This window comes from Neoarius graeffei, chromosome 3, assembly GCF_027579695.1.
Source record: "Neoarius graeffei isolate fNeoGra1 chromosome 3, fNeoGra1.pri, whole genome shotgun sequence".
Classification (NCBI taxonomy): Eukaryota; Metazoa; Chordata; class Actinopteri; order Siluriformes; family Ariidae; genus Neoarius; species Neoarius graeffei.
The window spans coordinates 17,737,250-18,025,607 of record NC_083571.1 but is presented as its reverse complement, the minus strand read 5'-3'; the positions used below and the strand labels follow the sequence as shown (position 1 = coordinate 18,025,607).

Sequence of the window (288,358 nt, the reverse complement as noted above, 5' to 3'; positions counted from 1 at the left end):
GCAGTGATTGTGTTTCAGCTGGCAACAATTCTTTTAACCCCAACTGATGCAGTGAGTAGCTTCTCATTTCTTAAACAAACATGTCACTGTGCTTCAGAAAATCAAATTATTGGCTTGCATCAAGCAAAGAAAACATCTAAGGAGATTACTGAAATGACTGGAATTGGATTAAGAAATGTCCAATGCATTATTAAAACATGGAATGATAGTGATGTGATGGAATGATAGTGATTTTCCATGATCAACTTCATGGAAAAAGTATGGTTGGAAAAAGATCCTGACTGACCATGATCAGAGATCACTTGGTGAAGTTGAATTGTAAAAAAAAAAAAATTGACTGTGGAACTCATGGCTGTGTTTAATAGTGAAATTAAGAGCATTTCCACACTCACACTGTGATGAGAATTCACAGGATTGGGACTAAACAGCTGTGTCCATAAGAAAACCACTTGCTAGTGAGACTAATCAGGAGAAAAGGCTTCAGTTTGCTAGGGAACATAAAGATTGGACTCTGGAGCAATGGAAAAAGGTCATGCGGTTTGATGAGTCTAGATTTACCCTATTCCTGAGTGATAGGCGTGTCAGTGTAAGAAGAGAAGCTCATGAAGTGATGCATCCATCATGCATAGTGTCCACTGTACAAGCCTCTAGAGGCAGTGTTATGATCTGGGGTTGTTTCAGTTGGTCAGGTTGAGGCTCAGCAATATTATGGGGCAATAAAATGAAGTCAGCTGATGACCTGAATGTACTGAATGACCAGGTTCACATCAATGGATTTTTTCTTCCCTGATGGCACAGGCATAAAATTAGGGCTCAGATTGTAAAAGAGTGGTTCAGGAATCATGAAAATGAGGAATCATTTTCACACATGCATTGGCCACCACAGAGTCGCGACCTTAACCCTATTGAGAAGCTTTGGGAAGCTGGAGAAGACTTTACACAGTGTTTCGACTCTCCCATCCTCAACACAAGCTCTGTGTGAAAAATGTATACAACTCTGGACTGAAATAAATGTGGGGACATTGCATAAGTTTATCGAAACAACGCCATGGCGAATGCATGCTGTAATCAAAACTAAAGGTGGAGCAACCAAATATTAGAGTGCTTACCTTTTTTTTTTGGCAGGGCAGTCTATATCACTATTCGAACCACAAATCAAACTCCCATGGGTCCTAAAGTGTTAAAAAATATCACTATTGCATCACCACTTAGGAAATCTGTCTGAAAACTTCTGAAATGGTGAATATGGTACACACAGAGAGCACATACACATTTAAATGTAGAACAAGTTCGAAATAAGACATTTAGAAATAAGAAAATCATAGACACTTTTCTCGTTAGTGAAAACTGTTGGTAGCTGTCGCGTCGCAGTAAGCATGCTAAATAAAAGTAAACTTCACTGGTTGGTTTTTAAATTGAATAAACTTCATATAAGAACCCCTTATACAAATCTTTTTTGGCATAGTAAGAATGAATGCAAGGATTTCTACTGGAGTGTTGAATCAAATGAATCAAAACTGGTGAATCAAATGATTAAAAATTTAACCTAAACAGCCTGCTTGAAAGAGTCAAATCACTAAAGGGATTCATAATGGTGTGTGTGTGTGTGGTGCATATCAGTGAGAGCATCAGCCCACATAACAGCAGAATGTGCTGCCCCCCCCAACACATATTGTACTCCCCACCACCACCTTATCCCGGATTACGGACCGGGCCCATGGGGCCGGCGCCCAGGGGCCCAAGGGGTCCAGGGGCCCGGGGGGGCCATAGCGATGCCGATGCCAATTGTGACATCAGAGGGCCTCTATTCTCTAGGATCTTATGACTACTTACACTGTTATAGGGCATATCTGAAGAAAACAGAGGGAAGGGGTGGGTTGGTGGGCGGCAGGGGATGGCAATCAGAGGGCCCCTGGCCCTGCTGTAGTGCCTCTCATGAAAACTCCTGAGGCCGTAAAGTCTGCCAACTAGGGGTTCAATGAAGTAGGGGGAATGCTTTCGGAGGATCCTATGATTATGAAAGCCCCTGCTAAGGGTTGTGACTTCTGGCTATCTGGGGGCCCTAGAGAGAGCCCTAACGGGAAAGCGTACTGTTAAGAGTAGCACCAAATTCTGGGCCCTATGGACCTAGCTCAAATGGACCCCCCCCTACAAAAAAAAACCTATGGGGCCCCCCGATACGTAGGGCCCTGGTGACTGAGTCCCACTTTCCCCCCTACTTTGATGCCCCTGAAGAGAGCCCTCTGGTTAGAAATGTCCTTACAAAGGGCCTCTGATTTACCAAGGGTTTTGGTGTTGGGGTTTGTTTTTGTTCCTTACTTCATGTCATGTCATAGGCAGATAACAACATGCCTTGTGTGCCTCACGCCAGGGACACATATATGCGAATTTGGCAAAGCGAAGCGAAATTCGCCATTCATTCCTATGAGGGAAGCGAAGTGGGGTGAAGGCAAGCGAACAGGGCGAAGTGAAGTGAAAATATTTGGCCAAGTTTAATATTATGCAAATGAGGAGCAAATTTCGCCTGCGGCGGCCAATCAAATCACCAACATAAATGTTTTAATTGATTTGATTCGCCGCTACGACCTCAAAGCCGTTGTAAGGACTAGTGTATTTTCAGTGAGAAATTTCGGAAGTCTAAGTGAAAATCTAATATCGATTTTCCAATGGACTGACCAGAAGGAGCGGAGACTTGGGCTCTCTATATATATAGGCTCCATGCTTCAGTACTCCTCACAACATTCTGACTGTTCAGCTTGACAACTTGCTCTGTGTTCAGCCTGTTCAACCAGACTTGTTCAGCAGTTTAGCATCCAACAGCCTTTTTAAAGGCTTATATCCATTTATATAATATAATATAATATAATATAATATAATATAATATAATATAATATAATATAATATAATATAATATAATATAATAACACATCACTGCACATTCAAAGGTTCAAAGCCTTTGTAAAAGGCTAGTACATTTCCAACAGCCTTTGTGAAGGCTCATTGTCTTTAATTATTATATTATATTATATTATATTATATTATATTATATTATATTATATTATATTATATTATATTACTAGAAACAACACTGCACCTTCAAAGGTTCAAAACCTTTTTAAAGGCTCATTACCTTTAATTATTGTATTGTGTGTGCGCACGCGTGTGTGTGTATGTGTGTGTATATATTATTATTATAATCAGTTCTGAGAAATTTAGGAAGTCCCAGTGAAAATCCAATAGATATAACACTCCCGCATTACATTTGGCATCAGTAATATGGATTACAAACAAAAAAGTGGGGCTTCAAAACGAAAAGCCAAAAAAATTAGGGAGGCAAAGCAGGTCGATTTTTTTTAAAAAATGTGCCTCTGATTTCTAACTTTTTCGACAAGCCTCAAGATTCAAGTATTGATAATGTCATCAGTGGCCCGAGTTGTAGCAATGAAGAGATCACTACCGGCTTGATCATACAGGAGCCCTCACAGACCCAATCAAGCGTAGACCCGACCTGTCAGGCTCAGGCCTCAGGCCCACAATCAGACCAGGCATTGCCTGAGAAAGTGTTTCCAAGTGAGGAGGAGTGCATGGAGCCCAGTTTCACACCAGAAGCTTGGGACTCCAACTCCAGTTGTGAAACACTTAATGACCCTGCTTTACGTCCAAATACCACAACCGACCAAGACTGCACTCTTGTTAGTACAGGAGACTCACTGTCAGACCAGGCATCACCTGAGAAAGTCTTGTCAAGTCAGAAGGGGTACACCGAGACCAGTATCACACCAGAAGCTGGGGGCTCAAACTCCTGGTGTGAAACAGATAATGACCCTGCTTTATGGCCAAGTTCCATTACTGAACAAGCCAAGTCGATTCTGGTTAGTAGAGAAGCAGCTGCTTTTCAAAATCGAAGTGAAAAGTACCCTGCCTCATGTAGGGATAGGACAATGGGGGTGTGACTAGGAGTTTCACAAATTCCTTACTCAAATGTTCTCTACCTAATGGCCAATCTGTGACTAGGCAGTGGCTACTTTACTCCCCTTCAACTGGTTGCATCTTTTGTTTTGCTTGCAAGCTATTTTCAAGTAAGCACAATGCGTTTGTCCACGGGTTTTCTGATTGGAAACATTCTGAGCGTATCGGTGAGCATGAGAGGAGTGAGGAGCATAGGGCTTGCTTGCTAGCATTACACAATCGCTCCAAAAACACAGGAAGAGTTGATTCTGATCTTGTCAAACAAATGGATGCAGAGAGGCAATACTGGTGGGAAGTTTTGAAAAGAGCTGTTGCTGTAATCCAGTTTTTGGGGGAGAGAGGCCTTGCTTTCAGGGGAGACGATGAGCAGTTGGGATCACCTCACAATGATAATTTCTTGGGCATTGTCAAACTGTTGGCCAAATTTGACCCTTTTTTAGCCGACCATCTCCAAAGGTTTGGAGGCAAGGGCAAAGGCTCTGTGTCCTACCTCTCATCAACAATCTGTGAGGAATTTATCCACTTAATGGGAGAAAGAACAAAGGAAGCAATTATCAGCGAGATTAAAGAGTCCAAATACTTTTTCTGTTATAGTTGACTCCACTCCAGACCTTGATCATGTGGACCAATTCACTTTTATTTTCAGGTTTGTAAATAATGGTGGAGAAGTAGTTGAGCGTTTTCTGGCTTTTGAGCCAATTGGAAATCATAGTGGGAGCAGTTTGGCTGAGTGTGTTGTTGCTATGGTGGAGAACCTGGGCCTAGACTTAACTATCTGTAGAGGCCAGTCTTATGACAATGCAAGTAATATGTCAGGAAAGTACAATGAAGTCCAAGCTCATCTGAAATGAATAAACCCATTAATTTGTTATGTCCCTTGTGCAGCACATTCGTTGAATTTAGTTGGTGTCAATGCTGTTGACAGTTGCCCAGAAGCTGGCTGTTTCTTTGACTTTGTGCAATCACTATACACATTTTGTACCTCGTCAACACACAGGTGGGGAAAGGTGTTTCGTGATACAGATGTGAAACTCACATTGAAATCGTTGTCAGGTACTCGCTGGAGTTTAAGAGCTGAATCCACAAAGGCTCTTTGGAAATATTATCCACAATTGAGAGAGGCACTGAACAATATTTCCAAAGATTCACAGGAGAAACGTGAAACTAGAAGCGAGGCCTCTGCACTCTGTGGCAAGCTGGACACCCTAGAGATAGCCTTCATGGCACACTTTTGGGATACAATACTGCAGCGGTTCTAAGCCACAAGTCTGCAGTTGCAGAAACATAACATTGACATACACACGGCTACACGGCTTCTCCTTTCACTTCGTGACTTTGTGGCAAAACAGAGAGACAATTTCGCCTTTTTTGAAGGGTCAGCTTTAAATGTTACCCATTCAGTCTCCCAAGACTACAGGCATGACCTCCAGCGCACAAAGAAGCGCAAACATATGGCTGATGAAAGTTAAGAGCCAGGTGTTGAATTTAGTGGAAAAGAAAAGTTTCGGATTGAAAATTTCAGTGTTCTAATTGACAAACTTGTGTCCTGTCTTAACCATCGGTTAACTGCATACACACACTTTACCAATCTTTTCATGTTCTTTTCATGCCTGACAATATGTCCAACAGTGAGTTCACTCCAAGGGCCAAATCACTTGCTGCAGCATATCCCACAGATTTGGGCATGAGCCTGGCAGATGAACTTGTAGAATACAAATCATTCATGTCAGAAAATCAAAAATGCCCAAGTACAATTGTTAGGACTGGGACTGTTTTGGCCTCTAGAGGCCGCTGTTATTTCCTTTTCTTGTCATGTTTGTTTTGGCCTCTAGAGGCCACCACTGTTCCTGTGGTTTGTGTTTGTCTTTATTGCCTGTTTTGTCTTCATTAGTGTCACCTGTGTTCAATTTATTTTGTGTATAAATACTCCTCTGTTTGTCCCCTAGTCATGGAGTCTTTTTCCTATGCTATGCTGTTAGTGCTAGTTCCCTCTGTCCCATGTACCTTGCCTGTGTCTTTGTATTCTTGGTTTTTGCTTCTTTCTTTTGGACTTTGTGGATTTTGTTTTGACCTTTTTGATCTTCTGAGCGTTTGAGTTTTTGCCTCTTCTTTTCTTAGTTGGATTTTGGACTTTTGACCCTTTGGATATTTTTGTTTTTTGTACATCTTCTGAGCTTTTGGATTATCCGTTTGTTTTTTCCTTTGGACTGTACATAGTGTAAATAAACTGTTTTTGATACTCTACTTTCGCCTCATGCCTTTGTACTTGAGTCATCCCCCTGGAGGCCTAGTGGGGGTTTGCTGGATTATCACACCAGCGACCTGGGTTCGAATCCCAGCAAAACCCTAACAGAAAGACTCCATCATGACCGAGTCGGCAGAGGCTGCTTCAACTGTCTACCCGGCCAACCTTCAGGGAATTATGGAGCTTCGGAGCGACCATGGACGCTCATGGACGAACGCTCACAAGCCAACGTGAGGCCCTTGCTCACCACGAGGTACTGCTTCAGCAAATTGGGAAAACCCTGGCACAGCTGACACCTCTGCCTGCATCTCCTCATCCTGATCGAGCTCCTGCTCCAGTGCCTCCTGCCACACTGTCTCCTTCACCTCATGAACCCCAGCCTTCCTGCACCACAGAGGTATGACGGCAAGCACGGTGAGTGCCAGGAGTTCCTTACCCAGTGCCAACTCACCTTTGAGCTCCAGCCTACCACCTACACTATGGATCGCCACAAGATCGCCTTTGTGATAACCTTGTTAGCTGGTAAGGCACGAGCTTGGGCAACAGCTATCTGGCAGAGACGGGGACCCAAGTGCTCTGATTTTGAACTGTTTACTGAAGAGATGCTTCAGGTCTTCGACCAGGCGGACATCAGTACCGACGCAGCCAGAAAGCTCATGTCCATCCGGCAAGGAGGAAGCGTCACAGACTACGCCATATCGTTCCGGACGCTCGCAGCAGTCAGCGCATGGAATGAGGCTGCCCTGGTTTCAGCCTTTCACCATGGTTTGTCTTACCCCATCAAAGACGGCCTGGCCTCTATTGGATGCCCAAGTGACCTCGAAACTCTGATCTCACATGCTATTCGTTTGGACAACAGGATTAGAGAACGCTGCCAAGTCCTGAGTCTCCCCGGCCTCACTGCCTCTACATGGAGCCCGTCTACCTCCTCCAGTGCCCATGCAAGTTGGCCGTACTAGTCTCTCCATAGCCGAGAGGGAGCGCAGGAGGAGGGACAAGTGCTGCATCTACCGTGGCAAGCCTGGCCACTTCCGAGCATCATGTCTCGAGCTCTCGGGAAAAGGACCATCCCGTCCAGCCGAGGGAGGGTTGTGACGGGGCCTACCCTCTCTCCCGAACTTCCCGGCCAAGGAGTCTACATCCCTGTCTCCATCTCCTGGGGTGAGTCCGTCCACTTTTGTCAAGCCTTGTTAGACTCAGGGGTGGCTGGAAACTTTATGGATATCCACTTCGCCCAAAGCATCAATGTCCCGACTGCACCTCTTGAAGTCCCACTGTCTGTGTCTGCCCTCGATGGCCAAGCGTTAGGTGATGGAAGAGTCACCCAAGTTACTTCTCCAGTCTTCCTCCAGTCTCAAGGTCACAAGGAAGAAATATCCCTGCACCTGATTCCTTCACCTGAGTTCCCAGTTATTCTAGGTCTTCCTTGGCTTACCCGCCACAACCCTCATATAGACTGGGTCACTAGCCAGGTTGTGGAATGGGGCCCTGTGTGCCATGCCTCTTGTCTGCTCTCTAGCTCTCCTGTGTCTCCTGCCGAGCCCCCTGATCTCACCGAGCTATCTCAAGTTCCCACAGAGTACTGGGATTTGAAGGAGGTATTCAGCAAGAGCAGGGCCACCGTTCTTCCTCCACACCGGGCCTATGACTGTGCCATCGACTTGCTCCCTGGGACTACCCCTCCTCGTGGCAGACTGTTTTCCCTCTCTCAGCCAGAATGCAAGGCCATGGAGGAATACCTCAAAGACGCCCTGGTCTCTGGGTTCATTCGACCCTCCACCTCACCTGCTGGTGCCGGCTTCTTCTTTGTCGGCAAGAAGGATGGGGGGCGCCGACCATTTATTGACTACAGGGGCCTGAACAAGATCACTGTGCACAACCGATATCCCCTTCCGCTGATATCCACAGCATTCGACCTGCTCCAAGGCGCCACCGTCTTCACCAAGTTGGACCTACGGAATGCATACCACCTCATCCATATCCGACAGGGAGACGAGTGGAAGACTGCCTTTAACACCCCGTCTGGGCACTATGAATACCAGGTGATGCCCTTCGGACTCACCAACGCACCAGCTGTTTTTCAGGCCTTAATCCAGGGGTGTCAAACCTGATCCATAAAGGGCCGTGTGGCTGCAGGTTTTCATTCCAGCCATGCAGCAGCACCCTGATTTGGCTTATTCAATCAACTGACACACCCACCCTTTAATCAAGGGTGGGTGTGGCTGCAAGTATTTGACTGTGTGAAGACAGTTCAGTTGATTGAATGAGTCAAGTCAGGTGTGCTGCTGCATGGCTGGAATGAAAACCTGCAGCCACAAGGCCCTTTATGGATCAGGTTTGACACCCCTGCCCTAATCAATGACGTCTTGAGGGAAATGATTAACCTGTACGTTTTTGTCTACCTCGACTACATCCTTATCTTTTCCAAGACCATGCAGGAGCACTGCCACCATGTCCGCCAGGTTCTCCAGAGGCTGTTACAGAACAATATGTTCGCCAAGGCCCAGAAATGCGAATTTCATGTTCCCGAGGTCTCCTTTCTGGGTTTTATTGTACGGACAGGCCAACTCCAAATGGATCCAGCCAAGACCCTGGCCGTCTGGGACTGGCCCACTCCCAAGTCCGTCAAAGGGGTTCAGCGGTTCTTAGGATTTGCTAACTTCTACCGCAAGTTTATCAGGAACTTTAGTTCTGTAGCAGCACCCATGTCGGACCTCACCAAAGGGACAGGTGGATCTTATGTCTGGTCTCCTCAGGCGGAAAAGGCGTTCAAAGACCTCAAGCACCGCTTCTGCACGGCACCCATTCTGGTCCTCCTGGACATCTCCCAACCATTCATCGTGGAGGTGGACGCCTCGGACAGTGGGGTCGGCGTGGTGCTCTCTCAACGTTCAGAAGGAAAGCTGCACCCCTGTGCTTACTTCTCCCACCGCCTGAGTCCTGCGGAGTCCCGGTACGATGTGGGGGATCGAGAACTGCTAGCGGTCAAACTGGCCCTTGAGGAGTGGAGGCACTGGCTGGAGGGAGCGCAACATCCATTCCTGGTTTGGACGGACCACAAGAACCTGGAGTACCTCCAGCAAGCCAAGAGACTGAACCCATACAGGCTAGGTGGGCCCTGTTTTTCAGTCGGTTTGACTTCACCCTCTCGTACCGCCCCGGCTCCAAGAAGACCAAACCTGACGCACTGTCCAGGCTGTTCTCTGCCACTAACAGGGAGAGTGAAGTTGGGCCTATTATCTCTGTGTCCCAGATTATGGCCCCTGTCCACTGGGGTATTGAGGAGGCCGTCCAACAAGCCCAACGCCAGGACCCCGGTCCTGGGACGGGGCCACCGGGCCTCTTGTACGTTCCACATCAAGCCCGGCCCAAGGTTCTCCAGTGGGGTCACTCTTCCCCTCTCACCGCCCACCCGGGAGCTCAGAGGACCCTGGACTTCCTGAAAAGACGCTTCTGGTGGCCTAACATGGAGAAGGAAGTAAGGTCATTTGTCCTGTCCTGTGAGGTCTGCACCAGAACCAAGAACCCGCAACAGCGTCCCCAGGGTCTCCTGCAGCCTCTGACCATTCCCCGGCATCCCTGGTCCCATGTGGCAGTCGACTTCATCATGGGTCTCCCTGAGTCACAAGGTAACACTGTCATATTGGTCATAGTTGACAGATTCTCCAAGGCCTGCCACTTTTTACCACTGTGCAAGCTCCCTTCTGCTCTTGAAACTGCTAAACTATTATTCACTCATGTCTTCCGAGTCTTTGGTCTTCCGCAGGACATCGTCTCAGACCGAGGGCCCCAGTTCTCCTCCTGAGTGTGGCATGGGTTCTGCAAGGTCATCGGATCCACTGCCAGCCTTTCCTCTGGGTTTCACCCACAGTCCAATGGCCAGATGGAGAGGCTCAACCAGGACCTGGAAACCATCCTGCGAGGCCTGGCTATGGATAACCCGACATTGTGGAGCACCTGGCTGCCATGGGCAGAGTACGCCCACAACACCCTGCAGTCATCGGCCACCAAGCTGTCGCCATTCCAGTGCCAATTCAGGTTCCAGCCACCTCTGTTCCCAGACCAGGAGGAGGATGCGGGGGTGCCCTCGGTCAACCAATATGTGAGACGGTGTCGCAAGACCTGGAGCAAGGTCAGGAAGACCCTCATCCAGACCTCCAGAACCAACCAGACTCAGGCCAACTGCCATAGAAGACCTGCCCACGCTTTCCGCCCTGGGCAGCGGGTTTGGCTGTCCACTAAGGACCTTCCGCTGTGGGTGGAGAACCGCAAGCTTGCTCCTCGCTACATTGGCCCCTTCAAGGTGGTGCGCAGGGTGAACCCTGTCGCCTACCGGCTCCAGTTGCCCCGGACTCTGAGGATCAACCCCACATTCCATGTTTCCCTGTTGCGGCCCGTACTGACGTCCACGTATGCCCCTGCCCCTAGGAACCCCCCACCCCCCGCATCTTCCAGGGTCAGACTGTGTTCACCGTGCATCGCCTGCTTGACTCCCGCCGGGTCTGCGGCAGGCTTCAATATCTAGTTGATTGGGAGGGCTATGGCCCTGAGGAATGCTGTTGGGTCCCCGCCCGGGACATTCTAGATAAAGGACTATGCCGGGACTTCCATTCGGCCCATCCGGATCGCCCTGGGAATGTCAGGAGATGCTCCTGTTAGGACTGGGACTGTTTTGGCCTCTAGAGGCCGCTGTTATTTCCTTTTCTTGTCATGTTTGTTTTGGCCTCTAGAGGCCACCACTGTTCCTGTGTTTTGTGTTTGTCTTTATTGCCTGTTTTGTCTTCATTAGTGTCACCTGTGTTCAATTTATTTTGTGTATAAATACTCCTCTGTTTGTCCCCTAGTCACGGAGTCTTTTTCCTATGCTATGCTGTTAGTGCTAGTTCTCTCTGTCCCATGTACCTTGCCTGTGTCTTTGTATTCTTGGTTTTTGCTTCTTTCTTTTGGACTTTGTGGATTTTGTTTTGGCCTTTTTGATCTTCTGAGCGTTTGAGTTTTTGCCTCTTCTTTTCTTAGTTGGATTTTGGACTTTTGACCCTTTGGATATTTTTGTTTTTTGTACATCTGAGCTTTTGGATTATCCATTTGTTTTTTCCTTTGGACTGTACATAGTGTAAATAAACTGTTTTTGATACTCTACTTTCGCCTCACGCCTCTGCACTTGCACCATCCCCCTGGTGGCCTACTGGGGGTTTACTGGATTATCATGCCAGCGACCTGGGTTCGAATCCCAGCAAAACCCTAACAACAATGCTGAAGGCCATGGTGGATTTGGATCTACCGTCCACTTTTCCAAATGTCTACATAGCACTCAGACTTTTTACAAATTGTGAAGGGGAACGTTCATTCTCCAGACTGGCTCATATTAAGAATGAACTCAGGATGACAATGTGCTAAAACCGCTTGAATTCACTTTCTCTTCTGGCAATTGAATCAGAGTTGGTCCGACAGCATAACTTTGATGAATTAGTGGATGACTTTGCAAGAAGGAAGAGTAGGAAAAAACTTATATAGCCTAAAATGAATTATTCCTTAGGTATGGCTTAATTATTGACACATCCTAATCAGTTTCCTTGTTAACTTCTTGACACAATACATATATTTTTAATCACTAACAAACATTGTATGCCTTAATGTTCTAAACATACAGTATGTTCACATGTCACTTTATTTACTTCATTTACATGTTACCCTCTGCTAGTTTGCAACCTCAGTAGCCTTTGTGTGTGTGTTTGTTTGTGTGTGTGTGTGGGGGGAGGGGGGGCCTTTGCGAACTCCTGGCCCCGGGGCCCAGACCCCCCATAATCCGGCCCTGCCACCACCACCACCACATATTGTACTCCAGATCTCCACTCTGACAGCCCACATGCACGTGCGCACACACACAGCAGTATGTGATCTCTTGCCAAGCTTTTTTTTTTAAATTAAATTCCTTTCACAGTCATAAGATGAGCAGTCATGGCAGGTGACTGAATATAAAACAGGACAAACTTCCTTAAAAATGCATTTCTCATTATTACTCCCTTACCTTCTGACACCCTGATGTACAAAGTAGCATTGCTAAACCACCACCTCACTCCTGGAGAATGTAAGTAAACAAATCACTTTGCTACATGTATCAGCTCTATGCTCTGCTACCGCCACTGAGTAAAACACAAAAACAGCACTGATTCAGATATTTACATGGACTAAGAGTATGAGACAGAAAATCTGTTAAATGCGCTTTGTGTGAAAGCTGATGATAAAAAAGGGCTGAGGGTCTGGAAGAAACAAACCACACCCAGCTAAATGAGCTGCAATCAAATTTCCCAACATGATAAATGACTTTGAAAATAAAAACACATGCAGCTACTACAATACGCTAAAGGCTAAAAGCAGGGTTGGAGAAGTTCAGAGAAACTATACTTTAGTGAAAGTCGAGATCATGTGCCAAAATCTAACTCAATTAAAAAGTAGAAGTATGCAGACAAAAATGTACTGAAGTGAAAGTACAAAAGTTGCTACTTTTAAACCCATTCAAGTGTGAAACAGCCAAAATGTTATGAAACTAACTTACTGTCATGTTTTCATGGGAAAAGTAACTTTTATTACATTAAAACTGTTAGAGGAGAAAAGGAAACATGAGAAGAGAACAGAAGGAAGTCAGAGAATCATCCTTATTAACAAGTATCATGGCTCAGGTCCAGTGGCGTGCACAGATAGACACGAGGTGGTGCTCAAGCACCTGCCCCTCTGCCCTCTGTCCAAAAAAGTGCCCTTTTGAATTTTTTTTTTACAGTTTACTGAGGCCAATGTCGACATGATCTTTTAGAAAAGCAGCGGCATTAAAAGCGTGTGTGAAAATAATGTCCCGATGTGTGCCCCCTCCGCACACACACCGGACCTCTGTCTCTCTTGCTCTGTCACGTGAACAAGCGTGCAGTGCATTCAATGTGAGGTTGCAGCAGCATAGTGTCCTGGAAGCCACGGCCTTGTCGTAGCGCAGACAACACATCGGGTTCTCTTTATCTACTTTATCAGCTCTTCCCCTGCCCCACCAGCCAGATAACACATGAATCGAGTGAAAATGTATTGTTTGCCCTCTAAGCCCAAGTTGTAATTATTTTGTCGTGAAGTAGCCCGTCGCATACAGAAACAACTGCACATAAGTATTATATTTTTTGCTAGACCATTTTCAGATTTAGGAAAACAAATATTTCTTTTTCTATTTTGTTCAACTAGAGATTCCTGGCAAAGTCAAAAAGCCTTGATGTAATAAATTAACATTAAGTGGTTGTAGACTTCCCTAGGTGTGGGTGGAGCACAGAGGACGGCAGGACAGAGATCAGGTTCAACAAACAGTTTAATTGTTTCCACTTTTCAGGGGACACAAGAGGTTTTAACCAGACACACGCACACACACACACAGGTGTCTGGTTCGGGAGAGATCTCCTCTGCTCTCGCTCTCCCTCCCTAAATAGGGCGCGGTCCCTGGGAAGACACACAAACACAGGTTAATTGCTCTCAGGTGAAGTGAATCTGCCACTTACCTTCCCCGACTCCGCCCTCCTGTCACAGACCGGTGCTTGACCACGCCCCCGCTGCCACATACCCCCACCGCCCGACTCAGGCCGGGCAGCCGTCCGGCCCGCCGCCGACTCCCCCCCCCCTTGACGGGAGAGGAAGTCCGCCACGACCATCTGCGCCCCCGGCCTGTGGACCACCTTGAAATTAAAGGGTTGGAGCGCCAGATACCAACGGGTGATCCGCGCGTTGGCATCTTTCATGCGGTGGAGCCACTGGAGGGGCGCGTGGTCCGAACAGAGGGTGAAAGAGCGCCCCAGCAGGTAGTACCGGAGGGCGAGGACCGCCCATTTGATCGCCAGGCACTCCTTCTCAATCGTGCTGTAGCGCCCCTCACGCACTGACAGCTTCCGGCTGATGTATAGGACCGGGCGATCCTCCCCCTCCACCTGCTGGGACAAAACGGCCCCCAGCCCTCTGTCCGACGCATCCGTCTGTAACATAAAAGGGAGAGAGAAGTCAGGGGAGTGTAAAAGTGGCCCCCCACACAGTGCAGCCTTTACCTCAGAGAAAGCCCGCTGGCACTGCTCCGTCCACTGGACCGGATCTGGCGCCCCCTTTTTAGTGAGGTCAGTCAGCGGGCTGGTGACGTCCGAATAATTAGGTATAAACCTACGATAGTAGCCAGCCAGCCCCAGGAACTGTCTCACCCCCTTTTTGGTCTTGGGCCTCGGGCAGGCCGCAATCGCTGCTGTCTTATTAATCTGGGGACGCACCTGCCCGTTGCCCAAGTGGAAGCCCAGATACCGTACTTCCACCCGCCCAATCGCACACTTCTTTGGGTTGGCCGTGAGTCCCGCCCGTCTCAGCGACCTAAGGACGGCCCTCAGGTGTTGCAGGTGCCGCTGCCAGTCGTTACTATAAACGATAATGTCGTCCAGGTAGGCGGCCGCATAGGTGGCGTGGGGCCGGAGGACCCGGTCCATCAGCCGCTGAAACGTAGCGGGCGCCCCAAACAGCCCAAACGGAAGTGTGACGAACTGGTGTAAGCCGAACGGTGTGGAAAAGGCCGTTTTCTCCCGGGATAATGGAGTCAAGGGGATCTGCCAATATCCCTTCGTTAAATCCAGTGTCGAGTAAAAGCGAGCCGTGCCTAGTCGATCGAGCAGCTCATCAATGCGAGGCATTGGGTACGCGTCGAATTTAGACACCGCGTTGACTTTTCTATAGTCCACACAGAACCGGACCGAGCCGTCGGCCTTGGGAACCAAGACCACCGGGCTGCTCCAGTCGCTGTGGGACTCCTCGACGATGCCCATTTCGAGCATGGCCTGAAGTTCTTCCCGAACCACCTTTTTTTTGTGTTCGGGTAGTCTATAAGGGCGGCTACGCACTACCACCCCCGGGGGTGTCTCTATGTGGTGTTCTATGAGGTTAGTGCGACCGGGCAGGGGCGAGAACACATCCGAAAACTCGGCTTGCAACTGGGCGACCTCCGTGAGTTGGGTCGGGGAGAGGTGGTCTCCACAGGGGACCGGAGAGGTACATGATGCCAAATTCCCTTTTTGAACCTCCGGCCCCAGCTCCGCCTTCTCCGGAACTACCGACACCAACGCCACGGGGACCTCCTCGTTCCAGAGTTTGAGCAGATTGAGGTGGTAAATCTGTAGCGCCCCACCCCTGTCTGTTCGCCTCACCTCATAGTCGACATCCCCGACTCGCCGTGTGACCTCAAAGGGTCCTTGCCACTTGGCGATTAATTTGGAGCTCGACGTGGGCAAGAGTACGAGTACTTTATCTCCCGGTGTGAACTCTCTAAGGCGCGTACCCTTGTTGTACAGGCGGGCTTGCCGTTCCTGGGCCTGCCGCAAATTCTCCTGAGTTAGGTGGGTGAGCGTGTGGAGTTTTGCGCGCAGGTCCATAACGTACTGAATTTCATTCTTACTCTGTGAAGGTCCCTCCTCCCAATTTTCCCGCAGCACGTCTAGGATGCCGCGCGGCTTACGCCCATATAATAATTCGAACGGGGAGAACCCCGTGGAGGCTTGAGGGACCTCTCGCACTGAGAACAGCAAGGGTTCGAGCCACTTATCCCAATTACGTGCGTCCTCACTTACGAATTTTTTAATGATATTTTTGAGGGTGCGGTTGAACCGTTCTACTAAACCGTCCGTTTGTGGGTGATATACACTGGTGCGGATCGGCTTAATCCCCAATAACCCATACAGTTCGCGTAGTGTTCGTGACATAAACGTAGTGCCTTGATCAGTCAGAATCTCTTTCGGGATTCCAACTCGGGAGATGACGCGGAAGAGTGCCTCTGCAATACTGCGTGCTGAGATATTGCGCAGAGGCACTGCTTCCGGGTATCGCGTTGCATAGTCCACTAGAACTAATATAAAGCGGTACCCTCGTGCTGACCGATCTAATGGCCCGACGAGATCCATCCCAATTCTTTCAAACGGGGTCTCGATTAACGGTAGAGGGCGCAACGGCGCTTTTGGAATGGCCGCTGGATTTACTAACTGGCATTCGCGGCATGCCGTACACCACCTACGGACATCGCCGCGAATCCCCGGCCAATAGAATCGGGCCATTATTCGGGCTAGTGTTTTATCCTGCCCTAAGTGTCCAGCCATGGGATTAAAGTGAGCCGCCTGGAATACTAATTCCCGGCGGCTCTTTGGAATCAAAAGCTGCGTGACTCGCTCTTTAGTTTGAGTGTCCTGCGTCACTCGGTATAATCTATCCTTCATAATCGCGAAGTAGGGGAAGGACGGGGTGGCGTTCGGCTGGAGCGTTTGACCATCGATTACTCTCACTTGGTCAAACGCATGCCGCAGAGTCTCGTCTCGCGACTGCTCCAATGGGAAATCCGCGAGGGATTCCCCAATAGAGAGAGGAGGAGCCGGTGGCTCCTCACCCTGACGCGGAGATGACGTAGACGGCTCCGCGACAGCTGCTCCCGCCAAAACGACACCGGGACCTCCCCCTGTCAACTGGCAGGACCCACTCTCTACTAGGCGCGTCATTAAACCCCGAAATCCCGGCCAATCAGTCCCCAAAATTAACGAGTGGGTAAGGCGAGGATTAACCGCCGCCTTCACTATAAATTTTTCCCCTCTGAAAATAATGTGGACCGACACCAAAGGGTAGCTGTGAACATCCCCGTGCACACACAAAACCTTCACCCCTTGTGCTCCCCCCAATGCCTCGTTTTGAACCAGGCTTTGGCGAATTGAGGTCTGATTACAACCAGAATCCACCAATGCCTGATATGTAGCCCCTTGGATACTCACCGGTATGCGATACGCTCCGGCCCGATCGAGGGCGGCCTCTGGCGCGTCGGGGATCCGAACCACCGCGCCCACTTCCATTGCTGTGCACTGCTGTTGAAGGTGGTCCGGTTCCCCGCAGCGCCAGCAAACCGGCCCGGGCTTCCCCTCTGCACCGGTGCTCTGGGGCTCACTCACCTGAGGTGGGGGAGAGACAGACACAGAAGGGAGACACGGGAGGGCACCGCGGGTGCGGCGGGCCGGCAGGGGTGGTGCCGGCCCCCGCCTCCGCGGTGGGGGAATGGGGCGAGGACGGGACACAGAAGGAGGGGAGAGAGAGAGAGAAAGAGAAGAGGAGAGAAGAGATGTCGACATCCGCTGTCCTGCCGCCGAGACAGCCGCCAGATGATCCTCCGCCAGCTCGACTGCCTGATCCAGCGACGCCGGGCGGTGGCACTGGACCCACTCCGCGGCTCCTGCTGGTAAGCGGGCGATGAACTGTTCCAGTACCACCTGATCGACGATTCCCTCGGCGTCGCGATCTTCGGCCCTCAGCCACCGCCAGCAGGCGTCCCGGAGCTGCTGGCCGAACGCGAACGGGCTGCCGACTTCCTCCATCCGCAGCGCGCGGAAGCGCTGGCGCTGCTGCTCCGGCGTGCGCCCCACGCGCTGAAGGACAGCCCGGCGAAGGTCGGCGTAGGCCAGCCGGCGATCGGCGGGGAGCTGTAGTGCAGCCAGCTGCGCCTCTCCCGTCAGGAGGGGGAGGAGGCGCGCCGCGCGCTGCTCCATCGGCCACCCCGAGGCTTCAGCGACCTGTTCGAATAACGTGAAGAAAGCCTCGGGGTCATCCTGCGGGCCCATCTTAGTTAAGGTGAGGGGAGACGGGCCCGCGGCCGGAGCGCTGGTGGGCCCCGCCGACGCGAGGAGACGCCGGAACGCCTTGCGATCTTCTTGCTGGGCCAGCACCAGGGCATCGAAGCGCCGCTCTTGTTCCTTTCGGAGTGTGATGAGCGCCTGGTGCTGGCTTTGCTGAGCCGTGGCGAGGGCGTGGACCAGGTCGGTGAACGGGGAGGATTCCATGGGGCTGCTGGGTTGGTGCTCCATTTTCCCGGGTTTCGGCACCACTGTAGACTTCCCTAGGTGTGGGTGGAGCACAGAGGACGGCAGGACAGAGATCAGGTTCAACAAACAGTTTAATTGTTTCCACTTTTCAGGGGACACAAGAGGTTTTAACCAGACACACGCACACACACACACAGGTGTCTGGTTCGGGAGAGATCTCCTCTGCTCTCGCTCTCCCTCCCTAAATAGGGCGCGGTCCCTGGGAAGACACACAAACACAGGTTAATTGCTCTCAGGTGAAGTGAATCTGCCACTTACCTTCCCCGACTCCGCCCTCCTGTCACAGACCGGTGCTTGACCACGCCCCCGCTGCCACAGTGGTTGTTTTACACCTTTAAAAACTAAAACGGGTCAGTGGCGACCCGAACACAAGAGGAGGGTTAAATCTCAGACTTTTATAATAAGGTGTTCCACATGCGCAAAAAAGTGCCCTTTTTTCCTCCCAGAGCACTTGCCCCCCAAAATGTCTGTGCACACCACTGCTCAGGTCAATGATTTAGTGCATTATAACATGTCACAAATTTTTGATATGTGTACAGCGGTGCTTGAAAGTTTGATTGCAGCTTTCTATATTTCTGCACAAATATGACCTAAAACATCATCAAATTTTCACACAAGTCCTAAAAGTAGATAAAGAGAACCCAGTTAAACAAATGAGACTAAAATATTATACTTGGTCATTTATTTATTGAGGAAAATGATCCAATACTACATATATGTGAGTGGCAAAAATATGTGAACCTTTGCTTTCGGTGTCTGGTGTGATCCCCTTGTGCAGCAATAACTGCAACTAAATGTTTCCGGTAACTGTTGCACACTGGCTTGGAGGAATTTTAGCCTATTCCTCCATACAAAACAGCTTAAACTCTGGGATGTTGGTGGGTTTCCTCACATGAACTGCTCGCTTCAGGTCCTTCCACAACATTTCGATTGGATTAAGGTCAGGACTTTGACTTGGCCATTCCAAAACATTAACTTTATTCTTCTTTAACCATCCTTTGGTAGAATGACTTGTGTGCTTAGGGTCATTGACCCACTGTGTGGCCCACCTTCTCTTGAGATTCAATTCATGGATAGATGTCCTGATATTTTCCTTTAAAATTCGCTGGTATACGGTAATTCAGAATTCATTGCTCCTTCAATAATGGCAAGCCGTCCTGGCACAGATGCAGCAAAACAGGCCCAAACCATGATACTACCACCACCATGTTTCACAGATGGGATAAGGTTCTTATGCTGGAATGCAGTGTTTTCCTTTCTCCAAACATAATGCTTCTCATTTAAACCAAAAAGTTCTATTTTGGTCTCATCCATCCACAAAACATTTTTCCAATAGCCTTCTGGCTTGTCCACGTGATATTTAGCAAACTGAAGACAAGCAGCAATGTTCTTTTTGGAGAGCAGTGGCTTTCTCCTTGCAACCCTGCCATGCACACCATTGTTGTTCAGTGTTCTCCTGATGGTGGACTCATGAACATTAACATTAGCCAATGTGAGAGAGGCCTTCAGTTGCTTAGAAGTTACCCTGGGGTCCTTTGTGACCTCGCCAACTATTAGACGCCTTGCTCTTGCCAATCTTTGTTGGTTGACCACTCCTGGGGAAGGTAACAATGGTCTTGACTTTCCTCCATTTGTACACAATCTGTCTGACTGTGGATTGGTGGAGTCCAAACTCTTTAGAGATGGTTTTGTAACCTTTTCCAGCCTGATGAGCATCAACAACACTTTTTCTGAGGTCCTCAGAAATCTCCTTTGTTCGTGCCATGATACACTTCCACAAACATGTGTTGTGAAAATCAGACTTTGATAGAGCCCTGTTCTTTAAATAAAACAGGGTGCCCACTCACACCTGATTGTCATCCCATTGATCGAAAACACCTGACTCTAATTTCACCTTCAAATTAACTGCTAATCCTAGAGGTTCACATACTTTTGCCACTCACAGATATGTAATATTGGATCATTTTCCTCAATAAATCAATGACCAAGTATAATATTTTTGTCTTATTTGTTTAACTGGGTCCTCTTTATCTACTTTTAGGGCTTGTGTGAAAATCTGATGATGCTTTAGGTCATATTTATGCAGAAATATAGAAAATTCTAAAGGGTTCACAAACTTTCAAGCACCACTGTATTTGAAACAAATATTCCTATCTACATCCAAATCGATCAATCCATCCATCTGTCCATCTACTTGTGTCAGTCAGTCTGTCTGTCTGCCAGTCTCTCTATCTATGTCTGCTCTTAGCTATCAAACTGTGTCAGTCTATCTATCTATCTATCTGCCCATTCAGATCTGTCTGTCTGTCTGTCCATCCATTTGTTTCATTCAAAGATCTGTCTGTCTGTCTGTTTGTCCATCTACCCGTCCATCTGTCCATCTATCTATCTGTTTCATCTATCGATTGAACTAATCCATCCATCCATCCATCTGTCCATCCACCTGTCTGTCTGTCTATTTATGTCTGTCCATTCATCGGTCTGTCCATCTATCTTTATATCTGCCTGTCTGTCTGTCCATCCGTTTTATCCATAGATCTATTTTTCTGTCTGTCCATATGTTTCATTCATAGCTTGATCTATCTATCTATCTATCTATCTATCTATCTATCTATCTATCTATCTATCTATCTGTCTGTCTGTCTGTCTGTCTGTCTGTCTGTCTGTTACTGTGTCTTTCTGTCCCTCAATCCATTCATCTGTCTGCCATCTGTTTCATCTATCTATGCTATTCTATACAGTATTTACCCTTCCATATCTATCTATCTGAAAGTGCGAACAAGTGTACTGAGTTTGATTTAAACAGGACGAGGTCATGCCAGGCTATAAAAATCAAAAGCAGCTGTGTGTGTTTGAGATAAAACAAGGAACCACTGGATCTGATAAGGAATTGTTAACTTTTTTTACGTGCATAAGAATTCCAGCTGAATTTGGAGCACACACTTGGCCAATGAGGAGGTGAGAAGTCTGTGTGTGAGGAGGAAATAGCACTGAGAGGCACGAGGGGAAAAAGCTGCATCTGGCTGCTAATGAGACTCTCTGAGGCAGCGGCGTTCTCATCAGCCGTGTTTGTTTTCTCAGGCCACTCTGGGTCGGCTCGCCGATTGTTTTTCTTGCTAAGGCTGTGCTGTCGTTCTCAGGATCTGGGCCCTTTATTTATCGAGTGACCGGGTCTGGCCTGTTTTTTTTTTCTCATTGGTCTGAGAGGCTAAATATATGCATGGTCTCCCTGTTGGTCGGCATGGATGACAGCAAGGCCTGAGACACAAACAGGGTGTTTTCCATCCCTCCAGTCTTCCAGAATGGACAGGATGTAGGATGGACATTTCTTCACTTATTTTGTGTATGTGGGCATACTCAGTAATGCAACACATTATTCTGCTGAATTATTTAATGTCATGAAAGTGTTGCTGCTCAAAAATATACCTTATGGTACAAAGGAAATGGCAACAGCAGATGATTAGTTATATACACTGACTTTTTATTTGTTGTGCATCTTCCATGTAATGATTTTTTTTTTTAAAAAGTGGTTCCACCCAGCATTTGTCAATAACATGCAGTGATGTAATGAGAAAAAGTCCTTTTATCAACTCAGATAAGATGTGATTATCTTAAGAGTGTATTTGTTGAAAAGTGAAGGGTGGGTTACAGCACGTACACATTGTCAACAAAGATTTCGAGGATGAAACCCATCCTGATTCAGATCCAGACTAAAATTATACTGTCAGCTTTCTGCTTTAATGTCTATTTTTAGTTACACAGTTTGTCCCTGGGCGGTACGGCAGTGCAGCATTGTCGCCTCACAGTTCTCAGGTTCGAGCTTGAGCTTGGCTTACTTTTTGTGTGTGTGGAGCTGAACATGTTGTTCTTGTGTCCGTATGGGTTTCCTATAGGTTCCCAAAAGCATCCCAATGGACTGGCACCCGTAAAATGTGTGCATGGTGTCCTGTGATGGACTTTATTCCCATTCAGCCATTCAGGATGTATTCCTGCTTCATGCCTAGCATTTCCTGGTATAGGTTCCAGATCCTGCTACTGCTACCCTGACCAGGACAACGTGCTCACTGAAGATCATGAAAAGATGATAATTTTCCATTTTTATTACCTTGAAAAGTAGTCAATCAGCCAAGACATACTTGGACATTGGAGTTATGAGAATAATAATAAATTAACAATTATTCCATTAAATCGAATCGTACATGAGCTGATAGCTGACGAGACATGTAACACTGAGTTGGCTATAAGCCATGTACGATGAGGTTGAGTGGAATAACTGTTTTATTCTATCCACATTCACTGGATTTTGAGAAACACAGAATTTTTATTTTTTGCAAATTAGATAAATACAAATTTTATACAAAACGTCCAACAAAATCGTTTCTGCTTAGAATGTAAATAATCTGGCAAAATGACAGTAGCAATTTGTGAAAAATGCTATAATAATAATTCTTGGGGAAAAAAGATATGTTCTTACCATGAAATACTTTTATTCCATTTTTTTTGCTTCTTTGTATTTTGGCGGTTTTTATTTTCAAGCAGTTTTTATTTTGCCCTCAGCAACACGCTCCACCATTTTGTTTTTCTCTACTCACGGTATATGAGCTGATAGCCTCGTAGTAGATGGCTCATATCCAGTGAATGTGGATAGAATAACAAGTAATGGAAGTGTATAATCTGTCAGTTTATTATTTACTGTGCAAACTTCATGTTTAAATCATCATACACTTGCCTCAGAAGATGTTTGTTTCTGTAATAAACAAGGCAACAAATCCATATTGAAATTTTGAAATACTGCCATGTGATTCACTTCTAATCTTCAATCTCCTACCAGAGTATTTTACATTAAAATAAAATCAAAATTAAAATAAATGAGCAATCGTGTAAATGGTGCACATTTTCTTTTTGGCATCTTGTGTGAGCAACACACTCAAACACACTGTGTCACATTGTAAACCATGATATCATCTGAGGTTTAAAAGAACAACAGTGTGACTTGACTTATCATGTTGTGCCATAATTCCTGATCAATGATCCTGAAACACTAATATTATATTGTGTTTGTGATCGCTTTTAATAACGTTCTTGACATTTCTGGCTACTGTTCAGGCTTGAGGCTGATATGCCAAAATGCACAGCCTGCATAAGCATGAAAGCTTTTCTCAAAACTTAGAACTCAAACCTGAAAAATGCACAACACGCTTTTTTTGTTTTGCCATGACTGGACTGTGAGCATCACATTTTCCAGGATTTAACATTGTTGCACTGAATTCAGTCTTTCTCAGGCTTTTCAGCCAGTGCCAGTTTCAGTGGCGGCCAAGTGAGCAGACAGAGCGAGTGCCCTCTCACACCACCTCTACCTCTGTCCTGCACTGAAATCAATCACTGGAGCAGTCCAGGAAAGGACAAGACAGTGATGAGAGAGAGAGAGAGAGAGAGAGAGAGAGAGAGAGAGAGAGAGAGATTGTGTTATGCAACTTGAGTGGGTGGCGTTGGGCTGACGGCAGGCAGACAGTGGCACACTGTGTGTATGCGTGTGTGTGAGTGTGTGTGGCTGGGAATGAGGCGATCGGGAGCCGTGGGAGCGGCAGCAGGGAGGGCAGGGCTCCTGGCGCAACCCTTTATCTCTGAAACACAGGGGAGAAGTGGCTCAGCGTTCAGGGAAACAGGGAAAGAGAGGTAGTGTTACAGCTGAGAGAAAACTCGCTGGGCTCTGACATGTTTTACACTCATATTAAAAAAAACCAACAACATATGTTTTGCCTACCATTGCCTTCCACATAACTCAATGTACATTTCATCAATTTGCATTTTGACATAAAATCTGAAAAGTAAAAAAAAAAAGTTTTTGCAACATTAAATACAACTACAACTATAAATGGATAAAAAGTACAACATGGATAAAAAAAAGTTCTTCAGTAAATAGGTGTTAGTGATGGTGAATTTCTGTGATATACAAAGAATAAAACACTCCAAAATGTGCTGTTATTGGAAAACAAGACTGTCAATGACTCACTCACTCTGGCCCTGTCTAGTCCAGAAGGAACGCTCTAAAGTAGGACACCTTTTGCAATAAATGTTGCAAGCTATATACATTATATAAAAGCTATATACAAGCTATATATAGAAGCTATATACACCCTAGGAATACCTATCTATTTGCCAGAAAGAATCCAAAACAGCGAGGAATTGACCGAGAAGAAGCGATTTTTGTTGAACTGCTCAATAAGGCTTAATTAGTCCATAACTTCATTAATGATTGTAATTAAGCGAATCTGGGTTGAAGTTATATGCAGCCTAGGTATCCCTACCTTCATGCCAGAAAGAATTAAAATCAGTGAAGAATTGAGGGAGAAGAAGCAATTTGTGTGGAAACTGCTTATTAGGGCTTAATTACTCCATATCTTCATGACTAATTGCAATTATGCAAATTTGGATAGAAGCCATATGCACCCCAGGCAGACCTACCTTCCTGTCAAAAAGAATAAAAATCGGTGAAGAATTGAGAGAGAAGAAGCGATTTTTGTGAAATGTGGACAACACCAGATGGACAACGGATGGATGCCAGACAACACATGATGGCATAAGTTCACTGCACAAGTTCATGTTGGCCAGATGAGCTAATAATAATAAGAAGCCTTTATTTTTGTCACATGTGCACTCAAGCACAGCAAAATTCCTCCTCTGTATTTAACCCATCTGAAGCAGTGAACACACACAAGTGCGCACTGAGTACACACGTATACACAGAGCAGTGGGCAGCTATGCTACAGCACCTGGGGAGCAGTTGGGGGTTAGGTGCCTTGCTCAAGGCCACTTCAGCCATGAACTGAGGGGGAAGTGCTGTTCATTTACTCAACTCCCCTCACATTTTTCCTGCCAGTCCAGGAAACCAAACCGGCGACCCTTTGGGCCCAAGGCTACTTCTCTAACCTTTCGACCAGACCATGGTTACCCCCAAAAGGATGTACCTTCATCACTGAACACCTTTTTTGAGAGTATGCTGTACTTCTGCAGAGCCATCTCATCTCATTATCTCTAGCCGCTTTATCCTTCTACAGGGTCGCAGGCAAGCTGGAGCCTATCCCAGCTGACTACGGGCGAAAGGCGGGGTACACCCTGGACACGGGGAGAACATGCAAACTCCACACAGAAAGGCCCTCGCCGGACCCGGGGCTCGAACCCAGGACCTTCTTGCTGTGAGGCGACAGCGCTAACCACTACACCACCGTGCCGCCTGCAGAGCCATCTTCCTGCCAAAAAGAATAAAAATTGGTGAAGAATTGAGAAAGAAGAAGTGATTTTCGTGAAATGTGGACGACACTGGACAATGCATATGATGGCATAAGCTCATCAACCTGTCAGCCGGATGAGCTAATAATCCATTTCAGGATGCTAACACGTACTCAACTTCATCACCCCACTCCATCATTGATTATTTTCCTATAACAGCAAATCCTATCCAGTTTTATTCCATACATAATAGACATCACTTCATCTGACAGTGTTCTGATACACGATGTTTAACTGGACATTATGCCATTTTTTAAACAGTTTTGAAAGGAGTCTCCAGTGTCAGAGGTTTGTAACAGTCAGAGGTAAAGCTGTAACTTTGTTTCCTGCCATGAGAAAGTCTTCAAGACACAGGGATTTTTGGCTTTTTTTTCTGTCTTATTAACATGAAGAAAAAAAATTGAGGTTGGTGAGGTAATGATTGTTACTGTTATAACATTTAAGTGATAACAGGAACGAGCTTATTTTGCAGACCATCCATGACATTACGTTTAAATATAAATGGATAAAAATGTAATGTATCATTCTTTAATGAGTAACAAATTGGGAATTGTTGGCAAATTGGATATGCTGTTATGTGAAAATAATCAGTGTTGTGGTGTTAATGGCATCGATTCTATGTAAATATGAATTCCTCATTTTATTCTGCACATAATATATACACCACATTATTATACATACAGGACACTTTTTTGATGGAATAAAAACATGTATTCTATTCCCTTCTAGCTGGTTTCATTCATTTGGTTTGAAAGCATGCAATATTGTTAGCATATCGCTTATCCTATGTGCCACTCTACCCAGTGGAGAATGAGCGTTGAATATGGTTTATGATATTGCATGGTTGTCAAGACATGATGTCACACGTCGGAGATGTAAAACTTTTGCACTAGCGAGCAACTGTGAGAATTTGTCAGCAAACATGGCCACCAGGTTTGCGTCATTAAATACGGAAGATTTTGAGAGAATTTTGAAAGAGAAAGACACGTTGAACACCCAAAAGAAATGTGTATGTATAATAATAATATTGGCTGACTTTTTCTCATGGTATATCAGATATATTCCATTCAGCTACTTGTCTTTGACTCGTTCAATATCGCGCTAGCTGAATGGAATACTGTATATCTGATATGCCACTCAATGCCAGCCAATATTATTTAAATATATGATGGCTTTTTTTTTGTCTCATCTAATATTTTCTAATTTCAGGATGTGTGACATTACACAGTGCTATCACACACAATCGCAAAGTGACCACTTTGGCTTAAAACTGCCTGCCTAGCCATCTTTTACACTACTGAGAAACAGATTTTTTTCTATTCAAATTCCTTCTTTAAAACCATTTCTTAAACCTCAAATCTGGAAACTTTTTTACATGATGGCAAACTCTTGAATTTTTATGTGCATCAATAATCAATTTTATGGCCACCTCTTGCTTTACATCCGTTCTCACAGGACTGAGCATCATGTCCATCGCCTCTCACAACTCTAAATCAAAGCTCAGGAGCCATGAATGACAATGTCCCTTTCTTCCCTCTCTGACCCCTGAAGAAAAAAGGCGTGTATCACCCCTCCACCCACTCCCTCAACCCGTCTCTGCCCCTAAACCATGTTTACAGCCGAGACGAGGTCGTTCACTTCAAGGTAGCGCTCGTGTTTCTCCTGCCCTCATTCTCACCTCTCTCTATTCACACGGCCCTCAGTGACAAGGCCCTCCTCTGTGCGCCCACAAGCCAGCGCCGCCAATGCTATTCGTTAGCCGTAACTACCACGTTGCTGTGCTCTCACACAAAGCAACAGCTCCAGAGTTGGAGTGAAAAAAGCCTTGTGACGCCCAGATAGGGCAGCTGGGAGGATTCCAGCTCTGAAGATCCGTTACCTGCTGCCATGGAGATGCCCTGAAAAGAGAGACGCATGTCTTCCAGGAAGCCCTGCTGGCTGAACATTTCACTTTCTGCTGAAGAGAGTCATTCAGAGAAATTGAAGTCAAGCTAAGATCAAGTCAGGGCTGAACAAAGTCGAGATGTTTTTGTGATGGGGACTGATGTTGCATGATTAGAAAGCATAAGGTTTTTATTATTATTATTATATGTATTTTTTTTATTTTTTATTTTTTACAATAACCTAGTTGCATGAGCGTGCACTCACGGTTTTAATGGAGCATGTTGCTTTGCTCAGAATTAGCCAATCTCATTCAGACTCAAGTTCAAAAGTAATTATCACACACCAGTCATCAATGAATTGACTGATTAACCACAAATAAAGATCTTCGATAAGACTTTCTTGACATCTTCTTGGTTTCATCTGACTGTTGAAGCCTTGATCTGTAAAAACCTTAAAGCATATACAGGATCTCATTTTGAAAAGTATCGATCATTAGAGGTGTACAAAAGAATTGGAAAGTCATCATAAACAAGAGGAGAAAATAGGGCACCAAAGTGGCATTACCGAGAACAGGACATTCTTCTAAAACTGACACAAGTACAAGAAAAAACTTATTAGGGAGGCTGCCAAGAGACCTTCGGCAACATTAAAGGACCTGCAGGAATATCTGGAAAGTACTGGTCACTCCCTGGGTGTGACAACAATCTCTTGTATTCTTCACATGTCTGGACTATGAGGTGGGACAGTGAGATAGAAGCTCTTTCTCATGAAAAAGCTGATGTAAATTTTGCCAAAACCATGTGGGAAAATGCATTTTGATCTGATCAGACCAAGACAGAACATTTCAGGCAAAATTCCAAAATATATGTGTTGGGCAAAAATAAGACAGCTTATCACCCAGAAATTGTATCATCATACCCATGGTGAAGCATGGTGGTGGTAGTATCATGCTCAAGGACTGCTTTTCTTCAGCTGGGATGAGGGATCTAGACAAGATAGAAGGAATCATGGATAGCTCCAAATACCAATCTATTTTGGCACAAAACTTGATGAAAATGAAAATATTTAGCCTTCCAGCATGATATCAACCAAAAGCACACATCCAAGTCAACAAAGGAATGGCTTCAGATCAACGTTTTGGAGCCCAGATCTAACTCCTATTGAAAACCTGTGGAATGACTTGAAGTTGGCTGTGCACTGCACAGGAGATCCCCTCATAATATTATAGATCTAGAGTATTTTTATTTATTTATTTATTTATTTATTTGTTTTGCTTGGAAGAGTGGAATAAACTTAACAAATCAAGATGTGCTTGGGTAAATTGGTAGACTCTTACCCACAAAGACTGTGTGCTGTATTACAAGCAAAAGGTGTTGAACAAAGTATTAGTTAACAGGTGTGCACACCTTTGCAACCAGGTTATCGTAAGTTTTCTCTTCAGTTCTCCCTAAAACATTTATATTTGTTTTTGTTTTGTTTTGCTGGTTGCTAAATCACATTAACATAAAAAAAATATCTGATATGATTTGTCTTGGTTGCATTTTTTAAATCACAAAACCCTAAGATTTTAACAGGACTTTTTATATCCACTGTACACCACATTGTCTTGAAGTTGCATGGCACAATCTTGTTAACTAGAAGGGCACTCAGTAGAGTGCATACCTCCACTAAGCCACATATTACCAACATCAAAATCAAATCACTTGAACCTAGGATAATAGTAAATCTGTACACTAAATTTCATCCAAATCTGTTCAATACATTTTGAGTTATGTTGGGAAAAGACAAAAAAAAATCCTGGATCCAAATACAGTACTGTGCAAAAGTCTTAAGCACCCTTTTTTTCATACAAACTTTGTTACATATTTCTATTTTATGACTTCTACATTATCGAGTCAGTACAAAAACATTTTAGAGTTCCAAACATTCGTTTTCCAGCACAAAATTAAATGTTACAGGAAAAAAAACATTCTTTGTATCTGAGCAGCAAATTCCATAAGAGAGCACTTTTCAGATTAAAAAAGAAAACATCATGAAGGCTACTGGGTTTTGCTGCAAAATTCAGAAGCCAGTGTGATAAAGTGTCCAGAAGAACTGTGGCTGGTTCTGCAAGATGCTCAGTACAACCTACTGTTCGTTTCCTTATAAAACTGTACTCATTGTACCTGAGACTACTATTTTTTTTAAAGCAAAGGGTTGTCTCACACCAAATATTGACTTTGCTTCATTTATTATAGGTTACTGCTTTTTATAGTATTTTTTATGTTGAAACTTTTCATTTCATTATTTTTAAGCCATTTTTGGCCTACAGCATTTCTTTACAAATGACTAAGACTTTTGTACAGTACTGTACATATCTGGATTTGCATCAAAATCTAAAGAATTGTTCCTTGGCCCATGGCCCACCTTTCCTCAAAATTTCATCAAAATCTGTTCACTACTTTTTGAGTTACATTTGGAACAAACAAACAAACAAACAAACAAACAAATGTAGGTGAAAACATAACCTCCTCCAACAAAGTTGGCTGAGATGATAATGACGATGACGAGGAGGAACATTTTCTCATCACTTTATACTATAGATAAGTACAACATAGATACTATTTTGTACTATTTATAGATAAATAATTTCAAAACTGCAAAATACTTTCCTTAATTAACTGGTGTGTAAAAAGATTTGATCAATAATGTGTTAAAATGATCCACATTACAGCTACTCATTGTTCATTATTTTTCTAAAACAGCATAACTAGTAGGAAACCATTTTGGGAACCTGGCTTTAATACTGACTTATTAAAATGCATTGTTTAACATTTGTAAATATTTTACTCTACTGTATATTTTGCAATGGTTTGGGGTTTTGGTCTCGTTTGGAACGTGCATTGAGCTGGTTCTGTCCCAGAGCGAACTGCTCTGGATGTGGACATGGTGAAGATTCCAAAGGGATGTACGGTATGATAGATTTGCATAATGCATTCTGGATATCGATGGATGAAAAAAATACAATAATGAGGCTGTAAGATTCAGTGCTGCTTTTCCAGAATGCTAGAAAATGCTAATTTTATGTTGGAATGCTGCTTGGGATCTTTATTTTGTCACTCAACAGTCAGAGCAAGAATCTCATCACCAGTATAGATAGCACAACATGTGAAATCTACAGAAGAGTGGTAAGTGCAAGCTGTCGGCAGACATCAACACACTGTCTCCTGACACACACTCACACACACTGCAAGCCCTGTGGCATTCTCACGAGAAACTGTGCTGCGTTACGTTTCTCCCAGGGAGCAGCTCACAACTTCCACTGAGCACCAAAATCCCCTTGAAGAGTTCCCAGAATGATTTTAGGCCATGCTGCTAATTTTAGTCCCCCACTGGTTAACCAAGGTCAAAGGTCAGGCTAACGTTTCAAATCTAACATGGTCAGGAGGTTAAAAATAGCAGGCAGGACAATTCTGAGAGACAGAAAGAGGGACAGATGAGCGGTCAGCAGGATGGTGGGGCTATTTTCTGCAGCCACAGGAGGAAGATGGGAGGGAAAAAAACAACATATTTCCTGTAAACAAAAAGAGATGTGTAGCTATTTTTCTTTTGCCAACAAAAGACGTGTGGATGTTTGTCTTTCTCCGACACATTTTTCTTTAGAAAACATTACCAGTAAAAAAAAAAAACATAACTGAATCCACCCAGAAGACGTCATAAGCAGAGTGTCCATAATAAAAACATATAAAGCAATAAATAAATTAATTAATTAATAAATCCCCACTGCCTCTCTCAGTTAACGCTGATCATGCATCACTGGCCACACATACGTTGTTTCCACACCACATCCTTCCTGTTGCATACTCAAGCAATCCTAACAGAACTCCCAGGAAGAGTGTGTATTGTCTACACGCTCCAGGAAACAGCATCTTTCACAGGTGGTAGAGTATGACATCCACGTAATGAGGGTTTAATGTGTGTGTGTCAACACACTCTGTATTTAGCAGCGAGATTATGCTGGAAGGAAGATCCTCATATCCTGCATCATCACATCACCATGACGTGACCACTGTCCTTCCTTGCGAGACAGTTATTTTGAGAATCTGGCTTTCTGTGAAGTTTGTTGTGAGTTTAAACTTGGATGGCGGAAATAAACACGGTGTAATACATCCTCTCCCTACTTCCCAATACACTATAAGAAATATCTCTTATTGTTTACACTAAGGTGTTGGGTGTTGAGCCACATGACCTTAAATTACATTTTATATTACATAATTAAATTATAAAGACATCAGCAGAAGTACAGTATACTCTCAAAAAAGGTGTTCAGTGATGAAGGTACATCCTTTTGGGGGCAGCCATGGTTGAAAGGTTAGAGAAGCAGCCTTGGGCCCAAAGGGTCACCGGTTTGGTTCCCTGGACTGGCAGGAAAAATGTGAGGGGAGTTGAGTGAATGAACAGCACTTCCCCCTCAGTTCATGGCTGAAGTGGCCTTGAGCAAGGCACCTAACCCCCAACTGCTCTCCAGGTGCTGTAGCTCTGTGTATACTGTACGTGTGTACTCATTGCTCACTTGTGTGTGTTCACTGCCCCTGATGGGTTAAATACAGAGGAGGAATTTTGCTGTGCTTGAGTGCACATGTGACAAAAATAAAGGCTTATTATTATTAGCTCATCTGGTCAACATGAACTTATGCAGTGAGCTTATGCCATCATGTGTTGTCTGTCATCCGTCCGTTGTCCATCCGGTGTTGTCCACATTTCACAAAAATCACTTCTTCTCTCTCAGTTCTTCACCGATTTTTATTCTTTTTGACAGGAAGGTAGGTCTGCCTGGGGTGCATATGGCTTCTATCCAAATTTGCATAATTGCAATTTATAATGAAGATATGGAATAATTAAACTCTAACAAGCAGTTTCCATACAAACCGCTTCTTCTCCCTCAATTCTTCACCGATTTTGATTCTTTTTGGCAGGAAGGTGGGTCTGCCTTGGGTGCATATAGCTTCTACCCAAATTTGCATAATTGCAATTAATAATAAAGATATTGAGTAATTAAGCCCTAATGAGCAGTTTAACAAAAATCGCTTCTTCTCGGTCAATTCCTTGTTGTTTTGAACTCTTTCTGGCAAATTGGTAAGTATTCTTAGGGTGTATATACAGTGGTGCTTGAAAGTTTGTGAACCCTTTTGAATTTTCTATATTTCTGCATAAATATAACCTAAAACATCATCAGATTTTCACACAAGTCCTAAAAGTAGATAAAGAGGACCCAGTTAAACAAATGAGACAAAAATATTATACTTGGTCATTTATTTATTGAGGAAAATGATCCAATATTACATATCTGGGAGTGGCAAAAGTATGTGAACCTTTGCTTTCAGTATCTGGTGTAATCCCATTGTGCAGCAATAACTGCAACTAAGTGTTTCCGGTAACTGTTGATCAGTCCTGCACACTGGCTTGGAGGAATTTTAGCCCATTCCTCCATACAAAACAGCTTCAACTCTGGGATGTTGGTGGGTTTCCTCACATGAACTGCTCGCTTCAGGTCCTTCCACAACATTTTGATTGGATTAAGGTCAGGACTTTGACTTGGCCATTCCAAAACATTTAACTTTATTCTTTTTTAACCATTCTTTGGTATAATGACTTGTGTGCTTATGGTCGTTGTCTTGCTGCATGACCCACCTTCTCTTAAGATTCAGTTCATGGACAGATGTCCTGACATTTTTCCTTTAGAATTTTCTTGTATAATTCAGAGTTCATTGTTCCATCAATGATGGCAAGCTGTCCTGGCCCAGATGCAGCAAAACAGGCCCAAACCATGATACTACCACCACCATGTTTCACAGATGGGATAACGTTCTTGTGCTGGAATGCAGTGTTTTCCTTTTTCCAAACATAATGCTTCTCATTTAAACCAAAAAGTTCTATTTTGGTCTCATCCATCCACAAAACATTTTTCCAATAGCCTTCTGGCTTGTCCATGTGATATTTAACAAACTGCAGATGAGCAACAATGTTCTTTTTGGAGAGCAGTGCCTTTCTCCTTGCAACCCTGCCATGCACACCATTGTTGTTCAGTGTTCTCCTGATGGTGGACTCATGAACATTAACATTAGCCAATGTGAGAGAGGTCTTCAGTTGCTTAGAAGTTACCCTGGGGTCCTTTGTGACCTCGCCAACTATTACATGCCTTGCTGTTGGAGTGATTTTTGTTGGTTGACCACTCCTGGGGAGGGTAACGATGGTCTTGAATTTCCTCTATTTGTACACAATCTGTCTGACTGTGGATTGGTGGAGTCCAAACTCTTTAGAGATGGTTTTGTAACCTTTCCCAGCCTGATGAGCATCAACAATGCTTTTTCTGAGGTTCTCAGAAATCTCTTTTGTTCGTGCTATAATACACTTCCACAAACATGTGTTGTGAAGATCAGACTTTGATAGATTCCTGTTCTTTAAGTAAAACAGGGTGCCCACTCACGCCTGATTGCCATCTCATTGACTGAAAACACCTGATTCTAATTTCACCTTCAAATTAACTGCTAATCCTAGAGGTTCACATACTTTTGCCGCTCACAGATATGTAATATTGGATAATTTTCCTCAATAAATAAATGACCAAGTATAATATTTTTTGTCTCATTTGTTTAACTGGGTTCTCTTTATCTACTTTTAGGACTTGTGTGAAATTCTGATGATGTTTTAGGTCATATTTATGCAGAAATATAGAAAATTATAAAGGGTTCACAAACTTTCAAGCATCACTGTAACTTCTATATATAGTGTATATAGCTTGCAACATTTATTGTGCAAGGTGGCCCAATTTAGATTGTACTAGATGGGGCTGGAGTGAGCTATGCCATCATTGATGGTCTAGTTATTACATGCCTTTTACCTGGAAATGTGAATATAATGTACAAAATTTTAACTGAATTAGCTTGAGCTCTAAAGACAAGCTACATGCTCCATGCTCCCAGGTAAAATATACACACTAAAGTACAAAAGATACAACAACGCTACCTTTTATTTTTAAGTCTACCTTAATTTACCAATTTATTACTGATATTATTAGAAATATACACTCACCAAACACTTTATTCAGAACACCTATACACCTACATGCAATTATCTAATCAGACAATCATGTGGCAGCAGTGAAATGCATAAAATAAGGCAGATATGAGCCAGCAGCTTCAGGTTGTGTTCACATCAACCATCAAAATGGGGGAAAATGTGATTTCATTGAATTTCACCATGACATGATTGTTGGTGCCAGATGGATTAATTGAGCTTTTCTATAACTGCAGAGCTTGCTGGATTTTCACACACAACAGTCTTTAGAGTTTACTCAGAGTAGTACAATAAAGAAAAGAACATCCAGTGAGCAGCAGTTCTGCTTATGGAAACACCTTGTTGATGAGAGAGGTCAAGGGAGAATGGTTTGAGCTGACAGAAAGGCTACAGTAACTCAGAGAACCACTCTGTACAATTGTGATGAGCAGAAATGTATCTCAAGAAAGTACAACATGTCAAACTTTCAGGTAGACGGGCAACAAAAGCAGAAGACTACATTAGATTTATTTTCTCTCAGCCAAGAACAGAAAGTTGAGGCTACAATGGGCACAGACTCACCAAAACTGGACAGTTGAAGACTGGAAAAACCAGATGGTAGGGCAAGAATTTGATGCCAACAGAAATGAATCCATGGACCGAACCTGCTAACAGTCCAGGCTGGTGGAGGTGGTGTAATGGTGTGGGGAAAGCTTTCTTGGCACACATTTTTTTGTTCCCATTAATACCAATCCATCCATCATCGCTTGAATGCCACAGCCTATTTGAGTATCATTGCTGACTTCATGGTCACAATTTACCATCTTCTAATGGCGACATCCAGCATGATAATGCATCATGTCACAAAGTCATCTCAAACTAGTTTCATAAACATGACAATGAGTTCAGTGTTCTTCAGTGACCATCCCAGTCTGAATCCAATAGAACGGGACATTCGCGGCATGAATCATCACAGCGTGATGCAATCATGTCATAATGGACCAGAATCTCAAAGGAATGTTCTCAACTTCTTGTGGGATCCATGTCATGAAGAATTGAGGCTGTTTTGAGAGAAAAGGGAGGTTCAACCTAGTATTGTGTTCCGAGTAAAGTGTTCAGTGAGTGCATATTTTTTTAGGTTTGACATTTTTTCAAATAAAATCTAAATATAATATATTTTATTATATACATAATATATAACAAAAAAACACAAAGCATTTACAAAACTTTAACCAATAAAATACTCTATACTGGCATTGAAATATTTTGCTATAAAAAAATCTAACAACTATTTGTGGCAGAAACTAACAATAAACTGAATATTTGTTGCTATTTAACAAAGAAAAAAGGTATAATCAGAGATATAGTGAGGTTTTATGTAAGGAGATGTTTATTTAACATTTATGGAAGGAGTCTCCAGTGTCAGCACTTTGTATTAATCAGATATAAAGCTGTAACTTTCAATTTTCTGAAGGTCTTCAGGATTTAGCATTTTTTGTGGAAAATTGATAAGCTGTATTTTTGTCTTATTATCTTCAAAGCAAAGAAAAAATAGTCTGATGAAGGAACGACTATTTATCTCGTCTCGTCTCGTCTTCTTCCGCTTATCCAGGACCGGGTCGCGGAGGCAGCAGTCTAAGCATGGAAGCCCAAACTTCCCTTTCCCCAGACACCTCGGCCAGCTCCTCGGGAAGAACACCGAGGCGTTCCCAGGCCAGCCGAGAGACATAGTCCCTCCAGCGTGTCCTGGGTCTTCCCCGGGGCCTCCTCCCGGGGGGACATGCCTGGAACACCTCCCCAGGGAGGCGTCCAGGAGGCATCCGAAAAAGATGCCCGAGCCACCTCAGCTGGTTCCTCTCGATGTGGAGGAGCAGCGGCTCTACTCCGAGCTCCTCCCGAGTGACTGTGCTTCTCACCCTATCTCTAAGGGAGCGCCCAGCCACCCTGCGAAGGAAACTCATTTCAGCCGCTTGTATCCGCGATCTTGTTCTTTCTGTCATTACCCAAAGCTCATGACCATAGGTGTTGGAGTTGTGTTGGAGTTTACGACTATTTATAGCTGTTATAAAACAAGTGGCAACAGGAACTAACTTGTTTCATGGTCACAACATTAGATGTGTTGCTCATTAATAATACAAAAAATACACATTGCTGTGACATAAGAGGAATGAAACACTTTAGGACATGCTATTAGTGAAAAATAATTCTGTTTTGTGTCAGGCCACATCACACCATCCTGTTGTTGATTATTTTCCTATAATAGCATGTCCAAATTGTTTTATTAATGAAATAAATGTGATATGTATATGGAGATGATAGCTCGATTCTGCTATTTGACCTGACATGATTGCATACAGGTTGTCTCCATTTTGAAATAATCCAGTCCAATGCCAGTAAAAAAAATCTAACATATTTCTGATTAGGTTTTATATTTTTATGACTATATTTGCAATTTATCCAAAACTTTCTTGGTTCTTGCTTTAACTTCAAACACATCAGTTTGATGGATCGTATTCTGCCTTTCTTTCAAGTTACTTTGGGGTACAAATACGAGTAATAGGCACTTAGAGTAATACCAATGACCTTAATTCTTGGTGGATATTCATGGTATGTACTCATGGTCCTATAGAGTACTTACTTGTCATAGATAGGCAAGTAAAAAGCCAGTCATAGTGATATTTTTACACATTTTATGAAACTACTCAAACTTTTTATTTTGCATGCCACACACATTCAGGACGTAAAGTAAGTTTTAAGGTTTGGTTTGAAGACAAATAAATATTTTATTGTTTGTAGTATTTCCTCTATAGTGGACCCTGACCATAAGCCATCCCAAAAAAGGATGAATGGATGAAGGAATTAAACTGCATTAAAATTTCTACAGGTTCAATTTAATAATTTGTTCAATTTAATTTATTCCAGTGTTAAATGTAAACAATACATTTAAAAAGATTGATTTTTAACAGATCTCTCACTAGCGACAGATTAAAAAAAACACAACCATGCACTTTGACAGCTTGTCAATCAAATGAGCCATGTCTCCAGTTCATTATGATGTCTCGGCATATGATTTAAGGCTTAATGTCAATCCGCATTGTTGGGATGGTAAAGGAACATTATTCCTCAGACTCAGATGTGATCATCAATATAATAGGGGTGGGCAGGGAGACTTGGGACAGTTTGTATTCCCATAAATTCATTTCAACTAATCAAGTTTTAGATTACATCAGAAGTTAGATGTTACCCCTTAGAGAAACTTACTTCCTTTGGAGCCATGAAACTGGTCACTGCAGTAAGGTTTGTGCAGTTCAAGATTTCTGTCAACCAAAACTTGTATTTTCTTCTTTGAGTCCACCTCCATTCTATGATGTAATGTATGCTGGTGAATTTGGGATTTGTTAGGAATTAAAGCATGTCGCCTAGAGAGATACAGTATTATTTATTAAACTTAAATTCTGGGGAAAAACATTTAAGGATTTTTTTTTAATGGCCAGATGGGGAGAGTTGGGACAGTTCATTATCTTACAGGTTTTTTCTTGTGCTTTACAAATTTAAAATTGTTTAAAATGTTTGTTAAAAAATGTGGGCATGTACCTGTATGAGGATGAAGCTTATTTCTTTCCTTCTTGAGAATGGAACTATTTTGTCAAGTCAGGTAAACTGACATTTTTCTATCTCTGAACCAGCATTGTGTGTTCATACAGTTCATATGTTACAAGTTTTGATAATAAATAACTAAACGGCCTAGGTATTTTATTTTTGTCTCAAATCTCCCAGCATCTCTCCCATCTCTTCCCTTAGTGTCTCATGTCTCCTTGCAAAAAATAATGACAGAAAAAGTGAAGCCTGAAGGCCAGTATATGTGACAAGCTGAGAAACTAATGTTGTGGTAAGAGGGTATAGGAAATACTCTCTAATGCAATATGAATGTGGCACTACCTGCAAAGAATTTCACACAATCTACAAAAGCTGAAAACTTGTCCCAAGTCTCCCTGCTCTCCCCTACAGTTTCCGATTATTTGTATGTTGTTGTTTTTGATCCATCCATCCATTATCCATAACTGCTTATCCTGTGCAGGGTCGTGGGCAAGCTGGAGCCTATCCCAGTTGACTATGGGTGAGAGGTGGGATACACCCTGAACAAGTCGCCAAATCATTGCAGGGCTGACACATACAGGCCATTCACACTCACATTCACACCTACAGTCAATTTAGAACCACCAATTAGCCTAACCTGCATGTCTTTGGACTGTGAAACCGGAGCACTCGGAGGAAACCCATGCAGACACAGGGAGAACACGCAAACTCCACACAGAAAGGCCCCTGTCAGCCACTGGGCTCAACCCCAGAACCTTCTTGCTGTGAGGCGACAGTGCTAACCACTACACCACTGTGCCACCCATGTTGTTGTTGTTTTCCCAGTAATTTCAATACTGAATACTGGATTCAATACTGTTATTTCACAATTTTAAAGAAATCTCTGTTCACACTGAATATGATCTTGAAAGCTAGGTAACTTTGTCACAGCATGTCAAGGTCAAAACTTCTGAATAATTAGTATTAGACTATTTGCCCAGTGGCCCTGACCCCCATTGCCATGAAGTGCTTTGAGTGGCTGGTCCAAGCACACATCAAAAGCAACATTCCCCCTCTGTGGACCAACACCAATTTTCCTACAGGTCAAACAGGTCAACAGAGAATGCCATTTCACTGGCCCTTCACACTGCCCTGCAACACCTGGAGTGGCAGGACAGTTATGTGTGAATGCTGTTCATTGACTACAGCTCTGCCTTTAACACCATCCCCCCATTAAACTGGCCATCAAACTGAATAACCTTGGACTGAACACACACAATTGGATTCTGGACTTTCTTACCAACAGACCACAGATCATGTGCATGGGTAAACACACCTCCACTTCCATCACTCTGAACACTGGAGTACCACAGGGTTGTGTAGTCAGCCCCCTCCTCTACTCCCTCTTCACACACAACTGCAAACCCATACATGATTTCAAAATCATCAAGTTTGCAGACAATACAACCATGATAGGATAGGTCTGATCTCAGATAACGAGTCAGCCTAGGAAGAGGTCAAGAAATTGGAGTGCTAGAGCCGAGACAACAACCTCATTTTGAACTCCAAAAAGACAAAAGAACTCATCGTGGACTTTAGGAGACGGAAGCATGGAGGCCACCACTCCATCAGCGTCAGCAGTGAGAGTGTGGCAGTAGTCCAGAATTTCCAATTTCTTGACATACACATCAGCCAGGGCCTGTCATGGACCACAAACACTTCGGCACTGGTTACAGAAAGGTCTTCAGAGGCTCCATTTCCTGAGGACCCTGAGGAAAGCACAACTGCCTCAACAGCTGCTGATGAACTTCTACAGGTGCACCATAGAGTCAGTGATCACGTACTGCATCACTGTATGGTACTTGGGCTGCACCTTGGAGGATAAGAAGACCCAGCAGTGCATCATAAAAAGAGCTTAGCAGATCACAGGCACTCTACTTCCATCACTGGAAGAAATCCATCACACCTGGTGCACCTGCAGAGCCAAAAACATGATCAAGGACCCAACCCATCCTGGACATGGACTCTTTACCCCTCTGCCATCTGAAAAGTGCTACAGAACTCTGTACACCTGTACAACCAGGCTGAGGAATAGTTTTTACCCCATAGCTATCACACCGCTGAACTCACAGCACTCACTGCCCCCCTCAAGTAATCCACAGGTCTGAACAACACATCTCCACTGTTGCTATACTTCTGTGCAATACAGCCCATGGCATTTGACTGGTTCTGTATATTCATGTATGTGGCAGCGGGGGCGTGGTCAAGCACTGGTCTGTGACAGGAGGGAGGAGTCAGGGAAGGTAAGTGGCAGAATCACTACACCTGATGTCAATTAACCTGTGTTTGTGTGTCTTCCCAGTGACCACGCCCTACTTAAGGAGGGAGCACATAGAGCAGAGGAGCTCATCCCCGAACCAGACGCCGGTTGTGTGTGTGTGTCTGTGGTATTTGCATATGTTCACTGAAAAGTGTGGCAATAAAAAACACGAGCTTTACCAACCTGATCTCTGTCCTGCCATCCTCTGTGCTCCGCCCCTTGGTAGAACTGCTACAGTGGTGCCGAAACCTGGGACGTCTGGAGCGCAGAAGCCTAACAGCCCCATGGAGTCCTCCCCGTTCGCCGAACTGGTCCATGCCCTCGCCAAGGCCAGCACCAGGCGCTAGTCACCCTCTGAAAGGAGCAAGAACAGCAATTTGAGGCCCTGGTGTTGGCCCAGCAAGAAGATCGTCAGGCGTTCCGGCACCTCCTCACGTCGGCGGGGTCCACCAATGCTCCCACCGCAGGCCCGTCCCCCCTCACCCTAACAAAGATGGGCCCGCAGGACGACCCAGAGGCATTCATCACGCTCTTTGAGCAAGTCGCGGAGACCTCGGGGTGGCCGATGGAGCAGCGCGCGGCGCGCCTCCTCCCCCTGCTAATGGGAGAGGCGCAGCTGGCCGCGCTACAGCCCCCCACCGACCGCCGGCTGGCCTACGCGGACCTCCGCCGGGCCGTCCTCCAGCGTGTGGGGTGCACCCCTGAGCAGCAGCGTCAGCGCATTCGCTCTTTGCACTTGGAGGAAGTCAGCCGGCCGTTCGCGTTTGGCCAGCAACTCCGGGACACCTGCTGGCGGTGGTTGAGGGCCAACAACCGCGACGCTGAGGGGATCATCGACCAGGTGGTACTGGAGCAATTCATTGCACGCTTGCCAGCAGGAACCGCGGAGTGGGTCCAGTGCCACCGCCCGGCGTCGCTGGATCAGGCAATCGAGCTGGCGGAGGACCATATGGTGGCTGTCCCGGTGGCAGGACAGCAGACAGCCTCTTCTCTCCTCTCCTCTTCTCTCTCTCTCTCTCCCTCTTCTCCTGTGTCTCGTCCTCGCCCCATTCCCCCACCACGGAGGTGGGGGCCGGCGCCACCTGTGCCGGCCCGCCGCACCCGTGGGGCCCTCCCATTTCTCCCTTCTGTGTCTGTCTCCCCCCCCAGGTGAGTGAGCCCCAGAGCACCGGTGCGGAGAGGAAGCCTGGGCCGGTTTCATGGCGCTGCGGGGAGCGTAATGGAGGTGGGCACGGTGGTTTGGATGCCCGATGCGCCAGGAGCTGCCCTCGATCGGGCCAGAGCGTATCGCATACCGGTGAGTATTCAAGGGGATACATATCAGGCGTTGGTGGATTCTGATTGTAATCAGACCTCAATTCACCAAAGCCTGGTGCAAAACGAGGCACTGGGGGGAGCACAGGGGGTGAAGGTGTTGTGTGTGCACGGGGACGTTCACAGCTACCCTTTGGTGTCGGTCTACATTTTTTTCCGAGGGGAAAAATTTATAGTGAAGACAGCGGTTAATCCTCACCTTAACCTCTCTATAATTTTGGGGACTGATTGGCCGGGATTTCGGGATTTAATGACACACTTAGTGAAGAGTGGGTCCTGCCATTTAACAGGGGGAGGTCCCAGTGTCGCTTTGGCAGGAGCAGCTGTCACAGAGCCGTCTACGTCATCTCCGCGTCAGAGTGAGGAGCCGCCGGCCCCTCCTCTCTCTGTTGGGGAATCCCTCGCGAATTTCCCATTAGAGCAGTCGCGAGACGAGACTCTGCGGCATGCGTTTGACCAAGTGAGAGTAATCGATGGTCAAACACTCCAGCCGAACGCCACCCCGTCCTTCCCCTACTTCGCGATTATGAAGGATAGATTATACCGAGTGACGCAGGACACTCAAACTAAAGAGCGAGTCACGCAGCTTTTAATTCTGAAGAGCCGCCGTGAATTGGTATTCCAGGCGGCTTACTTTAATCCCATGGCTGGACACTTACGGCAGGATAAGACACTAGCCCGAATAATGGCTCGATTTTATTGGCCGGGGATTCGCGGCGATGTCCATAGGTGATGTACGGTGTGCTGCGAATGCCAGTTAGTAAATCCAGTGGCCATTCCGAAAGCGCCTTTGCACCCTCTACCGTTAATCGAGACCCCGTTCGAAAGAATTGGGATGGATCTCGTCGGGCCATTAGATCGGTCAACACGAGGGTACCGCTTTATATTAGTTCTGGTGGACTATGCAACGCGATACCTGGAAGCCGTGCCTCTTTGCAATATCTCAGCACGCAGTATTGCGGAGGCACTCTTCCGCGTCATCTCCCGAGTTGGAATCCCGAAAGAGATTCTGACTGATCAAGGCACCTCATTTATGTCACGAACACTGAACGAACTGTATGGGTTATTAGGTATTAAGCCGATCCGCACCAGCATGTATCACCCACAAACGGACAGTTTAGTGGAACGGTTTAATTGCACCCTCAAGAACATAATTAAAAAATTCGTAAGGAAGGACGCACGTAACTGGGATAAATGGCTTGAACCCTTGTTATTTGCAGTGCGAGAGGTCCCCCAAGCCTCCACGGGGTTCTTCCCGTTTGAATTATTATATGGGCGTAAGCCGTGCGGCATTTTAGATGTGCTGCGAGAAAATTGGGAGGAGGGACCTTCACCAAGTAAAAACGAAATTCAATAGGTTATTGACCTGCGCACAAAACTCCACACACTCACACACCTAACCCAGGAGAATTTGTGGCAGGCCCAAGAACGGCAAACCCGCCTGTACGACAAGGGTAAGTGCCTTAGAGAGTTCGCACCGGGAGATAAAGTACTCGTACTGTTGCCCAGATCGAGCTCTAAATTAGTCGCCAAGTGGCAAGGACCCTTTGAGGTCACACAGCGAGTCGGGGACGTCGACTATGAGGTGAGGCGAATGGACAGGGGTGGGGCGCTACAGATTTACCACCTCAATCTACTCAAACTCTGGAATGAGGAGGTCCCCGTAGCGTTGGTGTCAGTGGTTCCGGAGAAGGCGGAGCTGGGGCCGGAGGTTCAAAAGGGCGCATTGACATCGCATACTTCTCCGGTCCCCTGTGGAGACCACCTCTCCCCGACCCAACTCGCGGAGGTTGCCCAGTTGCAGACTGAGTTTTCGGATGCGTTCTCACCCCTGCCCGGCCGGACCAACCTCATAGAGCACCACATTGAGACGCCCCTGGGGGTGGTAGTGCATAGCCGCCCTTACAGGCTACCCGAACACCAGAAAAAAGTGGTTCGGGAAGAACTCGAGGCCATGCTCGAAATGGGCATCGTCGAGGAGTCCCACAGTGACTGGAGCAGCCCGGTGGTCTTGGTACCCAAGGCCGACGGGTCAGTCCGGTTCTGTGTGGACTATAGAAAAGTCAACGCGGTGTCTAAAGTCAATGCGTACCCAATGCCTCGTATTGATGAGTTGCTTGATCGACTAGGCCAGGGCTCGAAATTAACTTTTTTTCTTTGTGTCCCCCAGTTGTCCCGAATTCTGTGTTGTATTGTCCCGAATGGAAGCAATAGTGTCCCCATTTTTTTCCTCTCTGAAATAACCAGTGGTTAATATTATCATATGAAGTTACTATTATATTTGTAACTATGCGATTTTGAACCCTTTATATCATATCATTTTTACAATAAGTCACAAGACACAAGCGACACATGTCCTATACATCATCTACTTCAAAATTACAGTTATTGCATTTTCAGTTTATTAAACTTTGGCGATCTCACTGTATGAATAGATACCCATTTATTTAAAGGGGCCAACTAGCTCATTCAGAAAATGTTTCAACTCCCTACATCTGCAGTACACTTTAGTTGAAAATAAGACCCCTTTTATGTTCATTTCATCTACTTATACCTTCAATATCTGTTGGCACTTATAAGGCCAACTTATAATTTTCACCATTACCGTTATCCATTTTTATGAACTTTCCGTTATCCATTACCGTTATCCATTTTTATGAACTTTCCGTTATCCATTTTTATGAACTTTCCGTTATCCATTTTTATGAACTTTCCGTTATCCATTTTTATGAACTTTCCGTTATCCATTTTTATGAACTTTCGCTGCCGGGTGCAAATGTTAGCAACATCAGCATAGTGCCAGGTCCGAGCCTAGTTGTGCTGCTGACTGACTAAACTTTCTGAACTAGAAAGACACCAAGAAAACTCACTTATTCTGTTGAACGGTATCTTCCGTCAATATCATCCACATCATTCCTGTTGTATTTTATAACGTGTCTAACAGTGTTCATTCAGTTCATTCAGTTGCTCGCGTTGCCTGCAGACCAGGCGATGACACTTTGGATCCTGAAGGTCCCGGAGACGTTATGTCTGGGCTTTCAGTTTCTTCCCCGCGGTCGGTCCGCTTCAACCACTTAAGCATTTTTGTTCTGGCAAGAGTCGGCGCAGCGTGTGCGGTAGCAATTCCATTCCAAGTCCATATAATGCGGACTCCGGCCGAAGATTCTAGAACAGAACGCGCTGCTCTGTTGCCTACGGATGCAGGTGCATCGAAAGTGTAGCTACTATGTATTTTTCGCTGTTAACGTTTTAAAATTAAAATTGACAAATTAGGTGAATGTCTACGTATGTGTTACGGCTTTGTAAATAATATTAATGTAGAACTTTTTTTTCTAGATCTATTTTTTTCCATTGTCCCGGGATTGTCCCAGATATGATAATTTTGTGTCCCGATGACATTTTTTATGGTCCCCGGGACATCGGGACACCGTTAGTTTCGAGCGCTGGACTAGGCACTGCTTGCTTTTATTCAACACTGGATTTAACGAAGGGATATTGGCAGATCCCCTTGACTCCACTATCCTGAGAAAAAACGACCTTTTCCACACCGTTCGGTTTACACCAATTCGTCATACTTCCTTTTGGCCTGTTTGGGGTGCCCGCTACGTTTCAGTGGCTGATGGACAGGGTCCTCCGCCCCCACGCCACCTATGCGGCTGTGGGTGCAATCAGTTAATTATTGAAATTAAGTGATCAATCTCATTAAATCAGTCTCATTAAATTTGAAGGTTAATAATTAAAATGAATCAATCCCATTGAATTGTTTACTTTGACTCATTAAAATGAATCATACCATTGAATCAGTCTCATTAAATTTGAAGGTTAATAATTAAAATGAATCAATCCCATTGAATCATTTACTTTGACTCATTTGAATTGAATCATACCATAGAATCAGTCTCATTTGAAGTGAATCATTCAGTGAATCATTTAGTGAATCGTTCAATTAATCATTTAGTGAATCATTTAGTGAATCGTTCAATGAATCATTTAGTGAATCATACCATTAATCTTGGATAAATTACCAAACAGCTAGATTATGGTATATTTCCAAATTATTATGATCACTTACCATATTGCATAACTTATATGCACCTTTTTGAATTCTTTGAGAGATTGGGGACTTCAGATATTGTTCACACCAACAAGATGAATACACACAGCTTTGATAATAAATGGATTTATTATAACAAAGATAAAAATGGATAATCAATATATACAAATATGATATGGTGTGTGTGTGTGTGTGTGTGTGTGTGTGTGTGTGTGTATGGCCTAGCTTGTTGCTAGCTAAAACAAAGCAATGTTATCTAAATAGAACAAAGGATTAGCTCTGTTGCTAATGTGTGCTTGTGTGTGTGTGTGGGAAGGACTTGACCATGTGTTTAGCCTCGTGTAGCTAACTACACGTGGTGGAGGCCTAGATTAGCCTTGTGTTGCTAGTGTGTGTTTGTGAAAGGCCCTATGGCCTAGCTAAAGTGTGTTTGTTAGGCCTGGTGAGGCCTACTGAGCACGAGGTAGGCCTAGATTAGCTTTGTGTTGCTAAGCAGACAAAGGGACGCTGTAGCTAACCCACTAGCTCATAACCATACTGAATCCACTGAAATCTTGATGAGATCAAGATGTATAATAATGAAATTAAAATGTTAGTAAGAATAAGAGAGCGAGAAGCATGCACAGCCTATCTATTAAAACAATTGAGATTAAAACAAAAACAGAACAATTCAGCACGCTGCGTGTTTAACAGTGTAACAGATAAACCTGGGTTTAAATTCACACTATTTCAATAAAAGCAAATTCCTAAGACTATCTTAATTATGCCCAAATGCCAAAATCTTACTTAATCCTGCCTTTAGCAAGATATGAAGAAATATTCGCCGTTGTAGTTTCGGGCCTCGCTGTTGGAGCACGTGAACCGCTCGTGATGGAGGCGTAGAGAACTTTCTGGTCCACTTGGGTGGTTCCCGTGGAAAGCAGAGGATTCTTGGTCCGAACTTCAGCGTTCGTGAGGAAAAGTCTCTGATCAGAATAAGATGCACAGCGCTTTTGAGTTAAAAAGGATTCAATCGCTTCTTAACTTTTAACTGCCTGGGCTGCAGTCGTGACGTCACTTCTAATACAAATAAACCGGTTGTAACTCAGGTTGAGTTTAAAGATCGCGCTATTCTGGACTTTTACCTTGGCCAGTGGTTAAGCACAGAACGCGCTGGATGGTGAATCTTGCAAGAAGGAAGTGTTTTTGGGTTTGAGAGCATCTCTTTTGTGCATCTAGATTCCTTGGAATCCGGACACGAGAGACAAAGAGCGGAGCTTCCGCCTGGACTTATGCGCGCATGGCGGACTGACGTAGGTGATCCCGAACACGCGTGACGTAGGTCACGCGGAAGAGGACTGGGCATTGTAGTTCTTAGAGACAAAATGGTGGCATGATACCTACATCCCCCCTTTTGGTCTCAGGGGTATGACGGAGTCGTAGCACTGAGAGCACCGTATCGTATCATCGCCGTGTCCATAGTCCTTGAGGTAGACTTGTTCTGCACAGTTCATGGTGTCCTGTGAAGACTGTGTAAACTTGTGAGTTCCAGTAAGACAGTTGGAGACAGAGGCATTTTGGGCATATAATCACTATGGGCATTTTGGGCATATAATCACTATCTAACTATCTAGATCAAAACCACATCAAAAAATATTAAACATTGAACATGAAACATGTAGTGTTCAATTTCTTATGCATAAAAAAACAAGAAAAGAGAGGAAATGAAGGAAGGAAAGAAGTATTAGTGTTTGGGTTGGCAAACCTAATCTTCTAGAAATCTTCTGTGTTTGGTAATAGCAGTGGGTGGTCTGGCCAGAGAGCGTGCGCTACTGAGGCTAAAGCTGTCAGGGACACAGACCATCTTATCTAACTTGGCATAGTGTTATGTATGGGTTGCCTGGGCAGACCCAGTGGATGTCTTTAGTGGGGGTGCATATCTCTAAGTCTTGTGGATTCACAAAAATGAGGATAGCACTGCCAAGACTATATGCCAGGTGTATTTGCAATGAATACACACTAGTAATAATAGTGGATTTTAGTATTTTATCTACCATGTTATACTGGAGGGTTATTACTTCATTGGGTTGGTGAAGTCTGACCGGGAATGTTAGTGTATGCTTATGGTTGAGTGATGCGTACAAGCTAGGTGGACATGATGGGCCTAGCTGTCGTACACCCCCTTTTGGAGTGAGGACTGTTCAACAAGGTTTGATTCGATTATCATGGAAATCGATATGAAAGCATTTGATTAGGCCTAGATGTCCTAATGCGATACGTGACGGGGAACGGTTTTGTTTTGTGTGAAGTTGACTAAGTTTATGTCGCAGGGCTTGGTTGGGATTGGGTCGCCTTGTGAGAGCCGTGTGTCTGAGAGATGGTGGTGAAGACTTTAGCGCACATGAGAGGTGCGTTTTGTGTGTTTGCCTTCACCACCAGGGGGGGCCCTACATCCTGACCCTCGCCTGCTGTTTCAGAGGGATCTCCTCCCCCTTTCACGAGATATACCCGTGGTTCCTGGCCTAGTCATGCCAGCGAATAGCTTTTTGTAATTTTTCTTGGGCTCTTTTGTTTTATCTGTTGAGGGGTCTGACCTCTACTGTAACAGTTCTTTAATCTCAGCCAACTGGGCTTTTAAAGAGTCCACCTCTGAGGGGAACTCACCAGGTTGGTCTGAGTCACTGTGTTGGTTGTCTCTACCCTTACGTTTAGAGCTACGGTCAGAACGCTTCTGCCGTTTCTGGTCAGAGCGGGGATGACAGTTTTGCTGCCAACCGTTTTGTTCCCTACGACCCTTTTCATGTGATAGGCGATTGCCATAGTCACTGTGGACTCGCCCTCGGTCCCTCCTGGCCTTACCTTGTCGATTTTTCCACTCACCCTTGTGATGGTTCGGCAAGGGGCGGTTTGGACCGGGATTTCTCCAGGGGGGTCCCCCTTTTGGAGCTTCGCCTCCTTCTAAGGTTAGCGGGGGCCCATTTGCATCCTGGAGCCTGAGGACTCTGGGTTCATCATCATTTCCGTTTGCGGTTTTGACAATGGTCTCCCAGGTCATTTGGGCTAGTCGCCTAGTTTCCCTCATCAAATAGCGACCTCGTCAACATGTCAGTGTGACATGGGTCCGCACGCTTGGGTGGAGGTTATGTAAGAAGAGAGATATGAAACCTCTATCTTCTTCCAACCCTGGCGTGCTACTACCTTGGAAATAGGCAGTACATAGCCGTCTGTAATATTCACGAGGCGCCTCAGACCGTTTTTGTTTGATTTGTAATGCACACAATGTCGCGGAGGTTTCGTCCGTGTATGGCGCATATTCTTCCCTCATGTAATTGCGAAGTTTAGAATAAGTATTGCGAATGTTTGGTGGTAGTGTCTCTAAAAAGGCACGAATGCTACTACTGGAGGTCTTCCAGATTAGTTTAAGTTTTTCACGTGTTGTGGCGTTCGGCAGGTCCATCAGGCATCGATCAATTTCTCGTAAATAGTAATTTACATTAGTTCTTTGATTGTCGGGATCGAATTGTTTGACATCTTTGGCAAGTAGGTCAATTTGCCGTAAGCGAAGGGTTTGGTGCACGTCCTTGTGCGACCTTCTTGGCTCTTCTGAGCACTCACTATCTAAGCTACTCTGGTGTTGTTCCCGTTTCGCACTAGATTCATAGCCTGATTCATCTGAAGATTGATCAGGGGTACTGTAGCACACTGACCTGGGTGTACTAGGGTCCTGGGCTCCGGATGAGCGCAGGATGGCTCCATCTTGGCTAAACAACGGAGTCGAGTAGCGAGTTGATGGAGTTTGGCAGGGTGTCTGGTCCTCGACCAGATCATTTACGGTGTCCGGTTCGGATGCCTCTTCCCACTCTGAGCTTTGGCACATTGTTGGGGGTCTTTCACGCCCCTCGTGCTGCTCTTGGGGGGTCTGCTCCTGGGCAGCCCTCTTAGCAACCATTTCGGCTTTCTCTAGCCGTTTGGTGCAATCATCAAGGGAGGTCTTCAAGAGCTCACGCTCCCTATGTAAATCATTATTATCGGCTGTCAGCTCGGCATTGCTGGTAGTCAGCCTTTCAACCTCTCTGCGGAGGCATCTGATTTCTGAATCAGCATCTTGGAAGTATGATAGGATGCTTCCTGAGTTGTTCGCGACGAGTCCTTTTTCCCGCGAGTGCCGGCGTTAATTACTAATCCTTTTTTAACTTTTTTTTCTACAAATAAATTTCCAGTATCCTCTTCATTTTTATTGTACTGTCGCTTTCATTTTTGTACTTTTCACTTTCGCTTTCCTTTTTCCGTTTTTTTTCCCGTTTTTTTCTCTTTCTTTTTTCCGAAGAACGCTGAGACCGGAAGCTTTTTTTTCTCTCCTCCTGTGTAAAGTCCACAAGCGGAGGCCATCCACATCTGATCTGCTTTAATATCAACAGATATTCATTTAAGGTACGTGAATCTTTTCATCATGGCACACCTTCAGCCTGTTCAGTGTGCTGAGTGCAGGATGTTTAGTCATTCTTCCTCCGTCACTAGCAATAGCTCTATTAGCTTCACTTGTGATAAGTGCAGATTAGTTAGCTCTCTGACGGAGAAGATTACAGTGCTAGAAGCACGTGTCCAGGCTTTAGAGCAGGTTAGTGAGCGTGAGAACAGTGTAGTTTCTGTTAGGGAAAGTCTGGACGCCCTAGGTGGAGTTAGCAATCCCCCAACTCCGGCATTAGAGCCCTTACAGCGGGGCGAATGGGTGACGGCTCGGCAGCATAAGCATAGAGCCAAAGCTACCGCTGAGGCTCGCCCACGGGAGCACCACTCCTCTCCGTGTCACGTGTCGAACAGGTTTGCTCTCCTTAGTGATGCACCCACTGAGAAACCTGAAAGAGCTCTGGTTATAGGAGACTCTATCATACGGCACGTGAAATTAGCTCAACCTTTAGGGGCACCAGCAGCTTTAGTCAGGTGTATACTGGGAGCCAGGGCGCCGGACATAGCAGGTAATCTTCTAATCTTCTAATCTTCAGGCTAATTTTGAGGGCACTGCTGGCCTGTTAGGGCGGGACGGTATCCATCCCACTCGGGAAGGTGCTGCTCTCATTTCCTGCAGCATAGGTCATAGTCTCAGAACAGGCCTAGTTAATTTCTGACAATCCAGAGCCAAGGCCAGGGAGCAGACGAACAGGCTAAACCGACTGTCTGCTAGCTGCACAGAGTCGTCACTCAGGGCCCACTACATCGAGACTGTGTCTGTTCCCCGAGCTCAACAAAAAGGTAGAAATTTTCAGAGAGTTTGTTCCAGTAACCTAATCAATATAAAATTAGATCATACTGACTGTACAGTTGCTGCCAGTACCTTTGATCTAAAGGTGGGGCTATTAAATATTAGATCTCTTACATCTAAAGCGCTAATGGTTAATGAACTCATTACTGATCAGGAGTTTAATGTACTGTGTTTAACAGAAACATGGATTAAGCCAAATGAATATATAGCATTAAATGAAGCAAGTCCTCCTGGATACAGTTATATACACCAGCCTCGTCTAACTGGCAGAGGAGGAGGCGTCGCAGTTATTTATAACAATTATCTAGGTGTAACACACAAACCTGGTTATAAATTTAATACATTTGAAGTTCTTCATACTCATATAATGTATGTAGCCTCGAAAAATAAGTCTACCCAGTTAATTCCATTGCTTATTATTTACAGGCCCCCGGGGCCATATTCTGAGTTTCTTTCTGAATTTGCAGATTTTATCTCAGATCTGGTTATTTCCTTAGACAAAGCTTTAGTTGTCGGAGATTTTAATATTCACTTCGATAACCCAGAAGACCCTTTAAAAACAGCGTTTGTGTCCATCTTAGATTCAGTCGGGATTAAGCAGAATGTCATAGGACTGACCCATAATGGTGGTCACGCCCTTGATCTAATACTAACATTCAGATTAAACGTAGACAATATAGTCATACTTCCACAGTCTGAAGTTATCTCAGATCATTGTCTCATCTCATTCAAAATATGTCTGAGTAATAATATATGCACCTCACCACGCTACTGTATTAAACATACTTTCACGTCAACTACTGCACAGAGCTTTATAAATGATCTCCCAGAGCTGTCAACTTTGATTGGGTCACTGTCAGCCCCTGCAGAACTTGATCAGGCAACTGAATGCTTAGAGTCAACATTCCGCCATACTTTAGATAATGTAGCTCCTCTAAAAAGGAAAATGGTCAGAGACAAAAAATTAGCACCCTGGTATAATGATGACACTCGCACATTAAAACAGACCACTCAAAAATTGGAACGTAAATGGCGTCAAACAAACATTGGTAGTGTTCAAATTAGCTTGGAAGGAGAGCTTCCTGAAGTATAGAAAAGCTCTTAGTGCTGCGAGATCAACATATTTCTCCTCCCTAATAGAAGATAACAAAAATAATCCTAGATAGTAGTGTTCAAATTAGCTTGGAAGGAGAGCTTCCTGAAGTATAGAAAAGCTCTTAGTGCTGCGAGATCAACATATTTCTCCTCCCTAATAGAAGATAACAAAAATATTCCTAGATTCCTATTTAATACTGTAGCAAAATTAACCAGGAATAAGTCCACTATCAACACATGCACACCTGCAGTATGTAGTAGCAATGACTTCATGAATTTTTTTAATGACAAAATTGAGAATATCTGACAAAAAATTCAAACTACTAATTTAAGGTTAGACAATGAAAGTGACCTTGTAGTTAACAATATAACTGTATCAGATCATCAGTTAGACTGTTTTACTCCCCTAAAAGAAACTGAATTACTTTCATTAATCTCTACATCAAAAGCCTCAACTTGCGTACTAGATCCCTTACCGACACATCTATTCAAACAGATAATACCTGGAGTAATTGAACCGCTTCTAAAAATAATAAATTCTTCTCTTATGATTGGCCATGTACCCAAATCCTTTAAACTAGCAGTTATCAAACACCTGATTAAAAAAACCTGACCTTGATCCCTGTCAGCTGTCCAATTATCGGCCAATATCAAACCTCCCCTTTATCTCCAAGATCCTTGAAAAAGCTGTGGCACAGCAGTTATGCTCATATTTACATAGGAATAACATCCATGAAATGTATCAGTCAGGATTTAGACCTCATCATAGCACAGAGACAGCACTGGTTAAAGTAGTAAATGACCTACTGTTGGTGTCTGATCAGGGCTGTGTCTTGCTACTTGTGTTGCTTGACCTTAGTGCAGCATTTGATACCATTGATCATTCCATTCTTCTGGATAGACTAGAAAATGTTGTGGGAGTTAAGGGAATGGCCCTCTCCTGGCTCAGGTCTTATCTAACTGATCGTTATCAGTATAAATATAATATAAATGGTGATATTTCTAGACGTACCGAGGTAAAGTATGGTGTTCCACAAGGTTCTGTCTTGGGTCCACTGCTTTTTTCTCTATATATGTTACCTCTGGGCGATATTATTCATAAACATTGTATTAGTTTCCACTGTTATGCTGATGACACACAGTCGTATGTCTCTGCAAAACCTGATGAGAGACACCAGCTTAATAGAATTGAGGAATGTGTTAAGGACATTAGACACTGGATGCTTATTAATTTCCTTCTGCTTAACTCTGACAAGACTGAAGTACTTGTACTAGGACCACATACAGCTAGAAGTAAGTTTTCTGATTACACAGTAACTCTGGATGGCCTTTCTGTTTCTTCACATGCAGCAGTAAAAGACCTCGGAGTGATTATTGACCCCAGTCTTTCATTCGAAACTCACATTGATAACATCACCCAGATAGCTTTCTTTCATCTCAGAAATATTGCAAAGATAAGAAATTTAATGTCATTGCATGATGCAGAAAAACTAGTCCATGCTTTCGTTACCTCCAGGTTGGATTATTGTAATGCCTTACTGTCTGGATGTTCCAATAAGTGCATAAACAAGCTCCAGTTAGTTCAAAATGCAGCAGCAAGAGTCCTTACTAGAACTAGAAAATATGACCACATCACGCCTGTCTTATCCACACTGCATTGGCTCCCAATCAAATTTCGTATTGATTATAAAATACTACTATTGACCTTTAAAGCACTAAATGGTCTCGCACCACAGTACCTGAGTGAACTTCTGCTCCTCTATGACCCGCCACGCCTACTTAGATCAAAAGGTGCAGGCTATCTGCTGGTACCTCGTATAGTGAAGGCTACATCAGGGGGCAGAGCCTTTTCTTACAAAGCCCCACAGTTATGGAACAGCCTTCCAAGTAATGTTCGGGAATCAGACACAGTCTCAGCATTTAAGTCTAGGCTGAAAACATATCTGTTTAGTCAAGCCTTTTGTTAATGGTGTTTATGAGGTAAAGGAGTAGATCTGGAGGGTCCTCAGACATAGAGTGTTTTGGTAAACTGGGCTGTATGGATGCTGTCAGTCCCCACTTGCTTGCTCACTCGAGTTTGTTGACGGTGTAGTGGCTGGCTGCTTTATGTCCCGGGGCTCCCTCATGCCTGTGTTACCTTCTGGCTCTCTCCTTTTAGTTATGCTGTCATAGTTAGTTGCCGGAGTCCCTGCTTGTACTCGGTGCAATATGTATACTGTTTCTACTTATTCAGGTGACATTGGGCATACCTAACCACCTGTGTTTTCTTTCCCTCCCCCCCACCCCAAATCTGTCCCTCTGAGTTACATGGAGTCAACAGGAAATCTTTTGGTGGAGAGGGTGGAGACCTTGACTGGCTATCGTAGCCTGCAGGGAATCGGCCATCAGACATTCTGTCGCATGTCCCAGAACCGGTGAAATGTAACTGAATTGTCTTGGCCAGGCCTAAGGGTCCCATCTGCATCTCATCATTGCTGAGGAGTGTGCTCCCATCACCCAATCAAGCATCCAGCCAGAGCAGGTCATGATATATTTTACCATATTAACATGCCATTGTTGTGTGTTATGCCTGATGTAAAGACTCTCGTCTCTGCGAGCCTACCACACAGATTTAATACTTGTCATTTTTAGGGCATACCTAACAACGTGTTTTCTTTCTCTCTCTCTTCCCCCCCCCCCCCCCCCCCCCCAAATCTGTCCCTCTGAGTTACATGTTGATCCTGGGATTGAGATGCTGGCCTCTTCTGCCCCTCGGACCTGCTTGATCCATCCTGGTGCCCTGTGTCTGGTCAGAGTTTTATCGCACCGCTCCTGTGAAGGACGGCCCCATGAGGACAGTTGAGGGTTATACCTGTTAAAACTGTTAATATTATAGTCAGGCTGTCTGTTGTTGCCCAAATGAGGATGGGTTCCCTTTTGAGTCTGGTTCCTCTCGAGGTTTCTTCCTCATGTCGTCTGAGGGAGTTTTTCCTTGCCACCGTCGCCACAGGCTTGCTCATTGGGGATAGATAAGGGATAAAAAGGTGATCAAAAGGTGCAGGCTATCTGCTGGTACCTCGTATAGTGAAGGCTACATCAGGGGGCAGAGCCTTTTCTTACAAAGCCCCACTGTTATGGAACAGCCTTCCAAGTAGTGTTCGGGAATCAGACACAGTCTCAGCATTTAAGTCTAGGCTGAAAACATATCTGTTTAGTCAAGCCTTTTGTTAATGGTGTTTATGAGGTAAAGGAGTAGATCTGGAGGGTCCTCAGACATAGAGTGTTTTGGTAAACTGGGATGTATGGATGCTGTCAGTCCCCACTCGCTTGCTCACTCGAGTTTGTTGACGGTGTAGTGGCTGGCTGCTTTATGTCCCGGGGCTCCCTCATGCCTGTGTTACCTTCTGGCTCTCTCCTTTTAGTTATGCTGTCATAGTTAGTTGCCGGAGTCCCTGCTTGTACTCGGTGCAATATGTATACTGTTTCTACTTATTCAGGTGACATTGGGCATACCTAACCACCTGTGTTTTCTTTCCCTCCCCCCCACCCCAAATCTGTCCCTCTGAGTTACATGGAGTCAACAGGAAATCTTTTGGTGGAGACGGTGGGGACCTCGACTGGCTATCGTAGCCTGCAGGGAATCGGCCGTCAGACATTCTGTCGCATGTCCCAGACCCGGTGAAATGTAACTGAATTGTCTTGGCCAGGCCTAAGGGTCCCATCTGCATCTCATCATTGCTGAGGAGTGTGCTCCCATCACCCAATCAAGCATCCAGCCAGAGCAGGTCATGATATATTTTTTACCATATTAACATGCCATTGTGTGTTATGCCTGATGTAAAGACTCTCGTCTCTGCGAGCCTACCACACAGATTTAATACTTGTCATTTTAGGGCATACCTAACAACGTGTTGTTAGGGTTTTGCTGGGATTCGAACCTGGTTCATTGGTGTGATAATCCAGCAAACCCCCACTAGGCCACCAGGGGGATGACTCAAATGCAGAGGCGTGAGGCGGAAGTAGAAAAAGTATCAAAAGGTTTATTTATACTATATACACTATATACAATCCAGGGCAAAACAAAAACAAAAAAACCCCCAAAGAGTATAATCCAACACTGGGAAGACAAAGGGAAAAATAAAATATCCAAAAGTTCAAAGTCCAAAAAGGAAAAGGCAAAAATGCAAAAGCTCAGAAGATCCAAAAACACAGTCACTACTAAATCCAAAAGAAAAGCACAGTGCAAAACAAAGAACACAGTACAGAGGAAACTAGAGATAAACATAACAGCACAAAGACTCCGTGACAAGAGGACTGAACTCAGGGGGTATAAATAGACAAACTAATTAAGGACACAGGTGAAGATAATTAGGCAATTAACACAAACACAAAACACAGGAACAGTGGCGGCCTCTAGAGGCCAAAATAAACACGACATGAAAAGGAAATAACAGCGGCCTCTAGAGGCCAAAACAGTCCTAGTCCTAACAGGACCCCCCCCTCTAGGAGCGTCTCCTGACGTTCCCAGGGCGATCCGGATGGGCCGAATGGAAGTCCCGACATAGTTCTTTATCAAGGACATCCCGAGCAGGAACCCAGCAGCGCTCCTCAGGACCATAGCCCTCCCAGTCCACCAGATATTGCAACCCGCCGCGGACCCGGCGGGAGTCAAGCAGGCGATTCACAGTGAACACAGTCTGCCCCTGGAAGATGCGGGGGGGTGGGGGGTTCCTAGGGGCAGGGGCATACGTAGATGTCAGTACGGGCCGTAACAGGGAAACATGGAAAGTGGGGTTGATCCTCAGAGTCCGGGGCAACTGGAGCCGGTAGGAGACAGGGTTCACCCTGCGCACCACCTTGAAGGGGCCAATGTAGCGAGGAGCAAGCTTGCGGTTCTCCACCCGCAGTGGAAGGTCCTTAGTGGACAGCCAAACACGCTGCCCAGGGCGGAAAGCGTGTGCAGGTCTTCTATGGCGGTTGGCCTGAGTCTGGTTGGTTCTGGAGGTCTGTCAGTACAATAAATCCCAGAAAGGAGACCTCGAGAACATGAAATTCGCATTTCTGGGCCTTGGCGAACAGATTGTTCTGTAGCAGCCTCTGGAGAACCTGGCGGACATGGTGGCGGTGCTCCTGAACGGTCTTGGAAAAGATAAGGATGTCGTCGAGGTAGACAAAAACGTATAGGTTAATCATGTCCCTTAAGACGTCGTTGATTAGGGCCTGAAAAACAGCTGGTGCGTTGGTGAGTCCGAAGGGCATCACCTGGTATTCGTAGTGCCCAGACGGGGTGTTAAAGGCAGTCTTCCACTCGTCTCCCTGTCGGATACGGATGAGGTGGTATGCGTTCCGTAGGTCCAACTTGGTGAAGACGGTGGCGCCTTGGAGCAGGTCGAAAGCTGTGGACATCAGCGGAAGGGGATATCGGTTGCGCACAGTGATCTTATTCAGGCCCCTGTAATCAATACATGGTCGGAGCCCCCCATCCTTCTTGCCGACAAAGAAGAAGCCGGCTCCAGCAGGTGAAGTGGAGGGTCGAATAAACCCAGAGACCAGGGCATCTTTGAGGTATTCCTCCATGGCCTTGCGTTCTGGCTGAGAGAGTGAAAACAGTCTGCCACGAGGAGGGGTAGTCCCAGGGAGCAAGTCGATGGCACAGTCGTAGGCCCGGTGCGGAGGAAGAACGGCGGCCCTGCTCTTGCTGAATACCTCCTTGAGATCCCAGTACTCTGTGGGAACTTGAGATAACTCGGTGAGATCAGGGGGCTCGGCAGGAGACACAGGAGAGCTAGAGAGCAGACAAGAGGCATGGCATGCAGGGCCCCATTCCACAACCTGGCTTGTTACCCAGTCTATGCGAGGGTTGTGGCGAGTAAGCCAAGGAAGGCCTAGAATAACTGGGAACTCAGGTGAAGGAATCAGGTGCAGGGATATTTCTTCCTTGTGACCTTGAGACTGGAGGAAGACTGGAGAAGTAACTTGGGTGACTCATCACCTAACGCTTGGCCATCGAGGGCAGACACAGACAGTGGGACTTCAAGAGGTGCAGTCGGAACATTGATACTTTGGGCGAAGTGAATATCCATAAAGTTCCCAGCCGCCCCTGAGTCTAACAAAGCTTGACAAGAATGGACAGACTCACCCCAGGAGATGGAGACCGGGATGTAGATTCCTTGGCCAGGGAGTCCGGGAGAGAGGGTAGGCCCCGTCACAACCCTCCCTCGGCTGGACGGGGCGGTCCTTTTCCCGAGAGTTCGGGACATGATGCTCGGAAGTGACCAGGCTTGCCACAGTAGATGCAGCACTTGTCCCTCCTTCTGCGCTCCCTCTCAGATGCGGAGAGGCGAGTACGACCCACTTGCATGGGTTCTGGATGGTCACTGAAGGAGGTAGACGGGTTCCAGGTAGAGGTAGGGAGGCTGGGGGGGCTCAAGACTTGGTGGCGTTCTCTAATCCTGTTGTCCAGACGAATAGCATGTGAGATGAGAGTTTCGAGGTCACTTGGGCATCCAATAGAGGCCAGACCGTCCTTGATGGGGTCAGACAGACCATGGTGGAAGGCTGACACCAGGGCAGTCTCATTCCATCCACTTACTGCTGCGAGCGTCCGGAACGAGATGGCGTAATCTGCGACGCTTCCTCCTTCCTGGATGGACATGAGCTTTCGGGCTGCGTTGGTACTAATGTCTGCCTGATTGAAGACCCTAAGCATCTCTTCAGAAAACAGCTGGAAATCAAGGCACTCAGGTCCCTGTCTCTGCCAGATAGCAGTAGCCCAGGCTCGCGCCTTACCAGCTAATAAGGTTATCACAAAGGCAATCTTGCGGCGATCCGTAGTGTAGGTGGTAGGCTGAAGCTCAAAGGTGAGTTGACACTGGGTAAGGAACTCTTGGCACTCACTGTGCTTGCCATCATACCTCTGTGGTGCAGGAAGGCTGGGTTCGCGAGGTGAAGAAGGCAGCATGGCAGGAGGCACTGGAGCAGGATCAGGAGATGCAGGCAGAGATGTCAGCTGTGCCAGGGTTTTCCCAATTTGCTGAAGCAGTTCCTCGTGGCGAGCAAGGGCCTCACGTTGGCTGGTGAGCGTACGTCCATGAGCGTCCATGGTCGCTCCGAAGCGTGTCAAAGCTGCCATAATTCCCTGAAGGTTGGCCGGGTAGACAGTTGAAGCAGCCTCTGCTGAGTCGGTCAGGACGGAGTCTTTCTGTTAGGGTTTTGCTGGGATTCGAACCTGGTTCATTGGTGTGATAATCCAGCAAACCCCCACTAGGCCACCAGGGGGATGACTCAAATGCAGAGGCGTGAGGCGGAAGTAGAAAAAGTATCAAAAGGTTTATTTATACTATATACACTATATACAATCCAGGGCAAAACAAAAACAAAAAAACCCCCAAAGAGTATAATCCAACACTGGGAAGACAAAGGGAAAAATAAAATATCCAAAAGTTCAAAGTCCAAAAAGGAAAAGGCAAAAATGCAAAAGCTCAGAAGATCCAAAAACACAGTCACTACTAAATCCAAAAGAAAAGCACAGTGCAAAACAAAGAACACAGTACAGAGGAAACTAGAGATAAACATAACAGCACAAAGACTCCGTGACAAGAGGACTGAACTCAGGGGGTATAAATAGACAAACTAATTAAGGACACAGGTGAAGATAATTAGGCAATTAACACAAACACAAAACACAGGAACAGTGGCGGCCTCTAGAGGCCAAAATAAACACGACATGAAAAGGAAATAACAGCGGCCTCTAGAGGCCAAAACAGTCCTAGTCCTAACACGTGTTTTCTTTCTCTCTCTCTCTTCCCCCCCCATCTGTCCCTCTGAGTTACATGTTGATCCTGGGATTGAGATGCTGGCCTCTTCTGCCCCTCGGACCTGCTTGATCCATCCTGGTGCCCTGTGTCTGGTCGGAGTTTTATCGCCCCACTCCTGTGAAGGACGGGCCCCATGAGGACAGTTGAGGGTTATACCTGTTAAAACTGTTAAGATTATAGTCAGGCTGTCTGTTGTTGCCCAAATGAGGATGGGTTCCCTTTTGAGTCTGGTTCCTCTCGAGGTTTCTTCCTCATGTCGTCTGAGGGAGTTTTTCCTTGCCACCGTCGCCACAGGCTTGCTCATTGGGGATAGATTAGGGATAAAATTAGCTCATGTTTTAAGTCGTTCAAATTCTGTAAAGCTGCTTTGCGACAATGTTTATTGTTAAAAGCGCTGTACAAATAAACTTGATTTGATTTGATAAAATTAGCTCATGTTTTAAGTCATTCAAATTCTGTAAAGCTGCTTTGCGACAATGTTTATTGTTAAAAGCGCTATACAAATAAACTTGATTTGATTTGATTTGATAGGAATAGCTTACCTAGTGCCGCTTGGACACTAAAAGTTGTTCTTTTTGGATCTCGCTCATGTTTGTTTGAATTGTCTATGTTGTTTTGGCATTCACTCTCACTCGTGCTCTTAATGTTTGCCTTCCCGGAGGCAGAGCAGGGAATGAGATCTGCGATGACCTCAAGGAGAGACACGTCTTGAGCATTGTCTTCCATTTTTGAGACACGAGGGGATGCCATTTTACTTAGGCTGGATACTAGATAATTAATCAATGAGTTAATTATTAATTAATCGTTATTAATTAACATTAACTATGTAATTTATTAAGGTTTATTGGTTTGGAAATGCTCTCTTATCCTAAGTTGAATAGGTTATGAGTATTTGTGATATGGTTATCACGCTACTGTTAACCGTTTTAACACACCTGGGGATATTGAATTAAACTGATAGTTTATTTGTTGTTGCAACAATATTCAAGAAGTCAACAAACCAATCTCCTCACACGAGGCACTAATTTACTGTGGGTGCAATCAGTTAATTATTGAAATTAAGTGATCAATCTCATTAAATCAGTCTCATTAAATTTGAAGGTTAATAATTAAAATGAATCAATCCCATTGAATCATTTACTTTGACTCATTAAAATGAATCATACCATTGAATCAGTCTCATTAAATTTGAAGGTTAATAATTAAAATGAATCAATCCCATTGAATTGTTTACTTTGACTCATTTGAATTGAATCATACCATAGAATCAGTCTCATTTGAAGTGAATCATTCAGTGAATCGTTCAGTGAATCATTTAGTGAATCATACCATTAATCCTGGATAAATTACCAAACAGCTAGATTATGGTATATTTCCAAATTATTACGATCACTTACCATATTACATAACTTATATGCACCTTTTTGAATTCTTTGAGAGATTGGGGACTTCAGATATTGTTCACACCAACAAGATGAATACACACAGCTTTGATAATAAATGGATTTATTATAACAAAGATCTCATCTCATCTCATTATCTCTAGCCGCTTTATCCTTCTACAGGGTTGCAGGCAAGCTGGAGCCTATCCCAGCTGACTACGGGCGAAAGGCGGGGTACACCCTGGACAAGTCGCCAGGTCATCACAGGGCTGACACTTATAGACACAGACAACCATTCACACTCACATTCACACCTACGGTCAATTTAGAGTCACCAGTTAACCTAACCTGCATGTCTTTGGACTGTGGGGGAAACCGGAGCACCCGGAGGAAACCCGGACGGACACGGGGAGAACATGCAAACTCCACACAGAAAGGCCCTCGCCGGCCCCGGGGCTCGAACCCAGGACCTTCTTGCTGTGAGGCGACAGCGCTAACCACTACACCACCGTGCCGCCTATAACAAAGATAAAAATGGATAATCAATATATACAAATATGATATGGTGTGTGTGTGTGTGTGTGTGTGTATGGCCTAGCTTGTTGCTAGCTAAAACAAAGGAATGTTATCTAAATAGAACAAAGGATTAGCTCTGTTGTGTGGGAAGGACTTGATTCTGCCACACCTTCCCTGACTCTGCCCTCCTGTCACAGACCAGCGCTTGACCACGTCCCCGCTGCCACATACCCCCACCGCCCGACTCAGGCCGGGCAGCCATCCGGCCAGCAGCCGACTCCCCCCCTGCCCTTGATGGGAGAAGAAGTCCGCCACAACCATCTGCGCCCCCGGCCTGTGGACCACCTTAAAATTGAAGGGTTGGAGTGCCAGATACCAACGGGTGATCCGCACGTTGGCATCTTTCATGCAGTGGAGCCACTGGAGGGGCGCGTGGTCCAAACAGAGGGTGAAAGGGCACCCCAGCAGGTAGTAACGGAGGGCGAGGACCACCCACTTGATCGCCAGACACTCTTTCTCGATCATGCTGTAGCGCCCCTCACGCACTGACAGTTTCCTGCTAATGTACAGGACGGGGCAGTCCTCCACCTCCTGGGACAAAACCGCCCCCAGCCCTCTGTCCGACGCATCGGTCTGCAACACAAAGGGGAGAGAAAAGTCAGGGGAGTGTAAAAGTGGCCCCCCACACAGTGCAGCCTTCACCTCAGAAAAAGCCCGCTGGCATTGCTCCGTCCACTGGACCGGATCTGGTGCCCCCTTTTTAGTGAGATCAGTCAGTGGGCTGGTGACGTTCAAATAATTAGGTATAAACCTACGGTAATAGCCAGCCAGCCCCAGGAACTGTCTCACCCCCTTTTTGGTCTTGGGCCTCGGGCAGGCCACAATTGCTGCCGTCTTATTAATTTGGGGACGCACCTGCCCGTTGCCCAAGTGGACGCCCAGATACAGTACTTCCACCCGCCCAGTCGCACACTTCTTTGGGTTGGCTGTGAGCCCCGCTCTCCTCAGCGACCTAAGGATGGCCCTCAGATGTTCGAGGTGCCTCTGCCAGTCATTACTGTAGATGATGATATCATCTAGATAGGCAGCCGCATACGTGGCTTGAGGGCGGAGGACTCTGTCCATCAGCCGCTGAAACGTAGCGGGCACCCCAAACAGCCCAAATGGAAGGGTGACGAATTGGTGTAAACCAAACGGTGTGGAAAAGGCCATTTTTTCTCGGGATAGTGGAGTCAAGGGGATCTGCCAATATCCTTTCGTCAAATCCAGCGTCGAATAAAAGCGAGCAGTGCCGAGTCGATCGAGCAACTCATCAATAAGAGGCATCGGATACGCATCGAATTTAGACACCGCGTTGACTTTTCTATAGTCCACACAGAACCGGACCGACCCGTCGGCCTTGGGTACCAAGACCACCGGGCTGCTACAGTCACTGTGGGACTCCTCGACGATGCCCATTTTGAGCATGGTCTCAAGTTCTTCCCGAACCACCTTTTTTTTGTTTTCGGGTAGTCTGTAAGGGCGGCTACGCACCACTACCCCTGGGACTGTCTCTATGTGGTGCTCTATGAGGTTAGTGCGACCGGGCAGGGGCAAGAAAACATCCGAAAACTCGGTCTGCAACTGGGCGACTTCCGTGAGTTGGGTCGGGGAGAGGTGGTCTCCACAGGGGACCAGAGAGGTGCGTGATGCCAATGCCCCCTTTTGGACCTCCTGCCCCAGCTCCCCCTTCTCCAGAACCACCAACACCAACGCCACGGGGACCTCCTCATTCCAGAGTTTAAGCAGGTTGAGGTGGTAAATTTGTAGTGCCCCACCCCTGTCCGTTCGCCTCACCTCATAGTTGACGTCCCCGACTCGCCGTGTGACCTCAAAGGGCCCTTGCCACTTGGCAATCAATTTGGAGCTCGATGTGGGCAACAGTACGAGTACTTTATCTCTCGGTGTGAACTCCCAAAGGGCCCTTGTTGTACAGGCGGGCTGGCCGTTCTTGGGCCTGCCGCAAATTCTCCTGGGTTAGGTGGGTGAGCATGTGGAGTTTTGCGCGCCGGTCCAGAACGTATTTGATTTCGTTCTTGCTTTGTGAAGGTCCCTCCTCCCAATTTTCTCGCAGCACATCTAAAATGCCGCGCGGCTTACGCCCATATAATAATTCAAACGGGAAGAACCCCGTGGAGGCTTGGGGGACCTCTCGCACTGCAAATAACAAGGGTTCAAGCCATTTATCCCAGTTACGTGCGTCCTTCCTTACGAATTTTTTAATTATGTTCTTAAGGGTGCGATTAAACCGTTCCACTAAACTGTCCGTTTGTGGGTGATACATGCTGGTGCGGATCGGCTTAATACCTAATAACCCATACAGTTCGTTCAGTGTTCGTGACATAAATGAGGTGCCTTGATCAGTCAGAATCTCTTTCGGGATTCCAACTCGGGAGATGACGCGGAAGAGTGCCTCCGCAATACTGCGTGCTGAGATATTGCAAAGAGGCATGGCTTCCAGGTATCGCATTGCATAGTCCACCAGAACTAATATAAAGCAGTACCCTCGTGTTGACCGATCTAATGGCCCGATGAGATCCATCCCAATTCTTTTGAACGGGGTCTCGATTAACGGTAGAGGGCGCAAAGGCGCTTTCGGAATGGCCGCTGGATTTACTAACTGGCATTCGCAGCACACCGTACACCACCTACGGACATCGCCGCGAATCCCCGGCCAATAAAATCGGGCCATTATTCGGGCTAGTGTCTTATCCTGCCCTAAGTGTCCAGCCATGGGATTAAAGTGAGCCGCCTGGAATACCAATTCCTGGCGGCTCTTCGGAATCAAAACCTGCGTGACTCGCTCTTTAGTTTGAGTGTCTTGCGTCACTCGGTATAGCCTATCCATAATTGTGAAGTAGGGGAAGGACAGGGTGGCATTTGGCTGGAGCGTTTGACCATCGATTACTCTCACTTGGTCAAACGCATGTCGCAGAGTCTCGTCTCGCGATTACTCTAATGGGAAGTCTATGATGGATTCCCCAACAGAGAGAGGAGGGGCCGGCGGCTCCTCACTCTGACGCGGAGATGATGTAGACGGCTCTGTGACAGCTGCTCCCACCAAAACGACACCGGGACCTCCCCCCATTAAATGGCAGGACCCACTCTTGACTAAGTGTGTCATTAAATCCTGAAATCCCGGCCAATCAGTCCCCAAAATTAAAGAGTGGGTAAGGCGAGGATTAACCGCCGCCTTCCCTATAACTTTTTCCCCTCTGAAAAAAATGTGGACCAACACCAAAGGGTAGCTGTGAACGTCCCCGTGCACACACAACACCTTCACCCCCTGTGCTCCCCCCAGTGCCTTGTTTTGCACCAGGCTTTGGTGAATTGAGGTCTGATTACAGCCAGAATCCACCAACGCCTGATATGTATCCCCTTGGATACTCACCGGTATGCGATATGCTCCGGCCCGATCGAGGGCGGCCTCTGGCGCGTAGGGGATCCGAACCACCACGCCCACTTCCGTTGCCGTGCACTGCTGTTGAAAGTGGCCTGGCTCCCCGCAGCGGCAGCAAACCGGCCCGGGCTTTCCCTCTGCACCGGTGATCTGCGGCTCACTCACTTGAGGTGGGGGAGAGACAGACACAGAAGGGAGAAACGGGAGGGCACCGCAGGTGCGGCGGGCCGGCTGGGGTGGTGCCAGCCCCCGCCTCCGCGGTGGGGGAATGGGGCGAGGACGGGACACAGGAGGAGGGGGAGAGAGAGAGAGAGAGAAGAGGAGAGAAGAGACGATGCCATCTGCTGTCCTGCCACCAGGACAGCCGCCAAATGGTCCTCCGCCAGCTCAACTGCCTGATCCAGCAACGCCGGGCGGTGGCACTGGACCCACTCCACAGTTCCTGCTGGCAAGCGAGCGATGAACTGTTCCAGCACCACCTGGACGATGATTCCCTCGGCGTCGCGGTTGTCGGCCCTCAACCACCGCCAGCAGGCGTCCCGGAGCTGCTGGCCAAACTCGAACGGCCGGCTGACTTCCTCCAAGCGCAACGTGTGGAAGCACTGGCGCTGCTGTTCTGGGGTGCGCCCCACGTGCTGGAGGACGGCCCAGCGGAGGTCCGCGTAGGCCAGCCGGCGGTCGGCGGGGAGCTGTAGTGCGGCCAGCTGTGCCTCTCCCGTTAGCAGGGGGAGAAGGCGCGCCATGCGCTCCTCCATCGGCCACCCCGAGGCTTCGGCGACTTGCTCAAAGAGCGTGATGAATGCCTCGGGGTCGTCCTGCGGGCCCATCTTGGTGACGGTGAGGGGAGACGGGCCCACGGTAGGAGCGCTGGTGGACCCCTCCAACGCGAGGAGGTGCTGGAACGCCTCTCGATTTTCTTTTTGGGCCAACACCAGGGCCTCGAACCGCTGTTCTTGCTCCTTTCGGAGGGTGAGTAGCGCCTGGTGCTGGCTTTGCTGGGCTGTGGCGAGGGCGTGGACCAGTTCAGCGAACGGGGAGGACTCCACGGGGCTGTTAGGCTGCTGTGCTCCAGATCCCCGGTTTCGGCACCACTGTAGCAGTTCTTACGAAGGGGTGGAGCACAGAGGATGGCAGGACAGAGATCAGGTTCAACAATAGTTTTATTGCTACACTTTTCAGTGGTCTCTCATAAACATACACACACACCCAGACACATGCGTGCACACACATCAGGTGTCTGGTTCGGGAGAGCTCCTCTGCTCTCGCTCTCCCTCCTTAAATAGGGCGCAGTCACTGGGAAGACACACACAAACACAGGTTAATTGTCGTCAGGTGTAGTGCTTCTGCCACTTACCTTCCCTGACTCCGCCCTCCTGTCACAGACCGGCGCTTGACCACGCCCCCGCTGCCACAACAACATAAAAAAGTGTCAAATTAAAAGATATAAGTTTCACCACACATTATTATCAAAAAATGCCTCGATTTTTAAATTCATATCACACACTGTATTACAGTATGGTATGGCAGCTGCACTGCTGTAGAGAGGGAGAGGCTCCAGAGGGTAGTTAAGGCAACACAGAAGATCATTGGCTGCCCTCTCCCCTCCCTGATGGACATTTACACCTCCCGCTGCCTTAGCAGAGCTAAGAATATTATCAAGGACAGCTCCCACCCTGGCTTTGATCTGTTCGACCTGTTGCCCTCAGGGAGGCGCTACAGGTGCATCAGGACAAAGACAAATCGATTAAAAAATAGCTTCTTTCCAAAAGCCATAACCGCCCTGAACTTGGATATGCTCTGACTTTATAGTCTATTTACTTTACTATTTTACTATTTACTAATTTATAATATGCAGTACTTTTATAAGGTGACTCTCTCTATGCAATACTTTTATAATGTGCAATACCTCACTCCATAATGTGAAACGCAACGCATTCACCTCAGGACTGTGCACCTTACACACAGCACATACACCTCAAGTCTGTGCACCTTACCTTACTTGCAATACTTCATAATGTGTAATATTTTATCTTATAATGTGACTCTCTCGTGCAATAATTTATAATGTGACTGTCTCTGCACAATACTTTATATGCGCAATACCTCACTCCATAATATGTAACACAACACATACACCTCAGACTGTGCACCTTACCCCCCTTACCCCCCCTCCCCCCCTCTACACACTGTTTGCACTGTTATTGGAGATGCTTTAATCTCATTGTACATGTATATAGTGACAATAAAGGCATTCTATTCTATTCTATTTCCACATATTTGCCAAGCTAGAGTTACTTTACTCAAGTAGCTACCTAGAGTTACTAGAGCGGCGGCTACAATTATCAACAGTCCATAATTATCGACGCCTTTTCAGATTTACCAATTAAAAACAATTTTACAAAAGTGAGTTTCAGTTACAACAGTTATCAATGGTTAATTAATCAACCAGAAGACCCCCCCTCACCCTTTGATCTTGTCTGATGACACAGCTCGTTACTTGAGATGGAATTTTTTTCAGCATGATCAGCAAGTTGAGAAAAAACCCGGATGTTATCATCGCAGGTAAGCATGGTGGTAAGCATGATCATGGACATGTTTTTACTGATCAAATTCACCGATATTTCATGATCTCCTTGTCGAAACCTGCTTCGTTTCTTACTCTTTTATTTGACAGTCACCATTTTATATATAAATGCACATTTGAAAAGTCAAATGATGTTTCAATAATAGTGATCACTTTCACTGGTGTCCACCATTCCACCCTGTGGAATTAAGTGACATTTACAACTGTTATGTATTGATCTTTGTGTAATATTGTTGAAGTCGATTAAGTACTTTTTTTTTTTAAAAAGTGCTATGATTCATAACAGCGGCACGGTGGTGTAGTGGTTAGCGCTGTCGCCTCACAGAAAGAAGGTCCTGGGTTCAAGCCCCGGGGCCGGCGAGGGCCTTTCTGTGTGGAGTTTGCATGTTCTCCCCGTGTCCGCGTGGGTTTCCTCCGGGTGCTCCGGTTTCCCCCACAGTCCAAAGACATGCAGGTTAGGTTAACTGGTGACTCTAAATTGACCGTAGGTGTGAATGTGAGTGCGAATGGTTGTCTGTGTCTATGTGTCAGCCCTGTGATGACCTGGCGACTTGTCCAGGGTGTACCCCGCCTTTCGCCCGTAGTCAGCTGGGATAGGCTCCAGCTTGCCTGCGACCCTGTAGAAGGATGGAGCGGCTAGAGATAATGAGATGAGATGAGGTTCATAACAGAATGGAATGCTTAAAGAGTATTTGGAATCCGATTACAATAATTATAATTAGACCAGAATTAGTTTAAAATATAAAAGTTTATAATTCCCAGCATATAAAAATTTCATGCTTGTCATCATGTAATTTTTGCAGTTTGTAAATATCTACCACATATTACAATATCAGTCGATATTTTATATTTTGGTTCGAGGAATGACATGCGACCTTGGATTTTCATGCGATTACAATGTTAATTGCCTGTTGACATTTATTGGTAAACTATAAAACTAGAAATTAATACAAACAGCAACGAATGATTCACAAAATGTGATCTATAAAAATACTTAGAAAGTGTGTAGAAAGTGGAGCAAAAAGATTTTCTGACACAGGTTATCAGTTCATTTGTTTACAAACATTAGAATTACTTCCTTATTTACATAAGCACCGACATCAATATATTTATATAAAATATATTTTGTACTAAATATAAAAGTCTATATAAAACAAATTTTAAATAAAAACTATGTTTTGTTAATACCACATACCGATTAATTTTTACAAGGTATCAATACTTGTGGAACAGTGTCACGTGATCTGATACACTAAGTAATCAGGAATCAACTCATTCCCCCCCCCCCCCCCAGTGGAAGTTTGAGTAATTATTCATGCACAATTTCCGTATTGAAAGTCTTTTCTATTTTTGCAATGGCCAAAAGATCGTTAATGTGTCCATTGTAGCCGTCGCTCTAGCCAAAGTCTTTAGCTTTACAGTTACTTTAACTTTAGCTTAATAATAACAGTACAAACACTGGCTTATTAATACATTTCCCCTTAACGTGAATTAAATGTTTTTGGCAGCAATATTTGGTTTCAGAGAAACCACAATAATGTCATCAAAATGCACAAGCCGTCTAATAACAGAATATTCATGTACTGCCATCTAGTGGTCTGTTTAAGTTAATACGGCGTGACGTCAGGGTCTACGTCCCCGATACGTCCTGCGCATGTGCATCCTTTTGACGCATGCGCACTCAGATACCGGCAGCCTTTGTATTTTACTTGGTCAGTAAGCAACATGGAGAGTATGTTACGGTTCATGAAACTTGTTGGACAGTTAAAGGTAACGCATTTATTTAGTTTATTTAAAAGCTCTTATTTAAACAAAAAGGTATTTCATTAGGTGTGTTTTTAAGGATCATTTTCACGATTGTTTGTTGATATTTTAATTGTATGATACTGTCACTTGATCAGGATCAGAATCAGAATCAGAATTATTAATCATGTTTATTGACACACACACAAAAGGAATTTGGTATCTCCCTGGCGATACAGAATATGTATGTGGCATGTACAATATGGACATTACACAATATAAATATATATGCAATCTGCAGTAACTATTATAACTTATATACAATCTGCATCATATACAATCTGTCTAAAATATCTGTATTATACAGTATCTATCTTTAAACTAAGTATCTATAAATAGATGTTATATATTATAAAATATCTAACAATTATTCCACGAAATCTAGTCATACATGAGCTGATAGCCGACGAGGCGTGTAGCGCCGAGTTTGGCTATAAACCATGGGTGATGAGATTCAGTGGAATAACTATTTTATTCTATCCGCATTCACTGGATTTTAAGAGACAGTATTTTTTTTTGTGCAAAATCGATAAATAAATTTTTTTTTAAAAAACGCCAGACAAAATCATTTACGCTTAGACGGACTTCTTAAAAACCTATCGATGGCTGCACAAATGTACTTTCGTGGTGTTTTTTGTTTTGTAGAAAGTGCTGTCGTGCTGAAGTATAGAATAGCTTTAGACATTTATTTAATTCTTCCTTAGACATTTCAGTTATGCAGTTTTCTAATTTCTTCGAGCTTTTGAACCAGTCGAAAAAAAATTCAACAAATTTTAATGCTTAGAGATGAAGAATGTAAACAAACCGGTGAAATGACAGTAGCAATTTGTGAAAAATGCGATAATAATAATTCTTGAAAAATGAAAAGGATACTTTCATTCCATATTTTGTTGCTTTTTTTGTATTTTTTGGAATTTTGTTTTCAAGTAGTTTTCAGTTGGTTCAGCAAAACGCTCTGCCATTTTGTTTTTCTCGACTCACAGTATATGAGCTGATAGCCAATCAGAGTGCGTGATTGCTCATCTCCAGCAAATGTGTATAGAATAAAATATTTTTATACATAATATTATCAGTATCTATAATATACAGTATACAGCGGCAGGTCCAGTGGTTAGCACTATTGCTCCTGCTTTGAACCTCGTGGCTGACAGGGGCCTTTCTGTGAGGAGTTTTCATGTTCTCCCCATGTCTCTGTGGGTTTTCTCTGGGTGCTCCAGTTTCCCCCACAGTTTAAAGACATGCATATTAGATAAAATACCCAGCCACTGGGATTGCACAAGCCAGTGCATACTTAATGCCAATCCCAAGCCTGGTTAGATTGGGGAGGGTTGTGTCAGGAAGGGCATCCGGTGTAAAAACCTATGCCAAATCATGATGATCTGCTGTGTTGACACCAAATGAGAGCAGCTGGGAGAAGAAGAGGTTTGAATGAGTGGGTCACATTAAAAAAAAAAACCCCAGTATAAACCCAATAGAGCATTACAGACACAGTTAAAAAATGACTACTCCTGAATACAGTTGGCTCTCTACCTTTATGTGCGAGGGTGTATAAATGTAATGTAACTGTTACAGGGCCCTGTACAAGCAGGCCAGAGACACACCAACTAAGGAAATCGGAGTAGCTAAGAGAAGCTACACTGATAAGCTGTAAAACAGGTTTTGTGTGGAGAGGCCTGCAAGACATTACTAGCTACAGGAGACCATCATTACTTATACTGTTATCTTTTTATCTTTGAAAGACAGGGTGGGTTAGTCCTACTAGCACCTGAATTAAGCATGTCATCATCACACCTGTGATGATGGCATGCTTAATTCAAATGATTTAAATACAGCCAGAGTAATAAACAGAAGCTCTCTGTTACTGTGAGAATGATCACTCTTGGATCACTATTGAGTACTGGGATCCATACTCAATGTATATGTTTTACATGTATAAAACATGTAAAACATTATACATGTTTTTATACAGGGATGTATGGATCCCAGTACTCAATAGTGATCATTCTCACAGTGTATACACTGTGTGTATGTGTGAGATTTTTTTTTTTTCTATTCTTAAAATGCCCTTTGTTTCAGCGTGTTCCGAGGACTGGTTGGGTTTACCGGAACATTAAGCAACCCGAAAGTGTGTCTGATCACATGTATAGGATGGCGATGATGGCACTAACACTCCAAGACCCCAGTATAAACAGAGAGAAGTAAGTGAGCACACACTCACTTCTGTTTAATTAATTGGAACAGTTAATCCACTGATTAATGAACTGAAGGAAAAAAAAGCAAAACAACCCTGGTCGAGCTGAAGCTCTCAATGTACAGAATAGTACATTTCTAATCCAAACTTCTAACATGTTTGGATGTTTTTTCTGCCATTCTAGATGCATGAAGATGGCTTTAGTTCATGACCTGGCTGAGTGCATTGTAGGAGACATTGCTCCAGCCGACAACATCAGCAAAACAGAGAAACACCGAAGAGAAAAGGTGCAGATTTAAATCTTTAATTTTGAGAATACTCAGTCACTTTGCTTCCCATGATAGTAAATCATGAGCCACACTTTCTCTTTCCAATCTGCTCCAAATATCATTGTTCTACTTTTTCAGGAGGCGATGATTCACATCACAGGCCTGCTAGATGAAGATCTGCGTAAGGAGCTGTACCAGTTGTGGGAGGTCAGTTTTTGCCCTCAAGCAAAGCACTGCTGAGAAATCTGTACACCAACCACTACCGGCGTACTGTTGACCATTACTGTGATGACTGCAGCCCTGTTTGTCTCTTTGTACAGGAGTATGAGAGTCAGTCGAGTCAGGAGGCCAGGGTGGTGAAAGAGCTGGACCAGCTGGAGATGGTCCTACAGGCTCATGAGTATGAGGAGCTGGAGGGTAACCCAGGTCGGCTGCAGGAGTTCTTCAACTCCACTGAAGGTTGCATCATGTTCCATGTCAATCATGCATTAGACAGTTGGTTTGGGTTTTTTTTTTTTCAGTGCATAATCGTAAACTATACATAATCTAACCAACATAATTTTAGTTAAATTTTAGTAATCAAACTAACATGTTCATGTTTACAAAATACAGATGAGTCACGGAATACGGATTCATGGAAAATAAAATAAAAAATACAAAGCACATATCTTTTATTCATGGATATGTGGTCTTTTCCGTGAAATATAAAAAGTTAAAATTACGGTGGTGCTTGAAAGTTTGTGAACCCTTTAGAATTTTCTATATTTCTGCATTTTATGACCTAAAACATCAGGTTTTCACACACATCCTAAAAGTAGATAAAGAGAACCCAGTTAAACAAATGAGACAGAAATATTATACTTGGTCATTGATTTATTGAGGAAAATGATCCAATTTTACATATCTGTGAGTGGCAAAAGTATGTGAACCTCCAGGATTAGCAGTTAATTTGAAGGCGAAATTAGAGTCTGTTGTTTTCAATCAATGGAATGACAATCAGTTGTGAGTGGGCACCCTGTTGTATTTAAAGAACAGGGATCTATCAAAGTCTGATCTTCACAACACGTTTGTGGAAATGTATCATGGCACGAACAAAGGACATTTCTGAGGATCTCAGAAAAAGCGTTGTTGATGCTCATCAGGCTGGAAAAGGTTACAAAACCATCTCTAAAGAGTTTGGACTCCACCAATCCACAGTCAGACAGATTGTGTACAAATGGTGGAAATTCAAGACCATTGTTACCCTCCCCAGGAGTGGTCAACCAACAAAGATCACTCCAAGAGCAAGGCGTGTAATAGTTGGCGAGGTCACAAAGGACCCCAGGGTAACTTCTAAGCAACTGAAGGCCTCTCTCACATTGGCTAATGTTAATGTTCATGAGTCCACCATCAGGAGAACACTGAACAACAATGGTGTGCATGGCAGGGTTGCAAGGAAAAAGCCACTGCTCTCCAAAAAGAACATTGCTGCTCATCTGCAGTTTGCTAAAGATCACGTGGACAAGCCAGAAGTCTATTGGAAAAATGTTTTGTGGACAGATGAGACCAAAATAGAACTTTTTGGTTTAAATGAGAAGCGTTATGTTTGGAGAAAGGAAAACACTGCCTTCCAGCATAAGAACCTTATCCTGTCTGTGAAACATAGTGGTGTTAGTATCATGGTTTGGGCCTGTTTTGCTGCATCTGGGCCAGGACGGCTTGCCATTATTGAAGGAGCAATGAATTCTGAATTATACCAGCGAATTTTAAAGGAAAAATGTCACGACATCTGTCCATGAACTGGATCTCAAGAGAAGGTGGGCCACGCAGTGGGTCAATGACCCTAAGCACACAAGTCATTCTACCAAAGAATGGTTAAAGAAGAATAAAGTTAATGTTTTGGAATGGCCAAGTCAAAGTCCTGACCTTAATCCTATCGAAATGTTGTGGAAGGACCTGAAGCGAGGAGTTCATGTGAGGAAACCCACCAACATCCCAGAGTTGAAGCTGTTCTGTACGGAGGAATGGGCTAAAATTCCTCCAAGCCGGTGTGCAGGACTGATCAGCAGTTACCGGAAACATTTAGTTGCAGTTATTGCTGCACAAGGGGGTCACACCAGATACAGAAAGCAAAGGTTCACATATTTTTGCCACTCACGTATATGTAGTATTGGGTCATTTTCCTCAATAAATAAATGACCAAGTATAATATTTTAGTCTCATTTGTTTAACTGAGTTCTCGTTATCTACTTTTAGGACTTGTATGAAAATCTGATGATGTTTTAAGTCATATTTGTGCAGAAATATAGAAAATTCTAAAGGGTTCACAAACTTTCAAGCACCACTGTATATAGTAAATTAATAAAGTAAACATACAAATGTAGGTAAAATATTTTTATAATGAACTTTGACAGTCTAAACATTTAATTGTTTTAGATTTCTAAATTTGTTTTTTACGGAGATTACAATTCTGGCATCTCGGATGGAACCATTTCCTGCAGTTTGTACAATTAAACATAAATCCATATTCTGGCATCCTGCATGTGCAATAAAGTTTTATTAGCTCATCTGGCTATAAAATGAGCTATTGCCATGGCGTGGCATCCGTCGTCCACAATTCAGTTAAATTGTATCTCCTCTGTTAATTCTCCACAAATTTCCGTTCCAATTGTTTTGTTTGAAAACAATTCATCACTGCACAAAACTCGGTTCATTGTTTTATCAAATTTTTTGCTAACGGGTTAGTAATTAAGCCACATGAACGAATTTTCCAGGCCTCTTACTAGAATTGTATCTCCTCTGTCATTTCTCATCCGATTCCTGTTCTGATTTGATGTTTTCAGTTGATCTTCCCTCGGGGAACGCAACTTGGTAGTTTGTTTGTTGATTTTCCTGTTGTAAACATTGTTTTCAACTTTTATTTTTAGTTAAATCGTGTCTCCTTCAATTCTCAATGGATTTCAGTTTTGATTGTTTTGTTTGAAAGAACTAGTCATTCTGCACAGCACTTGGTATTGTCAATTTTTTGCTAACAAACTGCTAATTAGGTCAACTTCACAAATTTTTGAACTTTATACTAGTATAAAGTTTGATACTTTTATCTCCTCTCTCATTTATGCAAATTCAGTTCTGATCAATGTTTTGCATAGATCTTCCCTTGGGGAACAAAATTTAGTTGATTTTTCCTGTTTTAAACAATTTGTCATGGAGGCTGGTCCTCTCTCACACTGTCACATTTCAGTTCTGTTTGATGTTTTGGTCGTCATGGTTGTTTTGATGGCAGGTCAGATGAATTGCTACGTCCTTGATGTTCTGATTTCATAAGTAAATTATGTAACTTCATCTCGCTTGTATTCACAGAAAATAAAAAATATAGTACAAAGCACAGAGCTTTTATTCATGGATATGTGATATTTTCCGTGAAATATGGTTAAAATTAGTCAATTAATAAACCTGCAAACTACGTAAACTTCACCTCTTTTGGAAAAAATGGTATTTCAGAGTTGTGTTCTCTGTGCATTATTATTATATGTTCCACATCTCTTATTGAAAGACTCGTCTGCCGATTAGTGAGTATTGGCTCGACTTTATCTGGCGCTTCTACCACCATCAAAATTCTACCGCTTCTACCGCTACAAGATCAGCAGATACGTACCGTCACCAAGGAGACAGTCTTTGTGATCTCTTTGTGACATCATGGTAGTATAGGCAGATACCGTCACCATGGAGACGATCTTTGTGACGTCCGTGTCATTGTTCCATAGACTTGTAGCAACATCCATAAAATTAACCATCCGTGATACTACATCATCCGTATGAAATCCATAACCAATTTGTAATATACTGAAATGTCAGTGACTAGTCTGTAAATTACTAGCAATCCGTGATGCATCCGTATTAAAATCCGTAACCACTCCACATATTTTGTATCTTTTTAAAAAAAAATATTTCTATGAATCCGTAGTCTGTGACCTGTCCGTATTTTGTCAACCACCCTAACATTTTAACAGAATGATCATGTCTCAAAAAACTGCATTCTAAAGAATTATGTACACGATATGTATATTTATCTTTCTTTTTCTCCCAATACTGTATTAATATCATAAACTGTCAAAAGTTGGGGTTTTACTCTTGGATATGTTTATTTTCAGATATTTTATTGAATATTTTATATATTTACACTACAAGATAAGAAAAGCTCAAGACACTGACACTGAGATGAACAGCTTTTTATGGAATCCTAAACTTCAGATGTTTTCTTGTGCTAAATATCTTCATCAGTATCACCCACTTAATTCGGTAGACATTATTGAGGGTTACTACTAACAACTATTCATTTAAAAGTCTTAGTAAACCGTGAAAGTGCGACTGTGATATGAAAAATTCAGCTGTAACGCTTCTCTAATTGAAATGAAGTCCATGTACTGAAAGCACAGTTTTCTGTTTATCACAGGCCGTTTTCATCATCCAGAAGTCCTAGCACTGGTGCAGAGCATAAACAAGGAAAGAGCAGGTCATATGACCAAAGCAGCAGAGACTGGATCAGAGAAACCAGCAGAACAGACCCACCCCACGGCAACGACAGTCTTCTCATGATGTGTTGGTTAAACATCAGGATATACTGGACAGTTTTATAGTTCGTTTTCATTCTCACCAACCAGGATCCACCTGGAAACAAAAATACTGTTCGGTGTAATCATGTTGGCATATCTTCAGAGTGTATTTTGTATAACTTCTCTGTCTCCATTATAAGTAGTGAAATGATACTCCTAGACATTAACAGACATAAATGAATAGTGTCTGGGTTACCATGAAAAAGAAAGCAAAAGAAATGAGATGGTGCAGGAAATCATGGCTCATCTCATTTTATGTGCAAGCACACTGGGAGGTTTAGTGAGATAGAGTGGACTACTAACACCTGGATGATGTACGAGAAACAGTGTTGTAGTGAAGTCACTAAACCTCAAGTCTGAGTCCAGTCTTGAGTCCCTGGTGTTCAAGTGTGTGTCAAGTCCAAGTCATTAAAGAAAATTTTGAGTTGAGTCCAAGAACAAGACTCCAACCTCACCATTTGATTAGGCATATCAGGTGAAAATTCAATCCAAATTGCTTAAAACTGAATTCAGAAATGATTACAGAACAACATACATTTTACAGAATTTAAATATGTTTATCCATTCTTGAGATATTACAAATCAAAGATTGGGGGGAGAAAAAGCTTAATTTTTAGAAAACCGCTGTAATATTCTGTATTCAGTCCAAAATGGGCCTCATTAATGAATGAGATCACGTTTTTTTTCTTAACTTTTTTCTATTTTTCAAGATATTTAATTATGCTAATTAGGTAAAAACGTTAAATCGGTCCACTCTTATTCAAAGTTTCACCAAATGGCTGTATTTGTGCAATACAAAACTGAGCTTAACTCTCGTTTATACATCACAAAGAAGGAGAAATCAATGTTAATTATAAAATATGCATACATAAGCAGTGAATGTCATCCACAACTACCATTTTCTATCAAAAAAAAAAAAAATCCAGTAACCTTTTTGTGCTCTGTAGGCCTTTGTATTTCTCAAAAGTAGGGCCTACTAGTGTTTATATTAAAGAATATAAATGACTCTTCGATTCATGTTCACAGCTTTCAAGGCTAACCTAAAAAAAAACCTGTGAGCCACATTTCATTAATTTCACAGCCACATTAATTGACTTGAAATTGGCGGCATGGTGGTGTAGTGGTTAGCATGGTCGCCTCGCAGCAAGAAGGTCCTGGGTTCGAGCTCAGTGGCTGATGAGGGCCTTTCTGTGTGGAGTTTGCATGCTGTCCGCGTGGGTTTCCTCCGGGTGCTCCGGTTTCGCCCACAGTCCAAAGACATGCAGGTTAGGCTAATTGGTGGCTCTAAATTGACCGTAGGGGTGTGTGTGTGTGTGTGTGAATGGTTGTCTGTGTCTATGTGATGACCTGGCGACTTGTTCAAGGTGTACCCCGCCTCTCGGCCATAGTCAGCTGGAATAGGCTCCAGCAGATAATGGATGGATGAATTGAAATTGACACTCGCATTTCTGACTTCCGGTATTTTAAAATATTCCAACCACTAAGATTTCAATATTTTTCATCGAAACAACTACGGTTGGGCAGCACGGTGGTGTAGTGGTTAGCGCTGTCGCCTCACAGCAAGAAGGTCCTGGGTTCGAGCCCCGGGGCCGGCGAGGGCCTTTCTGTGCGGAGTTTGCATGTTCTCCCCGTGTCCGCGTGGGTTTCCTCCGGGTGCTCCGGTTTCCCCCACAGTCCAAAGACATGCAGGTTAGGTTAACTGGTGACTCTAAATTGACCGTAGGTGTGAATGTGAGTGTGAATGGTTGTCTGTGTCTATGTGTCAGCCCTGTGATGACCTGGCGACTTGTCCAGGGTGTACCCCGCCTTTCGCCCGTAGTCAGCTGGGATAGGCTCCAGCTTGCCTGCGACCCTGTAGAAGGATAAAGCGGCTAGAGATAATGTGATGTGTGTGTGATGTGACAACTACGGTTGTATTCTAAAATAGTTAATCAGTTTGATTTGAAAAAATAAGTAGGTAAAGCAATGAAAACTCACTTCAAAGTCTCCCGTGAATCATAACATCAAAATTAGTTGACGGAAAATGTTGCTGAATTCTTCATCAGAAACGGTGAGAGCGAGAGAACATCCCTATAAAAGTTATCTGATTGATATTTATGAGTAATCCAGTTGGAAACCGATCAGGAGAGAGAGCCTGACCGCTTTTCCGTGACTTGAAAAGCACCGGCAGTTTCCCGACGTCATGCGAGCAGAGAGTATACTCTGCTGTACCAACTTCAACCTGCCGTTACTCCCAAAGTACTGAACAGATCTTAATGAGATATAATTTTTACTTTTCAAAGAAATGTAAGCTTTTTAATGATAGTTAAGCAATGACAGATTTGTAAACATAAATGAGCATCTACATGCACAATTTTCACAGCATAGTGAAGGTGGCTGTTGCCTTTCTGTGAAACTTTATGGCGTGTGCGCAAGAGTCCGCTTGGCGCACGCGCTGTCCAGAGCGCGCCCAAGAGTCTATCTGAAGCATGCACTAAGGCACGCAGATATGACAGTCTTGCACAAAATCCTTAGAAAAATTAATGTAGACAAATTTAATGCAAAATTATGGCATGTTACAAAAAATAAGGAAAAAAATTAGAGTCCTCATCTCCAAGTTATGAGTCTTAATGCAGTTAATGCACGAATCCGAAGTCATCAGTGCTCAAGTCCAAGTCAAGTCACGAGTCCTTAAAATTAGGGCACAATCTGACTCAAGTCTGAGTTCTTAGACTCGAGTACTATAAGAGATGTAGTGATGAGAATCGCTGTAGTGACCCTAACATCATCCCTGCACCAGGACCATTGAGGACCTCGCCTGAGTTACAGTGCTGAGTTTGTCTGTATTGCCTCAGTTTAAAACATTAAAGTTTTACAGCATTTAGTTCCACTATGGTTTGGTTTACCAATAGCCACATTATGAAAACGTTCAGTCTTAAAGAGAAAATTGGTACAAAAATAATGTCCAATTAGTTACTTGTTTAATTGAGTAGTAATGGGGTGACTCAGAAAAGTGTATAATTAACAGTTATTCCATAAAATCGAGTTGTACATGAGCTGGATTTTGAGAAACAGCATTTTTATTTTTTGCAAATTCGATAAATAAAAACTTTATACAAAACATCCGACAAAATAATTTCTGCTTAGAATGTAAACAAACCGGCGAAATGACAGTAGTAATTTGTGAAAAATACAATAATATTTCTTGAAAAATAAAGATACATTCTTGCTGTACATTTATTCCATATTTTGTTGCTTTTTTGTGTATTTTGGGGGGTTTTGTTTTCAAGGAGAGTTTTTATTTTGTCCTTGGTTGGTTCAGCAACACGCTCCGCCATTTTGTTTTTCTCTACTCATGGTATATGAGCTGATATCCTAGTAGTAGAGTAGCCGATCAGAATGTACGATTGCTCATATCCAGTGAATGTGGATAGAATAATTGTTTATTCATTCATGACATTGTGCATATAACAGTCACTAACTACACTTAAAAATCTGTATATAGTAGATTTATCGGATAAAAATGGCAAATTAAAGTCAGTGTTTTGCACTTGATTGCAAATGTCATTTGGGTCACTGTTCCTTTCATTGAAAAAATAGGATAAAGCTTAATACCCTGAAAACAAGCAGGATCATAATTTTTTTTAAATTAACATCCTTAATCTATAATCTCATCTCATCTCATTATCTCTAGCCGCTTTATCCTTCTACAGGGTCGCAGGCAAGCTGGAGCCTATCCCAGCTGACTACGGGCGAAAGGCGGGGTACACCCTGGACAAGTCGCCAGGTCATCACAGGGCTGACACATAGACACAGACAACCATTCACACTCACACCTACGGTCAATTTAGAGTCACCAGTTAACCTAACCTGCATGTCTTTGGACTGTGGGGGAAACCGGAGCACCCGGAGGAAACCCACGCGGACACGGGGAGAACATGCAAACTCCACACAGAAAGGCCCTCGCCGGCCCCGGGGCTCGAACCCAGGACCTTCTTGCTGTGAGGCGACAGCGCTAACCACTACACCACCGTGCCGCCCCCTTAATCTATAATGTACTATATATAATGCTGAGATTGTAGTCCTTCAAGTGGTCCAGTGACTGATAGTTCATCCTCACTGGATTACAGAATTAAACTAGAAGGGTGCTCGGTAGAGTAGAGTTCATACCTCCACCACATCACATATTATCGACATCAAAATCAAATCACTCGAACCTAGGATAACACTAAAGCTGTCCACCAAATTTCATCCAAATTCGTTCACTATTTTTTGAGTTATGTTGGGAACAGACAAAAAAAAATCCTGGCTCCGCATACACATCCAGGTTTGCATCAAAATCTAATCAAGTGTTCCTCGGCACATGACCCACCTTTCCTCAAAATTTGATGAAAATCTGTTCACTACTTTTTGAGTTATGCTGGGAACAAACAGAGGCAAAAACATAACCCCTCCAACAAAATTGGTGGAGATTAAAAAAAAACTTTGAAAAGCAACTACCAAACCTAGTATTATACAAGCATACTGATCAGCTTTGAAAACATTTTCATGAATAGCTACTGCTGGTTACCTTGCCCGAGACGGCGTCCACCAGGGGGCGAGGTATTGTTTTGATCAGGTTTGTTTCTTTGTTAACGATATTACAGGAAAATGGCTGGATCAATCTTCATGAAACTTTCAGGATAGATGGGCATTGGTCTCCAACATTTTGAGGTTCATCCGGTCAAGGTCACCAAAAAGGTCAAAATTGTTTTTGTTGTGGCCACCATGTCATCGTGCTGTAAGAATGTAAGAGTGTGACAATCGCACACTGCACATGTTCCGATTAAAATGGCTAGTGAGTGTATACAAGTTGGTTCACTGTTCGAAATAAATGGACTAAATAAATCGCTTTCAGACATGTTTATACTTATTACAGAGGGAAAGTGCGTTCCACTGAGCTCTAGCGCCGGGCCATTTCCGGGAAATAAGAGTTCCAGTCATGGCGACAGCGTGTGTATGTCAGCCTTGGTTTGGAGGTTTCAGTTTCGAAAACTGTAAGAGGTAAGAGTCGAATAATATAAAGTACAGACACTTGGTGTATTTTACTTCTGTGATTTTTAAATTGTTCATTTTTGGATTACGCTTCATTTTTGTGGCTACTGCTTCATAGAGTAAATATATATGCTATATTTACTGTATGGACATGGTATCAACAATTTTATAAGCAGTAGCCACATGTATCCATAGGGTACCCTTTTTTTTGTCATATCTTCCTTCACATTCATAACTGCTACCAGGCGAGGTTTGTTTTGCCTGGCAACAACACTTTTGTATTATATCATCACGTCAACCCAAAGAAGTTCAAGTATTACTGCAGGAACAGATGAATATATATTTTTGCGACCTCCAGTTGCACCAGAAATAGGGTTTCACAGTAACGGGGGTGAATACTTATGCAATCAAAACTCATATTTTTTCTTCTTTGTAATTAATTTTGCAAACTATATTGAGTCGCACCCCCCACAAAGGCCTGTACACCTACTCATTTATGCAATTGTCTAATCAGCCAAAGGCACCAGTGCAGTGCATCAAATCATACAGTTTTCAGGTCAAGAGCTTCAGATATTTTTCACATCAGAATAGGAAAAAAGTGTGATTTCAGGGACTCTAGCTATGGCATTGGTTCTTGTTTGAGTATTTCAGGAACTAATGCTGAGTTTGGTGTGAGAAAGAAAAAGCCTCCAGTAAGTAAATGGCAATTCTGCATGTAGAAACACCTTGATGAGAGAGATCAGAGAAGAATGGCCTGACTAGTTTGAGTAGATAGGACGGATAACTCAAATAACCACTCTTTACAACCATGGTGAGCAGAAAAGCATGTCAGACCACACAACACATTGAAATTTGAGGTCGATGGTGTACAACAGAAAACTGCATCAGGTTCCACTCCTGTCCACAAAGAACAGGTAATGTTTTCAACAACTAATTTTTTTTTAAACAAACCAATATTCAGTGAACCACAGCTCAGAAACTAGAACATAACTGAATGCATTTTATGTAGAATGCATATGTTACAAGAATATTTTATTTCATTTTATGCACTGAAGGAACAATCAACTCATCACAGATGAAAAGAAAATGTTTTCCCCCAAGCATTAGATTTCTCCAGCTGAATGTTCAGTGCAACTGTATAACAGATGCTTCTTCTAGTCCACCTTAAGTCTCCTCCAGCAAATTGATACTCAAATTGATAGCAAATTCCATCTCATAGATTGTATAAAGTCAAATCAATGGAAAACATAGCTACATCCAAGGTAGCCACAACAAAACAGACGACTTCCAACTGGCACATTTTCTCATAACATGATAGAAGACACAGCCATTTTATATTTTTTATATAAGGATATTTAAAATAAATTAACAGTCCAACAGGATTTAAAAAAGTCCTGAAATATACTACGGCTGGATGATTATCCAATATAATTTGGTTACTGTTGGTTTATTTTTTTGCAGTGGTTTGGGAATATTGTTTAAGAAGTACTTGAATAAGAATGGATCACATTAACACATATATCACAATGGTTTTCCATGGATTTGTGATGAATCCTTTTGAGTTTTTATATTGGACTTGACTTTGAATAGTTTTGAACAGCCATTTTGTTACAAAGGGTAAGCTTGATCCAGAAATACGGAGAAATTTGTTTAAATAATAACATTAAAAAGTCAAGCACAACCCTCCCCCCCAAAAAAAACAAAACAAAACACTGAAAGCAAAAATTTATGGGAGATTATATATATATATATATATATATATATATATATATATATATATATATATATATATTGTGTATGTTTTCTATTTAAATGCAATGAGCTGGAAGCCTAATGTACAGTACAAACATACAAAACTAAGTTGTTATTAAAACTAAACAACACTGGAGGCTCATTTCAAGCATCAATATCAAATATTACAGTATTTTGGAAATAGATTTATAATACTCCTTTTTGAATCACCGATTTTGACCACCATTTGTTTAAGGTTTCAACAAGGGAAATGCATCAGATTATGATGCTTTCTGGGTAAATTCTGGTAATTCCTTTGGGTCTTTAAATAGATTTCAACTCCTGGTCAGTTTTACTTGACCATTTAGCAGTGGAGGTTATCTCAAGGTTTGGGAACATTAGAAAACTATTAGAACACAGCCTAAGTGAAATGTTTGGTCATGGCTAGTACTTCATTCTGGACTTCAGGAAGTGGAGGTGGTGTATCCTCCTGGCCACAGAGGGGCACCAGAGCTCCATCTCCATGTATGTCATCATGTAGCAGACTGGACATTTCTGAGCAAATGGTCTGGTCTCACTAGCACTCGTCGTTTTCTCTCAGGTCGTTAGTGGAGGGTGTAGGGCCGGTGTTCTGAGCGCTGGCCTGAGCTGCTGATGAGAGTACGTCCTCAAAACTTCCTCCACTTGCGTTCCCTCCAACCTTCGACTGCTCAGGAGGTCAAAGAAAGAAAAACAGGGCCATGTTTACTTTCAAAACAAAACATAAATCCATAAAAGGGTGTTTCATTGGTTACATTTGCGTTGAGGTCACTCTGTAATTGCAGTACTCCTGTTAAAAGATAAGGTTGTTGGACACCTTTGGGTTCAAGTACAAATTACTATACAGCAATGAAATATGGTATAATATTGACAAGTGATTCAGCAAAAATTAAAAGCAAGTTCACTGGAAGGGGTAAGGGCCCGGTCCCACAACACAGATAACTATACCTATAACTACAACTATGACTATACCTATGCCTGAATTTAGTTCCAGTCTGGAGCAGTCACACCACAACTATAATCCCGATGATAATATTGGTTGGTCCTGCCACTCAAGTAAATACATATACGTGGTTTTTGGTTTTCACAGGAAACTGTAGCAGTTGTACACTGTTTATGTGCACACCCAGTGCAGCACACAATGGCTGACAGTGACAGCAATGAAGAGCTGCTTTTGATGCTCATCTTCGACATTTCTATTATCAGATTCTCTTCCATGATGCAACACGGACGTACAAAGATGCCTGGGAAAAATATCATGTGCTCAGACAACGTCATATGTTAAATATTAAACAATTGGATGTTTTATCGGCTTAGGTCCTGGCCTGGAAAAATCACTCCAGAAGCAATCTCACTGATACCGACAAACCCAGACCTGGGCTATAGGTATCATTATCGGTCTGGTGTGACCACCAACGACATAAACTGCAGGGGACCAATTTATTTATAGCTATCGTTATAGTTGTAGTTACAGTCATCGGTATTGTGGGACTGAGCCTTAAATTAGTAAAGCCCATACACTTCACATAATTCTGGAGTTATCTGTAGCACAAGGCGTCCAAAACCATAGCACAGAGTGAGATGCAGATTAACCATTTCTGACACAGAGATTACCATTATAGATAGATTATTTCCAAGATCATAAAATCCATGATAAATTCTAAATTCAAATCATATCTATGTACAATATCATCATCATCATCATCATTATGCACAATATAAAAACAACACATTTTTAAAATAAGTATCTAGTTAGATCTAAATTATACTTAGCTTGTAAAAAATTTATATCCCGATATCAAAAAGGGAAATCCACTCCATCAGGTCATTGCAAGTAGAAGTAATGCTTTAGATCATGATTATAGATTGAAGTGCATATTCTGGACCAATTTCGTGTTTTTTATATGAAAGTATAACGTCATCCAGAAGGGTAATTTTGCACAAGGCCATCTGTCTACAGCAGAAAAAAATAAAACAACAAAACGCGTCTGGAAAAATCCCAAGGGAGTCTGGCGCCAGATTCGTGACGTTATCTGCGGAAGCGTGAGCAGCCTGCGCGAGCTTTGCACGGTTTCAGTGCACAGCCTGTGTAGACCAAGCGCTCCCATTTCTCTCTCATTGTCCGGTCTTTTGGGAAACGATGAGTACTAATCCCATCAAGATTGGTGTTGCTACACCCTCCTGCGATACATCTGTTAAGCATTTTAATAATTACGAGATAAAGAAATTTGCAGAAAACCACCAGGTCGTTTTCTCATAAACAAACCAGCGCTGACGTAGGATTCAGAGGGAGGCGTCCTGCACGTGACGTCACGAAAAATCAATGTTTCCCGGGAAATTCAAATGGCAAGTTTTTTCAGAGGCGGACCAATTCGCCTCAAATGGCTGGATTTCAACTGAATTTTTCTGGTATTGCGCAAGGTAAAAAAATTGCAGAGAATGCAGAATGTTACAGATATTTGACCAGTTTAATATAAAATAGGAGAATTACATTGTACATTACATACTTTTTTTTTTTTTTAACCATATTAACATGCCATTGTTGTGTGTTATGCCTGAGGTCAAGACTCTCGTCTCTGCAAGCCTACCACACAGATTTAATACTTGTCATTTTTAGGGCATACCTAACAACATGTGTTTTCTTTCTCTCTCTCTCCCCCCCCCCCCAATCTGTCCCTCTGAGTTACATGTTGGTCCTGGGATTGAGATGCTGGCCTCTTCTGCCCCTCGGACCTGCTTGATCCATCCTGGTGCCCTGTGTCTGGTCGGAGTTTTATCGCATCGCTCCTGTGAAGGATGGCCCCATGAGGACAGTTGAGGGTTATACCTGGAGGATGCTCTGGACTCTTACAGTAGTGCTTTTATGGCTGAGGACTACAGTTGACTTGCTAACTTTAGGACTGCAGTTATCATGAACATTTTTGCACTCAAGTGTCCATCAATGAAGAGTTATAACATCAACGAAACTCCTGTGAAGGAGTTCTGGTCGGAGTTTTATTGCATCACTCCTGTGAAGGACGGCCCCATGAGGACAGTTGAGGGTTATACCTGGAAGATGCTCTGGACTCTTACAGTAATGCTTTTATGGCTGAGGACTACAGTTGACTTGCTAACTTTAGGACTGCAGTTATCATGAACATTTTTGCACTCAAGTGTCCATCAATGAAGAGTTATAACATCAACGAAACTGTCCTCATGTTAAAACTGTTAATATTATAGTCACGCTGTCTGTTGTTGCCCAAATGAGGATGGGTTCCCTTTTGAGTCTGGTTCCTCTCGAGGTTTCTTCCTCATGTCATCTGAGGGAGTTTTTCCTTGCCACCGTCGCCACAGGCTTGCTCATTGGGGATAGATTAGGGATAAAATTAGCTTATGTTTTAAGTCGTTCAAATTCTGTAAAGCTGCTTTGTGACAATGTTTATTGTTAAAAGCTCTATACAAATAAACTTGACTTGACATTGATCTTGCTCCTGAATTTACCTGTGATATGCATTTTAAGGTCAGGAAGTTCAAGTTATGAAATGGCATGTAAAACTAATCATTTTGTCTCATTTTGTGCCAGTTAAGTATTCAGAATATTTGTGTTAACTATTTTGTAATTGTTATTACAATCAGGCCCGCCGACGGGGGGGGGGACAAACACCTGTTATAACTCTTCATTGATGTTATCCCGGGCCCAGGAATGGGGGGGGGCAGAACTGGGCTCTCATGAAGTTGCGATTATTTTATTTCATTTCAAAATGTGTTGATTTGGGGGAGAAATGTGCTATATTTGCATTCAATAAATGATTTCTAGATCTTTTGCCTTTATTATCTTTGAAAAAGGCGTCAAGAACCCCCTACCACCCCTAATGCAAAAATGGTTTGGTCTGACTCTTTGATTAAGGGGAAAAAAACGACATCATTCGATCACAGCACTTCGACAATCAGCGTGCATGCCATTTGCCAACATGCACAAGTCAGGAGCACAGAAAAGAAAAGAGAAAAAGAGAGGAAGAAACCAAGAGACTCAGGGGCTCACTGCATAAATATTTTAAAAAAGATTCAGATGATGCAGAGCAAAGGCAGTGGGGCAGCTGAGCCAGGTAAGACCAGTGTTAGGCACGTTACTTTCAAAAAGTAATTAATTATAGTTACTAATTACTTTTCCCAAAAAGTAACGGAGTTACTTTGTCATAAAAGTAACTAATTACCAGGGAAAGTAATTATTCCGTTACATTTTGTTCCCCCTCAAAAAAAATCAAATTCAATTAGTGTAATCATAATAAAAGTGAATGTTAAATGTGTTTAATGACTGAAATGGACACTTAACAGAACCAATTAGTAATGTTATCTACACTATATTAATATTTTTGTGGGACAATGTGAGATAAGACATCTATCAAATGTAATATATTTTTGTAGTTATTAAAATTATGTTACTAATTACTGGCCACTGACGAGGACAAACGCCTTGTTCCTCGACATAATGTGCATTGCACGTAAACACTCTTGCCTTTTATTTCAAGCAATGAAAAGTAATGGCTGTATTTCCAATGTGAAAGTGCAGTGCTGGGCTGACCGCTCGCCATCGCTGTGTCTTCCGATTGAAAGAGCGCGCAGTAAGCGTGGCCTACCTACGTATGTTGTCCAAATCTACTCTGATTGGCTTACTGTGCTGTTGTCTCGCGTCTCCCCGCCCCACACGAAAGCAGAGTAAAGAAAGGCTAAACGAGCAGCGTGCCAGATGAGAACAGCTTTAAGAAAGTAACGCATAGTATTTTATTGTAACTAACGGGAACGGCGTTATAACAATGTAAAAAGTAATTAGTTAGATTACTTGTTACTAAAAAAAGTAACACCGTTAGTAACGCCGTTTATTTCTAACGCCGTTATTCCCATCACTGGGTAAGACACAGCCAACTTTTTCCAGCCCCGTAAAGTAACCCCAACCAAGGCACGCGCGGCACGCAATTCATGTTACAAACGAGGGGAGAGCAAGTCACACTGAACACCATATCAAACGCACAGGGCATTGAATCATTTCATAACCACAACGGCTTAATAACATTGTGTTTCATATATCTGATTGAAGCTAAGAATATTCACATTAGCCCGCAATCATATCCCACCGTTTCTCGAGCAGTGTGTTCTTCTCTGCTTTTCACACTGGACAGCATGCACAACAAAAGTCCGGCGTATTGCATTTCGCACCTGAATAGTTGCAGACTAAGGAAATGTTAAAATGTTAAAACTGTAAAAATGTTGAAATGCTAAAATGAAATGATTGTTGACCGGTTGAATGGTTTTTGAATACCTGTCATTTAAGGGTTGGAGTGAGTAGAGACTGGGATAAGAGAGGTGGGTGTGTGTGTGGGTTGGCCCGAGGGGGGTTGTTAGGGGGGGCCCATTCAGAGCATTTTGTCCCGGGCCCAGCCAAAGCTGTCAGCGGCCCTGATTACAATGTACATCAACCTGTAATTCAATATTTAACTGCAAGAGATACCGAGAGAGAGAGAGAGAGAGAGAGAGAGAGAGATACCCACCCACCCACCGAGTCCTTGTGAAGACGTTCTAATTGTAGAAACAATAACGTATTAGAACAAGTGCATGAATATAAACCTGTGATCTGACTTTAAGCTGAAACTCTTCTCAGAGCTGCAGTTACAGAAATGTATCTGTTATACTGTAGAATTACTTGTATGTTTTCTCATAACAGCAACAACAAAATTAACCTACTGATTATAGTAGACATTCTGACGTTCCCCATTACTCTCTCTTACACATACACAGAGAAAACTAAGCATGTTGGCAGACTGCCGGAAATGACAGCGCCCATTAATGATTAACAGCACTGGATGAACAGATCCTCCAGAGAGAGAATCATTATCCACTGACAGCACTGATGCTTCAGGTTTGTCTGAAACTCAGGTCAATGTTGACCTACAGCAGTCATCCACACCCTGTCTGTTCACACTTACCTTAATGTTCGAAACAGTGGTTTCAACCTTCTCCTCGAAGGATTTAAAGCTCTGAGAGTTCCTGTTGAAATAAATAAATACATTTATAAAATGCATACAAAGATTCACAAATACGCTGAAAGATATTTTATTTGACTATAATGTCACAATTTCTGTTTTTATCCTCATTATAATAGGTGCATTTTCTGGTGGACTACTAGAATTATAATGGTGGCCTACTAATAAAGCCCTGGCTAACCATGAGTGTGTCATACCAACTTTGGGGTACTGGGGCAGATAACTGGCTAACAGTTAGCATGTCATACTAGCTCATTTGTTAACAGCATGTCATACAAACTAAGTATCTAACTGTTAGCATGTCATACTAATTAACTGGCCATCTGGCCAGTTAGCAAAGAATAATAACTAAGAGTTAGCATGTCATACACAATAATTATTTAATAGTGAAGATGTATTAATTATCTGGCTAACACTTAGCATGCTATAACTAACGGACCAATGCTTAAGATGTCATACTAACTTACTGGCCAACAGTTAGCATGATATAATAATTGACAACTGGTTAGTGTGTGATACAAACTAATAGACTAACCCCTTAGTGTGTCATACCAACTTTCAAGTTTATCTGTTTGACCAGCAGTACACACTCAGATCCTTGACCTGTTTTTCTGGTTACTCTGTTGTAACATTTAAAAACATTTAAACAGACCGAACACACACAACTTTGAGGTATTTAGGGCAAATAACTGGCTAACAGTTAGCATGTCATACAAACTAATCGGCTAAACTTCAGTGTCATACCAACTTTGGGGCACTGGACAGATAATTGGCTAAGTATCTAACTGTAAGCATGTCATACTAATTATCTAGCCATCAGTTAGTAAAGAATAATAACTAATTGACTAAGAGTTAGCATGTCATACACAATAATTAACAGTGACGATATATTAATTAACTGGCTAACACTTAGCATGACAATTAATTGACGAACAGTTAGCATGTCATACAAACTAATTTATTAATGGTTAGCATGTCATACTAATTTGTTAACAGCATGTCATACAAACTAATAATCTAACAGTTAGCATGTCATAACTAATTGACTAACTCTGAGGATGTCATACTAATTAACTGGTCAACAGTTAGCATGTCATACTAACAAATTACATAACAGTTTAAATGTAAACTACAAATTATCTAACGGTTAGCATGTCATGCTATTTAAATGTCCATCCACTAGCATAGAATAATAACTAACTGACTCACAGTTAGCATGTCATACACAATTATCTAACAGTGAAGATATATTAATTACCTGGGTCAGTTAGCATGGTATAATTAACTGACTAACTCCTAGGATGTCAAACAAACTAATTTATTCACAGTTAGCATGTCATAACTTACTAACTCTGAGGATGCCATACTAACAGCTAGCATAACTTATTGACTAACAGTTAGCATGTCATTCTAACTAATTCCTTAACACAACATTCATTCATTCATTCATTCATTATCTCTAGCCGCTTTATCCTTCTACAGGGTCGCAGGCAAGCTGGAGCCTATCCCAGCTGACTATGGGCGAAAGGCGGGGTACACCCTGGACAAGTCGCCAGGTCATCACAGGGCCGACACACAGACAACCATTCACACTCACATTCACACCTACGGTCAATTTAGAGTCACCAGTTAACCTAACCTGCATGTCTTTGGACTGTGGGGGAAACCGGAGCACCCGGAGGAAACCCACGCGGACACGGGGAGAACATGCAAACTCCACACAGAAAGGCCCTCGCCGGCCCCGGGGCTCGAACCCAGGACCTTCTTGCTGTGAGGCGACAGCGCTAACCACTACACCACCGTGCCGCCCCTTAACACAACATTTCATACAAATTAATTATCTAGCAAGTGGCATGTCATATTAATTAACTGGTTAACAGTTAGCATGTCATAACTAATTGACTAATTCTGAAGATGTCATATTCATTAACTGGCCAACAGCTAGCATAACTAATTGACTAGCAGATAGCATGTTATACTAAATTTGTGAACATCATGTCATACTAATTATTACAGTTAGCAGTTCATACTAATTAACTTGCTAACAGTTTGCATGTCATACTAACTGACTAACAGTTCGTTATTAAAATGTTACACAGTGCAGAAATACTTTTCAACTTTATCTGTGTGGGATTTTTTGTCACCTAGACAACTAAATACAAAACAGTGAGACAGTTATACTCTCCAAAAAAAAAAAAGAAGCTGACCACATACTGTATATTTAAGGTTTTCTCTGAACACTTCAACCTTGAGACAGCGCCAACACTGAAGAAACAGTCTGGCTCATTGTAATGGTGTTGAAAATAGCATTCACATTGGTCTTTCTGGTACAAATGGTGAACCATATTTGAACATGTACTACTTTCACTGTCAGCTCTCAGCCCTGTCTTTGTCTTTTAAAGTTGTAAGAGTGGTGTCAGATGCCCCAAACCCTCCCATGTAATTTATATCCTGCTCCAAATTCAATTCAGTTGAGTTAACTGCTAATGATTATGCGGAAGTGATGTTCCTGATAATCTGATATGCATTCTGATCCACATTTACCTCATAGTGGGCATGCTCATCGAGTGGTGTATAGAGTAGCTGTCCAGAGTTAGCATGGTCAGGCGAGAGAGAGACACATTAGCATGACGGAACAGTAAACACAGCACACAAACACAGCTTTAGCAACAGAGGCGATTCTAGAGTCTGTTGTGGCCCCAAGCAAAAATTTCCAGGGGGCCCTTCTGACCAGTGTTCATCACCAATATGTTATAAATAATCTGACACCAACGAAAAATGTATGAAACCAAAGTTTTTTTTAAATTCCAAATGTGAAAATGCAATGGTAAAAAACAATAAAAAACAAAATAAATAAGCCCTCAGGCCCCGACTCTCGGGGGGCCCCTGGGCCAGGGGGCCCCAAGCAGTTGCCTGCCTTGCCTGTTCACAAGCTGCGTGTCTGTTTAGCAAGCACAGCAGCAGGTTTTTAGCATGTTCCAACAGTGTGAATTTTACTAAAGGTTGCGAAGTTATAAGTAAGCCACATTATCAGAAGTGTACTCCATGTACACAGTTTAGCATGTCACAAGGGCATGCTCTCTCACAATGTGTGTTCAGGACAACTGAACATGACATGAACTACGCTATACAAATAAACTTGACTTGACTTGAACTATGTGCAGCTCTAGTTTCCAGCCATCTTAAAACCTGGCATTAATGACTCAAGAGGAGCAAGCTCCTACTCCTCACTGCATAACCTGTAACTACACTATACTCATCATATTAACAAGTTTATCATGTTTTAATAATAATTCTAAAAATGTTTGACAGTTACAGGTTCAACAGTCAACCCAGTAGGAATGAAGAAACCATTAAGAAACTATAACAGAGCATTCTGTCATATGAATAACAACATTTCCAGCTTAAGGCTTTGACTGGACAGTGTTTGCATTTCAGTATAGCACAACTGCAACACGGTGATGAAAGTGTAACAGAATGCAAGAGGGATTACATTTATTCTGATATGAAGTCAGCACTCATTTCTTGAGGAGAGTAGTACTGTAGCTTCAGCTATTTAGGTCTGTAATATCTAGAAAGTCATGTTTTCCACATTTCAATGTTTCAGAATTTACCATCTGAAGACATCACACAAAACAAGCACAATATCTTACCCTATAGAATTTTGTCTTTTGATGTGCAACAGGGGGAAAAGTAAACATTTAGATAGCAGCAAACATTTACTCATGAGATGTGTATTAATGCAATTTGCTTTCACACCATCTCCGAACACACACAAAAGCATGCACAGCAGTCCAAACACACTCAAAATCCAAGGTGCCTTGTAGTAGACCAACATAAAAACTGCTCCTAAAGGTCACTATGAATATTAAAGAAGTAAAAGTCATAAAAACATATGAATAATACTGAATTTAACTGATTTGCTAATGAATGATTTTACTCATCTTGACCATGTACACGACATGCAGTTATGTACAATCAATAAGAAAGGCTCATCATCCATATTGTGTTAATCTAAGCGCATGCATTCATGGAGACTTCTGATCAGTGTACACATGCACTGTGTAAAGCTGAAATCATCTCTTGCTCTTTCTCACACACACACACACACACACACACACACACACACACACACACACACACACACACAAATAAAAATCGACATACCTTCTGGCATAGAATAAGTCAAGGCCAAACATGCTGGAGTACATCAAGCAGAATTAGGTTTGTTTTAAGCACACATAGTTACAAGATCATGGGAATGAACAGTGCTTGACACCAGTAGTTTGCTATGTTATCAATTGAAGGTTTCTCTTTGTTATGTGTTGTTGTGTGTTTCATTTAGTTGTTAAGGTTTCTCTTTCCAAAAATTCCATGAGTAGTATCTCATCTCATTCTCTCTAGCCGCTTTATCCTGTTCTACAGGGTTGTAGGCAAGCTGGAGCCTATCCCAGCTGACTACGGGCAAAAGGTGGGGTACACCCTGGACAAGTCGCCAGGTCATCACAGGGCTGACACATAGACAGACAACCATTCACACTCACATTCACACCTATGGTAAATTTAGAGTCACCAGTTAACCTAACCTGCATGTCTTTGGACTGTGGGGGAAACCGGAGCACCCGGAGGAAACCCACAGACACCGGGAGAACATGCCAACTCCGCACAGAAAGGTCCTCGCTAGCCATGGGGCTCGAACCCGGACCTTCTTGCTGTGAGGCGACAGCGCTAACCACTACACCACCGTGCCGCCCCATGGGTAGTATACCGAGTCAAATTATTTTGGAGTGTTGGACAAAAAGCTGCACAGTAATATAAAGTTAAAACAATATTTAAGTAATTGGTCTCTTCTCCAAGCACATCCAGCCATTATCTATACACATCTGTCAGGGTCATGGGGAAGCTGGAGCCAATCTCAGCTGACTTTGGACAAGAGGCAGGGTTCACCGAACAACCATTCACACTCACATTCACACCTATGGGTGATTTAGAGTAGCCAGTTGACCGAATCCACATTAGGTCACCGGAGAACCTGCACACAGGAACGGGGAGAACATGCAAACTCCAAACAGGAAGATCCCAGTCGGCCACAAAGTTTGAACCTAGAACCTTCTTGCTGTGAGGCGACACTGCGCCACCATGCTGCCCTTCTCCAAATACAATATACTGTAAATTCTTGATAATGTATACTTACAGTATAACAGTAATATACTGAATTAAATCATTCTCACACAAGCACCTAGTAATTCAATGTTGACCTGAAATAAGTAGAGCTATTTAGGGCCTGGTCCCACAACACCGATAATTATAACTATACCTATAAATACAACTATGACTTTACCTGTGCCTGAATTTAGTTCCAGTCTGGAGCAGTCACAACACAACAATAATCCTGACTATAATAATCGGTTGGTCGGTCCTGCTACTCAGGTAAATAAATATACGTGGTTGTTGGTTTAAACAGTTACCTGATTGGTCAGATGTTTTATTGGATCAGGTACAGGCCTGGAAAAATCGCTCCAGAAGCAATCTCACCCATGCCAATAAACCCAGGCCTGGTTTTATGGTCTGGTGTGACCACCAACCATATAGACTGCAGGGGACCAATTATTATAAATAATAGTTATTGCTATAGTTAGTTATCGGTATTGTGGGACCAGGCCTTCAGCCTACTCAAACATGTTTCATACCTGTATTACTTTAAATAAAAGTAAACTAATAGTACACTTGGAAGCAAGAGTACTTCTCTTCAAGTATACTTACAAATGCTTACATATACAAAGTACCATAGTGGTCTAGTCTCAGCCTCAGACACTCCAACAGTCGATGGTACTGTCTGATGCCGGTTGTTCACTTTTCTGGCCACATGCTTCACAATCTTTTTACAGATATTTTTCTTCAAAGTACAATTAGTTAATTAAACTTCTACCATGTCGCTGTTGAACTCTCCATTCTGAATGGTCAGGAGTAGTTACAAATTACATGTTTACATTAATGTGCTTGATCTAATATTTTTCTCTACGAGTTAAATCACAGGGATTTGTATTGTGGACACTCAACATAAACAGATTTTTTTTAAATGGTTGTTAAAAATTATTGATATGGAGACATTTACTTCATAATTCTGGATGGAGTCTCCAATGTCAGAACTTTGCAGCAATTGGAGGTAAAGCTGTAACTTGAAGTTTCCGACATGGGAAAGTCTTCATGATGGATGGCTTTGCGGTTTCTCGGTAACATGACAAGCTACATTTTTATGAGGGTTTTGAGAGAACTATCCATAACTATAAATGCATAACAATTATGCTGTGCTATGTGATATTTGAATAAATTTATCCTGACATAATCTTGACAGATCTGAGCATGCTGGTATGAATTTTGTTCTTTGAGGGCTTGACTGGAACTTCAAAAAGACATATTTGAGATTACTTGAGGATTTTTTTTCACGTGAGAAAATCAAGAGACTTGAGTAGACATCTTACTTTTCTTTCATTTGATCTCACTGCTATTTATGAGAACCCATAGACATATATATATATATATCATCTCTTTTTGATGTTATTGTTTTATTTTTTTGATTTACGTTGGTCTAGTTTCAGCTTCAGATGCTCCAACAGTTGTTGGTAGTGTCTGATGCTGGTTATTCACTTTTCTGGTCGCATGCTTCAGAATCTTTTTACAGCTCCAGTTTGACTGGCTGTTTGGTCTTCCAGCTGGAGACACTTCTCTACACCAGTTTACAAACTTTTTAACACTGTGGAAACAAGCTTTTCTGTGCAAGATATAGTCATTGACTTGATGCAAAAAAAAAAAAAAAAAAATTATGGCATCAAATTACCATAGTGGCAACACAACAAGATATCTTTGCAGGTCTTCTGAGATAGTCTGGTAAAAAAAAAAAAAATTGTAATTGGGGTCTGCTGATGAAACTAGACAGTTCTTGTTCAATGTTTAGTGACGAAGTACTAAACTCTAGCTTGAAATAGCTAGAAGTCTTGCTTGCAAGACAAATATACGGAACAAATATGAATAATATGTTACTTTCTACATCTTGTACATATTTGTAAATGCAATTTGTTTCTGTTTTTTGTTCCTACAGTGGCACTTATGGTTAATTGTCTGGAAATTTGTCTCAATGTAGCATTTAAATAAAGTAAGATTAGATTAGCATAATTAATCTAACTAATTTTGTTGGGATATTCAAAGAGCAAAATATTTCAAAGGCCATCCCTACTCCACAGCACCTTTATCAAAACTAAATTCGTCCTTAAAGCTATTTTGGGTCTGTGCAAACTAGCATGCAAAAGCCAACCTAGTATGTTTATCCTACTCTGGACTGTATCATGTAGTAAGTTGTGTACTTGCAGCACTCAACTCTCCTGATTCTCCCTGGTTGTGTAGCTTTTTTTGGCACGAGTGGTATATCAGATTGGGACTCAAGAAAATATTGATGTCAAGCAAGCATGTTTATTAGAATATTAGGCCACGCCCATAACCGTACTTAGAATGATCTAATCTGTGAATTCACTTACTTATGACATATGACAAATATTATGAAAGTTCAGGATTGACGGAGACACTTTTGTGGACAAGATCCAAGCCTTGATGCTAAAATGCAGCCTGGCAAAAGCTGCTTATGTAATGTAACACAATCTCAGACAGACTGTCTGGAGTAAACTGCTCTCAGGCATCACAGAACAGCTGGTGAGTCCTCAGCAGGGGATGACAGTGGACAGTGTGTGTATTGTGCTGTTAATTGAACAAAGCAGTTGCTTCTGGCTGTTCTACAGGAAAGTGAAGTGAAGGACAGAGCAAAGGAAGCAAAGCAAATGCGGGAACAAATGGCTGAAAATGGATGGCTAAAACTACTATACCTCATATCCCCCAACTTTCTGCTGATGGCCGTGCCCAGGTTGCTGAAGGCCACTGTGGTCTTCTGGCCTGCTGTGCTCAGGGTCTCCGAGGTTTTTTTATATCTGTAGATGACACACAAATATTATTAGTTGCCTTTATTTGAGAAACAATATGTCAAGCGGTGAGATTGCTTCTCTGGAAACTCGTCATAATTAAGTGTGCTGTGATGAGCCAAAAAGGTTCAAGGACACAAATGCAATTTAATATGTATGAAAATATTGGAATAATGTCATTTGTTTTGTTTTAAGCTCATAAGTATTACATTACAGGCATTTAACAGACACTCTTATGCAGAGTGACATACAACATGACCCTGACATACAGGGTCATAGTGGGCAGCCCAGGGAGCAGTTAGGGGTTCGGTGCCTCTCTCAAAGGCACTTCAGCCATTCCTGCTGGTCCAAGGAATCAAACCAGCAACCTTTTGGCCTCTAACCTGTAGGCCATGGCTTCCCCAAGCAGATGTGTTTATTTATGTCAAAGTCAGCCCAATTAACTGAAAGGGAAAGGACGCAAGACCTGAATGATGTGAATTTGTTTTAGTAACACTTACTTTTTACAACATTCTCTAGGTGAACTCTGACATGTGAATTCACAAACCTTGGTTTTAGGACCAACAGAACACAAGAGAGCAGGTCTGTGGTCTCAAGTTGATAAACTCATGGAGTAGAATGTGCTATTTATCATTTATTCTATTAGCATGGAATGGTCTCATCCATCAACATATGGCATAAAAGTTTCCAGCCTGCTTGGATTTTCTCATTTGTAATGTACAAACAGAAGTACAAACTTCTGTTACAGAAACAACATGACACCAACACTACACCAGCTTGTCATATTGCATCCAAAACACTTTTAAACCCTGCATTATAATTCAGCCACTGCTATAAATGATAAATTACCTAATGTGAAAGAATTAGCAAAGAGATGTAGTTATGAGAGTGAGGAATGTCAGTTTGGATCCATGGGCAGGTCCTGACAGTCTGAAGCATTAATATACACATTGCAGAAATTTCCAGTTCCCTTTAATGTCATTGATCAGCAAAGAGATGGTTTAGTATGCCAAATTTTCATGTAGGAAACAAGTAAAGCTAATAGTTGCAGGTTTAGGCTACAGTCACACTACAGCATGCAACGGGTTTGCGTAAACTTGGCGAAGGTTGTTGGCTTCTGCTGCAAACATTGCTCTGGAGATTTGAATTCAGAACAATCTGTGACAGAGGTACAACTTGGTAACTGCAATCTGGAGGTTGTTGATGGTTTCCGCTATCCTGGTGATGTCTTGGATGTGTGTGGTGGATTTGAATCTGCTGGGATCAACAGAGTGTGCAGTGGATAGAAAAAATTCCACGAGTTACTGCCTTTCCTGACTTCCCGAGCTGGATCATTGAAAGTGAGAGACAAATTGTATCAAATCTGTGTTTGGTCAACATTGATGTATGGTTGTGAAACATGGCCATTAAAAGCTGTGGATGTTCAGAGACTTCATCATCATGAAATGGCCATGGTACATTGGATGTGTGGCTCCTCCTGGAAGGAGACGAAACCTTGTGATGAACTGAGGAGTCTTGAGTCTGGCCTTGCAGAGGGCTGTGATGAAAGCAACTGGTTGAAACGTGTCCAGTGCCTGGAGGTGAATGGTTCCAAGGGTCTTGCCACCCTCGGAAAACCTGGCATCAAGTTGTTGATCAAGATATACGATCCAAAGGAATATCCAATTGCCTTGCACAAGATCAAGTCGAATGGAGGAAAAGCATCAGATGACAGTCCAACCCATGCTTGCATGGACTAATAAAGGACTATAAAGATGAGATGGGCAATGAGAAATTGGTAGCATCTCCACCAATCGTGCGATGCACAACGAATGTTCTCCAAGCTTCAAGACTTGTTTTTTTGGTGTGTCATCACCTCATGAGTGGCCAAAAACTTTGCGAAAAATTTCAATGCATGCATTGAAATTTGGTGGTGATGTTTTTGTCGGCAAATACTTGCAGATGGGTTTGGGAATACTTACTGAATTTCAGGGAAGCACTGCCACCAAACGCCTCATTTTCATCAATAACCAAAGCATCGTGAGCTGTAGTGTGACTTTAGCCTCAGTGGTATTCCTATCATATGCATACAGTATGATGACATCTTTTGGCTTAACTATAACATTTGTTGGATAAAATAGAAGAATAAAACGGTTTTACACAAACTGGATTATTATACAAATCTGTTTCAACATCTAATATTAAGTGACCTTCAAATTTTCAGCCACAACTCAAATATTATGTTGCAAGGAAGTAGGTCGTCTTCTTCCATTTTACATCTTTGATATCTTTGTATCCAGGTTGATAGCAGTGTTGGTCATTGTCAGAAACCACATAAGCAACTCAGATTGAAATACTGAACAACCCAAGACAGTCTGAGGTGTGTGCAATGATTCAGACATAAGCTTTCCTTACTCAGGGGTCTCAAAAGTAGCCGATCAGTGGCGGCAAATCGCAGTTTGCCGCCATCTATTTTTCACCGAGGAACAAAAAATATTTTTATTTACATATCTGTACAAAACTGAGCAGCGTGCAATGTGAAACTAAGTTTTATTTAACTAAATAATGGATACTATCTGGATAGTATACTATCTGGATACCAACACGTCCGTAGGAAATAGAGGCAGCCATTATGCTGCCATGTGCTGTAACTAAGATGTAATCTGATTGGCTGACAAGGTGTGCTGTGATTGAGCCGTGCTACCACATGGCTAGAAATGGCAACTAAGAAGTGGAGCAGCATGTTAGATGCCTCGTTTTCAAAAAGGCTTCGAACCACGGGTAAGTCTAATTTTAGCCATGATTACCGAGTGAAATACTCTGGCACGGATTTAAAGGGGTGCGCACCCGGCGCACCCCCGTCCAAATAAATAAATAAAATGTTTTAGCATTGCAGATACCGAGATATGCCCGCCGTTTTTAGGCAATTAATAAGGTTTTTTAAAAAATAAACAAAATAAATCATTATGTGGGATTGAGCTGAAGAGTTTATGGTATAAATTTATATTTAATAGTAGGTCCGATGGTCAAGTCACGGCAAGTTTATTTCTATAGCGTTTTAACAATAGACACAGTCGCAAAGCAGCTTTACAGAATTTGAATGACTTTAAACATGAGCTAAATTTATCCCTAATCTATCCCCAATGAGCAAGCCTGTGGCGATGGTGGCAAGGAAAAAACTCCCTTAGATGACATGAGGAAGAAACCTTGAGAAGAACCAGACTCAAAAGGGAACCCATTCTCATTTGGGCGACAACAGACAACATGACTATAACATTAACAGTTTTAACATGAAGTCAGCTTCGTTGATGTTATAAACTCTTCATTGATGGAAACTTGAGTGCAAAACTGTTAATGACAACTGCAGTCCTAAAGTTAGCAAGTCAACTGTAGTCGTCAGCCATAAAAGCATTACTGTAAGTGTCCAGAGTGTCTTCCAAGTGTGACTTTTGACTGTCCATATGGGGCCATCCTCCATAGGAGCGATGTGATGAGAATCCGACCAGACATAAGGCATCAGGATGGATCAGGCAGGTCCGAGGAGCAAAAGAGGTCAGCATCTAGATCTCAGGATTGACATGTAAGTCAGAGGGACAGACGGGGGGGGGACAGGTTGTTCGGTATGCCCAATGTCACCTGAATGAGTAGAAACAGTATACATTTTAGGCTGAGTGCAAGCAGGGACTCTGGCAAAACCAACTATGACAGCATAACTAAAAGGGGAGAGCCAAAAGGTAACATAGGCATGAGGGAGCCCCAGGACATAAAGCAGCCAGTCACTACACCATCAACAAACTCGAGTGAGCAAGTGAGTGGGGGACTGACAGCATCCATACATCCCAGTTTACCAAAACACTCTGAGGACCCTCCAGATCTACTCCTTTACCCCATAAACACCCCATAAACACAAAAGGCTTGACTACACAGATATGTTTTCAGCCAAGACTTAAATGCTGAGACTGTGTCTGATTCCCGAACACTACTTGGAAGGCTGTTATATAACTGTGGGGCATTGTAAGAAAAGGCTCTTCCCCTTGATGTAGCCTTCACTATACGAGGTACCAGGAGATAGCCTGCACCTTTTGATCCAAGTAGGTGTGGTGGGTCATAAAGGACCAGAAGTTCGCTCAGGTATTGTGGCGCGAGACCATTCAGTGCTTTAAAAGGTCAACAGTAGTATTTTATCATCAATACGAAATTTGATTGGGAGCCAATGCAGTGTGGATAAGACAGGGGTGATGTGGTCATATTTTCTAGTTCTAGTAAGGACTCTTACTGCTGCATTTTGAACTAACTGGAGCTTGTTTATGCACTTATTGGAACATCGAGACAATAAGGCATTACAATAATCCAACCTGGAGGTAACAAAAGCATGAACTAGTTTTTCTGCGTCGTGTAGTGACATTAAATTTCTTATCTTAGCAATATTTCTGAGATGAAAGAAAGCTATCCGGGTAATGTTATCAATGTGAGTTTCGAAGGAAAGCCTGGGGTCAATAATCACGCCGAGGTCTTTTACTGCTGCACGTGAAGAAACAGAAAGGCCATCCAGAGTTACTGTGCAATCAGAAAACTTACTTCTAGCTGCATGTGGTCCTAGTACAAGTACTTCAGTCTTGTCAGAGTTAAGCAGAAGGAAGTTAATAAGCATCCAGTGTCTAATGTCCTTCACACAGTCCTCAATTCTAATAAGCTGGTGTCTCTCATCTGGTTTTGCAGAAACATACAACTGTGTGTCATCAGCATAACAGTGGAAACTAATACAATGTTTACGAATAATATCACCCAGAGGTAACATATATAAAGAAAAAAGCAGTGGACCCAAGACAGAACCTTGTGGAACACCAAACTTTACCTCAGTGTGTCTAGAAAAATCAACATTTACATCAACATGCTGATAGTGATCAGTTAAATAAGAGCTGAGCCAGGAGAGGGCCGTTCCCTTAACTCCCACAACATTTTCTAGTCTAGTCTATCCAAAAGATCAATGGTATCAAATGCTGCACTAAGGTCAAGCAACACAAGCAACGAGACACAGCCCTGATCAGACGCCAACAGTAGGTCGTTTACTACTTTAACCAGTGCTGTCTCTGTGTTATGATGAGGTCTAAATCCTGACTGATACATTTCATGGATGTTATTCCTATGTAAATATGAGCATAACTGCTGTGCCACAGCTTTTTCAAGGATCTTGAAGATAAAGGGGAGGTTTGATATTGGCTATGATTGGACAGCTGACAGGGATCAAGGTCAGGTTTTTTAATCAGGGGTTTGATAACTGCTAGTTTAAAGGATTTGGGTACATAGCCAATCCTAAGAGAAAATTTTATTTATTTTTTTTTAGAAGTGGTTCAATTACTTCAGGTATTATCTGTTTGAATAGACATGTAGGTAAGCGATCTAGTACACAAGTTGAGGCTTTTGATGCGGAGATTAATCTCATCTCATCTCATGATCTCTAGCCGCTTTATCCTGTTCTACAGGGTCGCAGGCAAGCTGGAGCCTATCCCAGCTGACTACGGGCAAAAGGTGGGGTACACCCTGGACAAGTCGCCAGGTCATCACAGGGCTGACACATAGACACCGACAAACATTCACATTCACACCTACAGTCAATTTAGAGTCACCAGTTAACCTAACCTGCATGTCTTTGGACTGTGGGGGACAGCGCTAACCACTACACCACCGTGCCACTCCGCAGAGATTAATGAAAGTAATTAAATTTCTCTAAGGGGAGTAAAACATTCTAATTGCTGATCTGATACAGTTATATTGTTAATGACAGGGTCACTTACATTGTCTGACCTTAAATTAGTAGTGTGGATTTTTTGTGGGATATTTTCAATTTTGTCATTTAAAAAAATTTCATGAAGTCATTGCTACTACATACTGCAGGTGTGCATGTGTCTATAGTGGACTTATTCCTGGTTAATTTTGCTACAATATTAAATAGGAATCTAGGATTATTTTTGTTATCTTCTATTAGGGAGAAGAGATGTGTTGATCTAGCAGCAGTAAGAGCTTTTCTATACTTCAGGAAGCTCTCCTTCCAAGCTAATTTGAACACTACCAATTTTGTTTGACACCATTTACGTTCCAATTTTCGAGTGGTCTGTTTTAAAGTGCGAGTGTCATCGTTATACCAGGGTGCTAATTTTTCTCTCTGATCATTTTCCTTTTAAGAGGAGCTACATTATCTAAAAGTATAGCGGAACGTTGACTCTAAGCATTCAGTTGCCTGATCAAGTTCTGTGGGGGCTGACAGTGACCCAATCAAAGTTGATAACTCTGGGAGATCATTTATAAAGCTCTGTGCAGTAGTTGACGTGAATGTACGTTTAATACAGTAGTGTGGTGAGGTGCATATATTACTACTCAGACATATTTTGAACGAGATGAGATAATGATCTGAGATAACTTCAGACTGTGGAAGTATGACTATATTTTCTATGTTTAACCCGAATGTTAGTATTAGATCGAGGGTGTGACCACCATTATGGGTCGGTCCTAAGACACTGATTAACCCCTACTGAATCGAAAATGGATATAAATGCTGTTTTCAAAGGGTCTTCTGGGTTATCGAAGTGAATATTAAAATCTCCGACAACTAAAGCTTTGTCTAAGGAAATAACCAGGTCTGAATCTGCAAATTCAGAAAGAAACTCAGAATATGGCCCCGGGGACCTGTAAATAATCAGTAATGGAATTAACTGGTTAGACTTATTTTTCGAGGCTACATACATTATATTAGTGTGAAGAATTTCAAATGTATTAAATTTATAACCAGGTTTGTGTGTTACACTTAGATAATCATTATAAATAACTGCGACGCCTCCTCCTCTGCCAGTTAGGTTAGGCTGGTGTATATAACTGTATCCAGGAGGACTTGCTTCATTTAATGCTATATATTCATTTGGTTTAATCCATGTTTCAGTTAAACAAAGTACATTAAACTCCTGATCAGTAATAAGTTCACTAACCGCTTTAGATGCAAGAGATCTAATATTTAATAGCCCCACCTTTTAGGTGCTGGCAGCAGCTGTACAGTCAGTATGATCCAATTTTATATTGATTAGGTTACTGGAACAAACTCTGAGTATTTCTACTTTTTTGTTTAACTTGAACAGACACAGTCTCAATGTAGTAGACCCTGAGTGACAACTTTGTGCAGCTAGCAGACAGTCGGTTTAGCCCGTTCGGCTGCTCCCTGGGCTTGGCTCTGGATTGTCAGAAGTTAACTAGACCTGTTCTGAGACTATGACCTATGCTGCAAGAAATGAGAGCAGCACCTTCCTGAGTGGGATGGATACCGTCCCGCCCTAACAGGTAAGCAGTGCCCTCAAAATTAGCCCAAAACTGTTTTCAGAGCACCACCTGGACAACCAGCATTTCAGTGACCATAACCTGCTGTAAGCTATATCGCCACACTGCATTGGGATGGGGCCAGAGCATACTACAGCATCGGACATTGCCTTCGCTGTTAGGGTTTTGCTGGGATTCGAACCTGGTTCGTTGGTGTGATAATCCAGCAAACCCCCACTAGGCCACCAGGGGGATGACTCAAATGCAGAGGCGTGAGGCGGAAGTAGAAAAAGAATCAAAAGGTTTATTTAAACTATATACACTATATACAGGGCAAAACAAAAGACAAAAAAAAACCAAAGAGTATAATCCAAAAGAAAAGCAAAGTGCAAAAATTCAAAAGCTAAGAAGATCAAAAAACACAGTACAAAGGAAACTGGAGATAAACATAACAGCACAAAGACTCCGTGACAAGAGGACTGAACTCAGGGGTATAAATAGACAAACTAATTAAGGACACAGGTGAAGATAATTAGGCAATTAACACAAACACAAAACACAGGAACAGTGGCGGCCTCTAGAGGCCAAAATAAACACGACATGAAAAGGAAATAACAGCGGCCTCTAGAGGCCAAAACAGTCCTAGTCCTAACAGGACCCCCCCCCTCTAGGAGCGTCTCCTGACGTTCCCAGGGCGATCCGGATGGGCCGAATGGAAGTCCCGACATAGTTCTTTATCAAGGACATCCCGAGCAGGAACCCAGCAGCGCTCCTCAGGACCATAGCCCTCCCAGTCCACCAGATATTGCAACCCGCCGCGGACCCGGCGGGAGTCAAGCAGGCGATTCACAGTGAACACAGTCTGCCCCTGGAAGATGCGGGGGGGTGGGGGGTTCCTAGGGGCAGGGGCATACGTAGACGTCAGTACGGGCCGTAACAGGGAAACATGGAAAGTGGGGTTGATCCTCAGAGTCCGGGGCAACTGGAGCCGGTAGGAGACAGGGTTCACCCTGCGCACCACCTTGAAGGGGCCAATGTAGCGAGGAGCAAGCTTGCGGTTCTCCACCCGCAGTGGAAGGTCCTTAGTGGACAGCCAAACACGCTGCCCAGGGCGGAAACCGTGTGCAGGTCTTCTATGGCGGTTGGCCTGAGTCTGGTTGGTTCTGGAGGTCTGTATGAGGGTCTTCCTGACCTTGCTCCAGGTCTTGCGACACCGTCTCACATATTGGTTGACCGAGGGCACCCCCGCGTCCTCCTCCTGGTCCGGGAACAGAGGTGGCTGGAACCCGAATTGGCACTGGAATGGCGACAGCTTGGTGGCCGATGACTGCAGGGTGTTGTGGGCGTACTCCGCCCATGGCAGCCAGGTGCTCCACGATGTCGGGTTATCCATAGCCAGGCCTCGCAGGGTGGTTTCCAGGTCCTGGTTGAGCCTCTCCGTCTGACCATTGGACTGTGGGTGAAACCCAGAGGAGAGGCTGGCAGTGGCTCCGATGACCTTGCAGAACCCGTGCCACACTCGGGAGGAGAACTGGGGCCCTCGGTCTGAGACGATGTCCTGTGGAAGACCAAAGACTCGGAAGACATGATTAAACAAAAGTTTCGCAGTTTCAAGAGCAGAGGGGAGTTTGCACAGTGGTATGAAGCGGCAGGCCTCGGAGAATCTGTCAACTAAGACCAAAATGACCGTGTTACCTTGTGACTCAGGGAGACCCATGATAAAGTCGACTGCCACGTGGGACCAGGGACGCCGGGGAATGGTCAGAGGATGCAGGAGACCCTGGGGACGCTGTCGTGGGTTCTTGGTTCTGGTGCAAACCTCACAGGACAGGACAAATGACCTTACTTCCTGCTCCATGTTAGGCCACCAGAAGCGTCTTTTCAGGAAGTCCAGGGTCCTCCGAGCTCCCGGGTGGGCGGTGAGAGGGGAAGAGTGACCCCACTGGAGAACCTTGGCCCGGGCTTGATGTGGGACGTACAAGAGGCCTGGTGGCCCCGTCCCAGGACCGGGGTCCTGGCGTTGGGCTCGTCGGACAGCCTCCTCAATACCCCAGCGGACAGGGGCCACAATCCGGGACACAGGGATAATAGGCCCGACTTCATTCTCCCTGTTAGTGGCAGAGAACAGTCTGGACAGTGCGTCAGGTTTGGTGTTCTTGGAGCCGGGGCGGTATGAGAGGGTGAAGTCAAATCGACTGAAAAACAGGGCCCACCTAGCCTGTCGAGGGTTCAGTCTCTTGGCTTGCTGGAGGTACTCCAGGTTCTTGTGGTCAGTCCAAACCAGGAATGGATGTTGTGCTCCCTCCAGCCAGTGCCTCCACTCCTCAAGGGCCAGTTTGACCGCTAGCAGTTCTCGATCCCCCACATCGTACCGGGACTCAGCAGGACTCAGGCGGTGGGAGAAGTAAGCGCAGGGGTGCAGCTTTCCTTCCGAACGTTGAGAGAGCACCGCGCCGACACCACTGTCCGAGGCGTCCACCTCCACGATGAATGGTTGGGAGGTGTCCGGGAGAACCAGAATGGGTGCCGTGCAGAAGCGGTCCTTGAGGTCTTTGAACGCCTTTTCTGCCTGAGGAGACCAGCCATAAGATCCACCTGTCCCTTTGGTGAGGTCTGACATGGGTGCTGCCACAGAACTGAAGTTCCTGATGAACTTGCGGTAGAAGTTAGCGAATCCTAAGAACCGCTGAACCTCCTTAACGGACTTGGGAGTAGGCCAATCCCGGACGGCCAGGGTCTTGGCAGGGTCCATTTGGAGTTGGCCTGTCCGTACAATAAATCCCAGAAAGGAGACCTCGGGAACATGAAATTCGCATTTCTGGGCCTTGGCGAACAGATTGTTCTGTAGCAGCCTCTGGAGAACCTGGCGGACATGGTGGCGGTGCTCCTGCACGGTCTTGGAAAAGATAAGGATGTCGTCGAGGTAGACAAAAACGTATAGGTTAATCATGTCCCTTAAGACGTCGTTGATTAGGGCCTGAAAAACAGCTGGTGCGTTGGTGAGTCCGAAGGGCATCACCTGGTATTCGTAGTGCCCAGACGGGGTGTTAAAGGCAGTCTTCCACTCGTCTCCCTGTCGGATACGGATGAGGTGGTATGCGTTCCGTAGGTCCAACTTGGTGAAGACGGTGGCGCCTTGGAGCAGGTCGAAAGCTGTGGACATCAGCGGAAGGGGATATCGGTTGCGCACAGTGATCTTATTCAGGCCCCTGTAATCAATACATGGTCGGAGCCCCCCATCCTTCTTGCCGACAAAGAAGAAGCCGGCTCCAGCAGGTGAAGTGGAGGGTCGAATAAACCCAGAGACCAGGGCATCTTTGAGGTATTCCTCCATGGCCTTGCGTTCTGGCTGAGAGAGTGAAAACAGTCTGCCACGAGGAGGGGTAGTCCCAGGGAGCAAGTCGATGGCACAGTCGTAGGCCCGGTGCGGAGGAAGAACGGCGGCCCTGCTCTTGCTGAATACCTCCTTGAGATCCCAGTACTCTGTGGGAACTTGAGATAACTCGGTGAGATCAGGGGGCTCGGCAGGAGACACAGGAGAGCTAGAGAGCAGACAAGAGGCATGGCATGCAGGGCCCCATTCCACAACCTGGCTTGTTACCCAGTCTATGCGAGGGTTGTGGCGAGTAAGCCAAGGAAGGCCTAGAATAACTGGGAACTCAGGTGAAGGAATCAGGTGCAGGGATATTTCTTCCTTGTGACCTTGAGACTGGAGGAAAACTGGAGAAGTAACTTGGGTGACTCTTCCATCACCTAACGCTTGGCCATCGAGGGCAGACACAGACAGTGGGACTTCAAGAGGTGCAGTCGGAATATTGATGCTTTGGGCGAAGTGAATATCCATAAAGTTCCCAGCCACCCCTGAGTCTATCAAAGCTTGACAAGAGTGGACAGACTCACCCCAGGAGATGGAGACCGGGATGTAGATTCCTTGGCCAGGGAGTCCGGGAGAGAGGGTAGGCCCCGTCACAACCCTCCCTCGGCTGGACGGGGCGGTCCTTTTCCCAAGAGTTCGGGACATGATGCTCGGAAGTGACCAGGCTTGCCACAGTAGATGCAGCACTTGTCCCTCCTTCTGCGCTCCCTCTCAGATGCGGAGAGGCGAGTACGACCCACTTGCATGGGTTCTGGACAGTCACTGAAGGAGGTAGACGGTCTCCAGGTAGAGGTAGGGAGGCTGGGGGGGCTCAAGGCTTGGTGGCGTTCTCTCATCCTGTTGTCCAGACGAATAGCATGTGAGATGAGGGTTTCGAGGTCACTTGGGCATCCAATAGAGGCCAGACCATCCTTGATGGGGTCAGACAGACCATGGTGGAAGGCTGAAACCAGGGCAGTCTCGTTCCATCCACTTACTGCTGCGAGTGTTCGGAACGAGATGGCGTAATCTGCGACGCTTCCTCCTTGCCGGATGGACATGAGCTTTCGGGCTGCGTCGGTACTGATGTCTGCCTGATCGAAGACCCGAAGCATCTCTTCAGAAAACAGCTGGAAATCAAAGCACTCAGGTCCCTGTCTTTGCCAGATAGCAGTAGCCCAGGCTCGCGCCTTACCAGCTAATAAGGTGATCACAAAGGCAATCTTGCGGCGATCCGTAGTGTAGGTGGTAGGCTGAAGCTCAAAGGTGAGTTGACACTGGGTAAGGAACTCTCGGCACTCACTGTGCTTGCCGTCATACCTCTGTGGTGCAGGAAGGCTGGGTTCGCGAGGTGAAGAAGGCAGCATTGCAGGAGGCACTGGAGCAGGAGTGGGAGCTGGATCAGGAGCAGGAACTGGATCAGGAGCAGGAGATGCAGGCAGAGATGTCAGCTGTGCCAGGGTTTTCCCAATTTGCTGAAGCAGTTCCTCGTGGCGAGCGAGGGCCTCACGTTGGCTGGTGAGCGTACGTCCATGAGCGTCCATGGTCGCTCCGAAGCGTGTCAAAGCTGCCATAATTCCCTGAAGATTGGCCGGGTAGACAGTTGAAGCAGCCTCTGCTGAGTCGGTCATGACGGAGTCTTTCTGTTAGGGTTTTGCTGGGATTCGAACCTGGTTCGTTGGTGTGATAATCCAGCAAACCCCCACTAGGCCACCAGGGGGATGACTCAAATGCAGAGGCGTGAGGCGGAAGTAGAAAAAGAATCAAAAGGTTTATTTAAACTATATACACTATATACAGGGCAAAACAAAAGACAAAAAAAAACCAAAGAGTATAATCCAAAAGAAAAGCAAAGTGCAAAAATTCAAAAGCTAAGAAGATCAAAAAACACAGTACAAAGGAAACTGGAGATAAACATAACAGCACAAAGACTCCGTGACAAGAGGACTGAACTCAGGGGTATAAATAGACAAACTAATTAAGGACACAGGTGAAGATAATTAGGCAATTAACACAAACACAAAACACAGGAACAGTGGCGGCCTCTAGAGGCCAAAATAAACACGACATGAAAAGGAAATAACAGCGGCCTCTAGAGGCCAAAACAGTCCTAGTCCTAACATTCGCTAATTTAATCACCTCTACAAAGTTACTCTTAGTAACCTCAGACTGACAAAGGCATATATCATTAGCTCCTACATGGATAACTATCTTTGAGAACCTGTGCTTGCCTAGGACCCTAAGATTACCTGCTATGTCTGGCACCTTGGCTCCCGGTATACACCTGACTAAAGCTGCTGCTGCCCCTAAAGGCCGAGCTAATTTCGCGTGCCGTATGACAGAGTCCCCTATAACCAGAGCTCTTTCAGGTTTCTCAGCAGGTGTATCACTAAGGAGAGCAAACGTGTTTGACAGGTGAAGCGGGGAGGAGTGGTGCTCTCGTGGGCGAGCCTCAGCAGTAGCTTTGGCTCTACGCTTATGCTGCTGAGTCGTCACCCATTCACCCTGCTGTAAGGGCTCTAATGCCGGAGTTGGGGGACTCCACCTAGGGCATCCAGACTTTCCCCTACAGAAACTACACTGTTCTCGTTCTCACTAGACTTCTCTAAAGCCTGGATATGCACTTCTGAAACTGCAATCTTCTCCGTCAGAGAGCTAACTAATCTGCCAATTTCACAAATAAAGCTGTCACTAGTGACGGAGGAAGAATGACTGCACTCCTGCACTCAGCACACTGAACAAGCTGAAGGTGTGCCATGATGAAAAGATTCACGTACCTTAATCGAATATCTGTTGATATTAAAGCAGATCCGATGTGGATGGCCTCTGCTTGTGGTCTTTAAGCAGGAGGAGAAAAAAAGAAAGCTTCCAGTCTTGGCATTCTTCCGAAAAAAAAATGCGAAAATACAATAAAAAATGAAAAGGATACTGGAAAATTATTTGTAGAAAAAATAAAAAGATTAGTGATTAACGCCAACACTCACGGAAAAAAGACTCGTCGCAAACAACTCGGAAACCAGGAAGTACGTTGCACAGAATGCACATGTGCCAATTCAAATTAATCAAAATTTCATAGTTTTTTTTTTTCCCACTCATGACACGAATGCAGTGAAAAGCAAGCTGGGCAAGTCCCGTTGGATTCATCAACATAATCGACAGTGTGGGAAATAAGGCTGGACCAGCAGACATTGACCGGTAATTTTCGCATTTGCTCATCTGCATTTCAGAAACATTGGACTGGATGGTCCATGAAAACTGGTAAAGATATGGGTCTAATCTACTTCTAATTTTCTTCCAAACGTTACACTGGGAAAATACATTATGTCATAATGCGGCCTGTGATTGCCTGATCGCAGACGTTCTCGATGACAAGTCGCCTCTCACCAGCGAGTAGGAGTGCATTCTGGCATGACATCATGTGACGCTGTTATCAGCTGGGTAGGTTTGCCACTAATGTTAAACAGAAATGGACTACTACAGGTTTTGGACCCTGATAAAGTTTTTTTTCTATCATATTTTAACCCTCTGGGGTTGAGAGCTTCTCCAGTGAAGCTCGGCAGGTTTAGAATGAGTAGGTCATGGATTTAGATAAATATCTTCGTGTTTTAAATCATACAAGCATGATAAACATATTGCTTGTATGATTTGTATGATAAACATATTGCATATCTCAGAAATATTGCAAAGATAAGAAATTTAATGTCATTGCATGATGCAGAAAAACTAGTCCATGCTTTCGTTACCTCCAGGTTGGATTATTGTAATGCCTTACTGTCTGGATGTTCCAATAAGTGCATAAACAAGCTCCAGTTAGTTCAAAATGCAGCAGCAAGAGTCCTTACTAGAACTAGAAGATATGACCACATCACGCCTGTCTTATCCACACTGCATTGGCTCCCAATCAAATTTCGTATTGATTACAAAATACTACTATTGACCTTTAAAGCACTAAATGGTCTCGCACCACAGTACCTGAGTGAACTTCTGCTCCTCTATGACCCGCCACGCCTACTTAGATCAAAAGGTGCAGGCTATCTGCTGGTACCTCGTATAGTGAAGGCTACATCAGGGGGCAGAGCCTTTTCTTACAAAGCCCCACAGTTATGGAACAGCCTTCCAAGTAATGTTCGGGAATCAGACACAGTCTCAGCATTTAAGTCTAGGCTGAAAACATATCTGTTTAGTCAAGCCTTTTGTTAATGGTGTTTATGAGGTAAAGGAGTAGATCTGGAGGGTCCTCAGACATAGAGTGTTTTGGTAAACTGGGATGTATGGATGCTGTCAGTCCCCACTCGCTTGCTCACTCGAGTTTGTTGACGGTGTAGTGGCTGGCTGCTTTATGTCCCGGGGCTCCCTCATGCCTGTGTTACCTTCTGGCTCTCTCCTTTTAGTTATGCTGTCATAGTTAGTTGCCGGAGTCCCTGCTTGTACTCGGTGCAATATGTATACTGTTCCTACTTATTCAGGTGACATTGGGCATACCTAACAACCTGTGTTTTCTTTCCCTCCCCCCCACCCCAAATCTGTCCCTCTGAGTTACATGGAGTCAACAGGAAATCTTTTGGTGGAGAGGGTGGAGACCTCGACTGGCTATCGTAGCCTGCAGGGAATTGGCCGTCAGACATTCTGTCGCATGTCCCAGACCCGGTGAAATGTAACTGAATTGTCTTGGCCAGCCCTAAGGGTCCCATCTGCATCTCATCATTGCTGAGGAGTGTGCTCCCATCACCCAATCAAGCATCCAGCCAGAGCAGGTCATGATATTTTTTACCATATTAACATGCCATTGTTGTGTGTTATGCCTGATGTAAAGACTCTCGTCTCTGCGAGCCTACCACACAGATTTAATACTTGTCATTTTTAGGGCATACCTAACAACCTGTGTTTTCTTTCTCTCCCCCCCCCCCAATCTGTCCCTCTGAGTTACATGTTGATCCTGGGATTGAGATGCTGGCCTCTTCTGCCCCTCGGACCTGCTTGATCCATCCTGGTGCCCTGTGTCTGGTCGGAGTTTTATCGCACCGCTCCTGTGAAGGGCGGCCCCATGAGGACAGTTGAGGGTTATACCTGTTAAAACTGTTAATATTATAGTCAGGCTGTCTGTTGTTGCCCAAATGAGGATGGGTTCCCTTTTGAGTCTGTTTCCTCTCAAGGTTTCTTCCTCATGTCGTCTGAGGGAGTTTTTCCTTGCCACCGTCGCCACAGGCTTGCTCATTGGGGATAGATTAGGGATAAAATTAGCTCATGTTTTAAGTCGTTCAAATTCTGTAAAGCTGCTTTGCGACAATGTTTATTGTTAAAAGCGCTATACAAATAAACTTGATTTGATATTGACAGAAACTTTATGCTTTACACTTTCCTATGCGCCCACTGCCAAATAATATTATATTTTTTAAATTACCTAAATTAGATGAAACATAAAACTTCTCCCCTTACTCAGTGACACTGGAGTTGGAGCGATGAGCACCCACTTACACATTCATAAAAGACTGTTCATATGGTAACGGCATGGTAATCACTTTCGTTCGGTTTTGACTGGTTTTACTGGGTTGACAACCCCCATTTTCCTGGATCCACCCCTGAATACGTCTGTGTATGGGTCCATGTTGATAAAGATATGGGTCTATGCTGGTCATCTAAATATTATATTATAAATATTGATTGCTATCCCATTATTGTATACGGCCTGTTTTGGTTTAAACCCACCCACTTGGCATGCTTCGTGCATTGACAGTGTTTACATTTAGACTTGCAACGGAATGCAATGCATCCTTGTAGGGGAGTCACATATCAAGACTTGACATCTGTCATGCAGTTAATGTCATCGTTAAAATTATAAATATATACATGAGTTAATACGCATTTGTTTTTGTACACTTGCTGTTGCAAGAATTATCACTCATTGTCAGATGAATATAGATTCACTTATTATAACTTACATAGTGCAATGCTAAATGAAAATACTGTGATAAATTAATTAATATATTTTTTCAAAATATCTGAAAAATCTTTTTAACTCTGAATCTCCTTAATATAAAGGGGATATAATCACATAATTTGGACCTAATTTGAATTCATCTGAAGTGAATAGACTTGTGCAAAAGGCAACAGAGCGGTTCCTTTAAAAAAAAACAGAAGGATAAAGGGGAAGATATAACATGTAAAAACCTCAATTAAGTTCAGTACCTGATATCACTACAGGCACTGTTAAAGAACGTTGAGGATTAGATCAATACTCAGATTGTTCAGAAATTGAATAATGAATCAAAAACAAATTTGACTATACAACACATATTTCTGATGTTTACAAAATCAAGTTATTGTAACTGTTACTTGATTTTGTAAACATCAAAAATATATTAAGTTTTCTATTGTCAAATTTATTTTTGATTCATTACTATATGGCAGTTCTATTTTTTTTAGTCTTGATTACCATCACTTCAGGCTTTATTTTGCTGTTTACAATAAATTGGAAATTCCTCCCCAAATGCCTTGAAACTGTCTCAGATAACCCCAGTTTTCCATTTTTCTTGCCTATGGTTCATAGTGAAGGGATTCAGCCTTTTTAACTGTACCCTCCTATTCTCTGCCTCGTACCCTTTTATTCCCCTAAACTTTGAGATCACTGCTTATTTGTTAGCAACAAACGTCTCTTGACATCTCTTAATGAAACACTGTGTGATACTAAGACAGTGAACCGGTCCCTTTGTGCTATCTGATCTTCTCCACCTACATCTCCTCACCATGGTACCTGTGACCTGAGACGAAGCTTTTCATTAGAGAGACGAGTCACCAGCGTCACTGTGTGTAACTTTATAATTAAATGAACAGTCAGGGTCATACGGAAGCCACACACACTGTACAGGCTGTACACACTGACCTGGGATTTTGGCTCAGGGAGTGGCATCATGTGCTTGAAAAGATGCTTCTTAACAACAACAGCAGAGCTGGACAATATGACGATGTAATATAGATATCATGATAAATTATGTCACAATACATTTTTCTGAAATTACATCACAGGTATTTAGCAGACACTCTTATCCAAAGCAGCAACATACCCAGAGCAGCCTGGGGTTCAGTGCCTTGCTCAAAGGCACTTCAGCCATTCCTGTTGGTCCAGGGAATCGAACTGGTGAGCTTTTGGTCCCAAACCTGCTTCTCTAACCACTAGTCCATGGCTTCCCCCATATCACTGGAATCACCTGTTTCGTTATCTTTTTAAATATTTTTAATCACAATTACAAGCTGTGATTGGAAGCAGCTGATTTGATTTTGTAAACTTTATACTAAACTTTTAAAAAAGTGTTTACCTTTTAATTCAATGCTTTGTTTTTTAATTAATTAAAAGTCACTTCCTGTCTTAAAGTAATGGACTGTCATGTCTCTTTACTTAGTTGAGTGGTTCTTGACATAATATATTGCTTTAGTTGTCAAATTGAGCTATTTACTGTATTATTGTTTACTATTTTGGTTTTTTAACACTATTTTGTTTACCACATAATTCCATACATTATTTAATAATTTTGATGTCTTCAGTATTGTTCTACAATACAGAAAAAAAAAATCTATAAGTAGGTGTGTCCAAACTTTTGACTGGTACTGTATACACTCACCAGCCACTTTATTAGATGGGGAACACCCATCCACCTGCTGTTTTATGCAGTTATCTAATCAGCCAATCCCTTGACAGCAGCACAATGCATAAAATCATGCAGATAAAAATCAAGAGCTTCAGTTAATGTTCACTTCAAACATCAGAATGGGAAAAATTGTGATCTGTGACTTTCACTGTGGCATGGGTGTTGGTTTAAGCCAGATGGACTGGTTTGAGTATTTCAGAAACTGCTGATCTCCTGGTGCTTTCACACACAACAGTCTCTAGAATGTTGCGAAAAACAAAAAACGTTGAGTGAGCGACAGTTCTGTGGGTGGAAACGTCTTGTTGATAAGAGAGGTAAGAGGAAAATGGCCAGATTGGTTCGAGCTGCCAGGAAGGATATCGTAACTCATAGTAACTCTTTACAACTGTGGTGAGCAGAAAAGCATCTCAGCATGCATTGTGTTCTGGGAAAGACATACAAGAGGTTATGTTACTACATTCTGGCAAATAGCAAAAATGACAATAAATTACCAAAACTGAGGGTTTTTTTTTTTTTTTTTGCCAGTAATATACTTTGACATGAATATTTTAAGAAACCAAACATATACAGTGTTTGACTACAAAGATCACTGTGGGTGAAAAGGAGCCAGTTGATAATAACAAGAGCAAAACAGAACTGACTCCATTAAATGAGTGATTATTTCCCTAATGTTAGCATAAACAGTAAAGAGATGATGACGATGAAGCTCGGGTTTAAATCCTGTGAGTGAGTTTCACCTTAGGTGACGAGACAGAGACCGATGTGGATTTTACTGATAATCAAAATGAGAACTCAGTGATCATTACAAACTTATAATTCTTGAAAATGTGTTCTTTCCCTTTAACCGCTGAGTGAAGTTTTTGATATAATGCTAAGAAAACTCTATTTTGATCTTCACCTGTTCTCACTGTTCAGCATTTTATCTGAAGAGAAATTCTAGCTGGATCTCAAGGATCTAGGACACATGATACAGCCTTGAAATTTGTCCAAAATAAGTAACCTTAGAAGATTGATGTCCTTGAGCTGTCTTTTGAATGGGACAGACTTTATTTTGGGAGCACAAATGCTGTCCTGGCATGCTGTGTACCTAACAAGCCTTGTACAAAATGTAATGCAGGGGTAAAGATGATAAAATTTATTTTACACACACACACACACACACACACACACACACACACACACACACACACACACACACACCAAATGAATGAAACCCAAATGAACGAAGGGAATAGAATACATGTTCTTATTCCATCGAAAAAGTGCCCTGAAAAATATAAAAACATGGTTGTGAGAAGATAAGTTTTACGTGGTGAACATATTCACAAATGAGCAAACTGAACGAGTGAAAATATTTTCAACATGAGAAGATAAACTTTATACCTTCGTGTTATCGTGTAATGTTATATGGCTAGATCCACAAAACAAAATATGCAAGTTAATCAAAAGAATTTTAATTTTGAACAGTTCGCCATTTTGACAATGTGCGGCAGTGGGAAAACACTGGGAGTGATGTCACTGGAATGAAATATGGGGAATTATTATACATACAGGACACTTTTTCGATGGAATAAAAACATGTATTCTATTCCCTTCTAGAGGGTTTCACTCGTTTGATTTAATAGCATGCAATATTGTTAGCATATCGCTTATCCTACATATTATGTCACTCTACCCAATGGAGAATGAGCACTGAATACGGTTTATGATACTGCATGGTTGTCAAGACATGACATCACACGTCAGAGCTGATGCGAATATCCAATGAGAGAGTTTTCTGCTGTGCGTGCGCAGAAGCATTTCTTTGTTCTCCGGGAAAGAGAAAGATGCATTGAACATCCGAAAGGCTACCAAAACATCATTAGATATTCATTCTCATATCATCTCTAGTCGCTTTATCCTGTTCTACAGGGTCGCAGGCAAGCTGGAGCCTATCCCAGCTGATTACGGGTGAAAGGTGAGGTACACCCTGGACAAGTTGCCAGGTCATCACAGGGCTTCATTAGATATTCTTCACACATATTTACAAGAAAAAAACATGGCAATGAATACTGAAAAACTGGAAAAGGAGTGTGTATGTCAGTGGTGAACCGTTACTATTAGAGCCGGGACTTTCAGCCAAAACTTACCCAGACACCAAAAAAATTTTTGGGCTTTCTCTGAAGCTCAAAAATATACATATTATTATACAAAAAATATACATATACATATTAATTATACATACACCAGAGGGGAATCGTCAGGGCCCCTCGTGTGTCTATCTATCTATCTATCTATCTATCTATCTATCTATCTATCTATCTATCTATCTATATATATATACCGTAAAATACCAAATAATAGCCCGGGCGATTATTTGTCTCAATCACGTAAGAGACCCGGCGCGTATTAGAGACTAGGCAGCTATTTGGAACAGGCGATTAATTCCTTCTTCACAAATACCTTCCCCAAAATCTACCTCAAAACGGGGAAAAAAATCATTCTCAGATAGGCCTACTTTTAACCAGTATAACTTACAGTTTGTTTAGAGTTAGATTACAGATAGCACGGTGCCGACTTCGGGGAATTTTGAAGACGCAGAATGCATCTTCACATGGCACAGTCGGGGTGGATAAAGGATAAATCACACACCTTTTCCTGTTAATGACTAGTTAAGCGCATGCTTTACAAAATAATCAAGAAACCACACCATTGTCTGTGCGCAGCACTGTGATTTAATTACTCTGCAAAGTTATGGTCACTTGCTATCACCCTCACCCATGCAGCCTCCACCCTTTGCGCTTTGCGATGTCTGTCAATCTGAAATTGCATGGAGGGCGCGACGTTGAAGCAACATAATTAGGGTGCGAAGTGTCAAACCAAAGGGTTTTTTCTTATGCTGAAAAATAAGTGACCTGCAGTGGCTACATACTGTCATCTTGCATCACGTTTCTCTCCAAGACGTCTCCCTATTTGGCCGATATGAGCCTATTCCCCGAGTGAGTTGGTACGGTGGCTCGACCCCGTAGAAAACTTAAAGTTCGGATGAAAGTTAGTTGAATAGGTTACTGACTTGTAGGCCTACATGTTGCCTGCCTGACGCGTGCTTCTGCCCAACTTGCACGACAGATTACTTGTTGAAAAGGCCCCTTGGATTAGATTGGCCGCGAGCAGACTGAAATGCATGTTAGAACGCTCTCACCTTTTTTGTAAAGCGTCTTCCAGATCCGAATGGGTAAGGGCAAGTGAAATGGTATAAGGTCTTTAATAAAACTCAGTGTGTGCTTTGACGCATGCATTCGGCAATTTAGGTCGTTTAACAGAAGCAGCAGTCCAACCTTGGAAACCCGCAGTCCTCAATGTCACCACACACGCTGGCTTTCGTTGGGTATACCCAAAGGGGTGGCTAAGACATCTGTCAAAAGTTACGGAGTTGCATTCCTCAAGAAATATTACGGTAGACCAAGATTATAACATTGAAATGGCATGTTTATTATCACGTAACAAAATGTTGTAAACAGTATTATAGAAATAATTTCATTCATTCATTCATTCATTCATTCATTCATATTGTTTCGGTAGAAAACTATGCAATGCAAAATCGTTTAAACACCAGAAAACCAGAAAAGTGCTGGGCCTCAAGATTCTAGATAGAACGTTCGGACGCTTTTTTTTTTTTAGACCCCGGCGAGTATTCGGAACCGGCCTTTATTTGTCACAACACACGCGTACACCCGGCCGTTAAAGGGAACTCGGCGGTTAATTGGAACTCGGCTATTATTTGGTATTTTACGGTATAGATAGATAGATAGATAGATAGATAGATAGATAGATAGATAGATATAAAAATATAAAAAAAACCACACAAAAATATAAAATCTCAATGTATACTGTATACAAGTCTACTGGATTATTTAATGTCAATGCCCACTTTAACTTAGTGAATATGCTGTATGTAATTACACTTTGTAATCAAATTCCAGATCCAGATCCTTTGGATCTGCTGTGACAGGACAGGAGTGTTACAGTGTGCTAAGTGGTCTGTACAGATGGTCTAGCAGCGCTGATGATGTCATCCCGCTAACAGCCTGCTGCTGTGAATGTGTGTGCTTGCTTGAGTGAGGCTGATCTGAGCTATGGCTACAGATGGCTCTCTGACAACCATAAAGCAAATCTTCACTGACAGTAGCACAACACCTCTAGGACTAAAGAAGATGCATGAAAATCGCTGTCCTGTTTGTAAACAGATGGACATGTCGCATCTTAATAACAGACAGCCACAAACCTGCTTTCAGAAACTGCATGTCCTCTACATTTCCTGTACATTTATAGCCCTAGTCAGTATAGATCCATCCATGAGATAAATGGTCTTCAAAATTTTAAACAAATAAAAATCTGAAAAAAAAAAAATGTGGTGTGCATTAGTATTCAGCCCCCTGTACTCTGATACCTCTAAATACAATCCAGTGCAATCAATTGCCTTCAGAAGTCATCTAATTAGTTAATAGAGTCCTACTGTGTGTAATTTACTCTCACCATAAATACACTTGTTCTGTGAAGGCCTCAGTGGTTTGTTAGAGCAGCGGTCCCCAACCTTTTTTGCGGCACGGACCGGTTTGATCTCAGACAATATTTTCACGGACCAGCCTTTAAAGTGTGGTGGATAAACTGTGGTATTTTCTAAATATAGTAATAAACGTGAATCCACTGTGTACTCGTATGCAACTTTATTAGCAGCATCCTCGTAACATCGCGTCAGCAACATAACATGAGTAATGTCCTCTCTCCAACATTCTTGGTCGCTGAGATAAGTGTCTTGACATGCGTCAAGAGCAGAGAGTGTGAGCGGAGCGGACGAATTTTGAAAAGAGCGCGGAGCGGGATTTTTTTTTTCAAGGATGGGAAGGATGGAGCGAGGCAATGGCCCGCTCCAGTTTCGCCCCGTTACCGCTCACATCACGAGTCTGAAGCATGCCCAACGTGGCTCAGAATGAACGACATTGGTGTTTGTTTGCCACCTGCGCTCCGCCTGCTCATGATGCGTTTAGAGGCGGCTCGGAAAAACACGTTTCCACGTGTTAAAAATTAATTAAGTGGTTGTAATGGCTGTAAAAAGCGCGGGGGACAGAGGGCAGAGATACGGGAAGTGCTCCACGTCCGCTACGCGCATGCGTGCACATATTTTTTGAGCGAGCGTGGAGTGGAGCGGGATGCAATCTTGGTGGAGCGCTGAGCGGTAACGGGCGAAGCGGCATGGTGCGACATTGAGCGGGGAGCGAGCGGAGCGACCACCTCCGTGAGCGAGGACCGAAATTCTCGCCGCTCCACTCCGCTCACATGCTCTGGTCAAGTGTGAGTTATAGACGGATGTAACGGAGAGAATCCGGTCATTTTTCAAAATCAAACATCGTTCAGACTCAGATAATGAATGAAACGGAAATAGTGCAGGTTATTTATTCTTTCTGTGTGGCCCGGTACCAAATGACCCACGGACCGGTACCGGTCCGCGGCCCGGGGGTTGGGGGCCGCTGTGTTAGAGAACACTGAAGAACAAACAGCATCATGAAGACCAAAGAACTCACCAGACAGGTCAGGGATAAAGTTCTGGAGAAGTTTAAAGCAGGGTTAGGTTATACAAAAATATCCCAAGCTCTGAACATCTCAAGAAACACTGTTCAATCCATCATTCAAAAATGGAAAAAGTATGGCACAACTGCAAACCTACCAAGACATAGCCATCCACCTAAACTGACAGAGCGAGCAAGGAGAGCACTGGTCAGAGAAGCAGCCAAGAGGCCCATGATCACTCTGGAGGAGCTGCAGAAATCCACAGCTCAGGTGGGAGAATCTGTGCACAGGACAACTATAAGTCGTACACTCCATAAATCTGGCCTTTTTGGAAGAGTGGCAAGAAGAAACCCATTGTTGAAAGACAGGCATAAGAAGTCCCATTTGCAGTTTGCCAGAAGCCATGTAGGGGACACAGCAAACATGTGGAAGAAGGTGCTTTGGTCAGATGAGACCAAAGTTGAACTTTTTGGCCTAAATGCAAAGCGCTATGTGTGGCGGAAAACTAACACTGCTCATCACCCTGCACACACCATCCCCACTGTGAAACATGGTGGTGGCAGCATCATGCTATGGGGATGCTTTTCTTCAGCAGGGACAGGGAAGCTGGCCAGAGTTGATGGGAAGAGCTAAATACAGGGCAATCCTGGAAGAAAACCTGTTGGAGGCTGCAAAAGACTTGAGACTGGGAAGGAGATTCACCTTCCAGCAAGACAATGACCCTAAACATACAGTCAGAGCTACAATGGAATGGTTTAGATCAGGGGTTTTCAAAGTGTGGGAGAGTCAGCCCCCCCTCAGAGAGCAAATAAACAACAGCACCCCCCCTTACAATTTTTGTTGTTGCTATACTTAATGTTCCATTCATATTTTAAAAAAATGGTTGTTGTACACATTATTTTTTTCTTTTACACATTTTAAACATCTGTGCTTTTTAAAACATCCTTTTCTTTTACACATTTTAAACATCTCATAGCATCCTTAGCTAGCACCTCTTGGCAGACAACACACAGTAGCAGTGGAGCATCTTCATATCCAATCCATGAAAATCCAAACTTTAAATAATCGTGGTCATACTTCCTTCTTTTTTCAGTCCCCCAGGATTTCGCGAGCCTTTTTTGTGATTGTTGCGGGCTAAAATGTCTGATGTTGCGAGGGGGTTTCCAAAAAATTGCGATGAAAGTTGCGGTGTTTTTTTAGGTTTTTGTTGCGATTACATTGCGAGAAGAAGTAAAAGTTGCGAGAAATTGTTGCAATTTTCTCTTTTTGTTATTAAAATTGAGTGATATGTTATTACTGAAAAACTATTGATTAAAAAAAACAAAAGACACTGAGAAATGAACGCACTGAGAAATGGTCCTATAAACATCTTTACCAATATAAAAGATTACCAGGACTACAAAAATGCAGAAAAATAGGCTTTACTTATCCAAATGCACCGGTTGGTTCAAAAGTTAAAGTGCATAGAACCTCACAGCACAACATGAAGTTACCTTAAAATATAATATAAATGCCTCAGCTTTCATGTAAGAAAAAAAATACTAGTACTGTGTGCAGGCAGTCTCTCCTGAAGACGAAATTAAACAATAATTATAAACTAATAAAATAAATGGCTCAGGCTTCATAGAACAAAAAAAAAAAAAAAACAATTTGAACAGAATCTCACAGTATGATGCTGAAGCTGCCTAAACAATGGAAAATAAAATACCATTTTGGCAAAAATGTTGGCAGCCATTAATTTCTTGTATTAAGTAAAAAAAAAATAAATAAAGTGCACACAGTCCTTCACTGTAAACATAACACACTTTCAGTAACAGAATTTAAGCCTATATAAACACTGACATGCAGTGTTGCCAGATACTGCTGACGTTTTCCAGCCCAAAATATGTTCAAAACCCGCCAAAATGCACTTGAAACCGCCCAATCTGGCAACACTGCGCGCATGCTGCTTCTCTTGAACGTACAGATAGTTTTCACTGACGTCACGGCATTCCGGGGAACGCCCTCCAGCTGCCATCTTGTGGGGCTAACAAAACGGGCCATCGCTATTATCAGCTACGTTATCTCGGACGAATTTATAAAGTTATATAGTCAGTTTTCTAAAATAAAGATCAATGTTGGCAAAATCAAGCAAACGGAAGTATATGGATACATTGGACGTCATCTCACGACAACGGTATGCAGCCAAACTGGCCTTGATTGGGGGAATTGACCCCTACGAAGTGGACAAAGATGCATTTTCAAGTGACTATGTAGGGCTGCCATCCATATCGTACCCTGATATTGTGAACTATTTCGTGAATAGTAAAAGTGCCTACACACTTGACGACCTCAAAGCATACAAGTCGCTGGAGTCATACAATTATTTTGTCTGTGGCTGGGTCCGTGAAGTCCACCATATAAAACCAAGTGACAGTCGTGTCCTAATTACAGCCAAGGTATGTAAACATTGGAATTTTAGAGCTCTCAACACTGCATATATGTGTGTGCATAATATCGAGTTGATTTATGACAAATTTTACATCCATTAGTGGTATTACAGTACCATGTCAGTTCCAGTTAGGCATCCTCCAGAGATTGTTTACACAATGTTTTGGTTTCCAAAAACAAACTTGAACACAATTGATTGTTTATTTAAACAACTTGCCACTTATAAAATTTTCTTTGCTGTGTTTGGAAGGCTGATAATCCTTGCGGTTGATTCTCGCAAGCCATAGGTTTCTCCTTTGTATGCTGAGTTTCTTTGTTTGCTCGCCTTCGTGCTCCCGTACAGTGGGAATTCCATAAAAGCACCGCTTGACATCATCTGACCTATTACGACAGCCGTGAATACAACAGGTGTGCACCATTGCTAGCTTTAAATAGCCTGCTTGGGTTCTTTTGAAGACTTTGTACTCATGCTTTACAATGTGTGCTCAGTGACCCGTATGGTAAGCTTGACCCGCAAGATGGCCGCCACTAGGGAATCCCCGAATCTGTGACGTCATGTGAAAACTATCTATACACGGAAGTAAGGTGGAAGGTAGTTTGTCGATGTCACCTCAAGACGACGCCAACGATTGGTCAAATTTGCGGGAAGGTTGCGGTGATTGGATATAATTGCAACACCGCCCTGAATTCGCGGGGATTGGCTGAATTTGTGTTGACGTTGCAAATCGCAACATCGCGAAATCCTGGAGAGTCTGGTTTTTTGCTTGGCCCAGACTCTGTCTCCTCACTCACTGTAGCTTTAGGTACTAAAAATTGGTCCATTTTGTCTCTGGCAAAGGCTAGCTGAAGTTCGCTAAATGTCCGCAATAGTAACTTATTCTGGTTTATTTTTTCTCACGTTGTGCCCCCCCGAAGAACTCTGGCGCCCCCTAGGGGAGGCGCGCCCCACACTTTGAAAAGCCCTGGTTTAGATCAAAGAATATTCATGTGTTAGAATGGCCCAGTCAAAGTCCAGACCTAAATCCCATTGAGCATCTGTGGCAAGACTTGAAAATTGATGGTCACAGACGCTCTCCATCCAATCTGGCTGAGCTTGAGCTATTTTGCAAAGAAGAATGGGCAAAAATGTCAGTGTCTAGATGTGCAAAGCTGGTAGAGACATGCCACAAAAGACTTGCAGCTGTAATTGCAGCAAAAGGTGGCTCTACAAAGTATTGACGCAGGGGGGCCGAATACTAATGCACATCACATTTTTCAGATTTTTATTTGTTTAAAATTTTGAAGACTATCATTTTCGTTTCACTTCACAATTATGTGCTACTCTGTGTTGGTCTATCACATAAAATCTCAATAAAAAACTTTTAAGTTCGTGGTTGTAAGGTGGAAAAATGTGAAAAAGTTCAAGGGGTATGAATACTTTTTCAAGGCACTGTATCCTAACAATCACAAACACAGGCTTTGCAGGATTCCCCTCCACAGGCATGTTTCTTCCACAAGTCTTTATCTAAAGTGAAAGGGGCGATTTGATTGGTTTTCGACGTCACGTGACCTCAACCTGCAGTCGATTTTGATTTTTTTTTCATTTTGCATTTTCTTCAAGCGGTGATTCCGAGAACCAACTAATCGAATTGGTGTGGCCTAAAGTGAGTTCAATGGAAATATTTGCCCATTTAAAGATTAGAGGTGTAATGAAAATCAGTGAAAAGGAAGGATTCTGCTGAATGTACCATACGGTGAGAGCCAGGATTTAAATATATAAACTCAGTAAAACATTAATTACCAAGATGAGAAGCATCTCCCCACAACATGATGCTCCCACCACCATGCTTTACAGTCAGGATCGTATCGTTTTGGTGATGGGCCATGTTAGCATTCATGCCAAATGTGTAAACTCAGTTGCGCCTTGATTAATAGTCCAAGAATCATAATCAAAATTTGTTGTAGCAGAGACACAAAACACAGACGGGCAATGTCAAACAAGGATAATCCATAATCAAGCAATACTGCATGAGCAAGTGTGCGGTTATACTGAATATCATCACAGCTGTGATTCAGTGTTCAAATGAAATATTGAATGACATTTTGGACACAATAAAATTTTGGCCAATTGTTTTATTTATTCTTACTCCACTAGCAGAAATAGATCCTGAAGGAGCTATACTCACAAAGTGCTGATGACACGTTTTTGACATCTTTGGCGATGTTTTATAACATAAAAAGTAATTCCCGATGATCCATATATTAATTCACGAAGGCGCCTATTTAGGCGCCTATTTTACAAGTTATGATAAAAAATGCGGCTATTTGGGCAAATTTGACGGGGCTGCAGCACCCAGGAGACGAAAGAGGAGGAGGAGCTATATGACGTCAGCGAAAGAACCTTCCTCCTAACTTACCAGTTTGTTGTTGATGTGGCAGGTGTTCAGTTTATCATTATTAGTATTTTTATTAGACATTATTATACACATTTTATATATATATATATATATATATATATATATATATATATACACACACACATACACACATTATTTATTATGCCTTCGCGTTGTGTTGCCGGCTTTTGCTCCAAAACCCACAAGGATGGGGTAAGTTTATTCAAGTTTCCCAGAGATCCCGAGCTGCATGCGAAGTGGGTGAAGCAAGTCAGGCGCACTCGTGACAAGTGGGAGCCCTCACCAACATCCGTCCTGTGCTCTGAACACTTCGATTTGGATTGTTTTGACACCCTTCCCAGCTTAAAGGAATCTCTTGGGTGTGCAGTTCAGCACAAACGTGTGTTGCTACCATCAGCAGTGCCTACAGTATTCCGGAGGGGGTCTACTAGTAGCTATGCCAGATCCAGCAGTCGCCTGGGACAAGGCGACTCCTCCAAAGACAGTCCTCCTGTCAGAACATGTGTTGAGAAATGACATAAGATAAAGGTACGTAGAGCTATAGAGTGCTCCGACATGATGCTAAAAATAGTAACCATGCGGTCTGCGCGGCCATCTTGGAAGTGACTCGCTCCAGAGCGCTCATAGAGTACACATTCATGATAATCATAAATGTAATCATAAAGTCGGCGTGATATCAGTCATGTATTTGCTTGTGAAAGCTTGCGGCTTTCATGTAACTGCCGCTTAGCAACGAGAGGCAAAGGGTAAAGAGGGTAGGCTATCATAGATTCTATTCGGAAGAGATCAACACGATTGCTTAAAAATTAGGTATTTTAACAATTTGCATCTGTTTTGTGATTATCGTGACACTTTTGTGTTATATAGAACTGTATGTCTTATCAGCACATCGAGGATCTTCCACCGGAGGCTTTAGCAAGTACTCGTAGCAACACTACACTTTACCCTTTGCCATGCGTTGTTAGGGAATGGTAGCAAGTACCCCGATGACCGACTTCAAGAATATGTAGAAAAAATTTAGAAATTATACTTTCCAAAAGTCATTTCAGCTTAGTGTATTGCATTTCCATTTATATTGTAGGTTCTTGCTGATGTTTTTGCGGAGTATGACGCAGCTGCTGAATCAGAAGCTGCAGAGTTTGTATGTACTAGTTGTGAACATTCACATTATTATCAATCTCATTTATTTAAAATCAGATAAAATCATGCCATCATGATCACTGCTTAAAGTACCAGTATTTGGTTGTTGAAGAGCTAGCACTAGAGAGTTCACCGGCGTTTTCATGCGCCATTTCCATTGAGTAGAACAGCCAGTGAACCGCAGCGTGTTCTTCCGCTGACGTCACAACATGGCCGCGAGCCACGGACCCAGTTTTCTTGCGCTGTGCAATTAAAAGTTGGATATTCGCGTAACAACAGCTTCTTTTCACGTAATTATAACAGAAATCTAACATGTTTGCCATGTTGTATAGTTTATTTAAGAAATTGCATAGAGTCATGTTCGTGTCATCAGCACTTTAACAGCTCCTTGGCTAGCTAGCTCATATTGATTTGTACATTTCCTTGAAAGGTGTTTCTGTTAAAACTGGCTTTGCTTCTTCCTTTTCACTTCATTGGACAAGTCAAAAGTTATATTCATGACTATCATTTGTCATGTTCACTGATGATAGCGCTAACTAGGGCCGCACGATAAATCGTTAAAAAAAAAAAATCGCGATCTCGATTCACACATACACGTGATCTCATTTCGAAACACAACGATTCTTAAGCATTTTATTTCACAAGCGGCATCACAAACAAACGCTCCCATTTCTTCCCGGATTTTTTCAAGCACCCCTAAAGGCAGCACTGCCGCTGACTCCTCCCTCGACCTATGGTAAAGCGTCTTTACAACGTGATTCAGTCAGTGGAGGAAGCCCGCCTGCAGTTGAGTGTGTGGAAACCAGTGTTGCCAGATTGGGCGGTTTCCCGCCCAATTGGGGGGTTTTCAATTCTACTTTGTGGGCAAAAAATGGCTTGGGCTGGTTGACAAAAATTGGGCGGGTTTGACGTTAGTTCGGCGGGTTTTTATCAGATGTTTATAAATATTTTGCACCATAGACCTAGTTTACCCAGTACCCCTTAGGTATTTTAAACAACCAAAATCGAGCATTGGCCTAAATCATTAACAATAAACATTAATCTCATTAAGTATTATTTGAACAAAAAAAGTCAATGTAACTGTAAGACTAATATGAATGTGTGTAATGTAGTGCAGAAACTGAACTCATAAACTAGTAAATAAGAATGACGCAATCTATTCTCCATTTTCTCTTCTCATGTTGCATTCAGCCATGCATCGTAGCCTAACTTTTTTTTTTTAATTGAAGTATATAAAACAGGTACAATCTAACAAATCCACAAAAATCAGGATAACAGATGAAGAAAATACATGGATGTAGACAAAAATAAATTAAGCAGAATAACTAGGCCTATAAAATTAATAAAACAGGATAAATAAAAAGATAAATAAATAAAAGACAAGTAAAAAATAACCTCAGCAATGCAGATGTTATAAACAGTGCGATAAACATTTTGTATAAAAAATCGTGCCAAAGAATTGTGATCTCAATTCTAAGCAAAAAAAATCGTGATTCACATTTTTTCCAGAATCGTGCAGCCCTAGTGCTAACTCTACTGTAGTAACTGTTTCGAACTAGCAAGTGGAATTTTATGTGGCGACCAGACACAAGCAGTGTGATACAAAACAGTGAAACATCCCAGTTTGGTTATACAGTGGAGCACTGTTATAACACAGTAGTTGAGATCCAAAGAATCCGACTGTGTTATGAGTGAATCCGTGTTGTAACGGATATCATGGAAAATCTGGCATGGCTCGAGTAGAAGACATTCTATGAGCTTTTTTTTTTTTAAAGATTTTTTTGGGGGGCTTTTTTCACCTTTATTGGATAGGACAGTGTAGAGACAGGAAATGAGCGGGAGAGAGAGACGGGGAGGGATCAGGAAATGACCTCGGGTCGGAATCGAACCTGGGTCCCCGGATTTATGGTACGGCGCCTTATCCACCTGAGCCACGACGCCCCCTATGAGCTTTATTTATTAGATAAACCAGTCCCCTGAAGATATCTGATGAAGAAACTGCAAGAACTACGATCGTTTTTACCATGCTGATAACTCTTTAATTTGCGCTAGCGCAAATTGTTACGCCCACTCAGGATCTTTCTACTTTTATTATAATAATAATAATAATAATAATAATAATAACAACAACAACAATAAATTATTATTAAAGCCGCAAGCGGCCTCGACGGGCCCTCGCGCCAGCGGCCAAGGGGGGCGGGGGCATGCGTCCCCGCGAAATACCTTCCACAGCTTCTTCGGCAAGAGACATTACTCCCGCAATGGCGACAAAGCACAGAATTGGACACATGGCAACGATAGGGTCTCGCACTGAACGGTGCTCGGGCCCTAATAATAATAGCGCCCCAATAAGGGTCTTGTAAAGAGTTTGCTTGCCAAGTTTGACAAATCAGAAGCTGCAATATCATTTCTGCCATAACCAGCACCCCCAGGGGCGAAAGTGCACAAAATTTGGCGTACATGTCAGGTGAGCTATGAAGAGTTTGCGTATGAAGTTTGATGACAATTGAGTAAATAGAAGATGAGATATAGATTTTTGAAGAATAAAATTTTTGGTTTTTCCCATGTCAGTAGGTGGCGCTATGCTGAACATGAGCGATTATGAGTTGGAGAAATAAGTGTCTACAACAGCAACGCACTAGCACAAGGTAGTGGTGTGAAGGAAAAGCATTATGGAATTATTTACCAAAAGCCCGTTTTGGAGCAATTGCGTCGGCCAAAAACAGCGCCCCCCATGGACGAAAATTCCCAAAAGGTGGTATACATGACATGGGAGGTAGTAAGAGGGTGGCCGTGAAGTTTGACCAAATTTGAGGAAAGATTGGAATTTTTGCCCAAAAATAGCGCCCCCAGTGGCGAAATATCACAGATATTTTTTGTTCAGGGCGGCAGGGTGCAACTTTTCCTCACTAAGCGTCATCATCTATCTCTTACCGTTCCGGATCTATAGGGTATGGTGACCAGATGTCCCAGTTTGTGACAGCTAGTGCAAATTACTGTGACTTTACTGAGTCTCTATCTAGTTTTTTAAATTGTTGATTGTCAATGTATATAACGTGTCAAAATATTTTGCTGCCACGTTCACGCCTGCATGCTTCGAACTCTCACTTATGTGCTTCCACGCTCTGAGCAGCGCGCACTTCAAAGACTGATTACACGTACTTGTCCTGGATTAGAGCAATGCATGCTCATGTATGTTATTTTATTTATGTATATGCATATATAAAATAAATTTATATTTCCCATAACTTGTTTTTTCTACAGTGACATCCTGCGTTTGCATTGCAAGGTATAAAAATACAAGTTTTGACCTGCTCTGAACAACTGTCAGCATAATTCTATCCAAAGTAGTAGCACTGCCGAGTTAATTACAAGTCATTATAAAAATGACAATAGCAGTCAAGAACAGGGACAATCCTGTAATAATTAACTGCATGTTAACAAGTAAACGAGAAGTGTTCAAAGAATATAACAATGATTATCGTGCAACAAGCACAGTTCAAGCATAGTGCATAACAGCACATTTTAGTCCTTTTTTTTTTTTAAAGTCTAACTTTCATTTGTTGAAATCTTGTGTGGGCCTGTAGTCCGACGAAATGAAGCAAGTTTCGTAGATACGTGACGTTCGCTGCAAAAGTATCGTTTCATTCAAACCATCTTAATGCATTTTCAAGTAACTTAGGTGGAAAAATGACAAAGTCCCACAGTTCGGCACCTCTGTCTTGCCGAGAACTTTCCAACAAGCCCTCCCCTGGCCATCGGCCCGTTATTCACCCCAGAAACCGTGGGGATCATGCTCCGTTACTCGCCAACCAAGTGGCCCACAGCCACCAGATTTCACAGCTACCTCCGTCTCGCCGAGACTGTTCCAACGAGCCCTCCACCAGGCCAGTACGACCTCGCCTTAGCCCATTATTTGCCCTGGAACCATGGGGCTCATGTTCCGTTGCTCGCCAGCCGAGCGGCCCATGGCCACCAGATTGCAGAGCCGCCTCCGTCTACACAAAAACTTTCCAAAGACAGGGGCTTCAAAGTTTGGGAGAATAGCAGGGTACAAATAATTTACAGTAGGGTGCAAAATGGTAAAATGTCTGCCAGCGGCAGACATAATGCACGCAAAGTGTGCAGGGATAGATAGATAGATAGAGAGAGAGAGAGAGAGAGAGAGAGAGAGAGAGAGAGATATGCAAGTACGAATTTTTCATGGGGCGGGATGGTTTGGAACAGGCCATCTAAAATTGGGATAACATTTACCCGGGACAGGTATTTGAGGCGGGTCGTCTAGCTTAAGCTTGATTAGCTTTGTTACGCACGCTAGTGTTTCCCACAGAAATTTTGGAGACTATGGGGGAGGCGCGGGGGTTGTTTAAAATTGAGTGATATGTTAAATATTAAGTTATTACTGAAAAATTATTGATTAAGAAAACAGACACTGAGAAATGGTCCTATAAACAACTTTACCAATATAAAAGATTACCAGGACTACAAAAATGCAGAAAAATAGGCTTTACTTATCCAAATGCACCTGTTGGTTCAAAAGTTAAAGTGCAGAGAACCTCACAGCACAACATGAAGTTACCTTAAAATATAATATAAATGCCTCAGCTTTCATGTAAGAAAAAAAACTATTAATACTAGTACTGTGTGCAGGCAGCCTCTCCTGAAGACTAAATTAAACAATAATTATAAACTAATAAAATAAATGGCTCAGGCTTCATAGAAGAAAAAAAAACAATTTGAACAGAATCTCACAGTATGATGCTGAAGCTGCCTAAACAATGGAAAATAAAATACCATTTTAGCAAAAACGTTGGCATCCATTAATTTCTTGTATTAAGTAAAAAAATATGTTGCCAGATACTGCTGATGTGTTACAGCCCAAAATATGTTCAAAACCCGCCAAAATGCACTTAAAACCGCCCAAATTGGGCGGGAAAACGCGCAATCTGGCAACTCAGGCGGCAGTAATGGCTGTACTCGTGTCGAGGATGTAAACACAATCTGGCAACACAGGTGGCAGTAATGGCTGCACTCGTGTCGAGGATGTAAACACAGTTGACGCGGCAACGGACGTACATGACATAGTGGATGTAATTTACGTTCACAACTTTTTTTGCTGTCAGAAATATTTAATATTAAATTTTGTGACTTGACTGACAATAGCCGGCGGCATAACAAGCCATAGCTGGCGATTTGCCGCCGGTGACCGGCTACTTTTGAGACCGCTGCAAAAAGAGACCAAGCATGTCCTGGTACCACCCCAGGGCCCTCAGTTATTCACCCGGGGGCCCGCACTTATTCAGCCCAGAACACAAACGCCCCGGAACTGGGGAACACTACCTGGACCCCTTACCCGGCACATCAGCCATGCATGGGCACCCACTCTTAAGCCGTCTACCCCCCCCAGCTCAGATTAACACCCCCCCCCCCCCCCCCCCCCCATGGGCCTCCAAGTCGCGCTGGCCCCTAGCATAACCAAAAGTTGGGACTTTGTCATTTTTCTGAGTCCGAGACTGTTGAGTTCTCAAATGCAGCTGCATAAAGATATAAATTTTGAGAGCCATGAGCTGACTGTGTTACAATGGTTTTCATGTAATAGCAGTCCGTATTATAACATATTAGAATATCGGCACTCTTGGAATGTTGCTCAACTAATCGTAGACCGGAATTAAATATTCTATAAATCAGAATCATGCAGGAACGAGGGTCAAAACCAGGAAATACTTTCATAAACAGAAAAAAGGACTTGGACTTAACAACAAACAATGACACAACACAGTGTAAACACACAAGCTAATCTAGGACTAACACAGTCAGGTAACAAGCTAATGATAGGACAGGGGCAGAGACAGCACTAAAACATCAACAAAAACACAGCATAGTAAACAAAAGCACACTGAGAATGTGAAACAAAAGTAGCATTGGGAACCATGACACCTGCTGTTGGGGGAATACGTGACAGTGAAGATGTGACCCAAGAAGCAGGAGTTTACTTACACTGTGCTTGACTGAACATCGTTCCAGCTCCTGCTTAGGTTCTGTTTCAGCTCACTTAACGTCGTCATGCCCAGCCTGTGCTTCAACTCAGCGTGATGCTTCTCTTTGGAGGCCAGCACTTGTTTCAATGTGACAATTTCTTCCTCCAACTGACAAAAAAAAAAACAGGTTTCTGCATTGCAACGTATCCTTCAAGGATCAGTTGCAGAAGCGGATGAGAAAAACAAAACAGGAGAGTGTGGGAGGGGTCACAGCTGGAAATGTACTTATAAAAGGTCTTTGATTTAGTGGCTATTTTCTGTATGGTAACTGCATTTGAATCAGACTTGAATTGTGGTTGAATTGATTTCGGGTTCACTGAGATGCATGGGGATGCAAATTTAACATACCGTTACGCAAGTAAAAGTTTCATTCTGCTGCCCATTTCCATGTTTTGATTGTCTCATATTTGATCAAGCGAAAACATCGTAATGTACTTATTGTAATAAAATATGGCCAGCTAGTTTGTTAGTAAAGTGCTAACAGACTAAGGGAAATGAATCAGTTTATAAATATGATCCTTTGTTTTAATAAAAAGTTTCTAATGTCGTGCTTTAAGACCTTGAAAAAGACTTTGATCAATGTTTCAGGCAAAAGCTTGTGTTCTCTCCTCATATTTTGTTTATTCAGGATATTTAATATCTGTTTCAACATAAAGTTGCTGGATGAAATAAAGGAGAGTGAGGGTTTATGAGAAAACGAAAGTTGTGTTTCATTGTTTTTGCTGTATGTTGTGTTCCTGATCCTGAACAGACTGTCTATCATTCATGCATGGTAATTAATCCCATTGGCTGATGTGTGTAGTGCAGCAGGGTGTGGGATTAGGAAGCTTGAGCTACAGTTACGGAACTGAGGTGTGTCGCACCACTGTAATGAGTATTATGTTTAAACATACACACCAAATGAAAACATTTGTTTTATGAAAGAAAGTCAATAAGGATTAGGGTTTGTTCTGTTCTGGTTGTTTAATCTATGTGTCCATGGTGCAACTTCTGTATGAAAAAAAAAAAACAACAACTAACAGCCAGGACATTAAATCTGCCTGTCCCAGGCTCTCAGGCTACTGACCAGTGTTTTGGTCTTTAGCTGATTGTGATTGTGTTCACATCTGATCGAGAGAGAGAGAGAGAGAGAGAACGAACAAAAGAGATAGAGAGGGAGGACGAGAGAGGGAGAGAGAACAAGACAGAATGAGAGAGAGAAAAAGAGAACGACAGAACAAGAGAGAGAACAAGAAAAAGAGAACAACAGAATGAGAGAGAGAGAGAGAGAGAGAGAGAGAGAGACAGAACAACAGAACAAGAGAGAACAAAAGGGAGAGAACAAGCGAGAGAAAATGTGTGAACGAAAGAGAGAAAATGAAAGAGAAAACAAGAAAATGAGAGAGAGAGAGAGAGAGAGAGAGAGAGGGGACAAATGAACAAGGTTTTTCTTCTACTCTGCAAGACCACTACTGCGGTTGAACAAGTTGGAAATTCTGCTGCTTGCTTTCACAACCTTATGTCAGAACTATTGCAGTTCCTGCTCCATTTTCTCTTATAAAATCCTAAATACAGTCTGTTCTGAAATTATCTGCCAGGGTCCTGATGCACATGTTACCCCCATAAATTACTCTCTTCCCCAACTCTTATTTAAAGCAGTTCCTATTCGCCTATCGTAAGGAGGATGGGCACCTGTGTAAAGCAAAATCAGGAAGAATATCAACACTGCATCAAACCTTTACAAAAATTTACAAAGAACATCTTTACTTCTTTTGGCTTTGGATTCACAACAGTGTGTAGCGTTCATCATTAACTCGGCAATGGATTTCCACAGCATGACACTACTTCTGATGAAATCATGAGAAAAATACCTTGGTCAGCTCATTGTGCATTTCCTCTCTCTCTTCTTCTGTTATAGTATTATTCAGGTCCACCTCTGACTCCATGTCCTCATTCACTTCCTGGACTGGCTCTTGTCCCAGGAGTCCTGAGACAGCAAAACCACAAAAATGCAGAAGTCAGTCAGAAGTATGTTCCTTAAACTGAAACTGTCAGTCCTGATGATCACGAGGTATTATTATACAGAAATGTATTTCATGTAAGTGTTTTGCTGGTATGTAGCAATGTTTCTCATGGATTTCCAAACTAAAGAAAGTGACCAACGACAGTTATCAACCATGAGGTCATGAACAGTCCTCTGTTGAGGGTAATTATCTCCTCACACATGATTTAAAGCCTCTTTTTTTCCATCAATATCATCTTCATTATGATTTAACACCTACTGTAGACTGTCTGAACTTTTTCATGCAATAAAAAATTCCAGTCCAGCTTTACTTCGCTGGAAATTTTCATGTTGTTATGTTGGGCCACTTATTTAGAACAAGCTTCATACCAACAACTCTATAGTAAAGAGGCCTCTATCTTGGTTTCTGGTTGAACGGAGTCCATTTAACCGGAAACACAGCAGGTATTTTAAGGTCATGGCAGCTGGATGGTGATTTAAACCTCAAGCAGTGTCACAGAGTGGGGGGTGGCTGCAAAATCTACTTGGAGGTCTTTCGTTTAATGAGAGAGAGAGAAAAGAAGAAGAGATCCAATGCTGTGCCATTTTAAATAGGAGATTTATACATACACTAATAAGAAAAAGCTGAACGAGAGCATTCAAAGCTCAATATCCCTTTTTGACCAACAGGGGATGGGTTCTCAAACTGGTTCCATTCAGAATTCTTTGACCTTTGGTAGCAAACCAGCCCACATTTTCACCAGTTTTGAGCAGAACCATTGTAATCAAGGATGCATCATGAACAAAGGGCGTTGCAAAATTCACAACAGGAGTAAATGGTCATAACAAGATGATGGAACTCATTGATAACCCCTGACCTTTTTTTTTAATGCAGATATGGTTCATGCTGGAAAATCCAGCTATATTTTGGTTCCAGCTGGGAACTAAATTTTCAAGTTCCGAACCCATTTATTTTCTGTAGAAATGCTTGGAACGGTTCATAATTTGGTTCTCTGTTGGTGGAATAGAGGTAAGAGTGTGCAATGTTTACCAAATAGGTCACCCTGATGTCAAAAAATTTAAAAAAAAAACAAAAAAAACAACTAGACAGAGACTGAACTGTGACTAAAAGGTACAGTAATTTGCGCTAGCTGTTACAAACCAGGACATCTGGTCACTGTACCCTATAGATCTGGAATGGTAAGAGATAGAGAATGATGCTTAATGAGGAAGAGTTGCACCCTGCTGCCCTGAACAAAATAAAAAAATAAAAATAAAAAAAACATTTTAAAAAATCATGAAAATTGACAGTTAAGTGATTGAAAAAAATCATGTTTTTCATGGATCATTCTGGATCAGTGCTTTGGATCAATACCAAAAGTCATAGCAAGGTAATTTAGACCAGAGGTATTCTTCATGTGAACTTTGGTGATGATTGGTTGAAAACTGATGGAGAAATAGCATCCTAAAAAAGGTTAGGATAATAATAATAATAATAATAATAATAATAATAATAATGAATGCCCACTGCCATCATCTGCAGCAGTGACTGGATAGTTATCACTGAATATATACAGTAATTAGTTCACGCAGAGGAAAACTTAAACCCATACTGCAATAAAAATATAAGAAGAAGAAGAAAAATCATGAGTTTGAGTAACAATTTACACCAGTGCTACTAGTGCAAATTTAAAAAAAGAAAAATAAAACCATGGTTAATTGATGAATATCGTCAAATTCTGATTCTGCTGGACAAATTCTGTGAGTAGTACTAGCTAGTAGTACGCTATTCCTAAACTATACTCGGGGACTCTAGAGTTGCACAATACTACTGTGCAACTAACATAAATGAACACTGTTGATTCAGGGAGGTGTGGCTTCATGTACATGGGTATGAATGAATGGTTGGATTGAGGAGTAAACAAATCATTCCAGTGCGTTCCAGTAACTTCTATAGCCAAAATTCTACCCAGCGAGTCATTCAACCTAAATAAAACGACCATAAGCTAAGTAATAAACATACACTCTATTGCAGCACTTTAGACAACCATTAAAGTTCACTGACAGTGTGGCATGAGGAAGCAGACGTCAGAGACCAGCGTTTCACCACAGCATTGCATCCTCTTCCATCTGGCGTAATCTAGGGGATTATGGGACAGGATTGAACTCAGCTTGTTTTCACTGGGCGTGTGCATCATGCATCGAGATTTGAACCGGAGATGATCAGCTGTGTGTTTATCAGCACTGTGACTATCAGTTACTGATATGAGAACACCACCAGAACACGTTGTTCTCCTAACACAAACCTGTTAAACCTACCTGCTTGGAGCTCACCTTCTTCTTCATTTGATTAGCAAAAAAGAAAACAAAAGGTCATGAACTACAGTATATCTGTATGACGTAAGTAAGTAGACCTTTCATGTGCATAAACACAAAGTGAGCCTATCTGATTCGAACATCATGCAAATTTTCAACAACACAGAAGAACCCAACAGAAGACACTCTGTTGTAAGTGACACTACAACACACCACAGTATCAAACCTCATGCAGAACAGCAAACAGCAGGTTAAACATGTTCACTGTTGCATAATAATAATAATCATCATCATCATCAGAGTTTGCAGACTTTAAAAGCGTAACTTTCCCAGTAAAAGGATTCAGACTTGGAAGTGAGTTTTTTTTTTAAAATAAACTCTCTTTATTGAATTCAAACAAAGGACAATAACACAACAAAATACATCACATCCTACCCACCCGCCCATGGATAGCTACACAACGCAGATATTAACAAAAAATAAGTAGTAGTAATGTCAATAATAGTAATTATCGTAATAGTCATACAAGAAATCAGGAAAAAAAATGAATAACAGAATAATCTAACTGATCATTATCAGTATGTTGATATAAATGGTGATATTTCTAGACATACCAAGGTCAAGTTTGGTGTTCCACAAGGTTCTGTCTTGGGTCCACTGCTTTTTTCTCTATATATGTTACCTCTGGGCGATATTATTCGTAAACATTGTATTAGTTTCCACTGTTATGCTGATGACACACAGTTGTATGTCTTTGCAAAACCTGGTGAGAGACACCAGCTTAATAGAATTGAGGAATGTGTTAAGGACATTAGACACTGGATGCTTATTAATTTCCTTCTGCTTAACTCTGACAAGACTGAAGTACTTGTGCTAGGACCACATACAGCTAGAAGTAAGTTTTCTGATTACACAGTAACTCTGGATGGCCTTTCTGTTTCTTCACGTGCAGCAGTAAAAGACCTTGGAGTGATTATTGACCCCAGTCTTTCATTCGAAACTCACATTGATAACATTACCCGGATAGCTTTCTTTCATCTCAGAAATATTGCAAAGATAAGAAATTTAATGTCATGCAGAAAAACTAGTCCATGCTTTCGTTACCTCCAGGTTGGATTATTGTAATGCCTTACTGTCTGGATGTTCCAATAAGTGCATAAACAAGCTCCAGTTAGTTCAAAATGCAGCAGCAAGAGTCCTTACTAGAACTAGAAAATATGACCACATCACGCCTGTCTTATCCACACTGCATTGGCTCCCAATCAAATTTTGTATTGATTATAAAATACTACTATTGACCTTTAAAGCACTAATTGATCTCGCACCACAGTACCTGAGTGAACTTCTGCTCCTCTATGACCCGCCACGCCTACTTAGATCAAAAGGTGCAGGCTATCTGCTGGTACCTCGTATAGTGAAGGCTACATCGGGGGCAGAGCCTTTTCTTACAAAGCCCCACAGTTATGGAACAGCCTTCCAAGTAATGTTCGGGAATCAGACACAGTCTCAGCATTTAAGTCTAGGCTGAAAACATATCTGTTTAGTCAAGCCTTTTGTTAATGGTGTTTATGAGGTAAAGGAGTAGATCTGGAGGGTCCTCAGACAGAGTGTTTTGGTAAACTGGGATGTATGGATGCTGTCAGTCCCCACTCACTTGCTCACTCGAGTTTGTTGACGGTGTAGTGGCTGGCTGCTTTATGTCCCGGGGCTCCCTCATGCCTGTGTTACCTTCTGGCTCTTTCCATTTAGTTATGCTGTCATAGTTAGTTGCCGGAGTCCCTGCTTGTACTCGGTGCAATATGTATACTGCTCCTACTTATTCAGGTGACATTGGGCATACCTAACAACCTGTGTTTTCTTTCCCTCCCCCCTACCCCAAATCTGTCCCTCTGAGTTACATGGAGTCAACAGGAAATCTTTTGGTGGAGAGGGTGGAGACCTTGACTGGCTATCGTAGCCTGCAGGGAATCGGCCGTCAGACATTCTGTTGCATGTCCCAGACCCGGTGAAATGTAACTGAATTGTCTTGGCCAGCCCTAAGGGTCCCATCTGAATCTCATCATTGCTGAGGAGTGTGCTCCCATCACCCAATCAAGCATCCAGCCAGAGCAGGTCATGATATTTTTTACCATATTAACATGCCATTGTTGTGTGTTATGCCTGATGTAAAGACTCTCGTCTCTGCAAGCCTACCACACAGATTTAATACTCGTCATTTTTAGGGCATACCTAACAACCTGTGTTTTCTTTCTCTCTCTCTCCCCCCCCCCAATCTGTCCCTCTGGGTTGCATGTTGATCCTGGGATTGGGATGCTGGCCTCTTCTGCCCCTCGGACCTGCTTGATCCATCCTGGTGCCCTGTGTCTGGTCGGAGTTTTATCGCACCGCTCCTGTGAAGGACGGCCCCATGGGGACAGTTGAGGGTTATACCTGTTAAAACTGTTAATATTATAGTCAGGCTGTCTGTTGTTGCCCAAATGAGGATGGGTTCCCTTTTGAGTCTGGTTCCTCTCGAGGTTTCTTCCTCATGTCGTCTGAGGGAGTTTTTCCTTGCCACCGTCTTGCTCATTGGGGATAGATTAGGGATAAAACTAGCTCATGTTTTAAGTCGTTCAAATTCTGTAAAGCTGCTTTGCGACAATGTTTATTGTTAAAAGCACTATACAAATAAACTTGATTTGATTTGAATAAAAGCATAAATAAAACAATACTACTAACAATTAAAAATAAAATAAAATAAAAGGGGGCGGCACGGTGGTGTAGTGGTTAGCACTGTTGCCTCACAGCAAGAAGGTCCGGGTTCGAGCCCCGTGGCCGGCGAGGGCCTTTCTGTGAGGAGTTTGCATGTTCTCCCCGTCTCCGCGTGGGTTTCCTCCGGGTGCTCCGGTTTCCCCCACAGTCCAAAGACATGCAGGTTAGGTTAACTGGTGACTCTAAATTGACCGTAGGTGTGAGTGTGAATGGTTGTCTGTGTCTATGTGTCAGCCCTGTGATGACCTGGCGACTTGTCTAGGGTGTACCCCGCCTTTCGCCCGTAGTCAGCTGGGATAGGCTCCAGCTTGCCTGCGACCCTGTAGAACAGGATAAAGCGGCAAGAGATAATGAGATGAGATGAGAAAATAAAAGGGAAGATTGGCTCAAAACCATAAGATACAGAAACAAAAAGACATACAGCAGTCTAAATGCATCTGTGAGTCAGTCAGGTTATTCTGTCAATCTAACCTATGTAGGTATAATCTTAACCCGAGGTGGGTTTTTTTTATTCAGAAAGGTACTAAGTTCACCTCTTCTAAGCAGATGCTCCAAATCCTGTGGCAAATAGTTTAGGAAGGGGGACCAGATTAGAAACCGCTCATCCTTTTCCTTAAAAATAGCCTGTAATCGTTCGTGTGGGAGGAAGTTAAAAATCTCTCTGTACCACTGAGTAATAGTTGGTGGGGACTCTAATCTAATTGTGCAAAATGCATTTTCGGGCAATTAAAAGGAGCTTTTCAAGAAGAGTATATCTTGATGCTGAGAGTTGAAGTTCTCTAGAGGGGAGACCTACAAGGAAAACACACGGGTCTTTCTTGATCTCGACCTCAAGTATCTCAGTGATTATTTTAGCAATGCGAGTCCAGAATCTGGAGATGAGCTTGCATTCCCAGAAGCAATGTCGTCTTTGTGAGTGACACTTAATGCAAAGAGGAGAGATGTCCATTTTGTGCAAAATAACAGGGGTGATGTGGAGCCTATGAAGTATTTTGTATTGAGTCTCTCTAAATCTGTTACATGTAGATACAGAACTAACTAATTCTATAGCTACTTTCCAGTCATCTTCTATGTATTCATTTCCCAAGTCTCCCTCCCATTTAAGGGCAATATAGGGGAGCTCATACACATCTGACGCCAGTCGGGAATAAAAGGCTGACACAAAGTGTTCTATAGTTCTGCGTTCCAAGAGAAATCTTTCTGGATCGTTAGGAGGTAGTCTAGTAGGGGAAAAATTTGTTAGGGAAGCTATAAAATGCCCAATTTGTAAATAACCAAAAAAATGTGTCTTGGGGACATCATATAATTCTTGTATCTGCTGGAAAGACATTAGGGTGTTATCTTTGAACAAGTCTGCAAATACATGAATCCCATTTTCTCGCCAAGCAGAGAACATAGAGGACCCAATGCCTGCTGGGAAATCAGGGTTATGAGTAATGAAAGATAATAAAGATTTAACATCCTTTCTCCCTAAAAACGTAACTATATCGCGCCACACTCTGACGCTACTGTAAATGATAAGATTAAGTCTTATCTCAGATTTAATGTTAACTATGTCACAGGTAACCAGGCTCCATGGACAATGCGGGAAACACGCCCAAAAGTCAACATATGCCTCGTTCCTAATATATGTTTGAAGCCATAACCAAAGATGCCAAGCATGGCAGGCCCAGTTGTAGAAAATCAAATTAGGTACAGAAAGGCAAAAAAGTATTTAGTCAGTCACCAATTGTGCAAGTTCTCCCACTTAAAAAGATGAGAGAGGCCTGTAATTTTCATCATAGGTACACTTCAACTACGTATGAGAGACAAAATGAGAAAAAAAAATATCCAGAAAATCACACTGTCTGATTTTTAAAGAATTTATTTGCAAATTATGGTGGAAAATAAGTATTTGGTCAAAAACAAAAGTTCATCTCAATACTTTGCTACTGTATATACCCTTTGTTGGCAATGACAGAGGTCAAACGTTTTCTGTAAGTCTTCACAAGGTTTTCACACATTGTTGCTGGTATTTTGGCCCATTCCTCCATGCAGATCTCCTCTAGAGCAGTGATGTTTTGGGGCTGTCGCTGGGCAACACGGACTTTCAACTCCCTCCAAAGATTTTCTATGGGGTTCAGATCTGGAGATTGGCTAGGCCACTCCAGGACCTTGAAATTCTTCTTACGAAGCCACTCTTTTGTTGCCCGGGCGGTGTGTTTGGGATCATTGTCATGCTGAAAGACCCAGCCATGTTTCATCTTCAATGCCCTTGCTGATGGAAGGAGATTTTCACTCAAAATCTCACGATACATGGCCCCATTCATTCTTTCCTTTACATGGATCAGTCATCCTGGTCCCTTTGCAGAAAAACAGCCCCAAAGCATGATGTTTCCACCCCCATGCTTCACAGTAGGTATGGTGTTCTTTGGATGCAACTCAGCATTCTTTCTCCTCCAAACACGACAAGTTGAGTTTTTACCAAAAATTTCTATTTTAGTTTCATCTGACCATATGACATTCTCTCAATCCTCTTCTGGATCATCCAAATGCTCTCTAGCAAACTTCAGACGGGCCTGGACATGTACTGGCTTAAGCAGGGGGACATGTCTGGCACTGCAGGATTTGAGTCCCTGGCGGCGTAGTGTGTTACTGATGGTAGCGTTTGTTACTTTGGTCCCAGCTCTCTGCAGGTCATTCACTAGGTCCCCCCCATGTGGTTCTGGGATTTTTGCTCACCGTTCTTGCGATCATTTTGACCCCACGGGGTGAGATCTTGCGTGGAGCCCCAGATCAAGGGAGATTATGTCAAGGGAGTCTTGTATGTCTTCCATTTTCTAATAATTGCTCCCACAGTTGATTTCTTCACACCAAGCTGCTTACCTATTGCAGATTCAGTCTTCCCAGCCTGGTGCAGGTCTACAATTTTGTTTCTGGTGTCCTTTGACAGCTCTTTGGTCTTGGCCATAGTGGAGTTTGGCATGTGACTGTTTGAGGTTGTGGACCGGTGTCTTTTATACTGATAACGAGTTCAAACAGGTGCCATTAATACAGGTAACGAGTGGAGGACAGAGGAGCCTCTTAAAGAAGTTGTTACAGGTCTGTGAGAGCCAGAAATCTTGTTTTGTTCAGAAATCATGCTTGTTTGTAGGTGACCAAATACTTATTTTACCGAGGAATTTACCAATTAATTCATTAAAAATCCTACAAGGTGATTTCCTGGATTCTTTCCCCCCACTCTGTCTCTCATAGTTGAAGTGTACCTATGATGAAAATTACAGGCCTCTCTCATCTTTTTAAGTGGGAGAACTTGCAAAATTGGTGGCTGACTAAATACTTTTTTGCCCCACTGTATCTGTAGGCAGTTGTAACAGTTTAAACCTCTGTCTGGGCTTCTTGCCTTGCCAAATAAACTTTGAGACTGCCCTTTCCAAGTCCCTATTGACTTTCTTTGTTAGATAGATAGGAAGCATCTGCAAGGGGTATAATAGATGGGGAAGGGCATTCATTTTGATTAAACTAATTCGACCAAACAATGACAAATGGTAGATTATGCCATCGCTCAAGATCTCTCTTGACTGCTGCACACACTGGGGCAAAATTAAGTTTCCACAACTCCCTCAAACCTGGAGAAATCTTAACTCCCAAGTATGTAAAACCAGAAACTGACCATCTAAAAGGGAAATCATCCAAAACATCAGAGTTATTCAAGGGCCCAAGAGGCATGGCTTCTGATTTCATCTCATCTCATCTCATTATCTCTAGCCGCTTTATCCTTCTACAGGGTCGCAGGCAAGCTGGAGCCTATCCCAGCTGACTACGGGCGAAAGGCGGGGTACACCCTGGACAAGTCGCCAGGTCATCACAGGGCTGACACATAGACACAGACAACCATTCACACTCACACCTACGGTCAATTTAGAGTCACCAGTTAACCTAACCTGCATGTCTTTGGACTGTGGGGGAAACCGGAGCACCCGGAGGAAACCCACGCGGACACGGGGAGAACATGCAAACTCCACACAGAAAGGCCCTCGCCGGCCCCGGGGCTCGAACCCAGGACCTTCTTGCTGTGAGGCGACAGCGCTAACCACTACACCACCGTGCCGCCGGCTTCTGATTTATCAAAATTAATTTTATATCCAGATATGGTGCTGAATTCATTTAATATGCTCATAATAGCTGGGATGGACGACTTGGGATGTCACAAACAAGATAATGTCATCAGCGTACAGGGCAATTTTATGCTCCCGGTACCCAGCTCAATTCCTCTCACATCACCATGCAACCGTATAGCTCTGCTAGTGGTTCCAAAGCCAAAGCAAAAAGTAAAGGACTAATACCCCTTTTCCACCAAATCAGTTCCAGGGCTGGTTCGGAGCCAGTGCTGGTGCTGGTTCACAACTCGTTCAACTTGCGAGCCAGCTGAGAACCAGAAACACTCAGACCAAAGGCCATTGGTTATGACCGCAGCTTTAGGAGAGTGATATATAGTTCTAGTCCATTTAAGAAAGTCACCCCCCAAGCCAAATCTCTGCATTATATCAAATAAGTAGTTCCATTCGACTCTGTCGAAGGCCTTTTCAGCATCAAGGGAGATAGCCAGAGCTTTCTGCTTCTTCTGAGTTGTAAACTGTACAATATTCAATAGCCTCCGTACTGAGGGAATAGCACCCACGAATAAAACCAGTCTGATCAGGGTTTATAAGTACTGGGAGCAAGTCCTCCAAACGTCTCGCCAGAAGCCTGGAGAGTATCTTACTATCAACTGAAATTAAACTAATAGGTCTATACACATTGGTCAGCTGGCTTGCCCTTCTTCAGAATAACAGATATATGGGCGAGATTTAAAGTAGGGGGGAGACAGCCCTTGTCAAAAGAATCCAAAAACATATCAGTTAGGGGGTTAACTAACACTTTACTAAAAGTCTTATAAAAATCAGGACCAAAACCATCTGGGCTGGGAGCCTTGCCCCCTTTGAGGTCATTGATAGTTTCTAGAACTTCTTCTTTGCAAATCGGTCTACTTAATTCTGCTTTTTGTTCAACAGACAAAGATGGCAATTCCATTCCATCCAGAAAGTTGGATCTGACTACTGAAGAGGATGTGCAGTCTGAGCTATAAAGTTAATCATAGAATAACCTCATAACTTTATTTAGATCTGCTGATTTGAAGTATCTAGAGCCATGTTTATCTGTTACAGATGAAATCAAATTTGGCTCAGTTTTACTGCGTGCCAGCCGAGCAAGTAGCCTGCCAGGTTTATTGCCTGATTCAAATAACCTGTGTTTCGCAAAGAATATTTGTGTTTCTGCTTTGTGGGTTAACAGCTGATTTAGAGACTGCCAAATCCACAGTCAGTTTCATAACTTTTCTGAGGTTGTACTTTGTATGGTATCAGTTTGTTTGTAAAATTTTGACAGTTTGTAGGTGCAATTTGTACACAGTTTTGTTTCAACCCCATCCTCCTTAACATTCCACCTAATTCCTCTGAAGATACACAACTGGCCCCACCCCTGAAGCTCTCTAAAACCTGATCCATCCCCTCATTACTCTGCCCATCTGAGCTTCCCCTGTTTCCTCCCCCCTCAGCTCTTTTGAGCTATAATACACCTGGCTCCACCCATCAATGCTATCTGCATCTATCCTGTAGACTCCACCCTCTCAGTTCACAGTTAGCCATGCCTTTTGTAGCTATGCATGTGGCCCTTACCCTCTCAGCTCATTTGGACCGCTACACTTAGCTCCACCCATCAAATCTCTGCATCTATCCACCAGGCTCTACGCGCTCTGTTGGCTACACCTTCTATAGCTATACATGTAGTCCCTTCACCTCAGCTCCTTTGATATACTGTGCACACCTGGCTCCAGCCATCTAAGCTCTCTGCAGCCATCCATTTCAGAATTGGAATCAAGTTTACTGACAAGTACACTGAGTGCAGAATTATTAGGCAAGTGAGTATTTTGACCACAACATCCTTTTAATGCATGTTGTCCCACTCCAAGCTGTTTAGGCTTGAAAGCCTACTATCAATTAAGTATATCAGGTGCTGTGCATCTGTGTAATGAGAGGGGGTGTGGTCTAATGACATCAACACCCTATATCAGGTGTGCATAATTATTAGGCAACCTCTTTTCCTCTGGCAAAATGGGTCAGAAGAGAGATCTGACAGACTTTGAAAAGTATAAAATTGTGAGATGTCTTGCAGACGGATGCAGCACTCTTGAAATTGCGAAGATGTTGAAACGTGATCACCGAACAATCAAGCGTTTCATTGCAAATAGTCAACAGGGTCGAAAGAAGCGTGTGGGGAAAAAAAAGGCGCAAAATAACTGCACATGATCTGCGGAAAATCAAGCGTGAAGCTAACAAGCAGCCATTAGCATCCAGTTCTGCCATATTCCAGAGTTGCAACATTCCTGGAGTGTCAAAGAGTACAAGGTGTGCAATACTGAGGGACATGGCCAAGGTAAGGAAGGCTGAAAAACGATCACCACTGAGTAAGGCACACAAGATAAAACGTCAAGACTGGGCCAAGAAATATCTTAAGACTGATTTTTCTAAGGTGCTGTGGTCTGATGAGATGAGAGTGACTCTTGATGGGCCAGATGAATGGGCCTGTGGCTGGATCAGTAATGGGCACAGAGCTCCACTCCGACTCGGACGCCAGCAAGGTGGAGGTGAAGTACTGCTATGGGCTGGTATCATCAAAGACGAGCTTGTTGGACCTTTTTGAGTTGAGGATGGACTCAAACTCAACTCCCAGACCTACTGCCAGTTCCTGGAAGAAACCTTCAAGCAGTGGTATAGGAAAAAGTCAGCATCTTTCAAGAAGAACATGATTTTCATGCAGGATAACGCTCCATCTCATGCGTCCAAATACTCCACTGCGTGGCTAGCCAGTAAAGGTCTGAAAGGTGAAAAAAATAATGACATGGCCCCCTTGTTCACCTGACCTAAACCCCATAGAGAACCTGTGGTCCATTATAAAACGTGAGGTCTACAAAGAGGGAAAACAGTACACCTCTCTGAACAGCGTCTGGGAGGCCGTGGTTGCTGCTGCACACAATGTTGGTCGTGAACAGATAAAGAAATTGACAGAATCTATGGATGGAAGGCTTTTGAGTGTCCTCATGAAGAAGGGTGGCTATATTGGTCACTGATTTTGTTTTTGTTTTGTGTTTGAATGTCAGATATGTTTATTTGCAAATCTGGAGTTGTCATATCAGTGTACCTGGTGAAAATAAATAAGTGAAATGGCTACACATTTGGTTTTTATTAAGTTGCCTAATAATTCTGCACAGTGAAAGTTACCTGAACACATACATATTCTCCTAAAATGGCCAAAACTAAAAACACCCCACTCTAACTTCCATACATATTCAGCTTTGATATTTATGAGTCTTTTTGTTTGATTGAGAACATAGTTGTTGTTCAATAATAAAACTAATCCTCAAAAATACAACTTGCCTAATAATTCTGCACTCCGTGTATGTTCTCACATACAAGGAATTTGCTTTGGTGGTTGGTGCTTGAACAGTTAAAATAGAAGAATTTGGCAAAGACAAAAGTAGCTTGTGGCAGCAGGGGCGTGGTCTAGCATCAGTTTATGAATGGAGGGCGGGGCCAGGGAAGGTGAGAGGCAAAGTCAATGCGTCTGTGGTTAATTAACATTGTGTGTCTGTGTTGTTGCAGTGACAGAGGATAAAAAAGGAGGGAGAGAGCAGAGAGAGGGAGGCTCTCCCGACCAGAACGTGTGTGTGTGTGTGTGTGTGTGTGTGTGTGTGTGTGTGTGTGTGTGTGAGCAGTGAGTAAAGCTGAAAAGCAGAAAAATAAGGAAAATAGTGTATGTGAGAACATCCGCTCCTGCCTGCCGTGCTTCTGTACTCCACCCACATCAGGGACTTATGTGCCGAAACCCGGGAGTATGGAAGGGAACCATCACATGGAGTCCTCCCCATTTAAGGAGCTCATCCATGCCCTCGCTACCACCCAGCAGAACCAGCATCAAGCACTGACCACCCTCTGGAAGGAGCAAAAGCAACGCTTTGAAGCCTTGATGCTGGCCCAGCAGGAAGATCGCCAGGCATTCCAGCATCTGCTCGTGTCGGCAGGGGCTTCGACCGCCACAACAGTGGACCCTCCTTCATGTCACCCTCATGAAGGTGGGCCCACATGATGATCCAGAAGCCTTCCTTGCTTTCTTTGAGCAAGCGGCCAAAACGTGGGGGTGGCTGCTCGCGCAGCACACCTGCTCCTGACTGGTGAGGCGCAGCTCTCAGCACAGCAGCTCCCTGCCAACAGCCAGCTCATGTACACCGACCTAAAGAGAGCCATCCTGCAGTGTATCAGCCACTCCCTGGAACAACAATCGCCAGCGCTTCCAGATGCTGACATTGGAGGAGGTCAGCCGGCCGTTCGCATTCGGCCAGCGACTCCGGGATGCCTGCCGGCCGTGGCTGAGGGTGGAAGACTGTGATGCCGACAGGATCATCAATCTGGTGGCACTGGAACAGTTCATCTCTCGACTTCTGGAAGGAACGGCAGAATGGGTCCAGTGTCATCACCTAGCATTGACAGAACGAGCCATCAAACTGGCAAAGGACCATCTGGCGGCAGTTCTGACGGCAGGCCCATCGCAACCGTGGTGTCCTCCCATCTTCGTCTTCCGTGTATGTGTCTTCTCCCCCTCAGCTGAGCGATGCCCATAATGCCAGTGCAGAGGGAAAGCCTGGGCCAGTGGGTTGGTGCAGTGGGGAGCTGGAGCATCTCCAGAGTCAGGGCTCTGCGATGGAGGTGGGAGCTGTGATCCGGATCCCTGATGCGCCAGAGACTGCCCCCAATCGGGTTGGAACTAGGCCTGGCACGGTATATGTATTCGTACCGAACCGTCACGGTACGGGGGTCACAGTTCGGTGCATGCATTTTCACGGAGAATACACACGGTACAGAAGTTTAATATTGATCTGAACGCGGATCTGTTATTTTGCAAGAGTTTCCTTCAGGACACATTTAACCACTGCCACCTGCAAGCTCTGACTGGTCCATAGACAAACTCCACCTTCAAATACAAACTCTGCTCTGTGGGAAGGTACCGCTGTTAGGTTGTTGTTGTGAGAGAGGGCTAACAATGGCGAGTGGCGAAGAGCTAGAAGACCCACCATCATCATTTAAGTCAGTGGTGTGGGATAACTTTGGGTTCCCTGTGAGTTATAACAGCAATGGAGAGCGAGTGGTTGACAAAACAAAGACGGTCTGCCGTCGTTGTTCGACATCTGTTCATTACGTGAGTGGGAACACTTCAAACATGTTAACACATATCCGGCGACACCACCCAGACATCCCCATCACCGGGACGAGACGGAAGAAAAGTGTCCAATTACGTCTCCCAAATGTCTTACAACAGCCCCTTGACACAAATACATGCAGAGCAAAAAAAAAAAAAATTACCGAAGCAATTGGAATTTACATCGCATCCGCTATGTGCCCATATTCCACTGTAGAAGAGGCGGGATTCAAATATTTATTACATGTGCTCGAACCTCGCTACACTCCTCCATCCCGCAGCCATGTAAAAGAATCAGTAGTGCCAGCCTTATACAACAGAACGAGACAAATTGTGGAACAGGGGTTAAAAGCTGCGCATTCTATTGCGCTCACCACGGATTCATGGAATTCTTGGGCGTGAGGGATTAAAGAGGATGATAGTGTGCCGCGCTCATACTTATGTTCACTGAGCTACGTGAATGTAAAAAAAGTGTTTAGGCACTCATGCGTATTGTATGTTAAAGTACCCAAAAAGGTCATGTGTTGCACTGATGCACCTATCAATATATGACTATTCATGTATATCAATATATGACAATTCAATGTGGTGCTATCTCAGCTGGGGATTTAAACAATAAAAAGCTGCCTTTGAGGATAGACTTTTGGTTATGTTTTTTTTTTCCTGCACTGTACCAAAAATGTACCGAACCGTAGGGTCAGAACCGAGGTACGTACCGAACCGTGAGTTTTGTGTACCGTGCCACCCCTAGTTGGAACGTATCGCATACCGGTAAGTGTTCAAGGGGATACATAGCATGCATTGGTGGATTCCGGTTGCAATCAGACCTCAATTCACCAAAGCCTGGTGCAAGGTGAGGCATTGGGGAGAGCACAAGTGGTGAAGGTGTTGTGTGTGCATGGGGGTGTTCACAATTATCCTCTAGTGTCTGTCCATATTCTATTCCAGGGCCAAAAGCATAGAATAAAGGCGGCTGTTAATCCTCGTCTCACCCACTCGCTGATTTTGTGAACTGATTGGCTGGGGTTTCGAACCTTAATGGAACACGTAGTAGGGAGTGGGTCCTGCAGTAAAACGTCATGGGGGGGATCCTGGTGTGGCCTTGACTGGAGAAGCTGTCACAGAGCTGTCCACGTCATCACCGTGTCAGGGCGATACGAGGAGTGAGGAGCAGCTCGCCCCTCCTCCCGCTCTCGGGCATTCCCTCAAGGATTTCCCTTTAGAGCAGTCACGAGACGAGACTCTGCGGCATGCGTTTGACCAAGTGAGAGTAATTGATGTTCAAACTCTCCAGCCAAATGTGGCACCCGGCTTCCCGATTATTAAAGATGGACTGTATCGAGGGACGCTGGACACTCAAACCCGTGAACAAATAACCCAGTTGTTAATCCCTAAGAGCCGTAGGGAACTTGTATTCCATGCGGCTCATTTTAATCCCATGGCCGGATGTTTAGGGCAGGATAAAACACTAGCCCGAATAATGGCCCGGTTCTATTGGCCGGGGATTTGCAGGGACATTCGTCAGTGGTGTGTGGCATGCCGCGAATGGCAATTAGTAAATCCCGCAGCCACTCCAAAAGCGTCTTTGCGCCCTCTCCCTCTAATCAAGACCCCCTTCGAGAGAATTGGTATAGATCTCGTCGGGCCATTAGATTGGTCAACATGTGGATATCGCTTTATTTTAGTTCTGGTGGACTATGCAGCGCGATATCCAGAAGCGGTGCCTCTCCACAATATCTCAGAACACAGTATTGCAGAAGCACTGTTCTGTATTATGTCTTGGGTCAGGATTCCAAAAGAAATCCTGACAGACCAAGGCACTTCGTTTATGTCACACACTCTGCGCAAACTGTATGAGTTGTTGGGAATTAAATCTATCCGCACCAGCATTTATCACCCATAAATGGATGGTTTGGTAGAGAGGTTTAATCAAACACTTAAAAATTTAATTTGAAAGTCTGTAAGTGAAGACGCACGTAATTGGGACAAATGGCTCAAGCCCCTGTTAGTTGTAGTACGAGAGGTCCCGCAAGCCTCCACAGGATTTTCCTCATTTGGATTATTATATGGGCGAAAGCCGCACAGCGTCTTGGATGTGCTGCAGGAAAATTGGGAGGGACCTAGTAAGAATGAAATTCAATACGTTCTCGACCTGCGTGCAAAGCTCCACACCCTCACACACTTAACCCAGGAGAATTTGCAGCAGGCACAAGAACATCAAGCCTGGCTGTATGACAGGGGCACGTGCCTTAGAGAGTTCACTCCGGGAGACAAAGTACTTGCGTTATTGCCCACATCGAGTTCCAAATTAGTTGCCAAGTGGCAAGGACCCTTTGAGGTCACATAGCGAGTCAGGGACGTTGACTATGAGGTGAGGTGAACAGACAGGGGCGGGGCTCTACAAATATACCACCTCAACCTATTAAAAACGTTGGAATGAGGGGGTCCCTGTGGCATTGGCGTCTGTAGTTCCAGAGAAGGCGGAGCTGGGGCCGGAGGTAAAAACAACCAAAGCCACAACCCGAAACGCTCTGGTCCCTTGTGGAGACCACCTCTCACCAGCCCAACTCACAGAGGTGGCAAGGTTGCAGGAGGAATTTTCCAATGTATTCTCACCTCTTCCCGGCCGCACCCACTTCATAGAACACCACATTGAAACACCCCGGGTGGTGGTGGTGGTGGTGTGTAGCCGCCCTTACCCGAATACAAAAAATAAATAAATAAATAAATAAATAAAAGGTGGTTTGGGACATGTGTCAAGGCCATGCTTGACATGGGCATAATCAAGGAGTCACACAGTGACTGGACTAGCCTGGTGGTCCTGGTACCCAAGGCCAACGGGTTGGGCCGATTCTGTGTGGACTATAGAAAAGTCAACACGGTGTCTAAATTCGACGCATACCCAATGCCCCGCATTGATGAGTTGCTCGATCAGTTAGGCGCTGCTCGCTTTTATTTGACACTGGATTTGACGAAGGGATATTGGCAGATCCCCATGACTCTTCTACCCCGAGACAAAATGGCTTTTTCCACACCGTTTGGATTACACCAGTTTGTCACGCTTCCTTTTGGGTTACTTGGGGCTCCAGCTACATTCCAGCAGCCCATGGACAAGATCCTCCACCCCCACACTACCTATACGTCAGCCTACTTCGATAACATCATCATATAGAGCAGTGAGTGGCCGCGGCACATAGAACACCTTTGGGCCGTCCTAGAGTCACTGAGCCACAGACTTACAGTTCAGATCGATTTACTGGTCGATCTACGTTCCGACTCTTACCTATGGTCATGAGCTTTGGGTAATGACCGAAAGAACAAAATCGCGGATACAAGCAGCCGAAATGAGTTTCCTTCGCAGGGTGGCTGGGCGCTCCCTTAGAGATAGGGTGAGAAGCACAGTCACTCGGGAGGAGCTCGGAGTAGAGCCGCTGCTCCTCCACATCGAGAGGAACCAGCTGAGGTGGCTCGGGCATCTTTTTCAGATGCCTCCTGGACGCCTCCCTGGGGAGGTGTTCCAGGCATGTCCCCCCGGGAGGAGGCCTTGGGGAAGACCCAGGACACGCTGGAGGGACTATGTCTCTCGGCTGGCCTGGGAACGCCTCGGTGTTCTTCCCGAGGAGCTGACCGAGGTGTCTGGGGAGAGGGAAGTTTAGGCTTCCATGCTTAGACTGCTGCCTCCGCGACCCGGTCCCGGATAAAGCGGAAGAAGACGAGACGAGACGAGATATTCAAAACCAACAATCAAATAAATAAATACATTAAGTTTGTTCACATCAATACACTTTAAAAAAGTTTAAAACCTTTAAAGGTGGGACCTTATTAAAATATCAAATATAGTATCTTTATTAAAAAATTTGTCTTTTTACTCTAAGGGCAGAGCAAGATAAAATATGCTTAATTGATAAGAGACTACCACAAAGATCACAAAGGGGAGGTTCACCTCCAGTTAATAAAAAACCATGGGTGAGTCTAGAATGTCCAATTCTACACCTTGTGTACACAACTTGATCATGTCTGCATGAAAATGACTGGGCTATCACTTGTTTCACTGTATTACATATGTCATGCAGCTTATTTCCAGCACATTCATCCCATTCGGCTTGCCATATATCACTTATGTAAGAACAAAGCACAGGTTTAATGTCAGAGACAGGGATTTGGCATTGAGAAATGTCTTCATTTAGGGCTCCTTTAGCAGCACTGTCTGCCTTTTCATTACCACTCAGGCCCATGTGACCAGGGACTAGGGCTGTGGCACAAACTGCAAAAACAATCTTGAAAATTGCAACAAAGGGACAATACAATACAGACCTGCTCAGAGCTCAAATCAATAAAGTGCAAGCTCAACACTGAGAAAGACATTTAGCCTAAATAAGAAAAGTGCTCTTTCATTAAATTATTTAAAAAAATAGATCTCCAAGCTATTAACCTGACTACTGAGAACCACTGGAACATTCACAATAGAGAGATCTGCAAAACCAATTTTTCTCTTTGCACACTTTTGAACTGAATGTTTTCTGGGTCTGCCTCTCAGATGTGTATAATTCCGGTATTGCCTTCTCTGTAAAATGTCTGCGACCAGGCAACTCCTATTTGGGATCGAGTGTGTTTAGTAATTTTTGGAAGCCTTGTTTTTCCACTATACTAACTGGGATCATGTCTTTGGCAATGACATTAGTGATTGCATCCGTTATGGCCCTCCATCTCTGACTCGTTTTCTCATATGGGGGGCTTTGGAGAACGAGGCCACTATGGTCGTTTGTTTAGCTTGTAGGGGTTTTAGCTCGTGGGCAAGTAGTTTGGAGTTTAAGAGACTCTTCATACTGTACCGGGTGAGTTTCAGGTGATGGAACATATTTGTAGTGCTGCTGCCTTTCATGATGACGACAGGTTTTTTTTTTTGCACACTTTACAAACTGGCATTTGCTGTTCCACGTCCTCCTCGCGATATCCAAAAAAATGCCAGTTGACTGACCCCTTACTAGTTCTTTTAGGAAGTAATTTGTTGCTGAAATTGACAGAGCTTACACGGTAGCCTATGCAACACCAGCGATTGCACGAACTGAGTCAGCACTGTAAACCAGGAAATCTTCCCGCCGGCAGTGTTGCCAGATACTGCTAACGTTTTCCAGCTCAAAATATGTTCAAAACCCGCCAAAATCCACTTAAAACCGCTCAATCTGGCAACACAACCGAAACTAGAAAATCTTCCCGGAAGTTCCTTTCAGCACCGAGATGTCGCCCGGGATTGGTTGGCGAGTGCGTGACGTTATTGTTTTCTTTACCCTTAGGCAGCCTCTCACGTTACTGCCTGAGGGACAGAGAGAAAACCACCGGAAAAAGGTTTTAAACAAACACGAAACAAACGCAAGTCGGAAGATGACCATAAAATACTCGATAATTACGATATAATAATTTTATGTATCGCACACAGAATTTTCGCGATATATCGAGTATATTCGATATATCACACAGCCCTACCAGGGACCCAGCAAAAAATAATGTCCATGTTAAGTTTAGTTAGGTGATCCACTTTTTCAAGTATTTTGGTAATCAGGGGGTGATCAGTCTTTAAAAATTCCAATGCCTGAAGGCATGACCTAGAGTCTGTGCAAATTAAAGATTTTTGTTGATTGGACTCTTCTATGTATTCAAGGCTCAAGAGCAAGGCTTGGGCTTCGGCTGTAAAAATAGAGCACAGGTTTGGGATGCGTATTCCACGCTGGTTAGAAGCCACTACCATTGCTGACGACACACAAGTATCCGTTTTTGAGCCATCAGTATAGACCCTTCCCACGTGACGTCACGACAAACACGGCCGCCATTTTGGACATGAACTACCAGTAGTCTACCACAGCCAACAACAAGGAACGACGGCGAAGCATCGAAAGGAATATAGCCATCAAAGAAAGTTTTTACTTTCAGCAAGACTTCCATCATGCCATTATATTGTTGTGCACCTGGATGTAGTAACCATCAACACACAAGGCAAGATTTATCATTTTATCGGATCCCGACAGATGCTGACCGACGGAGAAGATGGATGGTCTCTAAAATATTGGCAAAATGATGTTTATTGACATAGCAATCGTGTGTAACGGGAAGCATTTGCATATCCGAAGTGTTGTGTTTACATCAAAGATAAAATAAACCGATATGACAACGACTGCTGCTGCCAGGTTGGGGACACAAACTTCCTTTGTGGTCGATTCTGCTTTAAGGTAAGATGCATTTAATTATTAGTCTGCTGTGGGTTTGGAATCGGTAGCCTGACCGATTCGTTCATGTTTGTGGTGCCATTTGTTTGTTGACGCGTGTTGAAATGGAAGATTGGTTGTTGACATGATTTCCAGTGATGCTTTGGTGCTGCTGTGGATCAGATGTGTTGAGTCGCCTGACTTTTTTTTTTCCTTGTGTGTGGTATCATTGTTGACGCGAGGTCGTTTTTTGAACATGCCAATGCGGACACGATTTCCCCTGATGAGTTATGACTTCAGATGCGATGCGTGTGTGGAGGTGTGGAGTCCGCGTGATATGTGCGTAAGATAGGCTTCTCATATGTTTGGAGAGCCACGCTCTGAGACAAGCGCAAGCACCCCCCCAAGGGAAAAAAAGGGACCCCCCGAAAATATCGGCATAGTTCGAACACTGGGTTGGAGAAAGTAATGGCAAATAGTGAGTGCACAAACCATAGAAGGTAAACTGTACACAGCGCCAGGGCAGTGTGATGGTATGTCTACTTTTAGATTGTGTTAGCTTATCAATGAACACACTCGTCACTCGACGAGTTTCACGTCTTTACGACGGATACTTAAATGTGTGTTAGGTATTATTGTTGCAGTCTAAGCAGTCATTGTAGCAGCTAGATGAGTGAGAACCGAAAGGGTCTGTGCCATAAACCGTTATTTCTTCATGTCCAAAATGGCGGTCGCGTTTACAAAGGTCACATGAGTGAAAAGGGTCTATAGATTGGGATGTGCAAAGGGAAGCGTTATCTTACATCAAGGAAACAACTCTGGTACTCGCTTGGATGTGTGCTAGATTTCTTTCTATGACTTAGGTCCTGCATAATTACAGGTTGTCTCAAGGTCCAAGGGGGAGTGGAACAGACATATGAAGATTGCAGACTGTCCAGATCAATGTTCAAGTCCTCCAGGAAGGGTTGTATGCGTATTCCAAAAGGTCTGATAAACCTAGGTTTAGCTTCATAAAATTGCAAAAACTGGGGGTGAAAGACAGCACAGTAAGCAGGATTATTTTTGTTTGCTTTGAGTTTGATTGCATACTGTAGAGCAAGTTTTAAGCGCCTTAACTGAAGGGAGGGGGGTTCTCTTGCCTCCACATACAGGCTCTGAACTGGTGAGGTTCTGAAGGCTCCCAAGACCAGTCTTAAGCCTTGATGATGCACAGTGTCCAGTGTCTGGATGTATGATTTCCTTGATGATCCGTAGACAATGCTCCCATAGTCCAAACGGGACCTCACTAGTGCTCTGTAAAGACGCAGCAGCACAATCCACTCTGCTCCCCACTTTGTCTTTAATAGAACTTTTAAAATATCCAAAGTTTTAAAACATCTCTTCTTGAGACATTTCATGTGTGGAATGAAGGATAATTTATCATCAAAGTAAGTCCAAGAAATTTAACTTCTTTCACCACTTGGATTGGTGCACCATCCATGTAGAGCAGAAGATCATGATGTAATGATCCAAGTTAACAAAAATGAGTACAGACAGTTTTAGATTTAGAAAACTTGAAGCCATTTTGAATTGACCACGTACTGATCTTGTTTATGCATAATTGGAGTTGTCTCTCAATTGTACTCATATATTTTCCTCTGTAGCAGATACAGAGGTCATCGACATCTCATCTCATCTCATTATCTCTAGCCGCTTTATCCTTCTACAGGGTCGCAGGCAAGCTGGAGCCTATCCCAGCTGACTACGGGCGAAAGGCGGGGTACACCCTGGACAAGTCGCCAGGTCATCACAGGGCTGACACATAGACACAGACAACCATTCACACTCACATTCACACCTACGGTCAATTTAGAGTCACCAGTTAACCTAACCTGCATGTCTTTGGACTGTGGGGGAAACCGGAGCACCCGGGGGAAACCGGAGCACCCGGAGGAAACCCACGTGGACACGGGGAGAACATGCAAACTCCACACAGAAAGGCCCTCACCGGCCACGGGGCTCGAACCCGGACCTTCTTGCTGTGAGGCGACAGCGCTAACCACTACACCACCGTGCCGCCCGGTCATCGACATAAAGGCTGCAAAACAAATGTGGGCTGATTGCTTGTACGATACTATTGATTTTGACACTGAATAGAGTGACAGAGAATGCTGCCTTGAGGGACTCCTAGCTCTTGAAAATGTGGAGTTGAAAAAGTAGTACCCAGTTGCACCTGGAAATGTCTGTTGGACAAAAAGTTTGAGATAAAAATGGGCAGATGGCCTCTGAATCCCATGCAGTACAGATCCTTTAGAATACCATATTTCCACATTGTATCATAGGCTTTTTCAAGGTCAAAAAAAAAAAAAACTGCTACCACATGTTTTTTCCTGATGAATCCATCACGTATAAAGGACTCCAGTCGAATAAGGTGGTCCACTGTACTCTTCCCCTTCCTGAAGCCACATTGATATTCAGTCAGATGTCCTGCTGTTTCAAGCATCCAAACTAGTCTATTATTCACCATCCTTTCCATGGTTTTACATAAACAACTAGTTAAGGCTATTGGACGGTAGTTTGTGGGGTCAGTGTGATCTTTGCCTGGTTTGGGAATGGGGATAATAAATGCTTTCTGCCAATATGGTGGAACATTTCCTGATTCCCAGATCGCATTAAATATTGTCAGGAGATGGGCTAATGCACTGGATGGCGGGTTTTTTAAGAACTGATAGTGAATTGCATCAGGGCCCACTGCAGTATCATGGGAGTTCCTTATGGAGCAGAGAAGTTCATCCATTGAGAAAGGCTGATTGTACGGTTCTGAATTATCTGACAGGAAATTGAAGTCCTTTCCCTCCTCTTTCCTGCGCAGAGCTTGAAATTCAGGTCGACAATTTTCCACAGAGGAGTTCTTTTCAAACGTTTCAGCAAGTTTACCATCAATGTCCTGCTTTGTTGTCAGAAGACCTTCTTGACATTTCAAGTGCTGAACTTGTGAGGTTCCACCTTTTGCCTTCATCTTTTTAATAAAACTCCACACCTTTTTAGAGGATGCATCGGATGTAAGACTGGAAACATTGTCTCCAGCTTTGTGCTTTAGACTCATTGATAGTCCTACGTGCTTGAGCTCGGCAGATTTTCAATCTGGTGAGATTTTCTGTTGTTGGATGTTTGTTAAAAATTCTCTCTGCTTTCTTCCAGGAGTCAATGGCCTTTTTGCAGTTGTCATTAAACCATGGGTTGGACTTACGGTGGGGCTTTCCTGAGGTCTTAGGGACAGTTTCCTCCGCAATTGCTATCAATGTTTCAGTGAAGTGCTCAACAGGATTTTCAATATTTTGGGGTACGTGACCAAGTTGGGCGTCACAAAGGTGTTGGAAGACATTCCAGTTAGCTTTTTTAAGTTGCCATCTAGGAGGTCTTAACTGTATATCCGCTTCAGTAGATGTCATGATCAAGGGGAAATGATCGCTCCCACAAAGGTCATCCAAGGGTCGCCAAGAGAAGTCAAGCAAGATGTCAGGATCACATTGATAAATCAATTGCTGAGTAAGTGCCTGGATGTAAATAGGTAGAAGATCCATCATTCCACAGGCATAAGTCATTTTTAGAGATAAAATCTTCCAGAGTCTTGCCTTTAGCATTTGAATGATTCCCACCCCATGCAGGGTTATGTGCATTAAAGTCCCCTAAGAGGAGGTATGGGGTAGCCAGTTGGTCAGTTAAGTCATCCAGGTCGTGCAAAGTTACAGTGACATCAGGAGGAATATAGACGGAGCACAAAGTAACTACTTTATGACGTGTTATATGGACTGCCACCACTTGTAGATGAGTAGTAATTACAAGGTGGCTGTGAATTATGTCGTTCCGTACCAGGACAGCTGTCCCACCTGAAGGACGATGAACATTTGGGCCATAGGCATTAAACATTGTATAATTTTTAGTGCTGTCAAAAATGTCGCGTTATTATCGCGTTAACTTGACTCAATTTTAACGGCGATAATTTTTTATCGCGAGATTAACGCTCTGTGACATGATGTAGGTTTTTCATAAGCTTTTGAAACTGCCAGGAACTTGGAACAGAGACTTTGCTTAGAAAAACGATAGCAGCTAGACTGTAATGCCACTCCCCGCACAGCCAGAGTCCTCTGCCCTCCCCCCAAAGAACCAGCGCGGGCAGGGCGCGCTAGCCCCGCGCCTCGGGACGCAGAGCCACGGTGCTTGGCTTAGGTTTCGTTTTCCCATCGGCGGCTCCAGCCCGACTTTGCAGTGGCTGCGACAAGACGTGTTATGCTCTGCAATAAAAAAAAAAAACCCATTGGTACAAAGCAAGCCCATTCACTTTTTTATGCTGATAAGAGAATTACAATGGTTTTTCATGTGACAAAAATGTGCGATTAAATTGCAATTAATCGCGAGTTAACTATGACAGTCGCGACATTAATCGCGATTAAATATTTTAATCGCTTGACAGCACTAATAATTTTTTAAGGACATAATATTATTTGGCGATAGGTGAGTTTCTTGAAGACAGAAGACTAGAGGAGTGAAAAGAGCAGCTAATCGCTGCAGTTCAGAGAAGTTTGCTTTAAAACCACGACAGTTCCATTGAATAATATGGCTAGCTATTGTCATGTGGGTAGAACAGGAACAGGGCCCTTGCTCCTACTTTTGGGGGAGGAGCTTCGGCTACGAGGGGTTGAGGGTTCCTTCATTTCCACATCCTTATAGTTTCCATTCCTATGTTCTTGAATTGATTTAGACTGAGAAGTAGTATTTGTTGATTTCTTTTTCTCTTTTGATGGTTGGGAAGGTTCAATCATGACAGACGTTTGACTGGAAGAAGACTGGGAATTCATGTTTTTGTTTTTATTGGAAGTTGAAGATGTTTTGTTTCCACTAATCAATTGCGGCTTATCTTTGTTCAGCCAGGTAAAGTCTGTTTGACAATCAGTTGACTTCATAGGGGGTTTCGCAATAGAAGCAAAAGATTGCTGGAACTTGTATAAGGAAAATCCTTCCACCCGTTTCCTTGCCTGTGGATAGCTTATTTTCTTAGTGACCCTAATCCTTTGAAGTTCTTTCTCTTTAATCCATACAGGGCAGTCCTTTGATGAGGCTGGATTGGCAGTTGCAGCATTTTTGTGGTCTTGTACAGATTAGTTCATGCCCATCTTCTCCACAGGTACAGCAAACTGATTTATTTTTGCAACTAGCAGAGCCATGGCCAAATTTTTGGCACTTGAAGCATCTCAAAGGGTTAGGGATGTATTTATCCACCTGCACACTTAAGTATCTGATTAGGATTCTTTCAGGATGGTCATGTAGATTGAAGGTCAAGATGTAGGTACCAGTTTTTATGATTTTATCATCCTTTTTCAAGGTAATTCTCCTTACATGAGTCACGCCTTGCTCTTTCAATTCAGTAGCTATGTCAGCTTCTTCCATATCATGGAGGTCTCTAGTGCGGATTACTCCTTTGCAGCTATTCAGATGGGGGTGAGGGAAGGTCCGCATAGGTACTCCTGCTAAACTATTACAGTGTAATAAATTGTCTGCGTGAGACTTTCTTGAACATTCAACTAAAATCTGACCAGATTGCAGTTTCTTAACATCTTTAACAGCCCCTGCTATTCCTGAGATTCCTTTCTGAATCGCAAAAGGGGACAACTTAGCGAGGGGCATGTCTGGTGTTGCAGATTCCAGAACTATAAATTTGGGCCAGTTATTTATTTTAGGGGGGTATATCAATGCCATTTCAGAGCCATCATCCAAGTCTTGATCCATGAATCTTCTCTTATTGGGTTGATTAGTAGCCATATTTGTGGATAAAAATTCATCATCTCTGCTCCTCACCCACCTCGGAGCCCAACTAGGGGATGCACAGAGCTGTGGTTCTCCTCCAGATATGCATCAAGGATACAGGGATGGTATACTCGAGCAATTTAAACAAAAATGTTCATATCACTCGACTGACCCTCAGCCAAAGTCTTTAAGGAAAAATAAAAGACTTTGACAAGCCGATTGATTGGATCGGGCCCTTCCAACCTCCCGTCTAAGTGAAGTAGGAGCCAAAGCACTGTGTTGGACTTGTGGGAGCCGCAGCCAGCCACATTCCTCAAGTACCAGGCAATCGTCCTCCACTGACACGGGTAGCAACTTGCGGCAAACAAGTCGCCCCATTTGTCGCCTCTTACGATCAGCAAGGGGATGCTAGGGACCTATTCTACCCCGGGTCCCCATGGGGCGATGAAGGCAGAGAAGAGACATGATAAGAATGAGTGAGAGGAAGAGAATATGCAAAGTCAATAACGAAGCTGTACAGCGTGAGCTGGAATGTGCAATAAAAGGTTCATAGAATGAAGATGTATGACATGATCTTGAAATGTGCAAAACGGCAGTTCAGAGACAAAGTGCATTAAATGTCACAGATTGGACGTGTGAGGTTAGAGTCAGTGGGGGTCTCTGACATTATTGATGAGGCCAGCTGCAGTGGGGGGAAAAAAGCTGGCCTTATGGCATGAGGTTTTGGTTCTAATGGACTGCAGCCTCCTACCAGAGGGGAGTGATTCGAAAGGTTTGTGCCCAGGGTGAGAGGGGTCGGCCACAATCCTTTCTGCTCTCCTTAGGGTCCTGGACTCATACAGGTCCTGAAGAGATGGAAGGTTGCAGTCAATCATCCTCTCAGCAGAGTGAATGATGCACTGCAGTCTGCCCTAGTGTACCAGATGGTGATGGAGGAAGTGAAGATGGACTCAATGATGGTGGTGTAAAAGTGCACCATTATTACTCCACCTTCTGTAGCAATACACCTCTTCTCAGCTGTTTTGAGCTATAGAAGTCTTTCACTGACATCACAGATTTTTGTTTATCACGCAGCGGGTATTATTGCCAGGTAAACACAGAAACAGCCATGACAGTTAATAATGAAAATCAAGATGAGTGCAGTCACTGAATCTCTCTGAAATTATTAAAATTTAGATTATTCTAGCAGATTGCATTAAATCCAAAAGCTGAAACATGTAGGCATCACAAATCCATATAATTTACCCACAAATGTATTTACGCATTGTGCCCATTGCGTGTGTTCTCATGTTTCCTGCTTCAGATGGGTTAAATGCAGAGGAGGAATTTCGCTGTGCTTGAGTGTACATGTGACAAAAATAATGGCGGCTTCTTCTTAATTTACCCAGAAATGTTTTTATTCCACTTGAAAAGCATACGACAAACCAGCTACCGGATTTGGGACACTACGACATCCTGAATTATTTAGTATTTGGGACTTCTAAATACACCAGAGATGCTAAAGGCTTACAAAAGTACAGATGCCTAGCAATATTTCGAGGCAGGTTTCATGCCGGAATGTTATGGGAAATTCCTGATAAAGAAAAACACCTTATTATGACAAAGATGAGCTCAAACGTGGCTTTCTAATAGTAATAAACAAGCCAGGGCCTAGATCTAGCATATTTTATGGTGTTTAGCTGAGCCTACATTATCAGTACATAATAAACATGCTACTAGTCTATCCAAGCATTAGGTCTAAATATGTCGCGTCCAAAGCCCACATCCAGATATACATTTTAACGTTACATAGAGCTTTCACATTAACCTTATATAAAATGTTCTCTACACACACAAGAATGTTTTTATCGTCCAGTCTTCCAGTTTAACTGCAGCTCGCCATTTTTCTCGTTTTTCTGGGCTCACTGGGAAGCAGTGAAAAGTTAAACAAGGCTTATCTCCACGTCTGTTATTACATTTAAAAGCACTACAGGTCTCTGGTATTGTTCTTTTAGATGTAACTTCTACAAGTTTATCTGTAGATGTTTACCGAATTGGGCTTACAATCACTCGTATACACTTGTGCTGGCAAACACAAAACTTGCCTGGCAATGTGGCCGCATGAACAAATTCGCAGTTGCAATGAGAACATGAAAGTCCTCAATACACCTGACTCCACCCATCTAAGCTCTGGGAAACCACCTGCCCTGCACTGGCCCTGCCCCTTAGCGCTCTGCCAAACAATGTACACAGTAGAGACATATTTCAGTCAAAACTGTCAGTTGTATGTTAAATCATCTAGCATAATCAGTAATCAAAAGCCAAAGTCCCTCTCACGCCAGGATCTGGTCTTCCCAGGCAGTCTTCTGTCCCAGTACTAACCAGCTCTTTGAGGCACATGGGTGCGGCACCAATCTCCGTTTCGATAGCCCTCAGCCTCTTGCCTATACAGCTAGGGTTACAGTGGGGACTAGTCCTCTGGTAACCACGAGAGTTTGACTCCCCACTTGCATCTGTATTGCAGCGTGCGTTGCCAGACAGCAGTAGGTACCATTTTTATGATGGCCTTTGGTATGACCCAACCATGAGTAGAACTCGCGATCTCCCAGTCAAGAGGTGGACACACGTTACTCCACCAACTCGTGGTATTATCAGTAATAAGTATGTAATTTGTTATTCGTAATGTGGCTGAATTTCATGCAATTTCACATCAATGGAGTTGTAATAAAAAGGTACAACTGCTAAACCCTGCCCCCAAGCCTGAACTTAACGTTTAACCTTCAACTTTTTATATGCATTTGAAGTGTGAATTGTTTAAATGTTGTGAGTGTTAGACATGGTTATATGATGACTGTTCTTGAGAAACAGGTTACAGTTACTGTTTGTATCAGAGGTATACTATTTTGGATTTGTCATTCAGCAAATGTCATTATTACATCAAATATCATTTTAAATCATATTTAAAAGCATAAATCACCAACATTGCAATCATTGTGAGTCCTGGGATTTGAACTCGCATCCTTCTGACTACCCCGAAAGTGGATACTTTTACTTATGGGTGTGTGAAATGACAAAAGAACACTGCAAAATCTCTCTCTCTCTCTCTCTCTCTCTCACACACACACACACACACACACACACATGCATATGCATGCATATCATTGTCAACCTTAAAGGAACAGTCCACCGTATTTCCATAATGAAATATGCTCTTACCTGAATTGAGACGAGCTGCTCCGTACCTGTCCGAGCTTTGCGCGACCTCCCAGTTAGTCAGACGCAGTCCGACGCGCTGTCACTCCTGTTAGCAATGTAGCTAGGCTCAGTATGGCCAATGGTATTTTTTGGGGCTGTAGTTAGATGTGACCAAACTCTTCCGCGTTTTCCTTGTTTACATAGGTTTATATGACCAGTGATATGAAACAAGTTCAGTTAAAAAAATTGAAACGTAGCGATTTTCTATGCTATGGAAAGTCCGCACTATAATGACAGGCGTACTAACACCTTCTGCGCGCTTCGGCAGCGCATTGATATCTGAGCTCCGTATCAATGCGCTGTCGAAGCGCGCAGAAGGTGTTAGTACGCCTGTCATTATAGTGCGGACTTTCCATAGCATTGAAAATCGCTACGTTTCAATTTTTTTAACTGAACTTGTTTCATATCACTGGTCATATAAACCTATGTAAACAAGGAAAACGTGGAAGAGTTTGGTCACATCTAACTACAGCCCCAAAAAATACCGTTGGCCATACTGAGCCTAGCTACATTGTTAACAGGAGTGACAGCGCGTCGGACTGCGTCTGACTAACTGGGAGGTCGCGCAAAGCTCGGACAGGTACGGAGCAGCTCGTCTCAATTCAGGTAAGAGCATATTTCATTATGGAAATACGGTGGACTGTTCCTTTAACATTACAGTGCAAGCTGTGTTTTTCTGTTGTCATTCATTGTTTAACATCATCTTACCACATTCGTCTGCTTCAGGGGTCAGAATACTAGAAGCCAGTTCTGTCAAGGTTATAAACATGCAAAAACATGGCAACACAGAGACCTGAGTATTACCCTTACAGACAGGATTAAGTGCCAGACATTTTAAGCTAGCTGCACACTTTACAGCAATGCACACAGTACAAGCCAAGTCACAAGATTTCAGCAGTTTGGGCTTAAGTGAGCCTTGGGTCAACCATAAGGTCTTCTACATAAAGAAGTGTAAGTGAAAAATAAGATGCAGCAACAATCATCTGAGCTAAATATCAATCTCATGACCTTGGTTAGGTGCATGTTTACTGAAGAAAATAGCTCCAAACTGTTATTCACATGGATATAATTATACTTTTAAACATAGTAATAAGTAAATCCAGAGCTCTTACTACTCTCTGAGAAATTACATTGCATTGTAAACCCAAAGGATGATTAATAATGACAAATCACTTTTATCAGACTTTATTTATCTACCAAACATCAACTAGGTAAGTTGAAAGTCCAAGCTTTCCCCCCCCAGCAGATTATTTACAGAAGGAGAGCAAAAGAGAAGCTGAAGCTCACCTTGCTGTCTTTCCTCCATGTCACTCCAGTAAAATGACTGTTTTCAGTGTTCAGAGCCACAGAATTTTTATTTTAGTGGAGTTCAAGTCAGCTGCTGTTTAATCCAGGCCAACTCCCACATTTGATTCAGGGTTTGTGTTGCCAAATCACCGCTACAGAAAAAACAGGGTTGCCATGTTGGGGTTAACTCCTCAGGCTCCGTCCACTCTCTGGCTGTGTTCTCGTTAAATTGAGATACAGTACTGTGCAAAAAAGTCCTAGGCACATGTAAAGAAATGATGTCGACCCAAAATGGCTTAAAATAACGAAATTAAATGTTTCAACATTATAAAATACTAGAAACAGCAGTAAACCATAATAAATAAGACAAAGTCAATATTTGGTGTGAGCCGACCCTTTGCATGGTGGTGTAGTGGTTAGCGCTGTCGCCTCACAGCCAGGGGCGTCACTAGGCCTTTTTTACTGGGGCACAGTAAAAATCAGCTGTGCCCCAGTAAGAAAATGTTGAAAGATTTTCATAACAAACTAGTTTCTTTGGCAGATCATTTAAGTTGTAGGACAGAGTGTGTTTCAAACTTCTATCGCCTCTTCTTTCTAACTAATTTTCTGATTGGTCTGGGAGATTCTCACTGTAAACAGCGTGCGTGCGGCGTGCCATGAGTCCATTTAGCCTACTGGAGAGATGAGTCTACTCTCTGGATGAGTCAGAGAACGGGCTCTGGATGAGTTAAGGTAGCGTGAAGTTTTTGCAACAAAACTAAGCAAACCATATTCTAACAAACTCATTAAACTACATCGAATTAAACGATATTAAATTACTTTTCCAGATGGATATCAGACAATTCTTCTCACAAAGCAGAGACAGGGGCAGGGAAACAGTGACAGATGAGGAGGAGGGTGAGAGAGGTAAGATTAAGGTTGTAGGCTATGTGCTAGTCAGTCATAACTAACCAGCTAAGTTCGTGAATCATGAGAGTTGAGGTGACACGTTTAGCATCAGCATGCATTAAAAGCCCAAATGCCAACAATAAATTTTTTGGGGACTGGGATGTGTTTTCCGTCTCGTCGACCTATTCCTCGCATAACTTCATCCACGAGAGCAGGAGAATTATCCACTTTGCATAGGTTGGGGACAGGAACGTTAAGGTGCATTGTGCCGGGGGGGGCATTTTGTGTGTGTGTCGGGAGGGGGGGGTGCCCCAGTAAAGCTTAATTCCTAGTGACGCCCCTGCTCACAGCAAGAAGGTCCGGGTTCGAGCCCCGTGGCCGGCAAGGGCCTTTCTGTGAGGAGTTTGCATGTTCTCCCCGTGTCCGCATGGGTTTCCTCCGGGTGCTCTGGTTTCCCCCACAGTCCAAAGACATGCAGGTTAGGTTAACTGGTGACTTTAAATTGACCGTAGGTGTGAATGTGAGTGTGAATGGTTGTCTGTGTCTATGTGTCAGCCCTGTGATGACCTGGCAACTTGTACAGGGTGTACCCCACCTTTCGCCTGTAGTCAGCTACGATAGGCTCCAGCTTGCCTGCAACCCTGTAGAACAGGATAAAGCGGCTAGAGATAATGAGATGAGATGACCCTTTGCTTTTAAAAAAAAAAGTAGTCTCAGGTACAATGAGTGCAGTTTTATAAGGAAATGAGCTGTAGGTTTTACTGAGCATCTTGCAGAACCAGCCACAGTTCTTCTGGACACTTTGACTGTCACACTCGCTTCTTCATGTTGCACCAAAACCCAGAAGCCTTCATTAAGTTTATTTATTTATTTGAAAATTGCTTAATTATGAAATATGCTGCTCAGATGAAATATGCTGCTCAGATGCAAAATGTATTTATTTTATTTAAAAAGTGCTTAATTATGAAATATGCTGCTCAGATGCAAACTTTTTCTGTAAGATTTAATTTTGTGCTAGAAAACAAACATTTGTAACTAAAATGTTTTTGTACTGACTCAATAATATAGAAGTCATAAAATAGAAATCTATAACAAAGTTTGTGTGAAAAAAATAAGGTGCTTAAGACTTTTGCACAGTACCATATTTTTTAAAATATAATTTTTTATCACCTAATCTCTCTCTCTCTCTTAAGTGATTAATTTCAAAGTTTATTTGCTGACAGGTTGCATTTTGCTCTCAAACAAGTCACAGGTTTGAACATCTCTTGAGATTTTTAAACATAGAATTTAAGACAGAATAAGTAAATATACAAAATGAAGTTAACAAGGATCTATTCTAATGGCATGAAGATATGAAGGATTTTCAAATGATTTCCCCCGAAATTATAATTTGGGTAATAAGGTTGTAGTTGTACTTTCAAAGTGACCTCATCAGTCAACACGGTATTGCTTTTTCTCATGATCTTCAGAAAATATAGATCCTACTGAACACATGACTTGTAGAATATTATTTCACAGTATTTCATAGGGATGAATAAGTTCAGGTAACAGGATTGAGTGAAGGAAAACTAAAGTGTATATTAAAACAAATAAAATGTGACTCATTTAAAACACATGATATTTTTGCAGGTATGAGATGTTAAAAGTGCCCAAAGGCTTACTTTGTTTTCAAAATAAAGGTAATGGCCCACAAGTGGGAAGCCATGACCTAAAGGTTAGAGAAGCAGCTTTGGGACCAAAAGGTCACTGGCTCGATTCTCTGGAACAGTAGGAATGGTTGAAGTGCCTTTGAGCAAGGCACCTGATCCCAGGCTGCTCTGGGTATGTTGTATGTTGCTCTGGATAAGAGCGTCCGCTAAATGCCTGTAATGTAAAAGGATTCATATATTAATGCACAAAGATGATGAAGTGGAGTTATAGTGGGCTGGGTCCGATGCTGTAGAGGTTTTATTTAATGATTTATTATGTGAAATTTGCACATAGGTTGTTGTAAAGGATGCTTTGTCTGTGAATAAAATGCCTTTTACTTTTATTTTACATCTATTTTAACATGTAATATCAGTTAGACACAAATGGCACCTCAAGCATGTAATCACTTATAAAAGTTTTCTCTGAAAAAAAGCTGTAAACTATATTTCCAGGAAGATCATAAAAGAATATAAAATAATAAAATAATAGATCTAATCAATAACACCCCATATCTATAAATATACCATTGAGCACACATGCTTTCAGTGCACAGCATATTCTGAGAAAATGATACAACATCGATCTGGCAACCCAGAGGAGGAGTTTTTGAACACTAAGAACCAAAATTGCAACTGTAAGTACAGAAAGTTGATGTGATCACTGACCAGGAGACATTTCTCATTAAAAAAGAACCACAACAATGACAACCACAACTACTTGTGAATAATTTACTAAATTGTAGTACTTTTCAAGAAGCAAGCTTATATATATATATATATATATATATATATATATATATATATATATATATATATATATAAACAAACTAGCTTTAGCCTTTCTATTTTGAAAGTCATTTCAATTACTGTATGTGAATTTAAAGCACCAGCGACACCTGCTGTTAAAACATGGCTACAAGCGGCCATTTTGTTTTGGCTACCTGTTGTTTAGGCAGAATATTTATTTATACAGATATTTCCAAATGAAATTTAAAGATTCAAACACAATTTGTTCCCATATTATTCTCCTGTTTAAATAATCTGTACACTCGTTGATGTATTAGAACTGTATAATAACACAAATAGAAGCATAACAATCATGTTATAAATAATACAGTAAATTAGCAGGTTTTTGTACTAACAGTAACAATTAACTGCATTGTGATTTACATTTTTGTGATCTGTTATATGCCTGTTAAATACCGTATTGAAATTCTTTCGAGCACTTTTCATCAGCAAGGAAATCCCCTGTGGTGCTTTGTGGGAACGCGGGATATCATTTGTTGTCAGTAACAGCTGTATCCTGGTCAGGGTTGTGGATTGACCCAGAACCTGATTGATCAAACCTCAGACCCTGAAGCTGTAATGCTGTAAACATATGACCTGATGTTTAGTGAAACACATTTGAAAATAGCTTACCGAGTGCTGTGTATTAATTGCTGGTTTGGTGAATTGATTGATAAAATGTTGGATATAAATTTCTGGAGGAGCAGCGAAATCATGAGAGTCAACTATTTGATAGTCATGTGTACAAACTGCATGACAGTATTGCCCAATGCATTAACTTCTGATAGCATCATCCATCTAATTTATCAGTAACTTGAAAATGACATTATCAGGTTTGAGCAATGAATTATTTCACTTCTGTTGTTCAACAACAACTACTACTACTACTCCTCAAAACACACACAGGCAGCACAATTTGTGATTGTCAATTTTTTAAGTGTTTCAAGTCGATAATATTGAACTGTGTTCATGATGTGTTTCCTCCAAATACCAGAAAAGTTGTAACCCCTCCATTTCCCCCCTAGTACCATTGCTTTATTTTGATTGGACAAAGTTTCTCCTTCAAAGGCATTTTTTTTTTGGGGGGGGGGGGGGGGGGGGGGGGGGATAAAATAAATAATCCTCCTCATTCTTGTTTATTACATCTGCACCTGTATTTCACATGCTGATGATGTGTTACAGATGTGTAAAAATATCAGCTGGAGATCAAATCTAGGGAGTGTTTCACTCTGACACTGAGATCAAATCTAAGGCGTATTTGACTCTGAATCACTTAAGCTGCATAAATCTACAGTCTGGACTAGAAAGAAATCAGGCCCAGCCTCACATCTTCATACCATTCTGTATTTTCTAACAATCATTAAAAGTGCTTTTGCACTTGTTTCAACAAAAATCCAAAAATATTCCCCTTTTAGACATTTAACAGCAAATAAACAGAGAAACCACTTTCTTCCCACTGCTCTGAACACATGGCTGGATCAGAGCCGCCTGGATCAACAGGATGTTCATGTCAGAGAATCAGTGAGGCTTGGGGAACACGTCTCAGCTCAAGAAGCAGATCTTTAAAGCTGCAACTCTGACAACTGAGACAAAGTGCTGAGGTGGGCAGGAAATGGAATCCATGGAAGTGTTCACTGAGTGAAACTACTTACTACTTGCAGAGGAGAAAAAAATGGAGGTTCATTCCAAAAGGAAACACAAGATCTGCATTTGTGCTGTCTAATCAAGAACATGAATAATAAGGGGCAAGCACCAGAACTGTCAAATAATTCAAAGGTGATGAAAACAGATACAAAAGAGGTCTTTGTTCAAATGTGTTTGATACAGTAAGTGTGATTTGCCATTAAATAGGATTGGAGAAAGGAGACACAAACTTCTTTATATAAAAGATTGAGAGAAATATATATGATTGAGAAATGGAAGGGGATTAAGCATGACACTTTCCCACACAAAGCTATCCACATTCACTAGATATGAGCAATTGCACACTCTGACTGGCTACTCTACTACTAGGATCTCAGCTCACATACCGGAAGTAGAGAAAAGCAAAATGGCAGAGCACATCAAGTCAGATATATCACTTTGTAATCAAGTATTTAAAAGAAACAGAAATAGCTAAAAGAATACGCCCCCCTCCCCCATAGCTCCTGTTCCACACTCCAGCCCAGTTGGTGGCGCCAAAGTGCCAAAAACCCTAAAGAGAAAAAAATGGCGGCATGTGTTACTGAACCACCCGCGGACGAAATGAAAACTTTCCTTGAGTTTATATTATTATAGCATTTTTCACAAATTGTTACTGTCATTTCGCCGGTTTGCTTACATTCTAAGTGGAAATTATTTTGTTGGACGTTTTTTGTATAGTTTTTATTTATCAAATTTGCAAAAAATAACAGTAAAAATGCTCCGTTTCTCAAAATTGAGTGAAATGTGGATAGAATAAGTTATTCCACTCAATCTCGTCGTACATGGCTCATAGCCAACTCGGCACTACACACCTCATCGGCTCATGTACGACTTTATTTCATGGAATAACTGTTAAATATATATTCTCCCACCACTCTGTCTACACTCACCAGCCACTTTAGTAGGAACTTGTTTTTGATTCTAAGATTCCTGTTCTTGGCTGCAGGAGTGGAACCCAATGTAATCTTCTGCTGTTGCATGCTGAGATGCTTTTCTGCTCGCCACGGTTGTAGAGTTGCTATGAGTTACTATATCCTTCCCGGCAGTTTGAACCAATCTGGCCATTTTCCTCTGCCCTCTCTTATCAACAAGACATTTCCACCCACAGAACTGTCGCTCACTCAATGTTTTTCGCACCATTCTATGTAACCTCTAGAGACTGTTGTGTGTGAAAACCCCAAGAGATTAGCAGTTTGTGAAATACTCAAACCTGGTTCAAACCAACACCCATGCCACAGTGAAAGTCATACTTTGAAATCACAATTTTCCCCATTCTGATGTTGGAAGTGAACATTAACTGAAGCTCTTGATTTGTATCTGCATAACTTAATGCATTGTACTGCTGTCAAGGGATTGGCTGATTAGATAACTGCATAAAACAGCAAGTGGATGGGTGTAGAAATTGTTCTGTACATCATAGACACACTGCCTGCTATTACTGCCTGCTTTTGTTTGCAGAAATGTATTACCTTTAATTCTAATAATTGTACTATACTATAAAACAAAATCTCCCTGGTGTGGTGTGGGAGTATTTTTGCAGTTCCCATTTTGACCACTCAGTGCAATAATAACTTATGGTGCTAAATGGGGCAATAAAAACGCTGCCCCATGATTGATTATTCAACATCTAGAAAGGCGAGCAAACTGTGAAACTTGTCTGTGAAATGACAATTTACTGAGATGGTTGCTTTCTTAAAGGAGTTCATTAGTATATTCACAGAATTTAAAATGGATGGCGTTTTGAACAAGGACTTTGTAAATGAAGATTCATGTATGTTCAATAGCTGACATTGTATATATGTACAGACCGCTAGTGACAGCTGAACAATCAGACCTGAAATGGATATCTTGCACTGTCAGATTCTGCTTTGAACCTCATGTTGTTTTGAAGCAGGAGGTTTAATCGCCAGGATGTTATCTGACTAATGCAATCTCACAGCTGTCTACTGCTACAGTTTACCAGAAATCATTAGAAGTAGATGAATCAAGATCTAAAGAGTCAATCTTCCAGCCTGTGTACCTAATATAACCTCTCACCATCAAACCAGTTGGAAGAGATCAACCAGGCCAAGCACTCTGTTCTTTGTCTCAACATACTGACAGCTGGAATAGTGCATAGAGCGTTTTTTTGTTTTGTTTTTTTTAAATGCAAGAAATCCCAGGACAAGAAATCTTTGCTTTAACAATCAGGAGTATGTGTATTTCACCTGAAAAATCATTACATACTCCTTTGTGCTGTACATGTCCACTCACGTCACGTAGGTGATCACTGATTTTGTTGCACCAAATTTAACAAAGTGACCCCTTATTCTAAGCATAATTAACTGTAGATTTCAGGTATCCAATAAAACAAAACTTTTAATTTTTTTTAACCAACTGGTGACATGCCCCATTTTTAGAAAGCTGTAGCATAAAAAACAGACAAGAAAAACTGTTGTACCTGCACAGTGTTGGCTGTATTGTGTGATCTTTTATTATTAGCATTAAGGCCAAAACCAGATGATATTTGGGTCCCTCTTAACATGTCCTCCTGATTAATAAACAAATCGTGGCAGGTCAGTTTAATTCCATATAACCACTGTCTGTCAAAGTGGACTGACGTGACAGACTCTGAAGTTAAAGTGCAGCAGCATTACACGATTAAGCATTGTAAGAGGATTTAGGGAAAGTACAAAAAAAGAAAAATCCAGAGAGAAAGAGAGAAATAAAACATACATAAGGCTTTACCAAAATTCATAATCATAAAAAAAGGATTGTGCGGTGGTCTCATACATGTACCACAGGATCATTTGGAAAGTGTGCATGCACTCCTCAATCATGTGGCTGGAAATTCAAATGATAATTAAAAATAAAATAAAAAAAATCCCTCTAATACAAACCCATTTACAGCATATTAAAAGGCACAAGAGGATAAAAGATACATCAGTAATACCACTGAAAGCGGCCCAGTCAGGACCTTTGGCTCACAGTAGAGTGCAACAGCAGGTCTTGAATAAATGTTCATCGACTTGTGACTCATGGACCTGTGACCTTTTTCTCATTTCTGATTCTCGATGCAAGTGCAGTGCTGTAATCCTTAAAATAAAACAAACACCAAGTTGCAGCATTGCAGGAGTGAGAGTTGTCTGTGTAAGTCCAAATGCACTCCCTGAGAATAAAAGTGCCATAAGCTGTCCAGCCTGATTTTTTTTGTGTGTATAAAATATGTGAGATTGTCATCACTGAAACACCGCAAGCTGCTTACTGACACCCACGTTCAACACCGTGTCTTTCTTGAGTAATGTACACACTAATCACAAACACACTACAGTCACTGAGCAGAATATTCAACACTGGATATCAATGAGATCTTTTCATCGCAGTTATAGTCGCCGCTCCTCAATAATGAATAAACAGACATCACTGGTGTCAAAAGTCAGATATGGAATATTGTGTGCAAAGCTCAAACATACTGGAGGTTCATTTCTACTAGATGAACCTGAGAATAAATAGATATACAGTACATATGTACTGAAGAATGCAGAGGTTTCTTCAGGACACGGTGGAGAAGTTCTCCATGGGGACAAATGTACATCAGACCTCGTTTACACTTCATATCATCATGCATTTTTTTTAATTATTGTAAAAATGTGCAATACAGCTACAGCATGAACTGGACTTGGCGAGTTTTTGGCATCCCTCATGTGTGAGCCCCAGACATGAATATTTACATGTATTCACACGACCATGCCAAATTTAGATTTACTCCATGTGTGTCGCACAACGGGATTTTTTATACCAGACGCTCTGTTTATAGAATGCGTAGAAACAGCATTGAAAAGCACGCAAAATTTTGCACCATTTTCACTGGCTGATCTAGTAACCTCCTCTCATCTCATTATCTCTAGCCGCTTTATCCTGTTCTACAGGGTCGCAGGCAAGCTGGAGCCTATCCCAGCTGACTACGGGCAAAAGGCGGGGTACACCCTGGACAAGTCGCCAGGTCATCACAGGGCTGACACAGACACCCATTCATACTCACACTGATCCAGGAACCATCAACGAATAAATCACCTCAGTAGCACCCCTATGGGACACATTTACCACTTTTATCATCCATGACTGAGACAAGTATCGATCTTCCTTCTGCCATAAAAATCAGCGAATGACATTTTGATTTGTCGTGAAAATGCGTCGATCATGCGAGTGCAGTTTTCGCACAACATTTGCTTGGCAGTGCTAATATTTCACCACGTGTTTTCTTGACCTTCCAAACAGCATTTTTGGTCTGTTGCTCAACAAATCTGGGAAATTTGCCAATAATTTACAGTCAAAATTGTCTCCTGATGGATTCATCTGTAGTCAGTGGCTGGAAAATGGACCATTTTGGCTTGTTTGCACATGATTTCATGTCAGATTTACAGTAACTTCCCTTGGTCCAATTTCACTTTGGTTTGTATTTCCTGCATATGGAGGCTTAGTAGTGTAATGCAGCAGGTATAACTTAAAATCCGTAATCTGAGCATCTGGTATGAAAATCTGGTGGACTCGCACACACTGTAGATCTGAAAACTGAAACAGGTTTCTCTTTTGCATGTAAACTTGTAGTATTTTAAAGTCTGGAAACGAAGAATCGCATTTTCAAGAATCAGTTCTGACTCCACTTCAAGATACCAGCACATTGCTTGCCGAAAATCATCTACTACATACTGATTTCATTACAATTAACATGTAAAAACATGAATATTCATATATTTCTATGTAACCCTGAAAACTGTCTCTTTATACCTACCTTTTCACCTATTTACAACCTACAACAATTTTTTTTTTAAATGAGAACTGTTTATGTTGGATCTGCATCACAAGCATCATCATTATCATCACTGCCGAACCTGATCCGGGCTTGAGGAGAACCATATTTGGTTGACTTGGCCAGAATTGAAGCAGCAGGGTGGCCAGTCCCTTTCTGGGCACTTACACACACATTCACACCGATGGGCAATTTAGAGTAGCCACTTAACCTAAGTGGACTGTGGGGGGAAACTGGAGCACCCAGACACGGACAGAACATGCAAACTCCACACAGAAAGGCCCCCGCCGGCCACTGTGCCATGTAAAGGTATCTGCAGAATCCTACAGTATCTGCAGAATCACTGAACTGAGATAAATGGTAGTTTGCCTTGGTTTGACATGGTAAATTCGCAGTTACTGCAAATTTCAAACACTTGGAACTCGAAGCTGGAGCAAGGTAGAGCTACAGAACTTTCACATATAATAGAACAGATATGTCACCAAAACTTCAGACGCAAAACTCAATTTCACAAAATATGCAGATACTGCAGTTTGCCTTTGCACGGAAGCACTGGGTTCAAAACCAGAACCTTCTTGCTCTGAGGTGATGGTACTAACCGCTGCACCACCGTGCCGCCTGCATCACAAGCACGTCATGTTAAAATGCTAAATAGAAAATCATGGCAGGAAGAGACAAAATAAAAATAATAAATAAAATTTAAAAAATAAAAAACCAACCCAAACCTAGCACGTGTCAGTGAATGGGATGTTTCTATGCTAAAAGCACACCTGATAAACAGCACTTTTGGTTTTACTGACCAGACACTACTGCCCTGTCCTCTTGTTTTAATTTTACAAAATTACAGTTTTGTGAATTTACAGCTTGATAAAAATCAGCACAGACGTGAGTTTTTCACATTTTGCATCCTGCCACATTTTGCATCCTTTATTTTTATTTGTGTTTGGCCTGATGGTTGCTCTAACTAAAAAAATAAAATAAAGAAAATAAAAAAAGGGCCTCAATGAGGCTATAGCTCATACTGGCCACTGTTGTGTGCAAGTTTGAAATCCGATCAATCCTGTGGGAGGAATAGCGATTTTTGTAAATTGTGGATGGACGGATAGATGGACATGTGATCTGGCCTGGCCTACAGCCGGATGAGCAAAAAAAAGCCGAAACATCAACCTTTCACATATCCCCTGCATTGCTCTACAAAGTTGCTACGGCTAATCTGTAAATGTTGGCATCCCTGCTGCCTAATAAAAAACAGGTATAACCTCTGCCCTGACTGACTCCCAAACTCCACTTCACCATCTTATTTTTATACCGCGTGAGAGAAATGAAAGTCAGCTCTCACCATGCTGTCTGAATGCATATAAATATCAGGGGCTTGTTTGGATATGGATATAGATATGGATATCCAGATCCACAATGCATGTTAGTGTGAAGTGTAAACAAGGCCTCCGGACTGACACAAATGGCATGGTGGTGATCTCCCAGGCAGTGAGTCAGATCAGCGAGTCAGATCAGCATCCGAATTTCACGTCTGATGCCATTGGGGTGTTTATGCTTCTTACACATGTAGTAAATGGGAAATACAACCAGACCTGAGGAGAGATCATAAACAGCAGAGGATATTTCAGTACTAGCGAGAGCTTTGTGTGTATCTACGGTTCAGATATGAAACAATAGGTAACATGTACTGAATTTTATCTTTAAAAAAAGTATAGTACACTACAGTAATATTGTAAAATCTAACTTAATTATGAATCCCTTCAAATAAATGAAGTCGTACCTATTACAAGAGCCAAGGCTCCGATCACCACCACCAGGACAATGAGCACTGGTGCCACCAACAGTTTACTCGCTGCAGAATGAGCAACACAACAACATTAGGCCTGGCAAAATCAGACCAAAAAAAGAATAAACCTAGGCATTTAAACAGGACAAAATTAATGGCACTCTGTAAAGGGGGAGGAAGTTAGTGTGTGTCTGTGGTAGCTGGTGCACTTCAATCACTGAATATTTACTCCATTTACAGCAGCGAACATGGACACTGAAATAGCACGAACACCCGAAATGTGCAATATCTTTTGAATGTGTGTGTTTTTTTTTTTAATGTGTCTTAGTATTGATCTTTTATGTTATTTGCATCAGCAAAGGTCAGCCAACAAATTTCGTTGCACTGTACTTGGGCTTTACAATGACAATAAAGGTCTATCTATCTGAACTACATTACAGGAAGACTGCGCTCAAGAGCTCGTGATGCTCTTTCATGGCTAGTCGTCATTTAGTCATTTTCAGCTCTGTAAGCTTTGCCTTTTATAGAGTTTTGTGGGCGTGTCGAAATGTAAATCAGCTTTGCCGTGAATTCACGACTGATTGATAAACACCAATATAGACACACGAGTATGAATAAAACCAGGTTTGTAAATCAGTCTCCATCGAAGACAATAATTTAAATTGCATTTACGGCATTTGGCAGACACCCTTAGTAAACAACCCAAAGACAAGAAGTAAACGTTAGCCATTCAACACACTTATGTTTATACACTGTATGCATATTCTGGATTCTCTTGCAGGCAACAGAGCATCAAACTGTCTGTTAAAGCTCACAATTCATCCCACATCAGTGCTGTTTCAGGAAGTTTTGACAGGAAGTTAATGACTGCTGCTGACCGACTTGACCTGCAAAGCTCCAAAATGCTGAACACTGAGCTTTTGTTTTGCTGTTGAAGTGACCAGGCAGAACCAAAACCCATAAGTAGCGAGTTCAAACAGCGGTCAACATGGTGGTTGTATAATCAATGAATGCACCAATTTTTTTTTTCAAAATTTCATGCCTTTTTAGGTGGGATTTTTTAAATACTTTTTATTGGTGCTGCTCATAATCTCTTTTGATAATCTTAATTTCCCATGTCTAAACATGTTCCATACATAAATTAATGCACGCAGCTTAAATATGCATATATTCAACCTACGCACGCTCCAGAGAGGTGCACCTACAGCACTGTCTGGAGCGTGCTTTTGTTTTGATAGCTCAAGGGTTTCCTCCAAAACACTAGTTCCTCATTAACTTGGAAAAAGAAGTTTCGGCACGTGACTGGGGATACCCGAGTGCATTGTGGGATGCGTGCATACGCAGATTTAAAACCATATATACTACAGCTTGTTCAACACTCAAACCATACAGTTGAACCGTCAGCGAGCCTCGCAAATTTGTCACAAATTTTCTCAGTACAATAGGCAAGGAACAATGGCATGATCTGCACAAAAAAGCAGATGTAGCAAGACAGATTGATCTCGTGCCCAATATGGTGCTTTCATTTCGATTATTTAAGCTGAAGAATACCAGCACCCCTTGTTTCAGAATTGTCAGTTATATGCAAATGAGGTTAAAACAACATGTTGATATGCATATTTCCTTCATGGTGTTTATAGCCACATTTTAAATGACGGCCAAAAGCATGGTTTGGCTCCTGAAAGCATTTTCAGCCAAACTTACTGGCAGAATATATTTTTTTACGTTACCGGTATTTAGGCCTAATTATTGCATATATGCAAATTAACATACATATGCAAATTAACTGTTGAGACACTTTAAAGATGTTTATGGCCAACAGAAACTTCCAGATATTATTCAAGCAACAAAATCAAAAGAAAATCATAATACAATTTATTAAAAGAAAAGCATAACACAATTTATCCTCATAAACCATATGTAAATTAGATACATATATGCTAATTAGCCTCATTAATTATGCAAGAATGTTTAAAAAAATTGAAACGCCTGAATTCTGCAGGGAAAAAAAATAATGTCGCACAGAAAATTTAGTCAAATTTGGCAATTTAGTAACAAATCTACATAGTTTTATTACCAGGATTAGCACTCTTTTTCCTCTTAAAAATAAAGCCATTGTTCCTTGCCTATTGTTTTATACAGGCCCATTTCCCTGAAAAGAGCAATATCCAAGACCTAAAAATGTCCATAAAACCTGAACCACTGGATTGATTTACCTGATTTTTTTTATTAATCAGCATATTTCAAAGATTAATAATTTATCAGTTTTACATCTCTTGGCTATATTTCAAATTTCTGTCTGAACTCCCTACCATAAGACAGGTTCAGTGTTTTAAACCGTATCAGTTCGGGTGTAACCCTACAGCATGGAGTGTGACTCAACACGACATGACATGCCTCTACATGTGACCAAAGCCATGTGAGCATCTTGTGTTGTTTTAGTAAATGAACAATAAAAAAAAAAAAAGAGGAACATACTTCCTTGCTACTTCACTGAGCACCCCTTCTTTAAAAAAAATAATAAAAATTCTAGTCATTAACTTATGGTGTGTTCCAGTAGAATGTGTTTACTGTTTTTCCACATGAGCGATTAATGACTCCAACTTGACACTAAAATTTTCCAACAGCTCGAGGTTTATGAACTGTAACATCGTTCATGTTTCTCATTAGAGCAGAACCCTTAGAAAGGTCGATTTGTGCTTGATGCCAACTTGCTAAGTGTAATTAGTGTCATTTTAATCATTTCTTAATAATTAACCAACAGATTTGAGGTAAACATTGATATTTCTCATGGTTATGTTGATTATGATACGAGTCACTCACCCTTTACAATGTATACACACACACACGATACGGCAGCCATGCATTCACTGGTTAAATCATCAGACTCAGTCTTTAGCTCGTTTATATCCCATTTATCCCTGTTGCCAAGCAACAACACTCTCACACTTTAAACAATAACCGCCATATGAGAAAGCAGATTGTTGCGCATATAATATATAAAACACAGGAAAGTGCTATGTTTAATAACAGTGTTTATGAGGAAACAGCTAAACAAACTCACCGCACACGGATCCACGGATGAAGCGGCGCAGGTGCGGTTTCTCAGGTAGGTAACGGTACTTGCAGCCGAACACACTCAGGTTGGAGGTGTGATCCCCGAAAAAGCGCAGCTGCCGATATTTTTCACCGCAACGGTAACAGAAGTTGGTGTTGCATTGCGTGCAGGTCATGTGATCACAGCCATCTACCCTCTGGATGTGGACCTGAAGGAGGATGAGGAACAGATTGAACTTGACTTTTGGCCAGGGCTGTTTATGATTGTTTTGATGGCTTTAAGCAACTGACACACATATGCAGCTGCTAAAGGTCTGCGAGCCAGCAGAGGGCCCCGTAGCACAAACTGCTGAAAAAGTTAATGCTAGCTAAAACAGAAAGGTGTCAGCATTAACTGTTTCAGCACTTTGTGCTACAGTAGCTTTTCTCTGGGATTGGACCATATGGGCTAGCCTACATGCCCCATGTAAATCAATAAGCCTTCGACACCCATGACCTTGTCGCTGGTTCACCAGTTGTCCTTCCTTGGACCACTTTTGGTAGGTACTAACCGCAGACCGGAAACACCCCACAAGATGTGCCAGTTTGGAGATGCTCAGACCCAGTCATCTAGCCATCACAATTTGGCCCTGGTCAAAGTCACTCAGATCCTTACTCAGCCCATTTCTCCTGCTTCCAACACATCAACTTCAAGAACTGACTGTTTTCTTGCTGCCTAATATATCCCACCACTTGACAGGTACTACTGTAATGAGATAAATAATTATTCCACGAAATTGAGTCACACATGAGCTGATAGCCGACGAGGCATGTAGTACTGAGTTGGCTGTTATAAGCCATGTACGACAAGATTGAGTGGAATAACTTTTATTCTATCCGTATTCACTGGATTTTGAGAAATGGAGCATTTTTACTTTTTGCAAATTTGATCATTAAAAACTTTATACAAAACGTTCAACAAAACCATTTCTGCTTAGAATGTCAACAAACCGGTGAAATGACTGTAGCAATTTGTGAAAAATATATAATAAATTGTAATAATAATAACAATAATAATAATAATTATTATTATTATTGAAAATAAAAAAAGATACATTTTTACCATCAAATACTTCCATATTATATTTTCCATGTTCCATATTTTGTTTCTTTTTTATTTTTGGGGTTTTGTTTTCGAGTAGAGTTTTTATTTCATCCTCGGTTGGTTCAGTAACATGCTCCGCCATTTTGTTTTTCTCTATCTCTACTCACAGTATATATAAGCTGATATCCTAGTAGTAAAGTAGCCAATCAGAGTGTGCGATTGTTCATATCCAGTGACTGTGGATAGAGTATTTACATAAAGAAAAATTGTATTTGGAATGTAATCATCCCTCATTAAATATATGTATCCATTTATATTATATACATTAGCATTATACATACAGGACACTTTTTCAATGGAATAAAAACGTTCTATTCCCTTCTAGCAGGTTTCATTCATTTGATTTGATAGCATGCAATATTATTAGCATATTGCTTATCCTACGTGTATTACGTCACTCTACCCAATGGAGAATGAACGTTGAATATGGTTTACGATATTGCATGATTGTCAAGACAACATGACGTCACACATCAGAGACGTAAAACTTATGCGACTGTGACAATTTGTAAACAAACATGGTCGCCAGGTTTGCTTTGTTAAATACATTAGATTGAGAGAATTTTGAAACAGAACACCCAAAAGAAACGTATAATAATAATAATAATAATAATAATAATAATAGGGCAGCACAGTGGTGTAGTGGTTAGCGCTGTTGCCTCACAGCAAGAAGGTCCGGATTCGAGCCCCGTGGCTGGCGAGGGCCTTTCTGTGCAGAGTTTGTATGTTCTCCCCGTGTCCGCATGGGTTTCCTCCATGTGCTCCGGTTTCCCCCACGGTCCAACGACATGAAGGTTAGTTTAACTGGTGACTCTAAATTGACCGTGGGTGTGAATGAGAGTGTGAATGGTTGTCTATGTGTCAGCCCTGTGATGACCTGGCGACTTGTCCAGGGTGTACCCCGCCTTTCGCCCGTAGTCAGCTGGGATAGGCTCCAGCTTGCCTGCGACCCTGTAGAACAGGATAAAGCGGCGAGAGATAATAATAATAATAATAATAATAATATTATTGGCTGGCTTTTTTCGTGGTATATCAGATATACTCCATTTAGCTACTTGTCTTCAACTCGTTCAATATCATGCTAGCTGAATGGAATATATCTGATATACCACTCAACATCAGCCAATATTATTTAAGTATTTTTGCAAGGTGAGGTTCCCCCCCCTTTTCTTTTTTTGATGACTGGCCCAAATGGTATTTTCTCCATGAGAGCAGAATCTAATGAATGACCCTTGATGTAATGTTTGGGGTGGTTTACCTCTGTACAATTTTTGGCCACTGCTGGGTGGAGAAACAGTAAGTCTACCACAAATCTCCACCCAACAGCTGCTGTGCTGTGGTTTAAAAAGAAAGACATCACTGACGCTGATGAAAGCTGGAAGTTGACTTATACACATCATGCATTTAAAAGAATTAATTAATTTAAAAAAAGAAGAAGAACTGTTCTCCATCAGCGTTAAAGTTTCTTAAGAAGTAGCCAGTCAGTGTACACAGGCTTTAAAATTCTCAACAATGTTCTTGGACCTGATACACTCGTGTTTGCACAAAATTATTTTCTATCAGTTTGATGCTTGACTCAGACTTTCCTGTCTTTGTTTGGAGAGGATCTTTCCTGAACCTCAGCCACTGAGACTGCCGTGAGCAATCAAGAAAACAAAGTACTGAGCAGATGAACCAAGATCTAAACCACAAACATGAGCACAACAGCTGTGATTAATGAGATCAAACTCTTTCCAGTAAATCTGGCTTGAAGGTTTTCGTGTTGAGGGATTCGTGTTGCTTCCTCAGTCTGGCCCAGAGATGCTCCTTACACTAAAACTGTTTAATTCAACTCCATTTTACTTGTGCAGTACTTTTAATAATAAAAAAAAATCCACATGTAGATTTAGATACAGTGGCAAGGAAACACTTCCTGAGATGACATGAGGAAGGAAACTTGAGAGGAACTAGACTGAAACGGGAACCCAGATTGTCTGGTTATAAATAATTACACACACCTCGACAACTGTCTACTGTAAAGTCAAACGGTACTAAATGGGTTGAAAGGATCTTCAGTAAACATGAAAAATGTTCATGATTACAGCAGCAGTTCTGAGGCACAAATCTACAGTATCCAGGTGAGATTATCCACTGAAGCAATGCTGAATCTCACCATCTTCAAAAAGTATCCACCTGGGACTATCCACATCAATCTATTCATCTTTTCAAAGTATTTAAAACCATATTTGCTTAGGTGTAGCCAAGAATAAGGCAGGTGACTGCCTGTTCATGCTAATTGCTTCTTCAAAGCTTCAGGCAAGAATTTCTTTCCCTCCTGCAATGACTCAATCTTGCAGCATTACATCAGTGGGAAGAGTTTGAGTCACAAACACACAAGAATGTTTGGAAAAACATCTCAGCGCATCAGTGTAGGTTTTTAAACCTCTTAAAAATCTAAGTGGAATTGTAGTTTCATAAAACTATTGAAATTGACTTGAACCTCAATTTTAATCTAATAGGCTCTTTGTAGGTAGAGGTCATGTGCTTGGATAGTGCTTAGCAACAAGAAAGTCGAGAGCAAGCATTCAGGTCAACAAAACCTTCAACAAGGTCAAGCACAAATGTTTCAGCAGTTTATAGGTGCTTAATATCTTTCCTTTTCTAGAAGAATTGTCAACGGAGTTTTTTAAGTTTACTCGCGGCTCATTTTTACAGGAAAAAATAATTTTATCATGAAGGCATTGACTTTCAACGGACAGCATTTGGATCTTCACGGCCAAACAACACGGTGACTTCGCAACACCAAAAAAACTTTGTAAAAGCACCTATTTTAACTCTAACAGCTCCATAATAAAAGTTTTCAAGGTATATAGCTGTTTTTGTAAAGTTTGGCCCTACCAAATTTCATCAAAATCCGTTCACTACTTTTTGAATTACATTCAGAACAGACAAGAAAATCCTGGCTGTTCATACATATCTGGATTTGCAACAAAATGTAATAAATTGTTCCTTGGCCCATGGCTTATCTTGGCAAAAACAACCTCCTCCAACAAAGCTGGTGGAGGTAATGAAAACCTTTGAGTTATACTGAAAAAAGATGCCAAACAGACGCATTTTCACTGGTGTTCTCACATTTTTGGACCCTGCTGTATATAATGATGATCAATTAGCACAGAATCCACATCACCACACCAAATGATATGGAACACATCTCATCTACATTTTATTGTTCTGCATTTTAAACTCAGCCAATACTTAATAGTTTTTGGCTGTATTTTTGACAAACTTCTCTACCCACAGGATATAACAGAGTCTTTACCAACACTTCAATGAGGACAGGATCTTCTTCAGGCTGCTCCTATTAGGGGTTGCTACAGCAGATCATTATGATTATAAAACCTATACATATTTGATTTGGCATAGGTTTTATACCGGATGCCCTTCCTGACTCAACCCTCCCCAATCTATCCGGGCTTGGGACTGGCACCAAGTATGCACTGGCTTGTGGCTGGGTATTTTTACCTAATCTGCAGGTGTTTGAACTGTGGGAAGAAACCGGAGCACCTAGAGGAAACCCACGCAGACATGGAGGGAACATGCAAACTCCACACAAAAAGGCCCCTGTTGGCCATGAGGTTCGAACCCAGAACCTTCTTCCTGTGAGGCGACAGTGTTAACCACTGCACCACCATGCTGCTCCAGTGAGGCCCCAATGATTTGGGAAAATCATTATAATCTATTCAGACACATGCATGTGCAGTCTGTACAATTTACAGACATGATGGATTTGAATGAAAATCACAGCAATCCTCCAGTAATCATGACATTATCCTGCCTCCTCATGCAACACGATTTAAATCAGAAGAGGACTTAAGCAAAATGTTGATGATTCTGTGTAAATTCCACTGAGCAAAGCCTTCTGTGCAGAGTTGCAACTTCCTGGAATGCCACAGTTCCACTCATTGTTCGGATGGAGAGAGAGAAGGGAGAAAGACAACAAACATCCTCGTTTCACATTACTGTTGGGCAAAATGATCTGACACAGAAACCAGCATGTAGTGTGACACCTCTCTCTTGCTCTCTCTCTCACACACACACCAACCCAAATCAGAACTCATTTGTTGTGAATCCCTGAAGAGCAGGAACAGAACCAAAACAAACAAACAAACAAACAAACAAACAAACAAACAAACAAAAAAACCCTCAGAGTTGAATTTTCCCAAAAGTTCTGATTTGAATGCTACCTGTTATTCTGAATTTAACTTTACAATGCTTTGAAGAAACTGTTCCAGTTCCAACACCAAAATCCTGCTGGTCCAGAACCAACAACTTTAACAGGCTTGGGGGTGGAGTCAAAGAATCACCATGACAACAACCAAAGTAGGTTATAATTTACATGAAAATAAGATGTGACTGATGCAGTTTGATGATTGCGGTTAAAATTGTGAACACGAATTTTTACAAGCAGTTTAATCCAGTCTTGTACATAGTCATTATACAAGTGCACTGTGTATACAGTGGTGCTTGAAAGTTTGCGAACCCTTTAGAATTTTCTATATTTCTGCATAAATATGACCTAAAACATCATCAGATTTTCACACAAGTCCTAAAAGTAGATAAAGAGAACCCAGTTAAGCAAATGAGACAAAAATATTATATGTGGTCATTTATTTATTGAGGAAAATGATCCAATATTGCATATCTGTGAGTGGCAAAAGTATGTGAACCTCAAGGATTAGCAGTTAATTTGAAGGTGAAATTAGAGTCAGGTGTTTTCAATCAATGGTATGACAATGAGGTGTGAGTGGGCACCCTGTTTTATTTAAAGAACAGGGATCTATCAAAGTCTGATCTTCACAACACACGTTTGTGGAAGTGTATCATGGCACAAAGGAGATTTCTGAGGACCTCAGAAAAAGCACTGTTGATGCTCATCAAGCTGGAAAAGGTTACAACACCATCTCTAAAGAGTTTGGACTCCACCAATCCACAGTCAGACAGATTGTGTACAAATAGAGGAAATTCAAGACCATTGTTACCCTCCCCAGGAGTGGTCAACCAACAAAGATCACTGCAAGAGCAAGTCATGTAATAGTCGGCGAGGTCACAAAGGACCCCAGGGTAACTTCTAAGCAACTGAAGGCCTCTCTCACATTGGCTAATGTTAACGCTCATGAGTCCACCATTAGGAGAACACTGAACAACACTGGTGTGCATGGCAGGGTTGCAAGGAGAAAGCCACTGTTCTCCAAAAAGAACATTGCTGCTCATCTGCAGTTTGCTAAAGATCATGTGGACAAGCCAGAAGGCTATTGGAAAAATGTTTTGTGGACGGATGAGACCAAAATAGAACTTTTTGGTTTAAATGAGAAAAACGATATGTTTGGAGAAAGGAAAACACTGCAATCCAGCATAAGAACCTTATCCCATCTGTGAAACATGGTGGTGGTAGTATCATGGTTTGGGCCTGTTTTGCTGCATCTGGGCCAGGACAGCTTGCCATTATTGATGGAACAATGAATTCTGAATCATACCAGCAAATTCTAAAGGAAAATGTCAGGACATCTGTCCATGAACTGAATCTCAAGAGAAGGTGGGTCATGCAGCAAGACAACGACCCTAAGCACACAAGTCGTTCTACCAAAGAATGGTTAAAGAAGAATAAATTTAAATGTTTTGGAATGGCCAAGTCAATGTCCTGACCTTAATCCTATCGAAATGTTGTGGAAGGACCTGAAGTGAGCAGTTCATGTGAGGAAACCCACCAATATCCCAGAGTTGAAGCTGTTCTGTACAGAGGAATGGGCTAAAATTCCTCCAAGCCAGTGTGCAGGACTGATCAACAGTTACCGAAAACATTTAGTTGCAGTTATTGCTGCACAAGGGGACCCCCTTGTGCAGCAATAAACATTTAAATTTATTCTTCTTTAACCATTACACCAGATACTGAAAGTAAAGGTTCACATACTTTTGCCACTCACGGATATGTAATATTGGATCATTTACCTCAATAAATAAATTACCAAGTATAATATTTTTGTCTCATTTGTTTAACTGGGTTCTCTTTATCTACCTTTAGGACTTGTGCGAAAATCTGATGATGTTTTAGGTCATATTTATGCAGAAATATAAAAAACATTTTAAAGGTTTCACAAACTTTCAAGCACCACTGTACATGGTAACATACAGTGTCTTGCAAAATCCCCCTTGGTGTTTGTCCTAAACAGACTGCTAAAGCTACAACCCCGATTCCAAAAAAGTTGGGACAAAGTACAAATTGTAAATAAAAACAGAATGCAATAATTTACAAATCTCAAAAACTGATATTGTATTCACAATAGAACAGAGACAACATATCAAATGTCGAAAGTGAGACATTTTGAAATTTCATGCCAAATATTGGCTCATTTGAAATTTCATGACAGCAACACATCTCAAAAAAGTTGGGACAGGGGCAATAAGAGGCTGGAAAAGTTAAAGGTACAAAAAAGGAACAGCTGGAGGACCAAATTGCAACTCATTAGTTCAATTGGCAATAGGTCATTAACATGACTGGGTATAAAAAGAGCATCTTGGAGTGGCAGCAGCTCTCAGAAGTAAAGATGGGAAGAGGATCACCAATCCCCCTAATTCTGCGCCGACAAATAGTGGAGCAATATCAGAAAGGAGTTCAACAGTGTAAAATTGCAAAGAGTTTGAACATATCATCATCATCTACAGTGCATAATATCATCAAAAGATTCAGAGAAACTGGAAGAATCTCTGTGCGTAAGGGTCAAGGCTGGAAAACCATACTGGGTGCCCGTGATCTTTGGGCCCTTAGACGGCACTGCATCACATACAGGCATGCTTCTGTATTGGAAATCACAAAATGGGCTCAGGAATATTTCCAGAGAACATTATCTGTGAACACAATTCACCGTGCCATCCGCCGTTGCCAGCTAAAACTCTATAGTTCAAAGAAGAAGCCGTATCTAAACATGATCCAGAAGCGCAGATGTCTTCTCTGGGCCAAGGCTCATTTAAAATGGACTGTGGCAAAGTGGAAAACTGTTCTGTGGTCAGATGAATCAAAATTTGAAGTTCTTTATGGAAATCAGGGATGCCGTGTCATTCGAACTAAAGAGGAGAAGGATGACCCAAGTTATCATCAGCGCTCAGTTCAGAAGTCTGCATCTCTGATGGTATGGGGTTGCATTCGTGCATGTGGCATGGGCAGCTTACACATCTGGAAAGACACCATCAATGCTGAAAGGTATATCCAGGTTCTAGAGCAACATATGCTCCCATCCAGACGACGTCTCTTTCAGGGAAGACCTTGCATTTTCCAACATGACAATGCCAAACTACATACTGCATCAATTACAGCATCATGGCTGCGTAGAAGAAGGGTCCGGGTACTGAACTGGCCAGCCTGCAGTCCAGATCTTTCACCCATACAAAACATTTGGCGCATCATAAAACGGAAGATACGACAAAAAAAGACCTAAGACAGTTGAGCAACTAGAATCCTACATTAGACAAGAATGGGTTAACATTTCTATCCCTAAACTTGAGCAACTTGTCTCCTCAGTCCCCAGACGTTTACAGACTGTTGTAAAGAGAAAAGGGGATGTCTCACAGTGGTAAACATGGCCTTGTCCCAACTTTTTTGAGATGTGTTGTTGTCATGAAATTTAAAATCACCTAATTTTTCTCTTTAAATGATACATTTTCTCAGTTTAAACATTTGATATTTCATCTATGTTCTATTCTGAATAAAATATGGAATTTTGAAACTTCCACATCATTGCATTCCATTTTTATTTACAATTTGTACTTTGTCCCAACTTTTTTGGAATCGGGGCTGTACACTGGAGTGGTTTAAAGGGAAACATTTAAATATCTTAGAATGTCCTAGTCATACCCCAGACCTCAATCCAACTGAGAATCTGTGGCATAACTTGAAGATTGCTGTACACCAACGCAACCCATCTAACGTGAAGGAGTTGGAGCCTATGCACACTCCAGATTTCTGTTTTATCCTCTGAATAAAACAGTTTGTGTCACAATTAAAAAAGAAAAAAAAAAACAATTTGCACCTTTAAAGTGATCGGCATGTTGTGTAAATCAAATGGTGCTCACTCTCCAAAAATCCATTTTAATTCCAGCTTGTAATGCGATAAAACAGGACAAACAACAAGGGGGATGAATACTTTTGCAAGACACTGTACTGGACTTTGAACGATATGGTATGTTTTTAAAGCCATAGGTAAAACTAAAATCATTCACGTTAGGAAATCCTCAACTATTTTCATGAAAGCCACTTTTTGAATAGTATGGGCAAACTCGGGGGAATCTAGTGAAATTACAGAACTGTTTTACTGGCAACTCAACAGAAGCCACTATTTGATTAAATATTATTATTATACTGTGGAAACCAGTACTACCTACAGTACTGTGCAAAAGTCTTATCTTAGGCCCCCTTTTCCATCCAAACTTTGTTATAGATTTCTATTTTATGACTTCTACATTACTGAGTCAGTACAAAAACATTTTAGAGTTCCAAATGTTTGTTTTCCAGCACAAAATTTAATTTTACAGAAAAAAAAAGTTTGTGTCTGAACAGCATATTACATAAGAGAGCACTTTTCAGATTAAAAAGGAAAACCTAATGAAGGCTCCTGGGTTTTGGTGCAAAATTAAGAAGGAAGCGTGAGAGTTAAAGTGTCCAGAAGAACTGTGGCTGGTTCTGCAAGATGCTCAGTAAGACCTACAGTTCATTTCCTTTTCAAACTGCACTCATTGTACCTGAGACTACCATTTTTTTTTTAAAGCAAAGGGTCGTCTCACACTGACTTTGCTTCATTTATTATGGCTTACTGCTGTTTATAGTATTTTTTTAAATTTTGAAACCATTTCTTTACATGTGCCTAAGACTTTTGCACAGTACTGCAGTTTGTGGGCTGTACCTTGCAGCGGGGGCATTTCTGGGCGTTCCTCTGGCCGTGCTCGATAACGCTGGCCCAGTTACGCAGCAGCTTGTCTCCCTTCCTGTACTCGCGGCATTTCAAGCCCTCATGCCACGGTGCATGGCATCTAAAACACCACACCAACTCGCACTTACTGCACTGGATCTGTGGGGACATACTGTGAATTAGGACACAAAATATACAGCGCACATTCAATCTACAGAATCATAAGTGACTTGTTTATCAAAGACAATGGAATTAAAGCATATTGTTCAATAAAGCTTAAGTATTTGGTCTTTGCTTAAAACTTTTATAAAATGAAAAATCAGAATTTTAATACTAGCATGCAAGTTTCAAATTATTATTATTAAGCAGAGAAAGGTTGTACATATGAGAAGATAAGATAAAATCACGGTTATGTACATCTCATCTCATCATCTCTAGCCGCTTTATCCTGTTCTACAGGGTCGCAGGCAAGCTGGAGCCTATCCCAGCTGACTACGGGCGAAAGGCGGGGTACACCCTGGACAAGTCGCCAGGTCATCACAGGGCTGACACATAGACACAGACAACCATTCACACTCACATTCACACCTATGGTCAATTTAGAGTCACCAGTTAACCTAACCTGCAGGTCTCATCTCATCTCATTATCTCTAGCAGCTTTATCCTTCTACAGGGTCACAGGCAAGCTGGAGCCTATCCCAGCTGACTACGGGCGAAAGGCGGGTACACCCTGGACAAGTCGCCAGGTCATCACAGGGCTGACACATAGACACAGACAACCATTCACACTCACATTCACACCTATGGTCAATTTAGAGTCACCAGTTAACCTAACCTGCATGTCTTTGGACTGTGGGGGAAACCGGAGCACCCGGAGGAAACCCACGCGGACACGGGGAGAACATGCAAACTCCACACAGAAAGGCCCTCGCCAGCCCCGGGGCTTGAACCCAGGACCTTCTTGCTGTGAGGCAACAGCGCTAACCACTACACCACCGTGCCGCCACCTGCAGGTCTTCAAACAGGAAATGGAAACTGGGAAATGGTAAAGTTGCATGGCCGGAACTGAGAAAATATCAGACACCACGTCCAAGGAATCATTCGATCAGCACTTTATCCTTCACTTGCATTGAATCTCACTCATCATGATGTCATGGTATGATCTTTGTGGCTTTGTGTCAATGGACATCTGCTGCTTTGTTGCTTGCTCATGTGAATGCAGGGTTAATGTTCAAGCAAAAAAAAAAAAAGTAGATCAGCACAATCCCACAACAACGATAAATATGACTGTACCCACGTATGAATTTAGTTCCAGTCTGGAGCAGTCACACCACAACTATAATCCCCACTATAATATTGGTTGGTCCTGCCACTCAGGTAAATAAATGCATGCAACTTAGGAACAGTCATGGAAGTTTTTTCCAAGTAGTAGCACATTATTCCGGGTCATACTGTACAGCTTCAACTTCAAAACAACCCAGGCACATACTCCAGTAGTTGATATAATACGGATAGGTCACGGACTACGGAAATATAATAAAAAAGGATACAAAATACAGAGTGGTTACGAATTTTAATACGGATGTATCACGGATGCTAATAATTTACGGATTGGTCATGGGCGTTTCAGTATATTACAGATTGGTTACCGATTTCATCCATGCATCATGGATAAAAAAAAATTAAGGAGTCTAAAACCATTAAATGTTTGGACTGCCGAAGTTCATAATTAAAATATCTTAACTGCATTTCTATGTTTACTTTATTAATTTACGATTGAGATTTCATGGAAAATCACATATCCGTGAATAAAATATCCACGTATAGGCATATCAGGTAAAAATTCAAATTCAATCCAAACTGCTTAAAATGGCTCTCACTGAATTCAGAATTGAATGCTAAACAATATACTTTTTACAGAATTAAAATATATGTTTATCCTTTCTTGAGATATTACAAATCAAAGATTGCAAAAAAAAAGCTTAATGTTTAGAAAACTGCCATAATATTCTGTATGAGGATCACATGGTCCAAAATGGGCCTCATTAACAAAGGAGATCAAATGTTTTTTCTTAATAACTTTTCCATTTTCAAGATATTTACATGGAAATTGGCAGGCACATAGATGGTTGTATACTGAATACAAAGCTTGAAAAATTTGTTAAAACCAATTATGCAGATTATTATTTAATTAGTATTAAGTATGATAATTAGGTAAAACGTTAAAATCGGTACACCCACTTCTTCAAAGTTTTATCAAATGGCTTTATTTGTGCAATATAAAGCTGATCTTAACTTTCATTTATACATCACAAAGAAGGAAAAATCAAATGTTAATTATGAAATATGTATTAAATCTGTAAGCAGTAACTGTCATTCACAGCTACCATTCTCTATCAAAATAAAAAAGTAATACAAGAATATTTCTAATACCCTCTTTGTGCCCTGTATGCCGTTGTGTTTCTAAGTAGGGCCTAGTAGTGTTTCTATGAAAGATTATAAATTATTATTTCGATTAATATTCACAACTTTCAAGGCTAACCTCGGAAAAACTGTGAGAGCCACATCCAATAAACAATTCCATTTAATTTAATTGAAACTGACAATCGCGTTTCTGACTTCCGGTTTTTTAAATATCATTCCGACCACTAAGATCTCAATATTTTCATCAGAACAACTACAGTTAATATAACTAAAATAGTTATTTATTTACTTGAATCAGTTTGGTTTGAAAAAAAATAAGTAGGTAAAGCTATGAAAACTCACTTCAAAGTCTCCTGTGAATCATAACGTCAAAAGTAGCAGATGGAAAATTTTGCTGAATACTTCATCAGAAACTGAGAGCGAGAGAGCATCCCTATAGAAGTTATCTGATTGATATTCATGAGTAATCCAGTCGGAAACCAATTAGAAGAGAGAGCCTGACTGCTTTCCCGTGACTCGAAAAGCACCAGCAGTTTCCTGATGTCACGTGAGCAGAGTTTTTACTCTCTTATACCAACTTCAACCTGCCGTTACTCCCAAACTACTAAACAGATCTTAATGAGATCCATTTGTTTGGAAAGCAGAGATTATAAGCTTTCTAATGATAGTATTCACGACAGAAAATATTCAAGAGTTAAGCAATGACAGATTTGGAAACTTAGAAGAGCGTCTGCATGCGCAATTTTCACACAACGGCTAGCAAGCTGATATGCCTACTTTGTATTATATTTTTTAAATTTTCCCTGAATCCACATTTTGTGACTTCATGATGCAACAAGGATGTACAAAGATGCCTGGGAAAAATAGCACGTGCTCAGACAACGTCACATTAAACAATTAGATGCTTTATAGGATCAGGTCCAGGCCTGGAAAAAATCACTCCAGAAGCAATCTCATTGATGCCGATAAACCCAGGCCTGGGCTATAGGTATCATTATCGGTCTGGTGTAAACACCAACCACAAACTGCAGGGGACCGAGTTATTTATATAGTTATCATTATAGTTGTAGTTATAGTTATCAGTATTGTGGGACTGGGCCTTAAGCTAGCTAGCATTAGAAAATCATCATTCACTGAAATGACCCATCCATATAACAAGCTGTCTGAATTTGTGATTACTGGTCATCTAGTGATATTTTTGCTATTTATAAAATACACATTATCTTAATCAACCATAGTCATTACAACTAGCTGTATAGATTAATACAAAGGTTTGCTCTACCTTGTACTTGGGCTCGTCTTTGCTCTGCGTTGGCTGGCCGCGTCCCTTCAGCGAAGTGAACAAGCTACACTTTGGACAGGTCTTGGTTCCTGAGTCCAGTCTGCCAAGCTCCAGGAAGTACTTATACTTCGCCACATTCTCAGAGGCCAGGTGAGCCAGCACCACACTCTCTGCCAGGTATCCACTGCACTCTGGGATTGGACATACAATCTCTGCAAGGCCTGAGACAACCTGAAGATGGAGACGCATATACAGCATCAAGCACATGGAGCTCTCATGAACTGGATTATAAAAGACAAAAAGACTAACTGTAATTTATTCTATCCACATTCCCTGGATATGAGCAATCACACGCTCTGATTGGCTACTCTGATATCAGCTCATATACTGTGAGTAGAGAAAAACAAAACAGCAAAGTGTGTTGCTGAACCAACTGAGGATGAAATAAAAACTCTACTCGAAAACAAAACCCCCAAAATTGTTATAAAAGTATTTAAAAGAAACAGAAACAGCTAAAAGATTATTCCCCCCCCAATCTCCTGTCCTGCACTCCAGCCCAGTCGGTGGCAGTAATGCACCTTTAAGTTGGTTTGCCAACTGCCAAAAAATCCTAAAGAAGAAGAACCCCCCAAAATAAAAATAAAAACCACAACAACAAAATATGGAATGAAAGTATTTGATGGTAAGAACTAGGGCTGCGTACCTAAACGTAACATCAGGTACAGGTACCGGTACAGAGGTTTAGGTACAGGTCCGGACCTGTACCTGTACCTGAACAATTTGACAAATTCTTCTGAACTTCTTCAATAATGACAGAAACATTAATAAACTGTTGACAACTTGTCAGTATCTTTATTCAAAGAAAACCAAACATAACTAGGCTTCCTACCTCACTTCTCAGTCACCCTATAGTTAACTTGGGACAAAAAGTCATAAGTTGTCTAACAGCGAGAAGTGACTACACTAGAGTACTACAGACTACGCGCAATCCGCGGCCTTTAACTTACGCGGCAAAATTACACAAAGCAACAAAGGCCGCCAATGCCAGCAAAGGAAAAATGGCTGACCTGCTTTTGAGTCTTTTTGACCAATCAGAACGCTGGATCAGCCAAGCTCTCGCAATGTCTCGTGAGACTGTGGTGAGAGGATCTCAAATCAAAGATGGCTCTGATTTCAAGTTTCAGCGCGGCATTTTACGTCTTTTCCAGTGCCAAATTTTCGTCTTTGTGGTAGGATTTATGCATCTTCAGTCACAAAATAAGCATATGCTTGGTGTAAATTTATACCATTACAGTACTGGTACTTCATGATCCGGTATTTTGGACCTGTACCGAATCGATTTTCACGGTACAGTACCGGTACGCAGCCCTCGTAAGAACATATCTTTTTAAATTTTTTAATTATTATTCCAGCATTTTTCACAAATTGCTACCATCATCTCACCAGTTTGTTTACATTCTAAGCAGAAATTATTTTGTCTGACGTTTTGTATAAAGTTTTTATTTATCAAATTTGCACAAAATAAAAATGCTCTGTTTCTCAATATACAGTGAATGTGGTTAGAATAAAACTGTTATTCCACTCAGTCTCATCGTACATGGCTTATAGCCAATTCAGTGCTACACGCCTCATCAGCCATCAGCTCATGTTCAACTCAATTTCATGGAATTACTGTCATAGAAAATGTACCAAATATGTATAAAAGTGTACGTTTGTCCCACTAACACACCATGACATTGGTAGTTAAAAGTAACTCCAAGACTCAAGACTGAATATTTTACATTTAAAAAAAAAATAAAAAATAAAATCAAGGCTTTTCACTGATGTGATGAGAACACATCATAGCACAGTCTGTTATAGAATTCGAACATGAGTTTAGTACAAAAAAAAAGAAGAAGTGTGCTCAGTGTCGAAACGCAAATGTAGTAGACACCGTATAGTGACAGTGACAGGACACGGAGTCAAAGATCGTTTCGGATCAAAACCCATCTGGGACTGAAGTGGTTCACGGGTATAGTGCATGCAGATGTGTATGAAAGCACCTCAGGGAACCAGTTCTGACCGTATTTAACAGCCGAATGAAGTTTAATGTGAAAGCGTATGGCTCGGTGCACAGTGACCTTTCCAGGTCTGCGGCTAAAGCCTCAGAGATTCCATCTGGATTTCTTACATAGCAAAGGAGCACATTTCAGTTGAACGCCCATCAGAGTTGGAATCAGAGGCTTCCAAAGAGCATCTTGGATTTCCGTCAGTGTATTAGACTTTACATACACAACTTGATGGAAACCCATCAAAGAACACTGCTGCTCGTCTGCAGTTTGTTAAAGATCACCCATCGTATATTTACATCAGAACAAATAAGTTTAAAATAAAGAGCTGCACAAGGACAACACCGTGTCCCTCTTTATTCAATCTCTGCAATAAAGACATCCAGGTCCATCGCTATAGTTTCAGAAGTGTCAGTTTTACTGAGAAGAAAATAGAAATAAATAAAACAGAACTGGACAATTTTATTCGTACAAGTCAGTGGACAGGATGGCTCCACAGCATGAATGATAAAAATGCAGCATAGAGGGTAGAATGTGTTGTTTATCAAGCAGAGACCAAAGCTCTGCCCTCTTGGCTCACAAAGCTGAAGTTTGTGAATTCCAAGGTCAAAGTTCACCTTGATAAAGCTACTGTGAAGTGAAAGTAACTGCTACCAGAAGGAACTGCACATGCACACACATTTTTCCCCACGGCCTTTCCCCTTCATTAAACTGCCACACATTTTTAGTTGCAACATTATAGCAACAGAAATTGTAAGTGGTATGGCAAAATAGTACTGTAGCCATGGCCTGAAGGTTTGAGAAGCAGTCTTGGGCCCAAAGGGTTGCTGGTTCAATTCCCGGGACCGGCAGGAAAAAAAATGTGCGGGGAGTTGAGTGAATGAACAGCACTTTCTCCTCCCTCTGTATCATGGCTGAAGTGCCCTTGACTCCCCGGGTGCTGTAGCATAGCTGCCCGCTGCTCTAGGTATGCGCGTGTGCTCATTGCTCATGCATGTGTTCACTGCTTCAGATGGGTTAAATACAGAGGAGGAATTTCACTGTGCTTGTGTACGGTACATGTGACAAAATAAAGGCTTCTTCTTCTAAAATGATGCACAGAATATCGACACTATATGCCCAAAAGTGTGTGGACGAACAACCATGACTCCAATATGTTGGTCTTCGCCAAACTTCTGCCACAAAGTTGAAGGCACATGATTGTCTAGAATGTCTTTTTATGCTGTAGGATTATTTTAAAAAATTTTATTAGCTTCGCCACCAATCCTAAAATTAAAAAATAAATAAACTTTACAAGTTGAAGCAAAAAAAAAGAAATACACACACACACACACACACACACAGTGGTGCTTGAAAGTTTGTGAACACTTTAGAATTTTCTATATTTCTGCATAAATATAACCTAAAACATCATCAGATTTTCACACAAGTCCTAAAAGTAGATAAAGAGAACCCAGTTAAACAAAGGAGACTAAAAATATTATACTTGGTCATTTATTTATTGAGGAAAATGATCCAATATTACATATCTGTGAGTGGCAAGAGTATGTGAACCTCTAGGATTAGCAGTTAATTTTTTTTTTTTAAAGATATTTTTTTGGGCTTTTTGCACCTTTATTGGATAGGACAGTGTAGAGACAGGAAATGAGCAGGGGAGAGAGAGACGGGAAGGGATCGGGAAATGACCTCGGGCCGGAATCGAACCCGGGTCGCCCGCATTCATGGTATGGCGCCTTAACCACCTGAGCCACGACGCCCCCATTAGCAGTTAATTTGAAGGTGAAATTAGAGTCAGGTGTTTTCAATCACTGGGATGACAATCAGGTGTGAGTGGGCACCCTGTTGTATTTAAAGAACAGGGATCTATCAAAGTCTGATCTTCACAACACATGTTTGTGGAAGTGCATCATGGCACGAACAAAGGAGATTTCTGAGAACCTCAGAAAAGGCACTGTTGTTGCACATCAGGCTGGAAAAGGTTACAGAACCATCTGTAAAGATGTTTGGACTCCACCAATCCACAGTCAGACAGATTGCGTACAAATGGAGGAAATTCAAAACCATTGTTACCCTCCCCAGGAGTGGTCGACCAACAAAGATCACTCCAAGAGCAAGGTGTGTAATAGTCGGCGAGGTCACAAAGGACCCCAGGGTAACTTCTAAGCAACTGAAGGCCTCTCTCACATTAACATTAACATGTTCATGAGTCCACCATCAGGAGAACACTGAACAACAATGGTGTACATGGCAGGGTTGCAAGGAGAAAGCCACTGCTCTCCAAAAAGAACACTGCTGCTCGTCTGCAGTTTGTTAAAGATCACATGGACAAGCCAGAAGGCTACTGGAAAAATGTTTTGTGGGCGGATGAGACCAAAATAGAACTTTTTGGTTTAAATGAGAAGCGTTATGTTTGGAGAAAGGAAAACATTGCATTCCAGCATAAGAACCTTATCCCATCTGTGAAACATGGTGGTGGTAGTATCATGGTTTGGGCCTGTTTTGCTGCATCTGGGCCAGGATGGCTTGCCGTCATTGATGAAACAATGAATTCTGAATTATACCAGTGAATTCTAAAGGAAAATATCAGGACATCTGTCCATGAACTGAATCTCAAGAGAAGGTGGGTCAAGCAGCAAGACAACGACCCAAAGCACACAAGTCATTCTACCAAAGAATGGTTAAAGAAGAATACAGTTAATGTTTTGGAATGGCCAAGTTAAAGTCCTGACCTTAATTCAATCGAAATGTTGTGGAAGGACCCGAAGCAAGCAGTTCATGTGAGGAAACCCACCAACATCCCAGAGTTGAAGCTGTTCTGTATGGAGTAATGGGCTAAAATTCCTCAAAGCCGGTGTGCAGGACTGATCAATAGTTACCGAAAACATTTAGTTGCAGTTTTTGCTGCACAAGGGAGTCACACCAGATACTGACAGCAAAGGTTCACATACTTTTGCCACTCACAGATATGTAATATTGGATCATTTCCCTCAATAAATAAATGACAAAGTATAATATTTTTGTCTCATTTGTTTAACTGGGTTCTTTTTATCTACTTTTAGGACTTGTGTGAAAATCTGATGATGTTTTAGGTCATATTTATGCAGAAATATAGAAAATTCTTAAGGGTTCACAAACTTTCAAGCACCACTAATATTATATATATATATATATATATATATATATATATATATATATATATATATATATGAGTGATTCCACGCTTATGGGTACTGAAATGGGGACATGAACTTATTCACCTAAAACCATTTCTTTTTTTACCATCAGGTCACAAAACATGTAATCTTTAATGAATGATATGTTAAAAGATAACTTTAATTTTCTGAGATGTAATAAAACCATATTTATATGCCAAAGTCAAGCCTATGAGTTCCAAAATGATGTCTGTTACATTACTTCTGTTACGATTGTCCATCTCGCGTCTGTTACAAATTAATTACAATCTAGCTATATACCATGTTGATCTTATTGAAAGAATGTGTATGTTTATTCTACTACACATGGTTATTAATTATATTTGCTAAAACATCACCTTCTTATGTTTCAAAAAGTAATTCTACATTGTTAAAATTGAGAATATATATGTCCACAACACTTCTGTTACGTTCTGACTTTGGCATATAAATATGTTTTTATTACATCTCAGAAAATTAAAGTTATCTTTTAACATATCATTCATTAAAGATTACATGTTTTGTGACCTGATGGTAAAAAAAGAAATGGTTTTAGGTGAATTTTTAAAAATAAGTTCATGTCCCCATTTCAGTACCCATAAGCGTGGAATCACTCATATATATATATATATATATATATATATATATATATATATATATATATATATATATATATATAGGCTGCACGGCGGTTAGCGCTGTCGCCTCACAGCAAGAAGGTCCGGGTTCGAGCAAGGTACCTGACCCCTGACTGCTCCCCGGGCGCTCTGGGTGCATGTGTTCACTGCTTCAGATGGGTTAAATGCAGAGGATGAATTTCACTGTGCTTGAAGTGTGCATGTGACAAATAAAGGTTTCTTCTTCTAAGTTCTTGCGGGACATCATTCTGCATCGTAAAACAGGATGTTCATCCAGGGAGGTCATTTTGCCAAAAAGTGTCTGGACGCAAAATGCAATTTTTCTCCATCTCTATTAGAAAAACTCTACTGCAAGCAACTTAGAGAAGATTATTTCACAACATGGGTTGTGTTGCACTGTTCTGCACCACATGGATTAATCAGATATCTGCGAGTGCCAAGAAATACACATTCACAGGGAACAAACTGCATGACCATAAATAATAAATGACACCAATGGTGTACTGAAACTATTTAATACAGCAGTCTCAGTGTAGGGTGTCAGTCAAGTATTTACAACTCTCAGGATATAGTTAACTGTTTACATTTCCTTGGGGGGAAAAAAAAGAAAAGGGGACAGTCGCAGTTACTGAGCACCAGCTGAAAGAGCAGCATCTCTCATTGGCTCTGTCTCAACTAAGTAAAAACGTTAGATGCAAGATGGATAGTACTAAGGTGTATTGGGGTTACTGTAGTTAACAAGAAAACAAAAGACGACATATGCGGGGAAGGGTGGTAATATTCTGAGAACTCAGAATTTCTGAGATTAAAGTTGCAAATTTATGAGATAGATCGATCAATCAGACATTCTCAGAGAATCAACTGCAGTCCTAAAGTTATCATGGCAGCTGTAGTCCTCAGCCATCATAGCAAAACTGTAAGTGTCCAGAGCCATTTTCTCAGTGTATCTTTCGACTATTACATGAGTCATGTTAGCAGTTTAGCCAAGTAATACACACATACACCAAAGCCAACCGCGAGTTGGCTGAGTGGTTAGCGTGTCCACCTCCCGACTGGGAAATTGCGAGTTCTACTCGTGGTCGGGTCATACCAAAGACCATCACAAAAAAAAAAAAAAGGGACCTACTGCCATCTGGTGAGGCACACCACAATACTGATACAAGCAGGGAGTCAAACTCTTGCGGTTACCAGAGGCTACCAGCGACACCGGCTGGAAGGTTACTTCCAGGCCATTTCCAGGAAATAAGAGTTTTGGTCATGGCAACAGCGTGTGTATGTCAGCCTTGGTTTGGAGGTTTCAGTTTCAAAAACTGTAAGAGGTAAGAATAGAATAATATAAAGTACAGACACTTGGTATATTTTAGTTCTGTGATTTTTAAATTGTTAATTTTTGGATTACGCTTCATTTTTATGGCTAGTGCCTCATAGAGTAAATATATATGTTATATTTACTGTATGGGCGGCACGGTGGTGTAGTAGTTAGCGCTGTCGCCTCACAGCAAGAAGGTCCTGGGTTCGAGCCCCGGGGCTGGCGAGGGCCTTTCTGTGTGGAGTTTGCATGTTCTCCCCGTGTCCGCGTGGGTTTCCTCCGGGTGCTCCGGTTTCCCCCACAGTCCAAAGACATGCAGGTTAGGTTAACTGGTGACTCTAAATTGACCGTAGGTGTGAATGTGAGTGTGAATGGTTGTCTGTGTCTATGTGTCAGCCCTGTGATGACCTGGCGACTTGTCCAGGGTGTACCCCGCCTTTCGCCCGTAGTCAGCTGGGATAGGCTCCAGCTTGCCTGCGACCCTGTAGAAGGATAAAGCGGCTAGAGATAATGTGATGTGATGTGTGTGATATTTACTGTATGGGCATGGTATCAGAAAACAATTTTATTTATAAGCAGTAGCCACATGTACCCACAGGGTACCTATTTTTTTCGCGATATCTTCCTTCATATTCATCGTAAGTGCAACCAGGCGAGATTTGTTTTGCATGGCAACACTTGTTAACATTGATTTCTTCTTTGTGATTTATAAATGAGAGTTAAGATCAGCTTTATATTGCACAAATAAAGCAATCTGGTGAAAGTTTGAAGAGAGTGTACCGAATTAACATTTTTACCTAACTAGCATAAGTAAAATAAATTAAATACAAACTTGCATAATTTGTTTTTACTAATTTTTCAAGCTTTGTATTCAGTATACAACCATCTATATGCCTGCCAATTTCCATGTAAATAAAAATAGAAACGCTGTTTTACCTCATTTGTTAATGAGGCCCATTTTGGACCATGTTATCTGAATACATCATATTATGGCAGTTTTCTAAAAATTAAGCCTTTTTTTCAATCTTTGATTTGTTCTCAAGAACGGATAAACATAATATTTTAATTGTCTAAAAAGTATGTTGTTCAGCATTCAGTTCTGAATTCAACAAGACCAGTTTCAAGAAATTGACAGATTTTTCACCCGTTATGCCTACCTAAAGGTACAATAACATGCACTCTCAGAAAATAAAGTATGCTAACCCTCTCATCTTCTCTTCCCAACTCAAGCATGACGTCTAAGTGCAAATTTACAGCCAATTCTGACCAAACTCCCCGGACACAGTGCTAACTGAATTACGAATAGACTCAGTAATCACAATTCAAAAATCATTTTTATTTACGTTAAAGAAAATCTGCAATGTATCTTAATTAGCAAAAACATTTCAGTGTCGTCCATACAAACACAACAGCACAATCTGCATGAGAGCTTGTGAGGGATCGGTTTGCTTTCAGTAAAACTAAATTTAACCATACTGTAAGAGGCAAAATTGCTGATTATGAATAAATAAATAAATAAAATAAATAAATAAATAATGCATCGCATAATCAATAACCAAGTTATTGATACAAGAAAGAAAAAATAAAGTATGCTGTAAACAAGTCGATTTAATGGAATGATGTCTTATAAAAGAACCATGATTAGTGTTCTACTGCTTGCTTTTACATTCCATTCTAATTTAAAACAAATGTTTCTCTCCACAATCCTATCTCGGCTCATCGTGAGATTGTATATTTTGATCTCCAGTTTCAGTCCACTTTTTAAACCACCACTGCACATTACTGTAAAGAAAAAGAGCTTGTTGAGTGTGTCTCAGGTGCCTTCTCACTGACCCTCATCACATCTGACATGTACGTTTGAGAACTTTGACTTACAACCCCGATTCCAAAAAAGTTGGGACAAAGTACAAATTGTAAATAAAAACGGAATGCAATAATTTACAAATCTCAAAAACTGATATTGAATTCACAATAGAACATAGACAACATATCAAATGTCGAAAGTGAGACATTTTGAAATTTCATGCCAAATATTGGCTCATTTGAAATTTCATGACAGCAACACATCTCAAAAAAGTTGGGACAGGGGCAATAAGAGGCTGGAAAAGTTAAAGGTACAAAAAAGGAACAGCTGGAGGACCAAATTGCAACTCATTAGGTCAATTGGCAATAGGCCATTAACATGACTGGGTATAAAAAGAGCATCTTGGAGTGGCAGCGGCTCTCAGAAGTAAAGATGGGAAGAGGATCACCAATCCCCCTAATTCTGCGCCAACAAATAGTGGAGCAATATCAAAAAGGATTTCGACAGTGTAAAACTGCAAAGAGTTTGAACATCATCTACAGTGCATAATATCATCAAAAGATTCGGAGAATCTGGAAGAATCTCTGTGCGTAAGGGTCAAGGCCGGAAAACCATACTGGGTGCCCATGATCTTCGGGCCCTTAGACGGCACTGCATCACATACAGGCATGCTTCTGTATTGGAAATCACAAAATGGGCTCAGGAATATTTCCAGAGAACATTATCTGTGAACACATTTCACCATGCCATCTAAAACTCGATAGTTCAAAGAAGAAGCTGTATCTAAACGTGATCCAGAAGCGCAGACGTCTTCTCTGGGCCAAGGCTCATTTAAAATGGACTGTGGCAAAGTGGAAAACTGTCTTGTGGTCAGACGAATCAAAATTTGAAGTTCTTTATGGAAATCAGGGACGCCGTGTCATTCGGACTAAAGAGGAGAAGGACGACCCAAGTTGTTATCAGCGCTCAGTTCAGAAGCCTGCATCTCTGATGGTATGGGGTTGCATTCGTGCGTGTGGCATGGGCAGCTTACACATCTGGAAAGACACCATCAATGCTGAAAGGTATATCCAGGTTCTAGAGCAACATATGCTCCCATCCAGACGACGTCTCTTTCAGGGAAGACCTTGCATTTTCTAACATGACAATGCCAAACCACATACTGCATCAATTACAGCATCATGACTGCGTAGAAAAAGGTCCGGGTACTGAACTGGCCAGCCTGCAGTCCAGATCTTTCACCCATAGAAAACATTTGGCACATCATAAAACAGAAGATATATGACAAAAAAGGCCTAAGACAGTTGAGCAACTACAAGAATCCTACATTAGACAAGAATGGGTTAACATTCCTATCCCTAAACTTGAGCAACTTGTCTCCTCAGTCCCCAGACGTTTACAGACTGTTGTAAAGAGCAAAGGGGATGTCTCACAGTGGTAAACATGGCCTTGTCCCAACTTTGAGATGCGGTGTTGTCATGAAATTTAAAATCACCTAATTTTTCTCTTTAACTGATACATTTTCTCAGTTTAAACATTTGATATATCATCTATGTTCTATTCTGAATAAAATATGGAATTTTGAAACTTCCACATCATTGCATTCCGTTTTTATTTACAAATTGTACTTTGTCCCAACTTTTTTGGAATCGGGGTTGTATCTCCATCTCTGTTTTGTGATGAGAGACAGAGAACCATGGGCAGGGTCACACTCTCCTTCACTTCATACCTGCCAGTCTACAACCCCGATTCAAAAAAGTTGGGACAAAGTGCAAATTGTAAATAAAAATGGAATGTAATGATGTGGAAGTTTCAAAATTCCATATTTTATTCAGAATAGAACATAGATGACATATCAAATGTTTAAACTGAGAAAATGTAATCATTTAAAGAGAAAAATTAGGTGATTTTAAATTTCATGACAACAACACATCTCAAAAAAGTTGGGACAAGGCCATGTTTACCACTGTGAGACATCCCCTTTTCTCTTTACAACAGTCTGTAAACGTCTGGGGACTGAGGAGACAAGTTGCTCAAGTTTAGGGATAGGAAGGTTAACCCATTCTTGTCTAATGTAGGATTCTAGTTGCTCAACTGTCTTAGGTCTTTTTTTGTCGTATCTTCCGTTTTATGATGCGCCAAATGTTTTCTATGGGTGAAAGATCTGGACTGCAGGCTGGCCAGTTCAGTACCCGGACCCTTCTTCTACGCAGCCATGATGCTGTAATTGATGCAGTATGTGGTTTGGCATTGTCATGTTGGAAAATGCAAGGTCTTCCCTGAAAGAGACATCGTCTGGATGGGAGCATATGTTGCTCTAGAACCTGGATATACCTTTAAGCATTGATGGTGTCTTTCCAGATGTGCAAGCTGCCCATGCCACACGCACTAATGCAACCCCATACCATCAGAGATGCAGGCTTCTGAACTGAGCGCTGATAACAACTTGGGTCATCCTTCTCCTCTTTAGTCTGAATGATATGGTGTCCCTGATTTCCATAAAGAACTTCAAATTTTGATTTGTCTGACCACAGGACAGTTTTCTACTTTGCCACAGTCCATTTTAAATGAGCCTTGGCCCAGAGAAGACGTCTGCGCTTCTGGATCATGTTTAGATATGGCTTCTTCTTTGAACTATAGAGTTTTAGCTGGCAACGGCGGATGGCACGGTGAATTGTGTTCACAGATAATGTTCTCTGGAAATATTCCTGAGCCCATTTTGTGATTTCCAATACAGAAGCATGCCTATATGTGATGCAGTGCCGTCTAAGGGCCCGAAGATCACGGGCACCCAGTATAGTTTTCCAGCCTTGACCCTTACGCACAGAGATTCTTCCAGATTCTCTGAATCTTTTGATGATATTATGCACTGTAGATGATATGTTCAAACTCTTTGCAATTTTACACTGTCGAACTCCTTTCTGATATTGCTCCACTATTTGTCGGCGCAGAATTAGGGGGATTGGTGATCCTCTTCCCATCTTTACTTCTGAGAGCTGCTGCCACTCCAAGATGCTCTTTTTATACCCAGTCATGTTAATGACTTATTGCCAATTGAACTAATGAGTTGCAATTTTGGTCCTCCAGCTGTTCCTTTTCTGTACCTTTAACTTTTCCAGCCTCTTATTGCCCCTGTCCCAACTTTTTTGAGATGTGTTGCCGTCATGAAATTTCAAATGAGCCAATATTTGGCATGAAATTTCAAAATGTCTCACTTTCGACATTTGATATGTTGTCTATGTTCTATTGTGAATACAATATCAGTTTTTGAGATTTGTAAATTATTGTATTCCGTTTTTATTTACAATTTGTACTTTGTCCCAACTTTTTTGGAATCGGGATTGTATTACGGTCACACCATTCTGGCATCGAGCACAATGGCATGCCTGAGAACAGTGTATGAAATGTTCTCTTTGTGCCAAGAAAAAGAGGGCAAAGTCAGTCAGTGATCCAGCAGAGGCCATGTTGGACACTCTGGTCAGAATTTTAGCGTTATGTCTCAGTAGTATTTTAGTCTTCATGACTGCAAATGGGAAAGAATGGAATATATGGCCAGTCAAGATGTTTCTAAGGGGGGGGAAATTTGCAGAAAGTTTAACAATTACTGGTCGAAGGCGAAGTGACTATCGTTAATTATTATACATACAGGACACTTTTTCACTGAAATAAAAACGTGTTCTATTCCCTTCTAGAGGGTTTCATTCATTTGGTTTGACAACATGCAATGTTGTTAACAAAATATTATTATTATTATTATTATTATTATTAGGCTGGCTTTTTTCATGCTATATCAGATATATTCCATTTATCTACTTGTCTTCGACTCTTTCAGTATCATGCTAGCTGAATGGAATATATCTAATATACCACAAAAAAAGTCAGCCAAAATTAATTATTTAATTATAATATAGCACAAGCTACTTCCAGTAAAATTGTGTGCTCTGATTGGTTCCTTGGTGGGGAGTATTTTCCCATAATGCCCGTGGACGATTACAGACTTTCTTTTCAAAGCGCTGGCTTTCAATGTTGAAAAAACAAAAAACAAAATGACAAAAAAGATGTATTGGAAATCAAAAAGGAATCCAGAACACCCAAAACACAATAGACAAACAAGAGTCACTGAGTTATTCAAGAAATGAGCAACGAAGGGCATTCAGAAACCGCTAACAGAAACTGTTTTGAAACTGCTAACTGTTTATTCTGCATGTGTGACTCAACTACGTTACAAATATGACATGACTGAAAGCACAGTCATGCTTCATTATAATAACCATCTATTTTAATCTTAGAAATAAAAAAATCCATATTATAAACACTTTATTAACCTTGCTTGCTCGGTCTTTCCAGGAAAATATCAAACCGAGGTCTTTCTGTACGGGCAGCTCGGTTTGATATTTTCCTGTGAAGGCCGAGCAAGCGAGGTTAATAAGTGGGTATTAATAACCGAGACGAAGTCGAGGTTAGTATTCATTGATATTCATATTGAGCCTGATAATTGTTTTAGTATAAATATCCAGGTGATTATTAAAAAAAATCATATTTAAAAAATAATTTTAATCTTCAAAAGTGGCATGCAAATGTAAAGTGACAAGTCTGCTCACATATCTATGCCGACTCACATAAAAGACTTTGTTTTGAAATTGATAAAATGAATCCCAATTCCACCTTACCTTTGAATAGTTTTAGACCAAACTTTGTCACAGCTTTAGTGCTTTTCGGAACAGCATTTTCTTTCATAATCTGTAATTCTTCCTCACTTACGGTGACAAAGCGATTGGCCACCATTTTGCAGGGTCATTTGAGGTGATGATCGAGGAATAGTCCGAATTTCTCGACCAATCAGAGCACGCGATATCCTATATTTACTTCCGTATTTATACTAAAAAAAAAGTTTAACAAAATGGGAGTTAATTGCTTATACTAAACTTAATTTAAATGTTTTTAAAATCACTAGAATTGTGTCAGTGAGTGAGTGAGCGAGCAAGCGCAATCAATTCATTAACAGAAAACAATTACATGATAAAATCTCATGAGGATGTTGGCACTGGTGAGAACTATAATAGTAAATAAAGGAAATTAAAATGTGTGTGTAAGAACAGAGCAACGATAACAGAGCCAGCATCATGGGTTCAATTCTCAGCTCAGGTACGAGCTCGTTATAGGAAAATAATCAACAAAGAGGTGATATAATTCATCCGGAAACAAAGCAGAGGTGGAATTATTCTCCAAAGTGGATTATTTTCCTGTAATAGCATATACTGAAAGGTTTTATTTCTCTTATTTAATCCCTGTTGATGCATGAATATTAAAAGTAAAAGCATCCGAAATCTCCATCTTGGCGAGTTGAACAAAAACACTCTTGGAACTTTTTGATCACTTTTCACATTGTTGTTTGTATTGTTATTGAATACAAAACCTTTTCCAAAAGGTTTGGTGTGTTTTAGGCATGCTTGTAACCCCGTTGTAATTATTTCGCAGTTCACCTTTATTGATAGCTTATACTATTTAGAAAAAATATATATTTTATATATATATATATATATATATATATATATATATATATGATCCAGCCCCTGAAACTTGACGAGGTTCTGAGTTTGACACAGAATTTGATTTTTGCTCTTTTTGCTCTCTGCTCAAGTTTGAGTTCCACAGTAAAATCACAAACGCGCACATGCATGTTGTCACAAAACTGCATGTAAGACAGGTCCTGATATTGACAGTGTAACATCACGTAAGCATACTGACTCATGAACATTAGGCCCTGCTCACACTACAGCTTGTGATGGGTTTGCGAATACCTGGCGATGAAAAATTGGTCGCATTGCCACCAACAGTTTAATACATAGTGATTGTTCTCCGAGCTTCGAGAGTTGTTTTTTTTGTTGTTTCTCCACCTCACGAGTGGCTGAAAACGTCAGGAAAAATTTCAGTGCATGCACTGAAATTTGGTGGCGATTTTTTTTTTCCATCAGCAAACTAAGCAGATGGGTTTGGGAATATTTTGTTACGCCTCCTGAGATGTATTTGTCTTGAATCCATGTCCCTGATGCTTGTGGGAGCCTCATCAACACAGTGGCTCGGCATAGCCTAACCTTTGCTGAGACTTAAAAAGTGCATTTACATTCAGGGATCCTTCGGAGCACGTTGTGCTTGGGACCCAGTCGTTATGGGAAACACCTGATGCTGATTTGAGTGCAATCAGCACGCGCATATAAGGATGCTGTTTTCACACAGACTTTGCAAGTATTCTGTCAGGTATGCGGCGGTACATGGATCTAAGTGCAGGAAGAGTATTTATTAGCAGAGCAGGTGTGATATGTAAACAAAACCAAAAGTATTATAAACATGGCTAGAAACAAACGTGACAGTGATGGCAATACTTTGCAAAGCCTCTGTGTCCTTACATGCATGTGCTGACTGCACTCAAATCAGCATCAGGTGTTTCTCATAATGAGTGGGTCCTGTGAGTGAGCATGACCTTTCGAGCCCACAAAGGCATGACAGTGACAGGTTCCTGAGTTGTTTGCGCCGAGTCCTTTTTTCCCGTGAGTGCTGGCGTTAATTACTAATCTTTTTAAACTTTTTGAAAACTTTTTTCTACAAATAATTTTCCAGTATCCTCTTCATTTTTATTGTACTATCGCTTTCCTTTTTGTACGTTTCGCTTTCCTTTTTCCGTTTTTTTTTCTCTCTCTCTTTTTGGAAGAATGCCGAGACCGGAAGCTTTCTTTTTCTCTCCTCCCGTGTAAAGACCACAAGCGGAGGCCATCCACATCGGATCTGCTTTAATACAAACAGATCTTCGATTAAGGTACGTGAATCTTTTCATCATGGCACACCTTCAGCCTGTTCAGTGTGCTGAGTGCAGGATGTTTAGTCATTCTTCCTCCATCGCTAGCGATAGCTTTATTAGCTTTATTTGTGATAAGTGCAGATTAGTTAGCTCTCTGATGGAGAAGATTGCAGTGCTAGAAGCGCGTGTCCAGGCTTTAGAGAAGGTTAGTGAGCGTGAGAACAGTGTAGTTTCTGTAGGGGAAAGTCTGGATGCCCTAGGTCAGGGGTGTCAAACCTGATCCATAAAGGGCCTTGTGGCTGCAGGTTTTCATTCCAGCCATGCAGCAGCACACCTGACTTGGCTCATTCAATCAACTGAACTGTCTTCACACAGTCAAATACTTGCAGCCACACCCACCCTTGATTAAAGGGTGGGTGTGTCAGTTGATTGAATAAGCCAAATCAGGGTGCTGCTGCATGGCTGGAATGAAAACCTGCAGCCACACGGCCCTTTATGGATCAGGTTTGACACCCCTGCCCTAGGTGGAGTTAGTAATCCCCCAACTCTGGCATTAGAGCCTTTACAGCGGGGCGAATGGGTGACGACTCGGCGGCATAAGCGTAGAGCCAAAGCTACTGCTGAGGCTCGCCCACAGGAGCGCCACTCCTCTCCGCGTCACGTGTCGAACAGGTTTGCTCTCCTTAGTGATGCACCTGCTGAGAAACCTGAAAGAGCTCTGGTTATAGGGGCTCTCACATGGCACGTGAAATTAGCTCAGCCTTTAGGGGCACCAGCAGCTTTAGTCAGGTGTATACCGGGAGCCAGGGTGCCAGACATAGCAGGTAATCTTAGGGTCCTAGGCAAGCGTAGGTTCTCAAAGATAGTTATCCATGCAGGAGCTAATGATATACAGTGGTGCTTGAAAGTTTGTGAACCCTTTAGAGTTTTCTATATTTCTGCATAAATATGACCTAAAACATCATCAGATTTTCACACAAGTCCTAAAAGTAGATAAAGAGAACCCAGTTAAGCAAATGAGACAAAAATATTATACTTGGTCATTTATTTATTGAGGAAAATGATCCAATATTACATATCTGTGAGTGGCAAAAGTATGTGAACCTCTAGGATTAGCAGTTAATTTGAAGGTGAAATTAGAGTCAGGTGTTTTCAATCAGTGGGATGACAATCAGATGTGAGTGGGCACCCTGTTTTATTTAAAGAACAGGGATCTATCAAAGTCTGATCTTCACAACACGTTTGTGGAAGTGTATCATGGCACGAACAAAGGAGATTTCTGAGGACCTCAGAAAAAGTGTTGTTGATGCTCATCAGGCTGGAAAAGGTTACAAAACCATCTCTAAAGAGTTTGGACTCCACCAATCCACAGTCAGACAGATTCTGTACAAATGGAGGAAATTCAAGACCATCATTACCCTCCCCAGGAGTGGTCGACCAACAAAGATCATTCCAAGAGCAAGGCATGTAATAGTTGGCAAAGTCGCAAAGGACCCCAGTGCAACTTCTAAGCAACTGAAGGCCTCTCTCACACTGGCTAATGTTAATGTTCATGAGTCCACCATCAGGAGAACACTGAACAACAATGGTGCGCATGGCAGGATTGCAAGGAGAAAGCCACTGCTCTCCAAAAAGAACATTGCTGCTCGTCTGCAGTTTGCTAAAACTCACCTGGACAAGCCAGAAGGCTATTGGAAAAATGTTTTGTGGATGGATGAGACCAAAATAGAACTTTTTGGTTTAAATGAGAAGCATTATGTTTGGAGAAAGGAAAACACTGCATTCCTGCATAAGAACCTTATCCCATCTGTGAAACATGGTGGTGGTAGTATCATGGTTTGGGCCTGTTTTGCTGCATCTGAGCCAGGATGGCTTGCCATCATTGATGGAACAATGAATTCTGAATTATACCAGCAAATTCTAAAGGAAAATGTCAGGACATCTGTCCATGAACTGAATCTCAAGACAAGGTGGGTCATGCAGCAAGACAGTGATCCTAAGCACACAAGTCATTCTACCAAAGAATGGTTAAAGAAGAATAAAGTTAATGTTTTGGAATGACCAAGTCAAAGTCCTGACCTTAATCCAATTGAAATGTTGTGGAAGGACCTGAAGCGAGCAGTTCATGTGAGGAAACCCACCAACATCCCAGAGTTGAAGCTGTTCTGTACGGAGGAATGGGCTAAAATTCCTCCAAGCTGGTGTGCAGGACTGATCAACAGTTACCGGAAATGTTTAGTTGCAGTTATTGCTGCACAAGGGGGTCACAGCAAAGATTTACATACTTTTGCCACTCACAGATATGTAATATTGGATCATTTTCCTCAATAAATAAATGACCAAGTATAATATTTTTTGTCTCATTTGTTTAACTGGGTTCTCTTTATCTACTTTTAGGACTTGTGTGAAAATCTGATGACGTTTTAGGTCCTATTTATGCAGAAATATAGAAAATTCTAAAGGGTTCACAAACTTTCAAGCACCACTGTATGCCTTCGTCAGTCTGAGGTTACTAAGAGTAACTTTGTAGAGGTGTTTAAATTAGCGAAGGCGATGTCCGATGCTGTAGTATGCTCTGGCCCCATCCCAATGCGGCGTGGCTATGTAGCTTACAGCAGGCTATGGTCGCTGAACTGCTGGCTGTCCAGGTGGTGCTCTGAAAACAGTGTGGGCTTTATAGATAATTGGGCTAATTTTGAGGGCACTGCTGGCCTGTTAGGGCGGGACGGTATCCATCCCACTCGGGAAGGTGCTGCTCTCATTTCCTGCAGCATAGGTCATAGTCTCAGAACAGGCCTAGTTAATTTCTGACAATCCAGAGCCAAGGCCAGGGAGCAGACGAACAGGCTAAACCGACTGTCTGCTAGCTGCATAGAGTCATCACTCAGGGTCCACTACATCGAGACTGTGTCTGTTCCCCGAGCTCAACAAAAAGGTAGAAATTTTCAAAGAATTTGCTCCAGTAACTTAATCAATATAAAATTAGATCATACTGACTGTACAGCTGCTGCTAGCACCTTTGATCTAAAGGTGGGGCTATTAAATATTTGATATCTTACACCTAAAGCGCTAATGGTTAATGAACTCATTACTGATCAGGAGTTTAATGTACTTTGTTTAACTGAAACATGGATTAAGCCAAATGAATATATAGCATTAAATGAAGCGAGTCCTCCTGGATACAGTTATATACATCAGCCAAGTCAAACTAGCAGAGAAGGAAGTGTCGCGGTTATTTATAATGATTATCTAGGTGTAACACAAAAACCTGGTTATAAATTTAATACATTTGAAGTTCTTCATACTCATATGTAGCCTCGAAAAATAAGCCTACCCAGTTAATTCCATTGCTTATTATTTACAGGCCCCCAGGGCCATATTCTGAGTTTCTTTCTGAATTCTGAGTTCGAACTGACAGTAGAAGGCGTGACCGACCTGTCAATCCAGACAGGAAGGCCACGCCTTCGGAAACATCAGCTGATAAAAGATGCGTCACCAATAACATCCGGTGACACTCTGAGGAAGACGACAGTCGTACGTCGAAACATGTCAGGTAAACAAACCTAAAAAATTAGATGTCTGATAAAAAAGAAAAAAAAACTAACAATATTCAATATAAGACATAATGAACGTAATCGAAAGATTAAGAATAAGTTATGGAGATGAAAGCATCAAGGAGTTTCGCCGCCTTGAAAGTTTGACACGGAAACGGGCACGCTACAGGAATCACCTGAGGTTCAATCTGCGCTGCCGGGATGAGGAAGTCGTACCGGCCAGCCTGAACATCAAGAACCCGATTCCAACCAGAAACACGGAAAAGGTGATCAGGAAAGTGCGGATGACTCTGGTAAAAGAACGGATACGGTGCACAACTGACAAACTCAAGAATATCAATAGAGAACTACATAGGGAGACGGAAACTTTCAAACGCCGGTTTCCCCAAAACAAGGAAATGGAAATAGCAATACACGGACATTTGGTAGACATACACGAGCAGGAATTCACAGAGACAAAAACCCGACAAATCCGAAAACTGGACAGACTCATTGCACAGAAAAAGAAGGCAGAACCGGAGCACGCACACATCAACGAAAAATGGATTCACAACATATCAAGGTACAAACTCTCACAAGCAGAACGCAGTATATTAGCAAAAGGACTCAACTACGCTGTCACACCGAACAACATACCACACGACGAATTCATTCTGGCAACTGAATTAGCATGTGAGAAAATACAGGATCAGGGACAAAAAGCAGCACTAAGAAACGCAATAGCTGGTATATTGAAAACGGCCAAACCACCACCCAGTAACATTACCAAACAGGAAGCCAAAGCCATGAAAACGTTAGCAAAAAATAAAGACATCACAATCCTCCCAGCAGATAAAGGCAGAACAGTAGTTATCATGGACACCGAAGAATATGAATACAAAATGAGGGAATTACTCAGTGACAATGCTTTGAGATATTAAGAAAAGACCCAACAGAAGACAAGAAAAAGAAACTAAAAGCATTACTCAAACCACTACTCGATGAAAATAAAATAGATAAACAGGCATATAATCATTTAGTACCCACAGCCACTGTCATCCCCAGGATTTACGGCACACCAAAAATACACAAACCAGGAACACCATTACGCCCCATAGTAGATAGCATTGGTTCAGTTACATACAACTTATCAAAAGCACTCACCGAAATAATTAAACCATTACTAGGACTCACAGACCAACACTGCAAAAACTCAAAACAACTGGCAGAAGAACTAAAAAACATAAAAATGCAACAAGACGAAGTTTTCATTTCACATGATGTCATATCTCTTTTCACCAGAACACCCACGGAAGCCACCATACAGATAGTACAAGACAAATTAAAAACAGATAGGACGCTCAAGAAACGCACAAACCTCACCGTACAAGACATCACTCAGCTCCTTCAATTCATCGCCACATCCACATACTTTCAGTTCAGGAACACAATTTACAGACAAAAGGAAGGGTTTGCCATGGGAGACCCACTATCAGCCATCATGTGCGGCTTTTTCATGGAAGACCTGGAGCAGAAAGCACTCACTACAATACCAGTGGAATACAGGCCAACACTCTGGAAACGGTATGTGGACGACATATTGGAAAAAGTAAAGAGGGGACACACTCAACAACTCACCGACCATCTCAATACTATAGACAATACCGGCAATATAAAATGTACACATGAAGAGGAAACGGAGCAGTCAATAGCATTTTTGGACTTAAAAATACATCACACAGAAGAGGGGGATATCAAAATAAAAGTACACAGGAAACCCACACACACCGACCAATATTTAAACTGGACTTCCGAACACCCCATAATGCACAAAATATCAGTAGTTAGAACATTGCATGAACACGCAGCAATAATTACAGATGCACAGGACAAAGAACAGGAAGAACAACATATACAACACGCACTGAAGGCATGTCAATATCCACAATGGGCAATATCCAAAGGGGAGGAACAGGTCAAAAACAATAAAACACAGAAGAAAGAGAAAAAACAAACCAACAAACAAGAACACAGGGGAGTAGTGACATTACCATACATCAGAGGAATAACGGAACGCATTCAAAGAGCAATGAGGAAATACAACATTAACACACCTGTCAAACCACACACAACTCTCCGTCAGATCCTGGTTCATCCCAAAGACAGAATACATCCGGACAACAGATGCAACACCATATATGAGATTCCATGCCAATTATGCAATAAAACTTACATCGAGGAGACAGGAAGGAGTTTCAACACAAGAAAAAATGAACATAAGAAAGAGTGCGAAAAGGAGACAGCTACAAGACAAACCCGAACAATAAAAGAAAAGGCACAACAGGAAAATTATAAGTCAGCCATAACAGATCATTGCAAAAGGGAAAATCATGTTATGGACTGGGGGAATGCCAGAGTCATCCGCACAGAAGATAATAAACATCAGCGCTGGATCAGGGAGGCCATAGAGATCCGTAAGCGAAGCCCGAGGACCATCAACCGAGATGAGGGAGCATACATGCTCTCCCATACCTGGAGTGCCATCTTGCAGGGGACGAACTGACAGTAGAAGGCGTGACCGACCTGTCAATCCAGACAGGAAGGCCACGCCTTCGGAAACATCAGCTGATAAAAGATGCGTCACCAATAACATCCGGTGACACTCTGAGGAAGACGACAGTCGTACGTCGAAACATGTCAGGTAAACAAACCTAAAAAATTAGATGTCTGATAAAAAAGAAAAAAAACCTAACAATATTCTTTCTGAATTTGCAGATTTTATCTCAGATCTGGTTATTTCCTTAGACAAAGCTTTAGTCGTCGGAGATTTTAATATTCACTTCGATAACCCAGAAGACCCTTTAAAAACAGCATTTGTGTCCATTTTAGATTCAGTAGGGATTAATCAGAATGTCATAGGACCGACCCATAATGGTGGTCACACCCTTGATTTAATACTAACATTCAGGTTAAACATAGACAATATAGTCATACTTCCACAGTCTGAAGTTATCTCAGATCATTATCTCATCTCAGTCAAACTATGTCTGAGTAATAATATATGCACCTCACCACGCTACTGTATTAAACGTACATTCACGTCAACTACTGCACAGAGCTTTATAAATGATCTCCCAGAGTTATCAACTTTGATTGGGTCACTGTCAGCCCCTGCAGAACTTGATCAGGCAACTGAATGCTTGGAGTCAACATTCTGCCATACCTTAGATAATGTAGCTCCTCTAAAAAGGAAAATGGTCAGAGACAAAAAATTAGCACCCTGGTATAATGATGACATTCGCACATTAAAACGGACCACTCGAAAGCTGGAACGTAAATGGCGTCAAACAAAATTGGTAGTGTTCAAATTAGCGTGGAAGGAGAGCTTCCTGAAGTATAGAAAAGCTCTTAGTGCTGCGAGATCAACATATCTCTCCTCCCTAATAGAAGATAACAAAAATAATCCTAGATTCCTATTTAATACTGCAGCAAAATTAACCAGGAATAAGTCCACTATAGACACATGCACACCTGCAGTATATAATAGTAACTATTTCATGAATTTTTTTTAAATGACAAAATTGAGAATATCCGACAAAAAAATTCAAACTACTAATTTAAGGTCAGACAATGAAAGTGACCTTGTAGTTAACTATATAACTCTATCAGATCATCATTTAGAATGTTTTACTCCCCTTAAAGAAACTGAATTACTTTCATTAATCTCGGCATCAAAAGTCTCAACTTGCGTACTAGATCCCTTACCTACACGTCTATTCAAACAGATAATACCTGAAGTAATTGAACCGCTTCTAAAAATAATAAATTCTTCTCTTACGATTGGCTATGTACCGAACTCCTTTAAACTAGCAGTTATCAAACCCCTGATTAAAAAACCTGACCTTGATCCCTGTCAGCTGTCCAATTATAGGCCAATATCAAACCTCCCCTTTATCTCCAAGATCCTTGAAAAAGCTGTGGCACAGCAGTTATGCTCATATTTACATCGGAATAACATCCATGAAATGTATCAGTCAGGATCTAGACCTAATCACAGCACAGAAACAGCTCTGGTTAAAGTAGTAAACAACCTACTGTTGGCGTCTGATCAGGGCTGTGTCTCGCTACTTGTGTTGCTTGACCTTAGTGCAGCATTTGATACCACTGATCATTCCATTCTTCTGGATAGACTAGAAAATGTTGTGGGAGTTAAGGGAACGGCCCTCTCCTGGCTCAGCTCTTATTTAACTGATCGTTATCAGTATGTTGATATAAATGGTGATATTTCTAGACGTACTGAGTTTAAAGTTTGGTGTTCCACAAGGTTCTGTCTTGGGTCCACTGCTTTTTTCTCTATACATGTTACCTCTGGGTGATATTATTCGTAAACATTGTATTAGTTTCCACTGTTATGCTGATGACACACAGTTGTACGTTTCTGAAAAACCTGATGAGAGACACCAGCTTTATAGAATTGAGGAATGTGTTAAGGACATTAGACACTGGATGCTCATTAATTTCCTTCTGCTTAACTCTGACAAGACTGAAGTACTTGTACTAGGACCACATACAGCTAGAAGTAAGTTTTCTGATTACACAGTGACTCTGAATGGCCTTTGTTTCTTCACGTGCAGCAGTAAAAGACCTCGGAGTGATTATTGACCCCAGTTGTTCATTCGAAACTCACATTGATAACATCACCCGGATAGCTTTCTTTCATCTCAGAAATATTGCTAAGATAAGAAATTTAATGTCATTACATGACGCGGAAAAACTAGTTCATGCTTTCGTTACCTCCAGGTTGGATTATTGTAATGCCTTACTGTCTGGATGTTCCAATAAGTGCATAAACAAACTCCAGCAGCAAGAGTCCTTACTAGAACTAGAAAATATGACCACATCACGCCTGTCTTATCCACACTGCATTGGCTCCCAATCAAATTTCGTATTGATTATAAAATACTACTACTGACCTTTAAAGCACTAAATGGTCTCGCACCACAGTACCCGAGTGAACTTCTGGTCCTCTATGACCCACCACGCCTACTTACATCAAAAGGTGCAGGCTATCTGCTGGTACCTCGTACAGTGAAGGGGGCAGAGCCTTTTCTTACAAAGTTCCAGTTATGGAACAGCCTTCCAAGTAACGTTCAGGAATCAGACACAGTCTCAGCATTTAAGTCTAGGCTGAAAACATATCTGTTTAGTCAAGCCTTTTGTTAATGGTGTTTATGAGGTAAAGGAGTAGATCTGGAGGGTCCTCAGACATAGTGTTTTGGTAAACTGGGATGTATGGATGCTGTCAGTCCCCACTCGCTTGCTCACTCGAGTTTGTTGACGGTGTAGTGGCTGGCTGCTTTATGTCCCAGGGCTCCCTCATGCCTGTGTTACCTTCTGGCTCTCTCCTTTTAGTTATGCTGTCATAGTTAGTTGCCGGAGTCCCTGCTTGTACTCAGTGCAATATGTATACTGTTCCTACTTATTCAGGTGACATTGGGCATACCTAACAACCCGTGTTTTCTTTCCCTCCCCCCACCCCAAATCTGTCCCTCTGAGTTACATGGAGTCAACAGGAAATCTTTTGGTGGAGAGGGTGGAGACCTCGACTGGCTATCGTAGTCTGCAGGGAATCGGCCATCAGACATTCTGTCGCATGTCCCAGACCCGGTGAAATGTAACTGAATTGTCTTGGCCAGCCCCAAGGGTCCCATCTGCATCCCATCATTGCTGAGGAGTGTGCTCCCATCACCCAATCAAGCATCCAGCCAGAGCAGGTCATGATATTTTTTTAACCATATTAACATGCCATTGTTGTGCATTATGCCTGATGTCAAGACTCTCGTCTCTGCGAGCCTACCACGCAGATTTAATACTTGTGTCATTTTTAGGGCATACCTAACAACCTGTGTTTTCTCTCCCCCCCCCCAATCTGTCCCTCTGAGTTACATGTTGGTCCTGGGATTGAGATGCTGGCCTCTTCTGCCCCTCAGACCTACTTGATCCATCCTGGTGCCCTGTGTCTGGTTGGAGTTTTATCGCATCACTCCTGTGGAGGACGGCCCCATGAGGACAGTTGAGGGTTACATCTGGAGGATGCTCTGGACTCTTACAGTAATGCTTTTATGGCTGAGGACTACAGTTGACTTGCTAACTTTAGGACTGCAGTTGTTATGAACAGTTTTGCACTCAAGTTTCCATCAATGAAGAGTTACAACATCAACGAAACTGTCTTCATGCTAAAACTGTTAATGTTAATCATGCTGTCTGTTGTTGCCCAAATGAGGATGGGTTCCCTTTTGAGTCTGGTTCCTCTCAAGGTTTCTTCCTCATGTCGTCTGAGGGAGTTTTTCCTTGCCACCGTCGCCACAGGCTTACTCATTGGGGATAGATTAGGGACAAAATTAGCTCATGTTTTAAGTCGTTCAAATTCTGTAAAGCTGCTTTGCAACAATGTTTATTGTTAAAAGCGCTATACAAATAAACTTGACTTGACAGTGAAGTGTTCATCTGCTGTGTGACCACAACTTTTAGCTCGCCTGTATATCGCATGCATCATCACCAAAACACCTCATTTTCATCGATAACCCATCGCAAAGCATCGCGAGCCGTAGTGTGACCGTAGCTTTACAGCTCGCTGCTGCTGCATGCACATGACCACACCACGCACTGTTTGTTCACAACAGGAACAGTCTTGGAACTTTTTGATTACACCTCATACTGCATCATAATAAAATAAAAAAAATAAAAAAACACAATAGCCTCAATGAGGCTGTAGCTTATACCGGCCACTGTTGTTGTGTGCGAGTTTGAAATCCCATCAATCCTGTAAGAGGAGTAGAGATTTTTGTGAAATTGCATATGACCCCTGTGTAGCCTCATCCATGGTAGGTGGCACCACCTGGTGAACAATTCTTGTTGGAATGTGTCTTTGGAGTCTTCTGGGTGAGTTTCAGTGAAAACATCCTAGCAGTTTATGAACAGTAGTGTTTGGTGTGATGAGTCACCCAAAATTGTCCAACACCCATAAAATGTTAAATATGACAGGTGGCGCCACCGTCTTGACAACTTTTATACACACCCACCTGGGGAACGTTGTCTGAGTTTGATCGAAAGCCAGTCAATCCCGTAGGAGGAGTAGCGATTTTTGGAAATTGTGGACAGACGACGACACATGATTGCATAAGCTCATCCAGCCTGGCCTGCAGTCAGATGAACTAATTAGTGCCTTTAATTAAACCAAAAGACACATGTTGCACCATTACGCCGTCCATCTCTGCCAAGAATGGACAAATATCTGGTTTAGTCCTTCCTGAGTCATTCCCAGCACCCAGCACACATTTCCTAATAAACATGTGTAACTTTCATGTTAATATACAGTTTGGTAGGGGGGAAAAATAAAGCTTCCGAGAAAATAATTCCACACATGCAGCTTTCATTTCTGGTAAAACATTTCATGAGCGCTGATCGTTAAACTACTGGAATAAGGTTCATGTGAATGTGTAGCAGCACGGACCTGCATATAAATCCAAACACATTCCACAGGCTGGAATCACAACCACGTCGTCTTGTTAATGGTAGCAGGGTGGAAAATGATGCATATGCTTTCAGGAATTATGTGATTAACCAGAACAGTGATCCTGTTCAGGAGTTTTAAGAGTTTGATCCAACAGATACACAACTAAGACGTGAGACGTGTTAAAATTTACCCCACTGGCTCGACTATCCAAAGTGTCATTAGTACAAGGGCAGATGGTTCTGCTGGCATGAGCCAATGGCAGCTCGACCTCTTTGTCTTCCCTCAGTGGGAAACATGGCTTAGTTTCTCTGTCCCTGTTGATGCATGATGATGCCGGCTGACCAAGGACGAGGAGTTCAGTTACAAAGACGGAGGTGAAGAATGTCGCTGTCGAAATCTAACTCCAAGGATGTTTTCAAAAAAGGGGTGGAGGATATTTTTGTCATATCATATGCTACTTTTTTAATACACATTGGATGCACCATGATATAAAGATTTGCTAACAAACTACCAGAAAGCGAGCCAACATCAATTATCCTTTCAAACTGCTGCTCATGCAGAGGAACACATTTGGAGGAAAGCACTATCCGCCATCTTGTGCATGCATGAGCTCGCAGACACGCATGACTGGCTAATGTCACTGTGATTGACAGGGGAGAGTGTGTGCGCCACTCAAAATAGTAAACATTTTAACATTAAATCAGCTGCCTATTACAGTTTTTAATTGTTATTGATCGGCATGAAACGATTCATCCAATGCATCCTTGATATTTTTGAAAAAACAATTAAATCTAGAAAATATTTATTCTATTTATTCATCTATTCATCATCAACTTAAATATTCCTCTTATGAAATTTATACAAGGTGGTTTCATTTACCTCTATTTTTAATGGTTGGAAAAAATTAGAATACCCTATTAACTCAAATAATCCTTTTATTAAAAATGAAGTGTTAATAACAAATAGGCAAATCCTTAAGAAACATTTACGAACACTTCTACCAGTGTTGTAGTCGAGTCACTAAACCTTGAGTCTGAGTCCAGTCTCGAGTCCCCAGTGTTCAAGTCCGACTCAAGTCCAAGTCATTAAAGAAAATTGAGTCGAGTCCGAGAACAAGACTCCAACTGCACCTTTTGACGGTGACTGGTGCTGCCTTTATGTGAAACTGTCTCTGTTACTGTATTAGACTAAAGTTACTGCTCGACTGCCCCATTTTAGTTAATAGGCTACAGATAAAGTGCTTGTTCATCACTTAGCAAGCCCCACCCACTATCAACAGGGCAAATAACATGAGAGAGGGTTAACACTAGCTAGTTCATCGGTCAGCAAGCAAGCCCCACTATCAACAGAGCAATGAACGCAGTGTGTCACTTCCTTCTCTGAGTGGAGTCTTGCCAAATGATGATTGAAGTTCGAGGTTGTCCCTGTCATCTCCTTGATAGTTCTTCTACATGTGCAACACATAGCACTGCATTTCTCCCACTGCACTTGAAGTCTGTATAAGCAAAGCGGACAAACCTAGGGGCAATCTCTCCAGGCATTTTAGCGCCATTAACGTTAGTTTGCTCCTGAACATGACCTATGAACACGTGAATGTGCATTCTCTTGCACGAAATCAGTATAAAAATTTATGTAGATATAAATATCTTAAGTCAAATTATTATGGCATGTTACAAAAAATAAAGAAGCCCTCGTCTCCAATTTATGAGTCCAAATGCAGTTAATGCACAAGTCAGAGTCCAAGTCAAGTCACAAGTCTTTAAAATTAGGGCACGAGTTGGACTCGAGTCCGAGTCCTGGACTCGTGCATGACAAGCCTGACTTCTACTACCTCCATTTGCTTTCACACAGACTGTAAAAAGAGAGCTCTGGCTTCTTGTTAAATCCATTTGTACAGCCAATCTCACAACAGTTCTTTCCCATATTAGTGCTGTTTTTTTTGTGTGTGCACACATTTTTGTTGCATTAGAGCTGTGTTACCTCTGCCTACGGTGAAGTCACATGCATTCCCTCTATTATGTTATTGCATTTTCTGCTGTCTAAATAATGCAATTACAGTGAGGAAAAACAGATTACACAGCCTGATAATAACTGTCATTCATTTTTTATTTCACCAATTCAAAGAGTCATAAATTTGTGCCATAATTTATCATCATATGATATACTGTTACATGCATAGTTATTTAAAATGTTAGAAAAAAATATCATGATATCAACCTGCAATAATATGACTTTTCTGTTGATATCGATATTATCCAGTCATATTTCCAGGCTGTACTTCATGTCACATGAAACCACCTGATAGCAGTCATCTTATCTAATTTGTCAGCCTGGAAATAATTGGAAATAATTGGTTGTAAAATGGAGGGAGGACCTACAGCTTGGTGTCCTATACCAGACTATGAATATCACTGGGAAACATTTGGGTCAATTTTCTCTTTAAGTATATAATACTATCGTAATACTGGTAGAAATGTTTATAGAATAAAAACAAGAAAGGACCCAGCACTGAGCCTTGAGGTACACCAATTGTCAGTTCATGGAAACACGGTCAAGTGCAGTTCAATAAAAATAAAATGTTTCAGAATGATAAAAATACTGTTTACTCAAGTGTTTCTCTAAGGTCCGAAGGAGGAATAGTGTAATGTTTACTTGTCTATCTCTGGGATATTATTGTAGTCCTGTCTGAATCCGTCATGCCAGGTATTTTTAACAGACTGCGATTACGCTGTAGAAATAACCCCAGGTAATGTATACGTAGTCTTGTCAGTAAAGACTCCAAGATTCCAATCTTCCAATTTAGTATAAATACACAGGTGATTATAGGAAATCATGTGTGCTGATTGGTCAAGCAATTCGGACTATTTCTCGATAATCACCTCGAGCGACTCGGCAAAAGAGTGGCCAGTTGCTTCGTCACCATAAGTGAGAAAGACTTCATCTCGGTTATTATTCACCAATAATTACATTGCCTTTGGCAAATAATTATTAAATATCCCATGGGAAAGGAGACTTTCCTTTTTCTTCAGTATAAAGACACTCCAGGAAGCGTTCCTGTCCATCATCTCTGACCAAAATCAAAATAAAACCCAAGCATTATTCAAATTTAAAATTCTGAATAATAAAATATGGACAACTGTCATAAAAATGACACAAGTGGATTTTAGGTTTAAGGAAGGGGAAAAAAAAAAAGCTAAACCTACATCTAAGTTATGGTCATGTGACCCAACAATCAACCTCAGCCTCAAGTCCTGCAACAAGCACTTTCACTAAAGGTCAAATCAATCCAATTGTATGTATGTAGTATGCATAGTGTTCTTGCTGTGACATCCAGGCGTTGTCTTCATTGTTTGAAGACTCTCCCATCTCTGTGATTTATTCTTCCAGGCTAAATGGGAGAATTTAGCTGTAATTCCTACAGACGTTACTTAAACATACAGTACTGTGCAAAAGTCTTAGGCAACATATAAAGAAATGCTGTAGATCAAAAATGGCTTAAAAAACAATGAAGTGGAAATACTATAAACAGCAGTAAGCCATAAATGAAACAGTCAATATTTGGTGTGAGACGACCCTTTGCTTTAAAAAAAAAAAAGTAGTCTCGGGTACAGTGAGTGCAGTTTGATAAGGAAATGAGCTGTAGGTTTTACTGGGCATCTTGCAGAACCAGCCACAGTTCTTCTGGACACTTTGACTAACATTTGCTTCTTAAATTTTGCAGCAAAACCCAGTAGCCTTCATTATGTTTTCTTTTTTAATCTGAAAGGTGCTCTCTTACATAATATGCTGCTCAGATACAAACACTTTTTTCTGTAACATTTAATTTTGTGCTGGAAAACAAATGTTTGGAACTTTAAAATGTTTTTGTACTGACTCGGTAATGTAGAAGTCATAAAATAGAAATCTATAAAGTTTGTATGGGAAAAAAAACAGGGTTCTTAAGACTTTGCACAACACTATGTCTGAAAAACTGAATAGTACTTCAGCATATCTGATTCAGACTTTGATATTTCAGTTCACTGCAGCCCCGAAAGCCTCCTCGAGCTGATACTGAGCATAAAAATACAAATCAAGAATAATCAGTGATAAAGACTTAACAGTCATACTGATATTCTTCCAGTTATTTGTGCAGGTTCAGCTAATGTGGTTTAGCAGAGCACTCGTATCCCAGGGCAAGCCCTGGGCATCCAGCCAATACTTGTATGACTGCATCCTCGACCTTATACACACAAAGTCACATAAGGAACTTGTGGAACCAGTTACGTATAAGAACAAGAGACACCTGAGCTGATGGAAAGCAACATTGCGCCTCACACCTAAAATAAAATCCCAACAATAACAGCACACTCAAACACTAACAAAGCAAGTGTTGCCAGGCAAAACAAACATCGCCCGGCAGCACTTATTTTATACCTATATGTTGATAATGGTAATATTTCTCAATCATCAGCTGTCAGGTTATAGTCCTATGAAAATCCATGACCTTTGAATTTTCAAAGTCATTCAAGGTCAAAGTGGCAACTGAAAGCCCATATGGGACTTCTTATATGTTGATAATGGGAAACATCTGGCTATCATGAACCATTTTAAAGTTATAGCCCTTTGAAAACCCATGACCTTCAGTTTGACCTTTCAAGGTCACTCAAGGTCAAAGATCATGGTGCCAAATGAAAGCCCATATGGCACTTCCTATAAGTTGATAAGGGTAAATATCAACTGTTTTCAAGTTACAGTCCTCTGAAAATCCATGACCTTGAGTTTGAACTTTCAAGGTCACAGATCATGATGCCAAATGAAAGGCCACATGGGAGTTCCTATATGCTCACAATAGTAAACATCTGTCTATCAGCAACCGTTTTTGAGTTATAATGGAAAATGTTATTTTGACCGAAAGATTGACCTTTCCGGTGACCTTGATCCGATTACCCCCAAAATTTAATCTACGGACCACTGCCCGTACCCTGAAAATCTGAAGTCAGTCGGTGCAACCGCCTAGACGCTAGATTGTTAACACACACAAACAAAACAAACAAACCGCACTGATTACAATACCAAGCCCTGCTTACTCCATCACGGGCAAGGTAACCAGTTTAATGGTATTACTGGGATCAGTACAGCAAGTCTTTCATCAACAGTCAAGTCTTCTTCCATTTGAGGATGCAGCTCTGGTTAATCAGAACATAAATATATAATCATTCAGTGTAATGGAACTGTTCCTGTTCTGTTATCCTGCTAAAGGTTAGCCCATGAAACATCAGCATGGTCAACAAAACATGTTTCCATATGGTTATATTACACACTTTACACAAAAACTATCAACGCGTCCAATGCTTAGGGTGACCAGACGTCCCGGTTTTACCGGGACAGTCCCGATTTGGGGTTGTGTGTCCCGAGTCCCGACAAAAGTCTGTCGGGACACGGATGTGTCCCGGTTTTCGCCACTCGCGAAAATGTACCTTTTCCAAAGATTTACAGGGCACCTACCCCTTCCTCCGAGAGGTGCAGAACAATGCGCACGAAGTCTACTGCACACACTGTAAGTGCTTTGTTCTTGTACTGAGTTGGGTAGCCCATGTTGTAAATGCTGTGCGCTCCTGTGGGGGCTTTCCTCGGGCTGTCGCTCCTCCCCTCCTTAATTGCTGTTTTGTTTGAGTGTATATTTACGGAAGCCGCGAGACCCTTCATATAATCTTTTTTTATTCACCTTGTTATCCCGAGATAACGACATAATTAATTCAGGATCTCGAGAAAACAACACAACTAATTCAAGACCTCGAGAAAACAAAACCATTATTTCATGATCTCGAGAAAACAAAACCGTTATTTCATGATCTCAGTTGGATCACTGTATCTCCGTTGGTAGAGACGAAACCGGGCCAGTCTTCTGCGGAGGTGCCGCAGACTAATTTTGAAATTATCCCTTATTAAAAGACTTAATGCAATCTCTCCCTGTGTCAACCCCTGATCAAAATATTGCCTTATTAGGTGATCGATTATTCCAGACATTCTAATGACCAAAGTTGCGTCTATACAGAATGAGAAATAGCCCCAAAGTCAGCATATCACAAGTCTCTTGGCGCACCTGAATGAACCATTTCTCAGCTGTTTACTCGAGATCATGAAATAATCGTTTTGTTTTCTCGAGATCACGGAATAACGGTTTTGTTTTCTCGAGATCTCGAATTAGTTGTGTTGTTTTCTCGAGATCCTGAATTAATTATGTCGTTATCTCGGGATAACAAGGTGAATAAAAAAAAAAGATTATATGAAGGGCCTCTCTCGGCTTCCGTAGTATATATTCTCAAATCACTTGTCTCTTTTTTGTTTCTGTTTAACATACCATTCTGACAGTTTGGCCATATTGCTGTGTTGAACAGCTTGTTGCACCTTCCATTAAAGTGTTCACTTTTGTACACATCATCTTGCTTTATTCATTCAGTTGTGGGGAATGGTTAGTAAGGTTGATTCTGACCTAGGCTATGTTGAGGTCACATATCTACTTTTTAAGTTCATGCTATAGTGCATACAATTTTAGAGATATAGCCTACATGTGCATATGCATTCTTCTTGGTGTTCTCACAAACAGGTGAAATAAATCAGTTTAAATTTGGCCTATGGACATAGCCTGGCCTATTCTCAGCCATTACAAAATCTGTTGTCTGACCATAATTTAACTGATCTGTATACCACTATGCTACTAAGTAACAAAATGCCTGTTTGTTTTATTTCATGTGAGATGTTGATAAATGTGAGCTTCAACAAAATGATAAGAGCACCTCTCTGAGTGTCACGTTTACGTAAAAAAAAGGTGTGCGTGCACGAGCATGGTCGCGCGCAAAAGTGTCCCGGTTTCAGACTCGGGAAATCTGGTTACCCTACCAATGCTGCACAGAACTTTATTTCTCCAATTAGAGAATAATTTAAGCCGTTCTGAAATTGCACAGCTGTCATTCTATCACAGTAGTGAGTCGACCATGTTCTCATGCTAAGTGTTTGACGTTCTCTCCATTACATCTCATTCAGCCAAGGGCATCAGAAGCATTTTTAATGTGGGGGGGACACACTGGTGGGGGGTCTGGGGGCCCTCCCCCAGAAAATTTTTATTTAATTAGATGCCATTTCCTGCATTCTGGTGTATTTTTAAAAAGGTTGTTAAACACCTAATTTTACCTACAAAAGTCACTTAATTCAATGACTATTTTAGAGACTCAACAATAAGTCCTCATTCAACTAGTCCATATTCATCAGCTTGTTTTTCAACCCACTGCTCTGCCTAAGATAATGAGATGAATATGACACAATTTATCACCAACAATGACTATGGGTGCATTTTACTTTTTATTTTGTGTTTCCTTTTTTATTTAGTTTTAGATGCAACACAACATGCCACTGTGCCAAGCAATAGTGACACTCAACTGTATGTTTAAAGGTCCCATGGCATGAAATTTTCACTTTCTGAGGTTTTTTAACGTTAAAATGAGTTTCTCTGACCTTCTTAAGTCACCCCAGTGGCTAGAAATTTCATAATGTGTAAACCAAACTATGCCCAACATTTGAGAATGGCGCGTCAAAACGGCGCGTTGATAAGCTCTTCCCTTTACTACGTCAGCAAGGGAGATGATCCCCACGCCCCCCCTCTGGATTCCCACCCACCGTATGGATTGCCCGCCCAGTTGTAGTGAAGAGACCATAGAGGACACAACAACATGGCATCACCTAAGCGAGCGAAACATGGAAATTGCGCTGTACATGGATGTGACAACACAGAAAAGAGTCTGTTTTTACTGCCGACGGGAGAGCCCCTGAAGACGCAGTGGCTTAATTTTATTTACTTCAATAATACGCCGTCGAGTCTACCTAAGACGGTGTATGTTTGTCGGAAGCATTTTCCTGATGAATGTTTCCACAACTTGGGACAATACAGGGCAGGTTTTGCACATCAACTGTCACTGAAGCCTGGGTCCGTACTAAGCATCCCTGCCGCATCAGCCACAAACACCGAACAAGTAAGTGTATAACTGTTAAGCCGTTTTGCCGTGTTTTAAAATCGGTGCGTTTGCAATGGCTACATTAGCTGTGCAGCTAACCGCTTCCTGCAGTTAGCCAGGTACTCTGCGCTACCTCTGTTATAATAGCCAATCAAAACAGTTTTTACAAAGACACCCACATTCTTTTTTTTAAGTCACTTGTTCATTTTATTTGTTTGTTTGTTCAGTAAAAACCCAAACATTTGTTGAATTTATTTTATTTCCTCGCGTCGTACCTTAATGACGTCAGCGCATGGTATTTTTCCCTGATTCTGGGCCGGGGTGTCGTGAGTGGCAGAGCAGCTCCATCGCTGCGATCCATTGAAAGTCAGCCCAAGATCCAATCTTTTGTCGGGAGCCGAGGTCGCGCGGGCGGCCCTCCAGCGGCACCGGCCGCCCGTGGAGGCAGCGGTTCTCCCAGGGGCGAGTTGGGGGGAGGAAACGGCAAAGTCCCCACTCCTCCATGGTAAAACTGCTCAGTTTTACCATGGGCCTCAGGCTGAAAAAAAACCGACAAAGTCCCAGTTTTACCATGGGCTCGAGTTGTACCATTTTTTTAGACAGGGCGGACGGACCAGGGCATTCGCCCGCCTGGCCGTGCCCGACGAGGAGCGCTCTCGGCCGGCTTGGGAGGCAGATGGCAGCCCCTCCCCCTCCCCCCATGGCACGCCCCCACCCTCTACCCTTCCCCGCCTCCATGCTTCTCATTAGCAAAACGACGCACTGGGAAAAGGGCTGAAATGGGGCTTTCTTCCAGGAGGCTATATCTATGTTCCGAGGGTTCATTTCGAGAAAGGCTGCGGATATAACATCCGGAAGCCTCCACGATCCCGTTTAAAGCATCAACAAACCACCATGCCATGGGTCCTTTAAAAATAAGAATATTCATAATTTCACACAATGAGCAGGCATGACATGGCATCATGCAAACTTCATAACACACAATCACACTGTGTCAAGCAACAGTGACACATAAAAAATAACTCCACACAATGAACAGGTGCAATTTTGTTAACCACCAACAGTGACTTTAGTGGGTGCATTTTACTTTTTTCCGATTTAGTGATACTCATAACAAAAATGACATGGCATCATGCAGTCTTCATAACACAAAATTACACTGTGTCAAGCAACAACACATACAAGATAACTTCACACAATGAACAAGTGCAGTTTTGTCAACCTACATGCAATGGTGGTACTACACCATTGCATTTACAGATTAGTATAACAAATAGATTTATAGACAGAACTCCTTACATTGGTGCCACCACAATTTCTACCACTTCATAACTTTTAGCCCCCTTTCCTTCACAATCCACCTGGAATAACATCCATCTCTCTCCATTGCTTTCCTTTCTACTATTCCTTCCCCATACACTGATTTCCCATGTTACTTTCCAGAAAACTGGCAAAGACCAGACAAAACAAGGAATCAAAAAATATCATCAGAGCAGACTTGACCTCATTCTTGGCATTACAATAAGGCAGGCCTACTGGGTTTGAATTAAATGATAGCTAACATTAAGCTAGCTGATACAACTCCTAACATTGACTAGCCAGCTAACTGCACTAACATTTCCATTGGGACAAAACAAACCTGTCCTGTGGGAAAATTTTGACTTACTTTCTGCTACTTTGTAAAGAATTTCCTTATGTCCATTGTGTCTGGAGAAGGAGCAAATACCGCAAACAATTCATCATCAACCAAGAATACCCCATTAGGCTAAGCTTATTTCATTGTTTAGTTGAACATTAATTTAACGTGGCCTAGAGTTAATTTTGAGGGCATATAACAAAAGAATAAGGTTTTAGCAAAAGCTAGACATTGTGAGGTGGCAATGGGGCTGACGTTCCCTCCTCCACTTTCGAGCAGCTGCACCAATATTTCTCTGCTTGCGCCGAGATTCACTTCACTCGCGTGCGGTTAATTGTTGTAGGTAACGCCCGGAAAATCCGGAGTGGATTTTCAGTGGTATGTGTATTCTCTTATCGATCAAGTGGAATGGATTCTTTCACAAAGCAATAGAAACGGCGCTAGGTGAACTAATATTTTATGTTAAATGTGTGTGCGTGGGGGGGGGGGGGGGGGGGTCCCAAACGAAGAATTATGAAATGTGAAGGGGACACGTCCCCTTCACATTCAATGGTGGCGACGCCCATGCATTCAGCCATGTAAATTTTGTAAAGCAGACATTTCCCTCCCATCCATCCCTCCCCACTAAGAGCGAAAGTAAACATTAGTATGTCAACCATTTGATCCATTTCATCAAACCTGAATCAATCTTCACCAGTTTGTGTGTTCAGCTCATGGCATGCTTCAGCTCCATGCTTTTAAGGCCAGTCACACTCGACAGAGCTGCACTCAATCAGCCTCAAAGCAAGCATGATCAACACTGTAAAGTCACCGTGGACTTGTTTTAACTTTCCTTAGAACCTCAAAAAAAAAAAAAAGGAGGCAAAACAATGAAATGATCAACCAACTTCACAGGTCCAGTCAGGATTACACTTTGTGTTGATTGTCTTCTCCTCTTTCTACGGTTTTGTCTTTTACAGAACCTGATGTGTGACTAACAGAGATTACTATACGTGTGTAACAATAAATCCATGCCAGAATGCTGCAATATGGCCTCAACCCCAAAGTGGATTATTTGCATACAAGTGCACGGTGCGTCATTCTGCTCAAGTCATTCTTGACATTTACTACTGAAGGACATGCCATGCTTTTTAATACTTGTTACTTTTCTCACTAGCATCTAATTTTCTCTCTCTTGAACTTAGACCAAAAAAAAAACAAACCTGACAAACTTTAAAAGCACAGTGAGTTAAAGCATATACACAGAGCCATGGCCTCACTTTTGTTTATAAATGCCTTGAGACCTCAGGAATGGCACAGGAATAGTTTTAAGCGTTAACAATAAATCTAATATAGTAATTTTTACGATTAAAGTGATTCATATAGGTAGCGGTCTGAGTGAATGACCTTGACATCCGTAACGTCATAGTAGGAAGTCTATCGGTCTCATCGCCATTTCCGCTATACTAAAACACAGAGCTGACTGCAACTCCAATCCTCCATTTTGAGCTAATTTATTGCCATGCCATGTAGATGTGTTGCTGGCTGGTGCAGCAACATGACAGAAGATGGATTTATGTTGCATTCATGGCCCAAGAATGTTCAAACTGCAAAGATTTGGATGCGTTTTGCGAGTTGTTCACGGGCACATTGGGCACTTACGAAGTGGTCTCTCCTCTGCTCTGCATATTTTACTGAAGACTCGTACAAAACCTCTGATCTGTTGAGGAGCGTTGGCTATAAAACCCGTATTAAAAGAGGGTGCAGGACCAACAATTAAATAAAACTACAAGAAAAGGAAAGTATTTTATTTATTTAAAAGGAAAGTGAGTTTAGTTGCACCATTTTTCCCGGAGTGAGCCGAGGGTTGTTGGTAAAACCCGGGACGTGACATATCGCTCAGGCAGTGACCTCCCCACGGTTGTTGCTAAAACCGGTGACATCCCACTCCATCCTGGGTTTTAGTAATTGTCTGAGCCGAGCAGTAATGGCGGAGTACTCAGTAATGGAAAGAATGGAGAAAGAGTGGAGCAGCAGTCTTATTTCTAAACTGGATATTGCTGCCATCTCGCCCTTACGCCTTAGAAGCGAATGAACAGAGAACTGAACGAACAACTGAAAGTCAGACTGTTTCAAAACAAATCGGCCACAAGATCGGCCTTCAAGAAGCGAGAGCACAGACAGGTAAGCTCCGACTCTCATTTGGATAAAAAAAACAACACTCGTTGTTTACCTGCATTTAGATTAATACATGTAACTTGTGTGTTTAAGTTACCGGTATAAGATTATTTAATTTGCTTCAGAATGTGATTGTCTCAGTTCATCTGATTATTTAATTAGCCTTTTACATTTTATCAGTGAAAATGCATGCATGCACATGTATGTTGCATAAGTTATAACACCTATCCTGTTTTAATGAGAGTCAACCCACAATCAATGAAGTCAAATCAGTCTTAGTTGAGCAAGTCGGTAATGGTGTTTCACCATAAATTTTTATTGATATGACTTTGGTCTATAGCTATAAAAGGCCTCGGCCTTAAAACCGGTTACCGCTGTGACGTCATGCACTCAGGGCTGGCTGGCTCAGCGGGGCAGCTCGAATGCCAACTTTGCAATCGATTTTAACTCTCAAAAAAATATTTTTTAAAATTCTCATTTATGCAGCATACAAGAGTCAAGGATGGAGATACTATCCACTCAGAAATTTATTTAAAAATAAAGGTTCTGCGTATATCCTTTAAGAAGCGCCAACACTTGAGACTCCTCCCACAGAATCTCTGCACAGAAATGTCACCACATGAAAAACAAGTGTGTATGAGCAGTTATGACAGAAACACAATCTTATTCGAACAAGTGCATTAACTTGTTAATGTTACAGCCATGCTGTTATTTAACAATTATTCTCCGAAGGCGAAATGAACATCAGTGATTATTCTATCCACGTTCACTAGATATGAGCAATCGTGCACTCTGATTGACTATTCTATTACTAGGCTATCAGCTCATATACCATGAGTAGAGAAAAACAAAATGGCAGAGCATGTTGCTGAACCAACCGAGGACAAAATAAAAACTCTACTCGAAAACAAAAACCCCAAAAAATACTAAAAAAAAAAAAGCAACAAAATATGGAATAAAAGTATTTGATACTAATAATGCATCTTTTTTATTTTTCAAGAATTATTATTATATCATTTTCACAAATTGCTACTGTCATTTCACTGGTTTGTTTACATTCTAAGCGGAAATTATTTCACTGGATGTTTTGTATAAAAATTTCTATTTATAGAATTCGCAAAAAATACAAATTATATGTTTCACAAAATCCAGTGAATGTGGATAGAATAAAACAGTTATTCCACTCAGTCTCATCATACGTTTTATAGCCAATGTGGTGCTGCACGCCTTGTCGGCTATCAGCTCATGTACAACTCGATTTCATGGAATAATTGTTAAATAATAACTGAGATGAAGTTGAGGTTATTATTCACCAATGTTCACTGAGCCTGGTAATTGTTTTAGTATAAATATACAGGTGATAATTTTTAAAAGATCATATTAAAAATTTATTTCAGACTTCAAAAGCGGCATGCAAATGTAATAACGGCGCAGTGACTTGTGTCACTTTTCTATGCCAAGTCACATAAAATACTTTGTTTTGAAATAGATAAAATAAATCCCAATTCCACCTTACCTTTGAATAGTTTTAGACCAAACTTTGTAGCATCTTTAGTGCTTTTAGGAACAGCATTTTCTTTCATCATTTGTAATTCTTCCTCACTTACGATGACAAAGTGATTGGCCGCCATTTTGCTGAGTCGCTCAAGGCGATTATCGAGAAATAGTCCAAATTTCTCAACCAATCAGGGCACACGATTTTCTACAATCACCTGGGCCATCCTTTAAAAAAAATCCGTTTCCTGTCCACCGGGTGAGCAAAAAAATTTTCAGTCGGGAGGGAGGGATTTGATATATATATATATATATATATATATATATATATATATATATATATATATATAAGAAATTACAATGCTGTGTTTGCTTTTTCTTTCAGTACTTTATTACAAAAGCAGACACATTTAATAAAATGACAGTTTAATCAACTGAAACTTGTACAAAAACTTTAAGTTAGCATTTTAAATGCTGACTGCAACATTTGCAAAACTTTTACAAAGGTACTTAAAATGTCCGACACACGGACTTTTTGTAGTTCTAAATCGACCATTAGGCCTAGTTCAGATGAAATTACACTATTAAAATGATCACTGAATGATTTGTTTTTCTGAATCTTTACTATTTTGTTGTTCGCTAGAATACCATTTTGCAATTTCACACTTAAGCAAATGTTTGAAAACTCCGGATCTCCTTCCTTCATGGTGGTTGCCATTTTTTTGTGCCGCACGGCGCATGCGCCGAGCTGATTCAGTTCAGAGTGCGCGCGCACTCGGCGGAGGCAGTAGTGTGTTGGGGCTGTCGGAGGGAACAGAAGCAGAGATAACGCTTATTTTGTCTCCGGTAAACCAGTCTTCTCTCGTTCAATTACGTGCTGGCATCAAAAGACACCGTTGGTTGTAAATGAAACCAAACTGAGTCGTTGGAGTGTATTTTCATACAAAAATGGAGAAATGTTCGCTGAGTGTTTAATTGTGTAGCCACCACTGCAGACCGTTGTCATTGTTAATTCATAGCATGCTCAGCTGCGTGAATGTGTCATGCACCGAAAATAAGAGATTTACAAGCCAGGAATGCCTCATGATGCAATACGCAAGAAAAGAAAGAAGATTTACTGCCATTTTACTTTGTATTTGAGTAAAGTGAATAAATAAATGGTCTGTGGAAAATAAATTTAATCCTGGGAACTGCGTGCACAGGAGTTTATTTTGTGTTTACTCCCCCCCCCGGCTGGCTACTTATTTGTCATGGCTGGCTAGTATGAGCCTTCGTGGAAAGCCCTGGGAATGCGTAAATGTCAAGTTCAATTTTAGATTTACGAACCCGAAAAAAATGTCGAAAAACCGGCGTTAAAAAAAAAAATTTCAACCGCACAAGTGGCACTCACCCAGCCGGTGGACCGGAAACAGAACATTTTTTAATAATGGCCTTGCGTATTTATACTGATGTTATAATACACACAACTTAATTAACTAATATAAAAGTTTAGGAGAAATTTCAAGCACCCATATTTGAGAATTACTGATTCATTTCATGTTACCTGGTGTACAATGTTGCTGATCTTATGCAGCCCACAGTATATTTGTTATACCTTCATATTTGAATTTTAAAAAATTAAAGTGATGCCTTTTTGAGACTAAATGCACTTTTCATATGATATTCAAGCAAATTAAATGTTGAGCTTATGGTCGGTGCATTAAAGTCTCCATAAGCGCTAATTAGTTATAAACAAAATAGGTAAAAGAAGGCCATGTGATCAACAGCAATTTGTTTACCCACCTTTAGATTTACTTTTAGAGTTAGAAAACAAAGGGCAGCTGGTTTGCTTTATTTTTTTAAACCTACATTAATTTAATACTATATGTTAACGTAATGTAATAATATAATGTAATAAAAAAATGTAAAACATTTATTTAATCCTATATGTATCAGTCTTTATTATGATAAGCATGGTCATGAAATAAAACTAAATATCCATACCTTTTTCTTCCACACAATTTGTGATACATTTTGCATTTCTAATACTTTAATACTGCATTTTATGTTGAAATAAGTTAATCCACACCTCCTGACCAATTAGATTTGATTGCCTACATTTAAATTTGTTTATTTATTAAAATAATTATCAGTTTATAGTTATATTTATTGCTGAAACGTGCAAAACAAATTCCCTCAGCAGCCCTTGGGTTTTTTTGGGTTTTTTTTTTTTTTACAGAGGACCCCGAAAGCTCAGCAACTTCCATAAACCTTAATTAAACGCCTCACATAATCTCCTTTCATTATAAAAATAAACCTGCATCCACTAGCTAATATCTTGATGTAAAATAAAACGTAGCCAGCCGTGGGTGGAGCCTAACTGCATAATCCTTCATGAATGAATAGATAACACTGCTGTACATTACCATCCAGCACAACGCCATGATCACGCATCATGACCTCATTCAGGCTTCCAGTTAATGACAAACTCTGTTTTAACAGGTCAAACCAGCTGAGCTCATCAAACACCATACGGTCACATGACACAGGTCCTGACAAACCCCATGACACAAAGTGACTGAGAAATATAGCGATACACTATAGAACAGCAATAATAAATCTCAATACAGTATATTCATCAATAGTACTTCAGGTCTTTTGTTAAATAAAGTTACACCACAGTGCTCTTGAATCCTCACACCTGATTGGCCAGAATCAGGTGTTAAATCATTTTTATCCAGCGACAAGACAAATCACGGGTTTATATTATATTATGATACATTATCGGTTCTATCGCAACAGGGAATCATATGATGGACGCTCTAAATAATCCAACACTAATCATCAACATAAAAAATGCACTCTTATTTAACAAAGATAAACATGTAATTGTTGAAAATTGATGGTTTTCTGTGCAGACACATTTAGTGAACAGTGATATAACAAACCTCCAGGACCAGAACTTGGTAATAGTCAGCAAGTTTTCTGATGCAGGAACGACTAGTGTGTTTTCAGTTTTCTCAGTAACATGATGTTTTTGTCTGATTAACTGTTTAACACTGCTATAAAATGAATGATAACAGAAACTAGTTTCGCAAAAGTTCCGCAATAGTAAACATAACCACTAATGCTGTCAAATTTACATTAACCAGCCACTTTATTAGGTACACCCTAATAAACACCTGCTGTTTTATGCAGTTATCTAATCAGATAACCCCTTATCAGCAGCAGCACAATGCATAAAATAAAATAATGCAGATACAAATCAAGAGCTTCAGTTAATGTTCACTTCAAACATCAGAATGGGAAAAATTGCAATCTCTGTGACTTTCACTGTGGCATGGGCAGGGTTCTCCAGAAAATCTGAAGTAGCCGGCTAAAAAAAGTAGTAGGTGGTTGCTAATGCTAGGGGGGTCTGGGGCCATGTCCACCCATCTCATCTCATCTCATCATCTGTAGCCGCTTTATCCTGCTCTGCAGGGTCGCAGGCAAGCTGGAGCCTATCCCAGCTGACTACGGGCGAAAGGCGGGGTACACCCTGGACAAGTCGCCAGGTCATCACAGGGCTGACACATAGACACAGACAACCATTCACACTCACATTCACACCTACGGTCAATTTAGAGTCACCAGTTAACCTAACCTGCATGTCTTTGGACTGTGGGGGAAACCGGAGCACCCGGAGGAAACCCACGCGGACACGGGGAGAACATGCAAACTCCGCACAGAAAGGCCCTCGCCGACCACGGGGTTCGAACCCAGGACCTTCTTGCTGTGAGGTGACAGCGCTAACCACTACACCACCGTGCCGCCCGCCATGTCCACCCCCCTCAGAAAATTTTTAAATTTACATGCCTTCTGGTGCATTCTCAGCTAATAAATTACTAACCATTTCCCTGTAAACTACTTGCAAAATATGTAGGAAATTTCCCTCCCTATGTGCGTGAGCTTGGCTTTCTCAGTTACCCTCTGTAGTACGCTGCCTGGCTCTGTAACATCACTACATGGTGAGTTTATTTGGTGCATGTGTAACATACTTGATGTGCTTCTGCTGTGGTATTGTGTATTGTGTAGTTTTAATTTCAGCCTAAATATTTGCACACAATTAGTTACTTGCACTTTATAAGTATGAAGCATTAGCTAAGAGACCAGACATCTCTCTGGGAACTGAGGCACTCCGGTTCGCTTCTGGATATGAAAAGAAAAATTCTTAGATATGAAAATATTAATTATGTACAAATATGTACAAACCTGCAAAAAATATAGACTTTATATTTATTTGACCCACGGAAGGTTTTAGTTTCTTCTTCAGCAGCATTTTGTGAAAACCGAGTGAAATCATCTGCAACAAACAGAAACTGTGTCTTTACTGCCTGCTATGGCATTGTCCTATTGAAATAATCCATCGAACAAGCAACAAAGATGAATGGAGGACCATGCTGGAGGGCATGGCACCAAAGAAGAAGAATGGCATTGTCACATGGTCTGGCTCAGCCAATCAGAGCACAAGAATTGATCAACAAATATGGCGTTGCTTCTGGTCATGCTAGACCTGAGCCTAAGACAATTTCGTGGTGAAATAATTGGATTTGCAGTAAATTATGGGCAGCAGAGATGATATAAATTGCTTGAACATTGAAAGGCAAGTTTTTATTTTGTTCTGAGTTTGAGTAGCTGGCGCAGACCGTCTGTGTAGGCGGAGAAAACCGCCAGTCATCTGTGCTTGTGGACATCTCTGCATGGGTGTTGGTGCCAAATGGACTGGTTTGAGTATTTCAGAAACTGCTGATCTCCTGGGGTCTCACATAACAGTCTCTAGAGTTTACACAGAATGGCGCAAAAAACAAAAAACACTGAGTGAGTGACAGTTCTGTGGGTGGAAACAAACATATTGCTGATAAGAAAGGTCAGAGGAAAATGGCCAGATTGGTTTGAACTTTTTTGCCAGGAAAGATATAGTAACTCATTGCAACTCTTTACAACCACGGTGAACAGAAAACCAACTCGGCATGCAACAGCAGAAGATCACACTGGGTTCCACTCTTGCAGCCAATAACAGGAGTCTTAGAATCAAGAACAGGTTCCTATTAAAGTGGCCAATTGTCAGAGTTATAAAGGTACTGACGATATTGCAGAAATGTGACTCAATGTAGCAAAACATTATACAGTCACCGTTATCCAACCTTATCTCCCACCTCATATTGTCCACCAAGTACCATCAAATTTCAACCAGACAATTAGAACTGAAGAAAGTCAGAAAACATCAGACAAGGATATCATCCTCATCAGATCAGCCTCTGTGTGACCCCTCAAAGATCATTCATACGAGTGCAAATACGATTAGGGAAGAAAAGCAGCAACAGACGAGCCGGTGTTACTCAATTACGCCAATGCGATCTCTGCAGCCTGCAGCCTGCACACAGCCCTTCCACTGAACAGCACGCTAATGTAATTAGTGCCTAGAGAGGCTGTGCTCTGTGATTAAGCAATCAATTTCACTACAACACAACTTCCAGCCTCCTCCCCTGTGCCTACACACAGAAACACCCAGGAAGGAACCGCTCATTGTTTCTCATCAGACTCAATTTCATTACTGCCCTCATCAAAATGCAACACGAACATCGTAGAAAATTTTTGGTTTATCTTTTCATGACTATATACACTAGTATGACTGTTTTCTTTTATTTAGAACAAAACCTGCTCACGCATTGTTCTTGCTGATGTTGCTACCCTAAACCAAGAATGACTGAGCCAGGCTGCCTTTAATATACAATAGCTGAGCGAGAAAGAGAGAAGGGAGTTAATGTCAATAGTCTGGCTACTCTGGAAGCAATCTCTGATAGATTTTATGAGCCTTTAGCTTTGTACTTCACCCACATGCATAACATCCGAGCTACACTGAAAACTCCGTATCTGTAATACCTGAATAAATCGTGTTTATTTTAAATGTTATAGTTTCTGTAGCAACAGCTAAATTATGGGGACTTACAATCGTGTTGTTATTTAACAGGTTTTGTTCTTTGTATCACTTTCCACACATAACATACTACTGTTTTGCATCATTTTTGCACGTACAGTTACTCAGCACTACGCCTTCAGGTTAGACACTGTAAAAATACACAAGAGGTTAAGGAAAATGGATGAATCAATACCTTAAGGGGGAAAAAAACTTTATAATAGCTTTCTCCCCCTTTCTTGGAACAATACGGAGATAAAACCTGCACCATCTGGAAGGCAGCTGTTTTATAAGGTTCCTTATGCTGGCCACGTCACATGCACTTCTTAGTAAAGGCAAGTCCAGAAATCCCAGAACTCTTACTGAAGTTAGTTACTACAGGTCAACATTAAATTCAGCGATCATTTCAGAAACAGTAGAAACTAGGAACTTATTGTGACAGTTCAACATGCATATTTACAATGTGCTACAATTCACACAACTCAAAATCAGATGTTATTTACAAAAGATAATGTTATGGTTGGAGGCGGGCTTAGTGTTTATACCTTTTCGAAATCATAACATAATGAAAATTAAGGTAACAGTGTTCAAGATGTTAAAGTTAACATTAAGGTTAGAGGCAGGATTAGTGTTTACACATTTTCAAAATCAAAACATAATTTAGCATTTGTATCTTTTTGAAATCAGAATGTTATGAAAATTAAGATTAAGTTCTGAGGCGGGGGTAATGTTTGTAATATTTAGTGTTTATACCTTTTCAAAATTAAAACATAATGAAAGGTAACAGTTAGTGTTTATACCTTTCTGAAATCAAAATATTAGAGAGTTAACATTAAGGGGAGAGGTGGGGTTAGTGTTTACACCTTATTTAAATCAAAATGTTACAAAGTTAACATTATGGTTAGAAGCAGGGTTAGTGTTTACCCCTTGTGGAAATCAAAACGTTACAAAGTTAACATTAAGGTTAGCAGCAGGGTTAGTGTTTACACCTTTTTGAATTCAAAATATTACAAAGTTAACATTAAGGCTAGAGGCGGGGTTAGTGTTCACACCTTCTGGAGTTCAAAATATTACAAAAGTTAACAATAAGATTGGGGGATTAGTGGTTATACTTTTCTGAAATCAAAATATTACAAAGTTAATATTAAGGACATTAAGGTTAGAGGTGGGGTTAGTGTTTACACCTTGAAATAAAAAAGTTACTAAGTTAACATTAAGGTTAGAGGCGGGGTTAGTGTTTACCCCTTGTGGAAATCAAAATGTTACAAATTAACATTAAGGTTGGGGGGTAGTGGTTACACTTTTCTGAAATCAAAATATTACAAAGTTAACATTAAGGACAGTAAGGTTAGAGGTGCAGTTAGTGTTTACACCTTCTTGAAATTAGAATTTTACAAATTTGACATTAAGGTTAGAGGCGGGGTTAGTGTTTACACATTCTTGAAATCGAAATGTTACAAAGTTAATATTCAGGTTAGAGGCAGGGTTAATGTTTACACCTTCTTGAAATTTTACAAATTTGACATTAAGTTTAGACGGGGTTAGTGTTCACACCTTCTTGAAATCAAAATGTTACAAAGTTAACATTAAGCGTAGAGGCAGGGTTAGTGTTTACCCCTTCTTGAAATATTACAAATTTGACATTAAAGGTTAGAGGCGGGGTTAATGTTTACACCAGGGGGTCATCAAACTACGGCCCGTGGGCCAACTCCGGCCCGCCACCCCCCTTTGACCGGCCCCCCAGCCCCTCTGGCCCCCACCACTTGAACCGGCCCTATGAGGTAATCCCCAAAAGTGGTCATGGCCTATTTTTTTAAATTGCTTTTTGGCAAATAATAATGTCTGCATCTTGTATTTTGTTGATTTTATCAATTAAAATTGATATTTAGTTATAAAATGAACTATTCACATTTTCCGAATTTTCGTCATATGCTCGCGATCAAGCAGTGACAGGCAGCGCAAGCGCAGAGAACTGTCAGTGTTCAGGACAGCAAAATGGCCAGCGGTAAGCGAAAAGTTGATAGAGAGTGCAGAGTTTTTAAACAACAGTGGACCACCGATTATTTTTTCATTCAGTGTAAAGGTCAATTTATGCTGACAACCCAGTCCTCGCAGACGATGTCGCAGATAGCGTCTGCGTAGCCCCCCCACCTTCGCAGACGCTCTGTGCGCACCTCCCAAAAATTGTGACCACCGCAGAAGCCTCGCAGACAGCGTCGCAGACAAGAGAGCTCTGATTGGTCCACTCTATATCCGCTGTACACGCACTTCCGCTTCCCTACTTTCCCGGTTTGGTTTGTTTTCACGACCGGCATTTTTAAAAACATGAGCGAAGATGGAGCAGCATGAAGAGCGGTTGATTGAGGAAGTGAGGAAGTACGTACATCTATACGACTCCAGTTCTAGTCATTATAAGTAACCAGAGGATAAACACTCCACTAACCACACCCACCAACTACTCCTAGCGACTTCGCGCCCCCTTGCGTTGTGCCGGTGAATAACATTGCGCACGCCTAAACTCCCCGCTCAACAATAAATTACAACTGTCTGCGAAAAGCTATCTGCGAAAGCCTTGTCGCAAGAGCATGCAGAGGCCTTTAGGACCGTGCAGTTTGTCTTGTATGCAAAGAAAGTGTGTCGGTTTTCAAAGAATATAATCTGCGTCGTCACTACGAAACCCGCCACAAAGAGTATGCTAGTTTGCGAGGGCAAACAAGAGAAGACAGGATTCGGAGGATGAAATGCGGACTGGCTGCACAACAGAATGTATTCCTTCGCCAAACCCAGATCAACCAGGCTGCTGTCCGAGCTAGCTATAAGGTAGCTCACATACTAGCTACCCATGGAAAGCCGTTTACTGATGGGGACTTTGTTAAAGTATGCATGCTTGCTGTGGCCGAGGAGGTGTGTCCCGACAAGAAGGATGCGCTCAACGCGGTGAGTCTCTCCGCACCTACTATGACCAGGCGAACCGAAGATTTGGGGGACAACGTGCATGACCAGCTGAATGAGAAAGCGTCAGAATTCGAGTTTTTTGCTTTGGCCATGGATGAGAGCAATGACGTGCAGGACACAGCACAACTGCTGTGATCTATTGCTCATATTATAATTTCACTGTTTTTTTAAATGTATTTATTTTATAGGCATATTTATTTGACCTTTATTAAGTGCTGCACACAATTATTATTAATATTATTAATAATATCAACAGGCCTACCTACAATTTATAATTTTCCACTCACCTTTGCCAGTGTCAATCACCTTAACTAGGCAGATGTTTCTTACCTTGACAGCTTTGATGTTATTTGTATTAGAAAATAAATAAATGGAATATCTGTGGTATTTCAAATTAAAACAAAGTGTCAAGACTCGATTACTACTTTTGCAAACCACTAGTAAAAATAAACAAATATGTGCCAGGAATCAAGTGTTGATATAGTAGTGTGGATATAGAAGTGGGGATGGCTGTGCCAGGCTAGTAATCTCTACTACACAATGAGGCCTGCTGGCGGTCATATTTGTCTGGGTCATACAATTCTATGTTATATAGCTGACCCGACCCCGGCCCCCCATCACAGTCAGGAACGACAATGTGGCCCCCAGAGAAAAAAGTTTGGTGACCCCTGGTTTACACCTTCTTGAAATCAAAAGTTACAAAGTTAACATTAAGGCTAGAGGTGGGGTTTGTGTTTACACCTTCTTGAAATTAGAATTTTACAAATTTGACATTAAGGTTAGAGGCGGGGTTAGTGTTTACACCTTCTTGAAATCAAAAGTTACAAAGTTAACATTAAGGCTAGAGGTGGGGTTAGTGTTTACACCTTCTTGAAATTGAAATATTACAAAGTTAACATTATGGATAGAGGCGGGGTTAGTGTGTTGTAACATTTTGATTTCAAAAAGGTATAAATTTAACATCATGTTTTGAGGCTGGGTTCACGTTTACACCTTTTCTAAATCAAAATATTACCAAGTTAATATTTAGGTTAGTGGTGGAGTTGAGGTTTACACCTTTTTGAAATCAAAACATAGGTTAGCGTTTATAATGTTACAAAAGTTAACTTGTTGACTTCCAACAACAAATGGATACTGACTTCCATCCATTTATGTCTTTTTGAAATCAAAATGTTATGAAAGTTAAGATTAAGTTCTGAGGCAGGGTTAGTATTTATGCCATTTCAAAATATGACGAAAGTTAAGGTAGTGTTTATACCTTTTTGAAATCGAAATGGTATGAAAGTTAAGTTAGATTAGAAAGTTAGGTTAGTTAGATCTTTTTCAAAATCAAAATGTTATGAAAGTTAAAGTAAAACGGGATCAAATTGTCTGAATATTTCTGATGAGACCAGCTATTTCAAATTCCAGCCATATGTCTGCTATCATACTTACTGAGCTTTCTGATCTTCACAAAAGAAGCCCTCATGGTATAATAATAATAATAATAATAATAATAATAATAAAGATCCCTTTCACTTTAAAAGGAAGTTTCTTCATGAAAGTAGGTGAAATGAAGTAATGGCATCAAAGCCAAGGTGGTACCTGAGAACTGATGTAAGTTTTCATACACTCTTCACACACCGGCTTTTTGCAACAGTGCAGGGAACGGATGGATCTGACAACAAGACACACACGACACTGTAACAGTATGTTACCCATGTAGAGAACATTGTTCAACATTGGAGGGTCTACAAGGTCGTTCAACGTGTATGCCTCTGGGTACTGATCAAGTTCTACATCTGGATCTGAATTTGAGGAGTCCGTAGGAGGTAAAACAGACAGATCTGAAGGCGATGGACTTTCATGGTCTGACGACAGCGTGGTATCTGAAGGTTTCCTATAGTTATCATTGGCTATACAATATACGGTGCAGTAGACGTGCTCTTTGGATTGAAAGCGATCATCTGAGTTTCTGGAATCACCATTTACTTCGGACACAGGAAGTTCGGGATCTTCTAATTCCAGGAAATCTGGGAACTCTGAGTGACTTCCTTCTCCCACGTTGAGAGAGGAGCTACATGGTGTCTTTGGGTTCCCAGGTAATCTTCTGTGGTGGTCCAAGTTCTCCAACATGGAGTCGACTTTGTTTAGCTCTCTGGGGGTTTCTACATGATTGTCACCAGATGATTTAGGTATTCCAAAATTTCTCCTTAGGATTTCTACAGGTGACGTTTTTCTACACGTGTCTTTATCTCTGCTTTCGTTGTTGTTGTAGTACTGGAAGTCCAAAACATCTGCCACAATTGGCTCCTTCTCCTCCCCTCCGTCATCCTCTCCAAAATCAGAGCTTGGCGTCCCAACTTCCACAGCCACGTCCGACACATTCCCGACGGTTTCTCCGTCGGAACCTGGAAAACTAAGCATATTTTTCGAGGCCACATTCACGCAGCCGACCTCATCTCCCATTCCCGACACAGAGAGGCACACAAGTCCACATTTGTCAACTTGCCTTGTTTCAAACTCTTCAACAAGAGCGCAACTGCCATGAAGCTCCTACTTCCGGCTCCGCTTCAGAAACAAAACAAATCCCTGTTCACTTCATCCGAGCTCCCGCGAGCCACCGGAAACGGGCTTGTTTCTTTAAAGTGAACAAAAAACACCTCAATGACCCTCTGGAATTAAAAATGCACCATGATAAGTTATGTTAAAGAAATATGAACATGAGAGTATATCAGTTTATCAACCGTCATGTTCCCTTGTTATAGTTCTAGGTGACATTTACCGTAAATCCGGTATAACGAGCGCAAACCGATACCGTTTCCACAAAACAATATAAACCCAAACTCAAGTAGCATCGTTACTGATGGTGCGATTATGACATGTTTGTTATGCTTGTTATGTACAGATTTTTGTGTATATTTTGAAATATAATTAAATATAATCAAGGTATTTCCTAGAAACAAACAAACAAAAATATATATGCGCACATAGGAAAATAATATGGTACATGTGTTATGTATAAGATGATTATCTTTGCTATTGTTATAACGTTGTTGTTAATAATAATAATAATAATAATAATAATAATAATAATAATAATAATGGTAAAGAAAGACACTAAGAAGCATTTTGAAAAAAATCCCAGAGAAGCCAAAGATTTGGATTTCTTGTAAGAAATCCAAAAAATAGTTTTCAATAGTACAGCTCATATCTTAAGAAAAGCCCTCTCACTTTGACGTTTTTTTTTTAATGGCAAAAGATATAAACGACAACTTTCCCACTGCCTCAGACCTCTGGTTGTGACCCGGCAGTGGGATTGTACCAAAAGCTGATAAAAGGATTTGAAAAAAATAATAATAATAATAATAATAATAATAATAATAATAATAATAATAATAAGAGTGCTAGGAATAGTAGTAGAAGTAAAGCAATACATTCATATTAATGCATGTAACAAACAAAGAAATAGATAGATAGATAGATAGATAGATAGATAGATAGATAGATAGATAGATAGATAGATAGATAGATAGATAGACAATAATATTATACCTGCTCTCTGTAGGTCATTTTGTCATCAAGTTTTAGTTGAACTCAAAACAGCCCAAATAAGACTGATGTCCAGTGTTGACAGATTGCACATTTGTTTTAGGTCTAATTTGACAGTTAAATAATAAATATGTCAGTTTCATAGGCTTTATGAAGCATAGGCATAGGCTTTAGCTTGTGAAGTGACTTCTGCATTATTGTATACCAAACCCTAATAGTATACAAAAACTGACAAATATAGGCTATACACAACAGTATATAACTAAAAATAGGGGTGGGGAACCCATGGGCTTTAGGTTAGATAAGCAGCATTGGGACCAAAGGGTCTCTGGTTTGATTCCCTGGACCAGCAGGAGTAAGGAACCTAACCCCTAACTACTCCCCAGGCTGCACTGGGTATGTTGTATGTCCCTCTGAATAAGAGTGTCTGTTAAATGCCGTCAGTGTCAAAAAGGTATGTGGACACCTGATCATCACACCCATATGTGCCCATTCTAAAACTCTGAGGAAAGCACATGGAGTTGTTCCCCCTTTTGCTGTTATAGTATCCTCCATCCTTCTTGGAAGGCTTTCCACTAGATTTCTGAGCATGGCTGTGAGAATTTGTGTTCATTCAGCCACAAGAGCATCAGTGAGATCAGGCCCTTATGCCAAAGTAAAGAGACCTGGGGTGCAATTCATCCCAAAGGTTTTTTGTGGGGTTGAGGCTACTCAAGTTCTTCCACTCCAAGCTTGGCAAACCATCTTTTTGAACTGCTGGGTGGTGTAACACACTCAGAGGAAAGTGTAATCCACCTCCTTACACATGAGCTCACAGATGTCCCTGATTGGCTAGTGTTGCTGTAATTGACAGGGGTGAGAGAGTATGCCATCCCTCCCTCCCTAAGAGCACAGGCCAATATTACTCTCTTGGGCTCCTGGCACAAACCATGTCTTTAAGGACCTCACTATGTGCACAGGGGCATTGCCCACCCAATCACATGATTGGTTCAACTAGGGTCCACCTGTTAGCCCAGACCCACCCCACTTTTTTGGGGGAAAAAATGATCACAATATCAGATCCACTGCAGAGAACCATGAAAATGAGTTACAAAAATATTTTACATTTTCCTGTGAAATCATATGGGAGGTCATACTCCTCTTTTTCAAGTCAAGTCAAGTCAAGTCAAGTCAACTTTATTGTCAAATATGCTATACATGCTCGACATACAGCACAGATGAAATATCAGTCCTCTCTGACCCACGGTGCAAACTGGCAATGCAATAAATAAAAAATAGAATAATTGAAAAAAAACAAACAATATAAACAGTATAAACACTCTAGGTAGGAACTAGACAGACTAAACACTCAAACAATATAAACAGAATAAATAAACAGTATAAACACTAGATAAGAACAAGACAGACTAAACACTCAGACAATATAAACAGTATAAAACACTAGATATGAACTAGACTAAACACTCAAACAATATAAACAGTATAAATAAACAGTATAAACACTAGATAGCAGCAAGACAGACTAAACACTCAAAGACAATATAAACAGTATAAACACTCTAGATATTAACTAGACTAAACACACACACACACACACACACACACACACACACACACACACACACACACACACACACACAAATTGGTACAAATAACCAAACAGTCAAGGGCACTTGAGGTATAGCAGGTAAACATGAAACATGAAATAAGCAGAATAAACAAACTAGCAGCTGTTAAGGTGAGGTAGTGCGGAATAGTGCAAATGGGCGAGGTAAAGTGAGATGTGCGGTCCCTGAGTTCAGTGTGTTAATGAATGATGAGATGTGTGTGTGTGTGTGTGTGTGTGTGTGTGTGTGTGTGTGTGTGTTGGGGGGGAAACTGTGAGGATGACATGTCAGATGCTGAAGGGGTGTGTGCGAGCAGAATCTGTGGCAGGGGGCAGAGGGGGGAGGAGGGGCAGAACAGGGAGGGAGTTGAGCCTCCTGACCGCCTGGTGAAAGAAACTGTTCTTGAGCCTGCTGGTTTTGGCCCAGAGACTCCGCAGTCTCCTCCCCGATGGCAGCAGGCTGAAGAGGCTGTGAGATGGGTGGGTGGGGTCACCTGCAATCCTGATGGCTTTGCGGGTGAGGCGGGAGTTATAGATATCCATAAGAGAAGGGAGAGAGACACCAATGATCTTCTCAGCTGCTCTCACGATGCGCTGCAGAGTCTTGCAGCAGGACACGGTGCAGGTGCCGTACCACACGGTGATGCAGCTGGTCAGGATGTTCTTGATGGTGCTTCTGTAGAATGAGTGCATGATGGGGGCCGGGACTCTTGCTCTCCTCAGTTTGCGGAGGAAGTACAGACGCTGTTGGGCTTTTCTGGCCAGTGATGTGGTGTTGTTGTTCCAGGACAGGTCTTCAGAGATGTGCACACCCAGAAACTTGGTGCTGCTCACCCTCTCCACTGCAGCACTGTCGATAGATAGTGGAGCATGCTGGGTGTGCTCTCTCCTGAAGTCCACAACAATCTCCTTCGTCGTCTCCACGTTCAGACGGTGATTGTTGTCCTTGCACCACATGGCCAAGCGGCTCACCTCACTCCTGTAGATTGTCTCATCGCCGTTGTTGATGAGACCCACCACAGTCGTGTCATCCGCAAACTTAATGAAGATATTTGAGCTGGATGTTGGTGTGCAGTCGTGGGTCAGCAAAGTGAAGAGGAGGGGGCTTAGCACACATCCTTGGGGGGCCCCTGTGTTTAGTGTGATGGTGCTGGAGGAGTTGCTGCCGACCTGTACTGTCTGTGGTCTCCCCGTCAGGAAGTCCAGCAGCCAGTTGCACAGGGAGGTGTTGAGTCCCAGCTGGTCCAGTTTGTGAATGAGCTGCTGAGGAATGATTGTGTTGAATGCTGAGCTAAAGTCTATGAACAGCATTCTGACATACAAGTCTTTTGTCTCCAGGTGGGTGAGGGCTGAGTGGAGGGCGTCATCGGTCGAACGGTTGGATTGATATGCAAACTGGAAAGGATCCAGGGCGGGGGGGAGGGCAGACTTGATATGCCTCATGACTAGCCGCTCAAAGCACTTCATGAGGATGGGAGTGAGTGCGACAGGGCGGTAGTCATTGAAGCAGGAGGGAGACTGCTTCTTCGGGACCGGGATGATGGTGGTGGCTTTGAGGCATGTGGGGACAACAGCCTGGCTCAACGAGATGTTGAAGATGTCTGTAAAGACATCTGTGAGCTCCTCGGCACAGTCTCTCAGGACACGACCAGGAATGTTATCAGGACCTGGGGCTTTTCGTACATTTATTGTCCTGAGAGCTCTCCTCACACTGTCTGGGGACAGCGTCAACACCTGGTCGCCGGGAGGTGGTGGGGTCTTCTTTGCCGTGGTGCTGTTGTCTGCCTCAAAGCGAGCGAAGAAGTCGTTCAACTGATTCAGCAGAGACATGGAGTTGTCACAGGTCTGTGGCGAGGGCTTGTAGTCTGTGATGGTCTGAATCCCCTGCCACAGGTTCCTGGTGTCTCTGCTGTCGTTGAAATGGACAGCAATGTGCCTGGAATACTGTCTCTTGGCCACCCTGATGCCTCGTGACAGATTGGCCCTAGCTGTCCTCAGGTCCACCTCGTCCCCAGCTCTGAAGGCGGTGTTCCGAGCCCACAGGAGCCTATAGACTTCCCCTGTCAGCCATGGCTTCTGATTGGCCCGAATGGAGACGGTTCTGGTGACCGTAACGTCTCTCTGACTAGACAGCTGACTCACTTTCAGGGTTCAACACATCATGAGGGGAAGAAGAATCTTCGAATTCTGGATTATGAAAAAAAAATAGTTATGAATGCATTGAAGATGGATTAATTTTTTGTTGAATTTTCAAAAAAAGAGTTAATGTTGTAAATGCAAGGAGCAGGCAATTGCCCTCTATTTTAAGGACCCCACCACACATAAGCACACACTCGTGCACAAAAAAAAATCAAATCAAAAAAAAAAAAGGATGCCTTTCTTTGTGATTTGATAGCAAACCATCAGTGTCATCTGGCAGCTTTGCTTCCCCCAAGAGCCTGATCAGTAGTCAGACACTAGGGGGTGATAGAGTTCACGCTAGAGTTCACAGAGTTGAGATAGATAGATAGATAGATAGATAACAGGGACGTCGTAGTGGGGGGAAAAGGGGGACTGAGTTACCAGGGCCCCAAGTGGGGGGAGGGCCCTTGAGGAGTCTGTAATTTTATTTTCCTTTAAATATCAATACCATTTAAAGATCACAATATATATTATGTTGCTAACTAATGTAAATGTAATGTTTTGGGTAAATAAATCGTTTGATTAATGGATTGAATTGTGTGTCCTAGCCACTGGCGGCTCGTTAATAGGGGCGATTTGGGCGACGCACTCCCAAACAGGGAGGGAGATTTTTTTTTTTATCTACTCCTACTACCACGGCAACAGTAATGTCATTGTCCAATCAGGCTAAGGTCGCGCCTGGTGTAGCCACACCCTTTTGGTGCGATTTCTGTCAGGTTCAGATTTGCCCCAAAATCTCCCATTGACAGTAATGGTACGTACGTTTTTTTCGAAAATCATGCTCCCAATGCATTTTCTATTAGGTTTTATGTGCTTGCACAAGCAGCATGCTTACGTCATACGCCTGTTGCGCCGCGCGTGTTGCCAGATTGGGCGGTTTTAAGTGCATTTTTGCGGATTTTGAACATAATTTTGGGCTGGAAAACGCAACTTGCGCGGGAAATGTGTGAACATTCTATGAAGAAGATGGCGAGTGTTGAATGCAACAATACTATAGCGTCTCTGAAAGAAGTTCCCTTTAGTCATCGTAGCAATGAGGAGAAAATGGCAATCAAACAGCTAGGACCTCCTAGACCGAATTTAAACATCAAGCAAGTGTTTACGAAGGGGGAGAAGACCTACTCAAGAGGTTTTAACAAGAACTGGTACCACCGGAAAACTTGGCTAGCTGGCTGTGATGTAGTCAGTGCTCTTTTTTGCTACCCTTGTGTTCTCTTCCACCCTGGAAGTAGCACAGCAGACGGTACAGTGATATCTGATATTTGAATTTACTAGGCAAAAGGTTTTGTGTGTGTGTGTGTGTGTGTTATCAATGGCAGTTGTTTTACCAATGGCAATTTAACATTGCCATGTTTTTGTTTTACCAATGGCAGTTTAACATTGCCATGCTTGGAATATTTCAGTAGCCTCAAGTTCTCTCTGACTTGGTGTAAATTAAGCCATTTCAGTTTTTATATATTGTACAGTATGTGTTCATTGGAGCCAGCAGCACCTTACCTTTTTTCCAACTTGTTAAGCCAAGTTGCACTGACTACAAAACCTTGTGTAACCTTGTGTGTATATAGCTAAATAACTAAAGCCTTTTGTGTTCATTGACATGCTTGTAATACTTTAAATTTCCTTTTAAGGCATGGCTTTCTGGAGGAATTCTTGGGGAAAAAAACTGCAGAATTTATTTAGAATTATTATTTGTTGTTAAAATGGTGCAATTCCATATTAAAAAAACACATAATTAAGCTGGGGCGGCACGGTGGTGTAGTGGTTAGCGCTGTCGCCTCACAGCAAGAAGGTCCTGGGTTTGAGCCCCGGGACCGGCGAGGGCCTTTCTGTGTGGAGTTTGCATGTTGTCCGCGTGGGTTTCCTCTGGGTGCTCCGGTTTCCCCCACATTCCAAAGACATGCAGGTTAGGTTAACTGGTGACTAAATTGACCGTAGGTGTGAATGGTTGTCTGTGTCTATGTGTCAGCCCTGTGATGACCTGGCGACTTGTCCAGGGTGTACCCCGCCTTTCGCCCGTAGTCAGCTGGGATAGGCTCCAGCTTGCCTGCAACCCTGTAGAAGGATGAAGCGGCTAGAGATAATGAGATGAGATAATTAAGCTGCACATGTTTGTTTGATGGTTATGCTTTTCTTCATCTTTTTCAAAACTTAAATAAAACACTTGTTTTGGATTTATATCCTGCCACTTTAATTGCATTCTTTAGAATGAAGAAATTAGAATATGTTTATAATTAAGAATTTGTGTCTACTTATTATAGAATACTGGAAAAATATGAGAAAATAAATGAGTAATGTAATATCAATTGATTGTGATGCCAAATGTTTTGCTTTGAAGGCTTCACAATGAATCTTCCTTAGTTTTAGCCTGGCAAGCCAGACTAAATGTGAATATTTGCCACTCGTAGGCAAAAATATTTTTGGCTGCTAGGCGGGTGGGTCTAGTTTACTAGGCTACCTTAGTTTGCCACCTTTAACTTGTTCAGTGTTGCCACCTAGTGGAGAGAAGAGATATTGTCTATATTGATATCTGAATTTACCAGGCAAAAACAAGTTCGGCCAATTGATTTGCTACCTAGGTCAATTTACTTCAGTCCTGTGGACATTTATGGTCCGTGTAGACATAACGGGGGAAAATTGCCCCCCCGAAAAAAAATTCAGGAGCCGCCACTGGTCCTAGCCTACATATAGTGTCTGAGGACAGCCCCCCCCCCACACACCCTTTGCACGAAATGGTTTAGTCCGCTTTCACCGGGCTTTTTAACTAGGCGCATTTAACGAAGCATTCATTCTGCTGAAGCAGCGCATGTGCATTGTAGGCTATCTGTGCTATGGAAGATGATGCACAAGAAGAAAACAAAATCCGGTTTTCAGAAACGAAAAGAGAGGCAGGAAAGAGACAAGAAAAGAAATGAGGGAAAGCAACTGCTCACAAACTTCTTTCCCAAGAAAGATGAGCCCAAATGTGAAAGCAAATAGCCTACATAAATGAACACCCGCTGTGGTTATAAATGCTTCAATACCACCGCGATTGTCAGTGCTAAAAACTGCACAAGACAAAATTAGAAATAACATCATGCCTTTTTTGTTTGCATTGCAATAGTATACTAATCGAAAATCAAATTAATATTTATTATTGGGCCATACATAATTAGGCTAATAGCCTAATTTAGTCTCAGTGTCATAGGTTCATAAGGGTAGGCTGTCAAATTAGTACCAAAGCTAACTTGTGAACCGCATGGCAGTTTCAGAGACTGTCACAGAGGGGGATGCAGCAACAGACCCCTCATCCTCTGATACCGTGGATTTGAGACAAGGTGAGCCTTTAGTTTAAAATGAAAGCACATAATTTTAGCTATTTTTACTGTAATGTGTTAAGCAACACTAAAGTCATGCTCTGTGTTTTACTGAAGCCTATGTTTGGCTATAGCCTAATTAGAATAAGAGACTAAAATTTTACATTTTTTGTCACATCCATAAGAAAAATAAAATGCCACATAGTTTATGATGCAAATGAATATATATTTTCTTTTATGTAATAAATAAGCTACTTGATAAAAATCTGTTCTCTTCAGCCCAATGGTCTGAAGAGTCAATTTTCATGCAGGCCTATTATGTTTGGTGACCTTTGGTGGCATTTACTGTTACAACTTTTAATCATTCTGCAAATAAAACAAAGATTCAGTGAAGTACTGTGTAATTAGGGTTTTTTATTCATTTAAGAGTTGTTAGATTAATGTGTGGCTACATAACTGACTGGGCTGGTAGTACGCTTTTGGGGGGGGCCCATGGCCACTGCTTGTGCATAAGGGCCCAGAATTTGGTGCTATGCCCCTGGATAGATAGATAGATAGATAGATAGATAGATAGATAGATAGATAGATAGATAGATAGATAGATAGATAGATAGATAACACTAAAATCTCCCACAGGTTTCCCACTGGATTAAGATTAGAAAAAGTTCAAGAAAAAGTGTAAAGCCCATGCAAGTGCCTACATTCTCAGAAATAAAAGCTACCCAATTGTACTTTTCCTTGTTGCAAACCATCTTAGACTATTACAAATAATGTAAGATACATAATGGACCAGGGGCGGCACAGTGGTGTAGTGATTAGCACTGTCGCCTCACAGCAAGAAGGTCTGGGTTCGAGTCCCGTGGCCAGTGAGGGCCTTTCTGTGTGGAGTTTGCATGTTCTCCCCGTGTCCGTGTGGGTTTCCTCTGGGTGCTCCGGTTTCCCCCACAGTCCAAAGACATGCAGGTTAGGTTAACTGGTGACTCTAATGGCCCTTTTCCACTACCCTTTTTCAGCTCACTTCAGCTCGCTTCAGCTCACTTCAGCCCGACACGGCTCGTGTTTCGACTACCAAAAACCAGCACGACTCAGCTCGTTTCAGCCCTGCTTAGCCCCTAAAACTCGCACCGTTTTGGAGTGGGGCTGAAGTGAGCCAAACCGTGCCGAGTGAGGCTGGAGGCGTGAGCAGACACTCCCCTGTGCACTGATTGGTGAGGAGGAGTGTCCTCACATGCCCACACACGCCCCGCGAGCGCGCTGGGATCTGTAAACACCGCAAACCCGGAAGAAGAATAATTATGAATTACGAGAATTTCTGAAGCCTTATGCGCCTCGCCTCATCTATACGCTCTTGCCAGTATCTGTTGGCGTTGTCGGTGACAACAAGCCACAGCACCAAGACCAGCAACACTAACGACTCCATGTCCTCCATGTTTATTGTTTACTATCCGGGTCGTGAGACTACCGCTTAAAAGATCACTGAATCAGTGACATACAGAGCATCGTGGACGAGTTCGCGGAGCGCAAGGCTCGCCGTATGCCCTTCAAATAATGCGCGCAGTAGGCTATTGATGTTTTATTATGAGCCATGTACAGTATGTCACCTAATGTTTTTTTGTTTCTGAGTTACATGTTCGTTTGAAGGACTTAATGTACAAAATAACATAGTTGCACCCCGTAGTGTTGAAATTGGTAAACACAGTGCATTCAGTGAGGTTTGCACCGCCCTCCTTTTATTTCTGACTCTTCCTGTCACCATTGCAACCTCTGAGCGCTCATTCGTATGCCCTTCAAATAATGTGCGCAGTATAGGCTATTGATGTTTTATTATGAGCCATGTACAGTATCCTAATGTTTTTTGTTTCTGAGTTACATGTTCGTTTGAAGGACTTGATGTACTAAATAACATAGTTGCACCCGGTAGTGTTGAAATTGGTAAACACCGCAGTTGCGGACATTTTGTAGCCTAAAATGATGTTATGATAAGCTTTAATAAAATGCCCGGTCATTTGCCCCGCCCCCGGCCCGGCTCTGACTTGTTCCGCCACTGTCACTGATGTCACTGTTTGCGCTGCTTAACGACATCACGTGACGTCCACCCACTTTCGCTAACTCCACCCAATGTGTCCACCCACTTCCAGCCAGCACGGTTCAGCACGGTTGTAGTCGAAATGCAACTTCAATAGCCCCGCTCAGCTCGACTCAGCACGACTCAGCACGGCACGGCTCAGCCGCGTTTGTAGTGGAAAAGCGGCATAAATTGACCGTAGGTGTGAATGTAAGTGTGAATGGTTGTCTGTGTCTATGTGTCAGCCCTGTGATGACCTGGCCACCTGTCCAGGGTGTATCCCGCCTTTCACCTGTAGTCAGCTAGTCAGCTCCAGCTTGCCTGCGACCCTGTAGAACAGGATAAAGCGGCTAGAGATAATGAACCACTGATGTATCTTTTCAGCTTCACTCTTAAAGCCAATTAAAAGGTACAACATATGCACCAGCATCACTGTGTGTAACTTTATAATTAAATGAACACAGTTAGGGTCATATGGAAGCCACACACACTGTACAGACTGTACACACTGACCTGGTTGGGATTTTGGCTCAGGGAGTGACATCATATGCTTGAAAAGATGTTTGTTGTTGACAGCAGAGCTGGACAATATGATGATGTAATATAGATATCATGATAAATTATGTCACAATAAATTTTTCTGACATTATATTATATTACAGGCATTTAGCAGACGATCTTATCCAGAGCAATGTACAACATACCCGGCGCAGTTGGGGGTTCAGTGCCTTGCTCAAGGGCACTTCAGCCATTCCTGTTGGTCCAGGGAATCAAACTGCAAAATCCATCCATCCATCCATCCATTATCTGTAGCCACTTATCCTGTTCTACAGGGTCGCAGGCAAGTTGGAGCCTATCCCTTACGGGGTACACCCTGGACAAGTCGCCAGGTTATTGTAGGAGACAAACAACCATTCACACTCACACCTACGGTCAATTTAGAGCCACCAATTAGCCTAACCTGCATGTCTTTGGACTGTGGGGGAAACCAGAGCACCCGGAGGAAACCCACGCAGACACGGGGAGAACATGCAAACTCCACACAGAAAGGCCTTCACTGGCCGCTGGGCTCGAACCCAGGACCTTCTTGCTGTGAGGCAACAGTGCTAACCACTACACCACCATGCCGCCCATCCTTGTAATTCAATGTTTATTTTATTTTTATTCATTAAAAGTCACTTCCTGTCTTAAAGTAATGATGGACTGTCATGTCTCTTTACTTAGTTGAGTGGTTCTTGGCATAATATATAATACTTCCATTGTCAAATAGAGTTATTTACTGTATTATTGTTTATTATTTTGGTTTTTAACACTTTATTTTGTTTACCACATAATTCTGTATATGTTCCATATGTTATTTCATAATTTTGATGTCTTCAGTATTGTTCTACAATGCAGAAAAAAATTATATGAATAAGTAGGTGTGTCCAAACTTTTGATTGGTACTGTATACACTTACCAGCCACATGCAGTTATCTAGTCAGCCAATCCTTTGACAGCAGTACAATGCATAAAATCATGCAGATACAAATCAAGAGCTTCAGTTAATGTTCACTTCGAACATCAGAATTAGAGAAATTGTGATCTATGACTTTCACTGTGGCATGGATGTTGGTTTGAGCCAGATGGACTGGTTTGAGTTTTTCCGAAACTGCTGATCTCCTGGGATTTTCACACACAACAGTCTCTAGAGTTTACACAGAATGATGCGAAAAACAAAAAATGTTGAGTGATCGACAGTTCTGTGGGTGGAAACATCTTGTGAGTTATTTGGCTGCACTGTCAGAAATAGGGGTACAGTAGGTGTCCATTTCTGTCCCTGAAGGCACAATCTACACTAACATACCCCCTAAGGCTCATTATTGGACTTCAAGGTAACTATGTGTACCTTTTTAGGGTCAAAAAGGTACATATATGTTCTCAGTGAGTATATAAAAAGTACAAATAAGTACCTTAGAGGGTATTGCCCTAGGGACAAGCCGGTGTACCCTATAATCTACTTTGTTTTCTAAGAGTGTGGGTTATGAGGTGAAATTTCATGACTGTGCATGTCACGACTTTGAACAAGACCCCTGCCCAGCTCTGTAAGTTTCATTATAAGAGCATTCGCCAAATAAATACATTTAAAAATGTATTATATACAGTACCAGTCAAAAGTTTGGACACATGTCCAAACTTTTGACTGGTTCATAGTAATGAGTTCATAGTAATGAGTATCCATTCATCCATCCATCCATTATCTGTAGCCGCTTATCCTATTCCTATCCGCTTATCCAGTTATGTGGGTTGCAGGAAAGCTGGAGCCTATCCCAGCTGACTATGGGCGAGAGGCAGGGCCCTGGATAAGTTGCCAGGTCATCGCAGGGCTGACACATACAACCCCGATTCCAAAAAAGTTGGGACAAAGTACAAATTGTAAATAAAAACGGCATGCAATGATGTGGAAGTTTCAAAATTCCATATTTTATTCAGAATAGAACATAGATGACATATCAAATGTTTAAACTGAGAAAATGTATCATTTAAAGAGAAATATTAGGTGATTTTAAATTTCATGACAACAACACATCTCAAAAAAGTTGGGACAAGGCCATGTTTACCACTGTGAGACATCCCCTTTTCTCTTTACAACAGTCTGTAAATGTCTGGGGACTGAGGAGACAAGTTGCTCAAGTTTAGGGATAGGAATGTTAACCCATTCTTGTCTAATGTAGGATTCTAGTTGCTCAACTGTCTTACGTCTTTTTTGTCGTATCTTCCGTTTTATGATGCGCCAAATGTTTTCTATGAGTAAAAGATCTGGACTGCAGGCTGGCCAGTTCAGTACCCGGACCCTTCTTCTACGCAGCCATGATGCTGTAATTGATGCAGTATGTGGTTTGGCATTGTTATGTTGGAAAATGCAAGGTCTTCCAAGAGACATCGTCTGGATGGGAGCATATGTTGCTCTAGAACCTGGATATACCTTTCAGCATTGATGGTGTCTTTCCAGATGTGTAAGCTGCCCATGCCGCACGCACTAATGCAACCCCATACCATCAGAGATGCAGGCTTCTGAACTGAGCGCTGATAACAACTCGGGTCGTCCTTCTACTCTTTAGTCCGAATGACACGGCGTCCCTGATTTCCATAAAGAACTTCAAATTTTGATTCGTCTGACCACAGAACAGTTTTCCACTTTGCCACAGTCCACTTTAAATGAGCCTTGGCCCAGAGAAGACGTCTGCGCTTCTGGATCATGTTTAGATACGGCTTCTTCTTTGAACTATAGAGTTTTAGCTGGCAACGGCGGATGGAACAGTGAATTGTGTTCATAGATAATGTTCTCTGGAAATATTCTTGAGCCCATTTTGTGATTTCCAATACAGAAGCATGCCTGTATGTGATGCAGTGCCGTCTAAGGGCCCGAAGATCACGGTATGGTTTTCTGGCCTTGACCCTTACGCACAGAGATTCTTCCAGATTCTCTGAATCTTTTGATGATATTATGCACTGTAGATGATGATGATATGTTCAAACTCTTTGCAATTTTACACTGTCGAAGTCCTTTCTGATATTGCTCCACTATTTGTCGGCGCAGAATTAGGGGGATTGGTGATCCTCTTCTCATCTTTACTTCTGAGAGCTGCTGCCACTCCAAGATGCTCTTTTTATACCCAGTCATGTTAATGACCTATTGCCAGCTGACCTAATGAGTTGCAATTTAGTCCTCCAGCTGTTCCTTTTTTGTACCTTTAACTTTTCCAGCCTCTTATTGCCCCTGTCCCAACTTTTTTGAGATGTGTTGCCGTCATGAAATTTCAAATGAGCCAATATTTGGCATGAAATTTCAAAATGTCTCACTTTCGACATTTGATATGTTGTCTATGTTCTATTGTGAATACAATATCAGTTTTTGAGATTTGTAAATTATTGCATTCCATTTTTATTTACAATTTGTACTTTGTCCCAACATTTTTGGAATCGGGGTTGTAGATACAGACAACCATTCACACCTAAGGTCAATTTGGAGCCACCAATTAGCCTAACCTGCATGCCTTTGGACTGTGGGGGAACCCAGAGGAAACTCACACGGACACAGCATGCAAACTCCACACAGAAAGGCTTTCGTCGGCCACTGGGCTCAAACCCAGAACCTTCTTGCTGTGAGGTGACAGTGCTAACCACTACACCACCGTGCCGCCCCTAGTAATGAGTAAGTGTGTCCAAAATTTTGACTTGTACTGTAAATGTGTGTTTGGTGAAAGGCAATCTGTATAAACACGGACAACACTGAAGTGAAAACTGCAAGAATAACATCCAGTGGATGCTCATTAAATTGTGCTGGAAGTCACTCACATACTGCTGCTGGAGCATGACAGCTGTCTAGCACAAAGGTGAGACGATCCAGTCACTAATTAACGCTGTCGCTTGCCATCAGTCACATTTGCAGCGTAGGCGTGGTAAATTGAAATTCTTGGAGAGAGATTATTGTCAATGAGAAATCTGAGTTGTTACAAGCTGTTTGTCAGTTAAGAGCATGTTTAAAGATTTATATCTTTATTCTCGCTGTTATTTCTGCTGTTTGAGTCTTCTCCAGCAAAATAGTTGGCATCATCTGCAGATACAAAGGTGAATCATTATGCTACAATGATACACTAATCATTACAGTATACTGTCTTACAGACACTGCAGTTTTCCTGCCTTGAATTAAGCATATTTCAGATATGCTTATTTATAATAATTATTTATTATTACAGATAATGCTCATTTCAGCCAGACAGCAATTAAAATAAAACATATAGCATAAACACAAAAACAGCAGGAGGCCTGGAAGGAAAGGAAGGTTTGATCTGGACCAGAAAAGAGAGTCAAATGGGTAAGCGTGAGTCTTAAGAATCGAAGCCAAGGACAATGCTGGACCTTGGACAAGCATTTTTTTTTTAGACAGACAGTTTCAAGGTTTTGTTTCGGTCATCTTGTGCTTGCGAACAGAGCGAGAAAATAATGATGGATTTCTTAGATGCAGATTGGCAACTGGTGAAAATCCTGTAGTGCATGAGTTCGTCTGTGAATAATGATTTATTTTTGATTTGTTTGTCCTCCACAGGTGAATTAAAGGTAAAGTCAGTGATTTCAGGTTATGTTTCCAGGAACTGTGCATGACACCTTGAATGGGATGCCAGTTGATTGCAGGGCATCATGGATATACTGTACGGTGGTGAAATAAGTATTCAACATGTCAAGTGTTTTTCTATTTAACAGTAATTCCACAAAATCAAGTCGTACATGAGCTGATAGCCGACGAGGCGTGTAGCGCTGACTTGGTTATAAGCCATGCACGCTGAGATGAGTGGAATAACTGTTTCATTCTATCCACATTCACTGGATTTTGAGAAACAGAGCATTTTTATTTTTATTTTTTTGCAAATTCGATAAATAAAAACTTTATACAAAACATCTGACAAAATAATTTCCACTTAGAATGTAAACAAACCAGTGAAATGACAGTAACAATTTGTGAATGCTATAATAATAGTTCTTGAAAAATAAAAAAAGATATGTTCTTACCATCAAATACCATATATTGTTGCTTTTTTTTTTGATTATTTTTTGGAGTTTTGTTTTCGAGTAGAGTTTTTATTTCATCCTTGGTTGGTTCAGCAACACGCTCTGCCATTTTGTTTTTCTGTACTATCTGATATCCTGGGCGGCACAGTGGTGTAGTGGTTAGCGCTGTCGCCTCACAGCAAGAAGGTCCGGGTTCGAGCCCTGTGGCCGGCGAGGGCCTTTCTGTGTGGAGTTTGCATGTTCTCCCCGTATCCGTGCGGGTTTCCTCCGGGTGCTCCGGTTTCCACCACAGTCCAAAGACATGCAGGTTAGGTTAACTGGTGACTCTAAATTGACCGTAGGTGTGAATGTGAGTGTGAATAGTTGTCTGTGTCTATGTGTCAGCCCTGTGATGACCTGGTGACTTGTCCAGGGTGTACCCCGCCTTTCGCCAATAGTCAGCTGGGATAGGCTCCAGCTTGCCTGCAACCCTGTAGAACAGGATAAAGCAGCTAGAGATAATGAGATGAGATGAGATCTGATATCCTAGTAATAGAGTAGCCAATCACAGTGCATGATTGCTCATATCCAGTGAATGTGGATAGAATAATAAACATATATCCTGTGCAGTTATTCACATGAACTGTTGAGCAGAGATTGGTATTAACACAAAAAAAACTGCACAGAAAAAATAAATTGTAATATTCCAAATCCACAACACATTTATGTGCAGTTAAATGGAATGACACAGGAAATAATTAATGAACAGAGGAAAAAAACAGCTGATTGCACTAATTAGTTATCCTACCTGTGCTAATTAGAATCAGCTGGGTTAGTGCATGGTGGTAAGTTAGCACTTCCACACTTTGGAAAAGGGGAACACACTTCTGAATACAAGTATACAAAGGATTTGGCACCAAGCTGTCATGTAAGAAACATGTCATGAAGCAAAGAGCTCTCCCAAATCCTTCACAAAAAGACTGTTGAGCAGAATAGCAACCATACTCTTAAATCTTCCTTTAAGGGCTTTTTTTACAATTGGGGTATACTTTTCGGGGCCACAAAAGTCCAAAAATCAAACTCCAAATTTTTGTGTTTCTTTGTTGCCAAAAATGATCTTTTGAGATGGAAATGAACTGCAGAATTTCAGAGCTACAGATTATATACTGGGCATTTTTTTTTAAATTTAACCTTTATTTTACCAGGAGAGAAGACCCATTGAGATTAATAATCTCTTTTACAAGGGTGTCCTGGCCAAGAGGCAGCACAGGTTACAAAATTAAAATGACAATTTACAGGAGTCTAATTAAAAGAAAAAAAAAGTAATTTAAAACAGTTACAAATCAGGGATGCCGTCTCAAGTGTTCTCAGTCTGGAGTTAAAATCACTCAATGGAATAAGTTATTTTATTTTTAGGTCCTTTTGCAGCTTGTTCCAGGTGGTGGGAGCAGAGAAAACAAAAGCTCTTTTTCCCTGTTCTGTGCGGACGGATGGGACAGAGAGCAGCAAATGATTATTGGAGCGCAGGCCATAAGAGTCAAGGTCCTCAGTGTGATTAGGTTACTGATGTAAGGTGGCAGTAGTCCAAGTATTGCCTTGTATATAAAGGTATACCAGTGAGTCAACCTCCTGGTAGACAGTGACGGCCATCCGACTTGGGAATATAGTTCGCAGTGATGGGTCAAGGCCCTACAATTAGTGATGAACCTCAGGGCAGCATGATACACAGAGTCAATCTTACTCAAGCATTGAGCTGAAGCGTTCATGTACAACAAGTCTCCATAGTCTAAAATAGATAAACAAGTTGCAGCAACAAGGCGCTTCTTAACATCAAAAGAAAAACAAAATTTATTTCTAAATAAAAAACCCAGCTTCAGTTTAAGTTTCTTAAGATTTTCAATGTGGGCTTTGAATGTCAGGGTGTCATCAAGCAGGATACCAAAATATTTATACGAGTGGACCACCTCTATTTCATTTCCCTCAAGAGTGAATACTGTGGGGATGTTTAACAGTCCCTTCCTTGGCTTTGAAAACAACATTTGTTTAGTCTTGTCTGCGTTAAGTACTAATTTTAACTGCAGAAATGCATGCTGGATCACATCAAAGGCCTTCTGCAGGGATTCAACAGCATTAGTAGGGGATGACCCACAGCAGTAAATGATTGTGTCATCGGCATAGAAATGCATATTTGCGTCAGACACATTTTGACCCACGTCATTTATATACATAATGAATAGGAGGGGACCTAATAGAACCCTGTGGGACCCCCTTGTGGACACTCACAAATTCTGAACACAAGTCATCATATTTGATACACTTTGTGAACCAGGAAACTACATGATCTGAAAGACCAAAACTGGAGAGCCTTTTCTTTAAAACTGTGTGGTCCACAGTGTCGAACGCCTTTGACAGGTCAATGAAAAGCGCAGCACAGTACTGTTTTTTATCAAGGGCAACAAGTATGTCATTAATCACTTTTGTGGCAGCAGTGACAGTACTGTGCTTTTTCCTAAAACCTGATTGCAACTTTGAAAGAAGGTCGTTTGAGTATAAAAAATCTTTGAGTTGCTCACACACCAGAGATTCAAGGATTTTTGACAGGACACACAAATTAGATATTGGCCTGTAATTGGTTAATACTGCTGGATCACCTCCTTTTAAAAAAGGAATAACAAAGGCTGACTTCCAAACTGAAGGTAGTTCTTTGTTTTCAATTGATAAATTAAAAAATGTTGTGATGGGCTGTGCAATAAAATCAGCAGCCATTTTCACAAAATAAGGCTCTATAAAATCTGGCCCAGGAGGTTTACTGTGGTTCAAAGTTTTGAGAGCCTTACGTACTTGTTGCACGGTAAAAGGTACAAATGTAAAAGGTTCTCCAAAGAATGCTTCAGAGCTTGTAGTACAATGAGGCACGAGAACGGTTCTTGTGGCTTCAAACAAAGCCCCAGATGACACAAAGTGCTTATTAAAACAATTTAAGATCTCATTTCTATCATACACTGGGTCTGAGTCTTTTAAAACAAAAGTAGGAAGTGTCTGAGGACTTTTGTTCACAGATAAAGACTTGATCACCTTCCAAAATTTCTGCGCATTATTAAGATTATCAGTTGTAACAGACAAATAGTATTCTGATTTAGCCTTTTTAATGTAACTTGTGGTGAGAAGAGGCATTTAGTGCATTTCTAAAATTGACCACCTTTCTTATAGTCCACAAGAATAAGGTATACAAATTGAAACAAAAAACTGTTGAAATGGATGTGATGGATATTAACATCAAATTTTCAAGTTCTATGCAGCAATGTTTGTCCAAAGTGGTGGCTGTAATAACATGTGAAGAGGTGACAATCCTTGTGGTTCTCCAGAGAGGACACTTTTTAATGGACTCACATTTTAACCACATGTGAAGCTCTGCTGCAAATGTGTCTCAAATCTGTTTCAAGTTCTGTTTTTTACTGTGCAACAGCAGAGTATTCTGCTTCAAAAGAGACAAATATTTTCTTTAAAAATTATTTAAAATCTCATCATATGGTGAGTGTTTTTGGAGAGGACATTTTTGATGGACAAAGGATCCTGTCGGAGGCACTTAATTTACAAAAAAAAGTTACTTCCACTTCAATATCTTTCTATTGCCAATGAAAGCACTGTGTACATTTCAATGTAAGACCTAGTTAGTGCTAAAAAAAAATGCAATTCTGAATTTAACCAGTAAAACCTAAGTGTAATAATTAAAGTAGAATAAAATGAAATGAGCACAAGGTCAAAACTGAGCCCTCATTTGACTCTTAAACATATTTATAAGCACTTATAACATTAGCGCTGTAGGTAGGGCTGTAGGTGTGTCCCTGTAAAATAAGTTAGAAGAAACTCCAGCATATATAGACCCTTCCCACTGACGTCACCGGAAACCGGAAGAAAACAGACCCTGCGCCATATTGGAAGGCCAACAAACTCGTGATCAGGGGGAAATAACGGCAGCGCGCGGAATTTAAACCCACGAGGCACTTGATTCATCATAAACCTACAATGGTAAACTTTTGTGCTGTGTTAGGGTGTTCCAACAAAGCTGATGGGAAAGGTGAAAAGAAGTCGTTCTTCAGAATACCAGCTGTGATTGAGACACAAGGGGAGCAAACTAAGGAGCTTTCTGCCCGGAGGCAGAGAGAGTATTTAGTATTTATGCAGAGCGGATCTGAATACTTCTAATCTCCAACAGTACAGAATATGTTCAGACCATTTTGTTACTGGTAAGTCTCTAGGCTAGAGTGTTGTAGAACATTTTTTTTAAATGTTTTAAATGTTTTTAAATGTTAACTGAATAAAAACATCCTTAATTTTATCACATTGATGTTATATATTTAATTTCTTTCTTTTGTTTTAATTTTGCTCCCTCCATCCCTTTTTGGATTTTAAATATAGTTTTTCCCCATGTCCAAATAATTCAAAGATATATGAATCAAAACAGATAAGTAGTAAATTAAAAATAAATTATGAAATTAAAAAATCCACAACAGCATGAATACAGATTGCAGTAGTGGTCAAGTGCTATAATTTTTTAAACATGATAGTGGAGAATTTCATTTAATCTGCACTGATGATTATATGAAATATAAATTAACAAATTCTGAACAGGTCTTTCATAATCATTGTTTGAAACAGAATTAAAAGCCCATATAATTAACAGACTTAATTTGAAGAATGGAACAACTGTTAATGTAGTAAAGAAAACACTGTTAACATGTTAATGAAAGAAAATTTGCTGCTGCATTTCAGGTGTGCCAGCAAAGCTTTACGAGTCAACTGCCCCCAACTGGATCCCAACGCTGAAGATGGGTCATGACAAGTTTCAGGTATCATCAAGTAAGCGTGGAGGAGATAGGCACAAGAGGATACTTGAGCGTGAAGTGAAACGCCGACGGCATGATGCGGCACAAGCATTGTTGGATCTGCAAAAGAACCTTGTGATGGAGAACACTGAGGTTAATATACCAGAACCACAAAATGAAGAGGTGGAAGAGATCAATGAAAAGAAAAAAAGTGTGGAGGTACAAACTGTTGTCACAAAAGATTATATTTCCGCTTTGCAAGCAGAAATGCAACGCCTGACCATGGAAAACATGGATTTAAAAGATAAACTTGGTCATTTTACAGTCACAGCAGACTCCTTCAAAGGAAATGATGACAAGGTCAAATACTTCACAGGCCTTCCCAACTATTTAATGTTGATGGCTATATTCAATTTTATTTCCAAATCCATTCCTCAAACAGACAGGTGCTTATTGACAAAGTTCCAGAAAATAATCATGGTGTTAATGAGACTTCGTTTAAATGTTCCACTGAAATTGTTGGGCCATTGGTTCAGTGTGTCACCTACAACAGCCTCCAGAATTTATGAAACCATTGTAAACATAATGTATGCAAAGATGAAATGTCTCATTCGATGGCCTGAAAGGGAGCAACTAAAAAAAACAATGCCCATGGATTTTCGGAAACACTTTAAAACAAATGTTGCTTTGATTATAGATTGCTTTGAGGTGTTTATTGAGAGGCCATCAAATCTTCAAGGAAGAGCTTTGACTTTCTCCAACTACAAACACTCTAATACTGTTAAGTATTTGATTGGAATAATTCCACAAGGTGTGATTTGCTACATCTCTGAAGGTTGGGGTGGTAAGGACCTCAGATAAATATCTGACTGAACATTGCAACATTTTAGATAAGTTACTTCCTGGTGATGTGGTACTAGCAGATCGGGGGTTTGACATTGCAGATAGTGTTGGGGCAGTTTGTGTACAATTGTACATTCCTGCATTTACAAAAGGCAAGTCACAACTCTCTGCTCTGGAGGTGGAAACAACACGGAAAATTGCCAATGTCAGGATCCATGTGTAAAGAGTCATTGGCAATTTGAAGCGAAAATATACATTTTTTGACAGCACCATGCCTGTTGACCACCTGATGTCTGCCCCTGTAGATATCCCCATTCTGGACAAGGAAATTGTAATATGTTGTGCATTAGTCAACTTGAATGACGCTGTTGTACCAAGACATCGATATAGAACAATAGGGCAGCGATGTGAGAACAGGCTTCCCCAAGCCCTGCCATACAGTCACAGTGAGCCGAGATCACTTTTCCGGACTTCTCTGCAATTATCTATGGATTTAGTAGCTTGTCTCGCAGACTTTGGGAGTGCATAACCTGAAAGTATAAGAAATCAAATCACTGATTAACATATATTCCACAAATATATTATGAAGTTTGTCCCCTGAAATATTTAAATGGGAAAGTTCTAATATTGTTAAGTTAATTTTTCTCAAAACTGAAAATGGAAACCTGAGATTGTTTCATTTCTAATAAATCAATCATAGGAAAGTTCAACATTTACTAATCAATCACACAAATTTATATAATTTTTTTTGCAAAAAAATAGAAATTATGCAAAACTAATATTCAAAAAGTATTGATAAAGTAGGAAATACCGAAAATAGGAAAACTGTCAATGTAAACATTACATTTATGTCTTTGAAACAAACTGTTAATTTAACAACAACAAAAAAACGAAGTTAGGCTATTATCAAGGGCCCATCTTATACGGTATTTCATATATCAATAACTGTAAATATTGCAATATTGTGAAATACAAATTTAATACATGTACTTGAAAACACTTTGAAGTAAGCAAACGCAAGAAATTCAGATTTAAAACATGCTAAATTGGCCCCAGGTTGATAACTGTATGAGGAGTAAGCCTCCCAGACTTCTACAATTTAATAATAATAATAATAATAATAATAATAATTATTATTATTATTATTATTTAGAATGGTTTGGGGCTTGCTCTCCCTCCTATTATATAAATAAAGCATAGTTATTGTGTAGGCATATATCATAAATACATATGTATAATTTGGATAAATTAACCTAAATTATGGATACCTTAATAGTGACAAAAAGTATTAATTTTTCAACTGAAAAGATATATTATTAAAAGATAAATATCAACAAGATTACCTTGGCCATAACTATGTGTAGGTTCTTCTTAACAACAGCTGTAATATCACGAACCAAGCCACTAACAACATAGTTGTAAGCCTGTAGCCCTTTGTAGGCTTTCAAGTCATCAGCAGTGTAGGCACTGGGTGTAAACAACAAATAGTTTACAATGTCTGGGTAGCAAACAGATGGCAGAATTGGTGTCCGGTCCTCCTTATGTTTCCATTCTCCCTTGCCGCGAGTCTTATTATATGGATCAAACCCATCAATCACAGCGAGTTTCTGCACATACCGTGCCCTTTCTGCAGCTGGTAATGTACTCACATAACCCGAATTATTATCCATCATGTCAGTTCACTCTCGCTTGTACTTTGTTTTGTGTTGTGAGTGCATGTGCTTGGTCTTCCAATATGGTGACTACTGAAATCTCGTGGCGCGATGACGTCATGCGGGAAGGGTCTATACACACTGGACCTAGTTGCAAGAGCTAGTTGATGTTATTTAAAAAGACAATCATGATTGTGAAACAGCCCATAAGCACCATCATGACCCTTATCTGTTAGCAGTCAGAATGTTAGTCAGAAAAGTAGACCAAGAGCGAAGGACTACTTGAATAGAGCTCTAAAAAAAAAAAACAAGGCAAGAATCTGTTGCTGTCCACGAGGATGATGAGGATGAGACATGGGTGGACTTTCCAGCAGGACAATGATCTAAAACATACTGTAAAGGACACTCTCAACTGGTTCCAATAAAGCTACCAAACTGGACTTTTCCTTGTTCCTCCTATCTTATACTGTTACAAATAATGTAAGATACATGACGCAGGGGTTCTCAACCTTTTCTGCTTTGATGCCCACCTATTCATACTTGTAATGAGTCGGGGCCCATTAAAAAAGATCCCCAATTATTTTGGCTTATCTATTCAATTAGAATCTAATAATGTATTGTAAAGTGTATTAACAATGCAACATCACTCCCTGTTACAGATGAGAGCCCAGGAATTAAATAAGTGCAATAAAAACAAATTGTTTTTAATTGTAGGTATTGTATTTAAAACTGTATAGATGTGATCCAAAAGTAGAGTCTGGTCCATTAACACAAGAACTTATTGCCATGTTTGTATACAGCAAACAAGCAAGTTATTAAAACCAAGAAATACCGTCAAAAGAAATGGATATAGAAACCACTCAATGCAGGCTTGTAGTACTCGAGTCCAAGACTCAGACTCAAGTCCAAGTTGGACTAGCCTGTTTGTGCCCTAATTTTAAGGACTTGTGACTTGACTTGGAGTTGAGCACTGATGCCTCGGACTTGGACTCGGACTCGTGCATTAACCGCATTAGGACTCGTGTCAGTCCTGTGCGCTTTGGTGCACGCACCTGAAGGACTCTCGGGCATGCTCTAGTATGCGTGCGCACTAAGCGGACTCTCGCCTGCACATGAGGCTCACCTGCACATGATCAAGAGGCATCAGTGTGCCTATATAAAGACTGAGAAAATGCACGTTCAGTGCGAAGTATTACACCACGTCAGCATGCATTACCGAGTCGTATTCTCCCATGTAAATTTTCTGGTTTTCCAATCCTGTTTCTTGTTCCTAGTTTCTGTTTTTGTCTTTGCCCGATTTAGCCTGTTTGTGCCTCGCCTGACCTTTTGCTAGTTTCATGTTGACGAGATTGCCTGCTGATTTGGATTGTTTGCCTGTGTTTTTTCACAATTGTTAATAAATGTCTTTCTGCACTTGTATCCATCTCCTACCGTTCCCTGGCAGAATACATCGCCAAACAGTGGATGCAGCAGAAGGATTCCAGTACACCATGCCACACCACTTCTAGAATTTTGTATCTCAGCCTCTGGCCTCGTTTTTCTGGCAGCATACTGGCATATACAGTCCAACACTCTATGATAGAGAGTATCACCCATGTGGCTTCAGCATACAGTGTGGCACCTTTTATGCAGACCTTGAAGAACCCAAGCCTCCAGAACCCATCTGGGTTACATGCATGATTTCCTGGTTGACTGGATGAGCACGCCGATGGGCTGAGGCCCTCATGAGAATAGAGCACCCATGCCTTCGGTGCTCACATGATTTTCAGGTCATGCTCTGGTTCATTTATGAGTCCATAGAGAAGGAGAACCCCCCAAAAAATTTTTGGGAGGGGACTAGTCCATCTGAGGCTGACGCAGCGGCAGCAGAGAAGGCCGTTGCTCTCGAGCGCCTTCTAAAGGCCGTCAGTCCAGAACCAATCCCACAACCCATTCTACAGTCAATTCCAGAGCCAAGATCTGAACCAGCACCTGAACCAGAACCAGTTCCACAGCCTGCAACAGAGCCAGTGTCTGAACCCAAGCCAGAGCTAGTGCAAGAGCCGGAGCCTGCGTCAGACACAGAGCCAGCAACTGAACCAGAGCACCATCCAAAGTCACTGCCAGCACCAGAGCCAACCTCAGAGCCAGAACTAGAGCCTGCATCAAAACCAGCAACTGAACCAGAACCAGTTCCAAAGCCTGCCAACACTTGAACCAATGCCTGAACCAGAGCATGAGCCAGAGTCACTGCCAGTGCCAGAGCCAACTCCAGAGCCAGAGCAAGAGCCAGCACCCAAACCTTAGCCTGAGCCAATGCTAGAGCCAGCATCTGTGCCAGTGCAGGCTCTAGTGCCAGAGCCAGCACCACTGTCAAATCCAGAACCAGTGCCAGCATCAGAGTCAGTGCCAGCATTGGTACCAGAGTCGGAGTCAACTCCAGAGCCAGTGCCAGTGCCTGAGTTGGAGCCAGTGCCTGTGTCAGCTCCAGCATCAGAGCCAGAGCCAGCACCAAAGTCGGAGTCAGCTCCAGAGCCAGCACCAGAGCCAATGCCAGAGTCAACTCCAGTGCCAGAGCCAGTGCCTGAGTTGGAGCCAGTGCCAAAGTCAGCTCCAGTGCCAGAGCCAGTGCTTGTGTAAGCTTCAGCATTAGAGCCAGAGCCAGTGCCAAAGTTGCAGTCAGCTACAGAGCCAGAGTCAGCTCCAGTGCCAGAGCCAGTGCCTGAGTCAACACCAGAGCCGGAGCCAGCGCCAGTGCCAGCATCAGCACAAGAGCCAGTGCCAAACCCGAGCCTGTTCCAGAGCCAGTGCCAGAGGATGACGGAGCGACCTCTGCCTCAGCTGGCTATGAAGACATCATCTCCCCACCACCACCCGGCTATGAAGACGTTGTCGTCTCACCGCCGGGTCCTGACCAGGACTGAAGCAATGTGCAGACAGAGCTTGAGCCCATGCCTGAGTCCAGTCCAGAGTCCAGGTCAAGCCCAGAGCTTGAGTCAAGCCCAGAGCTTGAACATGCTTCCAGTCCAAGGTCTGAGTCCAGTCCAGAGCTCAAGCATGCTTACAGTCCAAAGTCAAGTCCTGAGCTCAAGCTCATGTACAGTCCAGAGCCTGAGTCTAGTCCAGAGCTCAAGCCCGAGTCTAGTCCAGAGCTTGAGTCCAGTCCAGAGCTCAAATAATCTCCAGAACTCAAACCCGAGTCCAGTCCAGAGCCCAAGTCATCTCCAGAGCTTGAGCCCGAGTCCAGTCCAGAGGCCAAGTCATCCCCAGAACTTGAGCCCACTTCCAATCCAGACCCCAAATCATCTCCACAACACGCACCCACTCCAAGCGCAAAGTCCAAGTCCTGTCCTGAACCTGAGCCCAAACCTCCACTTGAGTCAAATATCCGGTGCCATGTTGGCTCAGAGCTGCGCGGAGATGGCACAGCAGCCAACATCAGGCCCTCATCCCCGGGGCCAGGAAAGATGGATTTTTGCTCCTGGAGGGAGCTCTTTGGGGGTGGGGGGTGGGGTGTTTCTGTCAGTCCTCCGTGCTTTGGCCTGCGCGCCTGAAGGACTCTCACACATGCTCTGGAATGCACACATGCTGAGCGAATTCACCGCAAGTGCGCCGTTAATGAGGCTCACCTGCATATGATCAAGAGGCACCAGTATGCCTATATACTGAGAAAATGCACATTCAGTTTGAAATATTATGCCACATCAGCACGCATTACCGAGCCTTATTCTCCCATCTAGATTTCCTGGTTTTCCGATCCTGTTTCCTGTTCCGAGTTTCTGTTTTTTTCTTTGCCTGATTTAATCAAATCAAGTTTATTTGTATAGCGCTTTTAACAATAAACATTGTCGCAAAGCAGCTTTACAGAATTTGAACGACTTATAACATGAGCTAATTTTATCCCTAAACTATCCCCAATGAGCAAGCCTGTGGCGACGGTGGCAAGGAAAAACTCCCTCAGACGACATGAGGAAGAAACCTCGAGAGGAACCAGACTCAAAAGGGAACCCATCCTCATTTGGGCAACAACAGACAGCCTGACTATAATATTAACAGTTTTAACAGGTATAACCCTCAACTGTCCTCATGGGGCCGTCCTTCACAGGAGCGGTGCGATAAAACTCTGACCAGACACAGGGCACCAGGATGGATCAAGCAGGTCCGAGGGGCAGAAGAGGCCAGCATCTCAATCCCAGGATCAACATGTAACTCAGAGGGACAGATTGGGGGGGGGGGAGAGAAAGAAAACACAGGTTGTTAGGTATGCCCTAAAAATGACAAGTATTAAATCTGTGTAGTAGGCTCGCAGAGACAAGAGTCTTTACATCAAGCATAACACACAACAATGGCATGTTAATATGGTAAAAAATATCATGACCTGCTCTGGCTGGATGCTTGATTGGGTGATGGGAGCACACTCCTCAGCAATGATGAGATGCAGATGGGACCCTTAGGGCTGGCCAAGACAATTCAGTTACATTTCACCGGGTCTGGGACATGCGACAGAATGTCTGACGGCCAATTCTCTGCAGGCTACGATAGCCAGTCGAGGTCTCCACCCTCTCCACCAAAAGATTTCCTGTTGACTCCATGTAACTCAGAGGGACAGATTTGGGGTGGGGGGGGAGGGAAAGAAAACACAGGTTGTTAGGTATGCCCAATGTCACCTGAATAAGTAGGAGCAGTATACATATTGCACCGAGTACAAGCAGGGACTCCGGCAACTAACTATGACAGCATAACTAAAAGGAGAGAGCCAGAAGGTAACACAGGCATGAGGGAGCCCCGGGACATAAAGCAGCCAGCCACTACACCGTCAACAAACTCGAGTGAGCAAGCGAGTGGGGACTGACAGCATCCATACATCCCAGTTTACAAAACACAAACATTTAGCCTGTTTGTGCCTCGCCCGACCTTTTGCTAGTTTAAAGTTGACAAGATTGCCTGCCGATTTGGATTGTTTGCCTGTGTGTTTTCACAATTGTTAATAAATGTCTTTCTGTACTTGCATCCGTCTCCTACCGCTCCCAGACAACTCATAAACTGGAGACAAGGGCTTTGATTTTTTCTTTATTTTTTGTAACATGCCATAATAATTTGGCATGAGATATTTGTCTACATTAATTTTTGTACTAATTTCGTGCAAGGGTGTCACACCTGCGCGCCTTGGCACGTGCATCAGATAGACTCTTGGGTGTGCTCCGGATAGCGCGTATGCCAAGTGGACTCTCGCATGCACGCTGTACACTCACACCTGCACAGGATTAAGGCGCAATCAGCGCGCCAATAAAAACTGTGAAAACACACTTACTTTGCAAAGTATTAAGTTGCTGACACATTAGCGAGCCTTATTTCCTTGTTTGGTTTCCTGATCCCTGATTTCCTGTTTCTTGTCTTTGATTCTGCCTCGTCTATGCCTTGTTTGACCAATTGCCTGTTTCACTGTTTTATGATTTTGCCTGCTGTTCTGGGGTAGGTTTCCCAATAACATTGCCCTTTGGGGTTAAAAAGTGAGTTGAGAGAGTTCAGCAATGAATGTTGTCGCTGTATGTGGTTTTCGTGAACTCACTCATCATAAGGAGTCTTAACAGCAACATTATGAAGAGCTTTTTTGCAATATGCATCCCCAATATAGGCATTAATAGTTGCTAAATCCAGTCGAGGAGGTCACATGGCATTCATTTTTGTTTGTTTTTTTAAACCAAAAAACAATGAAATATAAAGTGTTTAAAATATGTTAAAGGTCCCATGGCATGAAATTTTCACTTTCTGAGGTTTTTTAATGTTAAAATGAGTTCCTCTGACCTTCTTAAGTCACCCCAGTGGCTAGAAATTTCATAATGTGTAAACCAAACTATGCCCAACATTTGAGAATGGCGCGTCAAAACGGCGCGTTGATAAACTCTTCCCTTTACTACGTCAGCAAGGGAGATGATCCCCACGCCCCCCCTCTGGATTCCCACCCACTGTATGAATTGCCTGCCCAGTTGTAGTGAGGAGACCATAGAGGACACAACATGGCATCACCTAAGCGAGCGAAACATGGAAATTGCGCTGTACATGGATGTGACAACACAGAAAAGAGTCTGTTTTTACTGCCGACGGGAGAGCCCCTGAAGACGCAGTGGCTTAATTTTATTTACTCCAATAATACGCCGTCAAGTCTACCTAAGACGGTGTATGTTTGTCGGAAGCATTTTCCTGAGGAATGTTTCCACAACTTGGGACAGTACAGGGCAGGTTTTGCACATCAACTGTCACTGAAGCCTGGGTCCGTACCAAGCATCCCTGCCGCATCAGCCACAAACACCGAACAAGTAAGTGTATAACTGTTAAGTCGTTTTGCCGTGTTTTAAAATCGGTGCCACGTTAGTCTTGCAATGGCTACATTAGCTGTGCAGCTAACCGCTTCCTGCAATTAGCCAGGTACTCTGCGCTACAAAACCAAAAAGCATACAGCATGCTCTGTTATAATAGCCAATCAAAACAGTTTTTACAAAGACACCCACATTCTTTTTTTAAGTCACTCGTTCATTTTATTTGTTTGTTTGTTCAGTAAAAACCCAAACATTTGTTGAATTTATTTTATTTCCTCGCGTCGCACCTTAATGATGTCAGCGCGCGGTATTTTTCCCTTCGCGGTTTGTTCCTTCTCTCTCGCCATAGTAAGACACCCACATCCGCTTGTTCTGACCCACTGGAGGTAGCGTCACAGTGCTGTTAGCCAATCAGAGGTAACACGTTTACATGTCATGAATATTAATGATAAGACCCGCCCCCACCCTCTACCCTTCCCCGCCTCCTGCTTCTCATTAGCAAAACGACGCACTGGGAAAAGCGCTGAAATGGGGCTTTCTCCCAGGAGGCTATATCTACATGCCGAAGGTTCATTTCGAGAAAGGCTGCGGATATAACATCTGGAAACCTCCACGAGCCTGTTTAAAGCATCAACAAACCACCATGCCATGGGTCCTTTAAAATATTGTATTGTCATTAAACATTACATATATACAGTGCTTGAAAGTTTGTGAAACCGTTAGAATTTTCTATATTTCTGCATAAATATGACCTAAAACATCATCAGATTTTCACACAAGTCCTAAAAGTAGATAAAGAGAACCCAGTTAAACAAATGAGACAAAAATAGTATACTTGGTCATTTATTTATTGAGGAAAATGATCCAATATTACATATCTGTGAGTGGCAAAAGTATGTGAACCTTTCCTTTCAGTATCTGGTGTGACCCCCTTCTGCAACAATAACCGCAACTAAACGTTTCCGCTAACTGTTGATCAGTCCTACACACCAGCTTGGAGGAATTTTAGCCCATTCCTCTGTAAAGAACAGCTTCAACTTTTATGACCATTATAATGACCGTATAATATTTTTTCTCATTTGTTGACCTGGGTTCTCTTTATCTATTTTTAGGACTTGTGTGAAAATCTGATGATGTTTTAGGTCATATTTATGCAGAAATATAGAAAATTCTAAAGGGTTCACAAACTTTCAAGCACCACTGTAATGTGGTAATTAATAATTGAAACTATTTTACGTTTTTGGGCAATCTATTTTTTTATACTAATCGTGTGGGGTTTTTTTTAAATGAAAATAATAAACATTCCCCATGAAAGAATGAGCAAATAATAAACTAAATAACTAAGTAAATGTGTTCCCCGTGCCTGCTCATTTGATTGTTACTCAAACATACAGGCAGGATTATTTCAGCTGTTATCCATAATGCCAAGCTGGCAATGTTCTCCCTTATATGTGTGCACGGAGAGATTTTAATATATATATATATATATATATATATATATATATATATATATATATATATATATATATAAACACAGTGGTACTTGAAAGTTTGTGAACACTTTAGAATTTTCTACTTTTCTGCATAAATATGACCTAAAACAACATCAGATTTTCACACAAGTCCTAAAAGTAGATAAGAACCCAGTTAAACAAATGAGACAAAAATATTATACTTGGTCATTTATTTATTGAGGAAAATTATCCAATATTATATATCTGTGAGTGGCAAAAGTATGTGAACCTCTAGGATTAGCAGTTAATTTGAAGGTGAAATTAGAGTCAGGTGTTTTCAATCAATGGGATGACAATCAGGTGTGAGTGGGCACCCTGTTTTATTTAAAGAACAGGGATCTATCAAAGTCTGATCTTCACAACACATGTTTGTGGAAGTGTATCATGGCATGAAAAAAGGAGATTTCTGAGGACCTCAGAAAAAGTGTTGCTGATGCTCATCAAGCTGGAAAAGGTTACAAAACCATCTCTAAAGAGTTTGGACTCCACCAATCCACAGTCAGACAGATTGTGTACAAATGGAGGAAATTCAAGACTATTGTTACCCTCCCCAGGAATGATCGACCAACAAAGATCACTCCAAGAGCAAGGTGTGTAATCGTCAGCGAGGTCATAAAGGACCCCAGGGTAACTTCTAAGCAACTGAAGGCTTCTCTCACATTAACATTAGCCAATGTTCATGAGTCCACCATCAGGAGAACACTGAACAACAATGGTGTGCATGGCAGGGTTGCAAGGAGAAAGCTACTGCTCTCCAAAAAGAACATTGCTGCTCATTTGCAGTTTGCTAAAGAAGGCTATTGGAAAAATGTTTTGTGGACGGATGAGACCAAAATAGAACTTTTGGGTTTAAATGAGAAGCGTTATGTTTGGAGAAAGGAAAACACTGCATTCCAGCATAAGAACCTTATCCCATCTGTGAAACATGCTGGTGGTAGTGTCATGGTTTGGGCCTGTTTTGCTGCATCTGGGCCAGGACGGCTTGCCATCGTTGATGGAACAATGAATTCTGAATTATACCAGCGAATTTTAAAGGAAAATCTCAGAACATCTGTCCATAAACTGAGGCTACATCCACACGACAACGGCAACGAGATGTTATTTAAAAATATATCGCGTCCAAATGGGCAACGATCAGTAAAATATCAGGTCCATATGGCAACGCAACGCTTGCTGAAAACGATGCAATACACATGCCACACCTCTAGGGGCACTGTAAGACGGTCCCTTCGGAGACACCAGAACAATAGAAGTAAGGACGCATACGCATAAACTATTATGCGCGAGACTTCATATTAGCCACAAAGTCAGGAAAATCTGTTCGTAAAATTACATTATAATGACCAAATACAATGAAAAGTATTTTTCCAGTCTCACCTGTGAAAGGTAATCCCATGTGATCTCGTTTGGACGGCAAACCTGTTGGTACAGTTAAACGCAGCTAATCTTTATTCTCCGCTTTGACCTTTCCAATATGGCGGCGAGGATGACGTATGATTCTACGCGGAAGGCGGCGTCTTTAATGGTCCGGAATAAATTGAATACTACATGTTGATGGATTAATTTGTTGTTTCTCACCTGTGAAAAGTAATCCCATGTGATCTCGTTTGGATGGTAAACCTGTTGGTACAGTTAAAGGCAGCGCATGAATCTTTATTCTCTGCTTTGACCTATCCAATATGGCGGCGAGGATGACGTATGAGTCTACGCGGAAGGCGGCGTCTTTAATGGTCCAGAATAAATTGAATACTACATGTTGATGGATTAATTTGCTCCTCTACGCCCTTTTTGAGGAATGTACTGTAGGACTAAAACCAACATCTGAAGAGGTGAGATCGCTCCTTTTTTCCCCTATTTTTGCTGGCGGGATTGACTCTGCCCTAAGGGCAGAGTCTCTCTCTCTCTCTCTCTCTCTCTCACTTTGCACCATTACACAATAAATATTCACAGTGAAAATATTTTGTAAGCGCGTTTCATGAACCAAGTTATAGGATTTGTTGACAACTCGCATCGCATCGCAATGAGAAGATCATTGGCACTACTGGTGTTAAGAATCAGACCATTTCATAAATGAATATTTTGCTGTAGAGCTGCAGTGTTTGTACAATTGCATGTTTTTGCTTCACTATTACTGTCACTATTCTGCTTCTTGCATTACTACTGTGAACTAACACTGAACATAATAATAATAATTAAAGCCGCAAGCGGCCTCGACGGGCCCTCGCGCTAGCGGCCAAGGGGGGCGGGGGCATGCGTCCCCGCGAAAGACCTTCCACAGCTTCTTCAGCATGAGACATTACTCCCACAATGGCGACAAAGCACAGAATTGGACACAGAGTACACGGTGCGCTGAGATGTTGTCATGGACAGAAGATTTTATGCCATGGCTTCCCAACCAAATTAATGTATTTACCTCATCAGTCACCAAGCTAAAGCAGGATTGTCTTCTGTTAGACATCTATTAGTCTGTATGTAACGCTACAACACTTGCTCCCGACTGCCTACCCATTCCCCACAAGTCATGTGTGTTTAAGGCAACCAAAACAACATACTCCTGGTGCCTCATGAGTGTAAAGACCTCTCCTGCAACTGCTACAGCGCAATGAGCGCCCCCAGTGGTGAAAGTTCACCAAATTTGGTATACATGTCAAGGGACCTATGAAGAGTTGTTTTGTCAAGTTTTATCAAGTTTGACCAATCAGAAACCGAGATATAAATTGTTGCCTGAAAACAGCGCCCCCAGTGGCAAAAGTTCAGAAAATTTGGCACATATGTCAGGTGACCTGTTAAGAGTGTGCGTGTCAAGTTTGATCAAGATTGAGAAAATAGAAGATGAGATATTGATTTTTGAAGAATAAATTTTTTGGTTTTTCCCATGTCAGTAGGTGGCACTATGCTGTACATGAGCGATTATGAGTTGGAAAAATAAGTGTCTACAACAGCAACGTACCATCACAAGGTAGTGGTGTGAAGGAGAAGCATTATGGAATTATTTACCAAAAACCCGTTTTGGAGCAACTGCGTTGGCCAAAAACAGCGCCCCCCATGGACGAAAATTCCCAAAATGTGGTGTACATGACATGGGAGGTAGTAAGAGGGTGGCCGTGAAGTTTGACCAAATTTGAGGAAAGATTGGATTTTTTGCCCAAAAATAGCGCCCCCAGTGGCGAAATATCACAGAAATTGGGTAACATGTCAGATGCCCAATGAGTGATTTGCGTGTGAAGTACGAGCAGTTTTGAGCAATTTGAAGATTTATGAATTTTTAAGCATGTAAAATTTTGCATTGAAAATTGATTGACGTATAACTTCTGAACGCTTTATGCTACGTGAAACCAATTTAGGAACTTTTGTCAGCCATGTCTGTAGATGATGTGTATCAATTTTGGTGACATTCCTATGAACGGTCTAGGAGGAGTTGCGCCGTCTACGTGGCCATGCATTTCGCACAAAAGTGAAATTACCTCACTTCCTTTTGGGCGTGGCTAATGCATTGGCATTACATTTTTGTCCGGCTTAGTGAGATACATATGCGTACCAAATGGCATGCCACTACTACAAACTACAAGGCAACCAGGCACCTTAATGCGGGAGGCCAAAATCACAATGAGTTAGGGGGCGCTAAAGAGGCCCTGAGGCCCGCCTGGATCTGGGCTTCTGGTTCTCAGTAGCGGTGGCAGTCTAAGAAAAAGGAGCCAAATTTCGTGCGATGTCGACCATGGCAAGCGCCCCAAAAAGGGTCTTGTAAAGAGTTTGCTTGCCAAGTTTGACAAATCGGAAGCTGCAATATCATTTATGCCATAACCAGCACCCCCAGTGGCGAAAGTGCACAAAATTTGGCGTATAAGACAGCTGAGCTATGAAGAGTATGCGTATGAAGTTTGATGACAATGGAGTAAATAGAAGATGAGACATAGATTTTTGAAGAATAAATTTTTTGGTTTTTCCCATGTCAGTAGGTGGCGCTATGCTGTACATGAGCGATTATGAGATGGAAAAATAAGTGTCCACAACAGCAACGTACTATCACAAGGTAGTGGTGTGAAGGAAAAGCATTATGGAATTATTTACCAAAAACCCGTTTTGGAGAAATTGCGTCGGCCAAAAACAGCGCCCCCCATGGACAAAAATTCCCAAAATGTGGTATACATGACATGGGAGGTAGTAAGAGGGTGGCCGTGAAGTTTGACCAAATTTGAGGAAAGATTGGATTTTTTGCCCAAAAATAGCGCCCCCAGTGGCGAAATATCACAGAAATTGGGTAACATGTCAGAAGCCCAATGAGTGATTTGCGTGTGAAGTATGAGCAGTTTTGAGCAATTAGAAGATTTGTTATGAATTTTTTAGCATGTAAAATTTTGAAGTGCAAATTGATTGACGTATAACTTCTGAACAGTTTATCCTACGTGAAACGTATTTAGTAACTTTTGTCAGCCATGTCTGTAGATGACATGTTTCAATTTTGGTGACATTCCTATGAAGGAGTTGCGCCGTCTTCGTGGCCATGCATTTCGCACAAAAGTGAAATTACCTCACTTCCTGTTGGGCGTGGCTAATGCATTGGCATTACATTTTTGTCCGGCTTAGTGAGATACATATGCATACCAAATGGCATGCCACGACTACAAACTATATGGCAACCAGGCACCGTAATGCGGGAGGCCAAAATCACAACGACTTAGGGGGCGCTATAGAGGCCCTGAGCCCCGGCCAAGTTTGGGCTTTTGGTTCTGAGTAGCGGTGGCAATTCTCGGAACTGGTGCCAAATTTCATGCGTTTTCGCCCATGGGAAGCGCCCCGAAAATGGCCCAACAGCGGAGAAAAATAAAGAAGAAGAAGAAGAAGACGGAAGAATAATAATAGTGAACTCTTACAAGAACAATAGGGCCTTCGCCCTATAGGGCTCGGGCCCTAATAATAATATCCAAGCTCGTGTTTCACTCTCACTAGTGCTCTGTAAGGCTTTTTCCTGGTGATATCCTGGTTATATTCGTTACACTTCTACCCAGCGTGAAGCACTCACAGTCATGTGGTTGTGACGTCATCGTAAACAAATCCGTTCTACTCATCCAGACGACTTCACAACGGCAACGTTGCCAGATCTTTCCACTCTGGAACCCGTTCTCAAAAAGATTGCATTTTGGGCACCCAAAACGCCGGTGCCGTGTGGACGCCAGGCCTAAACAATAAGCAGTTGTATCGGAGTCACCTGAATCCGTTGCCGTGTGGACAGGGCCTGAATCTCAAGGGAAGGTGGGTCATGCAGCAAGACAACGACCCTAAGCACACAAGTCATTCTACCAAAGAATGGTTAAAGAAGAATAAAGTTAATGTTTTGGAATGGCCAAGTCAAAGTCCTGACCTTAATCCAATCAAAATGTTGTGGAAGGACCTGAAGCAAGCAGTTCATGTGAGGAAACTCACCAACATCCCAGAGTTGAAGCTGTTCTGTATGGAGGAATGGGCTAAAATTCCTCCAGGCTGGTGTGCAGGACTGATCAACAGTCGCCGGAAACATTTAGTTTCAGTTATTGCTGCACAAGGGGGTCACAGCAGATACTGAAAGCAAAGGTTCACATACTTTTGGCGCTCACAGATATGTAATATTGGATCATTTTCCTCAATAAATAAATGACCAAGTATAATATTTTGTCTCATTTGTTTAACTAGGTTCTCTTTATCTACTTTTAGGACTTGTGTGAAAATCTGATGATGTTTTAGGTCATATTTGTGCAGAAATATAGGAAATTCTAAAGGGTTCACAAACTTTCAAGCACCACTATATATATATATATATATATATATATATATATATATATATATATATATATATATATCCCCATTATCAGTAACCTCTTATCCTGTGCAGGGTCGCGGGCAAGCTGGAGCCTGTTCCAGCTGACTCTGGGCGAGAGGTAGCGTACACCCTGGACAAGTTGTCAGATCATCACAGGGCTGACATATAGAGACAAACAACCAGTCACACTTATATCCATCCATCCATTATTGGTCAATTTAGAGCCACCAATTGGCCTAACATGCATGTCTTTGGACTGTGGGGGAAACCGGAGCACCCAGAGGAAACTCATGCACACACGGGGAGAGCATGCAAACTCCACATAGAAAGGCCCCCATTGGCCACTGAGCTCGAACCCAGAACCCTTTTGCTGTGAGGCGACACTGCTAACTACTACACCATCGTGCCACCCCTACATATTCATACATACATACATACATACATACACACACACACACACACACATATATAGCATTGCAAAAGTATTCATCCCCATCATTTGATTTACACAACATGCCTACCACTTTAAAGGTGCAATTTTTTTATTTATTGTGACACAAATAATTAAGATGAAAAAAACAGAAATCTGGAGTGTGCATAAGTATTCACCCCCTTTTGCATGAAACCCCTAAATAAGAGCTGGTCCAACCAATTCGCTTCATAAGTCACATAATTAGTTGATTAAGATCCACCTGTGTGCAATCAAAGTATCACATGATCTGTCACATGATGTCTGTATAAATCAACCTATTCTGGAAGGACCCTGACTCTGCAACACTACTAAGCAAGCAACATGAAAACCAAGAAGCACTCCAAACAGGTCAGAGACAAAGTTGTGGAGAAGTATAGATCAGGGTTGGGTCATAAAAAATATCCCAAACTTTGAATATCCCAGCGAGCACCATTAAATCCATTATAGCAAAATGGAAAGAATATGGCACCACTACAAACCTGACAAGAGAAGGCCACCCACCAAAACTCACAGACCGGGCAACCAGAGATGCAACAAAGACACCAAAGATAATGCTGAGGGAGCTGCAAAGATCCATAGTGGAGCTGGGAGTATCTGTCCAGAGGACCACTTTAAGCCATACACTCCACAGAATGGGGCTTTATGGAAGAGTGGCCAGAAAAAAGTCATTGCTTAAAAACTCACATTTGGAGTTTGCCCAACAGCATGTGGCAGACTCCCCAAACACATGGAAGAAGATTCCCTGGTCAAATAAGACTAAAATTGAACTTTTTGGCCATCATGGGAAATGCCATGTGTGGCGCAAACCCAACATCCTGAGAACACCATCCCTACAATGAAGCATGTTGGTGGCAGCATCATGCTGTGGGGATATTTTTCATCTTCAGGGACAGGAAAGCTGATCAGGACTGAAGGAAAATGGATGGCACTAAATACAGAGCAATTCTGGAGGAAAACCTGTTTGACTCAGCCAGAGGTTTGCAACTGGGACGAAGGTTCACGTTCCACCAGGACAATGACTCTAAACATACTGCTAAGCTACACTGGAATGGTTTAAAGAGAAACATTTAAATGTCTTGGAATGGCCTTATCAAAGCCCAGACCTCAATCCAATTAAGAATCTGTGGCATAACTTGAAGATTGCTGCACGCCGATGCAACCCATCTAACTTGAAGGAGTTGGAGCAGTTTTGCCTTGAGGAATGGGCAAAAATCCCAGTGGCTAGATGTGCTAAGATAATAGAGCTAAGCTAATAATAATAACTCCAAGAGACTTGCAGCTGTAATTGTAGCAAAAGGTGACTCTATAAAGTATTGACTTTGGTGGGGTGAATACTTATGCACACTCCAGATTTCCATTTCTTCATCTTAATTATTGTTTGTGTCACAATAAAAAAACAATGTGCATATTTAAAGTGGTAGGCATGTTGTGTAAATCAAATGGTTCTAAACCCCCCCCCCCCCCCCCCAATTCATTTTAATTCCAGCTTGTTATGCAACAAAACAGGACAAACACCAAGAGGGGATGAATACTTTTGCAAGGCACTGTATATATCCATCCATCCATTATCTGTCGCCACTTATCCTGTGTAGGGTTGCAGGCAAGCTGGAGCCCGTCCCAGCTGACTATGGGCGAGAGGTGGGGTGCACCCTGGACAAGTCACCAGGTCATCGCAGGGCTGACACATAGAAAAAAACAACCATTCACATCTACAGTCAGTTTAGAACCACCAATTAGCCTAACCTGCATGTCTTTGGGGGAAACTGGAGTGCCCAGAAGAAACCCACACAGACAACATACAAACTCCACATAGAAAAGCCCTTGTCGGACGCTGGGCTCAAACCCGGGACCTTCTTGCTGTGAGGCAACAGTGCTAACCACTAAACCACCATGCCGCCCACTGTGTGTGTGTGTAGGAGGTCAATTCAACCTCCTTAGGTACACACAGCTCGAAACTTTACTCTCTCGCGCATGCGTGTGCTCACACACACACACACACACACACACACACACACAATGTTTGAGGTCCAGAAATTTGTCGCATTTATGACACCAAATGAGATAATCACTTGCCTCATTATGGAGTTAAATTTGATTAAAATATAGCGATATCAATGTGACATTCCGATATCCATTCGTTATTCCAGACCATATTGAAATATATTCATATTGTTTTGCGTATATTTATTTAATAATTAACTCGATGTACTTGCCATTACAAGAAAAATAATTGAACACCAGCAGCAGATTCAACACCAGTTTCCAGAAACCCACCCCTTGGACTGTTTACCTGTCTTCACTTGTATTAATAAACACACTTTCTGCATATACATCTGTCTTCCAACCATCTCTGACAGAATACTTTGCACTCCCTGACAAAGAGAACGCACATTCACCTGTTCATACGTCATGTTCAGGAACAAACTACTGTTAATGGCGCTAAAACAGCCACCGTCAAATAGTACGGTTGGAGGTCAATTTAACCTTGAGTTCTTGGACTTGACTCGGATCAATAGTGGACTCGACTCAAAATTTTCTTTCATGACTCAGACTTGAACACTGGGGACTCAAGACTGGACTCGGACTCGAGGTTTAGTGACTCAACTTCAGCACTGACTCAATGAGATAGATCCTTACATGCTAACAAAGAAGGATTTCTCCTGTGAGTTGGAACATTATCCATCCGTTGAGTTCCCTGACATCTCAAACTACCTGGTGCTGCAGACATCGTTTGACATGGACAAACAGATGAAAAACTGGGAGAGCATGGAGACGTACAACTTTTTATATGTGGCTGGGTTCAAGATCTGGTCATCAGGACACTACAGGATAGATGGTAGTAGATGGATCTAACTGCAGGAAGAGTGTTTATTAGCAGGCGTGATGACTTAAGTCAAGTCAAATTTATTTTTATAGTGCTTTTAACAATAGACATTGTCGCAAAGCAACTTTACAGAGAATTAAAGACTTTAAACATGAACTAATTTTATCCTTAATTTATCCCCAGTGAGCAAGCCTGTGGCAACGGTGGCAAGTAAAAACTCCCTCAGATGACATGAGGAAGAAACCTCGAGAGGAACCAGACTCAAAAGGGAACCCATCCTTATTTGGGTGATGACAGATAACATGATTATAAATAACTTCCTTCTATAACTGTGTCCTATATAGTCACAAAGTACAACAAAGTGTAACCAGGAAATTGATTATAGTTAAGCATGAAGTCTATTTTGTTGAAGTTATCAACTGTAAATTGATGGAAACTTGAGTGCAAAACTGTTCATGACAACTACCGTCTTAAAGTTAGCAAGTCGACTGTCATCCTCAGACATAAATGCGTTACTGTAAGTGTCCAGAGCCATCTTCCAAGTGTTTTTTTTTACAAAAGCAAAACAGAAAGCAGAGTATTTAAACATCATTATAAACATGGCTAGAAACAAACATGACAGTGATAATGCATCACAAAGCCTCTGTGAAAACAGCTTCCATATCTGCATGCGATGGTTGCGCTCAGATCAGTATCAGGTGTTTCCCATAACAACTGGGTCCCAAGCGCATGCATAACATGCTCCATGAGCGCATGCAGCCACTCGAGCTGCGCCAGAGTCAAGCGCGCAAAGGCGTGACAGTCAAGCATTCACCTATTGTGTGACCACAACTTTTAGCTCATGTGTATATCGCCACCAAAATGCCTCATGTTCATCGATAACCCATTGCAAAGCATCGCAAGCTGTAGCTTAATGAGGCGGATATGACATCTGATGCAACCCAGTAATTGTACCCTACTACGAGTAAAAATTAGCTTCAACTTGAAAAAAAATTGCACCCCACTAGATGGCCCAGTGGTCGAGAAACACTTACATCATGGACCACTGATGTATCTTTTAAGCTTCACTCTTAAAGCTGAGCCAAAACATACTGCAAAGGAAACTCTCAGTTGGTTCCATAGGAAGAAAATAAAGGTGTTGAAATGGCCCAGTCAATTAGCACACCCATTCAAAAATTTGTACAATGAATTGAAGATCAGAATTCATACTTTCATTTAAAGACTGTTTGTGTCTAAAACTGAGCCAAAATCCCACCTGAACACATGAGAGATTAGTTTATTTATACAGGAAGTATCTTGAAGATGTCATTACAAACAAAGACTTCTCTACATTCCACTTTATTGGACAACATTTTTATGGATTGGAATATTACAATTTCTTTTTCGACCAGAACATTAGTGCAGTGGTTAACACTGTCTTTCCAATTTGATAAAATGGGAATGGGTGGGGTCAAACACTGTATTGCAGCCAACCACTAGAGGGCCTTAAAGACATTTTGGCTTCATGTTTGAATCCCTGTTATGACGTTGATCCATATATCATATGAAATCATTGAGGCAACCTGACTGGGTGTCTGTGAGAATTTTTATCTCATCTCATCTCATCTCATCTCATTTTCTTCCTCTTATCCGGGGCCGGGTCGCGGAGGCAGCAGTCTGAGCATGGAAGCCCAAGCTTCCCTCTCCCCAGACACCTCGGCCAGCTCCTCGGGAAGAACACCGAGGCGTTCCCAGGCCAGCCGAGAGACATAGTCCCTCCAGCGTGTCCTGGGTCTTCCCTGGGGCCTCCTCCTGGGGGGACATGCCTGGAACACCTCCCCAGGGAGGCGTCCAGGAGGCATCCAAAAGAGATGCCCGAGCCACCTCAGCTGATTCCTCTCGATGTGGAGGAGCAGTGGCTCTACTCCAAGCTCCTCCCGAGTGACTGTGCTTCTCACCCTATCTCTAAGGGAGCGCCCAGCCAGCCTGTGAAGGAAACTCATTTCGGCTGCTTGTATCCGTGATCTTGTTCTTTCGGTCATTACCCAAAGCTCATGATCATAGGTGAGAGTCGGAACGTAGATTGACCGGTAAATCGAGAGCTTCGCCTTTTGGCTCAGCTCCTTCACCACGACGGACTGGTAAAGCAACTGCATCACTGCAGTTGCTGCACCGATCCGCCTGTCAATCTCATGTTCTATCCTTCCCTCACTCATGAACAAGATCCCGAGATACTTAAACTCCTCCACTTGAGGCAGGACTTCTCCACCAACCTGGAGAGGTCAAACCACCCTTTTCTGGTCGAGAACCATGGCCTCAGACTTGGAGGTGCTGATTCTCATCCCAGCTGCTTCACACTCGACTGCAAACCACCCCAGTGCATGCTGAAGGTCCTGGTTTGAAGAAGCCAACAAGACAACATCATCCGCAAAAAGCAGAGATGAAATCCTGTGGTTCCCAAACAGGATTCCCTCCGGCCCCTGGCTGCACCTAGAAATTCTGTCCATAAAAATTATGAACAGAACCGGTGACAAAGGGCAGCCCTGCCGGAGTGCAACATGCACTGGGAACATGTCT

General features: G+C 42.2%; 3 protein-coding genes across 4 annotated transcripts; 1 reads left to right on the top strand and 2 right to left on the bottom strand.

The window, feature by feature from the left end:
- The first annotated feature begins 69,325 nt into the window (after positions 1–69,325).
- Positions 69,326–76,934, top strand: hddc2 (HD domain containing 2). The gene is made up of 6 exons (XM_060915829.1): positions 69,326–69,408; positions 71,518–71,639; positions 71,817–71,919; positions 72,040–72,108; positions 72,222–72,360; positions 76,334–76,934. The coding sequence occupies exons 1-6, from the start codon at positions 69,364–69,366 to the stop codon at positions 76,474–76,476; spliced, it is 621 nt and encodes a 206-aa protein (XP_060771812.1). The 5' UTR covers positions 69,326–69,363; the 3' UTR covers positions 76,477–76,934.
- A 5,587-nt stretch (positions 76,935–82,521) lies between these two features.
- On the bottom strand, positions 82,522–166,041 carry tpd52l1 (tpd52 like 1). Of its 2 annotated transcripts, none has more exons than XM_060916453.1 (6): positions 165,914–166,041; positions 134,941–135,056; positions 133,050–133,198; positions 97,168–97,269; positions 89,237–89,297; positions 82,522–83,943 (listed from the first exon to the last, which is right to left on the bottom strand). In XM_060916453.1, the coding sequence occupies exons 1-6, from the start codon at positions 165,930–165,932 to the stop codon at positions 83,815–83,817; spliced, it is 576 nt and encodes a 191-aa protein (XP_060772436.1). In that variant the 5' UTR covers positions 165,933–166,041; the 3' UTR covers positions 82,522–83,814. The 2 variants fall into 2 exon arrangements, with proteins under 2 accessions (XP_060772436.1, XP_060772435.1); XM_060916452.1 differs by lacking the exon at positions 82,522–83,943 and adding an exon at positions 84,942–86,063.
- Positions 166,042–173,413: 7,372 nt separating this feature from the next.
- On the bottom strand, positions 173,414–246,133 carry rnf217 (ring finger protein 217). Its single transcript, XM_060916451.1, has 6 exons — positions 244,958–246,133; positions 194,374–194,604; positions 190,662–190,826; positions 180,595–180,796; positions 177,525–177,596; positions 173,414–177,336 (listed from the first exon to the last, which is right to left on the bottom strand). The coding sequence occupies exons 1-6, from the start codon at positions 245,819–245,821 to the stop codon at positions 177,251–177,253; spliced, it is 1,620 nt and encodes a 539-aa protein (XP_060772434.1). The 5' UTR covers positions 245,822–246,133; the 3' UTR covers positions 173,414–177,250.
- Between the last annotated feature and the right edge of the window lie 42,225 nt (positions 246,134–288,358).

Coding starts and splice junctions, on each gene's coding strand:
- hddc2 (XM_060915829.1), top strand. CDS start 69,364: ATGGAGAGTATGTTACGGTTCATGAAACTTGTTGGACAGTTAAAG. Junction 72,109..72,221: donor AGCTGTACCAGTTGTGGGAG/GTCAGTTTTTGC, acceptor CTCTTTGTACAG/GAGTATGAGAGTCAGTCGAG. Junction 72,361..76,333: donor GTTCTTCAACTCCACTGAAG/GTTGCATCATGT, acceptor TGTTTATCACAG/GCCGTTTTCATCATCCAGAA.
- tpd52l1 (XM_060916452.1), bottom strand. Junction 133,199..134,940: donor TGCACAATGAGCTGACCAAG/GTATTTTTCTCA, acceptor TTTTTTTGTCAG/TTGGAGGAAGAAATTGTCAC. Junction 86,064..89,236: donor CCACTGTTTCGAACATTAAG/GTAAGTGTGAAC, acceptor CATCCTTCACAG/GAGCGATGCGATAAAACTCC.
- rnf217 (XM_060916451.1), bottom strand. CDS start 245,821: ATGGGAGATGAGGTCGGCTGCGTGAATGTGGCCTCGAAAAATATGCTT. Junction 190,827..194,373: donor AAGACGAGCCCAAGTACAAG/GTAGAGCAAACC, acceptor ATGTCCCCACAG/ATCCAGTGCAGTAAGTGCGA. Junction 180,797..190,661: donor AGAAATGCCCCCGCTGCAAG/GTACAGCCCACA, acceptor ATCCTCCTTCAG/GTCCACATCCAGAGGGTAGA.